Here is a 288,358-nt window from a genome sequence, read left to right on the forward strand (position 1 = left end):
GTAGCATGTATCAGAATTTCCTTCCTTCTTAGGGCTGAACAATATTCCATTGCATGTATATACCACATTTTGTTTATTCATGCGTCCATTGATTGACACGTGGATTGCCTCCACTTTTTGACTATTGTGAATAATGGTGCTATGAATACAAGTATACAAATCTTTGTTTCAGATTTTTTTCAAGACCTTGATTTTAATTCTTTTGGGTATATAACCAGAAGTGGAATTGCAAAAGCATATGGTAATTCTATTTTTAATTTTATGAAGAAACACCATAGTATTTTCCACAAGACTACACCATTTTACATTCTCATAAATAGTGCACAAGGGTTCCATTTCCCCTACTTCTTTGGCAATGTTTGTTATTTTATTTATTTATTTAATAGTAGCTATCCTAATGGTGTAAAGTGGTATTTCACTGTGGATTTGATTTGCATTGTTGTAATGATTAGTGACATTGAGCTTATTTTCATGTCTTTGGACATTTGTGCATGTTTACTGAATTGATGATCTATTTGAGTTTTTTGGCCATTTTTAAATCAGGTTTTGGTTGTTACTTGGTCTTTTTTTTGTTTGTTTTGGTTGTTGTGTTATAGTAGTTCTTTATATATTCTGGTTATTAATCTGTTATCAGATATATGATTTGCAAATATTTTCTCCCATTCCATAGGTTGTCTTTTTGCTGTGTTGAGTACTTTGATGCTCAGAGTTTTTGATTTTGTTATAGTCCAATTTATCTATTTTTACTTTTGTTGACTGTGTTTTTGGTGTCATACCCAATAAATGATTACCAATCCAATGTCATATAGATTTTTCCTTATGTTTTATTATATGAGTTTTATTGTTTTAGCACTTATATTTAGGTCTTTGATCTATTTTGATACCTTTTATACATTAAACAAAGAAAAGCATATATTTTATTTATTTAATTGTTCAATGCAGGTGTTCTGTGAGTAGCATTTCACATAATGACTCCATGATCCAGGTTACTTCAATCGTGTGGCTCTACCATACTTTATGGATCAAATCCTCCAGTGGATTCTCTTTATCTAACCAGTCAGAATGCAAGGAAAAAGAGCATACCAAGGATATTAGTAGAAATTTTGAAGGCCAGGTCTTTATCAGTGCTCTTTATTTCTTCATGTGGATTTGAATTACCATCTAGTATCCTTCAGCTTGAAGGACTACTTTGAGTATTTCCTGTGAGGCAGGTGTACTAGTGATGAATTAGCTACGTTTTTATTTATCTCAGATTATCTTAATTTCTCTCTCTTTTTTGAAGAATAGTTTGGTTAGGTATAGATTTCTTGGATCGAAATTCTTGTATTTTGTTTCTTTCTTTCAGTACCTTGAATATATCATGTCACTGACTCTGACATCCATGATATATCATGTGAAGTTAGTTGTTAATCTTCATGAGGATCCATTGCACATCATTCATCACTTCTCTTGCTGCTTTCAAGATTTTATTTTTGGCTTTAAACTGTTTGATTATGATGTGCTCAGTGTGGATCTCTGAGTTTATACTACTTGGAGTGATGAATGGGCCACTTATATGTGTACATTAATGTTTTTGAATCAAATTTGAGACACTTCCAGTCATTATTCTTTAGCATATTCTTTGTGCCTGTTTCTCTCTCTCCTCTCCTTTTGAGACTCCCATTATGCATATGGTGGCATACTTGATGGTATCCCACAGGTCTTGTAGGTTCTATTTATTTTCTTCATTAATTTTTTTCTCTGTGTTTTTCAAACTGGATAATCTCAATTGATCTATCCTTAAGTTAGGTCTGATTCTTCTGCCAAGACAAATATGCTATTGAGCACATCTAGTGAATTTTTAATTTTAGTTATTGTATTTTTTATCTCCAGAATTTCTATTAGGTTTTTTTATTATTTATATTATTTTATTGGTATTTACTATTTGGTGAGACATCATTCTCATACTTTCCTTAGTCTTATAGACATGGTTTCCTTTAGACATTTTAATATGTTTAAAAATAGCTGATTTAAAGTATTTGCCTAGTAATTCCAAAGTCTGAGTTTCTTTCTTTCTTTGTCAATCTTGCTGACATCACTTGTAGAATTGCCTTTTAAAAGTCAGCACCCCACAAAATTTAATCTCTGGTATAAAACCATGTATCAGTATCTTTAAAATATCCCCTGGCTACTTTAGTATTCAGTCCAATTTGAGAACAACTAAAGTAGTAAAAGAATTTGAGAGATAGGATGATCCCAAGATGCTGGGCGACTACTCCAGGTTTTCTTCTTCCAGAGCGAGTGGGTGACAAGGGCACATTTGAGAGCAGCCCCTCTGTTCTTTTCCTTACTTTTTGAATAGAACAGATCTAGGAATGAATTTCAAAGTATATCATTCTCCCATTTTGTCTACTTTCTCTGATTTTGCCTCTACTTATGCCTTTCCTGTGGCTAGGTCTGCTGCCTGTACATATTTCATTTCTAACAAACCTCTTATCAGGATGGAGTCCATGGGAAATAACCTAAAATTGTGTTAGTCATAAAAGTGTAAGAATGGCCTGGGAATATTTCTAGAGCTATAAAACACACACCGCTACCAATACCCCCAAAATTTGATTATGCAAAAGTCACATATTTTTCAGGCAGAGCTCATTTCTTGCTCTGCTGTTATCTCCTTATTATTTATATAGGAAAGACTTTGAAGAAACATGTTATATGGTGCTCGTTTTGTATACTAGGGATTATTAAAGAAATTTACTGCAATATCTGATAAGGAAGCCATGTTTTCTATTACATTCAGCAAGGTAATTGGATCTGAATTGAATGTATCTCAATATTCAATTTAAAAATAAAAAGTAATGAGAAGAGATTGTAAATAAAGTTTTGAACCAAAGACCTGATCTATTAACCACTATTTTGATTCCCCAATGTCTTACAGGGAAGTATATGCCTTACTTCTTTTCTGTTTCAATTACGGTGTGCATTGAACATAACCCAAGAGAATTTTAAAATTCCCAATAAACAGACCCAGGTCAGGTGTGAACTTTAAAATTAAGGTGAAAGTCACATGTGAATTACTCAGAATTTTTGGCCTCACAAACTCATTCTGGGAAAAAGAAAAGGAGATTTCCAGAAGCCTACAAAAAGGCACCTTTTTGTTCTTGGGTCCATATTCCGATGAGGAGAAGCTGACTGAGCTTAACAACAGCTGCATACTATATTTAGATAATGGACATCTATTTGAGGTAACTGATTATATTAAAATAGTCAATTTTGCATCAATTAGAATTTTTAAGTAAAAAATGAAAAAGAAATTGCAATCCAGATACTTTCTAAAAATTATCTAATGGATGGGTACATGCAAATGAAAGTTTCAATTTGATTTAATTTAAATCTGTGTTTTCTGAAATGATAACAAGACAGTAGTTTGCTCTAGTGTTTTGGTTTATTGTTTATTGAGATGTCTATGTCTAGCCCAAGGATCAGTTAGAGCAGCTGAGTTTTGTACTTTTCTGTTATGAATATTTTAAAATATGTCTTATGGATTCTTGAGCTCAAAGGTGAAAAATAATGACTATTTTTTTCCTTCACATTTCTGCTCAGCTATTCTCAGAACACTGAAAGAGAAGCAACTAAGGTGGAAATAATAGTAAAATATTAAGTAGTTTAAAAGTACACAGTTTAATCATTACTTTGGATTAAAATACCTAGGGAAATGAATTTTTATTTAAGTAGCTAGATTTTATTTCAAAAGTGCCTGATACTCCATATTTTTTTCTTAGTGATTCTTGTGATTAAAATTTGTTTTGACCCAATGGTAACTGTACTGTACTCACTTCCCAGATAAGGAATATAAAGCTAAATGATTAATGCAATCATGAATCAAACCCAGACCTTGTTAGAAGACCAAGATAATTCAATATTTCTATTATAACATTTTGCCTCAAAAAGCAAAATCACTAAGAAGCTACTAAAGCCACTATTTTTATTAATATATATTATATATCTATACATACGCACAAGTATATATAACATAGCATTTCTGATCTTCAGCTATCCAATTCAGAAATTGAACTTCAGCACTACATAAAATATATTTCATATATCTACATCAGTGTGACTATGTTACAGAAAGAAGCATAATCCAAATTGGATTTTGGAAAAACTATAAAAATGTGCAAAACTTACATATATTCACTCACTGCTAATCCAAGAATCATTTAATTTTTTTTTCCTTAAGGGAGGAAAATAATAATGGGAGAAAAAATAAAGTTCAACTGAGATCCTACCATTTCTGTGCCAGACATGTTCATACATGTCATTAGTCACCACACCCTTTTGAGGTGGAGTATCCCCACTTTAGAGATGAGGAAACTGGGGCTCAGAAAGATCAGTTAGAAAGTATTCATTTGCAAATCCTGGATTTAAAATAAATTCTGATTTCAAAACCTTGCTTCATCTGTATTATAGAATATGGGTGAATTATCCTAAATATTCAGAGTTGGAAATTATAGAGAAATATTATTCAAACATTTTCATTCACAACTTTTACAAGATCCCAATCCAAGTGATTCTCAAAAACAAAAGAAGAAAGAAAAAGCAAAAAGTATAAGATACATTTCCCATAATGATTAACTCAGGTTTTAGCATAGCAAAGCATAGAAGTTTCTTCTGACATTACCCATTGTGTCTTACTTTAGAATATACACTTCTTAAAATGGTTTATTCACATTTTAAAAAGAGGTCTGTGAGCTCCTTATTTTTGTTCCGCACCTCAAAAAGATTGCCTTAAATCATATCAGAAAACTGTGAATTTCTTATTTTTATCTTATAATTTAAAAATGAAGAAAACATTATACCCTAATCTTCAGTCTTCTCAATTATTGCTTTAACAAGATATCCTTTCAACCTCCAGTTGAAGGGGAGTAGATCCTGAGCAGGGATCCTCTGTCTCTCTGCCTTCATTACAGTTTGGCCTTGACCTTGGCTGACTCATTTGAGGGAATAAGGACAACTGAGCAAGGATTTCATTTGATGAAAGGCAGAGGATGATAAAGTCCACATGGAATAGAGATTGGAAGAAAGTTGACGTTTGTACTGAATGATGATGATTAATAAAAGCAGAGTCTCTCTACCTTCATTCCATGTTTTATTATGTGTTTAGGTTCAAGGGTAGCACCCATGATCTTCTTGAATTTATTGCCTATTGACAGAAATATAGCAGACACTTTCAATGAAAATGTAACTAATTACAGGGAAATGCTTAGCCTTATGAAATGCCACATCATCAAAGAAAACAGCTTAAAGAACAGGTAATCTGAGGTTTAATTTTATGGTGCAACCTCAGGCTAAGGTTGCAGGAATTAGCAAAATGTTGAAGGTTAATCTGAGAATCAACTTTCACAAATGCATCAAGGACAGTACAAGTGATATATTTGGGGAGGCTCAGACTGTGCGTTCCTCATATCTTAAGAGAAACACAAAACATCTTTATAAACATGATTATGTGTGGAAGGTAGAGATCAGGGTATGGAATATGAGAGACAATTATAACATTCTGAATTTTTCAGCTTCCTCTACAAAATTTCAGACTTCGTAAAAGATTTCCTATGTTGTTGAACTCATGATTAAATCTCAATCTCTACTGCCATGGCTACTTTTTCAAGAGTTCACTTTGTAATTGTTAGTTAGCTGAAGAAAGGAGCTGACTCACATTTGCTCACTGAGTCATTCTGTCCACTTGGTATGGTGTCACTTCTGCAGGAGATGTTCTCTGGTGAGCATTAATATTTAGTACAATGAAACTCATTCTTTGTGCCCACTCCTATAGATTCTTCCACATGCCTTTCTTCCAGATTTCCTTGCCAGTGACACTACAATTTTACTTTTCCAGCCAGGTTACTGACCAGCCAAGTAAGCCATTTGAACTATCCCAACTAGACATCACACAATATCCTTGCCAGAGAATTGAGTGTCCATATACCAATGAACTCTCCCTTTTCCTATCTTATACCCTTCTCTCTATCCCCTTTGAACCCACACCCTCAGGATCTACTCCTAAGGTTACTCTCTGGGTGGCTTTGAGTACATACTGGTCTATTCTATAGCTCCTTTGGCAAATAATATCTCCCTTCCTGTAACAGGCCCAGCAAGTCTCAGTTGAGTTTTCTGAGCTATGATTTCGATTATGGGCATACTGTCCAAGAGGTGAAATGACAGCAGACCCTCAACAGGGCAAGAATTGTCTTATAAGGTCTTGATCCCTTGGACATCTTTGTATAATCATCAATCAAAGGGAAGGGCTCTTTCTTCCAACAAAGGTGAGTAGGCCACTTCTGCAGATCCAGAGGGTTTGGAGGAAACTGGATATTCAAGGTTCTTGAATATGGAAAGTTCCTCTACCAAGGTCCTAACTTTGACATAGGAGACTTGCCTAGGCTGAGAATTCGGCATCTCTAATCTTCAGCTGTGCCCAATCTTCAGCTGTGTCTGTCCTCTGAGGGACAGAGATCCTCCTTAAGTGCTTCCAAAGAGTCCCTCTGACTCTCACACTGTGCTTTCCCTTGTTGATTAACATACTGCCATAGTTTTGATGTTAGACCTCTCCAAATCTCATTGTGAAACCTGATCCCCAATGTTGAAAGTGGAGGCCTAATGGGAGGTGTTTGGCTCATGGTGGAGGATTGCTCATGGATGGCGTGGTGCCATCTCACACTATTAGTTCCCACAAGAGTTAGACATTAAAAAGAGCCTGGCACCTTCCCCTCCTATCTCTTACTTCCTCTCTTAGCATGTGATCTCTACATAGCCATCACCCCTTTGCCTTCTACCATGAGTGGAGGCAGTCTGAGGCTCTCCACAGATGCCCAATCTTCCATCCAGCAGAACCGTGAGCCAAATAAACCTTTTTTTCTTTATAAATTACCTAGTCTCAAGTATTCCTTTATGGCAATCACAAAATGGATTAAGACATATATCTAAGCCTGTCATTGTTTTTTCTTTTTATTGAATCAATGAAGCTGAGCTTTAGCTACCCAATTCCACAATCTTTATGCTTACCATTTCTACTGTATCTCCAATTATACCAAAAATATTGCTAGTGTGTCTCCTTCCACCTGTGCTAGTGTATCTCCTTCGTCTTGTACCCTTCCCATCCCACACACATGTTTAAGCCCTAGCAATCGCACAGCCTCAGCATGTTAGGGACCATCAGACTATCAAAAATCCATCCACTTCCAGTGATGGGACCATCATTCCTATCCATCAAGTGAGAAATCATCTCCACAATCCCATCCATAATGTTGGCTACCTAAGCCCATGCCAGGTATCAAATATCTTATGTCAGATTCCCTAGGAGTATAGTCCGAATCAGTGAATCTTATTGAAAAGATTTATTGGAGGCATGCTCTCAGGAAAAGGGAAGGAGAAATGCAGAATAGGATAGAAAAAAAATGCAAAACAAGAATGTGTTCTGGAGATGATATTTAGTATGATGCTATGAAGCAATTCTAGGGTCTGGAGCACAAATTATATCATATAATAAATCTCTCATTTTGTTCCCTCTATGGAGCAGCAATTTTTTTTCAGTAAAAGTCTAAATAGTAAATATTTCAGGATTTTACGGCCATTTTGTATCTGTTGCAACTGCTCTATTATTACAGTGTGAAAGACAATGCATAAACAAATGGGCATGGCTGTGTTTCAATTAAACTTTATTCACAAAAACAAGTGTTGGGTGGATTTGAGCTAGAGGCTAGTTGCAGTTTTCTATACCCTAGAGTTGTAGTTGCTCTAGGGAAAAATGACTCCCCTTTGTCTGAAGGAGATCTCCAGAGAAAAACACAACTGAATTGCTACTGGCCAACATTCCAGCAGATGATGTGCAATGGTACACTGGCAATGAAGGGGCTCTGAGAAGGACATCATGAGCACCTTCTGGATGAGGAGAATCAGGCAAGCTTCTGGGAGTTAAGGACAACTCTGCTGACTGTTGAATAAGTAGTGAATAAATAACAACATGAGCAAAGCCATAAAGACAGGTTTCAGTGCCATATATGCAAAGAACTACAATCAGTTTGCAATCTAATGTGAATGGTGGAAAATGAAGCTGGAGAGGTAGATAAATATGTTATACAGGGCATTATATATTATTGTAAGACTATTGTACTTTACCTTGTAGGAAATGAAGACTCACTGGGGAGTTTAAGTAGAGAGGTGGGATGATCTCTGCAGTGAAGATACAGGAGCCATGATCTTTTGTTGCTAAGTCCATCTATTCATATGGGGATTTTTAATCATTTACTATCCACAGTACTTAATAAAATGTGTTTGTTTCAATTTCCTTTTAGAGCTAATGTGTGATAATTTGGATCCAGCTTTGATGTTGCCTGCCTATGTGTGGTGGTGCTTATTTTCAAAGTGTCCTTCCAACAGTGAAGTGGGATTTACATCTTTGATCATTGTGCTTTTTTCCTCTGGCCTCTACTGGAATAGCAGCAGATGTTTGAAAGGTGTTTCACTAGATGTCAGGGTAAAGTGTATGAGCATGACATGTAGGCATTTGCTATTGCTAAATGAGGCCAACTGGTCTAGATATAAGTCACACCTTGGTCTATTTAGTCCCATGCTTTGGCCAATAACCAAGTTCATTTTGTACCAAATCTCAGGGAACCATCTGTTCAAATCAGAGGTTGCCGTAATATAAACAGACTCTTGTGATCATTTTAAAAAACAAAATACCAACAAACACACCCCCGCTCTTTCTTTTTTGTAGCTTCCCTGCCTAAATCTGCCATTCTTCACTATTAAGGCCAAGGCTGACTGAGAGAGGGAGCCCCTAACAGCCTTTTAGGAATACTCTTCTATGTATATGTAGGGTGGTTTAGAATAGCAAGACCTCAGGGGAAGGGAGGGAAAATAATAGCTGTTATTGGTATCCCAAGCTTTAGGGGACCATATTGGACCCAGCATAGTCTCAGTGACAACATGCTTCAGAAAGCTACCTCTAGAAAATAGACCATGTAGATAACGGTGGCCTCTGAGAAGTAGGTCAAAGCGTGGTTCTTTTTCTCCTTTTTTATTTTTTCCAAATATCTACAAAATATTTTTCTTTAGAAAATTTATTACTACAATTATCATCTTTCACAATATAAAACAAAATACACTTTAATAAGTAAATTACATTTTTTATATCTGAATCAGTTCTCTAAAAAAAATTCTGCACAAACATGTGGCTGGCATGTGCACTAGAAAGTTACTAACATGCTCTAATATTTATGTAATACTTTTACTCCAGAATAATGACTTTAGCTTGTTATAGTGTATACTAGAATAGGAAAATTTTTACTAGCTATTCTTTCAGAGCCTGAAGGTCCCTGTAAAATTCTGACATGTAATAACAATGTGCTGTGCAGACATCAGTCCCCGGTCACCAAATTATTTGTGTTTCTGGAAAAAAAAATGAAATTGTTTCCTTGAGGTAGAGCAGTGCAGTACTCAAAAGCATATATATTGAGAGGAAAGAGGGTTTTCAGTGACCAGAATCAGGCTTTCTCTAGGAGTTATGGATTAACATTATACTTGTAAATTTATGTTGTGTAGCAAGGTCTTGATGCACAAAGTGAGAAAACTTTTAGAGAGTATGTGATAGGTTAAAAAATATAAAATATCACTAAAATCATATACATTGCTTTTCCTGATTACCACATAAAATAATTTAAAGATATTTAGTGATCACTGAATTGTTACTTTCATCTCTTATTTCAGCATTCATAGTTCTCATTGATGCAAGGTAATTTGAACACTATTTCAGATTGAAAATTAAGGCACCAGTATTAACCCATTGTCAAAATGAGAAAATCTTCATGCACACAAAGCAGCAATCTCAGTTTTTCTACCAATTTTCAGGTCTATTTCAGTCTAGCACCAAACATGGAAATTGACTACTAACTCACAGGGAAGCATAGCACATTTGGAATACACAAATCACTACATAGTTCTTATTCATAAAAAATCATCCTCCTTACCCTCTCCACTGTCCCAAGTTCATGGTCTTAAATCCCTTCTTAGGACATCACATTTTCTCTCCTTGTCAAGCAAGTGAGTAACTTCCAAACCCATGGTGCTTGGTTTTGCATTCCTTTATGACCTATTGCAATAGGATCAATTATTTCATTCTATTTTAATCTATTTCCCATATCCATAGGGAATTATTTGGTTATAATTTTCATACACACACACACACACACACACACATATGTATATACATGCACAGAAAATTGAATTAGTTATTGGTCTTTCTCCATTCTTTCTATGAAATCTATGGCATGTTAAATGAGTTTAAAAAGCACAGCTGGCAGTATAAGTCTAAATAAATGAAACAAAAATAGTTGTAGAACCACTTGTCGAACAAAATTGTCCAAGAGGTCACCTCTCATTAGAGTTACTGATATCGAAAAAAGAGAGAAGGCCAGTCTGTGTCATGAGTTAGCTGCTCCAAGTTAAGCTGAAGAGAGAAGATAGGTGGAGAAAAGAAAGATTTAATGCTTTATTCTTGGATATTTGCTTCTTAGGGTCAATACTTTTTAGTTGTTACTATTTCTTTAAATTTTTTATCATTGTTTAATTTCTCCACTCAAGAACTAGGCAAAAAACACATTTTAATGAACTAGTCTCGTCAGACTCTTGCTCTCTGATATGGTATTTGTCTTTCCAGGTCTTCCCCAGGAAAAAAATGTTAGTATACATTAACTGCAAATATGTGCCAACTGCCTTTACTGGAGAGATATGAAGCTTCCAAATCTTTAATTGGAAAACAGGCTTTATTGTTGCACTCATTATTAGCATAATTCCTGTATAGACCATCTTGAAGCCAAAGCTTTGCCACTGCAACTAGAAAAGAAGTAACACTACATTTCCCCAAATATAACAGGAAAATAGTAAAAGGCCAGTTTCAAGGGTGTGTCAACATGTGGAGAGACAGATACCTAATGTGCAGACTGGAAAGTGCCCTAGACTGGAAAGTGCACCATTGCCTACTTACTCTAATGGAACCAAATTCAGTGATAATGTAGAATTATATTATTAGCTGGGAACAGATCAGGCTTCGATCCTCTCCCTCCCAGGTATCTCTCTGGGTAGTATGATGTGATATGCATGATGCGTTTATTTATTTATCTGACAGGAAGAATGAATCTTGTATCTTTGTGTCTTTGGAGGGGAAAGGAAGTGATATAAAAAAATGGCATGACATCCCTTTTCCATCAGTCTGAAGGGATGGTTTTATGTTCTTTGGAGAGGGGCATGTCGGGATTGTATTCCTGAATAAATTTACAGCACTATAGATGACACAGTATTTGAGACAGTTTCAAAGAAAATATTTCTTTTTAAACATTCATCCCTGCTCTTACTACAGACCAGAAAAGAACTTGGTAATGACATCCTGAACATTCTAGGTCTGCCAGTAATATTATTTTCTAGATGACACTATTATTGCAGGCAGTGAACAGTTGTCTAGAGTTATTTAGATATGAGATTATTAGGTGACTTGCAGAAATAACAGAGAGATTTAAAGGTTGGAAATGAGCCATGTTAGGGCTCAAAGCCATCCTAACCCAGACCTTAGTATTAATGTGGCCCATTTGTACCTAGAGGCTGATAAGACCTGGGAAAATCTGGGTTACAAAAATGAAGACAATAACATATCTTATGGAACAAAGCAATTTATGAAGAGAAAGGCCACTTCTTAATTTAAAGTCTCCTTATTTACAAACTATTTGTTTTTATTTTCTTAATTATCCACATGTTTCTTCTTTCCTTGTCATGAACTGGTCTGGCTACTCTCTTGTTTCTAACAGTTTTCCCCAATTTAACTGACTTTACTTTTTTTTAATGTCTATTTTCTTGAAGAAATACAACAAAAAAAATGAAATACAAACAAACAAAAATACCCCAGCAAGTTTCAAAACAATAGCACCAAATTCTATTGTTCGCACCAATTTTCTTCATTATAGGTTCCTACTTATTTAGCCTTCAATGTTGCATGTCTTGGTTTCACACTCAGTTCTATGGCTTGAGTTCTAGTCCTCCACTTCATAAGACCCACATTGACAAAGAAAGGGGGAAACAAGTCATATGACTCCTACTAAAACAGCCTTTTATTTCAGAGTAATCACTAAAGGGAAAGCACGGGAAAGAATACTATTCAACTGGTAAAATTTGTATTTTAATTTTGTTCTAACTAAAGTTACATAAACAATTTAAAAGTGGCCTTCACCCACAAGTATTATATATACAAAGACAAATCCTCTAAATATGAAAATATGTGATTGACATGCAAACATTGAATTAGGATGAATAACTGAAGATTTGGCAGGTTGCTTCTGAAAAGCTACCCATGGTAGGGCTTATAGCCTCTCACAATCAAAATATTGATTGAAATATCACATCTATTTGTGGATTTTATAACTAAGATAATAACAAAAATGTATTCTGAATTTAGCTCACAATACTAAGTCTGTTTAGTCTGAAACAGAAAAAGCTGAGACGCAGGTTAATGATAGTCATTAAGTATAATTTTTCATTTTGTTTCTTCTGGTAGAAAGAACTGATTTTTTTTTTCCTTTATAAACTTAACACCACAAGAAAACTATTATAAAAACATAATGAACTTCTTTATATTGAGCACTCTTAGATAACGGCTGAGGATTTTTTAGTTGCCTCAGCTGGAGGTCTTAATAAAAATACATATGAATACTTTAAATTACCTTTTTTTCGATAAAACAAATGTTCTTTCTTGTTCCTTTCCAGTATTCCCAATGCTTTTCAATAAAAATTCTTGTGATAATGAAAATGTTCTATAAATGTGCTGTCCAATGCGGTAGCTACTAGCTACATGTGGCTATGGAGCACTTGAAATGTGGCTAATTTAAGAAAAGAACTGAATTTTAATTTTTATTTAATTTTAATTAAATTCAATTTAAATAGCTACACATGGCTGCCACTTTGGAAAATGCAGCTACACAGCATGAATTTAGATTTCAATTACCTGTGGGCTTAGCTGATATAACTGGTTTTATTGAAGTGATCATCTAAGCTTTACCAATGGGACAGAAGGTAAGAAGAGTTAACCTCTGGTGTCAGGGTCTGCACTGTCCTTTAACACAGATTAATGGACACATTTTGCCTGTAAAAAAATATGAATGGTTTCCCTTTCTCTTTTTAGAATTGGAGTGAAGAACTTAACAGTCTATGGAAAATGTTGAGTCTCCTTATTGAGACAAATTCATAATATATTCTGAAAGTGATTGAAGGGAGTAAAATGAACAGGTGCTGTTTAAGAAGAAAAAATAAAGCTTATGTAATTCTTTGCCCATAAGTTTGGAATGTGGACTGGTGAGGTTTATGGAGAGACTCTTCCCTTTTCAGCTTCAGAGACAATACTACTTCCTCAGCTACTAGAGAAGTCGTTCCCTTTTTCACCCACCTTACAAGCACAATCCACTAGCTGGGCACGATTCACTTCTCCTGGGATATAGAATGATTCTAAATCTTCTGCTTTGTTATTTTTCTTTCTATCTCTGGAAAAGTTGTACTCAGAGAACCAGAGACGCTCAGGATAGAAAGTACAGAAGAGTGGAATCAAAGGGTTCTTCACGCTCTCCCATATGGTGGGGAGAGGGGTAATTGAGTCAGGATTCACTTTCAAAACGTTGCATCCCATACTGGAGCAGCTGATTTTTTTTTTTTTTTAACTTTACCAAGTCCTGAAATTTTACCCTGTGGTGTTAGAAGTTAGTCATTGTTCATTGGAATGTACTTAGCTTAATGATTACAATTTTATGTTTTCTTTCTGTCACTTTGGGCTTAGAGCAAAATACCCTGGATAAATGTTGACTCAGCTATATCCACTCCTTAAATCAAAGTGCTTTACTTTCTGTGTCCCAACTTTTTAAAGCAAATAGAAGAAACAACACAAGTGAAACAATTTCTGCATGTGCCATGGTTTCAAAATCAATAGCACTTCAATTGCCAAACAGGTTCTTTAAACTTTAATGAAGAATGGATTAGTTGGTAGAATGGGGGGATATTCAAGCTTCTGTCACCAGTTATAGTCTAGGGCCATTGCAATATTTCTTGAAATCTGTTAAGTAAATTTTTCTGGTGCCCAGTATTTCAATGTCTCACATTGTTAAGTAAGAAGTATCTAAATTATTTCAAAGGAAATAGCTGTCTTTTCATGATTACATACTGTTACTCATTACATTGGAAATTCACAGACATTGCTGCAGTCACTTCCTTCCAACAGAGACTATTTACAAGGAAATTAGATTACATTTTGAGTGAGCAAGAGGTCAGTGACACTTTATCTCCCTGATTTCATCTTCCATTGTCTTAAAACTACTTACACTAGCTCCAGACACACAATGAAAATTAACATTTATATAGTAAACAGTGAGCCAATTCTATAAGGAAACACTTTCTGCCTATGCAATCTTAAAATGAGTTTAGTTACATAAATAAAAGTAGCCTAAAAACCTCCTGTGGGTTTAATGTTCTATTGTTTCAATTTGAATCGAATTGAATTTTAATTTTTTTTCTCCAAAAGGCCAATAAACTGTATACATATGCATAATTTCTCCATGTGTTTACTTAATCAAAAAATACTTTAAATCAACATTCTAAAGCCCTTAGAGTTGATTTCTTGTCACCTGAGGAGTCATCTGATTCAGCGAAAGGGATTTTTTGTGAAAAAGGAGACAAAATTCTCCGATCTAATGGATATTCTATTCTTAGAGGAGATATAAATAAATATATTTATATCTTTATAAATCATATACACATACATATGTGTATATATATATATATACATATACATATATATGTATATATATATATAGTGGTTTGGAATAATGCTAATAAGAAAAATAAAGCAAAACAGAGGATAGGGCATTCCATGATGGTGGTGGTGGGTGGCTTCAATTTTAAATATGATAAGGAAATTCCTCTTTGTGAAAGTGACATTTATCAATGTGAATGAGGAGCGGATATGAGTCTTCCAGTTATCTAGAGGGAGACTATCCCAGGCAGGAAACTGCAATTGCCAAGGTCCTGAATATACGCATACCTGGCATGGAGACAGAACAGCAGAGGCCAATGTGGCTGGAGCTGACTGAGCGAGGAAGATGGGATTAGGTGGTGAAGTCAGAGTGATGATTACAGTAGACTTGGGGGAGTAGAGGGCAGAGTATGTGAAATCTTCATGATGCTTATGGAGACTTCGGCCTTTAATATGAGCAGGATAGGGAGACGTTGAGGATTTGGGGCAGAGTAGAGCCAGGACCTGAGCTCTAATAAGCTAACTCTGGATCCTCTGTTATTAATATAGTCATAGACCATCAGGCAACTAAGGCAGAGATTACTACAGTCAGATCCTAGCAACAGAAAATAAATGTTTGAACCTACATCATAGTTTATAAAAGTTGTGAGAGTCTGGATACAGACTGTCACAATTTTGAAAGTAGAGAAATCTTAAACAGCAGATACATTTAAAGTGGGATATTAACCAATGAGCAGATCCAATGTTTCTTTGACCTGTTATCAATGCAGTACTTCTCAGATAGCCCAGTGGAGATGATTTGTAGAAAATCAGATATATGAATCTGTAGTCAGAGGAGAATTCCAGACTGGAGATTTACAATTGAGAGTCACCAGCCAATTTCAACCCATGAGTTTGGATGACAGCTCTGTGAGCTAATGAGTGTAGGCTGCAAAGAGGAGAAGACCAAGAGTGATTCCTGGATCCTTCACACTTTTAAAAGTTTAGAAAATCAGAAGACATAAACAAATAAATGCAACAGGGCAGGAAGGCCCAGCCCAGAAGCATCTGCTGACCTGAAGGGAAGTGAAGAGAGTGTTTCAATAGGAGGGAATGATCAAATCTGTCAAATGCTGCTGATAGATCAAGTACTGTGGATTCAGAACTGGCCTTTGAAATTAGCAGCTCATTAGAACATTTCCAACAGCAGTCTTGGTGAAGTCAGGTGGTAAAAGGTGATCAGAATGCTGAGGCAAGCAGAGAAATGGGATGGTAGCTGGAGTGGCTTCTTGGATCAAGACAGGTTTTTTGTTTTGTTTTTAACAAAGAGAAAGAGAGTAGAACTGCTGGAGAGAATGTTTGGATATATGAAAAAGTGATATCTAGTGGTGCGGTCTCCAATCCCCAGGCTGTGGACAAGTACCAGTCTGTGGCCTGGTAGGAACTGGGTTGCACAGCAGGAAGTGAGCAGTCAGCCAGGGAGAAAGCTCCATCTGTGTTTATAGCCACTCCCCATCACTGGCATCACTGCTTAAGCTCTGACTCCTGTCAAATCAGCAGCAGCATTAGATTCTCATACGAGAGTGAACCCTACTGTAAACTGTGCATGTGAGGGATCTAGGTTGCATGATCCTTATGAGAATCTAATGCCTGATAATCTGAAGTGGAGCTGAGGGGGTGATGCTAGCGCTGGGGAGATGCTGCAAATACAGATTATCATTAGTAGAGAGGTTCACCTACACAATAAATGTAATGCGCTTGAATCATCCTGAAACCATCCCACCTCACCTCACCCCAACAAAAATTGTCTTCCATGAAACTGGTCCCTGGTGCCAAAAAGGTTGGGGACCACTGATCTAGTGCATTCATGTAGGGGTTGGTCTTAGATAAGAGCAAGGACAGCACATCCATAACCGCAGAAGGGAAAGCCAATGCATGGAAGGAGCAGGGGTCGGCGGGTGAAATTTTCTGGTTGCTTCTCTTTTCTCAGTGAAGTTGGAAGAATTTTATTAGATAATGGAAAGAACAAGAGGAGGTGCTGAACACTGCAAGAAAATAATCATCCAAGAAAAAGTCTTCAACATCATTTTTCCCCTACAAATGAATTTTGAGAAATATTACTGATTCTACCTAAACATTTTTAAGTTTAATGTACCTCCAAAATTTTGCATTATAAATTTAAGTGTGGCAAAAGATAATTTTTGACATATTATAATTATTGACATTTATAAAGTTTTGCATCATTTAAAAATACATTCAATGGAATCTGGATAAAATAGCTATTCCAAACTCACCATTTGTCATTTAAAAATAGAGTATGAATAATGTTTTCTCTGTCAGAAATGTTAATATTATCTCCTCTCCTCCTTGAAAGGGAACTAAAACATTGAACCTAAGGAGATATATTTATGCTGGAAAATCTTTTATTACTCATGCTCTCATACTTCTCTGTGAGAAAAGTAAGTACAACAATAGAAATCTTTAAAAAAAATCTTATTATGCTGTAATTCAAGAATCTAAACATTTCCCTGGAGCCAAAGAACTTTAAAAGTATTTGTATTCAATTGATAAATGTAACAGTAAATTATGTAATTTTTATATACAGTTGTATATACTACATTCCATAACTATCAAATACTGTATCACTTAGAATATTCTGGAAGCAGATACCATGACAGAGTTAAGATAGCAAGATGTTTATTGGGGGTGGGGAGGTGGATACCACCTGTGAAAAATAAAAGGGTGAAGAAGTAGCCCTAGGTGGGAGAGCCTCAGACCACAATGTATATCTGACAGTCTGGCAACCCAATGGGAACCGCAGAGCAAAAATTTCCCATGAGAGAAGTCCAGCACTGAGCAGCAATAGCCAAGCCCTAGTAACCATCCTTTCCCAATCATAGGCTGACGTCTGCGCAGGACGAGCATGTCCTTGGCTGCGTTTGAAGGCACTAACAGCTGGAGGCTGTCAGATAGCTGCAGGCCTTGAACTCATCAGCAAGTTCCAGAAAAAAGATCCTTCACTGCCACGGACATAAAAAATTAAAATGTTATTGAAAATATGTTCTTTATGAGATGGATGAGCTCTGTGTTTTAAAGTCTATATACTATCCGTGTGGGTAAATGTTACTTTATTATTAGAATGATTTAAGGCTCAGCATCTATTTCATTTTTTATGCTTGTAAGCTTTAAGGAAGTATGTTCACATAAATAAGCATATTTTTTTACTTCCTTCCAAATATATGCCAAACATCAAATAATTTTAAATTATTGAGAATTATTTCTAAACGTCTATCAGCTGACAACTCGTTTAGGCCCTCCTTTAATTTGGTGTAATCAAAGGATTGGAAAATATATGTGTTGCAAACATTTTTTTTTCACCAAATCGTTAGTGTCATTCACTTTCTTAATATGTAAGAAATATTCTAAAAAGGTGTCACCAAGATTTACCAAATAACAATTAATTATGCCTGTTATTTTTTCATTTAGAAATGTCATGTTGAACCTTTGTCATCAGAAGGGATTGGACAATTCCAAATATTTTTACTGTTATCTCTTTGTTAACATGATAACTTTTGATACAATGTTTGTAATTTTTAACATGGGTTTTAGATATATTTGCATCAAAACTTTCCAGCTATACCTTTAGCTCCTTCAGTTTACAAAACATATCTGTTATTGAATCCAGTTGGAAAACCAAGTTCTCATTTTCTAATCGAGTGCTTCTTGTCACCAAGGTTTTAAATTCTGAAATAGTCCTTTAGTTTGGTGTCCCACAGTTTTATTCATGTGGCAAAGCACCATGGTAAGATTCAGGATGGTTGTGAGATGGGCCTTTCATCAAGTGATAGAGGATAGTTGTGAAGATGGAATAGCAAAGAAAAACCTGCCTACTGCCACTGGAAAGCATGTTCTTAGATCAATTAAGGAAGAATACATATGGAGGATCTGCATCTGGAATTGATCTCTTTAGAACTATCTACGTCATAGAAAAGCTTTGTGTTCTCCTTGGGATATGCATGAGTCTGGAAGACAGAGTGAATGAATATTTTAGAGTTCTGATTCTCAACTCACAAAGATTTTACATCACCCCAACCCATCCCACCACCCAGGATACATTTGGCAATGCCTAGAGGCACTTTGGTTACTGAAACCCAGGAGTGCTACTAAACATCCTACAATGCACAAAAAACCTCCATAACAAAGAGTTATCTAATCCAAAATTTCAATAGTGCCTAGACTGAAAACCCTATTCTAGAGCCTCATCACTGAAGGTGAGGTCCAAAGGGCCAGCCTCATCAACATCACCTGGAAATGGGTTACAAAAACAAACTGTGCAGTGTCATTATGATTCCTGTTCATGTTAAATTTGCAAACTTGTTGAGGCACTGAACTAAATAAATACAACAGGATTTCGAACAGCACCAATGGTCTGGTTTGCAACTATTTCAGATGTATAATGGGAAATTGTTTTTATATATTCCTAAAAGTTTTATTTTTCTTCTTTCAAATTTGTAGGAAATGTGACCAAAATATTTTTTGCATTAACTAAGATAAACATTGCTCTTATGAGTCTTTAAATAACAATAATGAATTAGTTATAAAACAAAGCCTTTTTGAAAAGACAAAATTACACTTAAAATGAAGATATTTATTACAAAAGAAAAACAGTAATCTTTTTGTTGTCTCTTCATTTAAGGACAAAATTGAATTTAAATTTTTTAGGCTACTCAAAAAGACAAAACAGATCTGCTAACACATCTGCCCCATATCCAATTACACATAAGCATTGCAACTATCCCCATTTTGTTTTGGGTGGTTTGTTTTCTCACAATTCAACACACGTCCTCATACTGTACTATTTATTTTTCTTTGCTTTTTGATTTAGAATTTTTTTCAAATAAGGCAAGTGAAAAAGGATAAAGAATATAACAATTATTAATCTAAAATTTTGCACATATCACAAGGTAAAATACTAGTTAGACCTGAATTCATAATACTAACTTATTTTCACCCACTTTCAAACCATTCTCTGGTGATAAAAGTCATTAGGACTATTTCAAGCTCATAAAATGGCAATTGAAAAATTATAATTTCTGTTCAATAAAATGAGCTCTGAATTCTAAGCTAATACTATCTCAACTTTTCCCAGAAATGTCTAGTATTCTCAAGGGGCCCTTACTTATTAATAAAATCTAGAATAGCACAGAATATTACGTTTCAGTGTAAACTACAGTGTCTTGAAAAAATATTATCTGTTCATCTTATTAAAAGTTTTCTTTCTTACTGGTCTATAGTTATCAGCATTTAAGCTTAAGTTCTTTAACAGAATTCCTTTGGCATAAAGTAAGTGCTAAATGCATTTAGAAATCTTCCTGTGAAAATATCCTGATGTATAGAGGTTTTAAAAACTCATTTAAATTTGTCTTTATTATTTACCTCACCATATTCCTATTCAAGACCCTCATCATCTGATGCCTCAGTTGCTATAGTAAATTGTTAACTGCTGTTAACTTTGGGTCCTTCTCCTGCCAATCCTTTGTGTAACTTAGCATGACTTGAAACATGGCATAACTCTTCACAGAATCCATATCAATCCTTAAATTGATCTAAGAATGTATCAGCCACGTAGTCTTCTCTCTGACTTTCAAAGCTCTCCACTATGTCACTAAAACCTATTCATCTAGCTTTATTCACATTGACAGTTCCCAGCCTTGTTTGGAACATGCCATCTGCTTTCTGCCCCTTACACACCATATCAATCCTGCATCTATAACCTTGTTCATAGTTTGAGTCCTCCCCAGGCCCCAGTATAGAACACTCCGGCTTCTCTTCTTGGCTGGTCCAAACCATAGTCATCAGTGAAAGAGCAGTGCATAGCCCATGTTATCCATGAAAGTTTCGCTGAAGGATCGACCAATGGCTCATAGTAGTATCCATCTTTTTAAAATCTTCTCTAGCAGTAAATATATTACCAAATGCATTGCATGATCTTTAAAAAGGTATTTTATTATTTCTTTTTGTTAGTATGGTGCAGCTGTGGTTAAGTGCATAGACTTCCAGTTATATATACTGTGAAATATAGTTTTTTTCCAAATATTTACCTAGCATAATCATTAAATTATTTAATTTTTATGTGCCTTATTTTCTTCATTTGCATGACTGTACCTAACTGGTGGGCTCATTGTGAATAATAATAACTTACTATATGAAATGTGTTTTTCAGAGTGGTAAGAACTCAACACGTATTTGATATCTATCATCATCATCATCACTAGCACCACAATTATTAGCATCATCATCTCCCTAATAGAATATAACCTCATCAAGTGCAGAGGTCAACTTTTGTACTTGCCCTGGAACTCTATGGACATGAATAAGTGCAAAGCATCTTGTAGGTTCCAATAAATATTCAATTATTGATTCATTTTATCCCTATTTGCTCCAAGATTCTACTCCACAGTCTTCCCTGAAATTGCTCCACTGTATTCATTTTGCTTCAGTTCCTACTTTTTGTATTGTAAAATGCCCAATGTTTATTTTCTCCCAAAGACAATGAACATTTATTTATATTAGAAAAATACTGTAAGCAGGGCACTCAGCATGTGTTCTCATTAGGTCAGGTCTTCTGTGCATACACATGAGTAGAAAGCTTCAACTTAATCCCTAATAGAATAAAACTTGTTTTTCACAAGATTTAGAGCACTGTAAAACATAATTCTGGGCATATTTTATTTCACAATAATCATCCTCATTTTCTAGGAATTTTTTCCAGCTGAATAATTTCATAGAAATTAATTGACAGCATTTACCTTGATTATTGGCTTTTTCTATAAAATGTATAGAATATCAACTTATTTTAGATTTGAAGGAATTTTTAGAGCTTGTCTGGTCCAACTCCATCTCTTTACAAATGAGGAAACTGATAATATTTCTTTTTCTGAGCTTCAAAGTCATCCAATGGCTTTTGACTCAAGAGTATATTTTTTCTAATTTTCTCAAGGTATATGTTGTTAACAGCAAAACAGTTTAATCTAATGACTGAAATCTTAATTCCTTATGATCACATATTATTCTCTGAACTTGATCAGATCTCAAAAGTTAACCCTATTTTCAATGCCATAGCTCCTTTAAGCTAAAGTTCATTTTCACCTAAGTTGGTTGATGAACCAGGTGGTTCATATAAGAAATGTGCATATAAGGAATTTTATGTGGTAGAAATATAAAAAACTTCACTGAAGGTAAATTGATTAAAACATATGATTCCTCAGATGAGAAAGAACAGATCTTCTCCCTTATACACACACATACACACACACACACATACATGCACACACACACAAGGACAAGGAGCTGGAACAAAGATTGTTGTGGAAATCAGTGAAGATGGCTTTCTAGTTAGGTTATTTTCATAGCGGAAAACAAAGTTACATCTAACTTAAGTAAAATGATGGAGGTATAGTAGAGAGAAAGTATCATATATATGTATGAAAAAATAAAGAAAACATCTATAATTAGAAGTCAGGAATATGATATAGCTGATCATTGTGGAGGATTGAATGTAGTATGGGGAAAGAAATGAGCTTATGTAATTTTAGGAACATCACAAAAAGAAATTATGTATCTTCCCTTCAGGGTTTATCAAGAATGTGATTCAGCCCCACAACCTTGCTACTAAAATTTGTATTAGTCAGGATTCACCAGAGAAACAAAGCCAACAGGGTATGTGCGTGTCTGTATATGTATATATTTATGTCTGTATATGTATATACAGGGGATTTAAGGGATTGGCTCATGTGATTGTGGAGACTTGTCAAGTCCAAAACCTGATAGAGTAGATAGGCAGGCTGGAGGCTCAGGAAAGAGTTTCAGTTGAAGTCAAAAGATCATCTGCTGGAGAATTTCCTCTTGCTTGGAGGAGGTCAGCCAGACTTTTGTTCTAGGCCTCTGTTTTGTCAGGCCTCTGACTTATTGGACAAGGGCCACATATATTATAGAGGGAAATCTGCTTGACTCAAAGTCTACTGATTCAAATGAAATCTTCATTCACAAACATAGTCACAGAAATATCCAAAATAATGTTTGACTAAATTTCTGAGCCCTGTGGCCCAGCCAAGTTGACACATCAAGTTAACCATCACAAGAATTAACCAGTGTAATTCCAGGATCATTGTCAAAGATGTTGGGGAGCTTCACTTCAGGGTTCGTCAAGAATGTGATTCAATTCTTCCTTCTGATTCTTTGTTTCTGTTTCCTATCTCAGCCACATGTGTATCTTCTTTTATTTTTAGTCATTTTTTTCTTTGTCGTACATTTTTTTCTCATCAGGACCATCACAACAAAAATTTAAAAAATAACGCAATCTCTTAGTAAATGTACAACATTTTTTACCACCTAGTGGTGGAGTAAATTTTGAAAAGAAGTATCCCATCCACCTGCATACCTATCATGGCTAAAAATTCAGCCAGGTAAGTCCTGACTGGATCTCAGTTTCCTGTTGTTCCCCTACTCCATGACCTCATAGCCTCATCTTCCATTTTCTCATTGTTTCTGAGTCCTCACAACTTTGGCTTTCCATGCAATCCCATGGCTATGAAGCCACTCAACCTTGATCTCTTTTTGGTTTCAATTTCTACTACTAGTTTACCCATTGTCTCTATATTTTTAGGTCAAAATCCTGAGAGAGAATTTAGCCCACCTCATCCTTTGGAGCTTTATCGTATGCTATGAATTGGGTGCTCTAGTGTCGACTGCGGTCAGAAGCTAGGAGTTGAGTCTTTGGTTTTTCTGAAGAAGATATTTGGATTTATAACTCAATTTCCCATAACAAAAAAAAAATAAGGTCAATATTGCCCCTTACAAAATGCATGAAACTTCTTAGGGACTGCTTTTGTAAACAAGAGGAAAAAACCCTCATTACTTCCTCAAGGAATGTCCTTAACCCTAACCAAGAAGATTTCCTTAATAATTCAGATGCCAGAACACACAGAAGTCAAATCTAACATGTTCATTTATATAGATAAAAACTGTGACTCCTAGATTAACTTCAGAACATTCTATTATAGAAAGAGTCTGGTTTGGCATACAGTAACTAGAGCCATTGCTTTTAGCCCAGTCATTTCTTATTCTACCATGGTCCAAAGAAGATGGTTCTTTTAGTGTGGTTAGACTTAGGAAAGTCCCTAAAGGGGGCTGTCAACTACTAGGAGCTGTGAATAACTTACCTAGTCATTTATCTTTCTATCTATCTATCTAGGACCATATATATATATATATATATATATATATACACACACACACACACACACACACATACACACAACCAAATTATTTTCTTCTAACTCTATGTCTGAATCACAGCACAACAATTCTGACATAACATGTCAGGGTTATTTCCCCATATGTATGGGGTTTTTTACTTGCACAGCACAAACAATTCTCTGGAGGATGGTTCTAGTCACCAGGTAGGTATCTTCTAATTCAATTCAATTCTGGTACTATCTGCAGATAGCATCACATTCCACATGTTGAGGGTTCAGTTCCACAAGACAGCCCCCAACTTCAGATGCTGGTCACAAACATAGGTTATGATCTATGTTCATAACCAACCAGTTTTCCTTGACCCCTCTCCTTGGGTTTGGTTAATTTGGTAGAGTGGCTTACAGTACTCAAAGAAACACTTACATTTACTGGTTTATTATAGAGGATATTACAAAAGATAAAGATGAACAGCCAGATGGAAAAGATGCCTAGGGCGAGATATAGAAAAAGGAGCTCAGAGCTTCTATGCCCTTCCCAGGTAGGTGCAGTAAGTACACACCTTCCATGGACCTCTATGTGTTCAGCTGTCCAGAAACTCTCAGAACTCAGTCCCTTTGATTTTTATGAAAGCGCCATTAAATAGGCATGATTGATTAGATTACTCTCCATTGGTTTATCAATTTACCTTTGAGTCCCTCTCCCCTCCCAGGAGTTTGAAGGTGGGACTGACCTTCTAATCCTATGGTTGGTTCCCCTGGCAAAACAGCCCCCATTCTAAGGCTATCTAGGGGCCCCCAGCTACCAGTTATCTTATTAGCATACAAAATAAACTCTTACCACTCTAGAGATTCCAAGTATTTTAGGAGGTATATGTGAGGAAATAGGGAAGAAGACTAAATTCATATTTCATAATATCACATTACTAAAATAAATAAAATTAATTTTCTGGAACAATAAGAAGATAACTTGAATGAAGTTAACATGCAATTCTGGACAGTCCAGACTCAGCTATGAGTAAGCCAGGTAACACTCTTTTTTAGGATTAAATAAAGCACTGCTTATGTGGATTTCTGGAAATATAATTACACCTTCCTTTTCCTGAAACTCTACTTTTTACATATCTACTTTTGTTCCAGATGATATTCATCACTTGTGCCAGATGGATAATAAACAGTGTTAAAATGTAAATTGAGACAAATAAAATTTTAAGGAATTTATTTGAGTAAGAAGGAATTCATGAATTGGGACAGCTCCAAACCAGAAGTGGTTCAGGAGCTCTATGAAGGGAACTCAAGGGAGAGTCTTTTATAGATCAGACACAAAGGTAAAGCAAAGAAAATATTTGATTGGTTACAGTTATACATTTGCCTTGTTTGGTCTGTCCTATTGGAAAGTCCCTAGTTATGCAATTATAAGTTTGTTGGCTACTTCTGATTGGTTGAGCTTAAGTTTTGTTTTTCTTTAATATAAGCATTTACCAGAAACAGCTTAAGTTGTTTTGCTTATGTTCGCAAATCAACCAATGTTTAGGTCACTTATGAGGCCTAACTGGTTTTGTCTGCTCAGGTATTCTTCTGGCCGAGTCTCCATTTTAATTTACTTTAACATCAGTGATATTAATACATTATTATCACTTATACCCTTTTCAATCCTCAGCACTAAATTGAAATGTTCGACTTACTCCCATTTTATAGAGGAAGAAAATGAAAATCTGCTAATTAACTTTCCCACAACATGGAAACAATATTCAGGCCCAAATATTACTTTCATCTTATGCTCTTTCAATAAATCATGTTGCTCTCTTTCTGTGTGTATTTAGAATTATAAAAGAAGAAAAAAGATAAACATTTTTGAACAAATGACACTTGCAACCTAGCATGTATGTCAATAATAGACTTGATTGATCATAAAATTACTCCCCCACTTTTCAATTTCCCTTCCAAGTAGGTGTAGAATATATCTTTTTACTCTCCTTCCATTAGCAGGTAGTTCAAGCCTAAAGAAGTATGTTTAACAAACATTTGCTGAGTAAAACATCTGATTGGCTGTCTTCTATACACAAGGACCTTGAAGAAAGTTATTTGGTGGAAAATGCCCTAAATAAATTCAGGAACTTCAATATGAAGAAAAGATGTGAACAAGAAATGAAAATATGCTCTAAAGCCTTTTTTTTTTTTAAGACTGACTAGGCTTTTCCGTTTGTGTACTATATAAGAATTTACTAGAATGTTCAAAATTAAACCACATTAAAGCAATCAAAGCGCTCTTAGAATTGACTTCATAATAATGATTGGGACTTGACGATACAGCTGGTTTTGGTTAAGAACTGGCTCTTGAAAATTATTTGAAGTAAAATGAAAAGTAAAAAAAAACCCTCTTTTTTAATTGTCCATATTTCAGAGCATTAATATAGACTGTGATCAAGTGGGAAATATGACACACAAATAAATTGCTGTAGTTTTTAAATTTGGTGTCCCTTTGAATACATAGATATTGAAAGGACTGACAATTTGGCAAAGCTATTTATATCAGTCAAATATTGCCATACTTTGCTCTCCATATGCCAGTACTTTTTTCCTCATTTTGCTCCAGGCTATTCAGGAAGCCAAATTATATAAAATGCCCTACTCCCCCATTTCCACTTCTACTCCTTCATTCATTCAGTAGGTTTTGTTTACCAAGTTCCAGTTGTAAGATGAAGAAAGTTTAGACACATTTTACCATGAATGGGCTCATGTTGCAGCCAGGCGCTAAGTCGAATTGGTCCATGTCTCTCTTTCCTGAACAATATGCCAACACCTACTATAGACTATGCTAGACTGAAGATGTTTACAGGTTATAATGGAGATACTTTGCAGCAATCCAAGAATATTAGCTTCACCTTGAATATGCAACTAATGCCAGATTACTTAATTCATTTTATTATAAGTTATAATTAGGAAGATAACTCAAAACACACTAGAGCCTCAATGTATTTATAATAATGATGATGACTATTAATATTAAAAAATGGCAACACATGTTATAACTTGCAAGTATTCTCAGATTTTCAGGGACAAGAAGATATGAAGAAACAAACAGCCTATTTTAGCTCATCTTTTGGATTGGCCTAAAAAAAACTGTGATTTACCAAAATCATTCCACCCCTTTTTAGCAATTTGCATTGTCCCATTCCTTTTACTGAAAGCCTTTTTGTTCCCCTTACAACACTCTGCATTCTTCACTCAGAAGCACATGTGCATTTATCTTAGATACCTGGCAAAATGGATCCATTTCTGTTCTCTTTCCCAAAGGATCCTTTAAGTATTCCTAATTTCTTGGTGGAAATGTTCTCTTCTTCATGTTCTCTTGCTCATTTTCACCCTGATCTCTGTCCAGTAATACTTTTCTATTGTCCCGTTCTTTCTTACAACTTGAGTGCTGGTGGCTTACAGACTTTCACCCTGTGGTTATGCCATGCCTTTGGTCTGAAGAGGTCAACTCGTTGACAAGTTGGTCAAATTCATTGAGTGAAATTCTCAACAGTAGTCTCTTTTTTTTTTTTTTCTGGATATGGAGATTTCATAGAAAGCTTGCTGAAAACAGAGATTCAGTTGGTTTTGTAATCTGTAATTTTCCATACAGTCTTCAAAAGCTCCAGAAGTGAACCAATAGCAATTTGTATATATTTACACTCTAAGAAATGAATCCTTATTCACATTAAGATCAAAATTTGTGCTCTAACTGAAAGAAAATTGGCATAAATAATCATCTTAGCTTCCTTCTTACAATTGCTTACCTAACCTAAAAACTCATATTCTCTCAACATGCTCAAACATGGTAAAATATGTAAGACGATGGGATTCCTATTACTTTTTTGGAATTACTGGTTAGACAGCATTTCGATCTTTCAGCACTTCAGTTTATGCTACAATATTTGCTGAATTCTTATTTTTTCCCTTGGTACTCACTTGTTATTGCATTAATTCCTGAATAATGTATGGATATAATTTTTTTCTCTCTCTTGCTGCCTCTGTATATGTGTATGTGTGTGTGTGTGTGTGTGTGCCTTTTTGTAAAGATTATGTGCAAAATTCTGTTGAGATTTATGTTGTATAAAGATACCCCACTTTGGGGAGAATTTCTTATTTCTGAAAAAAAAATATTCTACAAGAAATGTACACTCTTGTCTAACAAGCCGTTAAATGCTTAATTTTCTACTTTTGTACTACAAAAAGCAGAAAATTAAGTCAATTCTTGAAATATTTATAACTATCTATTATAAAACACATATACTCACCTACCTCATATTTTTGATGTTTTTCTCATGCTTTAATGTTGTGTAAAACCAAGAATGGGTGTGAACAGTAGGTAGACGAAGCAGATAAAGAATGGTATAGGATCATATTAATAAAGGGATTTTTTTATATTTGGGGTTTTAAACAAAGAAAAAAGCCACTCTAACATTAGGAGAATAGGTTAATATATAAAATATTAGAAACATCATTTACTAGCAATAAGGAATTAGAGGCTTCTTTTTACATTTAAGTTTTGAAACCAATTTAAAGTATAATTTTACACCTAAAATAAAAATCATAAATTCTCTACTATCACTAACTCCATAAAACAGGAATGTTAATTGCATTTTTGTACTTTCAATTCTACAGAACAGTAATTCTTTCTGCTCTGAAGATATGCCAAGACCACAAGAATTTGAATGCCATCGAACACCTGCAAACCAGGCAAGAAAGAAACAAAGAAGTCAGAAATTTTTTTATTTGCCTTTTTGCTGTGAAGTATATATAAATACTCTTAAGTTATTTCCTTAAATGACATTTTAAAAGATAGACACATTAAAATCATTTAAGCTTTCACATTTTAACTAGAAAAAGATCAGGATTAAGCTAATACTAAATGCTGGTAAATACAGAATATTATATTCATTAAATATGTTGTATTAATATATTGTAAATATATTCTAAATTTATTAAATATCAAATCTATGTTCTAAATATATTCTAAATATTCTATTAAATATAGAATTACTCTTTAAATTGTATTTTGAGATAAAAAGGTTTGTTTAACTCATACATTGTGGAAGAAAAGAGTTAAGAGATTTTTCTGGACAATTCTGGAAAGGCTTAATTTGGTTTAAAGGCCACAGCTGTGAGGCTAATAGTGGCAGAAAAAATTGGAGCTCGATCTTATAGGGTGCATGTGTTTGTGCACACACACGTACAGAAAAGGGGAAAGGAGCAGGCATGATTTATTTTTTTTTATAAGAACCATTTTCTTGGATACATTTTGTCACTTCTTTTATTCCTAAAGCTTCAGTGAAAGATAATTTTCCCCTTGGAAAGGAATAGTTGATCAAGCTAGAAAAATAGGAAAGCAAGGAATCTTGGCTATAAATCAGAAAGAACTAACAGTCAATTAAATCAAAGTGATCCACAGGACCTCGAAAGGGGATAATAATGATAAAATAAATTTGTAAAATTCTAAATGGTTCACAAGTAATCCAAGAAGGCCAGATTATTCCTCTGCAAAACAGAAATAATAAAATCAGAGTCTGTATATGGGCAAAGTACCTAACCCAATATCTTGTGCACAGCTGATGCTCAGGAATGACAATAATAATTATTCTTAATGGTAATAGTAATAACAATATACTATAAATATATTCATGTTTATATCTCATTTGTTCCTCCAGAGAGGTCTTTGAAATATATATATATATATTTTTCATTTTTCATGTGAAAAAATTAAAATGGTTAAAATGACTTGGACAAATAATATAAATTATAAATTATATTTAGTTGTTAATTATAGATAATAAAATCTAGGTCTCCTTACTCTACATCCTAACTCTTTCCATCTGCCTTCTTCCCTGCTTGGTATCAGTGGGGCTACTGATTATATGGCCATGAGCTCAACCTTGAGTCCCTTAGACCAACATCATTGGAATGCATGTCCTGAAGCATAATCTCAGGCCCTCCCCAAACCTACTGAACCAGGGTCTGCATTTTAACAAGATCTGTTAAACACTAGTTCTCAAATCTGGCTCTACTCAAGTGTATTAGTCAGGGTTTACCAAAGAAACAAATAATACTATAGATGTAGATATAGATATATAGAGTAAGACTTATTATAAGGGGTTAGCTCATACAGTTATGGAGGCTGAGAAGCCCTGTGATCTGCTGGCTACAAAGTGGAGACCCAGGAAAGCTGGTGGTAGTTCTAAGGCTTGAGAGCCAGAAAGCTGATGGCATAGATTCCATACTGAGTCTGAAGGCCTTGAACCAGGAGCAATGAGAGCAGGATAAGATCGATGTCCTGGTTCCACCAGTCAGGCAGAGAGGTAATTCAAACTTCTTCCACCTTTTTGTTCTATTCAGTCCCTGAACAGATAAGTGATATCCAATCACATTGGAGAGGGCCATCTACTTTACTGAGTCCAGCAATTTAAATGCTATTTGTGTTAGGTTCTCTGTAGAGACAGAAACAATAGGATGGATAGATAGATAGATAGGTAGATAGACAGATAGATAGGAGGGGATTTATTAGGGGAATTGACTCACATAATTATGGAGGCAGAGAGGTCCCACGACAGGCTCTCTACAAGCTAGAGTACCAGGGTCAATTCAAGTCTGAAAGCTTCAGAACCAGGGCAACTGATGGTGTCATTCTCAGTCCAAGGCCAGAGGCCTGAGAACCTTGGGGGCCAGGGCACTGGTGTAAGTCCTGGAGTCCAGAGGCTAAGGAGCTTGGAGTTTGTGTGTCCAAAGGTAGGGGAAGAAATGCACCCCAGCTCCAGTAGAGAAGGAGTGCAAATTTGCCTTTTCTCTGCCTTTTTGATCCATAGAGCCCCAGCCAATTGGATGGCATCTATCTACACTGAAGGTAGATCTCCCCTACTCAGTCCACTAACTCACATGCCAATCTCCTCCAGAAACACCCTCACAGACATACCCCAAAATAGTGCTTTACCAGTTATCTAGGTATTCCTTAATTCAGTCAAGTTGCTAGCTAAAGTTAACCACCACACTAATCTCATCTGGAAACACACTCACAGACACACCCAGAAATAATAATCAACCAGATATCTGGGCATTTTATGGCCCAGGCAAGTTGATGGATAAAATTAACCATCACATTTAGGAACTTTAGAAAACAAATATTGTATCTGCCTTAGACAGAATAGATCAGAATTTATGGATGTGGGCCGAAGCCTCAGTATTCTTTTTATTTATTTATTTATTTAATTTGGTAGTGATTACGTTTGCAGCCTGTGGTCTTTGCAAGTGGAGGTAGGGGTTAAAAAGAAAGCACAAACATGAAAAATAGGCAGAGCACTTACAAGAGAGCTGCCCATGTAGTCACCTTCAAATAGGACAAGAAAGAATATATCAGAACTGATATTTGCTATACAAAGAGCAAAGAACAATTTTAAGACTTTGCATGGCTGAGTCCTGCTTCTCTCTCCTTCTTCATTTCTCAACATTCTCTTTAGGTACAATTTGCTCTTGGTAAAATGTTCCTCCAAGTCACCACCCTTCTGCACAGATCCCCAGTCAGCTTTGCAGCTAAGATGGCCATTTCTCTCTTCTCTGTATCCCCCACAAAGCTCAGCCTGCCCCAGCTCACTGCTACTGTTCTAAGTCTCAACCTAAATGAAGCCATTCCTGACCCACTGCACCTGCTGAAATCAGGTTTCTCAGCCTTATAAAATGCTTTCCTTTCCTTCAGAATGTCTTGCAATATTTTAATTGTAAATTTATTTATATGACCATTTACCTCTCATTAAACCAGAATTCCTAGGAGGGCATGGGCAATGTATTCTGTGTTTGAATATAATTACAAGTAATAGTCTAACTATCTTACTGAAATATAAACATTATTGAGCTAAGATATAGATTCCAAAACAGTCACTGATGCATTGCTGTAATATAAAAAATGGAAAATGGCCTATATTTTTATCGGTAGTAGAATAATTAAATCATGGTGTTAAAACTCAGTGGAATCCAAGGCAATCACTAAAATAAATGAAGTAGATACATATGAACTGACATGGAAAGATATCTATGATATATATAATTTTTACAAAAAGCAATTGTCAGAAAAATTTATAAAGTGTGTTTCTACTTTATGTTTAAAATGTGTGTTTTACACAAATGCATGTATGCATGTGTGTGTGTGTGTAAATCCACAGGCACACACACACATATGTCTCCTCTGAGGCCTGCTGATGACATTTCTGTCCCTTGTATCTGCCAACACGGTGCCTTGGGGTTCTTATTGCCTAAAGCAGAATATTCATTCCTTCCCTTTATTGGTTAACTCCTATTTATCCTTCAGATCTTAGATCATTGCTAAAATGAATAATACAGTAATGCCTTGCCTGATACCTCTAATTAGCTCAAAATCCTCTTATTATATGTCCCTCTATCATGAATACCTCTTCTTTGTCACACTTATCTCAACTGCAACTTTGTAATCCTGTGACTCCTTGGAGTACATTTATTACCCTACCTAGGGAAATTTCCAGGAGGCTTCTGTGTGTGGTCATTGTGTACCGTTTTATCCTCAAAGCATAGGACATGTCTAGCACGTATGGAATCAAAAATTATTTGAGTGAAGACATGAATTAGTGAATTCTCATTCTGTATTTCACCTAGAGGGAAAGCTAGTCTCTGAATAGGTATGCAACTTGCTCAGGGTATTCAGCTAATAAATACAGAGCCAGAATTTAAACCAAACTCAACCTCATTCTAAAGCTTGTGAAGTTCTGACTTGGGTGGGGCAAAGACAATATTTGTACCCACATAATATGCTAAATAAAAAATCAAAGCAAAACAGAACGAAAAATAAAGCTTGTGATCTTAACCAATAATAAATGACCAAGTTAAAGTTTCCAAATCAGATTTCATTGAAGTATAAATGTCAAAACCAGGTGACAACATGGAACACTTAATCAGGTATTCTCTCTGTCATTCTCATAGACACTTCAGTGAGGACTGCTACTACTATCAGCGTTTCTGGAGAAATGGGAGGAAGTATGAGAATCTGCTAATACACAGACAGTCAAATAACAACCTGTCTTGGTCCATTCAGGCTACTGTAACAGAATATCATAGACAGGGTAGTTTAAACAACAGAAACTTATTTCACACACTACTGGAGGCAGGGAAGTCCAAAATCTGCTGTTTGCTGAGGATCTACTTCCTGATTTGCAGAGGGCTGTCTTCTTGCACCCCACCTGGTAGAGAGCAAAAAGTGATAGCAAGCTCTCATGTCTCTTCTTATAAGGGTATAAATCTCATTGTCAAGGGCCCCACCTTCATGACCTAATTATTTTCCAAAGGCCCCACATCCTAATACCATTGCATTGGGGGTTAGGATATCAACACATAAATTTTAAGGTAACACAAATATTTAGCCCACAGTATAAACTTTGAGATGTCTTTCATTGATAACCTACATAATTTTTTACTGGTTCAACTAAGACCTTGTGATTTGCCAAAGCCTATAGTTCTGATAAAATTCTGTATACTATCCCTATGCTAATGCTTTGTTTTGGTGAGACACTGCATTCTCACCTACCTAAGGAATTAATGCATGTTCATTTCCACTGACAGGCAGTAATGACCTCAATTTTTAAAAAAATGGAGACTTCAGTCAAAACTGAAAAATCACTGTGCTTGAAAAGGAAGCACAATTAGATTATAAATGTACTAATAATTATGTCCTTCTTAGCATTAATCTTAAACCTGATCTATAAATATGTAATGTGTCTGGGTAGGTAATAATATGGAGAGTTAAAGACAGACATTTAAAACAAAAGCATTCTACCATTTTTAAGACTGAACAAAAAATGCATTTTATTATTTTTTTTTAAAGAGACAGTTATAGCAATGTCATTACGATTTTCACAGACATGCTCACACCCTGCCAAAAAAAGAAATATCAGCTTAGGAAAAAGCCCATTAAATTTGAATGTAGAATGATTTGAGAAAAAGTTCAAAGAATGTCATTTCCAAAATTATTTTATATTCACACATATGAAATTATATTAACATTATATAAATTATATGTACATCATGTGCATTATAAGAACATTATACGAATTATATGAATACATGAAATTGCTTGTAAGGCCTATAGTGTTTTATTTTAAATATTTTCAGTAGTAGTGAAACTTTGTATCAAAAAATCATTCTACCTCCAGAGGTTAGTCTATCAGTCTGTCTGTCTATGCATATACACACACATACACACATATCTCCTCTCACTCTCTCTCTCTTTCCTTATATACATAGGGAGAAAAATAATGACAGATCCATATATACGCACGCACACACACACACACACAAATATATATATATATATGTATATATATATATGTGTGTGTGCACAATGGTTAATGTGTATATATAAGGATTTCTTTAAAGGGTCATTGTTATCCAGTGGAGAATTGAATTTTGAAATAGAGGCTTCATTTCTCCTCTTGGTTATGGCTCAGAGCTGAAAGGCCGCCCTGAATAAATTGTTCTATCTTCAGCTTTCCTGTTTTCTGTGCTTTCTTCATCGGATTACTGAGGACGTGGGACTAAGTGACACTTCTGATATTCTCTAGTTGTTTTTTTTTTTTTTGTTTGTTTTGTTTTTTAGACAAGAGTCTTGCTCTTAGTCCTGGCCAGAGTGCAGTGGCATCATCATAGCTCACTGCAACCTCAAACTCCTGGGCTCAAGCATCCTCCTGCCTCAGCCTCCTGAGTAGCTAGGACTACAGGCACATGCCACCATACCTGGTTAAGTTTTCTATTTTTTTTTTTTCTTTTTGTACAGATGGGATCTTGCTCTTGCTTGGGCTGGTCTCCAATCCCTGACCTCAAGCAATCCTCCATTCTCGGCCTCCCAGAGTGCTAGGATTCCAGACATGAGCCACTGCGCCCAGTCTATTTTCTTTCTATTTTTTGCTTTCTCTCACCATAGAGCACATTTAAAGAATTTTTTTTTTTCTGAGCTTGGAATTGCTCTAAATCTTACGAGAAGGCAGTTTTGCCTGTAATTAGCTAAGATTGTTATTCTATGTCTGAGAAACAAAAGACCAGAGGGATACCCAGCTGTCTTTTGCACATCAAATGTCTCTCATAGCATGGCATTTTCATAAGTTAAAGTATAAATGAATCCAAGGTAGACTTTACACACCTGAAAATTCACATGGGGATGAAAAAGATGTGTTTTAGTTTGCTATTCTTAAAACATTTGAGAAAATAATGTGACATCTGTCAAATATCATATGGAACAGGATGTTTTCAGGGGTGTGCAGGTGGGTGCAGATAGACCTGCATTGACATGCATATATATTACAATAAAATCACAAAATAAACTTTTTACCAAAAATATTAGAAATTCTCTGTCCAGAGGATATTTGGTCCTTCAAAGTAGTCACCACGGGAAGCTCTAAACTTATTCCAATCAGGTTGTCATCACCCACAAAACAGCTTAGGAATTTATTTTTAGGATTGCTTACAGTGTTTTCTTTTGAATATGCTCAGTGGTGGTAAAACTTTGTTACAGAAAATCAATTCCATCCCTAAAGGTTAGTCCAAATACGATTTGAATTGGTGTGAAATTCAGCATAATGCCTTTCTGCTTAGTCCTTGCTTGAAAAACGCATTCCTGGCAGCAGAAGTACCTCATTATAAAGCTTTTTTCTCCTATAAGGTGGGCCCACGGCATGGATCACAAATGCCATGTTCCGATACGCCTCATTTGGCACAGTTAGAAAAAGTTAAATATGTTTTATTATTTAAATCTAAAATGGAAATAGTAGAATGTGAGAAGTGGGTTTTTTTTAGATTTGGAAAGCAAACTCATCAATGGCCTGTTAGATAAATAGATAAACGATGCAGTTACGTTGGGCCTGTCATTAAAAAGATCAATTAACATTACCAGGTTCTCTTTGTAGGAATACAACCCGATGTTGCTTTTCCTTGACCATACTCAGAATTCAGTTTTCTCTTTTGTTATCTAATGAAAACATCCTCATTTTAAGGAAAATATGAGTTGATAATTTTGAATAAATCTTATAACACTTAAAAATATTCCCTTGATTACTTTTACGTGTAAAATACTTCTATCAGGTTGCTTAGAAATGGAATCCATCATTTTCTGTTCCAATTCAGATTTCCATGTGATCCTCTGTTTCTACTAAAGGTACCAGTATTATTGCAATCAACCAGGGAAAAAAATCACTCACCTGTGATTCTGTCCCTCTTATCTTGATGTCTAGTCAGTCCCCAAATGTGCTAGAATGGACCTTGACAGCAGTAGTGAACCTGTCCTCACTTCACTGTTCCCATTGTCTGGTGTGGACAAGTGGACCTTTTGCCCAATTATTATAGGTGTAAATTGTCACCCAACATGGCCCTCCAATTTGAAGGAATTTGCATTCTCTAATCTAAAACAATGTTTGGGCAGCTTTATTTCTTTATTTTAACATAGAAAATTGATATGATTATGTAACTTAATATTAAAAACCCAAAATCAAAAAACCTCAAGATCCTCCATATTTCCTTAAGCATAAGCTCACCTTGAGATTCAAAGATATCCGTGCCTTGGCCAAAGCTTTCAATCCACTTACCATTATTTGCTTTCAAATATTCTATGTTCATGTTAAATTGTCCTCAGTTATTTTTGTTTCTATGATTTTTGTCATGTTATTCTCTCAGCCTGAAAACATGGTCATCATATTTCATGTTTATATTTTTCTATTTTTCAACTCAGTTGTGAAGCTATATCTTTTAATAGAACTTCTTTTTCTTGCTTACTTGGAAGTTCTATGCTCCTCATCTGATGCATGGAGCAAATGACTTTTCCTCTACTTTTTACTCACCAGATTGCATTTTCTATCTTTTTCTTTTTTATTATGGGATATTATGGGGGTACAAATATTTTGGTTACATGTAATGCCTTTGCCTCACCCAAGCCAGGGCTACAAGTTTGCCCTTCCCCCATACAGTGCACTCGGCATCCATTAGTTGTGAGTTTATACACCCCAACCCCTCGGTGAATATTACTGACTGGCACCCAATGAATATTACTACCATGTGAGCACATGTGAACACCTTAGTGTTGATCAATTAGTACCAATTTGATGGCGAGAACATGTGGTGCTTGTTTTTCCATTCTTGTGATACCTCACTTCAAAGGAGGGCCTCAAGCTCTATCCAGGATAATATAAGTGGTGTTAGTTCACCATTGGTTTTGGAGTTGAATAGTATTCCATGGTATACATATACCACATTTTATTAATCCACTCATGTATTGATGGCCACATGGGTTGTTTCCACATCTTTGCAATTGTGAATTGACTTGCATTATACACTGAACAGCACTATAGACATCCACCAAAGTAAAATCACTCAAGAGTTAAAGTCCAGACCCTGGATTCCACAATGGCTCAAGAGGTAAAACAAAATAATAAGAATCTACCCAACAATATGAACAAAAATCTACCCCAAATATCAATTCTCTCAATAAATGTAAATGGCTTGAATTGTCCTCTGAAGAGACATAGACTGTCTGAGTGGATAAAAAATCATAAGCCAAGTATGTGCTCTCTCCACAAAATGCATCTAACCCACAAAGACGCCTTTAGGCTGAAGGTCAAGGGTTGGAAAACAAACTACCAGGCAAATGGAAGCTGAAAGAAAGTGGGCTAGCTATTCTTATTTTAGATAACATAAACTTTAAAATAGCTAAAGTAAAGAAAGACAAAAATAGTCACTTTATAATGGTGAAAGGAAAAATCCAACAAGAAGACTTAACAATTCTTAATATTTATGCATCCAATGCAGGAGTGCCCAGATACATAAAGCAAATCCTGTTTGATCTAAATAGCTTGATAAACAGTAATGCCATAGTAGCTGGAGATTTCAACACCCCACTGACTGAACTGGACAGCGAATCCAAGCAGAAAATAAGAAAAGAAATAATGGACTTAAACAGAACTCTAGAACAAATGGGTCTAACAGACATCTACAGAACATTCCACCGAAATAAAGACGAATATACATTCTTCTCACCAGCTCTTGGAACTTTCTCCAAAATCAGTCACATCCTGGGCCACAAATCAGACCTCAACAAATTTAAAAAAAAAAAGAAATTATACCATGTATCTTCTCAGACCATAGTGGTATAAAATTAGAGATCAATTCCAACAGAAACACTTACCACTTCACAAAGTCATGGACATTAAACAATCTATTGCTGAATGACTATTGGGTCAGGGAGGAGGAGATCCAGAGGGAAATCAAAAGATTCTTCAAACTATCTTTTTTGATATTATCTTTTATCTCTTCTACTATATTAACAGCTTGTTGAGGGAAGGAACAACTCATTTACTGCCTTGCACAGCACAGATTCTCAATAAATATCTGTTTTATTGAATCTAAGCACATAGATATAATATACACAGTGTTTATATTCTTAGAAAGTTTTTTAAGCAGATGATAGTTGCTATAGGAATTCAGAAAATGTAGGAAGAGAGACTATTTTGATGCTCATCACTATCATAACCATATGCCTTCCACCCAGAGGCAGGATAAAAGAAGGAGCCTGGGATCAGAAGCTTCTATTCAATTTCCCAAACTGCACATCACCCAAATAATCAGCTTAATATCTCAAAGCATAAGCTTTCTCCTCTGAAAATGGGGATAATATTGTCCACTATGTGTGCTATAGTTACTACACCTATTCTCAGGGTTTTTGTAAAAAATTAAATCAAATGAGGCAGCATCTAACAGCAATTTATAAACTTTAAAACATTATATAAATGAAAGTCTTTAAGGAAACTTTCAGATAACAAATATCCACCTCCTTAAATTTATAATTTCATAAATGCCAAATGATTTCCTATTAAGAAACTTTGCTATGATATTAACCATAGGATAGGAGTCAGTATCGCTCTCTTCCCTGACTTTTTCTTTCTCCATTTCATCGGTAGTTTATGTGCCACTGGTATTGTTTTATGTATTATGAAACTTGAAAGCTCATTAATTACCATTTTAAAACTGAGACTAAGTGAGAAATTCTATTAATTTAGGACCAATATGATCACTTAATATCCTTTATTTTTTCCTAATCAGTGTGAGCTGAAAGCACCAGTGGAATTCCAATGGGTATCTATCACTATAGCATGAATTTTATTTGAAGCTGTTTTTAACCAGAATATAATTTGATTTTATATTTTTTTCAATTAAGCTATTTAAAAATGAAACTAATAGATAATTTCTAAAAAAGATGAAAAAATTAGAGAATTAAAAAGAATAAAATAAATACCATTTTTATATTCAGATAGGGTCTTCATTATTAGATGTTTAGGAAATTCACTCTCAAAAAGGCGAAGTACCAATAACTTAAAATGTGTCATAGCTGATGGAAAGGCAGAAGGGACCCTTTAAGGGTTGTCACTTTATGTGGAAGAGTAGTTGTGCAAAGTTTGTCCAACCTCCTTTCCTGAAGTCTCAACCTTTCACTTGCAGGAAGCTCTTAATTTTTTCTTCATGACTTACAAGTAAGTAGCCATGCTCTATTTCTTTTTCTTCTCATTTTGGTTTTGGAGTTGGGCAGGATTTTCCAAATTTTGAAAGTAAAAAAATAGTACTTGACTTTTTAAAACAAACAAGCAAACACTCTAATAAAAAGCACACAAAGAGTATTTTGTCACTTTCAATAAGAAAATCATTAAATTGTCACTGAATTCTTTTTTTTTTCAAGTTTCAAATATCACTTTTATTTAAACTAATTCCAAAAACTCCCACAATTTCTAGCCCTAATCACAGTTCATTATTCAGTATTTATTATTTTTCTTCTGAGCTCTAAGTCAGTTATCAAGTTTCAAATATCGCTTTTCACACTGAAATGTTATTCTCTCCCATTCCCTTTTGTGTTTTTGAGGGATCATTTTTGCTCATATTTTTGTCCACCTACTCCTACGGTATTGGGGATGGAATAGAAAACACCTTCAACCAGCACACAGGTGGTATTTACAACAGTAACAATAATTATGGAGTCCTGTGCATTTTCATTTTATTCTATCATCTCAAATAAACTGTAAGAAATGTAGATGAAATGTGCATTATCCCCTGGCAAAGAGTTTAATAATTACCTGCCACACATTTCAATTAACAGGCAGAAAATAAGGAGAAATTTTACATACATATATATATAGTGTGTATATATAATACATTAATATAGTATTTATATTTATATAGTATATATTGTTTTATTTACATATATAAATATATACTATTTATATATTTATAGTATTATAGTATACATTTATATATTAAAATACTATATGTGTATAGTATTTTACTATATATATGTATGTATGTATATAGTATTTTAAACAAACAAACACCACACACACAAACAAAAAGTTATCACCCACTGGGGCAGCACTTCTATCGGTGATTTCACTTTGTCATAAAACTCAACCTTTATAAATTCTTTTAAGTTTGTCTTTTGCCACAAGAAGAATCTCTTGCGCATAATAGGTACAAAATCCATATTTGTTGAGTTATACTTTTGCTCCTTTGAGTAATTTTTTCCATTAAGTATTTCTTATTGGAATTAGTTAGTTGACGTAAGATATATTAGGTCTAAATAGATTTATCCATAATAATTTCCCATGATTTTGCACTAATATACCTTGCTTTTCAAGTTGAAGCTTATGTCCAAGGCAATGTCAGGGGCGCCTGGATGGCTCTTGTGACTCAAGCTGAATTTTCTTAGTTTTATGTCTATTGCTGAACTACCACAATTACAATGGCTTTTTTTAAACCTGCAAACTATTTTATTCATGTATTCAGCATTTTAAATATGTCTTTGATTATTTCTAAAAGCACGTTGTAAAAGATGAATGGAGGCTGGGGGCCAAGGACACTCAGTACATGCAATGAGTCAAGTTAGTGGGCATGCGGAAGGACAGAAACAATACCCGTTGTACCAATAATGTCTCTGCCCAGAAACTACAAACTTCTGTTGTATTTTCAACATTTTGGTATTTTCAAGGTAACTTAATTGTGAGCAATGGAACATAATAAGAATTCTGACGGGACTCCTGAGGAAAATTCCCTCTCCCACCTCCACCCTCACAGCCCCGTATATGAGACAGACAGGGGCCGGGGGAGATACACAATGCAAAGGATGTGCCTGGCAGTTCTTGGTTTTATTCTTCACTTGGACATAATTTTGTGGAAATATGCTGTGAAATGCTGCTGCCAACTTAGAAGCACGAATAGAGGTAGACAGAACCAAGAGACCCTGGCATCAATGAACATGGTGCTTGGAACAGTCTACCTGCAGCTACCTGACAATGTGAGAAAAATATGCTATTTGTATCTAAGCCATTTTTATAGTCAGGTATTCTGTTACTGCAGCCAAAAGCATCCCAACTGCTTTTAAAGATAAACTGAGTAGTATCTAACCCAGCCCTACAAAATTATTTTAACCTATTTTTCTGTGAAATAAAAGTTAAAGGTATATCTTACTTTGTCTCTCCTCTACCAATATAAAATATTAATATCTATATTTTAACTAAACATATTTTAATTTGCAAATACTCTTATTCATTGCAGTAAGAAATGGAGAAGATGAGAAGGAGGAAAATTATGAGGAAGAAGATGATGCTAAATGGAAGACATGATCTTCGCTGAAGAATGCATTTGCTTTGTGAGGCCAACACATACTTGAAAAAGTACATTGAGTCAACATAAAAGGTGCTATTAATGGTGATATATTTAAGGATTATCCTGAAAGCATAGAGCAACAAGCACCTCATAGGTTTATTTGTTCTTTCATCTGGAGTTCCCTTTCACTTTCTTTTTCCCTCTAATTATCATAAGCTTTTGAATCAATTTAAGTCATAAAAGTCAAAATTAAACAAAAGTATTATTTTGTTTAATGGATACCAAAGGAACATAATAGGTATTTTAAATAATATCAACTAAGCTAAATTTGAAAGGAATTCAATGATATTGCAAATCTAGTATTCTTTTAAACAACTGTTACCAAAAAAGGCAGGAGATAGATTTTAAATTAAAGATTGTGATATGAAATGTCATTTATTATGGAAACCTTTTAAAAAGACTAGGACAAGTGTTTCATTAATAAATAAGGGGAAGGAGGGCGTAGAACAATAAAGACGATACGTAGCAAATTTTCAAAGCACCTGAGCAGATGGATGAGTAACTGTCTCATTAGAGAAGTAGTGGAAACAGCAGTTAACTCACTGGTTCTCAGGAGCTGGAAGCTCCATTATCCTCAGGAAGTGGAATTAAAGATAGGGCGATTCTTTAAATAAATTAGTTGACAGTTAACTTGACAGAACCGATTTGACCTTTCTTCTGTCTACCTGGGCAAAAGCCTGGATATTTTCCCCCCCTCTGGAGGGGATTAAACAGAGCTTCCCTAAATGGAGGGCACAAGACACCACTGGAGGCAGAGGAATAACAGAAAACCTGAAGATGAATTAAATGTTAAAATTCTTAATGCTGAAAAAAATCCAGCCTTCTTCTTCCACTTGACTTAGAACATGTAAGCAGGCATAAAGTAGGCAGGGTTTTGACAGAATCTAGATAATTAGGAAAAAAATCCAAAAGATATTAATGTCAGGGGTTCATCACAGAGCTGCGCATACTTATCCCCTAGAGTGGGGACCGCTGTTGCCAAACCCAGCCCTACACATTGAAATTACCATCTATATATTAGTGATCCTCTGTGAAACATAAACAGACAGCCGAGGATTAAGATACACTGGAGAAAAGCTTAAAATATCATAGCCAGAGCCTAAATCAAAACAAAAAAGAAAAAAACAGAGACAAAAAGTTTATAAGAAGAAAATGTCAAATAAATTATCAATAGTATAACTATGAAAAATGAAAAGAGGGTACAGACAATAACATTAAGAAAAAAACTTACAGAGCTTGTGTGAATTCAAAACACAATAGCAGACTAAAAAATTTTAGAAAACTTTTTGAAGATAAAATTGAGGAAATCTAGAAGGCTGAACATAAAGGCACACAAAGACACATAAATTGAATCTAAAAACACTTTAAAAAGTAAACAAATATACCATAACAGGACATCCAACATTGAAATGAAAAAAAAAAAAATCACCAAAAGAAAGATCAACAAATGAAATTTTTAAAAAGTAAATAAATAAATAAAAACTAATTTTAAAAATGTCTAAGACCTGAAGTTGATGAATTTTCAGACTGAAAGAGAATAATGAGTGAGTGCCAAAGCCAACAGACGGACATCAACCTAAATCAAAGTAATCATGAAATTTTATGGCACTGGGTTCAAAGGAAAGACCTTTCGGTTTCAAGAGATGAAAGGAAGACACACACAAAGATAAGAAATAGTAATGATTCCAATGTTCAAAAGCAACACTGAAAACTAGCAATTTAACCAATCTTCAAATATCCAAGGAAAAGGTTATATTTAACATGGAATTCTATACCCAAATATACTTAACAATTGAATATGAGAGTAAAACAAAGGCACTTATAGATACAGTCTCTAATAGTTCACCATTCTGTTTCAGGAAGCTGTTAGGGGATGTGCTCCACCACAAATAGGGAACAAACCAAGGAAAACAAGAACACCAGACACAGGAAATAGATTTAAGTGAATGCAGAATTGAAGGGTTTCTCATGTATTACCATGAAGACCAAAGCCAGAAGGCAACCACTAAGACAAACCTGGAAAAGAGTCAGTGCAGTCAGTATTCAAATTTGGGGTAGATTCTTCTCAAAGAGATAAAATTAATGGCATCCTCAATGTGTTGGAGCATATTAAGAGGAGATCTAAACAACTACAGGAAAGGTTGGCATAAGGATGCAAAAAATTGGCAATAGAATAAATAAAACTATTTAGGGAAAATGAAATGCTGTCCAGGGATAGAGAGCTGTCATTCATATTATGTTCCTCAATGGTGAATGGATATTTACATGTTCATAACAAAAAAAAAACTGAACATTTTTTAATCCAAAATTGTAAGATTATTATATTGGAAGGTGAAGAAGAGGGAAGTACATGTGTGATAAAACTGAGAAAGCTCTACCTTCCACAGTGGAAAGTCAAACAGATAGTGTCCTGAATTTGGAAAAGAGAGAGAGAGAAAAATAATAACATAAGCATCTGCTTTAAAAATACAGAGGAAAACACAAAAGGAAAGAGTTAGAAGAGCGGGAAGTGGTTGGCTTTAAGGAGACACGGAGAAGCAGGAGTAGTGGCCACTCTTTTCTTAACAAGCCTCAAGGTACCATTCATAACATTAAATTGTACAAATAGGTTTAATAAAACTAAAAATTATATTTAAAAAGGTAAAAATAGAACAGACAGCAACTGTAATGGCACATGATAATTGTTTTTCAGTGAAAAGGAAAAACTATTTACACAAAGATAGGGAACTAGAACATGTAGGCAAAAGAATAAAATCTTTAGAAGAAATTCTTAGGATATATTTTTTAGGTGATGACTCCTCCCTACATTCATTCCAGCGTGAAGTGAGATTTCTTATCTTTTGAGAGTCTTCCATGACCATAGATGATCAAAAGTAGTTGAGGTACTAACAGAGCTAAAGTCCTATAACTTGTGTAGTATGAACAAGCCAAAGTGTGAGCCAAAGAGAGTTGTTCCCGGGACACCCAGCCCCAGAAAGTGAGTGGGAAAGGAGCTGAGTGAGAATTCCAGTGAATACAGCGTAATAAACAAAACGATTGTTACTTTATTTCAGGGAAGTGATAATTTCCAGCCATAAATATCTCTCTCCTTCTGTCCCCCGCCCACACATACTTTCCTTCCTCTGCCTTGTCCTCCCCCCTCCACCATCTCTGTTTCTGTCTCTCTCTCTGCTCTCCCCACCCAATATCTAAAAAGTATTTCAATCTCTTGTATGCTTAAGTTGGTAATTTGTTGAGCTCAGCAAAACTGTGGTAAGAAGTGTTGAAATATTTATCCCCAAATTGGTTCAGCTCGTAAGCAGTAAGAGCAGATGAAGTGTTCCTGGAACGTGCAGTAGATCACTGCAGGCCTTACCCATGCCTCATTTATTGCTGGGAGATTCTTTGCACTGTACTCTGATGAAGGCAGAAAGAGACATTCAAGAGAGATTCACCAAATAGTACTTCTGTACGGACAGAATGTCTCTGCCAGGGGATAGATAGGACACCATCGTTCTCAACTTTACACCTCAATCTAAAGTGAGAAGTTTTGTAAAGATATTAAAATTCCAAACAGACATTTTTATTACCATTAATTACATCCTTTTATTTCATTAATATTGTTCAACTGTGCTCTGCTTGTTCTGGTAAATTGCTGTCTCTTTAAATTCTAGGCATTTTGGAATAGGAGTCATGTGGGGTAAAGATATGACAGTTGCTTCAGAGAATTCAAAAATGGAATCTTTTGTCTGAAGATGAATTTGCATGTGTCATATTTCTACATAGTATTTAAAGTGCAATACCATGATCTCCAAGGGAAAAAAAAATTGACAAATGACATTACTGACCTGTTACCAATGTCTGAGATTTTACCAGTAAATACCCTTCCCACATGTGCAGGTGGGGAAAGGATGGGGATTGCTAGGAGGGAAGGTGAACTATAAAATGTAAATGTCATGAAGCAACCAATACCTCTAAGCTCCCATCTTTCATTCACATTTATTAACAATTAATATAATTAGTAATGGAATGAGTAATGAAAAGAATGTACCATCAGCAAGGAAAAGACCTATATATGTCTCTAATTTTACTTTAACTAGCACTGGGATCTTGGGAAAATAACTAATTTTTTTATGAATTTTTGTTACCTAATCTGTAAAATAAGAATAATAATAATGCCTATTTATAAACCTGGGCAGGAATTTTATTCAATAGAAAAGTGAAGAGGAGATATCCACCTTTAGGAACTGTAACACAATATATAAATATTAGTTACTATTATGATACTTGCTTCCTTCCAAAAGGAGAAATGAAGAAGGCTCTTTTTGGAGGCCCATGATGTAAAAAGCCAATTGGTAAGAGAATGAGTCCTAACCACTGGCTAGGACTAAATTTTAAAAACCCATTCCTGTGGAATGGAAATTAGGGCAAGATTCCTGGAATTGGTGGTCCATTATTATCTGTGCAAGAAATCCAGACCAAAGAAACTGGGATAAAATGAACTAAATTTGGGTAAAGTGGTTGTGGGGTGGAGATCAGGGAGATGGTGGGAAGTGAGGGAATCTGAATGGAGGGGTCCTCCGCACCAGGGTTTTGCATTCATATCATCAATATTAGAGCCCACCTGTCTCTGATGTTGATGTTACTGATGTCCTGCAACCATGGTAAAGTTCAAGCACCAATGCCAATTAATAATATCTAGGAAAGAGAGGGGAATTTTAAAGGAAACATATGACTGAATTCATATAATGATAGGGTAGTGTTATTGAACCATTTTTCAGGGAAGTCAGGCTTGTGCATGTTCACTTATCTAGCCAGCTTTCAATGTGCTCATACTAACAGAACAATAACTCTTGTCTATTCTATTTGTCTGAATAAACACAGTTTTCTGCACATGTACATTGGTAATCTTGAGGAAACTGGCATAAACTAAAATCTAAAATTTTGATTTCATGTTTTCCAGCCTTGTCTATCTGAAAGAAAGATTTGCGATAACAAATAGTTTTGATTGACTTGGAAATGTCCCTTATATATTTGTTTTGATAATTATTTCAACACAGGAAACTTTTCACTTAGATTCTTTTGGTAAACAAGGGTGGCCTACGTCAAGAATTGTGTTAGTTTCCTTATAAGTAACTTTTATCTCATTTCCTTTTATAATACATACACACACATCAGTTTGCACAGGAACATGTGATACTTTGTAAGATTTTATTTATATATAATTTCTAAAATAGGGAACAACTTGAATGCTAAAGTTAAAAGTCGATGTGATAAATTCCACATGAGTGTTAGAGAAGTACATCAATGCTAGAACAAAAGTTTATGAAATACAAATTTAAAAAGTAGGGGAAAAGGTGGGAAACAGTTTTATATTGTTTTTCATTTTAAATGTGCTTTTAAAAATTACTTGTGAAGAATGGCTTTGCATCTATGATGATGTCTTTGCCATGCCTCATAATCAAATCATTCTCGAATTACTTATTAATAAGTAAAAATAAATAGAATATTTAGATGAATTTGTCTAGTTTATTAAAATAGACCACTTATTTCCATCAAAATAGTTAATCTGGGAGCCCTTAAGTATTCTATGGAGAATAAGCTTTCATATTCAAATTATAATACATCATATAGCCTTTGGGTTTAAATCTGGGTTTTTCTTTTGTTTCTCAGGATGTTTCTCCATAGTCTGGGTAAATTAGATTATTGATCACAAATATCTTAGGTATAATGATTATTTATGTAATCAGTTAGCTAGAAATTAACCTTATAGACAAAAGAGAGTTTTTTCTTCCAAGATATTTGATAATCAATACTCAAAAATTGAGCCCCAGACAAAACTATAAACAGCATTTTTGACTTTTCAAAGAATAGTCTATTTTACAAGATCTAACAAGTCTATCTAACAAGATAACAAGAAATTCATTATTATTTTCCTTCATTTTGTGGTATTCATTGACTGTTAGAAAGTAAAGCATTAAAGCATTGAAAACTTTCATAACATTTTAGCATGATTTGTTATTCACATTTTATATTTTACATTGACCCAAACACAAAGAACTGAAGTTCACACTGATAATTTAAAATCATAAGGTTCAAATTCCAGAGGGCTGTATTTACTGTATTCATGTGGTTTAACTACCTATCAAGATTCAATATAAATATAAAAGAAATGTAGTCAACAGAGTAAATGATTTCTACTTAACTTCCAAATTAAAAACAAAATTTTTGAAAAGCCAGTGATATACTAGACCTAGATAGTAATTATTGCTACAGTGATAATTAGGCTATAATATACTTACAGTTTTAACACATAAGAGCATGATTATCTAAGTAATCTCGATAAAGATCATTTTATTTTATTTTAAATTATTTGAATTACTGTAGCCAAATACATATTTGGAGAGTTTTTTTTTCTTATTTATCTTTACCACCTCCCACCTTCCTCATATAAACACTCAGAGGCAATAGGGCTCACACATATGGCAATGGATTTCTAATTTGTTGTTCTGTTAGATTCTACCTTTTTCAACATTATGTATACTTATCTTACATTTGAACTACATAAACTCTGTGAATGTATAAAATTCACTTTAAATCTCGCAGCTACCAATTCTATACAGGATGGCCTTTTTGAATCTCCAATCGTTTAGAATTGCATGGAGTTCAATTCAAATGGAAAACCCAAATAACTACACATTTGAAGTTTTGGAAATGGCTTGAATATATTTGGATTTTATTGAAAATGAGTTTGTGGTCCATCAACAGAGAAAATTTTCATGTTTTAGGGAAATAGTTACTTAACTTTCACTCTGTCTCCTGCCCTGCCATATGCATTCCTTGGTTCTGCTTCATAGTCACACGATAGCAAGTCTAAATAATTTTCTCTGCTCTAAAAAAGAAAATATTTAAACATCTTCCCATTTCATATTAGAAAAAAAAATCCTCTAAAATGTAAACATGAAGAATTTCTGTGCCCAGAAGAAAATCTCATGCCAACATTATGAGTTCCTCAGCATCAGAAAAAATAGATTGATATATCTGAATATATCAACATTCATGTATATACATGAGGGTTAATAGCTTTAATGTTGGGAAAAGTATGAAAATAGCTCAAAAAAGAAAATTAATTTATTCAAGTAATAAAATATAGAAAAGAAAACTGATTAAAGGAAAAACAGAAAAATTCCCATATGGTCTTAGTAGACTAAGATTTACAAAATTCTTTTTGCATCCCAACTCCATAGAGATGCTCTGAAAAATAAATGTATATCTACATGACTATACTATTATCTACATAATGGGAATCTGGAATTAATTAAGCTTTCATATTTTGACATGGCTTTGCACAGTTAAACTATTATGCTTACCTAAAGGCAAACCATTAGATGTTTCTAGGCACCAAATAAAGGCAATACTAACAAATATATTTTAAGATTACTTTTGGATACTGAAGACTGGAAAAGGAGAAGGTAGAGGCAATATTTGTCCCTTTATTTACTCTACACAATAAATCAATTATTTTGGTTCTTTTGGTTTCTTTGCTAATGAGCTATAGTTGGCTACTTGATATGATAGATCTCGGTGAGTGAGTCATGACAATTGTGATAAGTTCTTCCCTATGGGGTGTGTGTATGTGTGTGTGTGTGTGTGTGTATGTGTATATATATATATATATATATGTATATATTTATATATGTACTTATATGTATAAAGTTCTTCAGTTATGGGTGTAGAATAATGGGAGGCCAAACTATTGAAGTTCTACAAGTGGCATGTAAAAATAGGAAAAATTAACATATCACTAATCTTCAAGATGGAGCTTATCTATAAATAATGTCCTGTCCTGGGTAAATACTGGAAAAATTCAATCATCTAGGAGGATAATTTGAATATTAAAGGCCATAGTTAGAGCTTGGTATTTTGTAGATACAACTAAAGAAATGTTTACCGTGGGAACCAGGGCTTCAAAATATATTTCCCCACTAACTTTAAAGTAGTGAACAACAAAGGAGTTAAGATATGCCATGTCTTGGTCAAAGATGCTTCATATGGATTGTATACTTTGAAAAGGCAAAAACAGTGGAAGCTTCCCACATGAAAGTTCAGACATTGCAGAAGCTGACAGATGATTAAAAAAAAATCTATTCCAAAAAATATATAATAAATAAAGTATCATTAAAATGTAAAAATGAATTAGACAACTAAAACCAATGTTAAGAGAATAAATAGCTAACATCATTTATGAAAAAAAAATAGAAAATGCAGTACTTTATGCATGCCTTTAGTAGTTCGAAATGTTATAGATATCAAACCTTAATAAAATATTTCAACAATGTTAAAAATACTTTTAAAAAATAATAAAATAGCATTTTTACTATTATCGTAACCCTGTGTATGTGTTATGAAACTTATATGTATCTTAAGGGTGATTTCCTGCCATTTAATGTGTCACTCATCTATATTTTTAATTATAAAGACAGTATTTTACCAGTCAGTGCTACTATTAGTACCTAGCTTTTTTCTTCCTGGGAGTTCTCAATTTCACATTTAAAACCAAAAACTAAACCAAGGTAAATTTGTCTGCTCAGTTCCTCTAGCTTAGTGGCTCTCAGAAGTGTTGTCTTGGAAAAGCAGCTTCAGTATCACCTAGGAACTCATTAGAAATGCAATTTTCAGTACCACCTTCCACCTACTAAATCAGAAACCCCTGGGGTAGAGTTCAGGAACAAGCCCTCTGGGCAGTTCTGATGCTGTGTGATCTATTCTGATAGTCTGAGAACCACGGCTCTATCCCCAGGTCCTCAACTGTCAAAACTAATATGACTCTTTCACTTTCAAGTGAACGGCCAACACTGCCCTGTGAGCGTCCTAAACCACCAGACACCCCTTTCCTTCCTCAGCCTTCTGCTCAAATCTTATCTGTTCTGAGTCTCATTGTTTCAGTATTAATTCTGAAAAATGAAGCCATGCTACTATTTTTACTCCCATTTATATTTGCATGTTACCCTTGTGAAAATCATTTACATTTAAATCTGAGGCCCATGAAGACATATAGTAATTTAGTCCTGAGGGCTCGTCCTTTAAAGATGGGCTTTTCAACATCATGACATGTTTCAGTTGTTCTCTAAGTATATCTTGGGTCAATATACACAACCTGTTCATTAATACATACTTCTTTTTTGAGTTCATGATGCTTATATTAATATAAGGAAATGTTTCTCAAATTGAGTAATTCAGTAACACATCAAGGAATATAATATAAATATGGTGCATCTTATTATAAACTATTAAGTCTACAGTTTTGGAGAGGATAGAGGGGGTGCTACAGTTACAATAAAGCAGATACAAATATATACTGGCAGAGGAGTAAAAGTTTTCATAAATTTTTAAGATAAATATAAGCCTTTGTAGAAACATCAGAACAGGGCTTTGGGTTTATACTTTTCTGCCCCACTAGGTGTAATTGAATGGAAAAGTTTTAGAAGTCCTCATGGGGTTGGACTAGATGTTCTCCAAGGCTCCTTCTAATTTAGACCATAGAATTTATTTTATAGAAGCATTGACTGTGCGGAATGGCTAGCAGGGGCTTAAGAGAAAAGGTACCATAAAGAATTTAGCACTCAGAAAAGGCAAGTTGAGAGTGAAACTTCACTGAAATATCTCTTTTAGCGAAGTATATTAAGATCTATACTGTGTGTTCTGTTCCCACAGAGAAAATACATTTTTAAAGATCACAGAAGACTCCTAAGAAGAAAGGCAGGGAAATACACTTCTAGGATTTTTTCCCCATTGAAATGTATTCTGTAAAGTGCAGCAAATTAAAAGAGAAAAATTAAATGAATTTTCAAACAAAAAAACAAAATGAGGAGAAAAACTTACTGCCAAGCTTCTCTCTGCCTTAAATAACCCAGATGGTTCACTTTTTCTAATATGCAGGTAATTCTGTGTCCGATTGCTTTGGTCATTATTCTTGACAAGAGTATGTTGGTGATAAGGAACAGTTTCTCTGAATAGCTACAGGTGCTCAGAATTTCAGCTACTGGCTCTGCCCCTTTCAAAAAGTCATAATTTAACCTGAAACTGGTGCTAATAAATAGGTATCTGGGTAGCAATCAGCTAATGAACTACTAACTTGTTTTATTTGCTTTGGAATGAACTGAGTGTGAACAATTTGGGCCAAGGTGTGACCTGTCACCCAACCTTGGAAAAAAAAAAAAAAGCAGCAAACTTATTAAATATTTTTGCATGTAGAGATTGAGAAAAGTTCAAGAACTGCTATACATGATAATAAAGTACTACCTAGAAAGCATTTAATTAAAGGTGCTGTATTTATTTTCTATTGCTGTGGCAACAAATTACCACATACTTAGGGGTTCAAAAAACACAAATTTATTCTCACACAGTTCTGGAGGGTAGAAGTTCAGTATAAGACTCTAAAATCAAGATGTTGGCAAAGCTGCATTCCTTTTTGGAGGTTTTAGAGGAAAATCTGTTTCCTTGCCCACATTCTTTGACACTTTTCCTTGATCTTTAAAGCCAGTAATGTTGCATATTTCTCTGTAAGCATTTTTTGAAATTACATTTCCTCTGACTGTTTTCTTCTACCTCTATTTTAAGGACCTTTCTAATTACACTGGACACATCTGAAAAATGCAGGATAATCTCAAGGTCCTTACTCACAGTCACATCTGCAAAATCCCTTTTGCCATCCAAGATAGCATATTCATAGATTTCAGAATTAAGACATGGGCATCTTTGGGGGAACCGTTATTCTGCCAACAACAGGCATTGATGAAATTCCAAGAATTTTTAACAGCTTTACTCCCCTGACTACTGTTTGCCTGAGGTTCACTGTTCAGCTTTCATGAATTGAAAATTATTTATTTCGCTTTTCTTTAAGGTAATGAAAGTGGAGGAAGTTTTCTCCTCATGTATTTTGCCTATAAAGTAAGTGGAGAATGTTGGGGAAGGCAAACATCAATTATTTCAAGTGCACACACTGATAGAGCAACTAGTGGGCAGACGCTCTTCTCCTTCACTAGGTGTAATTGAATGTAAAAGTTTTAGAAGCCCTCATGGGGTTGGACTAGATGTTGTCAAAGGCCTCCTTTAATTCAGAAAATAGAATTTCATGTCTGTTCAGGCTGCTATAACAAAATATCATAGACTGGGTAAAATATAAACAATAGAAATTCATTTCTCACAGTCTGGAAGCTGGAAGTATAAGATCAAGATGCCAGCAGATTTAGTGTCTGGTGAGGGCCTGTGCCTCGTAGATGGTAACTTCTATGTGTCCTCATGTAGTTTAAGGTCGAAAGGAAAGAATGTTGTATACTCACCCGGTAGAAAGAATGGAAGGGAACTCACTTCCTCAAGCCTTTTATAAGAGTGTTAATCCCACCCATGATGGCAGAGACTTCATGGCCTAATTACATCCTAAAAGCTCTACTTCTTAATACTATTGCATTAGGTATTAAGTTTCCACATGAATTTTGGAGGGACACAAATATTCAATCCGTAGTGGAGACCAAGTTGAAAAATTCAAAGATAAAACTTTGCATACAATTTAGAGGGTTAAAAAATCTGTTTAACACTCCCTGTTTTGCCTGCTAGATTAAAAAGCTCTGCCTTACAGATCTCCAGCAAATCCAACTCTCTTTTTCTCTCTTTATACATATATAAAAAGAGCCGTATCTTTTAAAGATATGCTTAAATCCTTTTGTGTTCAAAACTTTATTTTATTAAAACTTGCTCATCTAATTCTATTGTTCATCATCTTAGAACTATGTTGTATCTCAGATAAGCATGCATTGTGCTATCAATGATTTTTCCTTTATATTTGGTATCTTCCCTTGGTATTTCTACCCATTCAAAACCTACCTCCAATAGTCCCTCATTCATGAAGCCTTTCCTTGTCTTGCAAGTTAGCATTAACCATTCCCTTCTTTGACTCATTAGAATATTTGTGATCCTGTATGTCTCTCCAACTAGAATATAGTCTCACTGAGTACAGAAGATAGTCCATCATCTTTGTGTATCCATTACAATCAGCACAAAATAAAATTTAATAAATACATATTGAATGTGATTATCAAATTGAATTGATTTCTCACGTTTTTCTATAGATGATAGTACACTTCCCACAGAAATATATTTGTTAAATAGGTGTCAAAATAGAGATCATAAGACTAAAGGAACAAACTCTTTGTGGCAATAAGATATCAAATTATAAACAAGCCCCAAGGCCATGCCAGGCAAGGCTTAAGTCATGCACAAGAGTTTTCTTTTTTCTAGCAGTTAAACAAGCACTGGCCTCAAGATAAGCAATATTAATCAATTGCAGCTTACCAATTGCCAGACACTGACTAGCTGCCCCCCACAGCCCTGCTCCACAATCCATAACTACAGCTTTTATTGGACAAGAGACTGATTTCAGTAACTTTCTCTTAATAAGAAGTACCAACCATGGACTGGTTCTGGCTGGTCTACAGAGGCTGCCCAGTGAGTGCCTTTGTGTACCTGCTTCATCTTTTGATGTATAGAGCCTAATTTTAAAGCAATTAAATGTTAAGTCTCCACCTCAAAGTGAACATGGGACACATATAGTATGCATGTTTGCTTACTATGCATGTGCACATACTCCTTCATGAACATTCATAGCTCCTCCTATGACCTGTTGTATACATAAATTTAGCCAACCCATTCAGCATAAATTCTTGTCTCACCCTTCCCTCCTTTGAAGTGCCTGGTTTTGATCTCTGCTGGAGGCAATATTTCCCAGCATGTCAGGATGGCAACCCTGCAGGTTGTAACTCTTTATAAGAAATAAAATTCTCCTCTCCAAATTTATGAACCTTGGGACTCTGTTGATGTAGGAGGATTCATGTAAAAGTTTGCAAAAAGTGGTTTTCTCTGTGAATAAAGAGACATCGATTATCTTCAAATATAGATCATTGAAAAGGGGCCTTCAGTAAAGAGAAATGATCCCATGGGGGAATGTATTGCTGCACTAAGCACTGGGAGCTTGCATCAGACATCCAGAATTTAACCAAGCTTGTTGAAATCATGGCAATTTCTCAGTATATATAGTATATTTTGACTTTCCTTTAAAGGCTGATTAACTGTGAACTTCCCTACCAATTGTCTGATTAAGTATCTATAGTATTAAGATTGTGAGTTATTAAAACTTATTTTTAAAGAAATTTGTGAATTTTTTTATTTCTAAAACAAATCAAACCAAATTTTAAAAAATTTAAAGTAAAATCTCAATTGGGACTTTACTCATTCAGAATACATTAGTTATCATTAGATCAAGCCTGAATTAATATTTCCCTTTTCTCTCTCTGGCAGAAATATCTTGTAGATGTATAATTTAAATTATTTAGCATTAATGAAACATTTCATTACAAAAAACTAAAGGTTGCTAGGAAATGAAAATTATGATCAGATAATAGGGGTATGTTTAAAGCACCTCACAGTCAAATGTTGTTATCAATGAAAGTGATTTAGTATTCTTAGTAAAAAGCATTCATTATTGGTTTTCAGGAAGATATTTGTTGTTACAAACCAGTATGATCATTTCATGTATATTTCAATAAAAATATTGAAGATATAGAAACAGAGTTTACCCTTGAACAACAGGCGTTTGAACTGCATGGGTCCAAGTATACATGGACTTTTTCAATAAATATATTGGAAAATTTTTTGGAGATTTGCTCTTAACACAATTTGAAAGGACTTATGGATGAAATCCATAGCCTAGAAATAGTAAAAAAAAAATTAAGAAAAAGCTAGGTACACAATGAATTATAAAATATCTAGTCTATCACTTACTACCATAAAATATAAGTAAATCTGTTATAAAGGGTCCAAATTTATTGAAACCTTTATGATGATCTACTTCCCCTTAATGAATAGTGAATATATTTTCTCTTATGTTTTCTTAATAATATTTTCTTCTCTTAGCTTACTTTATTGTATAAGAATACAGTATATAGTACATACAACATACAAAATATGTGTTAATTGACTCTGTTATCAGTAAGGCTTCCGGTCAACAGTAGGCTATTAGTAGTTAAGTTTTGGGGGAGTCAAAAGTTACGCATGGGTTTTTGACTGTGCAGGGAGTCAGTACCCCTAGCTGCTGCATTGTTCAAGGGTCAACTGTATTTCTTTTAAACATATTTAATACATTTCATAAATTTACATTCATTTACCTTCAATTGGCACAAACATATTAGTCTGATTTCTTCAACTTAAATTCAATAATGAATAATAAAGCTATTAGGGCCTTAGATAAAAGAGAAGTCCCAACTCCTCACTGCATGGATTATTCGGTGCACTCAAGCAATAATAAGACTGACCGATTTCCTGTTTTGGTATAAGTGACATTTCTTTGACTTGAGCACAGACCTTTGTTTCTTAACTCTGTGCTCTCTCCACTGCTTTATAATTTCTCTTCAACATTCAACTATATGTCTCTTCTTGAAATTTTACATGCCTTTTAAAATTTGAGCTCATAAAGAAAGGTAAGGAACCCTCATACCGTGCTTCAGTATCCCCCCTCCCCAATTAACAGCAGGCTTGTGACCAGGAATGAGAGTCAAGCTCTCTAGCTCGATAGTTCCAGATCTAACCAAGCAGAAGAAAAGCCTGCTGCATATCACACCAGAGATATCCAGATTCACTGTGGCTGATGTAAGCACAGGGGAAATTATTGCAAAGTAATCAGTATTTCCAAGGTCACTAGGAGGCTGGAGAAGCAGCTTGGTCATGGAAGAAACAAAGTGAGGCTCGAGACCTACGGAGCAACAGAACAATCTGTCTAGACACTGGCTTTCTAGCTGCTGCAAAGAACAAGCTCTGAGGCCACATTGCATTCAAGATACTAAGTTCCAGATATTGTGGCTCCTATGAAGGTACAGAGGAAGAAGATCAAGTTGCTTCTAGCACCTCCCACCAGGAAAGCATGCTAACCGATCAAAGATAACTTCCCCAAAGGAAATCACCTTGCAATTAGGACAGAATTGAGTTGCTGGACACTGCTACCCCCTAAAATAACACATTTTTACTACTGCTTAATATGATGAATGACATGGTATATCATATCTAGACTTGATCCTTAAATCTTAGTTTCTTGCTTTTCCTTGCCTTCCCATTATTATTAGTATATCCTTTAAGAACTGCAGCAATATGTGTGTGTGCGTGCATGTGTGTGCACCGCTTTACCCAAAGGATAAAAGGAAAAAAGAACCAGTACTGCAAACAATTTGTGATTAAGCATCCACACAAGCCGTGTGCCCATAAATACCAAAGAAGTCCAGAAAAGGGAGTTATCAAGAAGACAGGTGAGAAGGCGATGTCTTATAAATACAAAAAAAATGTCAGAAACATTTGGATTGTATTACCAACTATGCTACAAATTATTATTGTAACTATCTGTGTTAATGACAGGTCAATTTACCTTTTTAATCTCAGGCCCTAAATCTTTCAAATAGGGATATTAATGTAAACTAACTCATGGGTTTAAATTATGTAATATGTAACATGCTTAACATAGTGTCTGACATATAATAGATGTTCAAAAATTTGTACTATTAATAATATTAAGCATTCCATATCATTAGTATTAGTAGCAGTATGGTTTAGGTAATGAAGTTCAAATTTAGCAAAAATTTCTTAAGGGCTGGCTCTAAAATAGCCCCAAAATAATCCAGTGAGTACACCACTGCACTGATGGTAATTAGTACTGTGGGAAATTGCAAACAGGAAACTTAAAGCTCATTATGGCATGTTGTTTCTCAGTGCTGAACATTAAAAATTCGGAGCTCTCTAATCTGGAATAAAGACAATTTGACCTCCAATTTTTATTGCAATCTTTGTTACAGCTGCTTAAAATATCTCCTCCGCAGCAGCCACACAAAGAAATGTTCTGTTTGTAGTTAGGCTAGAATAGATAACATTACTTCTCAGCCAACAAATTTTATGTTTTGTGAGTTTTTGCCAAATGTATTCAGATCCAAAGCCTCAAATTAAGAAGCTGGAAAGGAGTTTAGAAGAGAATAAGAATGCCACCTTCTACCTATTAGCTCCTTAGAATGTCACGGATAAACTTAATAAGAAAAAAAACTTATGTTAATGAAAACCAGGAGAGATTTCATAGAAGCAATTAAATAAAACTTCTGTTGAATTTGGAATGGGAGTTTCAAAGAAAGATTTAAAAAATTATTTGTGAAGGAGATGATCATTTTGGAAGCAATTATACAAGAAATTTTTTTTAAGACAAATTCCTTCATCTTGAAATGTTTTCAACATGTCATGACCTTCATCAGCTGCTTAACTGTACCTAAAAAGATCTAGAGCTACCAGACTTTGTGTTAGCCCAACCTTTTTTCTGCAATATTGACTGTTTCATTAAGTACCTACTGAGGGCAATGCTTAGAGGGCAAGCAATAGGCACACAACATATATAAAAGACTTAATACTTTATGAAGAAGACCCCCAAAGCACTCACAGAAGCTACAAAAATGGACCTGATCAAATTAAAAAGCTTTTGGACAGCCAAGGAAACTATTGTTAGAATGAATAGACAACCTACAGTAGGATGGGAGAAAATATTTGCTCTCTACACATCTGATAAAGGGCTGATAACAAGAATATATCTAGAACTCAAAAAAATCAACAACAAAAAATCAAACAACCCCATCAATAAATGGGCAAAAGACATGAAAAGAAACTTTTCAAAAGAAGACAGAATAATGGCCAGAAAACATATAAAAAAGTGCTCAGCATCTCTAATCATTAGGGAAATGTAAATCAAAATGACAATGAGATATCACCTAACTCCAGTGAGAATGGCCTTTATCAGAAAGTCCCAAAACAACAAATACTGCCTGGGTGTGGAGAAATAGGCACACTCTTACAGTGCTGGCGGAACTGCAGATTAGTACAATCCCTGTGGAAAGTAATTTGGAGATATCTCAAAGAGTGAAAAAGCAATACCATTTGATCCAGCAATCCCACTACTAGGCATCTATCCAAAGGAAAAAAAGACATTCTATAATAAAGACATCTGTACTTGAATGTTTACGGCAGCACAATTTACAATTGCAAAGATGTGGAAACAACCCAAGTGCCCATCAATACATGAGTGGATTAATAAAATGTAGTGTATGTATATCATAGAATACTACTCAACTAAAAAAAAAAACAATGGTGAAGCAACGCCTCTTATATTATCCTGTATAGAGCTTGAGCCCCTCCTTTGAAGTGAAGTATTACAAGAATGGAAAAACAAGCACCACATGTACTCACCCTCAAATTGGTAAGAACTGATCAATACTAAGGTACTCACATGGAAGTAATATTCATTGGGTACGTTCAGGTGAGGGGGGGTGGTGGGTGTGGGTAAACTCACAACTAATGGATATGGTGCCCACTGTATGGGGGAACGGCAAGCTTGTAGCCCTGGCTTGGCTTTTGTAACCAAAATGTTTGTACCTTCATAATATTCTGAAATTAAAAATAAATAAATAAATAAAACTTTTAAAATAAATATTCTGTTTATTAAACAGAAAACACTATTAAAAGTATTTATGTCAGAATCCAAAAGCATAATCCATGAAAAAAAATATTGATAAATTGACCTCAACAAATTTTTTAAAAATTTGCTTTATGAGAGCTCATATAAAGAGAATGAAAAGACAAGCTACATATTGGGAGAAAATGTTAGTCAAAGGACTAGTATCTAGAATATATGAAGAAATCTCAGAACTCAACAGTAAAAGAAAATCCATTTAGAAAATTGGCAAAAAATTGAATAGATATTTCACCAAGAAGATAAAGATTTGAAAACCACTCTCATGTAAATATATTCAACATCATTAGCCATTAGGTATATGTAAATAAAAACCACACTGACATATCATTTCATACCTTATAAAAAACTAAAGTTAACAAAAAGTTGACAACACCAAATGCCAGCAAGGATGATGAGAAACTTGTTCCCTCATATTTTCATGATGAAAATGTAAAATGGTAGAGATACTCTGTAAGTTTGGCTATTTCTTATAAAACTAAACATGAAATTACCATGAAACTCATCAATTGTACTTTGGGGTGATTATCATGAAGAAAAGAAAACTCTATTTACCCCAAAACTTGAATACAGATGTTCATAGCAGCTTGATTTGTAATAACCAAAACCTGGAAATAACCTAACCCTGATGTCTTTAAACAGGTGAATTATTAAACAAACTGTGGTACAATCATTTCATTCAATAACAGTCAGCATTAGAAAGGGAGGAACTATTGATACAGGTAACAATTTAGATTAAATTCCAGAGAATTACACTGAGTCAAAAAAGTCATTCTTCCAGTGGTATATACTGTATGAATTCATTTATATGAAATTCTTGAAATGACATTTCAGAAAAGGAGGATGGATTACTGGCTGCTATACGTTAGGGACAGTGGAGTATGTGTCAAAAGGAGGTGGGTGTGGTTATAAAAGGGCAATATGAGGAATCTTTGTGTTGGAAATGTTCATATCTTGGTAAATTCATGAACCTACAAATATGATAAAATTGTATAAAACTAAATACATACACACCTACACACAATTGACTACAAGTAAAACTGGAGAAATCTGAATACAATCAGTGGATTGTGTCAATGCCAATATCATAGTTTTGTCAAGTGTAAAAGGGATTTATCACATATGAATCTATAATTATCTTAATAGTTCAATTAAAAATACTTATTATTCTTAATTATCTCAAAGGCTTCTTCTTAACTTTGCCATAAAAATTTTGTCAATATAAATAGTCTATTGATTGTGTTCTAGCTATTGCATCAATTTATTGAGTTTTTCTTCATGTTTCTATGGCAATTCCTGTTATATAATTGATCATAGAGCAATGAACATGTATTAAGTCATTTTATGTTTGTCACACACTTAGATGACTCTTTTATCTTTGGAGATAATATTATAATACTCCACATGTACAGTAGCAGAATCATTATGGAAATCCCCACCTTAACTTTTGGTTGAGCTGTATCTAATACAATTCAGGTCAATTAGTCATAGTGATTGAGGCAGTCCTTATGTATCTCTGTCTATAACATCATTAAGGAGATAGACCATGGTCAACTTTTGATCATAAATCATAAAAACAAGAATTTAATATAGTACATAGAAAAATGATGATTTTTAGATTCTGGAAGAGCCATTTCTCTAGGATCCTATGAATTTTCATTTTCATGTTACTGCATTTTTTACTTATAACAGTATGAAAACTGATAACAATGAATAATTTATTTACAAAAATATTAGCTGTATATATATCACTTCTAAAATGCATTAAGAAAATCTCTAAGGAAAAAGTGATGGAGAAAATCAAAGTAGATACTTCATGTATAAATGATGCCTGGTTTTCTCCAATAATGGCTCATTCATAGAAATTGTAAAAAAGAGAATTGAAAATAGTTTAAACATTACAGTAAAAATATCCAGAAATACTTTGTCTCCTTTTACATATTTCATACTTTCTTTTTTTTCAAAAACAGTGCTTTAAATGTGAATAACAGTTTTCTTGTTATTCAACAAAGCTTGCTAAAGATAATAACATAATGTAGATGGATCAAAAATTGATTATGACTTTTAAAAGAACAAATAAGTTTAAGATATCAGAAAAATATCTTGCCACAGTGCTCATACAAGTGGTTGAGAAGTTACTTGGACATTCCATGAGTCAATATTTATTTAGATACAATGAAACTTATAGTTCATATTTTCTCTTAACCCATGAAAATGACTGATTTCTTCTATTTTCTGGCTTCTTTGAATGTTAGTCAACATTTTATTTTCCAAATGACTTTGCTTGGTCTACTATTGCATGAAACTCAAAGGTCAAAAGAACCATAACACTGAAGCATGACAAAAGGCAGAAGAAAGCTGTTATGTTTTCACTTAAAATTTCTTCTCAGCTGATTTTAAAAGTGTTCAATCTGTGGAAGATACTTTGTCTCAAACAATAAATGGTTCACATTTTCCTTGACCTCATGACTACTTCATTCTTCTGCCTTACACATGGATCAGTGAAGAGAATGCAAGATTGGTGATTGATTTTTTATTTTGTTAATTGGCACAAGTTACCACTTGGGTGCTCAGCAGACAAAATAGATTATACATAACTCAACAAATAAACTGAAAAAGAACTGTACAAATGCCAAAACATTCATGATACTAAGCATGTTGAATTCATCTAATGACAAAATATTTGCTATGAAAATCTTTCATCAATATTGTGAGATAAAACATTAAGATAGATTTCTTGCTAAACAAAAAGTGATATGTACAAAGAAATTTTTTTAACAGAGAAGATTTATGAATGGAAACAAAGTTCTTGGCATCTTATACTATCTTCAGTAATACTGTGTTCAGTATGGTGAATGTCAGTCCCACTGAGAGGTTGAGACTGAGTTTAACTTATTTTTCCTTAAAAATCATGAAGATTATAAGGACAGTCAATCATATAAATTATGTCCAATGAAAGAATGAGCTGTGAGAGGGGGTATACCACCTCAAATTTTCCACAAGATGACTCCTTATCTTGAAAGATAATTGCAATACTTATATTGTAATATCTGTCATATTTTATCTGCGAGAAACTCCAGTTTTATCTGAATGTAGAGAAAATTCTTTAACACAGTATGTTAAGCCTCTTGAGAGAAAAGTTTTCATGGTTTTAGGGTTGATGTTTACTTAAAAACTAGTGAAAGGAACCTACTACAGCAGATTCCTCATATTCACTTGGCTCCAGAAGGACTGAAGTTAATGCATGCTATATGAAATGGCATATTCTCTTGGTTAAAGACCAAAGAGACTAGGAAGATAAACCAGAGTTTATCATATTGAAGATGGTATTTACATTTTTCATGTAAATACCTACTGAAATTAGGCTCAGCCTCTTGGGCTAATTTCCATGTTCTCCCTGAACTGAAAAAAGTACTCAACTGAATTATCCACATGTAATTTCTCTATTCTTCCCTAAAACCCAGGGCATCAATTAGACCCACAAATTTGACCTTAAACAATAGCCATTATCAAACCTAACTGCATATTTTATTTAAGCCTGAAGTACCCTCTCCACTTAGGGATTGCATGAAAATCTCACCACTATGTATTTGACTTCTGTCTCATGGTGAAGTAGTCACATCTTAGGATATGGGTAACAACGTTAGGGATGAACTCTAAGGATAGACTCTGTACTTCAGCAGCCAGGCTTAAGCCAACTAGTGCATAATATTCTCCAGGTTACTTCAAATTTTATGGACCTAATCCTGGTCCAAGAGCTATGAGGGAATTTCCTAGGGATTTTGGTTCCTTCTTTTGTGTGAAAGAGCCATATGATAGGATGGGCTCTTTTCATCTGGTTACATTTGTGCAAAAACATAGTGCCAGAATTGTTGCAGCCATTTTGCCTGAGCAAGAAATGAACACAGAAATCACTAGAAAAGAAAGAAAGAGAGAAAGAAGGAAAGAAAGAGAGAAAGAGAGAAAGAGAGAAGAGAGAGAAAGAAAGAAAGAAAGAAAGAAAGAAAGAAAGAAAGAAAGAAAGAAAGAAAGAAAGAAAGAAAGAAAGAAAGAAAGAAAGAAAACTGCAGAGAAAAAGGGCGATGGATTTCGTACATTAGGTCAACTGTGATGTCTTCCCTAACTCTGGTCTTGCCATTACCAAAACAATCTCTTTTTGTTTAAAAGACTTTGTGTTTCCTTGTCTGTTACTTGGAGCCAAAGCCATTCCAATGTATAGATCCTCTGCCCATCCTTCAAAATTCCATTCAACTAGACTACTTTATATTAATAATCACATTTATGCAGTTTTTGCTAGATACTAGGTGCTGTTCTGAGTACTTTGCATGAAATAACAAATTAATCCTTTGAACATTGTGAAAGCATTCTATTATATTCTAAAATTTATGAATTCACAGAGACATTAAGTAATTTGCCCAAGGCCCTATAAGTAGTATGCAGAATAAGCAATACCCAGGTAGTACTGTTCCAGAAATCTCATTCTCAACCTTTACATGATACTGCTTTATGATATGCTATATAAACTATATATATGCTATATATATAGTTATATATAATATATATATATTAATGCTATATAAACTCTTATGTTTAGATTGTTTTGCATTTGTTGTCTGAAATGCACAATTAGTACTTGATATTAAATCATCCTGGGCTATTTTCACTCCACATTTTCTAACTTTTTTTATGACTATTGTTTTATATGTGTATATCTGATCCTTCCTTTTTGCACAATATTTTTTAGAATTAACTCTGGTTTCCAATGTTTATAGTGTTTTGTAAACACAAGGATATCAGAATTATATCATTTTTTAATGTGTGTCCCTTAACAATTTCTTTTAGTTATAGTTGTTATTAATAGTTTTGTCTTTTAATCCTTGTTCTACACATAGAATTGCCTTACACAGCACCATCATTACAATCATAGCATATTCAGAATATTGCTTTTTTTTATTTATACCATTGGGTTTATTGGAGTTGTATTTCATGTTATTAATCAGTGGCTTTTTGTTTCAGTTTAAAGAGCTCCCTTTAACAATTTTTGTAAGGCAGATTTAGTGGTGACTAACTTTCTGTGCTTTTGTTTGTCAGGGTAGGTTTTTATGTCTCATTCATTTCTTAAACTCAGCTTTGCTGGATAAAGTATTCTAGATTGTCAGGTTTTATTTTTTTCTTCAGCACTGTGAATATATCATCTTACTCTATCCTGGTCTGTTGGATTTCTGCTGAGAAATCTACTAATAGTCATGTTGATATTCCTTTGTATGTGATATGTTTCTTATCTTGCTTTTAATTTTTTTCTTTGTCTTTGATTTTTTATAGTTTGATTATATGCCTAGCTGTACGCGTCTTGGGGTTGAATGTGCCTGGAGAACTCCATGCTTCCTGTAACTGGGTTTTGGCATCTATTCCCAGATTGGAGAATTTTCTGAAATTATTTAAGTAATTATACTTTCTGAACTATGTTCTCTATCTTCTTTTTCTGGAATTCCTATTATATGAATATTTGGTCCCTTAATGGTGTCTCATATTTCCCATAGACATTATTCATCCTTTTTCATTCTTTTATCTTTTTGCTTCTCTGACTGGATAATTTGTCTGCCTTCCAGCTCACTGATTTTTTCTTCTGCTTATTGGGTCTGCTCTTGAAACTTTCTATTGACTTCTTAAGTTCAGTCATTGTTCTTTATCTCTCAGATTTCTATCTGGTTCTTTTTTATTATTTCTATTTCTTTGTCAAACTTCTCACTTGTTGTGTAATGTTTTCCAAATTTCATTAGTTCATTGAAGATCTTCACAAGTAGTATTCAAAATTCTTTCTCACCCATTTTATTGATCTCTATTTGAGTGCATATCCATTATTGGAACTTTATCTGTGAGGTGTAATGATTGCCTGATTCTTTTAATTATTGCGTTGCATTTTTTTCTGTGCATTTGAGGAGACAGGACTCTTTTCTGATATCTATAACTATTCCTTGCAAGAACAGACCTTCACTATTTAGTGTAGTCTGTAATTCTGAAAGGACCAGCTGGAGATAGCCCTGGCCGGGCAGAATTTGTTGTGAGTTCTCTAGTGGCTGGGACACAGCCTTTGCTCTACTGTCAGGTGGAACTGCTGGCTGGACTCTGCTATCAAATGGAGCTGCTGACTGGATACTGTGATGGTTTCTCATCAGATAAGTAACAAGATCTATTCTATGGCTGGAAAATTCCACTATTTGGGATCTGCAGTCAGGCAGGGCAGAAGGCTGGGCTTCAAAGTTAGATGGAGTTGCTGCTTAGGAAAGGAAAGACATAGGCTATGCTCCTAGAAATGCACATTTGAAGATTGCATCCCTGTCAGGGTGAAGCAATGGGGTGGGATTTTGGCTGAGATAAGTGTCTATTTGACTTTCTGGATCAAGTAGGTCTGGCCTCTATGCTTCTCCAAAATCCACAGAGATGTTAGTCTCACTGCCTGAGCAGGGTCACAGGGTGAATTTTCTGGCTGAGATGAATCACTGCTCGATTTCCTGGGTCAATTCACTTTAGCCCTCTTGCTTCTCAGAAATTCACAGAGGTAGGAGTCTTCTTACCTGGATGTGGTCATTGGGCAGGCTTTTTGGGTAAGTAGAGCTGTTATTTGACTCCCAAGAACAAGCAGAACCAGCTCTTTTACTTCTCTGAAATCAACAGAGGTGAAAATGTCCCTGTCTGGGTGGAGTTGTTGAAAGTGCTTTTTGGCTGAGTGGAGCTGCTATTTGATTTCCCAAGTCCACCCAGCTTTACCTCTATACTTTTCTGAAATCTGAAAAAGTAGACATCCCTCTTCCTGAGCAGGGTCCTAGGGTGGGCTTTGTGGCTGGTTGGAACCACTGCTTAAATTCCCAGATAAACCAGTTTAACTCCTTTGCTTCTTTGAAATAAAAGGAGGTGGGCATCTCCCCAGCTGTGCAGGGCTTTTGGGGTGAACTCTGAGGCTGGGTGGGGAAACTAGTAGTCTAGGGACTTAAGACAGGTTGAACTTCCCATTGTGCTTCTAAAGGTCACCAGCTCAGCTTTGTTGGTGGGCTATCAGGTTGGCTGTTACCTGTGATCAGGCACCACAGCTAGCAGAAAATGGAGGACCCACCAAGATCTACATGCTGGTAAGTATGAGTTCTACCTCCTCTCTTTGTTTCTACCTGAGCTAGGCAGTCTAGCTGTACCATTTCCCCTAGTGTTCCTCATGAGATGAGACTGGAGTGGGCTTCCTGGAAAATGCCTTGAAGTGCTAGGGACACTGGATGACTGCCTCTGGTTCTCTTTTTCCCCTGTAGAAACTGTGGGCACAGGGAAATCCTCTTCATCTGGCCTTGTGCCAACTTATGTGAGCAGGAGGAGCAGTGTGGTTAGTGTTAACCTGTTCTTTTACCCTTCTAATTAGGATTCCATTTAGTTCCACTGACCATGTGGCTATATCAGGCTTGTTTCCAAGTGTTGAGGTTTTCAAAAGGATATTCTATTCTATGAATAATTGTTAGTTGAACTTTCTGGGTGGGGTTGGGGAATGGAGCCTGAGACTTCCTATTCTGCCATCTTGCTAACATCAGTTCTCTTTTTTCTCATATATTCAATCATTCTCTACTGGTTCTTTTAGCTGGTAAAAAGTGCTCAAACCACATCTTGCAAAAAAAGTGAAAGAGATGCTGTGTTCCACACCACAACCCCAGTCAGCTTCTTCCATATAGTCCATTTCATTTTATAGCCAAGATACTTGAAAATGTCTTCATTTTCTATTCATGTGTCTTCCTCCTCCAACTCAAGGGAAATTAAATGTTTGTTGTTAAAGTCATTACAATAGCCTTTAAAATGAATGCACTTTCTGCTTCATTTGTTCCCATTAACTGCTTCCTCTTGGAGCCCTCTTCTCTGTTAGCTTCACGTATTCCTCCCTTTCCTTGTTCACTTCCTACTAATCTGCTTCTACTTACTGGCCATGAGATTCTCTTTCTCTATCAATACCTTAGAAACTGGTGTTTATCATGCTTGTTTTTGGAGGTTTTATTTGTTCTCACCTTTTTAAAGTATGTCGCTAATCAGGAGTGGTGGATTTTCAGAGTTTCTGAAGAGTAGAAATCCTGAGACCTAAAATCCCAACATTAGTCCTAGACTGTTGGGCAAAATATTCTGATTTCTGTAAAAATAAAATATAACCTCTTTTATTTATCTTGCAATAAGAATAATAGTCCTGAACAACATATGCTCTGTGTGGTCAATGTTAGAAAAGTGGGGAGAGGAGATTATAGAATTAATTTGTGACAATATGAAGGGCATTTTTCACCTACTTTGTAATTTTGTTGAGGACTTTGACTATCTAAACAAATCATGTATGTTTCCATCATAAATATCTCAGGCTAAGGTGACTTTTCAATGTCTACTTTTAGGCTATATGCACCTAATACTAAAACCACTAAAAGCAAAGTAAAAAAATATCATTGTCTGATGTAAAACATTATATTTTAAATGCTATAATGCTTGGCAAAAGGAAAACTGCTTTCTAACATTTGGTGGGAGTTCATGTTGTCATCTTGTGTTGTCAAATGTTCTCTACCTTAGAGTTGGGTTGTTTAAATGATTTTTACCTATAAAGGAAGAAATAGGTAATAGAGAAAGAGAGACAGACAGACAGAGACAGACAGAGAGAGAGGGAGAGAAGAGAAAAGGAAGGAGGTAGGAGGAAGGAAGTGGAGAGAAGGAATGTGAGTGAAGAAAAACAGAAGGAGAGAGAGAGGAAGGATGGAAGGAAGAAAGGAAGGAAGGAGGAAAAAGATGGAAAGAAGGAAAAAAATTAAAAATATATATATGGGATTTTTATATGCTGTAATTTAAAACCTTCTTAGTGTTTTTAACTTAAACGTCCACAGGGGATAAAAGAACGAGGGAGAAAAGAAAACGTACTGGTTGTTAATAAATTAACAAAGGGAGTCATCTCAATAAATGTCACTGTATTCTGTGTATTGTACAAGGGGAGCCCATATTACCTTTAAATTGTGCCTTTCCCATGGCCTAAGTTGTCTAACTTGCACTATATTTAATCAAGTTTGATGGGCTGCATAACAAAGGAAGAATTCCAGATAGTATTTATTCTCATTCTTTTATTCCCTGGACAGATACAGGGAAGAGGCAAAAACATGAGTCTGAGGAATGAAGACATTTCAGCATAATACACTGACCTCTGGAGCAAACTCATTCCATGTGAAAGTATTCATGTTAATAAAAGGGTTAGCATCATTAATTCCATGATCTCTTGTTTTGACAGGCAAGATAAATCTATTTTCTTAAACATTCTGTCCTCCTTACTGAATAGAGATCATATCCACAATAATGGCAGTAAGTTAATTAATACATTTTCTTGAAAAGATATATGTAACAATAACCAGCAGACAAATTGAAAAAGAATTCAAGCCATTAATAGTAATATAAATCTTTATAATGGTTTCATAAACTTTTGAAAAAAATTCGCTCCAAATCTTTCTTATATCGCTATTTACTTTTGAAGTCACTGGAGAATCAGCTAATATAATCATTGTAAAATATCGTGCAAAGTAAAAGAGAACTATAGTAAAAAAGGAGTTATAGTCTCTTCATGGCCCAGTCTAAATACAAACATTTTTTCTGAATTGAGCGCAACATTGAATCAGGATGTTTTCGTTCTGGTGCTCTGCAGATATGGACAGCCAATGAACTTTAAGGTTTAACTAACCTACTAGTTCTCTGAAACTATAAACATCAATGATAATTTTCCCAATGACTTCTTAGAGTCATAGAATCCAAGGACTCAAGTCCCGTGTGCATGAATAAATAGTAAAGAGGGGATTGGTTTCTAATACAACCTTGCATTTTGCAGTGTGTCCGTATCTCGTCCAGAAATTGAGCAGCATAAAAAGTATGTATGTAACTGCATTAGCTAAAGATTTCTAGGAAAAATAGACCATTCAATAGGCAGATATATAAGACACAAAGAAGAGATGAGAGTGTCTACAAAGAGATTGTGTGCATTTCCTAATTTAGCATAGCATTAATCCTTATGCACAAACATATTTCCACCAGAAAAAAATTCTTATAGCATGCCAATTTTTGCATTTCAGCTTCAGACTGTCAACTATTGGCTTAATCAGAGCAAACCTTGGTTTTCTTCCACTTTTATGTCAGATCCTCTTACATGATTACACAAAAGACATTTCCAACCTTCTTCTCTTTTACAATATCCACAAAAAGAGCCTGGAAAGCCAAATCATGACTTTCCCAGGGACTTTTCCTGTTACAGCAGTTATTTACCTGGTCTTAGCATATGAGAAATAAGTAGAGCTCTGCTGATGATGAGGGATCAATTTGGAAAAAGAAAAACAATGCTCTCCGAACAACAAAGGACAAGACGGATGTTCTACACTTGCCCATTCTTGCTGCCTTCAGACTAGGTGGTATATCCATAAAGGCCACATGCCCATAGTACCACAAGGAGATAGGCAAGCAGGGAAAAACCAACAGGCTTAGGGTGACAAAGTAGAAAGACAGAAAGAGACTACCTCTAATTCAATGTTTGAGTGCCCAAATAAATGTTAGTAAAAACTACTCCCAGATTACTTATAACTACTATCTGTTTAAGCCATTGCAGTCTGGCTTTCTGATTCTTGCAGCTCAGTACAGGTACTCCCGGTGAGATAGGTTCTTGAGAATGTCTTTAGGTTGGATTTGTATGTAATGCAGATCCCTGATGAACAGTGAATATAGGGTCATAATAGGTTATAATAATAATAATAATACTATAATAGCTCATATGTGGTAATGATAACAACACTGTAATACTGTAATAATAATACCCCTGTACTGTAATAATAAGTTACAGAAACTATTGTGCTCTTTCTTTTAATTCAAGCAAACAACATAAAAAAAAAAAAACACTCATACAAATAGTTTAGATAGGAGATCGGAGAAATTTCAAAAAAGAACAGTAAAGGTTACCACTCACCTAATGTTGCATCAATGCTAGGTTAATAGGAATGTCACATTTATTTTGAACTTTGAATCAAATCAATAATGACCTTTCCATTTCAATAGTTAATTCACTATGTTGCTTAGTATTAACTGATGCTTTCATTGGAGCACTGCCTTTCACATCTTCCATAATTCTCACTTTATCTTTAATAATTGTTCCAAAAGTCAAGGAACTAAAGCCTAATGCTTTCCCAATGGATGATGGCATCTGGGCTTTCTCCGCATGCTTAATTATTTCTATTTTCGTTCCCATTGTAATCAACTTTCCCTTTGCTGCAGCCTCACCTGGACTAACAGTGGACTTCCCTTTGGAGCCATGGTCACCAGGGTAAACACAGACTCAAAAATCAAATGAAAGAGTTAAGATGAAGGGGATGCTATGCTTCAGTGACAGTATAAGCAATGAGACTAGCTGCTAGCATAAAGATTCTGCACCAATGAACTGCTTACGCCATGCGGGTTTGTTTATCTGTGTGGGAGAAACTATTTACTAATTATTAATTTAATTATAAATCATCCTTATGGGGAGCCTTGGGAGCCCATTTGTAAGTACAGAATGCCATTAAGTCGGATCATCCCTAACCCGGGGAATGCCTATATACGCCTATGTGATTCAAGGTCTTTTTCAAAGAAATATTTTTAGTGTTTTATAAATTATAAACATATTTAATTTTATTAGCATAAAACTCTACAAATACGGCTTCCTGTTTTGACTTAATTGTCAAACTTAGAAAAAGAGAAACTGAGGATTTTTGAAAATACATAGAAATATCTTGTTATATAAATAAACCATTTTAACCTATTGACTATAGCTCAAAATGCTTGGTGGAGTTTTGTTTTATTTTTTTAATCTCTATTATCTCACATATCACTTGTTTTTATCAACTCTTTATCCTCACCTTGTGAGTTTATTTGCCGCCTCATTATTCTCAGTAGTGATAATAAAAGGACAATGCATGATTCATAAATTGTGCCACTAGAAAAGGCATGCAGAACAAAAAATGTGTGACACTATCTTGTCATGCAATAAATCATTTAAAAATTGTATTTTTTATGGCTCAGCATTTGGAGACACCTACAATTATACCATGTCAGCATCCATGGCCATTCCAACTTTTTTCCATTGCTCTTGTGCGAACTCAATGAAGCATAGCCCAATGCAAAAACGGGACATGAAGGTGTAAAAACTTGAGATTCAAATGTGTACTATCTACCATCTATGTAACTTCAGGTAGTTTTATCACTCTCTGCTTAAGCTCTATCCTCTAAAACATGGAGATACTCTTGCATATTGTTGTTTTACAATTAAATAAGAGCCACAAAAACAATCCACTGTAGAATTTGGTACAGACTTGGGACTCAAGTATAGGTCAGTAACATTCTTTAATTCCCTAATATATTCAAATGTGTTTGTTGTTGTTATAAAATTATTTATATATAACTCCATGAATGCTTATTTAAGGTAAAATTTTAGGTCAGTTGATATTGGTGGTAGCAAATAATATACACAGCCCCTCATCTCTGCTGTAGTATCACTAGAGCATGGAAAGTAAAACAGAAATTGTGAATATTTCTTGAATGAATAATAAAAACTAATGATTGAATACTGGCTGTATGCTTGACACTCTGTTAGGGCTATGAGTGTCTTATTTTATTTAAACCTCTCAAATGCCCTGTGAGTTAGCTTCCACATTGGTTTTACCACTATACACATGAAGGATCAGAGATTCAGAAAATTTTAAAAACCAGCCCACAATACAATAGTTCATCAGGGATTGAGTTTGGTAGATTTGGAATTTTAATGAAATCCCTGTGATTCTAGAGCTTAGTCTGCAATCCTCCTGCCTCAAGAGGAGTTGATAACATACAATATGATGAATGTCATAAAGTAGAGGAAACTCTCACTAGTACCTAGCAATCTTATGTTTTTAAACTGAAACTTCCAATTTCAATTTATCTTTACTATCTTATTTATTACAAGTAGGTGATTATATCAAATGATGATCTGATTATGATTTGTAAGGTACATGGATCAATTCTTTTTTAAAAAGAACATGTTGCAATATAACTTCTTAGATTTTTGATAGATGTAAAATCCAGAATGTGTCCTTAATTCAGTAGCTTTTATGCTGTGTCAGCCTTTAAGACCAGATCAACAGACCTACTTAAACAAAGCCAAAACCATGAAAATCTGATTTCTACTTTGCTGCTTTCAAATAAATATTTTATTTCTTAAACTCAAGGATTTTCATATGTGACAAATCTTAAAAAATTAAATAAATTGCTTAGTTTTGTTTATTAATATCCTTAGGAGATGAATGTAAACAAATCTGAAGTCTTGCTTAACTTTTAATGTTTTTTTAATATAAAACATGTGAATTGTGAATAAGCTGTTTGAAGCAAGCCTTATAAATCACCTGAACTGCCTTACTATTGGCATGTCTTGGAGTCATTATGTATAATTGGTTAATGGTGTATTTATTCTCACATTATTGGATCAGCTCCAGGGATAATCACTGATGAGTTTCAAAACTCCAGGAGGATTTCTATGTGGAGGTAAATGAATTAAAACACAAGATAAAACTAATTACTTTTATTTAAATTCAATTTTGGGGGTAATCATTCTGCCTTGGGGGTCTTGCAGCAGTTTTCAGAAGTGACAAATTTGCTTTATTTGCTAACTTGCATTTCCCTAGAGCTAAGAAATTAAATCATTGAGATGAAAATCAGAAAGGAAGTCATTCAAACTAAATTTTGTGGTAGAATCTCCCACTTTAGTTTTTCATACTTTCTTCTTTTTGATCCTTCTCTTATTTAACTTGGCTGTTTGAAGCCTGATAAATAGGAAAAAAGAACCCCTTTCTGAGTCAAATCAAATGCACATTACTTAAAGGTGTTCAGATTTCCAGAAATTAAACACCACGATAGAAAAAGGCTCACATGTATTTTGTTGAAAACTTCTATAGGATTGGACAGGACTCAGAGAATGTGGACTGTGTAGAGATACAGTTTTCATGTAAAGCAACTGGATATAGTTAAATAATAAAAATTCAAACATTTTTCCCTCCGTATGCCTGGCTGGATTAGTATTTTTTGTAACATCTGATATGATACCAGTAGAGTCTATGTTCTTTGACGTGAGCCTGTATTTACCATGGAAGTGTGAATATCACTGAGATAGTTTTATAAATTAAGCACTATGACTAATAACATGTTCCATGAGATAAATTGGACCTTTCAAGACATATTACTTGGGATAAGAAAAGGGGTGCAGTGAATAATGAATTGTACAAAGCTTTCATGAATGTATCGATTGAAATTAAGTTCAGCTACATATAAAGAAACATCTAAATAAAAGTAGTTGAACAAGAAGTGAGTTCTCTCATAAAAGAAGTCTGTATCAAGGTGTTGCCAAAATGGTGCAATTATTCTATCATCATCAGGAATCAAGGATCTTTCTGTTTTAATAACCACCTTTTTTTTCTTCACCTCACTTACTTGTTGAAGCAATAAAGGTCACTGACTGAATGGGTAGAGGATAGGAAAGATGATGATAAGCAACTAATAATAAAAATTATCATTGTTATTATTCAATTATTGGTGTATAGTAGAAGCCAAAACAAAAGCCAAACCACCGGATCTCAGGAAAGTCAGAAACAAGATAAAGACCTGCCCAAAACTAAGGAGAGATTTTTAGAACCTCAGGCAGTACTAGGTGCCTGGAGATTTTAACAACAGTGGAATTCAGCTAAACTCTGACTTTTCTCCCCTCTAATTTCTTCATCACTATAAAATAAAAGTTCTTTTTCATAGTCATTAGTGTTTATGAGCTACCTAGCTGCTATGTACCTTAATGGGTACTATGAACTGCTTTTCTAATAGAAAATTACAATTACAACAAGACTGCATCCAGTTTTAAAATAACTACCCTCTTAGAGATCATACCACTGCTGAATAATGAAAATCATTTGCTTTTTCTTCCTTTCTGTCAAAAAGAGTTAAAGCCAGTGAAATACATTTTTTAAAAAATGTGTGAACCATATGAGGATGGCTTATCATCATGGCCTCTTTAAAAAGCCCAAATATGTGAAAATCAGATATAGTACAGAGGTGCAACTTCAAGAATGATACAGTTCTTTGAATCTTATGTAAATTGCTTTCTCTCTTTATGATTGTGGTAGAGAGTAAAAAAAAAAGTGAATTTTTGAAAAGTTGCCAGTTCTTGGATTTTTTAGCTTGTTTTATTCATGGTTCTACTTTGGGAACTGATGAGCCAAGACTTTTATCTGTAAGCCTCACTGTCAGAGACCTTACATTGCATAGTGGCAGAGAAGTGATTCAAAAGTGACTGATGCAGAAATATACCGATATTAAAAGGCTAAGACCACTACCTATTTGGAATATATAAAAAGCTTATTATCTACTGAGATCACTGCTCTGCCATTCAGGGCAGGAGGATGAAAAGGGAAAATAAAGAAACCTGTATTACAGCACCGGAACTATTTTTGCTCAGTGTTGTTCGTATTCCCTTAATGCTCCCTTCAGAAAAAAAAACGATTGGAAGCGATGATAGTATTTTATCCTTATTCTATCTTTTTAGAAAGATTCTTAAGTTTTATTATAAATAAAAATCACCTGTAGATCCTAAAAAACAAATTCCCACTCAATAAGTCTAGAATGAAGCTCAGAGAGTTACTTTTCCACCACGACCCAAGGTGATTTTGGTATAGATAGTTACTGGAACTCACTTTGAAAAACATTGATTTGGAGGAATGTAAGTATTTCTCATGATTCAAATATGGGTTCTCATTATATTTGTATTTTGATAAAGACAGTAATGGATTTTCTTTTCTAAATAATTCCAAATATTTGCTTAGATTTGTAATTTTGTGCATGACTACACTGATTTAAGGGATATAAAACGATCTTCATCTTACCCACATGACCTCATAAATCCTACACAGGACTCAAATGCTAATTTGCCATAATGTGGCATGGGATTATCAGAAACTCACCCTTTAAATGTATTTGTGATGAAGTTTCTAAGAGGAATGTGCACGTGTAATATGATTTCACCACAGATGGCATGGAAACACTCCTTTTCTGATTGCTTTTTGTTATGATTCTCATTGAATATTTGAATACATTTACTGGATTCTAAGATGCCTATAAAATACATATAAATCTGACATACAGATATTATTAAAATGTAGGGGATCTAAATATTTTGTGAGTTTTGGTCTCCTTACTTGGGCTTTTGTTATCAGTCTGAAAGATATTCAGAAATTTAGTTGATATTTTCTCTCTCCAGGGGTTCAGTACTAATGAAGAAGATTCCTAAAATAGGCTTTAGGTTGGAATTCCAAGTCTCTCTCAGGTTTTGTCATTGATAACTTAAATCATTAGTGTTGGGAACATTCTAGAGCAACACTCCCTGTAGGAAGATAAGGGAGTCCTCCTCTGGCTCCCAAATTCTCCATCTGCTTCCATTTTCATGATTCTCCATGTTACTAGGATCTCTTCCTCCAAAGCGGCTTCCTGACTCCAGCTGATCCCACCCATCTTCACTTATAGGACAATTACGTTTCTTGTCAGCAATTTGCATTCTCATATCTGTCAACTGATAATCAATTCCATGTCTAAAATACATATACTTTTAAAATTTTAAGCAGAAAACAATGAAACATCTAATCATAGTTCAGATTAAAAAAAAAAACAATTGGCATCGTCAAATATTCCGGGAAAGGTCTTAGGACAAGGAAGACGGGGCATGAAAAGCTGTGGCAATCAATCTGAAACAGTCTGCCAGCTCATGACAGAAAAGCAGTCAGGGAGCATCCTGGGAAACCAACAAAATCAGTCTGGAACTTCTCATCACATCGACCTAGGTTTGTATCCCGGCTCTTGTACATACAAGTTGGACGATCTTTGACAAGTTATTTTACTTCTCTGGGTTACAGTTACCTCATTTGTTAAAATACGGCTAATAATATTTATTTTTGATGGATGATCATAGCAATTAATTTAGATGTTGCATGTAATTATTATAGTGAAATATTAGCTTAATATATATTTACTTACATTTCTAGCTTAATATATATATCACTAGCATTTCATGGTTCATGTTTTAATTGTTAAATTGAGTTTTTGATAAATTTTCTAGTACTGTCTTCACTGCATTTTCTGTTAGGCTTATAACATTGCCAGTTTTCCACATATAGTGATGAAAAAAATAGATTTATGTTAAATTAGTATATCGATTTTTAATGTCAATTTAAAGATATATAATTTGTAACTAGTAATACAGGAAAGACAAGAATGTCAAAAATATTTTAAAATGCACTTGAGATTCAGATACTACTATATGGTAAGCTGCCAATTATGTATTTTTCTTCATTAATACCTCACAATGTTCTCATCAGTGGATTTGAGAAGAAGAACTATAGAAAAAGAATGATGGAAGAATATTACCATTATTCACTACTTTTGGACAAATATCTTGGTGAAACAGCATATGTATTTATTGTTCAAAATGCTATTCCTTTTGTGGAGTTCTTTCCCAGATGCTGATATTCATTCACTACAAGGTACTGAGGCCACAACAAACTGGACAAAGGAAGTTAGGTCAGAAACATAGATGAGGCAGAAATATTCCACTTGATCTAATCTTTCACTACAGAGATGCAGGAAATTATGTATTTACCAATGAGAGACAAGCCTTAGAATTTATAATTTATTAATGATTAATAATGCATTTCTATATACTCTGAGTTAAATAGTGCCTTCTTTTGACAGGTAAAACAATGGAAGATGATATTTCTTAAATCACAACAACAATGCTTTCTGCTTTCTGTTTTTATGCAGTATGTTTCAGAGTATGTGCAATGGGCCCAGAGATGAAAAGCACTCATTTAAAAAAATAATACTTGTAACGTTAGGGGGAGTCTAAACTGAAAAATGAAATAAGATTAAGAAGACCAAAGATTGTTTTACAAATTGCCAGGTGTGTCTGCATGCAAGCAACAAAGCAAAACAAAGCACTTGCTATGAGATTACTCTAGATTCCAGCAAACCTGGCAATACAGCTATTTCTATTTTGTCTCTTTCTTACACACACATACACACACACACACACACACGCACACACACACACACACACACTCATATACACACTCCTTATGCACCATCCCTAAGAACAGCATTTTATAAGATGCTGGCCAAAGTTCTAGCTACCTGGAAGGTTATATAATAGTAGCTATCTTATGGAATCTTCAGGACACCTGCTGCATATCCTGAGGCTTTCTCATGTGTTTCTGAAAATCATTAAATGGGAAAAACAATTCATGTAACATATGGTCCAAATTGTTTATATAATAGTCCCTTCTCTCTAGAGATGTCCACAGGAAAAAAAAACTTATTTATAGTCCTGATTAAAAGTACCAACTATTGGAATGATTTACAATTTTTTGAAATCTTGTCAATTTCTTTAAATGAAACATATTATCTTGGGTCTATCACCATCTACCCAAAGGAGCTGAAGTGTGTGTCATGTTTGATTCATTTTCCTTTGTTTATTTTAATAGAATGCTAATTATAGGAAATAAAACAACTTGTGTGAGAAGAATAAATTATGTCATCAATATCAGGATGTTTATATATATATATACACACATATATATATATACACCTATTAATATCCCTATTAACTATTAATAATTAATGCTCCCAGCAGGGAAGATCAATTTCCAAATTAACAAATCACTTATGTTATACTTTTATTGCAAAAGATTTTAATTTGTTGGTTTAAATAGAACTAATCTTAAGTATGGATGCTGGTGTATGAGAGTATTACGGCTCTCAGCCACTGATAGAACATACAGAGTATGAAATATTGAGATATTTAAGAAATGATCTTATGTTGGCACTATTTTATGATCTGATGATCAGATTGAGTGCCTTAAATAAGAATGAATGTCTAGACTTTATATTAGGCCTCTAAATTGGTTGCTAAACTATTAATAAATCATTTTTGTATGTTTGGTGACATCCTCCTTCAAGTAAATATTAGCCAGCATTGACTGCTCATCTATGACTTACATTCTGCACCTTTTTAAAATCAGGATCACAGTTACAATTATGGGGACAACTTGTCATGACTTTAAAGATAACCTGCCTGTCATCAAGATGACTGACTAGAGGGACTCAAGGTTTTCCTCCTCCACAAAGAAGGACCAAAACAAAAAATAAATAATGGCACTTTGAGTAGGGAGTCTAAGGAAGTGCACTGGAATTCAGCAAAAAAGAGACAAAACCCTCTGAAGCACAGATTCTCAGGTGGCAGCAGCACAGAGAGGGTAGCAAAGAGCCCAGTCAGGATCAGCTTGGGACCAAGCGAGTTCCAAGCTGATCCCTCTTGTGAGGAAAAGGTAAGTGGGAAATTCTTTGCAGTTCCCATTACCAATACAGACACCTGCAATCCTAACTACAGGAGAGCCTCGCAGTCTTCATGAAACCTGAACCCTGTAAAAGGAGGTGCCTGGAGTCCACATGACTCTACTGGTCCACAGGAAGACCTCATGCTAGGTCTTCTCCACTTCTTGGGGAACAAACTGCCATGTCTTGGTGCCACTTTGAGAACAGTACCACTGCTGGAGTGTATACTGCTCTGGAGCCCAATAGCCCCTGCATCTCCTCCCTGGGTCCACATTGTCATCCAAACAGGTCCACATAGAAGGCTGCAATGCCATGGTCCCAGCTAGACACACCAGTATAGCAATGACATTGACATCCGTGCACCTGCAGTGCCCTACATGCCAAGGAATAAGCATCCAACAAAGTAAAAAGGGTGCTCCCAAGACCAGAATGCATGTGCTCACCAAGGGTGAAGACTACTTGCCAGACCCCTGCCACTGCCATCAACTTTGCCCCCTCAACTGATGGGGTATTGTTAGCTGAGAATGCCTCCCAGGAACTGAAGACCTGATCACCCTAGCACATAACACCCCTGGGACCCCCCCTCTTAAGTTCCAAAGTTAGTGCTGGCCATGCATGCCCCCCTAGGAACCAAATGCTGGCCCAACCATCCCTAGCTATCACTGGTGACCCCCAGGCCTCAACTCCCAGAATTGCTGTGCACAGCACAAATACCCCAAGGACGAGGGGCCAGCCTTCCTGGCACCTGCTGCCACCATCAGAGCTGCCTCTGTGGCCAGTGGAGTCATTGTGCCTGGCTTGCATTCCCACATGGATTGAGAACTGGCCTGCTTGGTGTTCCCTACCGGCAACAAAGCCATAACACTACTTCTACAAACACCCACAGTCTAGGCCTCTGAGGCACTCTCAGATATTGCTAATATTGATTATAGTCAGTAAAATCACATGGAGACTACACTACTGGGCCCACCCAGAACTAAAGCCAAAGTGTCCTACCTGACTGACACTCTAAGGTATATCTATAGGAAAAAGTTATTCCCTGTAAAAGCTACTCCATAAAACTCAAAAAGGCAACTTTTCCACCATATATGCAGATATCAACATAGGGACATAAGAAACATGAAAAAACAAGGAAACCTGACATCTCTAAAGGAACACAATAATTCTTCAAAAACAGACATCAAAGAAAGAAAATCTATGAAATGACTGAAAAGGAATTTAATATAATGATCATAAGAAAACTCAGCAAGATACAAAAGAATATAGATAGGCAATTCAATGATATCACAAAAATTATTTATAATCTGACTGAGAAATCCAACAAAGAGATATCAAAAAAGGGAAACAAAGGAAAATCTTGGACCTAAAGAATTTAATGAATAAAATAAAAAATACAGTTGAGATCCTCAATAACATACTAGATCAAGCAGAAGAAAAACATTCCTGAACTTGAAGATAGGTCTTTTGGAATAACTCAGTCAACAAAAAGAAAAAGAAGAAAGAAGGAAGTAATGAAGAAAGCCTACAGGACTTATGAGACATTATTAAGTGAACAAATATTCACATGTTAGAAGTGTAAAAAATTTCATAGAAAATTTATTTGATAAAATAATAGCTGAAAACTTCCAAGACTTTGGAGAGAATAGACATACAGATCCAGGAAGCTCAGAAGTCTCCAAATTGATTTAACTCAAAAAGGTCTTCTCTGACATATGTTATAGTCAAATTGTCAAAAGTTCAAAATAGAGATAATTCTAAAAACCACAAGAGGAAAATATCAAGTCACATCTAAAAGAATCTCAATTAGAGTAACACCATATTTCTCAGCAGAAACTTTACAGGCCAGAAGAAAAATGAGATGATATATTTAAAGTGCTAAAAGAAAGAAAAACTTGTCAGTAAAAAATACTATACCTAGAAAAACTATCCTTTAGAAAGAAAATAGAAATAAAAACTTTCACAGAGAAGCAAAAACAGAGGGCATCCATCAACACTAGACCAACCATACTGCAAATGCTTAAAGGAGTCCTACATATGAAAGTGAAAGAATGATAAGTATCATTGCGAAAATGTGAAAAATATAAAGCTCAGTGGTATATACACAAATGAGAGAGGGAAAGGAATCAAACCTTTCACTACAGAGACCACCAAACTGCAAAGATAAACAATGAAAGAAACAAAGGATATAGAAAACAACTAAGAAAATGACAGGAGTAAGTCCTAATTTATCATTAATAACTTAGAATATAATGAATTAAATTATCCAGTTAAAAAGCTATAGACCACCTTAATGAGTTAAAACAAAAGACCAAATGGTATACTACCTACAAGAAACTTACTTTACCTGTAAAGACACACATATACTGAAAGTGAAAGGATGGAAAAAGATATTCCACACAAACAGAAATCAAAAACAAGCAGAAGTAACCATGCTTATATTAGATAAAATAGATTTTCAGTCAAAAACTGTAAAAGAGACAAAAAAAAGGTCATTATGTATGACAAAGGAATTGATTTAGCAAGAGGATAAATGAATTTTATATATATGTATATGTGAGTAATATCTAGTATATATAAGGAAATCAACTCAACAGTGTAAAACCAAATACTTGGATTAAAAAATAAGCAAATGACCTAAGTAGACATTTCACAAAAGATATACATGTGACCAAGAAGTGTGTAAAAAATGTTCAACATTTCTAATCATCATGGAAATGAAAATCAAAACCACAATGAGATATTATTCCACCCCCTTTACAGTGGCTACCATCAAATGCTGTCAAGGATGGGGAGAAAAAGGAACTCTTAAACACTGTTGATGGGAATGTAAATTCTTACAGTCACTATGGGAAATAGTATGGAAGTTCCTCAGGAAAGTACAAATAGAACTACTATATGATCTAGCCATCCCACCAGTGGGTGCATCACCAGAAAGGAAATTATGTTAAAGAGCTATCTGCACTTCCATGCTTATTGCAGCACTATTCGTAATAGCCAAGATAGAACAGAATTCAGTTTCAAAAAATTCAAATAAGTTGAAGCAAAGTTATAAGAGTAGTGATTGACAACATGACCTATGGAATGATTTTTCTGTTAATTCCTCCAAAACTTTGTGACTTAAGACAACAAGCTTTATTCTTTCTCATGATTCTGTGTGTCCTTTGGACAATTATTTTGGTCTGGGCTAACTCATGTGATCTGGTTGGTCAGGTAGTACTTGGGCTTGGGCCACATAAGCTATCATGTCCTCCTCAGAGGTTAGAAGTCAGCATGAAGTCACCTAAGACAATGAATGGCCAGGGCTTACCTGTGTGCCTCTCATTGTCTAGCAGACTATCTTGGATATTGCGGTGGTTGCACAAAGTTCAAAGAAAGGGCAACATCTAAAGGAAAAATTCTTTTTAAGCTTCTACATATGTCATGTTTGCTAATGACCCATTGTAGAAAGCAAGTCTCATGGCCAAGACCAGATTCAGAGAGTTAGAAAATATACTTCACCACTTGCTAAGAGGAGCTACAAGGTCAATGGGTCATCCACACAGGAATGGGAGGAATTTGTACTGATTGCAATATTTCAATCTACTACATCCTATTCAATAGCTACTCACCACCAAAACTAACCCTAAATGCTATTCAAAATCTAATATTCTTTGCCTTCAGTGTCATCCATGAACGCAGAGACTTGCTCATGACAGTTGTTGATTACACTTAATTAAATAAGAGAAAGAATATAAAATTCATCAAACAATTCTTCCCTTATAATTCATACTTTTAATTAAAATATTTATTTCAGTTAACTTTATTAAAATATGTCTCATTTTTTCAGGTACATAGAAAGACTGTTATGTTGAAAAGACAATAATTTTATTTTAAAAGGCTTCACATTTGCTGTCTAGCCATCATTTAAATTCACTCCATCTAGTTTCACAATAAAACAGGGAAACTAATTCTATTTTTGTACCTATGAGTCAAATGAGACAACATATGTGAGAATGTTGCATCAATTATAAAGTAAGACAAAATATCTTAATGATAACTAACCAATGTCTCTGGATCTAATTGTTTTTAAAATGAAGTCTTGTTTATCTAGTTACCTATCTCAGTGTGCTTTTAAAGTCTTTTAATAAAAACCAATGACCTTTTGATTAATTGCATTAAAATATGGAACCAGTATGTATCATAGACAGGGTAGGTATATACACTCAGCAGCTTTAATAGTATGAATTTCCTCAAGTATTCCAAATTTTTGTTCTTTTTTGGATTTAGTGATTCTCAACTGGGGTGATTTTGCTGCCTGCTGAGGGTACATTTGGCAATGTATTGAAGCATTTTTGATTGTCACAACTCGGAGGTCATCTAGAGGCCAAAGATGCTGCTAAACATGCTGAAATGCACAGCACAGCTCCTCCACCTCCCCAGAAGAAAATCATTCAGCCCAATATTCCAGAAGTGTCAAGTTTGAGAAAGCTTGCTTTAACTGAATAAAGAATTTACTGTGGTGGTATGATTTGATCGTGAATGTAGTCATGGTGATAATGATGATGGTGGTGGTGCCAGGTGTGTGGAAGGGGCTTCTCTTCTTTTCCCACTCTTCAGAAATGGCAGCCTTTCCATGAGGGACAGGATGGTGTGGAGGAATCTCAGACCTCTATGTCCAGTTGGTGAACCCCTACCCCTCTGGTGTTTCTCAGGGCTTTCTATGCTGACCAACATCTCAGCGGTGCCCTTTTTATTTACCACTGTGCTAGCATTTTCCTTTTGTTATATTTTGAAGCATTTTCTTATTGTTGTACACTCGAAGCATTATCTGAGCTACTGACTGAGTCTTTAAAATTGATGAGGTACCATCAGCCATTTCAGTTTTTATCAAGGGAGCAGAAGCGAGGGGGAGTTGAGTTCTGGCATGTGTTTGGGAGGTGTTTGTTTTGACTGTCTGAAGGCTGCATACCAGCCTGAGGGAGTCACAAATGTCACTGGTGTGCGATGGTATAATTTTCCTGCTGCTCCAAAGAGTCTTCTGTGTTAATCTCCTGGCATGTCTGGCAACTTTCAAAATAGAAGTAAAAGGCAATTCCATGGAGCAATGAAAAAAGATTCAAAGTCCCCATTCGTCTTTGTAAGGACAGAGAAAATTGCTAGTGTGCAGTTGGCCATTTTCATTATTGAGAACATAGAGCAGCTCAGTTTTCACCAGGGATAATTGATTTTCACAGCTGGTGCAGGAAAGTCTAAGGAAGATATGAAACTTGAAAGGTCCTTTTGTCCGGTCCCTGAAGCTCATGGGTTCTGTAGGGACTTCAAATTCGGGCTTGAAAAAGAGATGCTGAAATCTTAGGAAATAACTTTGGGCACCAGCCGGAAAAGAATCTTTTGTTTATGTAGGCATCGTGTGAGTAGGTTATAGCCTCCCATATGGCATCAATACAAATTCATTATTTTCCCCTTTATCTTCATTAGTATGATGGAACATTGACAAACCTGGTTTTCACTCCTGGTACCAAATAATTCCCCAGCTAACATGACATGTTAGATAATGTAGGTGGCTATCTTTCCTTTGCTCTATAGTTGACAGAGGACATTACCTACTGACTAGTAAGCCGTCTATGTCATAGATTTTTTTGTATCCCTTATTATGAAAAGGTGGAAAGACAGTAGAAATCTGAGGCAGGGCTTCCATGCAGAGACACAAAGCAGAAATGCAATTACTGGTATAGGGGTAAAAACGAGAGATTTGATCACAGAGAATAATGTCAGGATCCCAATGGGATGGGCACACTTATGAAAGGTAGCACAGTGCAATTAAAGTCATGGGCATTGGGTCAAATGATTCTGGTTTGCAAACCAAACATTGCCAGTGAGAAGTCAGGGATCTTGGAGGAGTTCTATCTCCTTATTGTAGTGTTGTGAGATATAAACTGGATATAAAAGGATCAGAGATGTTGTGGCAATCTGCATGCTCTCTTCTTCTTTTACCACTTGTGTTGTTGGAAAATTAGGTTCAAAGTAAGTCTTGCTGAACGAAGTGTACCTGATGTTGAGTCCTGAATCATGGTATAGACCTTGTTGTATTTTCAACAATGAAATTGGTCTTATATTTTGGCATGTGACTGGAGTGTTATTTTATATGAAGAACGTATATAAAACACAAAAAGGAAAGTAGCATTAAAATAAATCACTAGATCCAATAAAGACTGTTATCAGAAGCAGCAGCCAGCAAAGATTTGGGCAAGGCAGACTTGCATAGACACAGAGAGCTGATTGCCCTCTACAAAACATATTTCCACTTTCTATTTAAAGAAAAATAACTTGATGACAAGAAGTTATAAAGGTAAAAACTATTTCTATTGACACAGGAGCATTGCATATTTATTTCATAAAGGAAAATAAGCTTAAATTATTTTTTTATTTTTATTTATTTATTTATATTTATTTATTTCAGCATATTACGGGGGGGGGTAAAAATGTTTAGCTTACATATATTGTCTTTGCCCTGCCTGAGTCAGAGCTTTATAGACCTTGGCCTAGGGAAAGAATTTATGAAGAAGACCCCCAAAGACAATCACAGCAACAACAAAAGTAGATAAATGGGACCTGATCAAATTAAAAAGCTTCTGCACAGCCAAGGAAACTATCAGCAGAACAAACAGCAGACAATCTACAGAATGGGAGAAAATATTCGCATTCTACACATCTGATAAAGAGCTGATAACTAGAATCTATATTGAACTCAGGAAAATCAGCGAGAAAAAAAATCAAACAACCCCATTAAAAAGTGGGCAAAGGACATGAACAAGCTTAACTTAATATGAAGTTTTATTAGATGACAACGTTCCTAATATTACCTAGACACTGGACCTGAAAACATATTAAAGTTATTTAAAAAGCACAATTTTTTGGCAAGATATATCCAATAACATGTAAGCTTGCAAACAAACTGAGAGTTGGCAGGTGGCATATAACTAGCTAAATATAAAATCATTAGGAATACAAATAGGGGTTAATTATAATGCATATTGTCTTATGATCTAGTTATTGCAAAAAATTGATCAAAAAGTAGTGATGATAAATATTTGTCACTACACAATTTAGTGTTGTCTATAAAATCACATTAAGCAAAATACATAATGACAAAATTAAAATAAGATTATTTTAAATGAAAAGGGAAAAAAATCAGAAATTGCATAGTACATCTGACTGCATACATAGCTAATCATATGTTGATAGAAAGCATCCTTACTAAAAATTGTCAACTTTTAAAACTTTATGGTTATATTTGCATAGTAGGAACTGTATAGCACTGTGAAGCAGCCAGACTTGATGGTAAAATAGTAACCATAATTACCATTAAAATATACTGATTTGCACAAATGCTTATTTTATAGCACAAGGATTAAAATGCTTCCTTAGTTTGGTATCCTTCTAAAGTTAAGCATCTTAATAATCCTTTCCATTTTCTCTGAAATACTTTAGTACATAAGAAAAACTTACATATTAAATTGACTATATATTGTCCTGGTATTGCTTTATGCAGTAAATTGTCAAGTGAAAGACTTCAAAATAGTATAGTATACCAAAAAATTTATAACAATTATATTTTTAATTAATCTACTATGATCTTTCGGGGGTGGCTGTATATATTTTGTTGTATCCACTTTCCTTTTTCTTCATTTACAACTAAACTCATAACTTAAGAATTGTTGACATTTTGTTTATATAAATACTTTTTAAATTGAACTAATAAATTATTTAAACACAAATTTGGCATTTCTAACTACAAACTCATATGTTCTCACTTTCACATTGCCCTAAAAATTAAGAGAATATACATCTGATAAACAACTAGAAGTAAAAAACACAAACCAGATATATTCAAGTTACGTGATTAGAATCTATAATCTAACTAGTCAATATCTGAATAAAAAGTTAATATAACTTGTCAATATAAAATTTGTTGAAGTGCGTAGACATCTATCTTTGAGGTGCTGCTAATTGTACCCATTTCATTGTGGACATATATCCTGATAACTTTTTTAATTTCCTTTACTTAAAAATATTACAGGGGTACAAATATTTTTGTTACACGGATAACTTTATAATGCTTTAGTCAGGACTATAAGTGTGCCCATCACCTGAATATTGTTCATTTTACCTGTTAGGTAGGTTTTTACCCCTCCCCTCTTTCCACTGTCCTCTTCTTGATTTCCAATGATTTTTACTTCTTTCTTGCTCATGTGTGTCCATTAATTAGTTGCAAATTATTAGGGAGTACATGTAGTGTTTGTTTTTCCATTCTTTACATATTTCAGTTAGTATAATGGTCTCCAGTTCCATCCAAATTGCTTCAAAATACATTAATTCATTCCTTTTTATGGCCGAGTAGTACTCCATGGTATACACATACCACATTTGTTAATCTACTCATGAATTGATGGGCACATGGGTTGAATCCACATCTTTGCAATTGTGAATTGTGCTGCAATAAATAATTGAGTGCAGGTGTCTTTGTGACAAAATGACTTCTTTTTCCTTGGGTAGATACCCAATAGTGGAATTGCTAGATTGAATGGTGGGTGTGCTTTTAGTCCTTTGAGAAATCTCCATACTGTTTTCCATAGAAGTTGTACTAATTTTCAGTCCCACCAGCAGTGTATGTATATCAGCTTGCTTTGCATAATCCCATATTTCTGGCAATGATTGTCCATTCTTCTTTGTTATTTTCTCTACATTTTTGCCATACTGGGTTACTTTGAAATCCTTGTCTTTAAACTCTGTAATTGTTTCTTCTGCTTGGTCTAGTCTGTTGTTAAAGCTATTTTGAAATTCCTGAAATGACTATTTTATGTCTTTAATATCTGTTAACTCTTTCTAATGTTATCTATATTTTTAGTGAATTTTTTGTTCATATCCTGAATTATTTTGGAGGGATGTTTTTCTACTATCTCCTCAATTCCATTTATCTTACTTACAACCCATAATCTGAATTCTGTATCTGTCATTTCAGTAGTTTCTTTGGGTTAGGATTTGTTAATAGAGAGCCATTGTGATGTTGAGACAGCTTCTTTTTTATTGTTGTTGTTGTTTGTTTGTTTTGTTTTCAGGTTGCCGGAGTCTTTTTGCTGGTTCCTTCTCATTTGGGGCCTCTTCTCTCCATTCAAAAGAGGTAGCAAATACAGCAAATCTGTTCTCCTCTGCTGGGACCTCTTTTGCTTGGTGAAGATAGGGATGGGTCCTTGCATGGCATGCTTGGGTCCTTCTCTGGAAGCATGCCCAGGCAGGAGTGGGGCAGATGCACTATGAGCCTTTAATGCTGCTTCTCTTGTGCATCACCCCCTTTCCCTGTGGTTGTCACAGCACTGCTGTGGCAAGTGGGCTTGTGTTGCAAGGCACATACGTGATGCAGGGACAGCCCATAGTACAGGGCATGTGCACAGGAAAGAAGAGGTCAGCCAGGCATGGTGTACGCACATGCAGAACTGGGCAACCACAGTGCCAGACACTCAGGTGGGACATCGCTAATGGGGCATCTGCATGGCATGGTGCAGGCATCTGGCATACAGTTCACCCAAATCCAAAGGTGATGGCTGTGCTGGCTCTCACCTTGCTCATGGCCTCCTAGGCAGTGGTGGCAGTGGTCCATCCAACCTAACAGTGGGCACTGGACACTGAGGGCTATGGGCACGTGCTCTGCCCAGGTGCCATGGGAGGTGTGGTTGAGCAGGATCACTCAAGCCACAGCAGCAGGCGCCAGTTCCATGGCTTCCTGTTCTGCCCAGGTCCCTCAGTAGTGATGGCGGTGGGGGTGCATGTCACCTGCCCATGGGATGCTCGTGAGAGCTGGGATTCCTTGTTCCCTCCCCACCTGGCAGGGGAAAGGGGGGAGGTAGCAGTTACAGATCTGTTCCCTGGGCAGAAGTAGCATTCTGGGGTTGGAACGTTACAATGGCACCAGCCACAGCTTCCTGGATGCACAAGCCAGCTGTGCCTTCTCTCAAGAGCAACACAGCCACACAGTCTCCAATCAAGATCTCTGTATCAGTCTGTTGGCCACAGCAGCAGAGGGGCTCTCCCACCACTCGGGTTGCAGTATCCTCAAGGGAAGCGTGGAACCCGAGATTCTCTCCTCTGTCCCTTCCCCAGGTGTCAGTGCCTTCACTAAGCCTCTGGTCCTGGTGGGTGAGCAGGTTGTCCTACTTCTCTCCTCTTCACTTCACTCCTGCCTCCTCTCCATGAATTCCCAGGGCTCTTGCTTAGACAATTTATCCAAAGGTGGATATCTATTCACTACTTCCGATCCTCTCTGTGAAGGTGGCATTGTGCAGACTGCTTCTAGTCCATCATCTTGGCCCCACCCAGAGCAGGAATTTAAAAGAAAAAAAAAAAAAACGGAGATGAGAAAATTTGCCAAGCAAATATCTGGCAGAGTTGAGTCCCAGGATAAGAGAATAACAAGTGCACAATCCCTAAGGCTAAATATGCCTTTAAATTTCATTGACTGTTATTAATTCACTTGATAAGCATTCATTGTTCTCCAAAGAGATAATAATTCTGTACAACTGACCTGAAAAAAAGAAAGGGCATTTTATAAAGAGAGAATAATATGTTTAATTGCAGATAGAATAAAAATTAAAGTAACATGAAGAAGGCAGAGTGACATTCAGTATGATAACTGAACTGATAGTGATATAAACAGATGTAGAAGTACCCTTTCCTACTAACTGCAAGATTTTTCTATGACCTCAGTCCTCTGAACCTTAATATCAATAAAACCAGGACTTGGAGGGAATCATGTTCATAATTTTTCTGTTCACTGCTATATTCCTCAGTTCTTAAAACAATAAATATCCATGAAATGAAATGTTAAATAATCCTTCACGATCTGACCCCAATCCAATTTTATTTATTCTATGAAAGACCTTAAGTCTCCAAATAATTTTTCCATAATTTTCTTCCTTATGTGTCTCCTTAGGCAACAAATTTAAACTTCTACCTTGTTTTTCTCTTCTGTAAAATGGAGATGATGGTTACAATATTGCCTACCTCAAGAGTTCTCATAAAATTTGCATAATATATTTCATTTGAGATACTTAAAAATGTTCCTGGCAAAAAGGTAATGCTGCATAAGCTCTGTCAATACTCTTTGATTTTCTTTGTAACCTTTCTAGACAAGTAATTATGTAAGTGTTTGACAGTGGTATTCCTTTCTCTTCTATTAGGTTGCTGTTCATGATTTGAAGGCAGGTTCTCAAGCAGGGTTATGTGCCATGTAAGACCTTGAAAGTAGCAGAGACTCAATATAGTAAGGAAGCAAGTAGTATACATCTTTCAGGACACCCACTGACATATCAGTTCACTACAGCAAAGTCCTGTGTACCCATTCATTCATCCAACAAAGGTACAGGTCATGGGAGTTACCAAGACCACGACTAATGTAGAGGATGATGGTGCTGAAACAAAGGAGGCGTAGGTCATCCGTCTTGTTGCATTTCACCATAAATATTTCCAAACTCTGTTTGCCATGTCCATTAATAAGATAATCTTAATTTGGTGTTACTGTGCAACATTATAGTCTTTTTTGAAACTTAAAAATATCTTATCCCATCCTCTCATGATGATATAGTCATTCATGGTGAAGAAAGCGCAGCAAATTGTATGAGAAAAGAGTTGAGCATCTGAAGTGTGCTGGTTCTGTTGGCCACACTGCATCTTTATGACAGAGATGTACAAGAAAGCAGCAGAGGTGCTCTCCCATTCCTTAGTGACATGCTAGTTCTTATAAAAATGGCCCAGCTGTCAATCTGAAGGGCAGAAAAATTCTTTCACAAAGGAAAGGACTACTTTGGGGGAAAATTTCTTTTCTAACCCTACATGGCAAGACACCAACAATCATGAAACCTAATACTTGGTGAAAAACATTGGGCTTGTGACTCTAATTAATTATTCAATCAACATATTTTTACTAAAAACTTATTACATATTCAGCCTTATAGATGCTTACTAAGAGAGAAAAATAATGTATTTATTTTTTTCTTATTTACTTATATCACACAACTCATATTAAAATGTAATAGACATTTTATGAGAGATAAATTTAAATAAATGAGGAAATAAGGACAAAAGTAAAATGAAGCAAAAACAGTAGAGACGATTAATAAAATTACACATTATATAGCTCTGGACAGATGCTAGTGATAAAAAGCCGATTTGATTTTTTAGCAGCCAGAACAAAGGGCAAAGAGCAGAGAAAGGAAAACTTAGAAATGTCACGGCAGCCATATTTCTGAAGACAAAACTGGAAACAAGACTTCTTCCCGTAAGATAGTCCACCCTGTGGAGACAGATCTTTAATTCACTTAGATTGTCCCAGTCCCAAACACCACATTTATTGAGTGCAAGTAGGTACTCAATAAATACAATATGAATTAGCAAGGGGTTATTTTAAAATGTGGAACACTCAACATTAAATCACATTTATTATACCTTTAAAGTAAATTCTATGTAAGAAAATAAAGAAGCATGAAATCAGAACTGCCTCAAAAAATCAATTACACATTGTCAGCATTGTCGCTTGCTTCAGAAAATTTATATTCAAATAAATGACACAAAATTAATAAAATAGTATTCATTGAATTTTAGAGCCTTAGATTTAATGTTTATAAGATTTTAAAGAAACATTCCACCTCAAAGACTAAGCAGAGTGTCTTAACCTGAGCCTTAAAGCCAGTATTTTTGGATAAATAACATTTTTTTTCTGTTAGATGAACTCTGCTCTTCTCCACTACTTCTAAGACATATCAAAATCAATTTAATTCCACAAATGCTAATGAAGATTCACAGATAAATCCAGTTACATTTTCTTATTAGAATATAGCATTCTAATAATTATCTTTAATTTAAAAAAAAATCATGCTTCACCATTTCCATTTTATCTCTGATGAACCTAAGAGCAGCAGAGTAATATGTCTTCAAACACTCAATATGAGAATGACTGAATGTTCTAGAGCCTACCATTCCACTCTCCTTTTATCCTGGAAATTGCTGGATAAATATATCCTGCTGGTTTAATAATTTTTATTAAAATTTTTTAAAAATGATCCAAAATGGCCAAAATCACACTAACGCAACATAGGTAAGGTTACAAAAACTCAACATCCAAATCCCCTACCAAGAGACCTCTGATAAGGGGCCTTTCATTCAAAGTAGGGTTAACTGGGCATTGCTGGGTTATTTAAAACTTTCTCTTGTAGATGAGTACAGGAATGCTGCCACCTGGAATGCATTATAAAGGTTCACACAAAAAGGATACAAAGACAGGGGGAAAGAGGCCTTCTGCCTGCTTCTTTTCCTGTTTTCCCTGACCAAACAGCTGAGAATTTTGATCTTCGGAAAGAAAAAAAAAAATCTGATCAAGACCTACTAACTAAAATTGATAAAATGCTCCATTACCTCAGGATCAAAGAGAAGTCAAGACAAAATTATACCTATGGGGACCAGGAAAGCCCATCAAAGCCCATCAACAGGCATGCAAGTGACAGACCAGGAAGCAATTGTAGAGCCATCAACCTAACAGCCTGTGAAATCCATGCTGGACCCATGCTCTGCCACCCGGAGAATATCATCTGTAGATGAAAGCACCTGGGACCTGTCAGTTATCCAAGCCCAGAGAATTAAGAGTTATATTATAATTGTCTCCGTTTCATAGCCTTAGTTTTCAATGAACTGGAAAAGTACTAGGCTCAAAAACAATTTGCTTTTTAAAGGGTTTCAGGACATAAAAAATGATGTGATTTCTTATAGTTGATAAGATGAAAATGTAGAACAAATTGTATTAAAACTTACTGACAATAATATATTTTATTATTGATGGTCATTTCAAAAATACTATCTAAATTATGACTGTGAATATTATAGGGACATTTTCTATTACACAATTGGTTCTTACCAATAATTCTATGATCTAATAATACATTTTGTTTAAATACCAACTGAAAATTCAATAATTTTTTAATAAATCTTAAAGAATAGTTGTTACCTGACATATTGAAAAGTTTAAGGCCATTAAAGAGAGTGAAATAGTTCATTTTGTTTGTATTGGTGCTGTATTTCTCTGCTAATGTTTTTATTTGTTACAAATTCTGTCATTTTTAAGAATATTTATTCTCATAGTGGTATAATATTAAATCTATTGCCTGACTTTTAAAACAACAAAGCATAATTTTCTTATTATATTAGCAAGTTCACCATTCACCAAATCCTCTTTTGATAAGGATGGAAGTCATCCCCAGAATATTTAGAGGTCTAAACAATGGAGTATTTAATACAATAGAATGTGGCCAATTTTTACCCATGGGTTTGAAGTTTATAGTTGAAAGGACCGTTATAATTGAAAGGACCGTTGTAACCGTTGTGGGGTCAGAGGGCTGGTATTTGATTGGTGATACATTGTAGCTTAAAATTCCATGGCACTTCACACTTTAGAAAATGTTTTCACATTTGCTATCACATTGAATCTCTCAATAACTCTATAAGATAGATTTTCATGCTTTTATTTTCTTCATAGGTTGCTATAGGCAACCTCTAACTCATAAAGAGATTTAACTTTGTTTGAGCACAATCATACTGCTGGTCAGTAGTAAACCCGGGGCTGGTACTGGGGCTTTGGTCTTCCAAAGTCTCTGTTCTTTCTGCTCTTTACCAAATCCAGCACCTGTACTGCTGTTGCCACCAAGTAGGCAATTGTCTATTTGCCGAATGCATTTGTATAACTTTGTCATATAATGCTTAGCTATTGCTACTATTTACAACCTTTACATGGCCATGTCAAATATTTTAAATTGTAGTTTGGTCAACCTTATTGTTAAGTAGAAATACCATCTACCATCTACCAGTGTCAATCCTTAAGAAGGGAGGAGTATGCACTGGTTATCAATTCTGGGTGAAGACTGTAAACACTTCATCCATTTCTGCTAAGATTCCCAGCTGTGGAAGGAGGTTTTGTTCAAGTCAGTTGCCAGAGTATAAGTCCAGTGAGACAGAACACTCACATAATGAGCCAGACAGAGCAACTTTATTACTTACAGATAGGCAGCAAGAATCATCAGAATCCTAGTATTCATGGCAAACCAGTCCCCCAAGGCTCAGTAAAGCAGCCCAGGGTGGATGGAGTTTTGTTTGGCCCACTTCTCACTGCTTCTGAGTGACTCCCAAATTATTTCCCTCTGGGTTTTATACCTCAGGTGATACTTGGGTTGCTAGGCTGAAGCACTGCAGTATATCCTGGTACAGAAGTGATGAAGACAACATTCATGCTGTTCTAAACAGATCCTCCTTATGTCATGACATTGCATTCTCAGTACATTCTGCCTGAGACTTGTAAGAAAGAGCATATGAAAGACCAGACTATGCCCCCAAACATAAAGGGTTTTATACATATTATATTGATATTGCATTATTTGTACCTATGATGGTTTTTTTTAATCCACAATTATCCTCTAGTTGCTCAGCAGAAAAAAAATAATCAAATACTATATATGTGGCATGTATTTTTCATAACATGCATTCTAACTCTATTAATGATTAAGAACTTGCTGGTTAAAAGCAGAATAATGTACACTTTTGCCAAAGGTGAAGTTTTTCTTCAAGGATTTGCCACAATAACTTGAATAACCCTGCTTTTGTTCGCAAAACTTTCTGAATGATTATGCTACCATTGGACTGGTGTTCCAAAGAACACCATCCGCTGAATTCTTCCTGGGTTCAGTCAGCTGGCGTTTCCTAACTCCAATCACATCCAAATATGATGTAGCTGTCTTGTGTTTTGCTTCATCAAATCCTGTTGTCCTCACCCTACTATCCATTTGCTCTCAATCTGGAGCAGAATTTCTTATGCAGCATCTATATAGTAGCACTTTCCATATCTACTTATTTCCCTTTGATTCATATTTACCTTTGATTCATATTTACCATGTTTTTCTGATTTATGTTATGAAAGAATTTGTTAGTGCGTTAGTGACTAGCCAGCAACTCATATAGAAAAATATTGGCTGCCAAAATGGATCTCTCGCTATCACAAATATTTTCACTTTGCATCTTTTGCAAATAATATCTTTTTATATTTAATCTAACTTTGGAAATATAAACTCTGTAGAATGGAGAATGACAATAGGAGAGACAATTTTGTTTGGACTCAAGTATTGAGATTTTTGTGTTTAGAAAAAGTGTGGTTCAGTTGCCTGTGTGGAAACATTGTATTTTACACCATGAATAAGGCCATTGACTTTTTCCCACAGAATGGCTTCCAATGGTGTTGGGGGTTTACTCAGTGGTGGAATCTACTTTATGTGTTTTAGTAGAACAGTGAAGTCTAAAGTCATATGGTTTAAATACAAAGGTTTTAAAGTGAAACTTAAATAATTTTTCTTCCAAAGGTAGAGAACTTTGGAAAGTTCAAATCTGGCAAAATTTCTATAGGGAAGTTGATTTTTCATATAAATTATAATTTATGAGAATGAAAGGATTATTGGCAGATTATTTGTAGAACTGGAAGGGATCCCTGGAGACAGGCAGTATTTCTATCCAATAAGAATCCCTTAAACAATATTGCTGATTTTGGGTGGGAACCAGACTCTGTTTTGCTTCATCTCAATCAGAAACTGCCTGCTTCATTGTTGCACCACTCCTTGTTGAGTGCACCTGACCACCATAAAACTTCTCAACCTATAATCCTACTTCTGCCAAATGGAATAACTGTTAATTAGTTGACTCTTTCCTCTGACAGAAACTTCCTGGAATGAGTAAACAGTCCTATTAGTTCTCAGACACCTAACCTCATCCGCTCACCCCATATCCTTTTTTTAAAATGCAGTTTAGCTTTCTCCCAAGTAAAAAAGTGCCAAGTGCCCTGAAACTATCCAAGGAACTCAAGTTAAATATCCAATATCTTCAATGAAGAAAGAATTTGAGGAGAAAGTAATGTGGAACTTTCTAGTAGGTGGCATAAAAATGTGAGGTGCTAAGTTTGAGAGTAGACTTTTATGGCTCCTTAAATCATTAGAGTGATAGCTGCTTTCTCAGTCTGCTCATAAAGGTCTCATTCAAAATGCTAATTTTCCATGGCTTCTCCCATGCTGGGAAAACCAGTAATGCCTGATCGGCTATATTTGGGTCAAGGCTATTTCAATCAAAAGAATAGTGACAGAATTTCTGAAAAGTAGGTTCCCTTCCTTCTTTCTGCATATGGTATTGTTGGCTGTACCCATAAATAATAATAATAAAAGAAACCGTAAGTCTTGAGAAACATGTAAATCAGGCATAAATAATGTTGCTTGGCTGGAGGGAAGGGGGAATTGAAAGGGAGGTAAAGAACACCGAAACTCTACCCCTCCAAATAATAAATGAAGGACTTCCTCTCTTCCAGAGAGCCAACCTTTCTCTCACGCCCCATTTCCTTGCAGCTAATAAACCCTAATGAGATAGCAGCGCTTGTGTATGGCTGCCTTATACAGCTGTTCTTTCTCACTTTGACTCCTCCAGTGACTGACTGATTTGTCTCTCTCATACATGCACTCACTCCTTTCCCTCCCTCCTTTGTCATTCATTCTCATCCCCTTCTCTCTGTCTCTCTTTCTTCCACTCAGAGATAAAGAAAGCAGAATATTTTCACTCCATTATCATCCCCTGAGAAGAGGCTTCCACGTGAGTGACAAAAAGAAAAGGGTAAGAGGATGTCCTAATGCTTCTTGAGTTTGAGATGCCAATGTCAATTCAACAGGTTAATAGCAGGAGTGCAGCACGGGACCTATTGACCCCACTGAATTCTAATAATTGTATTATAATTGCAGGATTTTCCCTCTTTCTCTTTGCTTTCACTACCCCCCCCAATATGAAATGAGTTGGTGTAATTGCTTTGAAAAATAATATCTCCTTAGAGGTGTTTGCTTTGAACATTTATACTCAGATTTGACACAGTCACACCCATCTGAGGGAGAGTTCTGTCAGCTTTTTTAAAAGAAAAAAAAAAAGAAAGAAAGAAAGAAAAAAAGCTCAGTGCAATTGGAAACCTCCTTAAGCAAAAGTCAGAAACATGACTTCAGGTCTCTACTTGGAGATGCTAACGAAAGGACAGCAAGACCTGAGAGAAATTTAATATTGACCCATAATTTACAACACAGTTTTTCAAGTTTAAAGTTCAAAAAAGCAGGAAATAACATACTACTATCTAAGTTTTAAAACTCATGGGTATTTTATTAGAAATTTAAGCCATCTGTTTATGATTCATTAACTCTGTACTCATCAAAATATTGTTTGCTGAGGGTGATAGTGGATCCCAACAGACTTCAAAGCCATTTTTAACTTTTTTTGAGTAGGAATTTTAAGGACTGCCAAGAATAAAAACATTCTACACTATACAAATTCTTATTTTGCTCCCAGCTCAAAATTTGGTAGGTGTAATTCTGCTCTAAGAATGCCAGAACCAGTGCACTTACTCAGGCTTCTTTCTCTCTGTGGTTGATGGCATTGTTTATATGGATTAGAAAACTTTCTACTCCTTTCCAATAAGTATAGCCTAAAAGGAGTAAAATGCTATTTCATCACTTTTAGCATTTTGAAGATGGAATTAGGTCTGGTCTTTTTTAGTGGCCAGAATTTATTTTGTTCTCCCTTCAAAGAAAGCATTTGGCAGGAACTGATGTACAGAAAAGACAAAAAAAAGACAGACATTAAATACTACAAGATGTGAATTGAATGGTTAGAGGGTAATTTGCAGATCTTGCTGACAAGAGATACACATGACAGTGAGAAACAGCAGAAAGGTTTAGATTAGCTCTGCGATGAAGGAGATGCCCTGGGAGGGTGAAAGCAAAGGCTTTGCAAACTTTTTTATCCCCTTTCTTTTCAAAGATGTGTTCAGATTGTGGTGCTTGGACAGTTCTCATAGTTTAAGGAAGTGATGATCTTAGGATATTCTATTGTTTTGTGATGCAAGAACATCTAACCATAATGAAACTGAAGGAAACAATTGTTGTGAATGAGACCCAAATTAGGAAAGGGAAAATAAATTCATATTAAAAAATATACCCACATTATCATTATAAAGTATCAATGACAAATAAACATAAACCAGCTTATATAGCACCTCTGATCCTTCCATAGACAGTAATTTAAGGACCATGAATACTTGGAGAATTTACTTCCTAATCTCAAATCAGACCGGATTCAGTAGCAGCAGCAATTTTTGTTCCACTAAAAATAATTGAACTAGAATGCTCAAGACCTAGGCACTGTTGAAACTACTTAAGACAAATGCAGTGAATTCCTTGACCATATATTGTCTTTCCTGAAAGCTACAGTGATATTCTCAGAGCACTGAGAACTTGGTTTTGTTTAAATCACCATCTTCACAGGCCTGACTTATTTCAGTAGCCACCTAAAATGAAAAATGTTCTGGCATCCTCTGTTATCCTCATAAAATCAAATTTTACATGCTAATCAGGGGGATATTTTCCTATTTATAATAGCTTTATTGTCATATACTTTATAAATCATAAAAGTCACTCCTTCAAACTTACATTGTAGTGTCTTTTAGTATATTAACCGAGTTCTTCAACAATAAACATTCTGTGATTTTAGAGTATTTTCATCATCCTCAAAAGAAATCTCATATCCATTAGCAGTCACTCTCCATTCCCTCCTTCCTCCATCCCCTAGAAACCACTAATCTACTTTTTGCCTATATGCATTTGCCAGTTTTGGACTTTTCACATAAGTGGAACCATATAATACATGATCTTCTGTGATAAACTTCTTTTCATTAGCATAATGTTTTCAAGATTGATCCACGTGGTAGCTTGTAGCACTTCATTCCTTTCCATTACTGAATTATATTCCATTGCATAGAAATATCACCTTTTGTTTATCTATTAATTGGATGGGCATTTGGGTTCTTTTCACTTTTTGGCTATTAGGAACAATGCTGCTCTGAAGATGTGCACAAATATTTTTTCATGGATATTTATTTTCATTTCTCTAGGATAGCTATGGGGAATAAAATTACTGGGTAATAATGGTAACTCTATGTTTAGTATTTTGAGAAGCTGCCAAACCATTTTCCAAAGAGATTGCATTACTTTATATTTCCATCAGCCACATGAGGGTTCTAATCTCTCCACATTCATGCAGCACTTGTTAGTGTCCCACTTTTTAATTATAGCCATTCTAATGGATATGAAGTGGTATCTCATTGTAGTTTTGGTTTGCATTTCCCTAATGACTAATGGAGTTGTGCACCTCTTCATGGGCTTATTGCCATTTGTATATCTTCTTTAGAGAAATATCTATTCAAGTCATTGTTCATTTTTTTTTTAATTAAGCGTTTGTTTTTTATTGAGTTGTAGGAATAATTTATATTTTCTGGATAATAGTCTTTTATTATGTGGATGATTTGCAAATATTTTCTCTCATCCTGTGGGTTCTTCTCTCTCCCGTTTGTGACAGTGTTTTTTGAAACACAAAAGGTTTTAATTTTGTTAAATTTAAATTAGTATTTTTTTTCTTTTGTTGCTGTGATTTTGGTTTCATATCAAATAAACCATTGCCTAAATCAAGGTCATGAAGATTTACTCCTATGTTTATTTTTAAGAGTTATATAATTTTAGCTCTTACATTTATGTCTTTAATCCCTTTTGAATTAGTTTTTGTTTACCATGTGAGGTAATGGTACAATCTCATTCTTTCTCATGTGGATATGCAGTTTTACCAGCATTATTTGTTGATAAGACTACACTTAGACACTCTTGTTTAAAATCAGTTTACCAAAAATGTGAGGGTCTGCTTATGTGCTCTAAATTTTATTTTATTGATCTATATGTCTATTTTAATGTTAATACCACACTGACTTGATTATTGTACCTTTTTAGTAAGTTTAGGAATTTGGATGTATGATTCCTTCAACATTGTTTTTTGTTCTTCTTTTTCCAAAATTGTGTAGGCTATTCTTGGTCCTTTGCAGTACTTTGTGCGTTTCCAGATCAGCTTATTTGTTTATGCAAAAAAGGCAGCACAGATTTTGAGATGGATTATTTTTGAATCTGTAGTCAATTTTTTTACCATATTGCTATCTTAACAATATTAAGTTTTCTAATTCATGAGCACAGGATGCCTATTCATTTAACCAAGTCTTTTTTTTTAGCTTATTTCAATGATGTTTTGTAGTTTTTACTGTAGAAATCTTGCACTTTGTTGTTAAATTTATTCCTAAGCATTTTATTATTTTGATGTTACTATAAATAGGTTTTTCCCATAATTTACTTTTTGCATTATCATTACTATTGTAGAAAAATAAAATAGATTTTTGCATATTAACCTTATATCATGCAAATGTACTGAAACCATTTAGTAGCTACAATAATTTTTTGCTGATCCCTTGAGATTTTCTACATATGATATCATGTTACCTGTGAAATGAGATTTTTAACTTGCTGTTTTTTATTATAGATGGCTTTTATTTCTGTTTCCTGCATAATTCTCTTGTCTAAAACCTCCAGTACAATTCTGAATAAAAGTGGTGAAAATGGACATCTTTATCTTCTTCCTGCACTCAGAAGGAAAGCTATCAGTCTTTCAGCATGGAGTGCAAAGTAAGCTGCATGTTTTTCATAAATACTCTTTATTAGATTGAGGATGTTTCTATGTCTAGTTTTTTGGGTGTTTTTTAGATCACAAAAGCATGCTGATTTTTATTAATTTGTAATATCTTCTCTTTTTCTTGGTTAGTCAAACTAAAGGTTTAACTTTTTTGAGGCTTTCAAAAAACTAAATTTTAATTTTGTTGATTTTCTTATTTTATTTTGTATATTATTTATTTCTTCTGTAATATTATTTTCTTCTTTCTACTTGCTTTGGGCTTTGTATGTATTCCCTGCTTATGGTGTTAAACTTGGTATTCAAATAGATTTTTGTGGAGAACTTTAAAGAATAAATGCATGAATGAATAAAGAATGAATGCTTAGAAGTCTCCTTGATGAGGCTACACCAATCCCTTTAACATTGCCAGATAGCAGGGAAAATTGACCACAACATAATCAACAATTGAAATTGAAAGAGATGAAGATCATAAATTTTCTTAAGTAGAATGCTGTGAAGATTTGTAAGACAGCAGAGAAGTAGGTATTTTGGGGTCTTTTATTTTTAACTAAAAATATGTGGTCTGCAAACACCTATCTATTTTGGATGTCATGAAGTAAGCATCTTATTCCTGCTGTTTCCTGATCTTCACTGTGCCCCTCTCACCATCAGAGGTATTTCAGATCCAGATTTTCTTTTACTAGTCTCCCCTCACTTTGTTTCTAGGTTCTGCCAAAGAAAAGTCAGGTCAGAGAAATCCCTAGTAAAGAAAGAAAGAGAACAAGAAGCAGATTAATCTAACATTAGAGAGTTAAAGCTGGGAAGAATTTGCTTTAGATTTTTGATTGACAGTCAATGCTAAGAAATGTGCAGATGCCTGAATGTCTTTGCAATTTTCATTAAAAAGAGAAAACAAGCAAACACAAAACTTAGAAGATTTTCCATTATGTTATCCATTATGTCCTTAAAATATCCGGGAATATAATGGTAATTCATGGTTCTGTAAATAAACTTTTCTTTGCTTCAATAAGACACGCTAAACAAAAAATAAAAATAACAAAAAATTTTAAAAAGCAAAGCCATATCATAGTAAATATATTAGTGTCTGGCTCAAGAAAGTGTCTAGAATACAAAATTTATTGAATATATTTTTTTGTAAATAATTAGGTATATAAATGGAGGAATACATACCACACATATAAATTGATCATGAATGATATAAAATAGAAGTGGTTGTCTTAGTCCTTTCATGTTGTTATGGCAAAATAGCACAGACTGGGTAGCGTATCAACAAGAGAAATGTATTGCCCACAGTTCTGGAGACTGGAAGTTGAAGATCAAAGAACCTACAGTTTCAATGTCTGGGGAGAGGCCAGTCTCGGCTTCCTACTGAGGTGGATGAACAGTATGTCCTCACAGGGCAGAATGGACACAAAGAATAACTCATCTCCTCAAGCCCTTTTATAAGACACTAATAGTATTGATGATGGTGAGGGTTTCATGGGCTAATCACCTCCTAAAAGGCCCCTACCTCGTAATAGTGTTGCATTGGGAACTAAGTTTCAACACCAGTTTTGGAGGGAATGCAAATATTCAAAGCATAGCAGTGATCAAATGGTGAATGGGTTGAAAATATTTTTTTCTGACTGATTTCTATGGCAATGGTTACAGCACATGTAGAAGCCATTTCCAAAGTTCATAGATTCTTTAAAAAGACACATCATGACTATGTGAAAATAGAGCAAATGACTTACGAAATGTAGAACAAATGTCATAAACTATATTTTAAGAGGTCATTGAATTACTTTTCCCCTTAACTATAAAACGTTATGCAGTTTTATCATAAATACCTTGAAAATGAATATCTCTTGAAACTGATAATCAAAGTGGGGGTATAATTGGCTTTAAAGAAGAAGATATGCATAAATAGGACTGCAGAGCAAAGGCTTTATTCTGGCTGGAATGATAATCGAAAGGAATAGATCAATCTCTTCAGGAAATACTCAGAGTTGGGATGTGCCATCAACAGAAGACTTTTTTGTGAGTAAACGGACATAGAATTGGTATTCTTGACAAATAAATTTGATGAACAGTCCTAAATAATATAGAAATGTAGCACTGTATGTCAGAGGTTTATAGAAAGCATTAATACTAAACCATATTTAATTTTGCCATACAAGCATAAAAAAGTCATTAATTATATGTGAATTATTAGAATAGGTCCATCACCTAAACTAAAGGATAGTTTTATTTTCCTGCAGGTGCTACATGCTCTGATTATTTGAATTTTCGATCTGCCTTACTAATGTGTGAACAAATTTGTTTTACTCTGTGCCTTTTTTTTTTGTAAAGCAACAGTGTTTAAGAGGATCTAGAGGGAATAAAGGAGGAATCTAAACCTTAAAACTTTAAAATAATAGTGTTTTAAAGAAAAACAAATAAGCCAAAATGCAACAAAGAATACAAAATACAAATAAAGGAACGAAAAAGTTGAATCTTTAGTTGATAATAAATTCATTAGTTTGGGCAGATTTCATCAGTCATAAAACTCAATGAAAGTAGATGACATAATAAATGATATTTTAATATTCCTATTGCTTCTTTTTGTTCTTTTCTGCTATCTCCCAATTTCTCCACCCTTCATTTCCTCTCATCTCCTTCTTTTGTCTTTAATGCTCTTCATTTCTCTCTCTCTCTCTCTCATTTGATGGTTTTCTTTTTTTTTTTTTTTTGTTTTTTTTAAAACATATTATTTTAAGGTAAATATGCTGCATTTTCTTGGGTAGCTATGGTTTTCTGATGCCCATTAACATCTTTGTAACCTCTGAGTATTCATTCCTTGCTCTTCATTTTATGTTTGCAAATTGTGGAGTTAAGATATATAATAGAACTGCACTGTGCAAGGGGCAGCAGGCTTAGAAATACCATCAACATTTTTTAAAAGTTTTTTTTGTTTGTTTTTGCATGAAATGTTAGCTTTCCATTCAAAACGATTGTATAACTCTAGTGGGCATCATGGGCTAATTATAATAATGACTAATAGAAGAAAAACAATTGGTAAGTGGGAAATTACTTCAAACTTTTACTGAGAAATAGGACATTTTTTTTCCTTTCATAAAGTTCCTAGGTGAAAAATTAGGGCATATAATAAAATTGAGTGCAACCAGTCTGCCAGCTCGAACTGAATACATTTGTATAACAGTATTTGTATTTTAAGGCTAGAACTGCAGACTCAAATAGGAGGTCAAACTGAGAATTCTAGGCTTGGTTAGAATGCAGAGCCTAGGTTCATATGCAGATTTACATATGTAGGAGTGTGAGTTGAATGCATGAATGAACTCCTTAACTATTTCTTCTAAGACCAAACACATAGTAGCAACTCTTTCCTTCTCCTCATCAACAGGGGTTATGAGTTATAAATTCAATAGGAATTCTTTTACTTACTCATAAACTTAGCAAGGCATTAAAACATTGTTTGTTGGAATTTATCTAGCATCTATATGTATTTGAGTTAAGGGAGAGATTCAAAACAGAAGAGCACCATATAATCTTTCATAGTTTTCAACAGGCCATGTGCTTACGTGGACCAACAGGATGTTTCATAATTATCTAAGATCTAGAGCACAGATTTCACTCAACTAACTGAATAATTAAATTTACTCAACAATTTTCTTTATTACACATACACTAAGAAACATAAGGATCAATAACAAGAGGTTCTGTACTAAAATTTTTCAAGTATAAACTTTCAAATAATTTTTTGAACTATGTTGTTGAATATGGTTATGCAGCTTTATTTACTCAGAACTTTTCAAATTTTTGTATTATGAAACTTCAGAATAGCTGAATGTTTTAAATCAGTTTTGACTTTGTCCCAGTCATTTATAAAAATAAAATGTACATATACACACAAACTGGTATACACATATATATTAATATCATATACACAAAAGCTACAGAATCATGTAGAAAAGGACCTATATTATCTGCATTTTTTGAATAGTGACAAGCACTTTAAAAATAAATTAATAGTTGTTATTATATGAAAATGAGGGTCCATTTTTAGGTGAAATTCTCCCTAAAAGATTTCCTGAAAAGATTTCAGTAACAAATATTGAAGAGTACATTTATGGATTTGAAAGTTTGGGTCATCCTCTTTGATCTGGGAAATAAAAAACAAAGATAATATTCACCACTTCTGGCTTTCCTCTTGACACAGGAAAGTGACTCCAAAAGCTGTGAGCCTCTTGAGGTCCAAGGGGGTCCTTGGCTTTGCACAAGAAATCAGGAGTGAGCCAACAGTATAAAGTGACAGATTTATTCAGAAAATATAGTAAGTCTACCCCACAGCCAGAGCAGAGGCTAGTTCTTCCAGCAGAAGAGAACCAGCCCTATGGTTCTTTTTGCCCTTCTATGTAAGCAATGGTTTTTTTATAGGCTAAACAAGGGGCGGAATATTCATGTAACTTTCCTTCCTCCCTTTTGTTTTGATCAGGGTAGTGTGAAACTTTGTTGTGAGACTTCCTGACTCAGTTAAACAATGTTAGCACACTTAAGCAATGCCTAAACCAGTGCCCAAAACAGCACCCAAAGCAACACCTAAAGCAATACCAGCCAGTTCCCTGTTTCACTATGCTGTTTGAAATTTAGAAGATTAGGCCATATGGATGTCTGTTGCACATGGCCACATCAGAGAATCTAGGAATGACAAGAATAAAGTTTGCTAACCATGACAGTACAGAATGTCCTTGAGATAGAAACGATGCCCTCTAATTCAGGAATAAAGGCTGTGACTGGGTACCCAAGTTTAATATTACAAAATTCCAGGTTTTGTGAGTTTCCAGTATAATCTAGTTTAACCTCTTCCTGTTCTTTTTGGAAAAACATATATGTAGAGTGGATTCATGATTGACTTTTAGCCACAATGTAATTCATCTGCAGTGCTGGTCAGTGTCTACTTGGTTCTGTTTGCCATGAAACCACACTTCAATAATGGAAAGAGTTCTGGTGGAGAGAAGATCTGAGAGTCAAGAAGTATGGGTTGAGTTTAGGACTTGACCCAACAGTGAAAGTGCAGGGGATCTTCTGCAGAAGCTAGGTCCTAAACTCAGAGCATAAGGCTGAAATTAAATAATTGCTAGATTTGCCTTAAAAATCCCTTTTAGTCATCCAGAATGTACAGTATGCATAAATAAATCCAATTTGCCCATTTTCCCTTGAGCATTAAAACAGTTTACTATTTCTTGGTAACTATAAGATGACGTGATAGACTAGGGTTTAAAAACCACTTTTTGCAGAACATGCAAACCTTTTTGTTTACTTGGTGGATTGTTCATTTTGTTCACTATTGATAGTTAAGTTAAATGCACACATGATGGGTCTCCTCCATAATGAGTTGGGTGACCCTGGATAAACAATCGAACGTCGTTTATTTATTTTTTGTATGTTTTTAATAAACTGGTCTTTAAGTTTACTTTCAAAAGTAGAGGTTGTCATGTTAAAAATATAATGACATCCAGGCATTAATTAAACTGGTAGAAGTTTTCAGATTGAATAGAGCTATGGGCTTTGATCCTCATTATCTCTATATGCCCCATTACATCAAGCACAGACCCTAGTACATTGTAGCTCCTGGATATATGTTTGCTATGTAATTGATATAACATTGATTGATTTACTGGATGGTGGTGGTTGACAGTAGTTTAAAAACTTCCCCTCAATACTACTGCAATTAAGTATATAAATTATTTCTATCACATTTATATTTTTATTTGGATCTCTTCCCCATAAAGTTGGTGAACACTCTTCAGTGAGTCATGTAATGTGCATGCGAAGGTTCCAGACATCCATGTTAGGGTTGATTACCAGCTATTTTGTGTTGCTACTCAGAAAGACTTTTCTTTTTTCACAGATAGAACGGACCAAGGACTTTTCTCCTGGCCTGTCCTGGCCTAGATTTTATAGGATGCTAAGATTTGTGCATGAGTATTCAAAATGTTTAGAGGCTTTTACTCAGGCAGCCAAAATCATCAGCTAGAAAAAGTATAGCTAGGTAGATGGTAATGTTTTCTTCAACAGTTGACATTAAAAGAGATGCTTTCATTAAGTTATGTTTATCTCAGTGAAGTGCAAACTGGAGAACAATTTCTTCACTCTCCTAATATCAAACTTTCTTCGCTGAGGTCACTCACTGAGTTTTAAACCAGACCAGATGAATTCCCTTATTGAAGAACAATTGTTCCTTTAATGAGGCTGAACATATCATTGTGATAATGTAGTAAATTCAAGCATTACATGGTTGTATTCGTATAGCGTCAGTGGACCCGAGAGATACTGCTTAGTCCTCAATAGATCATATTCTCTGCTCTCAGAATTATTCCTCTTATCCTCTCAGGTTTGCAAAGTCTGTAGTAAATGCATCAATGTTTAGCCAGCACAGTGTGTTCACATAGAGAGATGTGAGGCACTTCCACTGACTGAACACAAGCAACAGATCCATGTCGCAGGATGAGGTCCCCTACTCTTATATGGAGGCTCTGGTACCACTCAAATAGTGACTCAGGGTGGCTAATACCACAGAGTATCTTTATCGTAACATTTATGTGATCAGAGTTTTCATGTATCACACACACACATTTTGGCAAGAAATTAGAAAATATACAATAACATTTATCCAAAGCAGTGAAAAGAACAGAAAGGTATCGATTCAGGAGAGAAGGAAGAAGTACATTATGGCAACATTGATGCTTGGAAGATAGAAGTTAATCTGAGTAGTTTACTAACTGCTTACACTATCTAAAATAGGTTCTTACAGAAAAAAAAAAAAAAAAAAAAAAGGAAAACAGGCAGACTCCTTGGAGAGTATCAATGTATGGAGAATGAAAAAATGAAATCATAGGATCTAGATGTGATCAAGAAAAAGGAAATGATGTTATGAATCTCCATTGGATTTGAGGGTGATTTTGAGAATGGATCAGCAGTTGAACCTAAAAGACTTCTTTTGGGATGGAGCAGAACTGGGTAGAAGATAATTGTTGTTCTTGCAAATACTCCAGATGCCTTCATCTGTTATTCTTTAATTCCAGTTCATTTTACTATCTGTGCTTTTCCTCTTGAGATTTTATGTAATGTTGATGTTATCAAGTATCTGAGGTAAAGGTTACACACATCTTAGATGGAAGGGATTCCTTGACTGCATATTAGATCAGTGGGGTTCTGCTATATCCCCCAAATCCATAAGGATGCATATTTAAATTAAAAATGACTTGTGTCTATCATCCTAAATGGAGTTCAGCCCTAAATGAGATTAAATGTGGAAACTAAATCACAATAGTTAAGAAAGAAATTTGCCTACTTAAAAAAAAAATTGGTTTGCCTTCTCTTTTCAACTGAGTTGAAATGTTGCACATTTTGGGAAGCATCACATAGAGATACATGACTGTGATTTCAAATGTCACGCATTGACAGTAACCTTTAGCCCAGTATTGTGTGACTCCCTAAAATGACTATCATATTCATGATACAGCAGTTAGGATGTCTTGGACCTAGAACTTTTAGATGTCTTATGTTTTCCAAAGACATAATACAAACTTATGCTCATCCCTTATTTATTGGAAACTGTGGTCATTTCTAACCAGTGCATACTTGTCACAGGTAGAATAGTATTCCGTCTGTTTTCTCTCTTACATAATCTCCCATTTAATTTCTTGTTTTTATTTGCTTCTAAGTTTAACAGATTTTTTTAAACTTTGTTTTTATGTTTTTGCAAACTTGTTACTAGTTTCACAAGTTTTAAGACCAAAGAAGTTAATGTGTGACATAGAGATTTTGACATATGTTTGTTCTTCAGAATTGTATTCAAACTGCCAAATGGCTAGGGATTTGATGCCTAGCCACCTGCCCACAAAGCAAACTGGGCAATAGGCACATTGCTAATCAGAAGGACCAGTACCAGGCTGAAACTTGATTCTCAGACTTGGAATCTGTAGCCAACCAGGGAGATAAATGGCATGCCCCATTAGGTTTCAGAAAATCAGTGCTTTGTGGCAGGAAACATCTTGTGTCTAATTAGAATAGCTCCAAATGCTTAGAAAAAAATTTCCACTGCTAACATTGTAGCATGACTATTTACAAATAGAAAGGACAAAATTGTCCTTTGGGTGCTAAAAAATTACCATTTCTCACTTGGCCGCAATCCAGATCCATCAAATCTATTGAATTTTTTTTTTGAAGGAGAGTATTTCATAAAATACTTCATTATTTGTGAAACAACCAGAGGCAGATTTACAAAAGACCCAAGACAGAAAGTTTGAGCCAGGTTTTTTCTCAAGAAAGAAAAAAGGAGATGGATTATGAACTGTAGGAATAGTATAACATCTCGAAGGCTATGTGAAGATCAAAATCAAACATGGGAAGGCACAATATAGTAAGCATTTAAGAGGGCCAAGCCGAGGGGTGAAGAGTACTGGAAATACATTTTGTTGTGAGAATATAGAGAACTTAGTTCACGGGGGCAAGCAACTTCAAATGTTGACAAATTTCTAGTCAATGACTAGTTTGATTTTAAAGGAAAATGTATCTTCAGGTTTGTATCTTCAGAAGGTTTGTCTTCAATGGTGTAAAAAATGCATTGGAGGGAGGCAAGGCTAAAGACAATAATTTTAAAAGCACTTGCCACTGCCAACAAGTAAAATGATCTTAGCATGGACTGGGATGAATTGGAAGATCTAGACGGACTTGTTAAATACCTGGAAAAATTTGCTAATTGTTGGATATGTACGTGAATGGCAAAGAGTATCAAACTCACTCTCTGACCTCTGACTTGCTTACTTGTCTGTATTGAAGATGCCATTTCCTATGACAGAGAACAATGGTAGAAGAGGTTTGATGCATATGGATGGAGAATTGAGCTTTTCAAGGTGTTAAAGATTTGTATATATAATTTGAGAACTCTGGAGATAGATCTGAAATAAAGGTATAGATTTGGAAGATAGATGTGAAATGATACCGTGACAGTGGATGTGATCTCCTGGGGAGAAAGTGTGACTTGATAACAAAGATGGATTTGAGACAAAATGTCAAGGATCTCTACCATGTTCCTACTTTGGAAAGAAATGATTTTGAAGAAGTGGAAAAATCTCTAGAGCAGACAACAGCATTCCAGGAGAATGACCCCATTTTTTTTTGGTAACTAACTTTTTTTTTTTGAGACAGAGTCTCACTCTGTTGCCCAGGCTAGAGTGCCATGGCATCAGCCTAGCTCACAGCAACCTCAAACTCCTGGGCTCGAGCAATCCTCGTGCCTCAGCCTCCCGAGTAGCTGGGACTACAGGCATGTGCCACCATGCCCAGCTAATTTTTTCTATATATATATGTTTTTAGCTGTCCGTATAATTTCTTTTCTATTTTTAGTAGAGATGGGGTCTCGCTCTTGCTCAGGCTGGTCTCGAACTCCTGAGCTCAAACAATCTGCCCACCTCGGCCTCCCAGAGTGCTAGGATTACAGGCGTGAGCCACCGCGTCCAGCTTTGGTCACTAACTTTTATGGAAATTTGGGCTCATCATTTAACTTTTTTGGGTCTTGGTTTCCTTATTTGTAAAGTAAGAAATTAAACTATATCATTGCTTTTAATATGAGTCATGTTTTAAAAACTACAGATTATTGGGACCATTCTTTGTCAATTGAATTATAGTCTTTGCAAAAAGGCCCAGAAATCCATAGTTTGAAGAAGTCTCCTGAGTGGAAACATGTGCACTGCATAAATTTTATAGATCCTCTCAAGTCCAAAGATCTGTGATTCTATGAGAATATGCAAAAAGTCATGGACAATATAGAATAAAAGAAACAAAAAAGATGGTTAATTCATTCCTAAGAACAGTTTTGAATTGGGGCTAATTTAAACGTCTTTTGTTCTTTTATTCAAATTGAATGCCTCACCTTCAGATTTGCATCAAAACTTGAAACCATATGCCTTAAAGCTGAATGGCTTTAGTGTCTTAAATGGTATGCCCCCTGTGGGAACTAAACTTATAATTGGTGACTGACTTAAATTGTTGATTATAGGAATTTCCTCCATAGGTCATTTACTAGTTGAGGTTCATGACTTTTGCTTTTCTTAGAACATTTACTAAATAGAGCATATTTATTACTAATTTATTCAAAGTAAAATTAAGTTTTAGCTTCCCATCACAGTTCAGCCTAACACTCCTTAAAAACAAGCAATGAGTGGAGATTCAGAAGAACAAAACAAACCATCATTATGGCTTTGGAAAGTTAATTAGAGCACAAATTAGCAATGGTTCCTATAATGATGGCCAAATGTCTGATTGTTCCCAGCAGTCAGAGAAGCCCATTCTAATGTGAGTTTCCCAGGTTCCTTAGGGTTAAATTGACGGACTTAGCGAAGTAGTATTCACGTACAGGACAGAACCTGTGTACCAAGGAAGATCAGTGTCAGTGACTTGTTGATTGGAGTGTAAGAACATGATAAGTTCATCAGAGGCAAATCTGGATCTGAAATAATTTTGGCATATTGAAATGAAAGTGTTTGAGTCATTTCTACTCACTTTAGATAAAATGTGTGAATTTAAATTGGTAATGATGGCTGGGAAAATTAAAGGGTTTTCCCAAGACTACAAGACTCACATAGATCAATAGCTTAAATGACATGGGATGGTTGATATCCCTCATTGATTTCATGTAAATAATTTCTGAAATTCCTTTGCATGTTAAAGCAGAAAGAAGTTTTTTAAACTCAAAGTTGTCTGTCAGTCCAGTACAAAAACACATCATCTATGTCCATGTAGAGAAGTTTGAACTTCTCTCTGAATATTCAGTGAATTGAGTTTGCTGAAATAAACTAATAATAAACAGATTAATAGGAGAAAAAGCATACAAATTTATTAATGTGAACATGTGTATAGGAGCCACACCATATATGAGACTCAAAGAAGGGCCAGATGGCTAAAGCTTAAATAGCACCCTCTTCACAGGGGAGAGGAAGATAGGGGAATGTAGGCAATTTTGAGGGGAAGTAAATGATTTTAGGAGAGTTAATTGGGTCCAAAGAACAGACAACAGCTTTTAAATGATTATTTTTGGAAACCGAATGGGACCTGAATAACAGATAATTGTTTGTGACAGTCTAGTTGTGATGACATTTCTCAGTCTGCCTTCCTGAGATACCGAGTTCAATCCTCTCTGGTTAATGAAATTTCAGGGAGGGGATCAAAGGCAATTGTTTTCTTCTGGAGGGGCTTCAGATGAGGGAACTTCAGAGAATACCACCCTGTGCTTGCGGGAAGCGGGAGGAGAGAAACAGGAGAAGGTCAGAAAGTCCTTGGCTCCGAGGCTGTGTATAAGGCCTTTTAATTTCCTTTAGTTCAAAGTGCTCAGCATGACAAAGTGATATACTTTAGGGTATTGTTTCCTGACCCCCAACATCTGTTTGGGGCTGTTTACATATTTGAATGCAAGTCACTGTCACATAAACAATGTCCTTAGCCATAGGCAAAATAATGCCCAAACTTGAATTATATACCTTTGTCCTCACTGGTTCATCAGAGCAGCAGCTATCCTTCTGGTGAAAAGCTTCAGCTTTTTTTCTCTTAATAGTCTAGCAGGTTTTAAAAAAAAAAAATTAATTCATTCAGCAAATATATACTAAGGGCCAACTCTATGCCAGGTATCATATTAGGCAGTGAAAGTAGAAAGAATAAGGCAGACGCTTTTACAACCTTTGCAATGCTTATTAAATTAAGATCAAGATGTTCTTACAATGCTACCTATGAATGATGGGACTTTGTCATGATTGAATTAATCCATGCACATGAATAATTAAAAAACTAGACAAAGTTTTCAGACATAGGACAAGTAGAACAGAAATATGATACTTGGAAGAAGGAAAACAAAGACAGTAATCTCTAAAATGACCCTGGTTTTCTGCCTGGAAGCACCTTCTAGACCACACCAGAGGGGAGGAAATTCCAAGTAGAGTGTGTCAGTCACGCTGACAAAGACTAGTGGTCAGGGAGGCGGAAATGGCTAGAATTTGCAGACCTGAGTACTGAAGAAGGAGCTACGAAGAAAAAGAGCTTCAAAAATCTACATAGGAGTCCCCTTGAGTGATTGGCTATACAAATATGTGCAGAAGTGAGAAAAAAAAATTAAACATACCCAGATCTCACAAAGGTCTTGGAAGATTTCTAATTTCCATCCAGCCAGGGCAGTGAAGACCTTGCTGATCATTTAGGGCTATCAGTAGAGACTCCAAAATAGTGACTCTTGAAAAAGGACTATTCAGTTCTAGAATAAATGCTACCCAATGCCAGCATAATAGGGTTAAAAGAAAATCTTGAAATGATCATGGTGATCCACAAGAGACATACAGCCTTGTGAAAATGGACTATCATTCCTTATAAAAGCAGACATCAAAATGTAAACACTCAACAATGTAACATTCACAGTGCCCTTCCTCTACAAGAAATTGCCTGGTAAATAAAGTAGCAGCAAATCATAACCATAACAACAGGGGAAATCCATCAATTAGAACAGACCCATACATGACATAGATGATAGAATTAACAGAAAAGGATCTTTAAAATATATATTATAAATCTTACAATTATGCCCAATGATTTCATGGAAGATATGAACATAACAGAGGGAAAGGAAAATATATAATAAAAGAACCAAATGGAACTTTTAGAGAAAAAAGGTCTGAAATGAAAAATTTACTCATTGTGATTAACAGCATGTTGGACATTGGAGAAGGAATAAACAGTGAGCCTGAGAATACAGCAATACAAAAATATCCCAAGTGAAGCACAGAAAGAAAAAATATTGAATAATTATGAGCAGTACCTCAGTGGATCTGTGGTATAAAATCAAGAGATCTAACATTTAGGTAATTGGAGTGATGAAAGGCAGAAAAAAATATTAAAGAGATATTGGCTGAAAGTTTTCCAATTTGATACAAATTGTATACTCACTTTCCAATTTGATATAAATTCCAATAAACATCCAAGCAGTATAGACACATAGGAAACACCCCCAAGACATCAAAATAAAATTGTTCAACACCAGTGGTAAAAATAAAATCTTGGCCGAGCGTGGTGGCTCACTCCTGCAATATTAACACTTTGGGAGGCCTAGCTGGAAGGATCAGTCACCTGTGGCCAGGAGTGTGAGACCACCCTCTGCTACTTGTCCCTACAAAAATTAGAAAAAACAAAAATAACTGAGCATGGTGGCATGTGCCTGTAGTGCCAGCTGCTTGGGAGGCTGGAGCAAGCTGATTGCTTGAGCACAGGAGTTTGTGACTGCAATAATCTATGATGACACCACTGCATTCTCTAGCCCATACAGGACAGGACAGGACAGGACAGGACAAGAAAGGAAAGGAAAGACAGCTTTCCCTGTCTACTCTATAGGTTTTATAACTGTGAAACCTAATAGTCTCTTGGCTTTAATGGGGGAATTTAGCCCATTCATACTTAATTATTGTTTCCTTTTCTCCTTTTTTTTTTTGAAGTAATTAATTTACTTTTTATTTCTTTTTGTGACACTATTTAGTTCAGCAATTCTTGATATTTTAAAATTTCATTTGTAGTTAAATTCCTTTTCTTATCTCTGATAATTATATATATGCTTCTTTGTTATTTTAAGGAAATGAAATATTGACTATACCTTCCTCTTCTCATCGTGCTATATTTTTTCACTACTTTCCACCATAACAAGTGATCTTTAGAATATATTTTAATTTTTTCTTCCTGCCTCAAGATGAGACAATTTGCTTTTTAATCCACAATCTACATTGTCCTAAGCAAACACATCCCCTTTCTCCCTTCATCTCTTTGCAAATACGGAATACTTTAGTGCAATTAATTTCAGATTATTATATTTTCTGTTTGCACTGTTTATTCTATTTCATCTATATCCACCACACTCTCAGATACTATGTTTACTTATATATTTTTAACTTTATATGTTTTAAGTTTTATTGTTTTACACTGTTTCTTTTCATCTTCTTCTACAATAGAAGTTGTCATTAATAAATTACAAATATAAATAATTTACTATTTGTTTTTTATTTATTTATAGCATTCTACTCAGATGGATTAAATAAATGGCTGATATAGTAACTTTTTGACCATATTAACTTTTTCTCATTCTGAACAGATAATGATATTGGCTGGTAGTAGAATTCTTGGGTAGAGTCATTTAGTATCAGTAGCATATGTTGATATTATTTTGCCATTTTGTAAAATGTAGTGTTTTGGATGGATAGTGTGATGCCAATATTATTTGTTTTATCTTTGCAATACACTTTTGCTTTCAGTCTGGAAGCTGGTAAAAAATATTCACTGTATCTAGAAAATTCAGGATTTTTATCTTTTTCCCATCTGGAAGTTGATGACAATTGATTCTTATGGATGAATTTATAATCCTGGGAAACAATATAAATTGCATGATTTTACAATGTGGGTTGTATTGTCATTTAAATTTTAAATAATTCAAAACTGAGTGGAGCTAGGGTTGAATATGAGGCAGAATCAGGATCCCTGGGCAACAACTTTCTGTTATTAGAGAAGCACATGGAATAATGGATTTAGCAAATTTCAGAAGTTAAAAGACATACACAGGCATACACACACAAGCACACCCTTAGTTTATCTGTGTAGACAATTGCAAAAATGACCCCAGTTCTCCACTCACCTACATGTGCGCCCCTTACAATGACACTTTACAACTTCTCCTGAAGGTAAAGTCCATTTCCCTTTCCTTTGAAGCTGAGATGGTTTTATTAGCTGTTTTGGCAAATCACATGCAGAGTAAGGGATACCCTGACAATTCTGAGTCCAGAAGAGAATGTGTACTTTTGCTTTCTTCCCTCTCTCTCTCTTTTTCAGAAGCTGGACACTATGAGAGCCTAGACAGGTTAGCCTGGTGGAGGTTGAGAGATGACGTAGAAAAAAAGTGAAGTTATCCTATACAAAGTCTCTGACATGTGTTAGAACCTAGCCAAGATCAGCAAAGCCACCTACTTTTACAACAGCTGTCCACAGAGGCATGGATTAGCACAATAGAGAGCAGAATAACCACCCAGCCATTTTGTCGGCTTGAAATCAAATGAATTTCTATTGTTTTAAGTCACTGACATTTGTGGCTTTCTGTTTTCAATATTGTTATAATCAGTGATTGAAGAGCAGCTGAATGAAATGTATTATCTTAGAAATAAACCGAGGCTAGAATAAAATTCAGTGCTACTTATTTTGTGCTTAATTACATCTATTTATATTAGCCCTTTTACCCTTATCCAACTTCTAAGGCTAATCCAGATACATATACCTTGCAAACAGAAATATGATTTTGTAATTCTTCCTCTATGTATAATGTTTATATAATTTCCAGTAGACTTAAAATACACCGTAGACACACCGTCATTGCAACGGCACTGAATGACTCACTGTGTGTAAATACGTGAAAAATCTCTCTCTGATCAGGATGTTAAAGTAAGTAAGGTCTCTAAGGTGCCAACAATTTGAGGTAGCACCTTCACTCAGATTAAATTTGAGCCAGTTTGCAAACATATTCTCTTTGGGGATTACTTCTAGGATGTTTTCTTTAAATCTTTGACTATATAACTGCAATAAGAAAAAGGACAATGAAATAGTGTGATGGGCAACTGTGACTGCAAAAAGGAGGAAAGTTTGCTCAACATGTGGGATGTTATTACTGAAAGAAGGAAACTGTGTTGTTAAGGCATAAATAACAGATGTTCATGGAGTCCCACTAGATTATGTGACTTTGATATGGTTATTTCAACACAATTTTATAAATTCATATCAAAAAAGATTTTTTAGGTACAAGCCTTTTATTTATTGCCATAGGCTGGGAATGTTACTGTTCTCAATAGGATGATAATATTTTTATGAAATAAAAAATAAATCAGCTCAAATTTATTCAGAATATAGAGGAATAAATAACAAAAATCACCATTTAGAAAACCTGTTCTATAAACACTTTCTAGTATATTTTGCAATAAGAAAATGTAAATGGAAAGAGCATAGCAAAGCTTTTTTGATTCTAATCATGTCTTAAATTTATTTCTGATTATGTAAGATTATATAATTTAAAAATTAAAGCAAATAAAATTTTGCTCACACAAGATACATAAAAGGTTTAAACAATAAAACTAATTTAATGAAAGTGTATGGTATTATATCACATAATATGATTTAAAATCAACCTTCTAAATAGCATAATCTTATTTTTTCAAGATCTTAGGCATATTACAAGACAATAAAAATTCAACCAATTTTATAATTCATGAATACCAATGCTCCTAAAGCTATAAATAAAAGATATTTGTAGTTATAGTTATTTATTCCACTATTCCTATAAATAGCTTCTCATCAAAATTCCAATTGTATTTACATATTAACATTCATAACTAGGCAATATAATTTCTTTACTAATTCTGTGCCTATACCCTGTCTAAATAATTTACTTGTGAAAACTCTACACTGAGGTCAGTAATTAGCAAAACGTAATTTTGATAAACTGCTTTGATTTGCTTTCATTCATTGTGCCTTACTAGTAAAACTCAAGCCTTGGTTGCTTAACATTTCCATAAATTTACTTAAATAAAGAGATTGTGGAGTTTGTAATTTTTTTTTCCATACAAAAGATAGTACAATATTGAGCTCAGGTATTATCAGAAAGCTCTGGGAATCACAATGGGGACTCTCAAACAAGAAAGTAGGGAACTGAGAAACTATTGAAAAGTAATGATCCACACATCCACCCATAAAATATGGAAGTAGAATGAGCCAGCTACAATAATAAAAAAGAATAATTGACCAAACACATAAGGAAGAGAAAACCAGGGAAATTTTAATTTGGAATTCAAAGTTTACTAAAACAAGTGAGTAAATAAGTGTTGCATTATTTAAGCAGTAATTATTTATTAAATGTAGTCAGGGTACCAAAATGAAGGCCTCGTGATCTGACTTCAAGAAAGCATTGTCTATTATAAGTAGAAAGATATTAATACAAAAAATTACATATAATAAAATTGTAGAGGTATTCTTGTGGAAAGGGTATAGTGGAAGTGAGAGAGAAGAGAGAGAGAAGAGAAGAGAAGAGAGGAAAGGAAAGAAGATGAAGAGAGAGGAGAGGAGTAGAGCAGAAACAGAGAAACTCTGTTAGTGTAATGAGGACCTGAAGTGATTCCTAGTTTGAATCCACCATCAGGACTACAAAGATATATGAAGAAAATATACTTTAACTTCAGTAAATACTTGTGGTAAAAGGCGGTGTTAACTTTTGATTAACATGTTCAGAGATTAAACAAATTCCAGCCCTCGAGCTATGTAATCACGTCATAGATTAAATGATTCTTGAAGTGAATAGAAAAACGAGTTATAGTTTGTCAGGCCACTGGGGGAAATAGAGGTAGACATATGAACAACAGTGTCACTCTACTCTCATGCAAAGACATGAATGGAAGCTCGCAATCTGGAGACAGAAAGAACATTCTGCAAACTACCTAGTGGTCAGTAATGCTGGAACGCAGGGTAAAGGCAGCAGCGCAGGGCAGTGAGTCAGTTAGGAGACTAAGAAGAAAGGCCAGAGGGGGAGAGCCTGGTCATTGATGGCTTTATTTGTATCCTCCCTGCATTTTATTCTGTAAGCAACATAAGGTTGCCAAAATGTAATGGTATGATTTGATGTGCACTGTAGGAAAAAAAAAATATTTCAAAAAATTTGTAGTAATATTTACCAAGCAGAGATTCCTGGATACCATTGACTCTATCAACTATTATTAATTACTCTTAAAAACTATATATGTATCAGATAGTAAGAGGGTGGTCCTATGGTCAAATGGATTTGAGAAACTCTTTGTTGAAGAAAGATGTATGTGACTAAAGCACAACTCCATTTATGACACTCCAAAGAAGCATAATACTCAGCTTTTTCTAGGTTAATTTAATGAAGAAACTTTTTCTCACAAAAAAAACTGTAAACATTAGTGTGGGAAATATTATAGAGGCTGGAATAAAATGTACCAGTCTGGAGAGAGGCATAACTCTTAGGAAACATTGAAACATTTCAAGCAAATATTGATGAGCATCGTAAAGGGCACTGAAAGTGTGATTGGATAGGCTGAAATATATCCACAGGGAGTAGAGTAGACAAAACTTGGTGTTGGATATGATTAGTCAGAGAAATGGCAAAGTAAAATTAGTCCTTGATTTCTAATTATGTCATTTATATGCATCATTTGTTCCCATATAACAATTTACTTTAAAACATATTGGCTTGGCCGGGCATGGTGGCTCATGCCTGTAATCCTAGCACTCTGGGAGGCCGAGACTGGAGGATCGCTTGAGCTCAGGAGTTTGAGACCAGCCTGAGCAAGAGTGAGACCCCATCTCTTCCAAAAATAGAAAAATTAGCTAGGCATGGTGGCTCACGCCTGTAGTCCCAGCTACTTGGGAGGCTGAGGTAGGAGGATTCCTTAAGCCCAGGAGTTTGAGGTTGTAGTGAGCTAGGCTGACACCACCGTACTCTACTCAGGGCAACAGAGTGAGAGACTGTCTCAGGAAAAAAAAAAAAAAAAAAAACTCTTCAATCTCAATAAAATACATTTAAAAAAAAAAAAGAAAAATATTGGCTTAAAACAACACATATTATCTCACAGTTTCTGTGGGATAAGAAACCAGGCACAACTTAGGTGTGTCCATTGGTTTCAGGTCTTTCTCACGGGCACACCCAAGGTGTTAGCTGAAGCTGCAGTTTTATCTGATAGTTTAACTGTAGAAATATTCACGTCCAAATTGACTTACGTGTTTGTTGGCAGAATTCAGTTCCTTGTGTGCTATTGGAATGAAGGCCTGAGTTTCTCCCTGGCTACTGTGCAGAGGGCACTTTTAGTTCTTTACCCTATTGACCTCACCATATGGCACCTGGCATCATCAGAATGAGAAAGCAGAGAGTGCCAGCGAGGGAGAAAGTTCTAACAACAGAAGGTACCATCTCTCATTGCCTCGCCTTGCATGTGATATTCAAGCACATTTGCCATATTCAATTTGGCGAAAGCAAGTCATTAGGTCAAATTCACACTGAAGAGGAGGGACAAAACGTTTCAGTTAGATAGAAGGAATCAATTCAACAGATCTATTATACATCGTGATGATTATTATTAATAACAACATATTGTGTATTATTATACTTAAGAATTGCTGAAAGAGTAGCTTTTAAGTGTTCTTGCCATAGATTTAGCCCTTCTATATTTTATACATATATCAAAACATCATGTCATACATCATAAATACATGCAATTTTTGTCGATTAAAAAATAAATTTAAAAATTAAAATAAATTAAAAAGAAGATGGAATTAGACAAGGGCATAAACAATAGAAGTTATGAATCACTACGGGTCACTTTAAAGGGCTGCCTGGCACATCGTCTAATGGTAGATAGGAAAAGATAGGTGCAGGGATGACTGTTAATTAAAAAATAACAACAGAGGACAAAAAAGCCAGAAAAACAAAAACAAAACAAAACAAAAAAAAAACACCACACTTCTCTACCTTTAAAGTGAATTAAATTTTATGTCTTTAAAAAAACTAAATATTATTGAGCAGCTTCCCTGTTAAGCTACATGCTGCCTCAAAGCATTTTGTAACCTATGGAGTCTATGCTATGCACTGAATCCAATAAGTGATCTGTGTACTCAAATGGAACGTTCCACAATGCATTTAACACAGAAAGCCAAATACATCCAGAAATAAACACAATCAGTAATTATAATGTTTATTCCAAAAACAGCTCTCATTTTTACTAAAAGTGTTCTAGAAGGAAAACACTTATTATTATTTTTTGTTCCATTGCAGCACAATACCCAGTATGATTCTCTTTTTCATCCTTTCTCTTTTTAATGTTTTACACATGGTATGGGAAGCCATGTGTTCCTAGTTAAAGACTTATTGTTTGCTAAATTGTTGTGGCCTTTCAAATTCTTCACACCCTTTTATCTTCTCATCCCCACCTCTCAATATTATAAATACACATATACATGCATTTTTCAGCTAATGGGTTGCTCAGTCCCCTGGGTGATCACACTCAAGACAGTTTAAAATTATGTAAACATTAATACGAGGAATTTGCTCTGCATTTCAACTTTATAACTCTAGCCTCAGTAAGATTAGATGGGCTTAGTGATTCAACTCAAGCATATGAGATATACCTAGCTTAAGAGAGAAAGACTGCTATCTGAAAATCAGAATTATTGATTACATTTTGAACAAAGGTTAAATATTTCTCTTATTTACAAAGATGTAGAGATGCATTGTACTGAGACTATACTTCTCAAAATAAAGTAGGTAGGCCTAGATCTAGTTGAAAAAAATTCCGTGTGTGTTTGTGTGTATGTGTGTGTGTGTGTGTGTGTGTGTGTGTGTGTGAGAGAGAGAGAGAGAGAGAGAGAGAGAGAGAGAGAGAGAGAGAAAGAGAGAGAGAGAGAGAGAGAGAGAGAGAGAGATCTAATTTAGGAAGCCCAAATGACAAATTGCAATGATAATTATTTGGGGAAAAGGGCACTGTTCTTTAAATGTTGAACATAGACAATTTATTCAACCAACCTGAAACACTATTTCATCATCTATATAAAGGCAGTCCTGATAATATTATTTATCTCAAGAACTATTGAGAGTTTTCACTCAGATGGTATTAGGTGATAATAAGTACTAGATCAAAAAAAGCAGAGGAATATGATATTCAAGACAAGGGAAGAGGCTGATTTACTTTGGATGGTCAAGGAAGGACTGTAGGAGGCAATGACATCACAGCTCAGATTTGAATTGGAAAGTAGACGGACTGGCAAATTATGAGGAAGATTACAGGACAAAAGCATCAAGAGAGTGCAAAGGACCTGAGGCAAGAACAAATTCATGTATTCAGCTAAAAGAAAATTACCTATGTGGCTGCAGTGTACCAAGATGATGATTACGAATAGGGGAGCTGGTCTAGGGATTGTTCACATAAAGTCCCTATAGGTCATGCAAGAGTTTTAAATTGTATTTTACGGATGATTAGAAGCAAGTAAGATTTTTTAGTAGGGCAGGGATGTGGCATAATTTTTGTTCTAAAAACAAGAGAGAGTTTACTCTAGCTAGTCTACAAGCAATAGATTACACAGGAGTTAAAAATAAATTAAGAAGTTCTGAGAAGATACATTTGGGAGTGAGAAGAACAAAGGAGATGAAAAGATGTGGAAAAATTCAGAGATTCACAATACGTTTTTGAGATCAACCCAATGAGGGTCTTTATAGACTGAATCCAATGAGAGAGAGAGATGAAGAGAGAAGAATAAAATTTGAATCTTTGTTCTTTGGATTAAGTACTTGGTATATGATAATGCCATTTACTGTGATGGATAAAAATGGTGGAGGATGTGATTTGGGGTAGGTCTTGGCAAAGTTCAAATTCTGAGAAAACAATTGAATATCCAGTAGAGGTGGCAGGTATACACAGGATTTATGGTACTGGACCTCAATGAACCAGTGCTAGAGAAAATACTTGGGGATCATTGAAATATAGATTGAATGAGTTAATATTTGCAAAGGACTTGAAGATGTCTGACACATGGTACACACTAATTGTTGAAGTTGTTCTTCTATTGCTATTGCTGTTATTGATGATATAGAAAATGTGGGACAAAAGGAGTACTAAAGATCAGTTATTAATATATAATCCAATTTCAATATAATATTGTTATAATGCTACATTTAGAATTGAAACAGAAAGGAAAGCACTAGTAAAAGAGGTTTAATATGAATAGAAAGTAAATTAGGGAGAAAAATGGAAGCATACTCTAAATGTAAGAGATAATGCAGTTAAAAAAGATGAAAGTAGGTATCTAAGTCAAATGCTACTGAAGGAAGAAGATGATGATGATAAAGAATTGGCTTTTAGACATGGCAGGCTGAAAGTTACTGCGAATTTCAATGAATGCAGTTTCAATAATGTGTTGGGAATGGAAACCTGTTTGGACTAATAGGAAGAGAAACAGGAAGGACGAGTAGAGAAATGATAATAAACAACACTTTGAAAACTTTTACTGTGAAGGGGATCAGAGAGATAATGGAGTTGATGGGCATATACATAATTTTCGTCATTGGTGTATTTTTAAAATAGCAAATCTTAGAGCATGTTTATATGCCATTGGGAATAAACCAATAGAAATAGAGAAAATCACGTTTTAGGTGACAGAGGAAATAGTAATAAGACTTTGAGTAAGCTAAAAGTAATGGAATAGTTTGGATATTGATTGGCTTGTTGAAATGTCATCTCTTATAAAAGAAAGAAAGACAGAGGGAGGGAGAAGAGATGTAGGAAGGATCGTGGTATAAGAAGAAGGTAGAAGAAATTACTTCCAATTGCTTCTAATTGTTGGGAGGAGAGATGGCGTGTTTCAGATTTTAGGAGAGAGAGGACGGTATGAAATATGATTTGGGGAGATTTCAGAAAGACAAAAGAAAGGGGTGGAATGAGATTGCTCCACAGTGTTGATTGCCCATTTGATATTCAAGGTGTTGAGTTTGAATTGTGATTGATAAGCTCCATTTAAAAAATTTTTTTTATTTCAGAGTATTACCAGGCGACAAACGCCTTGGTTACATAAATTGCCTTTACACCACCCGACAAGTGTGCCGTGCCCTTCCCTCAGATAAGGCTCGCCACATCTCCTAAGCTTCATTTTATTGTGTCTCTAGTCATGTGTAGTTGCTTGTATGTAGGCACAGAGAAGGAGCTACTTAACATTAAGTGGATTTAGTGTTTCCAGACAAACACAACAAAGGGAGAAAGGGGCAGGGAATTTAAGAATACTATTTAAATCAATATGAATTACTATAATGATATACTATACAATCTAAAATGAGTATAGAGGAAATTGATGACTTCAATAAAATATTTGATAGAAAGACGATGGGAGACCAATGGAGAGGACTTCTCAAGGAGGCAGAAAGATTATTGGAACAGAGAGAAAAGTAGGTCACCTAGAAGAAGAAGAAGTGATGTCATAAAGTTCAATATTTAAACTTTATATTTCAGAAGTAGTATAGCGATGACAAAATCAATGGTACGACCCTGAGAATGCTCATATTAAGGTGGAGTAACCGAGCACTGGACATGATGAAGTCAAAAATATTTAAGCCCAGGTGTTATGTGGGTCATTCAGGGCATACAATGTATTGAAGTCACTAAAAATGGTGACAGGAGTAAATATGGAGAAAGTTGATCATGAGCTAAGTGGTGAATCTTCAGCAAATAACAAGATGCATCTAGTAGGTCAATAAATGATAGCAACAATTAAGTATAGGGATTGCTATTATTGGGCAATGTATAATTTGAAGGATCTGGAGGTTTTTGAAGAAGTAATGGAGAATGTGATATTGAAGGGTAAAGAGAAGAAAGCACATCTATCCCCAATCTAGGCCTTAACGTGAGCAGTAAGAGAAATATATGACCTCCACTATGAAGGACTGGGGCATGTGTTCATGCAGGAACAAATGGATTTCTACTAATCAATGAAGGTGAAGAAAACATTGAGAGGTGAGGCTAAGGAAATAGGACATTTCAGAGGACACTATAAAAGACAGAAGACAAACTGAATATATAGCTATAAAAAAGACACAGTAGTTTGATTTTATCTCTTATGGTCTAGTTTAAAATGGAGATAAGTAGGAAATTACAGTGTAATATGATAATTAATGTGATTGGGGAATAAGCTACTAGGAATATCTAACCTAGTTATCAAATGAAGGGCAGGGTTTCACTGAAGCGCAGAGATGTAATTCACCAGTAATAATCAGTAGGAGATATTTTACAGAGATTCATGAATAAAGCCCCTTAGAGCTTATGTTCCTTTTTTCCATTCTTAATATTTTTTTTATTTACAGCATCTGTATTTTTTGGACAATTGTACTAGATGGTTATTTATTTTTAATATTTGTAGTCTTTTCAAAGATTTTTTAAAAAATTTTCTCTTATATATCACTGGTTTATATTCCATTGATTTTCTGTTCTTTATTATCTTCATTTATACTTGTTTTGAATGCATTACTGATTGTTTTGTAATTAAGTATGACATATTATTCATTAATTAATACCCTTTCTTCTTATCAGCTGAATTATATCTATCCCCCCAAACCCCTGTGCATATTTTGAAGCCCTAACACCCAGTAAATCAGAATGTGACTGTATTGGGGGATAGGGCATTTAAAGCAGTGATTAAGAGTGAGTCCTAATCCAATCTGAACAGTGCCCTCATAAGAACAGAAAATTTAGCCACAAGGAGAGACACTAGGAATTCACACATATGGAGGAAAAGACCACATGAGGATACAAGAAGGCAGTTGTGTACAAGCCAAGGAGACAGGCTCAGGAGAAACCAATCCTGCAGGCACTTTGAACTTGGACTTCCAGTCTCCAGAACTGTGAGAAAATAAATATCTGTTGTTTAAGCCACCCAGTCTGTGGTATTTTGTTGTGATGTCCCTAGAAAACTAATTAACTTATTTTCTAATATAAGCATATAAAAGTCATAAATTTTCCTCTAAGTGCCCTTTGAACTGTGTCACACATTGTTATAAAAGCATTTTTATAATTTTACAATTCTAAATATTTTAAATATTTTATTGTTATTTCTGACATATGAGTTATTCAGAACAATGTTTATATATTTTCTAAACATGGTTTTACATAATTTTGTTATTGATTTCCAATTCAATGGCTATATAATGCAACAAACATACTCTGAATTTATTCTAATTCTTTTAAATATATGGAGGACTTGTTAATATGACCTAAAACTGTAAATGTTGTATGTATACAGTAGAAGAATATGGAGTTTCTTTTCTTGGGGGCATGGATATCTATATGTCCATTAAATTGAGATTCTAATTTTGTTTTTCAAGTCTCCTGTATTCTTATAAAATTGTCATTTTTTGTCCTATGAATTATCAGTAAAACTGTTTAAATATCTCACACTAATGGCAAATTTACTAATTTCTGTACCTAAATTTTGTGTGTATATTTGAGATTATTTAATAGGTTAATTTAAATATGCATTTATTACAACTTCTCACTGACTTGAATGTTTTTTACCTCTAATATTTTTTTTTCTTAAAGTCTATTTTATTTGAAATTTACATGGCTATACCAGCTTTCTTTACTATAGTATGTGGCTGATTTACCTTTTGCCATCTTTTGTTGTGGTTCCCATTTGTTCACGTTCGATTTTACTCCTCTAATTAATGAAAATAAAGTTCACATCTTATATGCCAAAATTGAATCACACACTCTTGATTATGAAGGACATGTTATCAAAAATAGAAAATGAAAGAGAAAAAAGTTGGTCGGGTGCAGTGGCTCACACCTGTAATCCTAGTACTCTGGGAGACTGAGGCGGGAGGATCGCTCAAGATCAGGAATTCGAGACCAGCCTGAGCAAGAGCAAGACCCCATCTCTACCAAAAAATAGAAAGAAATTAACCAGACAACTAAAAATATATAGAAAAAGTTATCTGGGCATGGTGGCGCATGCCTGTAGTCCCAGCTACTCAGGAGGCTGAGGCAGTAGGATTGCTTGAACCCAAGAGTTTGAGGTTGCTGTGAGCTAGGCTGACGCCATGGCACTCTAGCCCTGGCAACAGAGTGAGACTCTGTCTCAAAAAGAAAAAAAAAAAGAAGAAAGAAAGAAAAAGAAAGAAAAAAGTTATTAAGTATATCTACCAGCCTTGCACCAGTAATTTCATTCCACACTCCTACTCCCATTGAGAATCTGATTTCTTTTTTATGGTATCTTCAGGCTCTTATCCAACAGATTGCTCAGGGCTCATTTGACCGAATAATTTTCTCCTTGTCCAAGAAAAAAATAACTAACCTTAACTTTGGCAAACAGGGAGAATATTGAAATGTTTGTTTTCTGTGTACTAGTGTACATTGCATTTATAAATATATCTACATTAACAGCACAGTAAATGAAACTTTATATAAAGTTATGACTTGGAATTGATGAGCCATATGATGCTACACAGTTCTGAGCGTTTTAGACCTTGGGATCATCTGTTTTCAAAGTACTACAGTTCTGTGACTCAACACTAAAGAGAAGACCACCTGCTTCTTAACTTAAGAAAATAGAGTACATTTGAGATTTACTTGTTAGAGGAAGAGAGTAAGGAATCTCTTATCCAAAATTAAATAATGCAAAACAATTCTGGAGATACTTTTAGGAAAATTTTAAAAAGTAATTGTCTACTTTCCTGAAAAAGTATGAATGGAGTTATCAGTAGAAAACTTCTTTTAACCAATCTCAGGATAGGAGAACTCAGGGATGCCAGTTCATGTTGTGCCCTGCATATCTGTGTCACCTTGCAAGATGGGATACTCATATACTAGATGTCCTGAAAAGTATTTATATTATTTTATAATTTTGCTAAATCCAAAGATGGACAATTTAAATGTTAGTTATACAATTTATATATTTATTGTAAAATTTTTCTAGACGATACAATATTGATTCTAATAAATCAATACCAGAATGATATTGATAAGCTCTTTTTGTAAAGATACAATTCCTCTTGTAATATGAATTAGTATGTTATAATTAATTTTCATTTACCATAAATAAGTCACAAAGTGTTATATAGTAATAAATTAAAATAAATTAATACATAATGATTAACTAATTATAGTAAGTATTTACTTGGTGAAATAGAAATCTCCTTAGTGCAAATTTAATTCCCATATTGATTTTTCAGGGACAATGATATTATTTTAATGTTTTGCAAATTCTACCTTGCACTACTAAGCTAGTACATCATTTCCACACTGGTTAGTGAAATGAATTATCAAATAATTATCAGGAACAAAAGAAAGAGAAAGTGGTTAGAGATGAAGATGAAATAAAATTATCTGGATAAGTGAATAAAGTTTTGAGAAAATAGGCAAAATGCCTGAATATTGGGAAAAACTTCAGAGCAACTCATTTGGCCATTCTATAGTAGAAGATACCTCACTGAGAGAGCAGAATAGAATATGAATATATTCTCTAAATCCATGTAAATTATAATGGATAAAATTCAGAAAAAAAAAAAACAAAATATCATACAGACTCCATTAAGCCAAATATGTTGTTTCTTATTCAGATAAAATTACATAAAATTTGAAATTTGAATACTTAATTATTAGTCTCTTTTACTGAAAATTATCCACTTCAATGACAATATTTAATTGTCTAAAACATGAAGTACATATGAATTTGTTTAAGAAATATTTAACCCACATTTCTTACATATGTTGAAAAAAATGATCCGATCCTAGTTACCTTGTTCTACCTCAAATGACTTTTATTAAATTTTGTGAAATTGCAAATGTTTGGGGCTGGAATATAGTTGATGAAAAAGTAGAATGGGTGCAAAATTAAGCAACTTTATTATATATTCATTGTAACATGAAAAAGGAAAGGCCCATCACCAATAGATTTAAACATTCTAAATAGAAATATTATTTTTGAATATAAATTTAATAATAGTGCTATAAAACAAAAAATATGTAAAAGAGAAAAGTGCTGTTTTTAAATGTATAACTTTTTGATTCTGTTTTTGGCAAGGCTATATCCAGCTTTGAGATGATCATTTCAGAAATAATGGGAACATGGGATTTTTTAAATTTGGCACAAACCGTAACTTAATTTGATAATATTCTGGCATAATTTTATCAGAATACAAATATGATAGAAAATATTTCACATTATTTTAATCACTGATATGCAAAATCAAATAATCAAAATAAGAACAGATGCAGTGAAATAAATTATATTGAATTAAATATGATAAAATTTTGAACATTACTAATCATCACAGAAATGCAAATTAAAATCACAATGAAATATCACCTCATACCTATTAGAATACTATTATCAAAATGTCAAAAGATAACAAGTGTTGGCAAGGATGTGGAGAAAAGGGAACAGTCACTCACAGGTTGGTAGGGATGTAAAGTAACAGAGATACTATAAAGAACAGCATAAAGATTCCTCAAAACATTAAAAATAGAACTAAAACTTGATCATCCCTCATCCAAAAAATCCAAACTGTAAAATTCTCCAAAATTCAACACAGTTTAAGCACTGACACGACACCGCAAGTGGAAAATTCCACACCTGACCTGATGTGACAGGTCACAGTCAAAATGTAGGTAAACACAGAGTTAATTCAGCACCCTCAAGGGAAAAACACTCTCTCACTCCCCATCAACTGCCTTATATGCTTCCTGTGAATGCCTAGATTCCTGCATGCAAGCATGCCCACAAAGTTTAATACAATGGCACGAGTGCAGGCTGGATAGACTCACCAATGGCAGGTTCCCTATGATGCCCCACAGGGGCCAAGACCTATGTGCATTACTCACTGTGTTTCTTTGCTTACTCTCTGCTCTGTGGTGTAAAGATGTTGCTGAAATTGTCAAAATGCCTATTACTCCCATGGGCAACAGTAATAAAAAAAAGAAGACGCATTTCTGTTAATCTCTGTCAAGAAAAGGTGAGCTGTTGAAGAAACCGGACACTGTAAATGAAACATCTTAAAGAACAGTATGGCGTCTTTTTTTTCTTTTTCTTTTCTTTTTTTATAAAACAGACACTTGCACTCTGTTTTATAAAACAGAGCAGCACAATTCACAATCACGAAGATGTGGAAAAACCCAAGTGCCATCAATACATGAGTGAATTAATAAATGGTATATTTATACCATGGAACACTACTCAGCCATAAAAAACGGTGATCTAGAATCTTTTGTAAGAACCTCAATGGAACTGGAGACCATTCTTCTAAGTATGGCAAGAAGAGAAAAACAAACACCACATATACTCACCATCAAATTGGTACAAATCAATCAACATTAATGTGCACATAGGGGGAGTAATATTTATAGTGTTGGGCAGGTAGGAGTGGGGAGAAGGGGATGGGTAAGTTCACACCTAAAGAATGTGGGGTGGACTGTCTAGGGGACAAGCATGCTTGTAGCTCCGACTTGGGCAGAGCAAAGGCAATACATGTAAACAAAGTGTTTGTACCCCCCGTAATACTCTGAAATAAAAAAATAAAAATAAATTAAAAATTTAAAGTGTATCCATGTAAATTAGAGCAAAATAAAAATATTTTCTTATAGTAATATGTGAATATTAAACACTTAAAGAGAATTATTGTTCTTGTTACAGATCCATTTAATCTAAAAATTTCTTGACTGTGTCTACACTAATACTTCATCATTAGTATTTTAATAAAAATTATTTTTTCAAGTTTCAAAAAAAGAAATTGCCTTTAACAAAATAAATAAGTATATAGAATAAATATTACATACATAAAAAGGTCCTTATGAAAAAATATGTCAAAGTATTATTGAAAGTTATCCAAGAATATATGTGTATATATATATGCACACACAAAAAATATGTCCAAATAAATAGAAAAAAATATATTATGCTTATGGTGAGAAAGAACCAAAATGCAGAAGATATTAGTGCTACCAAATTGATTTAAAGTCTAAAATTTCAATACAAATTCCAATAGGTATCTTTACAGAACTTGACACAAGGAGATTCTACCATATATTTGGAAGAGTAAATAGGCCAATAAGAACGAATACATTCTTTAAAACAAACAATCAAGATTAGAGGACTTGGACAAATAGCTTTCAAAGCACCTTATAAAACCATGATAATACAGTGTTATTGGCACAGGCATGAAGAGGGTTGGCCAACTGAACTGAGTCCAGAAACAGAATCTACATGTATGGCAATTCCTAATGATAGCAGTAGCGCTGTCGAATGGTGGCAATGAACACTTCAATCCACAGTGACTGGACAACTAATGCTTCTTGAGGGGAAATTATGCCATATGCTATTTCAACAAAAAGATTACACAGTTAATGATTACAGCCAAGTGTTATAGAACACTTGCCATGAGCCTCGAGTTGTGCTAAGTCCCTTATCTCTTTTCATTTCCAGATTTACCCTTTGATTTAGCTACTATTTTAGCTTCCATTTTAAACATTAGAACAGTGCCCACAGAAAGCTCAAGTGTGTCAGAGCCAAGATCAGAACTTGGCTCTCCTCTCTCAAAACCATGCATTCAACCTCCTGGCTGGTTTTAATTTTCTTTTCATTGAGAAACATCAATAATAACAGCTAAATCAAACCAACGAAAAGACAATAATATGAGGACATTTCAAAATAAACACAATGTCAGCATGTTCAGAAGATTTTCAATTTAATGCAAACACTAATGAATAGCATAAGTTGAAGTAATGTTGGAAGTTAATGAGATAAGAAATATTTCATATAAATACTAATTTTTTTAAAGATCTCATATAAACCTGAACTGTATTAAAAGAAAATTTAGTAGTGTCTCATCAAATACTTTAATTTTTTTGGATGTCTACAGAGCTTCTTATTAACAGAAGCCTAACATCCAAATATACATATTCTAATATTGGGAAACTTGCAAAGAGAAACCAACAATATAAAAACAACCAAAAAAGATCATATTTTACTGCAATGGAAAATTGGCTGAATTTTCACTTTTTATCTTATAAGTAAACTTTTCTCAGAGAAACTTTGTGAAGTTTGTTTGTTGTAAGGGACCTTTAATAGCAAAACCTGGAAAATGTTACCTATTATTAGCTCAAACTATTGTATTTACCTGTTATTCTTATATCACTGCCAGGATAAAGAGTCTGTCAGTGTTTCCATTTCATTTAGGAATCAGCCACAACCCTTTGCTTTGGGCTAAAACCTGGCATGTGCATCTACGATCGGTTTTATTTTTCCTTAAACTAAATTTGAAATACTTTTCAGCTAAACCATTTTAGTTAGAATAGAACATAAATAAATGTAACAGACTCCAGATGCTTTTGGTGCCCACTGAGAGACAACAGAAAAGATAAATGTTTTCTTAAAAAGTAAAAAATAAATCTGAAAGGAATGACCAATGTGTGCCCTCCCTCCATATGCACTGGGTGTCTTAATTTTAAGTTGTGCCACTTTTAAATTATTCAGAGACCGTGTAAAATTCAGCTCCCTGAGTACATTTATAGTAACTTGCAATCTTTAGATACTTTATGTAATATTCATTTAGTTCGAGATTTTAAGTAAAATCCATAAACCAATAATACTTGAATTTGAGTAATGCAGTATTATATATGCATAAAATTGGAGGATCATAAAGCCATCCTTGCCTAATAAATGTGGTAAAGATCACCCCCATCCTCCACACTTTCACATATATCATAGAACCATCGCTGTGTTTTGACTCAGCCTTGGGGAAAGGCGCCCAGCAGGTTGGCAGGGTGAAAGCTTTCCTGTTTATTCAACAATGTGCCTCCGTAGGGTGTGCAGTGGCAATCAGACTGGCAGGCCTTACGTAGTGCATAAATATTTCCTTTTCCAAGCCCACTGAACATGACTGGCAAAATAGAAAGAGTGAGACAGACCACCAGTAGACCTCAGACTTATCTTGAAAGATGTTAGGCCTAACTGAGACACCCTGCTCAGCTGTCACCCAGCACCTTCATTTGTACATTTTCCTGGCACTGTTGCAGCCCTCACTATTCTGGCTTCTAATCAAAGCGTCTGAGGGTGTCACAGCACTTAGTAGTGGGGCATACATTTACAACCTCCCCCACATTTCAAAAGTTTAGGGGTTCAGGGTTGAAAGGAGCTCTGAGCCTGCTGGGAAGAGCTATCTTTAATCTCCTATTCAGAATTCCATAGGAGTCACCAGCAGAAGCAACACATTACTGGATCCTGAAAGCACTGACCAAGCATCCTATGCAAATTATTTTCAGGCCCACTGAGACAGCCTCACCAGGGGAAGAAAGAAAAAGAAGAAAAAATAAAAAGTTTATTGTGGAACTAGGCCTATAAGAATACGGAATTTGGGGTCAGGTAACTTAAACATGTTCTCCCTCCTTTTAGAAGTCGGGAAACTCCACTTCTAAACTCAACTTCCACAGTTGTAAAATGTGAATACAAGAATACCTTACTTCCTTACAGAACTGTGAACTTCAAGTATAATATTATAGCTGAAATACATCATAGAATTTTAAGACCCGCACAAGTAAAAAGGTTATTTTTAACAGAAAATAACATTAGGTAAGTAATAAATATTAAGAAGACCACTAATATTATTAATGTTGATTTGGTAAGGTGGTATAGTGAGATAACAAGGTACAAATCCCATCCCTACCAAGAACTACTTATGTGATCCCAAAAAAGACACAATCGCTGAGTACCAAATTCCTTATCTGAAAAGTGGATACCATCACTTACCCCAGTAGGGTTGTTGTGAGAAATAAACAAAATAATGCTCGGAGAAGAATGCCAGTAAATAGTAGAATAATTTATTAGAATTAAAGCCAAGACTCTCACGCTAACTTTAAAAACTTATTTCTCATTTATGATTGGATTCAGCTGTCTGAATGTTAACCAAATAGGCAGATACATTTCCCTACTTCACACGAAGTCTGAAGGTTGGCACTCCGAAACTGTGATGTGGCTACTTGCTGCCGATAGGGTAGCCAATTCTTTTCATCTTTTCACCTGGCCCTCTTGGAGTGCTGCTTTTGTCCCCACCACGTCGCAGTATGACTGTTGTTCCATTTTCAAGTGTTGCATTCACATTTCAGGCAGAAAGAAGATAAAAAGCAAACGGCAAAAAGCTGCTGCCAACTGAATCGATTCCTTTTTATGGTTGAAACAATGACTTTCTCAGATACCCACATGGGATGCTTTTGTTTCTATCCCAATGGATAGAACTGGGCCAAATGGGTATTCTCAGTTTCTAGGTAGTCTAAGATATTTCATCAGGGCACACTATTACAAAGAATACAATTATGGTTCTTCAAAAAAGGAATTATGAGAGATAAGTTGTTGGGTAGACCTCCCTCAGAGTCAATCACGTGCTCAAAAGTTAGAGTGATGCCCAAGTTATCTTGCATTTTTTAGTTTTATATACGCCAAGCTCCCTAAATAAGTGTCAGCCTCACTGAAGTCAGGCTCCATATGTGTTACTTCTCCTGAAAGTACCACAGCATGCTACACAAAATTGGTATACACTATAGAAGCAAAATAAACATCTTTTTAACAGTCTGAGTTAAAATGATAGAAAATCTCTAAATTACATCTTGGATTGATCACCTAACTTGAAAACTATTTCTTCTTTCTTTCTATCTCCTAAGATCCATGAAAATCTTCCAAAGATTATTAAACTGTTCTCAGAGCTATCACTCACCATGAGGCATGACACTTGTATTTTATCAGGAACTTCTGTATGGAAAGATTTTGTGCCTAAGCAATTCTCCAAACAGGAAATGATATTTTAGTGGCATTTCTACAACTATAGACTTTATATGCATCAAAGTGTTTCTTTACAGCTCCCCAAAGTGTAATTGTTGTGAATTTATTTTTGGCCTTTATAAATGTCTAAGAGAATGTAGCCCTATTAAACTTCTTCCTTTTCCTCAGAACTTTAGCCCAACAAACTAGAAAAATCCCTGACCTACAGTATTATTTATTGGAAATGCCCTCATTTCTAGGATAGTCCTATGACTGTGGCATTTATGTGTTAAACAGGTAAGAGAATCACAACGAAGATGTTTATAATGGGGGTTCTAAATTGTTAGAAGCCTCAAAAATATTAATAAAAAGGTATTGAAGCAGGCTTATTAATTGGATTGTTTACAAAATGATGTGTTTAAGTAGGAATTTCAATAGAATATATAAGACATGTTCATATAATTTATCTCTAGTGAATAACAGAATTTTTCCTACCTTTGTCTAGTAAGACTCATATAAAGTCACCATTTTGGGAAGGGTCACACGGTTAAATCTCTTTCTCCTGAAAATTTTAGAAAAGAATATAATTTATGACTTTGCATTTCTATCAATCTTTTGCTTTAGAAGTCTACTTCTAGGGAAATCATTAGAGATAACATTTTCAGCATGCTATTTTGTGCATGAAGAAAAGGGCAAGTTCCAACTGTTTCACACAACTATTCACATACACAGAGATATGTGTGTATGTGTGTGTGTATGATTCTGTGATTCAGTCCCTCGTGGTTCCACCTCAGCTGAGACCAACTTTGCATCCTCAACATGGTTCTTTTAATTTGGGGATTAGCTACCCACCCCACCCATTAGCACCTCAGGTTTTAGATGCATTTAGCACTGATTTCCACCCTTAGTAAAATGCATTCACAAGGCTTACATGACATCTTAGCTGATTACACACCCAGACTGATTAAATAGGTTCACAGAATGAGATGATTGATGAAAAGAGCCTTATAATTACAGAGCACTATGCTTAAACCCAACTTGGAGGTTACTTTGCAGATTGATTCATTTACTCTCTTATTCCCCAAAATAGCATGTAACATTCTTTCCCAATAATTTAACAATGAAGTCACATGCAGGTTTTATACAATCATATCCAATTCATACAAGTTTTATTTGTATGTGAGATGACACCAATATTTCTATTTCTCTCTGGGATATCACATTTGAATTACATTCACGAATGCCCTAAACCACTCTCTGAAACTCTCCAAATTGCCTTCATCTCATTGAATGTCAATGTCATCCTTGGTGAAGATGAAAACCTAGGAGTTACGTGTTTTTCCTCTTTCCCCTCATTACCCCCTATATCCACTCCATTGGCAAGTTCTGTTGGCCCTCCCTATAAAACCCAACCTGAACTCACTCACTGCTTTCCAGCTCACAGCCATTGTGAAAATCTCCAAACTGGGCTCCCCACTTCATTCTTACTCCCTTTGATTCCATTGCCAACATGGAAGCCAGGGAAATCTTTTAAATACATTAATCGATTAGAGCTCAAAAGTCTCAGTTGATTTTTGTGTTTCATTTTTAATTTTTTGGTTTAAAAGTGACAAGCTGATTTCAACACCCATCTGACAGAACAGGACAGATCCTCCAAACAGAAAAGAAAGAAACAAACAAACAAAAAAAATGAACTTTAGCAGAACTCTAGAACAAATGGGCCTGACTGACATTTACAGAACATTCTATCCAAAAACCACTGAATACACACTTTTCTCATCAGCTCATGGGACATTCTCTAAGATTGACCATATCCTAGGTCACAAAGCATGTCTCAAAATTAACAAGAACATTTAAAGCCATCTTTACAAAAAGAGAACAAAGTTGAAGGAGGACTTACAGACCTTAGTTGAAGACTTGTTATAAGACTAGATTAATCAAGGCAATATAGATCAACAGGTAGATCAATGGAATAGAAAAATAGCTCAGAGATAGATTCACTCCAATATGGTCACTTGATTTTATGACATTTTTTTGAGAACACTTTTCTCTCTTCTGGCTAGGTTTAAAAACTTGGATTATTGTATTTTGCCTCACTCTTTCATGATGTATCTAGGTATGGCTGCCTTTTTTTTAGTTTTCTGGTTTGTGATAGAGGTATTGGCTAAAAACTTTGGCTTAGTCCCTCCATTAATTGGGAAAATTTTTCTACAGTTTTATCTTTAAGCATTACTTATCTTCTATTATTTTCATCTCTTCCTTTTCAAATTCCAAATATATGTGTGTACAGGGTTAACATCAGGCCTTGGCTGATGCAGACCTACTTGAGAAAGGCCTTCATATCCCACTGCTACTTTACAAACAGAAGAGTGAAGATAATGGTGAGCATTGTGATTCTATAGCTGGATTGTGGAAGTGGTGCACTGGCATGCAGGTCAGGGTCTGAGTGACTATATAATGCAGAAGATTGAAGGGAAATTAGAGGCTGTACCTACTATATGGCTCCCATACAACTTGAGTACTTGATTAGATGAAGATTCTATACTTGTTGTATCTCCTGCTTCATACTCTTCTATTAAGTAAACATAGTATTAGATTAAAGCCTAATTGTTTCTCTTTGGTCTGATTGCCAATTTCAACCTGAATGAGCAACTCTATCTCTAAAATGTATTTTAGAGCCTTTAGTTCTACTATCCATACTCTTAAAGTCTTTCTCATATTTTTCTACTGTATATCTCCTGCTACAATGTAACTGAATTTTATGGATCTATTTTTCTATCCACAAATTCTCTCCTTAGCCGAATCTAATTTTAACCCATTCATTGAAAGTTTTTTTCCACGTTTATCATTTTAATTAAAAAAAATTGTTTGGTTCTTTCGGACACTAGTATGGTCACTTTTATAGTTACATCTTTATTTCAATAAACATTTTATGTATAATTATATTATAGCTTGTATATGATCATTTCAATATTTAAAATCTCTTAGTCTGAAATTGACTTTGTTTTTGGTAACTAATACCCCTGTGAGTTTGGTGATCTTCAGTTGTGAGCTCATATTTGTTGGGTTTTAATCTTTGACACTGCTTAGGGCCCAGATTGTGAAGGTTTTCTTCTAATTATGTTTTACATTAATTGTTTTTTTGGAAGTGATAGTGTTATTGACTTGGGATCGCCTTATCATTGTTAGACTGTCCCCAGACAAATACAGCAACTCAGGTTTAGCTTACAGACTTTGACATTGATTCAAATGTTAGCCAGGATTGAAATCTTTAACTTCATCTTTCCTGTTTGGTTATCCCTCATAGCTGTGGTTTTAGTTCATTGCAAGTAAGAAGAGTCAGTAGTGAATATGGTGATAGGGAAAACTTTGAGATTTCTCTTATATAATATATGTCTAGCAATAAAGATAAATAATTAATATTAGAGGTTAATATTTGATAAGTATATAGGCTTTCAGAATATCTCTTCCATTTACTAATAAAAGATGTCATTACCTGATATTTTCCATACATTATCCTATATCCTTACCACTGAAATGTAAGTTATATAAAAGCAGGGGATCTTATAGGGTTTTTATGGTTGTTTTTATTCCAACAACGTATAAATAGTATCTATTTATTATTACTCTGCATATTTGTGGGTGAAATATTTTCTGAACTTTAACTGCACTCAAAATGATGCATTAGTCTCTTCTGCTTTTCACACCACAGTCCTTAACTGACTTTACTTAACTAATTCAACTCTGTGGTAGAGATGGAAAATATCAGTTAAATTACAGGCTATTAGTATATTGAACTCTCTTAGGAGATTGAACTGTAAGTTCTTCAGAATTGGGGATGCACTGTATCTAGCATCAATATTATTAATAGTGATGAAATGTCCAGAGTAAGCTGTACAACCTCAGTTAAAATATACAGTATACTTGCAGTAATATAAGAAATAGTATAATAATTCTAGCATAACCACTAACAAAAGAAGAAACGAAATATTTATTTTCTTAAAACAATAAACACATATTGGGCACCTACTCTGTGCCACGTCATGTACTAAGCCATCAGGATCATAGTTTTGAACATGGACAGTTCTGCTGTCATAGGGCTCATGGCATATTTGTTAACAAATATGCTGTATTTCATATTCAGCATTGGACCATGATTAAAAGGAAGTTTAATGATTTGAGTGCTAAAGTAGAAAACAACTTCAGAAAAACAATATAGATAAGAGAATCATATAAATAAAGATATTTTTATGTGTTTTGAATTGATCTCAGTTTTTGTCAATATAGATATTAGTTGGCTTTACTTTGTCTTTGTTTTCTCTTTTCTTTTCTTATCTTCTGCCTTGCTCCCTCCCCCAATCCTTTCTTCCTTCCTTCTTTTTTTTTCTTTCTCCTCTTATATCTTTCTTTCTTCTTTGTAGATAACAATAGCTGTTAATGGTTGGTTTCTGTTAACTCTTTCCCAATACCTTGATACAGAAAAATCTGACTAAATTCTCCCTCATATGGCAACTTTTATTAAGCAAACAGGCATAGGAACAATTAAGCAAGTGTTCTGTAAAGTTAGATACGTCCTTGGAGAACTGTGTTATTTATGATGTGTCGCCCATCTTGCACAAGAGGTACTTTTGAGATGAACCAAATATATCTAGAGAGAGAGGACTTAGTCAACCTTACAACCTAATCTCAAGTTCCTGACTGAATACAGATATGTGAGCTGATTAAGAGATCACCTTTTAGGCATCATCCTGAAAAGTTGAGGGCTCCATAAATTTTAATTTACTGCTTATGCAAGACTTTCCTAAAATGTAGGCCAAAAATATGCTATAAACTCTAGCATCTCAAATAAATAAAACATAAAAATATAAGACTAAAATATAATTTCAAATACCAAGATTTCAGTGTCCATTTATGTGTATTAAAGAAAAACTTTAGTGTTGATTAGCTACCATTAGAAATATGCTAGAAATTTATTCTGTATGAGGAAAATCATATTAGAGAATACGCAAATGAAATGATCAAAAATTAAACATCTGAAAGATGGTGAATCAGTGAAAGTCTAGCAAGGAAATAGAACACATCAGGGCTAGAATACAGGAATTGCCAGGTGATAGAAGAGTTGACAAGTCAACAGAGGATGGTGAATAACAGCAGGAAGTTATCACCTTGCCTGGGATGGAGTGATAAGAAAATATCACTGGAACCTGGGAGTTGAGGCCATCCCCTGGCCTGTTGACTGGAAGCTGGAATCTTGGAGGAGAAATAGTCACTACTAGAGGAGGACAGGAAAGGAAGAAATACTCTGATGTCCCCTTCTTTCTCTCATCTCCCTCCACCACCTATCCAGTCTCTTGCTTTTGCCTCCCTTTGGCGGTTAGAAGCCAATTGACATTGGACACTGACAATGACAGTCTGTGGGAAAGGAATACATCTGAGGACAAATAGGAGACCAGAAATTCTAATTCATTCACAGTGAATTCATGTTGCAGTAGGCTGGGCTCTCTCAGAACCTATCCACACCCCTAACCCCCAAAAAGAATAGAGAGCTGTTTTTTTGTTTGAGATAAGCTTTAAGATGAGCAGAGTTTTTTACTCTTTCTGTTTTGGTTTTTATTTTGTGCTTTCCTGAAAACAGTAGGAATAGTCACAAGTTGCTATTTAGATACTGCTTTAATCTCTAATCTCAGTCCTGACTTTTGTTTCTGCCAATTTTAGCACTATTGTGATAAACACAGATTCCTAGATTTTTCTGATCAGTAACATGTTGTAAAATATGTCTATTCTCACTTGCCAATTTTAATACTAACAAGACAGGCTTGATTTTCCTTTGAAAAATTGAATCTTTTCAAAAACTTTTATGATTCTAATACATTTTCCCTAAGACTTGATTCACAGTGACTGAGAGTATGGAGTGATTACTCTGTCTTTTAATTAAAGAATAGAAGTATTTCAGTTCATAAAAATGTGAAGTTTTCTAAATTCAAATTTATATATGTTAATTAGGGTGTTCGAGAGCACTGCTTGGTACTTACAAAATGCTTAATTCTGAAAATACTGAAAAGAACTTGGAATAATAGTTAAATACAGAAGAGACAAATTTCCAAGTCTCTCAAATCACTTTACTAACACTGAGATCATGAACTTGTTATCACATGGAGGTAAAGGGAAATACATAAATAAGCTAAGAGTCTGATATTCAGCTTTAAAGGATTGGTCATCCAATAAAAAGATATAGCTTTGTCTTCAAAAAAATCAGATATTTAGTAAATTTATTAAAAATGGAAGAAAATGCTTGGTTGGTTCTATTATTAATCTCTACATTTACTGTAATCCTAACAAGTATGTATTCTTATACTCTGCTTCAGTGAATCATAGAAAGGATTTTACATATCAAAGAAAGAAATTTACAACTAAAGACATAATCATAATCCTTAGCTACTGCAAAAAACTTTCATTGAGGCAAATTGAGTTAAATTGAGACAAATTCAAATTTATTATACCAGAGTCTTAAAGCACCTATAAAAACAGCACAACTGGACATATTTGAAGTTTTATATTAAAGAAACCCTGTACCTTAGTTATACTTTTATTGCCAAACAATTCACTAGGTTTTGGACAGTAAATCAATCAGTCTAGAAAAACACCTTGGAAATTTTGCCTCTAAAGATAGGTAGCTGCTGAATATGTTTATTTTGTGTTAGAGGAGATAGGAAGGTATGTTATCCTTAATTATTTTATTTCTGAAAGACTATGGTATCCTTATCATTTGTGGCTAAGTTTATCATATCATTGCTTATTGTAATTACTTTAAGTTGCTTGGGAGTTTTTATGCAAGAGATGTAATAAATCTTACCCAACCTTTCCTAGATGATACTACTTGGATTGACATACAATCATTTATGCAATCTTTGTTAAAGTTTGCTCTAATAAAACTGGCTTTATTGTCTGTCTACACCTCTGCTGTATTATTCAATGAGTCCCAATTTATAAGATGTTTAAGATACATAATGAATCCAAATTCAAATAAAGCAGAAAAAAGGTGAAGAAAAAGTAAACATTATTATGGAAGCAGTCAGGAAAGTAAGAATTGAAATTCTGGGTGGTCTGTTAGAACACATCAAATATTTTCAATACAGAAGACCACACAGAGGATGAGAAAAACTCAACTATTTTATTATAGTGTTAACAATTCTTTTCAACAAAGTTTTATCAGTTGCTAAAATTTAATTGCTTGTGTGTGTGTGTGTGTATTTTAGAACTTCTGTGTCAAGAAGTCACTGGGATTCTTATCAGTAGAAAAATAAAACCATAAAAAGCAAAAAAAAAAAAAAAAAGCTTACACCCCTTGGAAAATTTGATGTTAGGAAAGAGATTCTCATTTATAACAACTATTCTTCTAGCTTTCTACCTTCATTAAATAAACTAGTTTAGACGAAATGTTCATTTTCCCTTTTCGTGATCTCCTTTTTCTTCACCCACTACATTTAGACACTACACTCTGGGGCTGTATCCTTCACAGTATCTGTTCCACCTACCTGTCCCTTTTCACTTCTGGATGGATTCTTTCTGAAATCAGTTCATAGCCACTTGAACGGCAATTTAATAAAGTCCACCTTGCCAGTGATCACCACCTTATTTTCCTTAACACAGCTCAAAAAACATACAGAAATTTGTATTTGATGCTCTCTACAATATCATCCCCTGCGCGTTTCTAAGCATCCTCCCATCTTTCCCTCGGCAACCTCATGTAAGTGAACACAACTTGTCTCCCTTTGCTGCTCTGCTTTCCTATGGAGCAATTTCTTCCTCTGAATAAAACCACCTGGCTTTTATCAGAGTTATACAACTGGACAAAATTTTACAGCTTAAAATGTGCTTTTTCAGATAACATATTTTAGTTCTCACAGTTAGGTTATATACAATAATAATATGGTTGTAATTAGTTCCCATTTTGAAAATGAGAAAACTTGAAATCAGTAAAAATAATATAATACTATGCCAAAGATCTATTTATTGATGGCAAAACACATTTTGATTTTATTTTCACAGGGACCTGGAAGCTTTGTCATTCAAATCAGATGCAGACATATCCAAGTGCAGACTGTCCGCAACAAATCCCTTCAACTACCTGGAAGAACTCAAAGATCATAATCCTCCTTTAATTGCTGCCTCTCCCCAAATGTTTAATGTAAGTACTTGTACTTTATAGGCAACTTAATAGGTGACTATGAAATGAAAGAAACAACAAAAACTCCCTAACTAGAATGGTTCATTTTAGTTCATTCTAACTTAATAACAAACAAATAAAAAGTTAAATGTTTTGTTTATAAATTAACACATTATATAATATATTATATTATAATCTGTTTTTTTTTTTTCCTTCTCATGTAAACTACAGAAGTCAGAAAACTGTGACTGAGGACCTTTTTCTTTTTTTCTTTTCCTTTCTGGCCACCTGTTTTGGTCCTCATTGCATTACATGACACACATATTTTTCCTTAGGTATTACCCTATGATCAGAAAGGTTGCTAATGAAATATGGCAGAAGCAGCCTAAGGCCTTTTTCTCATCTGGAACACGCTGCATTGCAGACTCTTATTTATCCTGACGAATTGACAGTGAACTCCAGGGACTTAGTTCAATTTCCTGCCCTAGACAGGCACTGTGAATATTAACCCCCCCCCAAAAATTGTTTTCCTGAAGGATGGCACATACTATGGCTTTACAAGATTAACACATCCACTCTCCCTTTATTTTTCAGGGTTTTTTTTTGTTTTTTTTTTTTGCATCTTACAATGAGAAAAATAGGAAAAAATGGTATTTTAATTTTCCTTTCTCTTTGCAATTGTAAGGAGCCCATGCTTTAAGAATAAAGTGCTATATCAAGTTGTTGTCATTCAAATGTGATACCAGTCCACACAGAATTTTGAGAGGACCTAGGCTGCAAAATTGCTGTGGGCATCTGTTATCATATTCTTTAGGAATTTTCAGCAGGGAGAGTTGCTTGACAGAATAGTTACAAGTTACAATTTTAATATACTGTGCTAGGGTCTCCCAGTGACCCCTAAGCACATGATGGCACCGTGTTGACACTAACTGAAGCCAGGGGAGTGCCACATTCAGCACTCCTAGATGGTGCATTACCAACTGTCTTTGATAAAATTTGATTCCCATCACAAAGTGTGTGCTGTAGAAACATTATGCACTGCAGAGGGACTGTATAACTAAATGATAAATGCAGATTGTATTTTCTTTACAGGTCCCCAGACATTAATCCTATTCCATGGGCCTAAAGAGCTAAAGAGGGTAAGCTGATTGCTCATAAAAATTATCTAGAAGCTAGAGTCTTACTTTATCCAGCCCTTTTAAAACATGTATTATTCCTCTATTAAATATTTCTTTATAGAGGAAGAAAAAAAGTAAAAACTTTTCATGTCCAAAGATTCATGGTAATGGGAGCTAAATAAGACCTAAGGACACTGAGCATATTAATAATTTAGTGTTATGGAAAAGCTGCTAATGTGTCCATGCTTCAAAATTATATTGACTATTTGGTTAATAATTATTTAGAGGAACAACTGAGTGTTGTTTGGAGAGGTTTTGTTGAAAGTAGTATGGCAAAAAATTTTTGTCTCTCTTGTGTTTAATTCTGGCCTGAAAATCATCCATCCATTAAGCAGACCCATCCTCTCCAGGCCTTCTCTAATATAAGCTTTGGGGGTCTTATCTCTCCTTCAAGGGATTTATCAGTATTTTGTTTTCATATGCATAAAAAACTTCATAGGAGTTCCGCTGAATATAATTTTTGCATTTTTATTTATTATTTTTCCAATGATCTTTTAGTATTGAGGTGATATTATAGTGGGAACTAGGAAGTAAACTGACACACCACCCCCAAAACCATCACGATCACCACCACTACCATAAGGGTACCACCATCACAGACATTGTCACTACCAACAGAATCACTGCCGTACTAACACCATATGTATCTATTAATATAAAACAAGTTACAAACAAAATTGTTTAGACCAATGCTTCTCAAATTTTAATGACTATATGAGCACTAGAGGATCTTAATAAAATACAAATTCTGATTTATTAGGTCCTTAATGAGATTCTGCCTTTCTATTAACAGTAAGTTCCCAGAAAATGCCAATGCTGCTGTTATATGGACCAATCTTTGAAAAGTAAGGCTTATACTTGATTCTATGCAAAGATAATTATAAAAACTGGACCCTTAGCTGTAACCAACAACTGTATTAGAAATCTCTTTTAAACACACTCAGTATGCATCAATGTAAACTTACACACAAGATCAAATAGAGGTAACCAATCCTACAAAAAATTACAATAATATTCCTTTAAATAGAAAATCAATTAATGTTTTAAATATGTCTCATAAAATTTAATTAACATAAAACCATTCATTGATACAGCTTTTTATTTAAGGTGGCATACTTAAATAAGCAAACATATCAATAATGATAACTATGTATAAGGGATACTGACATAAGAATAACAAATATATTAATATAAGAATGTCTCATAAGACAAATATATTTCAAAAATGGATAGAAAGTATACACATTAGATTTGGAGAGGCCTCAGGAAGACTAGCTTAAGATTTCCACTGGTCCATAGGAATGCTATTACATTTGAATTTCAAATTCCTGACCAATGTTTCTTAACTTTGAGACAGCTTTTACCCAGAAATTGGTCTAAAAGAGAACCTGACATAGAATAGAGATTTTGCTTCTGCATCTCTAAGATGAAGCTTTATTTTACTGTATTCTACTGTATTTTTTTTCCTCCAACTCCTTCAGACATACAGAATGCAAGAATATTCCTCGTTGATTTTGGGAGTTAGAACTCAAAGGTTCTATCTATTCTGTTGATATAATTGTGATATAGACCAGAGCAGACACACATGTGTAATTCTCTTTGCTCAGCTTGAAACATCTTATTCCTATTTGCCCCCTAAGGTCCCTATTTATTTTTATCTCCACATCATGGCTGGCTGTAATTTCCTTTTAGCTCATTCCTTCCATTTTGCACCTACTTTGAAGGTTCATTTATGCAAATATGGAGCTACATTATCTCCATCCTGTTTCTAGCTATTATTTCTCAATGGACATCTCTCAGCCTTAGTGACTAAGCCTTTAGATTTCTGTGTTTCATGAATTCTTCAGTATTTGCAGCATGAACCTGAATTACAATTTCTGAATGGTGTGGAGCCTTCACTTCCTAGCTGCAGACAGAACAAATGGTGCCTGTTCCCCAAAGAGGTAATCAGAAGTTATCCTCCTCCTGGGACAAAAGAAAATCAAGCAAGATTATTTAGTTCTGTTTTAAGTGCCAGTGAGCTCGTTTAGACAAGAGAAGAATGCTGTGAGGTTCCTATCTAACTCTTCCAACAGATGTGTTCAAGCCGAGTACATTTCAGCACATTTAGATGTAAAAATAGAGACTGATTTTTTTTTTAAGTAAATAGTGTCTTGTATTCCATGAATAACCATTTGAATACAATTGTACATTTCAAGTGTATTGTGTGTTTTTAATAAAGAAGGAACACAAAGATGGCATCATTCAAATGGAAATGATTTTTTCATCTAATCTTATCTAATGTGATGGTGGCAATCTTACAGCAAATGAATACTTGTCAAAGCTAAGCAAGGTTGCAAGAATTTTTATATCTTCCCTGGCATCTTTGTAAATATGACAGCTGCCTCAATTATTGAATGAAAGGATACTATGGCATCAGTAATTATAGCTGTGCATCAGGTGGAAGATTAATAAAAAAGTGAGTTTATCATAACTGCATAGCAATAATAAGGTGGGTCTGTTTATATGCTCTTGATAAACATGATTATCATATGAGGACTTTGCCCCTCATATATAAGCTACAGAAATGAAAAAAATCTCCAAAATTAGAATGTACTTTGATGAAATTGTTATGCCGTATATGCAAGTAGTTAGCATTATAATTGTAGTCAGCTTTTGCAGCTTTAATAAAAGGACAATTACCCACCTCCTTGTATACTTTATATATGATACAATTTATAAGTAATTTTTATGACCTTATTTGTTAATTGTAAAAACCAGAGTTTCAGATGTTTCTTAAGTAACAAGAAGAAAGATTTTCACACACAGGGCACACTCTAAAACAAAGCAAGCAAACAATCAGACCATTATTTCAGTTCTGCTCTGAAGTGTGCATTCACCGCATGTTTCTGCAACCAAATGCTTCATGGTATTTCCATGGTAAACATTGTCAAGATTTGGGAATGAAAAAGTCACAAATGCAAATCACAAATTCAAATAAATGAAAATCACACATTTAATGTATTCACTTATTAATTTTTTTGTTTATTATTGTAATAAGAGCCAAGCATGTGACGTTTCCACTGGTTTGGTGCATTGCCCTCCCTGGCTCTGCTTAGGCCTAACTGAGAACATGTCTACATACAGTTATTAATACCTTTTTGCCACTTAGTAGTCATTGCTGCTTGCCATATCAATGTTCCCAAGTTTATCTGGATTTTTTTCTTTTTTCTATTCTTGCAGAAACTAGCAGAAACAGGTCATCTGGCCCAGACTCAACAGCTTGGACCTTCTGCTTCTACCTTTCCCCTTGGCACTGTTTGGATTTTTAAAGAGGATCACTCTCGTATTGTAATTAACCTCTCCAATACTCAGACAAGCTCACCACCTCCAAAGCATGCTAAGTAGACATGTTGTTTAAGCTATAAAAGAAGACAACATATCTGTTCAAATCCACTTAAATACCTATATATGATTAGAATGATACAAAATATAAAAGTGGACAACAATACTCAAATTCTGATTCAGATACATTCATATAAAACAATGTATTTTTTTAGGATGGTGGGGAATTGTTTAAATAACTAGTTCTGTATTTTTCAGACCTGCACTAGTTTAACAGAGGCTATTGGGATGAGAACAGAATCTTCAGGGATCTGTAACGTGATTAGGCTATGATTATCCATTGGGGATGGCAGGCATTTCAAGCAGATTTCAAAACGTGGAGTTGTAGTCACTATTATAAGTACCTTTCTACAGTAGGATCCTGGTTATCCTTGAATTAATATTAAAAAGCATTATACAGTTTCAATATTTACCTGAAACTCTCTATCTATATCCATTTTGTATCTCTATGTTTTTCAATATCTATGTCTATGTCTATATAGTCTAAGTGTTGTTAGTTCTTACCTTTAGTGTATGATGACAAATAGTCCCTAAGAAATATAAATAAGATGTAAGATCATATCATCAGCGGACAGTGATTGTTTGACCTCTTCTGCCCCCATTTGGATGCCCTTCATTTCCTTTTCTTGTCTGATTGCTCTGGCTAGAACTTTCAGCACTATGTTGAATATAAGGGGTGATAGTGGGCAACATTGTCTGGTTCCAATTCTAAGTGCAAATGCTTTCAATTTTTCCCCATTCAGTATGATATTGGTTGTGGGTTTGTCATATATGGCTTTAATAATTTTTAGGTAAGTTCCATCTATGCCTATTTTGTTAAGCATTCTTATCAAAAAACACGTGCTGAATTTTGTCAAATGCTTTGTCTGTGTCTATTGAGAGAATCATGTGGCCTTTGTTTTTACTTCTATTTATGTGGTGAATTACATTTATAGATTTGTATATGTTGAACCATCCCTGCCTTTCTGGGATGAAGCCCATTTGGTCATGATGGATTATTTTTTCTGATGAACAGCTGAATTTGGTTTCCTAGGACTTTATTGAGAATTTTTGCATATATGTTCATAAGGTATATTGGTCTGTAGTTTCGGGGTTTTTTTTGTTGTTGTTGAGTCTTTTCCTGGCTTTAGTATCAAGATGATGTTGGCTTCATAAAAAATGTTGGATAGTATTCCTTTCTTCTGGATGTTATGCAATAATTTCTGTAGGATAGGTACCAGTTCTTCTTTGTAGGTCTGGTAAAATTCAGCTATGAAACCACCTGGTCTAGGGCTTTGTGTTGGAAGATTTTTTTATTGCTGCTTCAATTTCAGTACTTGATATTGGTCTGTTTGGGAGTTCTATTTCTTCCTGATTAAGCCTAGGGAAGCTGTGTGTTTCTAAGAATTTGTTCATTTCCTCCACATTTTCAAGGTTATGGGCATAGAGATGTTTGTAGTATTCAGAAATGAAATTTTGTGTTTACATGGTATCAAACTTGTAATTTTTCCCTTTTCATTCCTGATTGAGCTTATTAGAGTCCTTTCTTTTCTGCTTCTCATTAATCTAGCAAGAAGTGTGCCAATTTTATTTATCTTTCCAAAGAAACAATTTTTTGTTTCATTGATCTTTTGTATACTTTTTTTATTATTGATTTTATTTAGTTCTACTCTGATCTTGGTTATTTCTTTTCTTCTGCTGGGTTTAGGATTCCTTTTCCAGTTCCTTGAGATGATTCATTAGATTATTGATTTGTGAACTTTCTGTCTTTTGGATGATATGATCTTACATTTAGAAAGCCCCAAAGATTCTGGCAATAGGCTCCTAAATTGATAAATTAATTCAGCAAAGTCTCAGTCTATAAAATCAATATACACAAATCAGTAGCATTCATATATTCCAACAATAGTCAAGCTGAGAACCAAATCAAAGCCTCAATAGCTTTCAACATGGCAACAAAAAATATATAAAATACCTAGGAATATATTTAAGTAAGGAGGTAAAAGAACTCTACAGGGAGAACCATGAATCACTGAGGAAGGAAATAACAGAGGACATAAACAGATGGAAAAACATTCATGCTCATGGATCAGCAGAATCCACATTGTTAAATGTCTATAGTACCCAAAGTGATCTACAGATTCAAGGCAATCCCTATTAAAATGCAAGCATCATTTTTCACAGATCTAGGAAAAATAATTCTATGCTTCATATAGAACCAGAAAAGACCCTGAATAGCCAAAGCAAATTTACACAAAAATAAAAAAAATCAGGAAGCATCATTTTACCAGATTGTTAAGATATACTACAAGGCTATAATAATCAAAACAGCATGGTACTGGCACAAGAACAGAGACATAGACCAAGGGAACAAAACAGAGAACCCAGATGTAAAACCATCCTCATATTGCCATCTGATCTTTGACAAACCAGACAAAAACACACATTGGGAAAAAGAATCCCTATTCAATAAATGGTGCTGGGAAAATCGGATAGCCACATGTCAACTGAAATAGGATCTGCATTTCTCACCACTCACAAAAAATCAACTCCCAATAGATAATAGACTTAAATCTGAGGCATAAAACTGTAATAATTTTAGAAGAAAATGTTGGGAAAACACAGACATTGGCTTAGACAAAGAATTTATGACGAAAACCCCAAAAGCAATCATAGAAACAACAAAAATAAATAAATGGGACCTGATCAAATTAAAAAGCTTCTGCACAGCCAAAGAAACAACCATTAGAGTGAATAGATAACCTATAGAATAGGAGAAAATATTGGCATGCTATACATCTAATAAAGGGCTGATAACTAGAATCTATAAAGAAGTCAAGCAAATCAGCAAGAAAAAAAATCAAACAATCTCATTAAAAATTGTGCAAAAGACATGAATACAAACTTTTCAAAAGAGGGCAGACTATGGCCAACAAACATATTAAAAAATGCTCAATATCTCTAATCATCAATGCAAATCATCAAATGCAAATCAAAACCACAATGAGATATCACCTAACTTCAGCGATGTAAGGGAAACTGCATTTATATAGCCAACAGGTTTCTTAGGCCAAACTAAGATGACTGCCACAGTATTTTTTCCGGCCCAGTCCCCCCCCACCCACCCCCGCAAACCACCCTGCCCCAGCTGGCCTTCTGGGGAGGCATGAGTCAGAATATTCACGTAACCAAGGTATTATCTCGCATATGAACCCATGGAATCACACTTTCCCATGGCATGTTGCCACTATTGTTCAGAGCCATATATGAGTGCTCGCCGTGTTCTCAGCCATGCTTTTTGCAACTGCTGTATCCCCCCAACAATAAAGAGCATGTCTCCCCTACCTGCTGCCACTCGCCTTTTCTTCCAATTCCTGAAGCCTGCGCCGGAGTAAACGCCAGTCACAGAGCATCCTCCTCACACTTGGCGTAATCTGGCAGGATCCAGAGGGGTAAGTGTCCTCTCCACCCCAGCAGGGGAGGACATGCGGCCTCCTATGGGCTTGTGGCAGCCAGTGGCAGCGGTCTCATGGCGTGGGCCCCTGCCACAGAGTGGAAGCAGGTGGAGTATACACCTGTCGCCCTGGAAAAGGCCTTGAAGGTCTTGGAGGAGTCACTGCAGCCTAGGGAGCAAGCAGCAGCTGGTCCAGTGGACTGTCTCTTCCTTATAGCCCTCCAGAAGCAGCATAAGGACACCACGTAGTGGGAAGCCCAGGTACAGGAGTTACAAGAGACAAAGGAAAATTTGGAAGCCCGCTTACAGGAGTTTGAGAAAGACTTAAGGAGCAGTCCCACCTTGGACGCTGATGTGATGAAGCTGCAAGTATGCAGGAGACTGAGCCCCCGACTCCCGCCCAGAGCCTGCCTGCACAGCTCTAGGGCCGGGGACTGGGGGGTGGGGGTGGCGCAAGGCGCGCCTGCAGTAACGGGGCGTCTCTTTTACTCTGCCTCCACCCCGCAGAGCTGCGGGAGCTGGGAAAACAGCGCAGACAAAGTCCCGGGTAGACTGTGCCTGCCTAGTTGTTGCGTTTATGGGCTGAAGGGACGGACAGCGTCCTGCGCTCCCCAAGGGAGATGGAGCAATCGGCATCCCTGACTACACATCCTCCCCTGAGGCAGAGGCTGCAGACAAGCGGTCGCCGTGGCCAGGGCGCCCACTCCTTGCTTGAATGGCTTGTGGCTGCCGCCCGCACGGTATGGGATGCCGCCGGAGAACTACCTGAAACTGTGGGTAAGTGGACTTCATACACCAACTTAATTCAGATTCTTCAGCAGTCGGGAATGTGCGAAGCCATTTTTGCAGTAGATAACTGGCGGGGCCCAGGCGGAGCGCTTCGCTACACGCATGCGCGACCTAATAGCCACGGCGCCCCCCGTTGGTTGGGCTCCCTGGCAGCTCCACCCGCTCCCTATGTGGGGAGAGGATACACGAGGTCCCCGCTGCCATGGCGGCTCTGGGAGATGCTGAAGAGCAGAAAGGAGGGAAGGGACGAGTACGTGTGCTACAAGGACCCGAGAAGGGCTCAGGGACCCCCTGCAGAAAAAGGCAGCACAAGGGGCCCAGAAGGTGTCTCGAACCCAGATGGGGCCAGACCTCCTCCTAGCAGGAGTAAAGAGAAAATAGATAAACGGCCTAATGAGGTATTGCTGGCTTAGTGGAATCAGCTGCCTCCCCACCAGCGATTCATGAAAGCACCTAAGATGTGGGGAACTGAGACGCCCACAAAAGAAACCCTCAATGTGCAGCTGCAAGATTTTATGGTTGAAACCCCCCTCTTTGATATAGACTAGGGGTTAGGCCTCGGCACCCAGTTAGAGGGGACCCAAGAGGACCAGAGGCTGCATGTGGGACTTGCTATTCATTGGTCTCTTACCAATGTGCGGTGGGTTTGGCCTTGGTGGACATGGGAGCTGACTGATCCCTAATCTGTGGAAACCCTGAGCGGTTTGCTGGACAGACAGCCTACGTAGATAACTATGGTGGGCAAACTGTTGAAATTAAGCAAGTGACTATTCCATTAGGATTAGGACATTTGTCCCCTAGGCTGTGTATGTGTCCCCCATGAAGGAATATACTCTGGGTGTTGACATTCTGTGTGGCTTAACCCTAACCACCTTCACAGGTAAATTCTGCCTCCAAGTTAGGGTTGTGAAGCCGGTGGTGTGTGGCCACTCCCCTCACCCACCACAGGTTCTGCCCACAACTCATCTTGTGTTACACACCTGACAGTATTTCACAAACCATATTGCAGCTGGAAAAGGCCGACATAGTGCACCCTGCTCACAGTCCATTCAATTCTCCTGTTTGGCCAGTTAAGAAACTGGATGGAACTTGGAGAATGACAGTAGACTACTGGGAACTGAATAAAATGACTCCTTCACTGCACGCAGCCGTGCCGTCCATGCTGGATCTAATGAATCAATTAACTTTGGTGCTTGGGCAGTACCACTATGTAGTGGATCTGGCCAATGCCTTTTTCTCCATAGACATAGCTATGGACAGTCAACACCAGTTTGCCTTCACGTGGGAAGGATGACAGTGGACATTTGTGGTGTCACCATAAGGTTACCTCCATAGCCCAACTATATGTCATGGTTTGGTGGCACAGGATTTGGCTACATGGAGTCAGCCACCCTCAATGTTTCTGTTTCATTATATTGATGATATAATGTTAACCTCTGATTCCCTTACAGATCTAGAAGAAGCTGCCTCCAGTCTTCAGACCTCATTGGAACAATGGGGTTGGGCGCTGAATGACTCCAACGTCCAGGGACCTGGCTTATCAGTCAAATACTTGGGTAGTGTCTGCTCAGGTAAGACAAAAGCAATACCCAAGACAATTATAGATAAAATTCAAGCCTTCCCTGACCCAGATAAAATTCAAGCCTTCCCCGACCCACTACAGTGAAACAATTACAAATGTTTGTGGGGCTTTTCGGGTATTGGCATATATTCATTCCCCACATGGACCAACTGTTGCAGTCATTGCATTCATTGTGTAAAAAGGAGGCACAGTGGGACTGGTCCCCAGAGACAGAGGCCTCTTTTATGGCAGCCAAGAGGGCTGTTGCACAGGCCCAGATGCTACAAGTAGTAGACCTCTCACAGCCATTTGACCTCTATGTGACAGTTAACTCAAGAGGGATGAGCTGGAATTTGTGGCAACACCAGCATAAGTGGAGAGTCCCTGTTGGGTTTTGGTCCCAGAATTAGAAGGGCCCCCAAGAGCACTATTCCTTGGTGGAAAAGCACCTGGCAGCTATGTATATTGCCCTTCAAGCCTGTGAAGCTATAACTGGCCAGTCTAAGGTGCTAGTGCACACCACATACTCCATAGCAGGGTGGGTAAGGTCATGGATAACCAGCCCACAATCGAGTAGTCCAGACACCCACTCTGGTGAAGTGGGGAGCTTACTTGGAGCAACAAGCAGAGTTCAGCTCCAGCCCTTTAACTGCAGAGTTGCACACAGTACTAGGTCCTATTGAATTTGTGTCTGATGCTGACCCTCACACCACGATAATACCTAAGGAAGAGAGCCGGTACCTTGAAGGATGAGGTCCCCCTCCAGCGGAGGCATGTTATACCAACAGATCCAGTCATGGCCCCTTAGCCCAATGGATGGCAGTGGCTGTGCAATTGGATCACAATGAAATTTGTTTTGAAATGGGGCAGGGGCAGAGCAGCTAATGGGTTAAATTGCATGCTATGTGGATTGTGGTTGTACACGAGCCATCCTCTTTGCATGCCTGCACTAATAACTGGGCCATGTTTAAGGGCCTCACTGTCTGGTTACCTACATGAAAAGCCCAAAGTTGGCTAGTAGGGCACTGCCCCGTATGGGGACAGGCAATGTGGGAAGACTTGCTGCAGCAAGGATACCATAAGGAGGTCTGGGTGTATTGTGTTTTAGGACATAGATCTCTAGTCAGCCCTGGCAATGATGAGCCTGACACTCTGGCAAGGTTGTGATAGATCAGATCACCCATGCCGGCTGACAAAGCCCTTTGGTTACACTGTTGTCTGGGCCATGCCGGTGTAAAGACTATGGCTCGAGTGAACCAGAGGTGGAATCTACACAGAGCATCCTCCATAGAGCTAGCCACAGAGCATCCTCCTCACAAGTGAGAATGGCTTTTATTAAAAAATCACAAAACATCAAATGTTGGCATGGATGTAGAGAGAGAGGAACACCTGGACACTGTTGGTGGAACTGCAAACTAGTACAACCTCTATGGAATGCAGTATGGAGATATCTCAAAGAACTAAAAGTAGACCTACCATTTGATCCAGGAATCCCACTACTGGGGATTTACCCAAAGGAAGTAAAGACATTCTATAAAAAAGACACTTGCACTCAAATGTTTATAGCAGCACAATTCACAATTGCAAAGATGTGGAAACAACTCAAGTGCCCATCAATACGTGAATGGATTAATAAAATGTGGTATATGTATATCAGGAAGTACTACTCAGCCATTAAAAAAAATGGTGAACTAACACATCTTATATTAACCTGGATAGAACTGGTGACCATTCTTCTAAGTGAAGTATCACAAGAATGGAACAACAAACACCACGTGTACTCACCATTAAATTGGAACTAATCCATCAATACTTATGTGCACATATGAAAATAACATTCATCGGAAACCAAGTAGCTGAAAGAAAGGAGGAGGGGATGAGTACATTCACTCCTAATGGGTATAATGCACACTAGCTAGGTGATGGGCACACTTATAACTTTGACTTAAATGGTACAAAAGCAATTTATGTAACAAAAATACTTATACCCCATAATATTCTGAAATAAAAATATACATGCATATAAAAAAAGAAATATAAATAAAACACTACTGCTGGTGAATTCATTTACAGGCAAAACTTGGTAATCATGCTATCTTTAATAAATACAAATCCTTGCAATGTCTGAATGAGAAAATGCAATATGTATAGAGTTGAAAATTTTAAAAAAGGATTACTTGAAGCTTATGATAATATTTTTTATATAACACTGCTCTACATTCTCAAATATAAAGCAGAAAATATCACATGCTGATATATCAATCTGAGGTGGATGTTCTTGATCAAGAGACATATCTTAGCTCTCCAATGTTTTGAAGGCCCAGGTCCTTTCTCTATTGTGGTTCTGTGATCCCTGAACCCCCCCCCATTGTTGTGTGCATCCAGCCAGAAGAAGCAGAAAGAGAGACTAGAAGGGACATACTCACTTCTACTTATAGTGATATTTTACCAATAAGAGCTAGTAGTATAGCCACCCCTAAAAATAAAAGAGTCTGGAAATGTAGGCTAATAATTTGGCCAGGATGAAAAGGAAATGTATTATTGGTGCTCAATTTCCCTCAAAATTAACCCACTTTAATAAGCACCGTGACCTATTTACTCATTTTTAATATAAACCCTTTGTTCTTCTGAACAAATACATGGCTTCTTTTGATTTGAAATTTGCCTGTTTTTAGACATTGTATTTGTGTGTTTTTTAAAAATATACTTTGCTTCTTTCCACGTGTATTTTTCATGGCTCCACTCTATATAGTGTAGTACATATCTGTTCACCTCTCAACAATTATTTACACCTTTAGAGAGATATTATTCTTATTAGGATTTATAAATAGCTGTCACAATACTGCATATTTATTTTTCAACTTGTTTTGTTCTTCTCCCCTCAAATGTAAGTTTTACAAGTTCAGAGACTTTGCCCAGCATATTCACTACTTTTTAACCAGTGTATATATATATATACACAATTATTTATTAAAAGAATACATGCCTACATGTGTCTATTCATTCTATCAACAAATATTTTCAAGCAATTTCTATTTAGCAGCTTTGTCTTAGACCCTACAGATAAAAAAATTAGAAGGAAAAAAAAAAGCCAATGTTATTCCCCCTCAAGTCTAATGGGAGAGACAGATGACTACATAGGCAGTTGGATTTAGCTGTTGTAAGTGGCTTAATAGAGAAAAAGCAAAGTGCTTTTGAAATTCATAGGAGTAGCTCTTTACCTTTAAAAGGATATGGACTCTCTGGTGGAAGATATACCTAAATAGACCTGAAAGAGCAGGAGGAAGGAGGGTGTTGGAAATGGAATGTTCCAGACAGAGGAAACAAAACTTGCAGAGATATGGAGATGAGATAAAAACTAGTTTACTCAGGACCTTGAAAGAAATTCAAAATGTCTAAGGCACAGATAGTGAATAGAGAATGTGCAAAGATGAGTCTATGAGATAACCATGAAATGCCTTTGTAAGCCCATGTAAGAAAGTCTGGACTTTATTCGAGGGCAAAAGAGAAACATTAGAAAGTGTAAATGAGAGAGTTGCATGATAATGATATAAGCAAGTGCCCAGTGTGTAGAGGAAGTAGAAATTTCCAGATTGACAGGATCACTGTGATGTCTCTGGCAGTTAAGGATCCTTGAAGGGGCATTCAATGCTCTTCTCTGAGTTCAACATATGTAACAAAAAGCCTCCAGGGTTTCCTGTATAGATGTTTTCCAGATCATGGGAACAGGATGACTTTAGATGAAATGAAAGGCCATTAAATGTACAACAAACAGAAAGAAACATTGTTTCAGATCAAGTTTAGCCTACCTCTTGAAATTTCCTACATTAGAAGGTCATAGAATCAAATCAGATGCCTGGACAATTTAAAGGTCTGCATAGTTTATCTGATTAATAATTAATAATATTTACATTTTGGCCTTAAGATAAAAGTAATCATTCATCATACTCCAGTGAAATAAACCAGTTGGGACTAAAGTGAAGTAAGAATTCCCTCTCCTCAGGCAATGATGCTGTTTCTGTTAAAGGTAGCACATAATTGAGGCAATGATGTGGATCACAGAAAACCTAATCATCTATAGCCTAAACCCTGGTAGAGATATGTTTATATGGGTTTGTTAAGCATTATTATGTATTTATTTTTATTTTATCCTCCAGAAAATGTGTCCTCTTTCCTTGTTCTGGTGCACAGATAAAAAATATCTAATAATTGTTGTTTGCTTGTCTGAGTGTCTTATCTGCCTTTCTTCCTGTTTGGATCTTATTCATTTGTTCAGATAACATTGACCATTCACCAAGGACCTACTAGATGCCAGGTAAGGAATGAAACAGGGAAACCAAATTAGTAAGACATGCTTCCAACCAGAAAGAAGTTTGAAAACCAATTTATACTATGTTGTCTTTATAAAGATTTATAATGAATATTATTTTATTAAGAACTGTGGGCAAATGACATGAATAGAAATTTTTCCAAAGAGGATATAAGAATGGCTAACAAACATATGAAAAAATGCTCAACACCTCTAATCATCAGGGAAATGCAAATCAAAACCACAATGAGATACCACTTAACTCCGGTGAGAATGGCCTTTATCAATAAATCCCAAAACAACACATGTTGGTGTGGATGCGGAGAGACAGGAGCACTCATACACTGCTGGTGGGACTGCAAACCAGTGCAACCCCTGTGGCAAGCATTATGGAGATACCTTAAACAGATTCAAGTAGAGCTACCATTCGATCCAGCAATCACATTTTTGGGCATATACCCAGAAGAACAAAAGTCATTCTTTAACAAAGACACCTGTACCCGAATGTTTATAGCAGCATAATTCACAATCGCAAAGATGTGGAAACAACCCAAGTGCCCATCAATCCACGAATGGATTAGTAAACTGTGGTATATGTATACCATGGAGTATTACTCAGCTATAAGAAATAACGATGATACAACATCTCTTTGGTTCTCCTGGAGAGAGTTGGAACCCATTATATTAAGTGAAGTATCCAAAGAATGGAAAAACAAGCATCACATGTACTCACCGGAAAATTGGTTTCCCTGATTATCACCTAAATGCACATCAGGGAAGGATACCAATTGGATATCAGACTGAGACGGGGGTGGGGGGAGGGGATGGATATATGCCTACATGATGAGTGCATTGCGCACCGCCTGGGGAATGGTCACGCTTGAAGGTGCTGACTCGGGGAGGTGGGGGCGGGGAGGGGATGGAGGTATGACTACATGGTAAGTGCCAGGCGCACTGTCTGGAGAATGGACATGCTTGAGGCTCTGACTCAGGGGGATGGGCGGGACACGGACAATGTATATAACCTGAGCTTTTGTACCCCCATGAAGAGCTGAAATAAAAAAAAAAAAAAAAGAACTCTGAGAAAGTTTACGGTAAAGTAATACATTTAACTTTGCTTAACCCAGTAACCTGTGTACTTTATTAAATTGTAGACTCATTTCTCATGTGCCACCTGTTTAATATCTATGGAATGCTGGTATTTGGAAACATAATTTGGGAAAAAACAGTCTGGTGGGATAGTACACCAGTCTCCATTTATTCTGAGAAAACTTGTCAGTATCTTGAGGGTAGAGATAGAAGACTTCTATCTATACAGTGTCCTTTCACACTTGAAATGAAAAAATTTGGAATGCTAATTCTTGACATTATTCTTGACAGTATTTTTAGTTGCATATGGCTCATGTGTGAAAATTTGAAGAAATAAAAAGAAATTCATTTAAATTTATTTAAACGAGGGTAATGTGACTGAAATTACTATTTTCTATTTTCATAGCAATCACATTATTATAATGCCTTGGATTTGTGTAAGCATTTCCTACTTAATATTTGTGAAACATACTTGTTTTGCCAGTCATAGACAGACCAATTCCTGGCAAGACACAGAACAATAATGACCTCTTAATGAAATATCTTTTCATTACCCAAAAGAGCTAGTTGCTCCAAGTTTGGTGGTTACATGGCTCTTAAACAATATTTTAGCAAGACCACTTAGTTTTTAGTATTTTTATTTTTTGTTTCTTTGTCATTAAAATAGGAGTTGTTTCTTTTTGTTTGTTCATTGGTTTTGAGGGGGGAAGAATAAATGGAACTCAACAGCAACAAAACACAAACAACCTAATTACAAAATGGGCAAAAGACTTACATATAATATTTCTGTAAAGAAGATATACAAGTGACCAAAAAAGGACAATAAAAGATGCTCAATATCACTAATTCAAATCAAAACCATGGTGAGAACACCACTTCACACTGATTAGGATGGTTATTATCTAGCAAAAACAGAAAATAACAAATGTTGATGGAGAAATTGCAACCAGTGTTCATTGCTATTAGAAATGTAAGATGGTTCCATCCACTATGGAAAACAGAATTTTAGTTCCTTAAAAAACTAAACATAAAATTAGCATATGATCCAGCAATTCCACTTCTGAAGTACATACCCAAAGGAATTGAAAAGAAGTCCTTGAACAGACATTTGTACACTCACATTCATAGCAGCACTATTCACACTCACCAAAAGGTGAAAGCAACCCAGTAACCATTGATGATTGAGTGGATAAATGAAATGCTGTATATACATGTAATAGAATAGTATTCAGCCTTAAAAAGGAAGGAAATTCTGGCACATGCTACAACACGGATGAACCTTAAAGACATTACACTAAGTGAAGTAAGCCAGTCACCAAAAGACAAATACTGCATGATTTCATTTATATAAATAAGGTACCTAGAATAGTAAAATTCATAGAGAAAGAAAATAGAATGATGCTTGGTAGAAGTGGAGAGGAAGGGAAAATGAGGAGTTATTGTTTAATGGGCATGGAGTATCAGCTTGAGAAGATGAAATTTTCTGGATATAGATGATAGTGATGGCTGCACATCAATGTGAATGAATGCACTTAATGCCACTGACCTGTATGCCTAAAAATGGTTAACATAGTAAATTTTATCTTATGTGTTTTACAAAATCAAAAATGAATATATACATGAATGAATGAATGAATGAATGAATTTAAGCATTATGCTACCCATTTCACTTTTAAGAGGCATGAAAATGAGCTGTACAGCGAAATGAAGAAACACTCAACCATGCTGTTGTTACCAGGCAGCAGGAAACACAGTGGTACAAAACACACCCTCAGAAAAGTTATTATATGATAGTGAATTATCTAACAAATAATGGTGACCATAAAAATAATTGCAACAGATAAAAAAGACAGTATTATGTAATCATGTTGAGATATAGTTCCCTAAAATAGATCTGAACCTGAAATTTACTTTCTCTTTTTTAGAATGTCTAATACCCACCTGAGATATTTTGAGAGTAATAATCAAAATATTGAGGAAATGCCCTATCATTTGATGATCTTTTTATTTTAGTGTGACTCAGTGCTTATTTATAAACCATGTAAGCTTATCTCTCTTACTCCAATGATAAGTAGCCCACATATCAAAAAATTTGTCCAACTTTCTGCTTTTATAAATATTTCTTCCATAAATTAATGAATCAGGAAACTGAGCCCAAGAAACTTTAGTAACTAAACAAATTACAGTTGCCTGCCCAGGAAACAGCAAAACTGTTGGGATTTTATTCTGGTTTTCCTGATTTATAATGTAGTTTTTCATCCATGTCAGTTGACACAGGTCTAAGGTAAGATATTCCTTTTGTCTATAGAAATGTTATATATTATGATTGCATAAATGCTTGTCCTGCAGTCTCTGTAACTCAAAGTATGTTTGAAGGAGTTTAAGTAAATTAACTGATGTCATTGTAGAGAGGTAGCATGGGTCTCAACTGCTTGATTTTAAAATGTTTAACATAGTCAGATGACAGTGCAATTGGAAGATTTCTAGTATGAAAAGCCGAAAAGTTATCATAATTTTCCATATTGTGAGACAAAGAATACTGCCAACACATTGTCTCTTTGTTCCTATAAAGACATTTTCACAATGAGCCTATTCGTCTTGCTACAATGAATCATTCAGTTCAGAGTAACTACATATGATGAAACTAAAAGACATTTAGTAGTGATTTATTAAATCTATCGAAAATATTGTCATTTCTTATGACAAAGTTGAGATGACAATATCTGAAGTACAGATTTCAAGAGAGTCGTGAAGGTTGGCAACGATCTATTTCAGGGGTAAATTTACTGGTACTTCATGCAAGTTCAGCAGAATAACACTTTTGAGATGTCCTCTCCAATCGGGTTGCTGTCTCTTTTTTGTTAGATTGCTTTTGTTTGGATTCCTTCTTTCTTTTTAGGCTTTCCTCAGTAGTTTTAGTCTGATCAAGAGCTAAACTTTTTTGCTTGCCAATATATAACCCAGTATAACGCCTGGACCACCATAAACCTTTATTTCATATTTGTTGAAGAGATAAATGATTTCCTTTATTCCAGAGCAATATTTTGGCTATCTTCTCATGTTTAATGGGTTCTTTTTAAAGGGTACAAGCATTGGTAAGCTGGTAAATGTTTAACAAGAAATTAGTACACTTTGCTCTTTTTCTCTTCTTTCTTTTGTCTTAAATTTTTGTTTCATGATCACTGCGTAGATGCATGCCTTACAAAGCCAGGAGTGTCCAAGAGATATTCATAAGCATTTAATGAGTGCTTATCACATGAAAGGCCTTGTAATGTGAGCTGTGCATATATTATCTCATTCAATCTTAGAATAATCTCATAAGGTTGTGAGGGGCCAAGGCAAAACGGTTTCTTCACCCTCTGAAGGTTCACTGAAAATCACCAATAAAAGGCAGGTTAGTAAGAGAAAAAGCATACTTCATTTGATCATAGTTTTACATGATACAGGAGCCTGCATAATGAATACCCAAAGATATAGGGGAAACTGTCCATTTTTTACACTTAGGTTCAACAAAGTATGAACAACCGTATAGCAATATGATTGAATCAAAAGGATATGACCTAATGCTAAAAGACTGAGTGTGGAAATCCAGCAAGGCCTGTCTGTTCAGCTTCTGCTTGGCCTCTCTATGCAGAATTCCTTCATTCTGGGTATGGCGCAGGACCCTCTCTGGAATAGGGGCCTCATGACCTACGATCAAACAAGGTAGATTAGATCATTTCTTTATGGCCAGTTTTTGTGTAGAAAGGTGGAGGGAAAGTGAGAGTAACAGGTATTTTTTAGGCTTCATGGCTGCCTTTGGGGAAAAGGGGATCTGGTTTCTATGACCTGCCTTGGGGAAGGGGGATTCTAGCTTCTACGGCTATCCTCGGGGGAGAATGAAGATTCAGAGACTGGAGGGCAGAAGAAGGTCAGGAAGAATCTTTTTCCTTTGAGACTTCATTTTGGGGTATTGTTTTCTGAGCTCCTACAGTTGGTACCTGCTTCACTATTTTCCAGATTAGGTACTGAGACTGAGTAGTGTTGAGAAAATAAAGATTGAAACAGAGTTAGATGTTCGATGACACACACTTCAACCCTAAAGTTCTACTTTTTTGTTTGACAGTTTGTATCTTGAACAATAAAACTACCATCTTGCAATTGCATACTGTTTCTGGTCCATAAGGTGCTTCTGTATGCTGTATTGTCACAGAAACTCATTAAAGTGAGGCAGTGCAGATATGGTATCCTTTTTGTATTTGAGTTAGTTGGGCAGTAAAAATAGCCCACATCATGTTAAAGAATGATGGCCCCAGCATCCAAAAGAAAAAAAAAATGAACAAAATACCAAATGATCATCATAGATCCCAAGAGCTAGAAGGAAACTCTGAAATTATCTAGTACAATGCTCTTATTTCATAGAGAAATTTCTGTCTTGCGAAGAGCACTATGCCTTACTGCTAAATATCATTTCCCCGGAATCTATTACTTTTACCTCCGCATCATTTTACCTCATTAGAAGTCTCGTTACAAATAAAATTATAAAGCAAACATTTCAAAGTCTTAAGATTGTGATTTTTGGAATTATGTACACACAAATGATGAAATACTGACATGGCAGGATATATAGTAGGACTTCATATTTAGAGATCCCACAATTGCATTTTATTTTGCCTATATTATATCTTTTATATTTAGCTTTAGCATTTGATAACCAAATGGATGAATTTTAGAATTATCTAGCCAACCTTTGTGGGCACATTTTTAATGAGAAACAATGAAGCAAATACATTTAAAGCTTTTATCAATGACAAGAAATTAAAAAATAAATAAATAAAACCAATTTGGACTACAAGTTAATAGAACCAATAGGAGGGAAGGCTTGGAATTGTTGATAGGATGTAGAGAATCAAAATGTTTTTGCAGGACAAGACCAGTAGCCTCATAAATATCATTGGCTGTGAAAACTTAAAATTAGACTTAATTCTTTATATGACTGATTTATAAACACCTACTCAGTCTTGCTAAGTGTCCAGATAGATATTACAGGTTGTAAAAACTCAATTCTCTATTTGATTATTTTAACAATTTACTTAGTTTTGTATACTTTCTCCTTTGCTATATTAAGAGTCATCTGTTTATACTTGTGGGGAGAGCAATTTTTCCCTGGATAAAATGTGAATATCTCCTTTCTGCTACTGGAAACAAAAACAAGACCAAGTTATTTCCAAAGTCTGAGCCTCCTTCTTTTTGTGGAAAGGGGCACACCAATTTATATTTCTATTGGCTCTGTATAGCTTTGTTCTGTTTGGTTTGGTTGTTGTTTGTTTTATTATGAGAAAACAGACTCCTGATATAGCATTTATGTGTATTGTGATAGCAATAATAATAATTGTTTAGTAGAGAGGAAAACAGGGAATGTGAGAGGGAAACTTAATGAGATTGGAAAAGGGAGAGAAAAGCAGGGGGCTCTGAACTGGAAGAATCGTCCAGGTGTGCTAATGCCTGGGCAGCCTCTGGGATTGGAATGACTGAAGAAAAGGAGGTAATATAGTTCAATATTACTCAGCCTGGAGTACTTACCAGCTCTCTGCCTGGTTTCCTTGACAATGGCACTTCACTTGCTCGTGCCAACGGCCATCCAGTCTTCCTGTGAGTGGGAATTCCAAACCGCTCCTCCTGGCAACATGCCAGCTAATCACCCATTTACACACCTCACTTCTCTGCAAAACCCTCCCTGCCGTGTCTTCCTACCTTGGAAGACTGTGAGGCCAGAGGGAAATGTTGTGCACCCAGCGGTGAGATGGGGTGACTTCCAGCGGTGGAGGGTGAAGATGAGAACTCCAGAGAGTCCTCAGCTGGGACAATGTGGAGGGGACACCTGTGTTTTATAGGTAAACATGCTGATTCACCTTTTGAAACCATCAAGAATGACTTTTTTCTCCTCATCCTTTAAAAAAAAAGAAAGTGTGTTTGGTTTAAAAAAATAACACAACTGTCAAAATTACAGGTTTTTCCTTCTTTTGATGTATAGAATTATGGAAAACACTGGAAGACTTTGTGGGGACAAGAGCAGAATGGGCAGAATGTCATAGTGTTGCTTCAAGAAGTTTTTTTTTGTGACTGGCAGTAATTATTCTCCAAAGGATTTGTGGGAAATCACACTGCACCACTGGAAGAGAGTGTGCCTGCGACTCAGTTGGAAAAGGCAAGGAGCTCAAACTTCCCCAGATGGATGTAAGAAGAGTGGTTGCTTCAGCCTTTAAAAACTGGGTGAATGGTTGATTGCTGATCCCTCACTTAAATAAGCAAGAAATTCTTTGGAAATGTCCCTAATATTCTTTGAACTCCATCTATATGAAAGTTTCTTGTATTATAAGTTAAAATTAAGTATATTTGGGGGGATTCTGGTGTTTTCTAATTACATACCCCACCTTTTTTGGATTTATTTTGTCTTCACTGTTGAAATAAAGTGAGAATCTCCATCATATTTTAATATAATTTGCCTAAGACTAATATCTAGATACTTGAAAGCTGATTTCCCTCCTATTAAGAATTTGGAGATTTCAAGGTGTGGACCTGAATCATGTCATTTACCCAAAGGAGTGTGTTATGGAAGTTTCTGCATAGATAAAAAGTAATCAGCATTGCTATTGATACTACATGCTATTTTGGGATGCTGTTTGTCAGGATTTTATTGAGGACGTTTATGTATTTCAATGTTACAATATTGAAAACATAAAATATAGACTATATTTACAAATTGAAGAAAGTTAATTTGCTGTATCAACTGCTCCTGAACACATCTTTTATACATATCTTACTTTCTACATGATCAAAGGAAAATTGCTATCATATGCTGGATAGTGCTTTTTTCCCTTTACTCTTCCCCTTCTGTAAGCAAAGACTATAATCTTAAACGGCACATGAAACTGTGTGTGTACAACTTCAAAAGGTATATTGATCGAGTAATCAAGTTAAATTGGATGTTTGACATCATGTAGACGAGTAATTTCTTGACTGACAGAATATTCTGTTTTCAACTCATTGTAGTCTTGAGGAAAAGATTTTTAAACTCACTGTATTTTCATAGCATTCACAAAAAAGATCTCTCAAGATTTGAACAAAAATTAGGTTTTGCCTTTGTAATTGTATTTAATTTAACAATAATGATGATAACATTTTCCATTTATTGAGCATCTACTATTTGGTCTTATAGAATTTATTTCCCTTTAAATTGGTTCTAGTAAGTGAAAAAATAGGAATATATAGGCAATAATATTTTATGTAAAAAAATCCTATAAAAGAATTCAGTAAGCATTAGGCCAAATCCACGAATCTCCAAATCTTCTACTCAAACCAGCTGCAACAAAAAAAGGAACAGGAAGAAGAGAAAAGTGCAAGCACACATTAGATTGGTATCTAGCCTTGATCAAACTAGGGAGGCAAGATATCCTTAGAATAGTTACAAAGGGACAGGAACATACAGTATAAACTATTGATAGAAGAAGGGACTTCTTGGAGCAGGAATGAACGTTTTAAAAAGTGTCACATAATGATGAGAGGTGACAGTCGATTGTTTGAGCAACGTTAGAGCCATGACTTCCAAAGGATAAATGCAGGGGCACCATGGTGGTGGTGCCACCAGGAGTTGAGAAAGTGATTAGATAACGAGAGGGTGGCAAGGCAGAAGAAACAAGAGAGTATATATAGGTGGTACCACCGGCAGAAGGCCTGTGGGCCACAATGTGGGGAATCTTCAAGCATTGGAGAATGGACCAGTCAACATGGAAATAGGAAGAACATGGGTTGGTGTCCATGAAACCTGAAACTGGACACGTGTAGAAATGAGGAGCCACTGCTTCCTGAAATACAGAAGGCCTCCCTTTCTTTGAGCTCTTGTTTTCATAGTTCATCTGTTTTGAACTGAGATAAAGAAAAGCTGTCTTAATTTCTTTTTGTGTGTCTCTGTTGTAATGCAGGCTGGTGATCTGTGGGTACTTTTTTATATTAGAATTTGTAGATCATTCATTGATTGTGTGCTGTTCATTGATTAGCTTATTCATTTTTGTATTCCATTCTTTCAACAGATATTTATTGAGAAACCATTATGTACCAAACACTGATTTAGATCCTGGAGATGGACATAAATGAAACAGGGTTTTCTTGCTCACATGAAGCTTATATATTAATGAGAGGTAATAGACAATATGCAAACATATGTGCAAAGCATTGCTCAAAGAATTACAATTGGCACTTGTGGCAGAAAAGAACTGGGTACCTTCTTAAGACTAGAATTTAAATGACAAGAATAAGTTACCAATTGAATATGAGGAAATGACATTTCAGGCAGAGAATGCAAAGGCCATTGGAAAGGCTCTAAGGCAAAAGTGAGTTGAACTTATTAAAAAATCTAAAATAAAGCCACTGTATTGGAATATAATGAACACGGCTGAAAGTGGTAGGAAATGAAGTCTGAGACACAGGCTTCATGAGATGAAGTAAGTTTTAGAGTTTTATTTGAAATGCAGTAGTAAGCCATTGGCATATTTTTAGACAGGAGACCTACTGATATACTTTTTTTTTATTTTTTAATTTTAATTTTTAAAAATACTTTATAAGAAACAGGCATGTTGCCCAGGCTGGCCTTGAACTCCTGGCCTCAAGTGATCCTCCCACCTCAGTCTCCCAAGTAGCTGGTACTACAGGCACATGCCATGGTGCTTGTCTCTGGTTTATTATACTTTTATAAAAGAACATGCAGAAAAAAATAGAGATAAGAATAGAAGCAAGGAAACCAGTTAGAAAACCACTGTCATACTCAAGTGTGTGGAAGTGGGTAATAACAGTGATTGTGGAGACACATGCGTCAATATAGGATTTGATTCCGAGACAGAGACAAGATTTGTTGAGCTTGGTTGGATACAGAGGGTCAGGAAAGATAAATGTTTGGCTTGTGCATTTGGTTAGTGATGAGACGTTTTCTAGATAAGCAGATGTATGGTCTTCAGAGAATACAACTGGAGCAACTGTGTTAAGAGCAATGTTTCAGCCATTTAAGTCTGAGACACTGTCTTGAAACGCAAGTAGAGAAGTCAAACAGGCAGCTGGATATTCAAATATGGACTTTCAGGAGAAGCTTAAATTCAGATATTTATTCAATAGTCATCAGACCACATGAGGCCTTTAAAATTCTTATTACAACAAAATCTCCAAGCACCTAGCATAACTCCTGGCACCTAGTAAGGACTCAGTAAGCATTTCTTGAATGTACTGATATCTAGAAGGTACAATGCTAAAGGCAGGGGTTAGAGAAAAGAATAAGAAACGTATAGAGTAATCTGAAAGATGGAGAGTTAGTTTTCTAGGGCCACTGTAAAACAATACCACAAACCAGGTGGCTTTCAAGGGAACTTTATTCTCTCATAGTTCTGGATTCCAGACATCTGAAATCAGTATCACTGGGCTGAAACCAAGGTGTCAGGTCATGCTCTCTCTGGAGACTCTAGGAGAAAATTCTTTCCTTCCTTGTTCAGTTCCCAGTGGCTGCTGCCATTTACGGCTTATAGCTTCATTACTCCAGTCACCAAAGCCAGTATCTTCAAATCTCTGCTCTGTCTATATATCACTTTATTCTGTATCAAATCTTCTTCTGCCTGCCTTTTAGAACAATACATGTGATTGCACTTAGAGCTCTCCCGAACAATACAAGATCACGTTCTCACTTCAAGATCACATTCTCACTTCAAGGTCCTTAATTCAATCACTTAGGAAGACCTCCTTCCCCTGGTCCCCACCTTTTTTTGTTATATAAGGCAACATTCACAAGTTTCAGGGATTAGGGGATGGATATCTCTGGGGGACCATTTTTCAGTCTGCCACAGATGGTATTGAATTTGACAATTTTATAAACCTTAAAATTATAAGGAAATGTAATTACTGCTAAAATAGAGTGCTGTGTAAAATATCATAGAACGTGAAAGTAAAACAAATCAATTCTGGAAATGCCCAAGCAGTCATACTTCTATGCCTTGGGTCTTGAAGGAAGAGTTAGAGTTTGTAAGTTTGAGAGTAGGGTAAAGGAAACACAGGCATAAAGAACTACATGCAGATAGGCAAGGAACTGTGAGTGTTTAGTGTAAGCAAAAGAAAAATAAATGAAAATAACCCCAACTCCAAAGCAAGGGGTTTTATTGAATCCCCATTATTGCTCAGCCTTTGAAGGATATACACTTATTTAAGATATAATATTTGTAAAAGTCCACAAACTTAGATCATCCTTGGGAAAGTAAGATGTTCATACATGGAACAAACAGAGAAAATGTAATCAACATGTAATTATATGCTAACCTTTGTAATATTTACTAGGACTTAAGGGACAAAAAGAAATCTCCAGGAAACATATTTTGTGGGGAGGCAGAAATGGATCATAACAATGGGTGGAATTTCAGTATGTAGAGAAGGTAAAATGTACATGATAATTAAGCCGAAGAAAGAACATGAGTTAATGTAGGAATGAGAACTGTGTGAGTGAGAGAAAATGAGACCAACAGAATAACTGGAGTTTCTTGAATGATAACAAGAAATGAGATTTGGTAAACCAAGATGCAGTCCTACTATTGAAGGGTTTAAGAGCACAGAGAAGTTGGCTTCTTGAAACCTTCCTCAAATATTAATAGTACAGACGATATTGACACTTGTATTTCCCCCGTGCAGTTTAGACTATGTATTTATTTTTGTGCATAAACAAGCAATGACTTAGAACAGGTTTTGGCATCCCATCAAATGGTGAATTCTCTGAGAGCACATGCATTATACTTTTTAGATTTTCCCCAATCTGGAGATAGGAAGTACTGTAGAAAGCCACTACTGAGAAAGAGAGATTGACACAGAGATTTAGAGGAAGACTGGGAGGAATTTTGCTGTTGACTAGTCGATAGCGTTGCACAGAATAAACACAATGTGAGAAAACCTTGCAGGTGAGTCATTTAAATGGCTGATCCTCATCAGGACATGATCATCTTGTCTGTGGTGACCTTTATTGATTGGCAATGAGTGGAAAGAGACAGACTGAGGAGGCACTAGCATATTAAGGGCTGATTTTTACCCAACACACACATATATACACGCACATGCTTGCACATGCACGCGCTCACACACACTCTTCCCTTGGCCTGTTTTCTCTGGAGCATGAATGTCATGTTTTCAACCTGTTTACCTTAGTAGATAACAAGATAATATTGACAAATTGCTCTGAGAAGCACAGAAGTTGTCCTGCTCATAAAAAAAAAAATTTTCCTGACATGACTTTTGATTTGAAAAGTTTGAAAAGTGTCTATGTACACTTTGTAAACAAATGATACAATTTCAGTATTCAGGAAATAAGAGATAGAGCTGCCTTTATATATCCCTCTGAAGATTCCTTTTGTTGATTTTACAAATATTTCAGCATTGATTACAAAGCAAGCCATATGCAGGGATATGGCATTTAATTTCATTCTGCTTCCAATTATGGATAGAAGCACTTTGCGATCTCTATGCATGCATTCATTCATTTATGAAAACATACACAAAATTTCTGCCTGACTTTGCTCTAAACACATTTTTCCGAAGGGTATGCTATGCTTGCGCCATTGGATTAGACCCTGGGAATACACAACTCAAAAGGCAGTGTCTGTGCTCTTGAGATGATGTCAAAATATAGGCAAAAACACAGAAATACTTGTGCAAACATAAAAACTTGGTGCAATAAAATAGATACCGGCAGTCGTTATTAGGAATTTTGAATTGCTTAGTACTACTCAGGGTGTCAGAGAAGACCTCACTGAATTAAAACAGAGAGAGAGAGAGAGAGAGAGTCTTCCAAGAGAATGGAATGGAGTAATAAGGAGATTTCAGATCAAAAAACGAGAATGATGAAAGGTTCAGATACCTGAAATAATTAGGCGTATTCGGAAGTCTCTATGTCTTTGATATGGTGGGTGGGCAGGGTCCAGGTTTAAAGGTCATGGGAAATGAAGGGCCTTGTGGGAAACTGAACCGTGTGAACATGGCTTCCCAGGGAGTCATGGAAGCACTTTAAGCAGTAAAGAGGGATTTGGCAGGATTTGCATTTAAAGGTAACTTTGCTGAACAAGTATCCGTGAAATAAGATGCTCTATAAATATTTGTTAATTATAATGTTAAAATATTCCTAGAAAGCATATTATAATGTACAGTCTGGTCATAAGAATTCATAAGTGCCTGTCATTGCTGTAATGCTGACTAATCCTGCATCCAGGTTTCAAGAGTAGGTAGATAAAAATGGGTTTGGGACTCTTCCTTCTTTTCTATTTCATATTCTGGTGGTTTGGTTAGTCTGGGTTTATCACTATTTTGTGTGGCTGTGCTATTACTCTTCATATGATAACTCAGAAACCAGCAGCCTTGGGGGGGCAGGTCAGGACTCAGTGGAGCCCAAGAATAGTACTTAAGGAGGAGAAACCAAGGGGAGGTAATTACTATAATATAACATGTTTAGAGAGGGAGCTTGACTTTTCAGAATCCTATGAGCTACAGCATATGCTCCAGTTGCTATCTGGATTAGGAAAGATACATCTCCCCTACCAGGCTAAATATGCTTTTTGAGAGAACCCCACTGATGCAGAAAGTGAGTGATTGATGTCTATTGAGGTAATGCAGGACACATAGTTGTTTGGAGGTCCAGGATTGTATGTCGAGGAAGAGAAAGAAAATGTATAATTCTAAGGGGTCTAACTTATGTTCAAAAGTACCAGATTGGTTACCACAGAAGATGTTAAAACGGACATCCTCTTGGACAGAAGAAGTGACAAAGTGTCTCTCTAAACACAGCCATGGACAAACTTTACGAATAATAATACAGTTTCTATGGCAACCTCGCTTAGTAAATGTTTTTATGATAATAAAACCTTATCAAAAACCTTCAGGGCACTCTTCTCAATCTGCAATTAGATTTTCATTTATTCACATTTTGCTCCCATAGTAGAGACCAAAAGCCAATATTAGTTTCTGTTTTCTATTATATCCACTGAGACTACCACAGCATCATGACAATAGTAGACAATCTATAAATTAATAAAGCTATGACTTATGGATGAACTATTTTATGGTGTACAAGTGATTATCAAATTTTAAAATTCATACAAATTACCTGTGGACTTTGCTCTAAGGCAGGTTTTGATCCAGTCATTTGGGGATGGGGTGGGGAGGGTGCAGAATACGATTCTCCAATTCTCTAAGAAGCTCCTGGGAGATATTGACGCTGCTGGCCCACACTTGGAGAAGCAGGGAATTTTGCACTTATGAATGAACGGTGGAGAGCCAGGAAGCTTAGTAACTTAACAAGTTCCCCTAACAGATTAGGGAGAGACACTAGATTTCAACACAGACCAGGCTGACCTGAGTTCTCAAGCACTCAAGCATGCTATTTGCTTTTGTCAACATCAGCCATTCCTAAATGTGACCACACAACTCCCCTGTCTCCATTCCCAAATTGTGCCTACTTTTCTTGGCTCCTGAAAATACTGCAGAAGAAACATGTATTGTCTGCCCCTGACTCAGGAGAAATGCAGGGTGGCATGAACAGATGGTTGCTGCCTTTTTAGAGATAGTATGCTATAAGAAGACGTTGATTTCTCTAGATTTTAAATAAACTAGCTCCACCAGTCACAAGTTAGAATTGGCCCACTCTGAACACAAAGTGGATCTCTGCACTGCAATAAGAGGTGAAGTCTCTTTCTTTGTCCATCTCAGCAGAAGCACCCCAGAGTAAGATTGAAGAGAAGTTGTGAGACCACGCCTGTAATCCCAGTATTTGGGAGGCTGAGGCCGGAGGATCGCTTGAAGTCAGGAGTTCGAGACCAGCATGAGCAAGAGTGAGACTCCATCTCTACCAAAAAAAAAAAAAAATAGAAATATTAACCTACCTGAGTGTGGTGGCATGTGCCTGTAGTCGCAGTTACTAGGGAAGCTGAGGAAGGAGGATTGCTTGAGCCCAGGAGTTTGAGGTTCCAGTCAGCTGTAATGATGCCACTGCACTCTAGCCTGGGCGAGATAGTGAGACCTTGTGTCTCAAAAAGAAAAAAAGAAAGAAAAAAAGAAAAGAAATAAAGAAAAAAGAAATTGTGAGACAAGAGAGAAAAGTTCAGAAATGAGGAGGAAAAAATGCCCAGGGCTGATTACCTTTAAATATTGAGCTTTTATGGATGCCAATTATGCATTGGTCTCTGAAAGATTAGTAAGGAACACTGGAAGAAAACATAACAATTTAACCTCATCAGAAGTCTCTCTTTTCAAAGCGGTTTGTTTAAGTGTATATATGTGTGTGTTTGATTCATATTAAAACATGGCTGTGATAATGTACCATATGGCTTTTGGTTTCTACTGGGTGGGTTTTACAAGAAAGAATAGGCAGGGTTTCATTTTTCCCAGCTGTAAAGATGCAAAAATTTTAAATTAAAAATAACCTTTCCGCTGATTCCTTGCATAATTGCTATCTTGTTTTGCTAATACTGTGGCTGAATTATAACTTGCTGAAGCCTTGGGGATTTGCATGCTGGTTTATCCTTTGAATTTGCATTGACATGGTTTTCAGTCAAGTGCGTAACTAAATCCTGTGGCCACGAGCAATGCTGGAAGTATTTGCATTGAAAATCAGTAGGAGATTAGAGGAAGAATGGCTCCGTGCAGCCTCCCTAAATAGATTCAATGATGAAAACTTGGGGTCTCTCAAAATGCTGTTCACTTCCATTAAGTGACTGGGGCTGCTGAGTCTGTACTTGCATCAAAAGACCAAAACAACAAGGGAAAACAAGAGGAAAACAGGCAACGACCACAACATAACGTGTATTTCTGAAATGACCATTTGCCAGAATTTTTTTAAATGGATCTTCGCGGAGGAAGTCTGGGGACATTCTTGCTGAAAATAAATTTTCTTATGCGAGAGCCAAAAACAAAAACATGATTATTTTGTTTTCTTGTCGGAGGCAAAATGTATAAAGCCAGTGATGAGCTTGGCATCTTTTGTGATGTCTTCAAACTGGCTTATGAAATATTTTAAAGGCAGCCAGTGAGACATTCTGTAAAGTAAAACTAAGTGAACTTCTTTTTGGGCCGGAATTTTTTTTCCTACTCATTGCTTTTATATTGAAATTTGTATATAGTGTGCTCATGCTTAGTGCTGAGGAAGGCCAAAAAAATTGACCTCAAACCCAATGACCTGTTAAACTGTCTGTGCTTGTAACTGCTTTTCCTTGGCACCACAGAATTCCCATTTGAAAGCTGAAAAGCAGTTGAGAGTGTACTCAGATCCACCCCTTGAAGGAAACTAAGTTCCTAAGAGGTTAAAGGACATTCCCAAAGCCACACATTAGCCACTAGCTAGTGTACGTACATCAACTTCCTGCCAAAAAGACGGGAGATGAAATGGAAAAAAGATGACTTTTTTTAAATAAAAGGATTATATAAAAATAATGCCATGACATTGATGAGGATTCTTATTTCTTTATTATTTTGTTTCCTCTTCATGATTGTTAAAGTTGTTGTAAGAACTGGATTAGGAGTGCAAGATTCCAGAAAATCACTGTTTGTTATGATGGAGCTTAAGTTCGGGTGCAGTTGGAGACAGAACACAAAGACAGAGGCTGTTCTCACTTCCACTTAGAGAAACACGCTTAAATCTGTTCACGGACCAGGTATGAAAGCACATCCTTGTTATCCATGCGTGATGTCTATTGTTGATGTCCGAGGTAATGAAGCAGCACGAATGGCTAAGCCAATAGAGAAAAGCTATTGTGGAAAGTTCCAGGAGATTCCAGATATGATGGAACAGGAAAAGCCCTAACCCTTAAGATCTATACAAATTTGTAACAGAAACCGTTTTGAGAGCGAGGAGTATCTCAGTAAGTCTAGACAAATACTGTTTATATGAATAAAGAAAGCAGAGCTTTTGCAATAAGTTACATGGCTACAATATAAAACTAATTTTATTATGGAGTAATGATACAAAAATATATAAAATTATAAAAGGTAAAATAAGATAGCAATATAAAAGTACCATAAGGTAGCACCTCAGTAAGTTATAGGAAAGTAATGGATGCTTCAAGGCTTAAGAAGGCTGGGTGAGATTTGGCAAAGTCTTTTGTGGCTAAGTTCAAATTGCCATGATATAGTTAAATTGCCTATTTGTGTTTCCTCTTCCAATTTTCTGGTTCCTCTTTGGCTTTCTGAGCAAGTAAAAAGGAGGTAAACACAAAAATTTACCATTTTTTCAAACAGAAAACAGAACATTCTCTTTGTTTCTTTATGATTAACTTACCTTGTCATCTCACATTTTTTTATCTCTCACTGGTAGTTGTGCACTTAGTTGCATTTGAGGATTAAATTGATAGTATAAATCTGTGGTTCTCACGTGCAGGCCCCAGACCAGCATCACCAGGGAACTTTTAAAAAAAAAAATGAAATCACAAACTCTGGAGGTGGAACCTAGCAGTCCATTTTATTAAGCCCTCCAGGTGATTCTGGTACATTCTAAAGTCTGAGAGCCACTGTTATAACCATTAAGACTCCTAAAGTTTTTATAACTTGTTCCTATTTAACCATGGGAGTTCTTATTTTTTTAAAACAGGTTATTTTATATCTGTTATAGTAAATGATAGTTGATGCTCTAAAACTGAAGCTATGAACTATTTCTTCATAAGAATAAGCATAACATTTAAATAGTTTAAAATATTTTCCATAAATTAAATAACTACTATGCTAGCCTAATAGTCATTCTTTATAAAGACTTGAAAATGTTTGCCTTGATTTTAATAGGGCTACAGATATTTTATGAAACACTTTGATTATATGAAGAATAATTCAATAAAAACAAATGTAATAAAATGAAAATTATTTTAGAAGCTAGTTCCACAAATTTCAATTTATTTACAATATATCAGCCCTTCATGGGTTTCTTTTGGTTTTGGCTGCCTGGCAGCAATGGTATATTGTTGTTAGCTATTTAAGAAATGTCACAAAATATCAAACACTCTAAAGTTTTGATGAATGTATTCAAGAAAATTAATGTTTTTGCTTTTTTAATTTCTCCAGTATTTCTCTGCATGTTTTATCCTCCCCTTAGCATATATATCATGCATGTATATGTATGATATAAACATATTTATCTGGAGTTTGCAATATACTAAATACTGGTCATGTATGAAAATTATTGTAACTGAATTTTGATATAATCCTGACTTAAACAGAAAATATAGCAGAGGGAGTAAAAGTGTCTAAGCAGATATTTGTAAAATAAAATCTCTTTCAAACCATCACCTACAATTTTTGAAGTGAATAGGTTGAAATAATAATTTTGCCCTTTGTTTTTTAGGTTTTGGCTGCCTCATCGAGATCACATGTGAGAACCAGTACTGTAGGCATTGTGAGAAAGGAAGTTATCATCAGATTTCCAATATGTCACACAATCAGTACGGTCAGGTATTTTCAGTAAATTATATTTTGCTATAAAATTCCCTATGCTTTTTTAGCAAACTTAACACATTAAAATGGTTTGGATCTATGTTGTCTCAGTTTCCTCTACATTCAATCAATACAACCATCTATTGATGGCAAAACTATGTAGTCAGGAGCCCATGTTGGATGTAGATACTACAATATACCCATCCATCTGGGATTGCAGACAAGAAGGCAATGAAAGCTTTATCCTTGGAAAATATAAATAAATATTGTGCTATGTGTGAATGTGAGACATATGTACATGTCTCATATATACATATATTAATATATGATTTTTAAAAATTAAATTCCTTCTGTTTTTCAAGAGTTTCTGAAGGACTTTTCTATTAACAGTTAAAGCAGATGGGTTTCATTAAACTACCCAGGCCCTTCATTCTCTAATCATCTGCCTCACCCAGTCTCAGGGGAAAAGGGCAGACATATGAGGAATCTGTTCTTCTCTAACCCTCTCTGCAAGGCATCTGCTAAGACCTCATTCATCACTGTGAAAGCTGTGAATGAATAGCTATGCAATACCCCAAGGTCTCATTGGGAGTGGTGCTGTAACGCCTAACCCCTCCTCTTATAAAGCAAAAGCAACATGTCCTTTTGTCAAACTGTCAGCAAACACTTCTCTCTTGATACAGTTTGCTCAACCCAACCTTCTGCAAAGTCAACTGTCCGCAAATGTTTCATTTTCAAGAAAACCCCCAACAGTTGCCTTGATGTGGTTCTCACAAAGGAGCACTTGTGCCTCTGTGATGGCTGGAAGTGTGTAGGATTTGTTTGCCTCCAGAGGAGTCCAGACTATTTAGGAAACAAAATGGCTTCCAAATTCAATTGTCAAATTATACTGTTAGGCCACGTGGACTACATAGCTGCTTCATAAAGTCAGACCCAAATATCTCCTTTATCAACCTTTCCCCAAATGATAGGAGATCATTTAATCATTGATAATGTGCTAGAACTGCTACTCTCCTGGCAGACTGGAGGAGTAACGGATGGTGGCAATGTAAGCTGCCAGGCACCAGTCCCTCACTCCTAACCCAGTCCTCAACTGGGACTGAATGCTAATGTGTTAATTACATGGCCCACACTCACTTTCAATCACAAACACCATAACTTTTCAATCAAATGAAATTAAGGCTGGAATCATCATCCACTTATGAATTACAGTGTGAAATACCTCAATCACTTTGTTTTTAGAGGTAGCATGAGAATTATGAAAGGCAGAGGATGGCATTTGTTATGCAGGGTGTGAAGTGGTTCATTAAGCGTGGGAACTTCTTCCAAGTAATCGTATTCATCCTGACTCCCCTTATGATTCCAGTTCCTAGTTGTTCAAAGAATAAGATACTTGGGAAATCAACATGCATGGAGAGACACATGAAAACTGTAAACACTTTATCTTGCCTTAGTTTTCATGAAGTGTCTTCAGTCACAGAAGAGCTTTTTATTTTTAAATATTTTTGATTTATTTTTATTTTTATTTTTATGTTTTAGTATAACTATCTATGCCTCTCTCTAAATTGTTCCATAACTACAGGGTACCCTAGGAGGCACTTTTTTATAGAGAATTCATTTCACCTCCCTAATGTCAATGTGAATTTTGATAACTTCAATGGTGGTTTCGTAAATACTTTACTGAATATTAAATTTGTTAAAATTGCACATCTTAAAGGCTAGTGCTTTTTGTTTGGCTTTTAGTTTTTATTAGTAAGTCTTGCAAATGTTAGTAACTTTCAAGAGGCCTTGATAAATGTTTGCTCTATTTATAAACTTATTAAAATATACATCTCAGCCTTTTAAATAGGCTTAATAGAATGATTGTGTTCTCTTACTAAATTCTTACATTATATAATTGAAAATAAATTGTCCCAAGTACTTAAGTCAATTTTATGAATTTCGTAAACAAAATATGAAATTCTAAGTCATTTATTATTGTATATAAACATTATTAGATTTCAACATAAAAATGCAAATCTAGATTACTCAACATTTTTAAAAACAAAATTGCAAAATACACTAAATTCTCAAGTCACCAAATACATACAGAAAATTCTTAAATCCAGATATTAATAGTCCAGGTTAAATTCTTTTAAATATTTCTCTACTTAATTTAAATATTTTTCATGTCAAGAAATATAACTCAATGAGAAATAATTATACTAACCTAAAAACCTTGGTGTTATCTATTCTAATGGCTGTGACTGCATAATGACCAGAAACATAAACTGGAATATGAATGGTACATGCTGAACTCCTTTTAGAGTCATTAAAGGGGACTATGTTACATAAGTAAAGGGATAGTCATGATGCAAATGTCTCTTCACATCATTACCTACTTTTGGCCACTCATAGAAGTCTGCAAATATCACCAAAATTCCATGTCATGTCATAAGAACTTTGTATTGGTTTGTCTTTTATATATTGAAATGGATTGTCATCTGGGTATACTAAGTAGTTTGAATGGATCATACAATTCTTTAAGATAATAAAATCAAATCTGTCTCAATTCTCCTATTTTCTCTTAGTTCAAGGGTCCTCTCTATATCAAGTATCCTAAAGTTAAGAAAAGACTTGAAGTGTGGCCATCATTTGCATCTCTTTGGAACAAACTTGTACATATATTATGCCTGTTAGGAGGACTAATCTAGCTTTCTTCTACTGATTTTACTGTTTTTAGCTACTCTAGTCTCTTGCAAGAAATTCATAAGGAATGGTGTCACAGTCAAGTCTTCTACAATCTCATATCATCTTATCTGTCATGATTACTCAATGCACATGTCCTGGATTTGTTCAATGGCTTTGATTGCTGGCCATCCATACACAATAAAATAACTGTCTTATGTGAAATTATTAATAGTGAAATACTGCTTTTAAGCCCTAAATCAATCCCACCAGATCTGTGAGCTCTTCCTCCACTACTTCACTCAGATGTTATGGCCCTAGAATTCATAGCGATGGTTCCTAAGTCATGCTGAGCAGAACTCTAGGTCATTCTACCTTCTGGGAGATAAAGGAAGACAGGGACATCAAGCAGTTGGAGGTCTAAACCTTACTCACCCTGGTTCAATCAGAGTGGCAACCCTGTATTTTATTTTTATTTGTTTAAATGAAATTCATTTAAACAAGAAATAATAAATCCAAAATAAAACAAATCAAAACAAGTACTTCCTTCCTCTGTTATATTAATAAATGCCAAGAAAGTGATCATTTCCAAAATTCCTTTGATTCCTCAACACTATTTTGTCTATAATTTGGTGAATAAATAAATCAATGCTGTTATGTGGGTTGATATGTTTGGTATAAGAAAAAGTAAACTTTTTTTTAGCAATACTGTGGTATAATGGAAAGAGAATCAGGCTAAAAGCTAGGAAAGCCAGCTCAAGCCTGTAACTAGCTTTCTGTGATAGTTGTAGGGGTGAGATAATGCTGTTGATTATTAGATTCCAACAAAATTGGGTAATTATTACTTTAATGCCAAAGTCAAGCACTGCTTTAGGGAGGCAGTAATATTATAGTTAAGAACTTGGGCTTTGAAGCTAGATGGCTCAAGTTCAAATCCTGGAAATGATTTATACTTTTGACCTTGGACAAGTTACACAACCTTCCTAAGCCTCATTATTCCTATATGAAAAATGGAAATAAAAATAGGACATATCCTATAGCATTGTTGTTGGGTGAATTAATTCGTGTATAATGTGCAGTAATATCAGAAGGATTAAGTAATAAAATTCTTTTAAAAATGTAAAGCACTAGGCAATAAAGATGTAACTCAAGTTATCTTAACATTTATAATTTTCTGCATCAATAAAATACAGGTAAGGAGAACTTAGAGCAACTTTTTCAGCTACTCAGCATTTCAGAATCCTCAGAAAAGTACCATAGTTATATGCTGTAAGGTTATGCATTAAAACAATATAAGCCCAAAACCATGATTGTTATTATTAATACTAACAAAAACTACTATAGCAGCATCTACCCTGGCCACCTACCCAGAATTATTTGTATTGTTGGATCATTTTTTCAAAGTTGATATTATGATACATATTCGTTTTCTCCTTGAGTTAAGCTTTCTAAGAACAGGACTTTGGGGTGAAAAATCTGTTCTAGTTTTCCTGGGATTTTGCCAGTTTTCACACTAAAAGTTTTATGCTCATGCACCCCTGTGTACAAGGCAAACCAGAAGAGCTGATTGATCCCTCTCAGGTCTCTTTCTCTAGCCCCTAAAATGTTTAGCATAGTTTCTTACATATGAACAGTGTTCATTTAACATCTATTGAATTAAAATAAATGTAATTGGTCACAGTCAAAATCCATATGTCAGTTCACTAGGCACCAGGTATTTTTCTTGACTGTAGAGCCAAGGAAAATGTCCGGGGCTTATGTGATTGAAAAGTTACCAGGTGAATTGATGTAGGTCCAGGAAAGTCAAGGAAGATTAAAAGAGAAAGTAAATCCAATAGTGCAATAAAAGTAAACTACCCAGAAAATTTTAATATACAGTAATTAAATTTCTTCTTCATCTATTAGAAAGCATGGGAGAGGTTGATATTAACTAGCAAAAGTAGGAATATATTAAATTAAATGTCTCCAATTGGCATTAACTTTTATTTCAATACGATAGTAATTGTATGTTTAATAAATACTAACAGCTTATTAAAATGTAGTTATGGGCCATTATAGTAAAGGTTTATAAAATCTTTAAGGACTCAAAATACATTAATAAATGATACTTGTTGAAAATTATCCATGATTAAATGAAGACATTAAATATCTCTGCTTTAAGAAAAGCATGGGTGATGACCTCTACTAATTATTAGTGCTAATGCACAGTAAAGGAGTCTGTTTGGTTATTCATCTTTTGAAATCCCTGTCAACGACTCCTTGGTCTTGGCAATCCCTTGAGAGCTAATGCAAGCCTGATACATTCACACTTTGCACTCCCAGCTTCAGTGATAGCATATCAAAGGGGCAGAGGTTCATAAGTCATACTTTCTGTTCCAGTCCCTGCTAGAAATATCAACAGAACATACTTTCTGAAGAGTTTTAAGTACTTCCAATCACTGTTGGAAACAGGAAGGGCAAAGGTAAAAACACAAAATGCAAAAATATAAAAAAAAAGTGAAGGAAACAACATTGAACTTCAAAAAAAAAAAAAGAAGAAAAAGAAAGAAAGAAAAAAAGAAAAATGCTTGTTTTGCATTTGAACTAAGATTAGGATTTTTTTTTCCTTTCTGTTCCTTTGTGCTTACTAATTTATCCACTCCATGATCCCTATGATGGCAAAAAGTCAAATAGACTTGTCCTTGTGCACCTCTGTACTCTGGGTGACTTTTCTAAACTCACAGTTCCCACTGACTTCAAAGTGGGGAAAGGCCAAGTTAAAAATCCACAGGGTGCTGAGGGGAAAAGGCTGGGTACAAAGCACACAGTTAAGTCATCTGAAGGGTAGCATTGTTTCTTCATCATCATCTGATGGGTTCAATTAAGCTTTATCTCCAATATTATGTAACAAATATTTTTTTTTCTTTAGGTGAAATAGAAACATCTGTATGTTTTCAAAAATCTAGCCTCCGCCCTTAAAAATACTAATTCTGAATATTTTTATGTGTATAAATGTCAAACCAGACAACTGTTGGGGATATGGCCCCCTTCCTGCTTTAAGGGTCCAAATCATACAGAAGATGTCCTGGAACTATTTATAACTTTGGTGGGGACTCATTAAGTCCAGTGGGAAGTCTGTAAGATGTTTACAGCCATTTAACCAGCACTTAATCACTGTACAGGTCTGATTGGATAGAAGAGGGGGAAGCCATGGAAATGGAGCTTCAAGATAAGATGATGTGAAGCAGAAGAGACTGCTTTTGTGTAATAGTTTTGTCACATAAACATTCTTTCATGTGAAAATTTCATGCAAAAGTAATCCCATCTCTCCTTCTTTCCCACCTACAAACACTTTATTCTTGACCTACATTTTGAGGTGGAAAAGATCAAAGGTAATGCATTTTTTCCTAAAGTGCTTCATTCAAAATGAATTACTCAAAATGTACATCCATTTTGTACAACAACATTTTGATGTTCAAAAAAAATTGTGTTTTTCTTAACTTGCTGTTTTAGGTCCCAAGTCTTACATCAATTGTTTTTCCCCCTCTTCTGCCTACATGGCCATTTTAAAGCCCCGCTGTCAAACACCATTTCACAGTCTAATTTCTAATATTTCCACTAAAGTTTCTACATCTCCATGTGGAATTCTTTACTTGAACATCACATTCATGTTATCCTTCTTCCAAAAATCTAATAATGAGCCTTACAACTGTGTGACTAATTTCTTCCAGAACTTGTCACTACCAAGCACTCACACTAAATGTTATACTATTGGTGTGCGAGCAGCTCAGCATTCAGCAAAGTTCGCCATCCTCTTTAACTCCCAAATAGCAAATAACTGACAATTGTCTTCATCACCAGAGGAGAGAACTAGTTGCCATGGCCTAGTTTCAGCTGATAGTAACAGAGCTTCCAGGAGAATCCTTTATTCTTGATACAACGTATAAAGAAATAATGATTGAGAGATTGTAACACAGTAGAATACTGCTCACAATCATGGCTTTTCTCTTGCACCTCCTCCTGTATTCTGATTACAAAACCCAGGCTCCTATATCATACCCTCTACCCTAAGAATCAGCCAGCTTGGTTAGTGGGAGCCACTGAGTGTTAATACTGGCCACGATCATTCCCATACTCTTGCCTGTGGCTGCTTCTGCCTACAGCAGCATAATTAAGCAGTTCCAAAAGAGACCATATCACAGTCTACAAACCGTAAAATATTTATTAGATAGTCTAAGAAAAAGGTTGTCAACTTATTCTCTAGTTAAAAAACGATAATTCCTAAAATAGAGTTCTCTTTGTTTTCTATTTCTTTTCCTTTCTCAGTAAAATTTGATGGCCAACCAAGAACAAATCTCAAGATTTCCTTCAACTTTCTCTTTAATTCAGAACCAGGGTTCTTAATTTGGGGTTCATGATTGAAATTTTTTAAGGTGATTTTTTGTGTGTCTCTTGTATGGAAAACCATTTTCTGGAGCGGCATATGTTGAGTGGTTAAGGATATGTTGGTTCTGTTGTTTGAATCCAAGCTGTAATGCTTTGGCTGAGTGGACCATTATGCAGGCTACTAAAATTTCTTAAACCTCAGTTCTCTCATCTGAAAAAAAAAATGGAGCTATTAACACCAATGTGAAAAGATTTTTTGAGGATAAAAATAAATGTGACATTGTATATAAAGTTCATATTGAAGATATCAATGCTCACTAACAGCTCCTTACTGCTTGAGAAATCTGTTGACTATTCAATGGCAGAACAAGCTTATTTGCCACTCTTGTTCTTGAATCAACCTCAAGCTAAGAAAATCTAGCCATTGTAACGATACAAATAAAGTCTTACTAATTCATTTAGTGAAATGAACTGTACCCATGCTTTCATAGGCAGTTACTAGAATAATGAGGTACTATGGAATGGGTTTAATAAAATGCACCTTCAACAAACATATATTAAATCAAATCTCTGGCTTATTTCTAAGGGTAGCCACAAGTAAAACCTGAGGATTTCTGGGACCATATAAAACAGCACTTTAAATTTTTATCTTACTTGTACACTGCTATTACAATTTCACTTTGACAGAAAATGAACAAAACAGAATAGTCCCTTGGTTTAAAGATGGTTCAAAGAAAAAAAATCAATCAAGTAAAGTTTTAAAAATCTACTGTATTTTCTTGAGTATTATGCAACATAAAAATATATATATATATAATTGTGAAAGATTGAAAAATTAAGTTGACTAGTAATTTCTTTTTACCCAGAGAATACAACAGAAATAATAAGTTTAGGTTTAGAAAACATATCTGCCTATTTTATATCCTTTCCAATCTGAAGTGGTACCGCAGTGTTGAGAATGACAGTACATATGTTATGACTGTTTGAATTTCAGAAAGCCTTTGGTTAAATTCTGCATAATTGGTTCCTGCTTAAGACAGAGCTCGCAAGAATCCAGGAGGAGACATGGGAGCAGATAAAGAATGAGTGAAAGAAACAAAAAACAGACACTCCGGGTAAGGGAAACCATGTACATTCTAGGGGGAAGTATTAAGAGGGTCCCACATGGAGCAGGGCTTAGATCTCGGCTGCCTTTTATCTGAATAACTGATTCAGACAGGAGGATCAGATTTAAGTGGTTACATTTGCAGATGCTGATTGGAAGACAGTGAACGCAGAGATAGTTGCCAGAGAAATTCGGAAGGCACGGATGTACTTTATTATAGCACAGGAGACCAACACATGGCATTTAATAGTCATAAACACATTAAGCCTAGAATTCATTTACATAAAAATGCAGGGGAAGGGGACATGAGGGAGAGCCTTTAAATACAGACATATATGACACAGGATAAAATAAAAATATATAGAATATATAGACGCCTGAATTGGAAAGTTTTCACACTTAGCGCTTCAGGGTCTTAAATATAAGGACTAATTGGGTTAAACTATTAATTAATATTTATATTGGAACACTATCACTTTGAGGAGAACCTGTATTTTTTAGTGAATTAAGGTAGATTTTGGGATCTCTTACATCTTGGATACAAGTTCAAAGTACTGTGAACAAAGTAGCAATGCAATTCTGACAATTTTGTAAATGTCTCTTTCTGTAAGTCAATATTTCTGAAAAAACAATATAAAGGAGAAAGGGCATGATCAATGCAGTGTCATGATTGTAAGCCTCTAAGTATAAATATGGCAGCATAATATGGGACTGATAAGTTTGAAAAGATGACTGACTGAATGAATGAATGTGAGGCTGATGCTAGAATAATCTTGGTCTCCATTTTGTCAATTTAGAAATAAACTAACAAAAATTACTTGTTCTTCCAAAATACTTGCACATGCAAGTGTCATCATTCTAATTTCAATTTGAAGAAAGAAAGCAAGTTAGTCATTACCCTTACCAGCTTTCAAAATGAGTGGAAAAATGAGAGTAACAAGAAGTAAATGATTTCCTTAAAATATACAATCATAGTATATGAACAATCAGATGATTCACAGTGACTTTAAAAAGAAAACACACATATTGTAGTGCACAATGATGTTCATATTCTTGTTTAATTGATTGTACAAAATACTCCCGGGTGATGACAAAATCCCTGCTTGCCACTGTGATTGATCATCTAAAAGTAAAGAACAGGAAAATGCAGAAAGTCAGCAAACATTTTAAAATTGAAACCTTAAGACAAGGAGTTTAATTTTTAAACTGGTCAGCTGATGCTCATTAAAATAAACCAGAACTGATAAGAGAAAAGGGAATCCGAAATCAGATAAAAAATCTTGAATTATTTTCACAAACATTATTTCACTTCAGAAAAGGTCCCATGTATTTCAGTTTAAAGTTAAAAATCATTTCTGCTTAATTTTGATCAAACAAAATTATAAGCAGCAATCATATTCCCTAAATTCTCTACTTGGAGAAATAAGACCAGACACAGATGGCAAAGAAGTTTTATCTTTTGTCCTGGCTCTCAGGAATGTGCAAGAAAGATTTCAAGGTCATTTCTAGGTCCCTTAGTAAAATAATTGGGTAATTATCACTCTTTCTTGGAGGGAATGCCGATAGGCTTCCATTTTGGAGTTAAGTGCACAACTTTAAAATTGTCAAACTCTCTTTTTATTACGATTTTCAGAAGAGGACTTGGGATAAATGTTATCTCTCTGTAGAAGTATATTTTCTTTATTTTCATTTTTTATTTCCATAAAAAACAAATATTGACCTTTATTTGATATGAGCTCTAACACATATGTGATGGGAGTATAAAAAATAAAAAGGTATAGTAATAATAGTTAACACTTGTTTGATAACTTAAATATTTCTCAGTAGAAATGTTCTCAGTAGAACATTTAAATGAGTACATTTAACTTACTCATGTACAACCGATCCTAGAAGATGAGGTTTATTATCACTTTTTTACTGATGAGGAAATGGAATCTTAGTGAAGTTAAGCCACTAGCCCAAGGTAATATCAGATCTAGGAATTAAACCCAACTCGTTGGGCTGTTTACAATCCACATTAAGAAAGATTATAAAAATCAAGTATATATAAATTTTAAAATATTTTTCAAATGTTTATTGTGTGATAGGCATTATTCTGGACACTGGGGAAACATCAATGAACAGCATTACTTATAATATAACATCTTTTTTTTTAGTTAAAATAATACAGTGTCTGCAAGTCTGAGCAGACAGACTGCAAGGAATGGTCAAAATCATTTTCCAAGGAGAGTGGGAATGGTTATCAGATGTTTTCTTTTATTATACATAATTTTCTGAAATAAAACCAAAGTATACCAAGTACTAATATACTAGGTATGGCCTTTTTCCTCCACGTATCTTTTTTTATGAAGCCTCAGAAAATTAAAACAGATAAAATATACAGAATAAGTACTATGCTACCAGAAATGTGTTTGACATACTAGCAACAGCTTCCCAGAGGGGACTACCTTATCTCCAACTTAAGTTGAAGAAATCTATGTACCCTGAAGATGCTGGACTTGATAGAGCAGATTATGGAGGCTATGAAGGTCAAATTTGATTCTCTTTGGCTTCAAATGATATTTCCATTATATCATCAATAAACTGAAATAAAAGTATTCAGTTCACACTCCCTGTAAGATTGGTGGATTCTCGGCCGGGCGTGGTGGCTCACTCCTGTAATCCTAGCACTCTGGGAGGCCGAGGTGGGTGGACTGTTTGCACTCAGGAGTTCGAGACCAGCCTGAGCAAGAGCAAGACCCCGTCTCTACTAAAAATAGAAAGAAATTATATGGACAGCTAAAAATATATATAGAAAAAATTAGCCAGGCATGGTGGTGCATGCCTGTAGTCCCAGCTACTGGGGAGGCTGAAGCAGGTGGATCACTTGAGCCCAGGAGTTTGAGGTTGCTGTGAGCTAGGCTGATGCCACGGCACTCTAGCCTGGGCAACAGAGTGAGACTCTGTCTCAAAAAAAAAAAAAAAAAAGATTGGTGGATTCTCAAACAGGCTGCTGTGGATAAGAGATCCCACAACCCTAGTGTTTAAAGTGGTTTACATGAGCTCTCCTCTTTTCCAAATGGCAGATTCTATGGTGGAAAGTCTAAATAAAGGGAAAATCCAGTTGCTAAGTATTACTTCATACATTTCCGTAAAAGAGGGGTATTCCCTGAACAATACATTGTTTTTATTTCAGCTTTTTAAATTTTTGTTTAACTTAATAAAGTTCCATATAAAAGCACTGTATCTGTATGCAATCTGCAAACAGCAAGACATGCTATTTTATCCAATATTGTCTTAAAAGTCCTGCTAGCTTCTATTTATTCCTCTTTCACTTGGCTATTTTGCATTTAGAAATCTCCTTCTCCTTCTCATGTGGCTATAAAATATCATGTGATGTATTAAAATAGCAGTTGGTGTATTACTGCAAGATCTAAGTGTGTTTGCATGTCAACCCCATCCTTGGTTACTTCTTTGGAATTCATCCTGTGGTTTCTACAGTGATAAAATGAAGAACATTTGTAAACTTCCATAGAGACCATCAATTTGCAAAAAGGCCCATGTGTTCACTTTAGACAGAAATACAACCTTTGTAGTTTTTTTTTTTTTTGAAATATTGAATCTTCCATATTGACTGAATCTAGAGTAGAAATGATTTCAATAGTTCTTTTTCTTTTTTCTTTTTTTTTAGCCATTCTCTGTTGGAGGCTCCAATTGCCTTGATTTATCATCACACCTTTCTAATTTCAGGATAGAATTTGCATGTTATTGACAATGCAAGGAGGGATATTTTTTTTATTTGTTGAGGTTTTTTTCCTTGATTTAATTCAGTAAAAATTTCAGCTCTGTCCTGCTCTCTATATAGAACATTGAGGTAAAGAAATTGTTAATATATACCTAGATTATTTCATAGAATCCTAATAACAATTCTATAAGCAAAGTTGAGCAAAGCCCCACAACCAGTGGGTAGTGGCAGAACAAGTTTCAAGCTAAAGTCTTTCTGATTTCAAAGCTCCTATCCTGATTTACAACCCCTTAAATTCTACTAGTTGACGAAATTTCATCAAGGCACATCTTGCTGTTTCTCTTCAGCTAAGTGCAGACTCTGGGAATAGAGCAAGGTTTATAAAAGTACTCAGATTAAAAATGCATAGTTTGTATTTTAATGGATGCTCAAATAATACATCAGTATTGCTTACAAATGACTGTAGGGTAGGCCAGAAATGGAGCAGTGAATGACAAGGACCATATTTCCAACAAGCACAATTTACTTAAGTTTCAGGATCACAGTTGACATATTAACAGATTGATGTATTATGTTAACCCTGGAATGATGCAGGGGTCAGTCAATCCCCCTGTGCAGTCAAAAATCCATGCATAATTTTAACTCCTCAAAACTAAGCTACTAATAACCTACTGTTGACTGGAAGCCTTACCAATAATATAAACAGTTGATTAACACATATTTTCTATGTTATTATATATTTTATTCTTACAATAAAGTAAGCTCAAAAAAAGAAAATAGTATTAAGAAAATCAACAGGAAGAGAAAACGTATTTACTGGTCATTACATGTGAGTGGATCATCATAAAGATCTCCATCCTCATCAACTTCACAGTGAGTAGGCTGAGGATGAGGAGGAAAAGGAGAGGTTGGTCTTGTTGTCTCTGGGGTTGCAGAGGTGGAGGAAAATCTACATAAATTCGAGCTCCTGCAATTCAAACCCCTGGTGTTCAAGAGTCAACTGTTCTAGAATGTTAGTTGTTGGAAGTTCTTAGTTGGCCAAATAGTTTAAAATAGTGTACTATCTACATGCTAGGATCACAGAATTTCAGAATTGAAATCCACATTAGATTTGTTCTCTTCCAATTCCTTCATTTTAATGCTGGAAGGCTTATGCCTAGGAAAGGCCTAAAGCTAATTAATGGTGAAATATCCCTACCTCCACAACCAGGGGACAGGCTTGTTCACTCCCAACAGAGCATGCTTTTCATTTACCAGACTTTCCTTCTCCACCTTGACAAACTCCCATGCTCAAGGGACACGTGCACACACCAACCCACATCACACTTCTATTCAGACCCACATATTGTTAAAACACTCCATGACATGAGTGGTTTGAAGATTTAAATAAGTAATGTTTTTTAAATGGCTTACAGAGATCAAGGGAATTTTACAAGATCAGTGCAGGAAAAAAACCACAGCAAAGAGCTAAAAGCTCTGGCAAAGAAAAGAAACATACTCCTCCTGTATGAGTGTTTCAGGAAGGCTTCCCTGCCTGCAATACATTTTTCTTTTGGCACAACCTCCATAAAAAGTTGGGCCTGTGAGTATCTCTGTCAGCCTGGAGCTTTGTATATTTGGGGTTCAAGTGTGGGTGTCTGGTGTCTATTAAAAGAAGCCTAAAGACCTTGCTGTTCTAATTGTGATTATCGTTCATCAATTGGAAGGATGAAATGGCAGTCAACTGGCGTGGGGACAATACATTTATGGAAAAAGGAATGGGAGCTGTCTTTGACTGTTTTATGTTGGTATAAAGGAATGCCTGACACTGGGTAAGTTATAAAGAAAAGAGGTTCATTTGGCTCTCAGTTCTGTAGGCTGTACAAGAAACACGGCATTGGCATCTGCCTCCGGTGAGGGCTTCAGGCTGCTTCCACTCATGGAGGGAGGCGAACTGCGTGTTCGCAGAGCACATGGCAAGAGAGGGAGCAAGCAGGCATGTGGGAGCATGGATGTGCCAGGCTCTTTAACAACCAGCTCTCATGGGAACTGATAGAGTAAGAACTCAGTTACCCCTCCTAGACCCCAGAGAGGGCATTAATCTATCCGAGAATGATCCAAACACCTCTCATTCAGCCACACCTCCAACACTGGGGATCAAATTTCAACTGAGGTTTGGAGGGGACAAAGAAACCGTAGCAAGAACATTTGAGAAACACCAGAAATCAGAAGGTGTGTTTATATCAACTCAGTGACAAAATCTCCTACCCTTCTCAACACAGTTTGGTGCTGTGCATGTAGCACTCCGTGGTGTCATATAACAGATGTTCGCTCCTGCTTTAATTAAAAATAAATGCAATCTTTGGCCCATATCTTTCTAATTTTTATGTATAAAAATAGGACAATGATAAATGAATGATGGCAATAGAAGCAAAGATGCCCTCGGTCCTTTGAAAACTAATCAAAAGGGAACAACATTTCAGACATTATTTATTGCCCCATATTATGTTATGTGCTATGCACGCCAAGATCTCTGCCCAATAAAATTAAATTTGTGTTATTAGTGAAAAGAAATAATATTATCCTCTATCAGGGATCTACTCAATATCTAGTAGCTATGCAAAATCTGGTTAGGGCAGTAAGATGGCTCCCTCTTTAAGAAGGGCTAAATGTGAACATGCAAATCAGAGAGGCTCTAAATGTCAGATTGACCTCAGAGAGGCCAGAACAAAAACTTCTTCCTTAATCAGATGTCTTTTTCCTTTTTTATATGTGTATATGTAAATGGGCCATTTCTAAGAGGGATTTAGGGTTATGAAAATGTTACATATATTGGTATGTTTGGTATTTATTGATCTAATAATTTATTTAATACATATTTAATTTATATTCCAGGAATAGAGATAATATGTATTTTCAGGCTTGTGGAGAGAATATAAGAGATGAGAAACCCGGGTGCCTGCTTTCAGGGCAATCACAATCCAAAGAAAAGGCATACTAATAAACAAATAATTAGTGCATTGTGATGTTACCTTAGATATGTGGGCAGAATGACACAGAAGTACATAAAATGGTTATTTATCAAGTTATTGAAAGTGATCTTTCTTCTCACTACACAAGATGTGTCTGTGGAAATACATCTATCTACATATTTTACACCTAAAATAAACCATATAAAAAGTTATAGAGTGGTAACATTATCATATACATTCCTTCAGTTAGTCATTATTATATCTTTTCAGATTTTGCTTCTTTCTCTACAGGTTTATTTCATTTTTGTTGTCTTCTTTCTAGAAACTCTCTTTCTTATCCAGCTCTGTTCTATCTCTGTGAGGCAGCTAAGTAAAATTTAAAATATTTTGTCCACTTGTGATTTTGTATTTTTATTTTATAATGCTCTTAAAATAGTAAAGTACTAATGTATTCTTACTTAGTTACATTTTATTTATTCGTTACTTTTACTTTCTGGAGAAAGATTCATGTTCCAAGAAAACAAACATAGTTTTCAGAAATTTGGGGGAACATGAGGTGATTACAGGATTTTAGAAGATTGTCATGTAATCAGTCTTAAGTCCTAGATTTATACATTTCTATCTATAGAAGAAATTGAGACCTGCTTTTTAAAATGATGATATTTTATCATTATAAAAGTCTCAATTTTTAATACTTTGTTTTAAAAAGATTACATTGAAGCAGAAATGTATGTGTGTGTATATGTATATATATATATATATATGAGTACATGCCATATATTCGTTTCTGTGTATATAAAAATTTTCAACAACAAAGTTTGAAACAAAATGAGATTTGAGGAAGATGTTACTTGCCCTAGAAATCTGGGATTTGGATAATAAGAAATTTAATTTCAATATCTATTCACCTGCCTACCTACCTACTCACCTATCTTTGCTTCTATCATTCCTCTTTCTGTAACTATGAGTTAAAGGTGTGTCGTCAAATCTTCAAATCTGAAATAGAGAGAAAACACTCTTTTGTTTTGAATTAAGAATTAAAGGATTCCCAGATGGGATTTGATTATCTTATTTAAATTGAAAGTATCATCTTTACCTTAAAGGTTCTGTATTATCTGAATATATGCATTGCATATTATTTAGAAAATCCAAACTTTAATCCAAATTAAAATCCAAATTTTAATTTAAAGCAGAAGCACAAGCATCACACTGCAGTTCCCTATTGAGTTAGTTTTCCATATGGCAGTAGCTTCACATAGCATTAAAAGTCAGTTAGAAAAGAGACTTCTGGAATAAAAAGGGGCATCTAGACTGTGTGTGCATGTGTGTGAGGGTGTGTGTGTGTTTGTTGCAGGGGGTTCCTGTTTGATGAAAACCAATATTGATTATCTCTACTAGGTGTATTGCTAGGTACTTATGAAATGTTCAATGAGTTTTTACTGTAGGATAATGGAAGCATCTTTAATTTAAACATTAGTTTGCTGAGTTTCCCTTAGATCATACAGTTTGTATTAACATATAAAACAGCCAGAATTTGAATCTAAGTTTGTTTATATCATTGTGCCCACTTCCATTTATAGGATTTGTTGTAAAAGCTACATTAATCTCTTCTCATGAAATCTAAAAAGAAAACCACCAAATGCACAGACCATACATAATATTTTAACTATGGAGAAAGAATAAGGTACAGTTATTTTCCAAATAAATTACATATAAATATGTGCCAGTGTTCAGACTGTTGTATAATGTTCTCTTCTATTATGTGATGTTCTTTTCCCTTTGATTTTGTCTCCTCAGTTCCCTAATGAAGCCAGTGAAATGTCCTCCCCTTGTAAGTTTTATATTTCCCTTTACTCTTTAACATGTTTACACACATTTAATTCTTATCCATGTTCATTAACTTGAGATGAAAAAGAGAAGATTGTTCAAACAGGTTCCAGCAAATTAATATAAACATAGTTTACATTATTCACTCATTTGTGCACAAGTGTCTCCCTCTGGATTTAAATTAGCTAAGAAAGAAGGCAAATTGGAAATGTTGATCAGGCCTTGTCAGTGAGAGCTGAAAAATAGAGGGTGTATCTGTCAGTGAAGAGACTTGACTTATGTTTAGTTCACGGAAAGAATGTAATCTCTTATTACTAAATTAAATAGTGTGATGTGGATTTTATGTACTCCAGATTCTTTTTTGTTCCATAGACCAGCAGTATCAAAATTCCTTAGAAATTTTCTAATCAAGCATTTTAAAAACTAAGTTGCATCACACCTTGGAGATGATGCAAACATTCAAACATAATGAAGGCATATGTGCTACTCTCTGAATAATTAAAGGTCCTAGTAATGGAAAGAGTCAGGACCACAGAGACAACAGAAAGTAACACACTCGTTGTCCCTGGAGATAACATCTCATTGTTACTGTATCTTCCTCATGAGTTACCTAAATGGATGAACGAATAACAAATTGAGTAAATGAATCTAATTTATTTATACCTGTTTTGTATAATGTCATGGTCATCTGGAACATGCTGTGATATGTTGAAAACAATACCACTAAAAATTCAGGTTACACTCTTGTGATGAAGCGATTATAACTGAAAACTGACTTTGCCTTGTCTATGAAGGTCTTAGTTTGGTGGGTCAAACATTTGAATACTGTATTTCAAAAGTATGATAAAGGCTGAACAGAAATGTTAAAGATTTGAGATAAATTTTAGATATCTCTTAATTCTTATGCAATTAGACACCTACCATTCATCATTAGCATTGTACAGATATCTTTTTCTCATTCTCTTTCTCTCTAACTTTTTGTAGCTATGTCCTCCAAGTTGCTTTACAGAGCTAAGTATTTAAGTTTTCAAAAAATGTCTTAGTTCTGATATGGTATTAATAAAACTAACATTATGATAGCAAAATTTAAAACTGCACTGAAAGTTTTAAAGAGCAAAATTGACACACACACAAAAATTAAAACCACAATGTATAATCTGTCCATGAAACAATTACCTAAAATGTAGATAAAAGTAACTTAAAATGATAGGTATTATATAAAGAATATTAATTTCTAGGTTAGTATTTATATACACACAGAAAGGAGAAACCAGAACACATCACATAGAAGTAATAATCAAACATTTAAAGATAATTTACAAAAATGGGTTAATAGAAAAGCTAATTTACAGACTTCACTATATTTCAGCTTAACAGTGAAAAGAGACTCAACTATGACCCACTTTGAAAAACATATATGATTTAACAAGCCAAAGAAAAATTTGCATAAGAATTCAGGGAGATAAAAAATGTAATAACTTATATAATGTAGCCAGGCTGATCAATACTGGATACCTGAAGACAGTGGGAAAGGCCTATGGTGTTCAAATTGGGGGGGAAAGACCCCTGTTATAGTAAAAAATGACCCATTGTCATATACCTTTTTGAATTACAAGATTCAACAGAAAAATCTGGTGGAAACCTAATGAAACTGCACATTTCCAAACTTGAATTACTTCCCTAACTAAAATAATGGTGTATTTAATTCTTCTGGACTCACATCAGCTTTCTTTATACTTTTTCTGTACTAAGCAGTTTTTATTTCATAGTCATTGTTTTTGGTTTTCAACAACTTTGGATTGACTGTTATTTGGCCTTGGCATGGTTCTGACAAGAGATGCTGCTTCTATGTCACCTTTCATGGCAGCTAACCCCGATAGCTGCGCACATTCTTTGCCTCTTGGAGTCGTAGTTAGAAAATGTGATTGGGCACTAGCCAGAAGAACAGATATTCCCCTTGGTCTAATTATCTAAGGAAAGCTGGAACACAGAATTGCATGACCCCTTAGGTCCTCCCTGCATAGAGTTGGGAGGTAAGATAGTTTAAAAAAATATGTACTTATATAAATATTATGTTGAGCTTAGTTTACATTCTGCAGAACTATAACAGAAATCTTTGCTCAATAATAAAAGATTTCAGGAAATCTCTCTAAAATCCCTTTAAAAATGTTGAATCCTCACTCTAGACCACTAGGTGAGGAATATACATAATAACACTAATATGTTGAAATCATGAAAAGAAAAAAATTATTTGGGGGCATTTAAATCAGTTTATCACTGACATAAATAATAAAAATAGGAATACAAATTATATTGGCAATGTCTATGATAATTCTTTAATGGGAAGATATATAATATAATTAATAACATTAATAGAATAATGAAATGTCTCAACTCATTGGTTTTAATAACAAAGACAAAAAAGATTAATAGGATAACATATTATACTGCACGCAAGTTAAATGATTCCAATCTATTTTTTAAAATTTTGACACTGCAAAGCATATACTGTCAAAAATTATGAACATCCTTGGTTTTTCCTTACCCTTTCTACATGTGAGAGTAAAATGATTTTTCTATGGAATTCACCTCCTCCAATATCTCTTAACTCTTTCACAGACCTTCTGTATCTTGGAAAAGACAAAGACCCAAATTAATTCAGTGAAATTCAATCCTTGACATTTTTTTCTGTCTGTAAGTTAAGAGAAACTCTCTTTCTTTTGGACTTAAAGCTAATAGGTTGCATGTCTGGTTTTGCTAAGATCAACACGTAGTGATGGTACCTGGAAATTATGTTAACATTTGAAGTTAGAGATAACAAGAAACTGATTCTTGCTGACATTCAAATACCTGAATTTAGCCAGGCTTGTCAATAAATTCTGATTTTTTCAAGGCAAATTTGATTTGTACTTTTATCACTTGCAGCAGTATGAATTCTAAGTATCATAAGAATGTTTCTCAAAACCTTAAAGAAATTCTTACGATTATAATGCTTTCCTCTTTTTTTGCACATTAGTTCTGGCTAAATAGGACATCCCTGTTCTCATTATTTATCTTAATTTAAATCTTTCAAATCCCTTTAAATGGATTATGAAATTTTTTTTCCTGATGGATTTTTGTTTGATATGGTAATTTTTCTAAGGATATTTCTTTTTAGATCAGACTGGGGGGATTTCTGTACCAAGAATGGAGTGGCTGATTTTCAGGAAGTTATGGCACTTTAATGCTAACAGGCTAATAGAAAACTGGAATCCCCCAATGAGGTGTGCAAGCTTCTCTCCCTTTGTTATCAGTCCTTTCCTGGTACAAACAGAAGGAAGTATATCCCCTCTACCCAAATAAATTGGGAGCAGCTTGCTTCTCAATACTGCCCTCTTCCAGAGCTCTTGTGTTAGCAAACTGGGACTCTTGGAGAATAGTATACAGTAAACGGCCAGGAAAAATTCTATCCTTCATCTATCCAGTAGAAATCTCAGACAAATATCACATTTGCTCCAGTCTGCCCAGGGGAAAATTTACCAATAATAATGACTCAATTTCTCCAGATACTGCAAAGCCTCAGAAGCACATGGAATTTCCCCTATTCGACATCTGTAAACTTATGTTGATGAATGAGTCATATACACGGAGATGGGAGGGAAAATGAGGGTCAGAAACTTACCTTCAAGCCTTACTTTTCCTATTCTTATTTACAAAATTGAATTTGGTTTGAATTCTCTCTGTGTCAAATGAAAAATTCACAACCGAGAGGACATAGTTCATAGGTCAGGCTGTAGAAACAAAGAAAGCAAAGATAGAAATGACACAATTCATAAAGCAAAGTGATAAAAGGAAGAGCAAACATATCTGTTATGACATAAAAGGATAAGAACAGGCATGCCCTATTAATATAAAACTGCTGTTCGATTGAAAAACAAAAGTCAACTTTATTCTTCTAACAAAAAGTCATAGAAAATAAAAAAGATGACCAAAGATACATTAAGCAGAAACAAGTGAGGTAGGAATGGTGGTGGCGACAATAACAATTCCATGTAAAGAAGAAATCAAGGCAGAAATCATAAAAAAATAGCACAAAAGCTTATTTTTTATTCTTATAATGCATAATCCACCAAAAATATGTAACTGTCATAAACCTTTATGAGTCAAATATCATAGCATCAGCAAGCTCTGATTTAGTTTTAAAGCAGACAATGAAATTAAAAGAATAGAGAAAAAATAGTAGGATACAACTGCACAACTTTTACTCATGATACATCATGTTGGTTCAAAAGGTGTATAGAAAGCTATGTTTTTCAAGCATAAATAATATATGGATCTATGAAAAGAAAATATGCATATGCCCAATAATTGGTAACCTAATTTTTATTAAATTATTTAAATATATTGAGACACAAAACTGGATACAAATTTTTGACCTTACTAAACTATAAAACGAAACAAAATTATGAATTAAAAATAAACAAAATTTTAAAAACCAATAAAATTCAAATAGCAACCACATCTGGGTTTAATACCAGCAACATCCTGTTTGAAGATTCATTTGCTCTGGATTTCTTTGATTTTGTATAACATGGCCCATCATTTTTATTATTATTTTTATCCCTGGAGAGTCACTAGAGCTTAGTAATTAAGCACATGTACTAACTGTATTCAAGCGCCAGGTTTCAAACCCTCTAGATAACTTGGTAAAGTATCCACTCTGTGCCTCAGTTTTCTGTCTGTATAATGTGGGTTAATATAGCCCCTACCTCAGTTGTATATGTTGTACTGCTAACAGTACCTGGCACACAGTAAATAGTGTATATGCCCATTTTTAAATTAAATTTCTTTTAAATTATTTTCTTGTCTTTTTGTAAACCAAGGATCTATCTTTACACAAATACAGTGCATATATATAACAAAAAAATAGTTTTCTTTAAGACTTGGGCTATGTACTAGTATATATCAGCTAAATAAATTTTGCATATTTATATGTATTATTTAACAGAAAATCATACGATTTCTAAGAAATGTTCTCTTTACTGTAGAATTTAGAGTATATTGCTGGACCATGTAGGGGTGTGTGTGTGTGTGTGTGTGTGTGTGTGTGTGTGTGTGTGTGTGAAGTTTAATAATGTTGCTAGAGAACCTGTCAGCTTTTGGGGTCTGAAATGTCAGTTCTTGGCACACTCATGGCCTAAGAATGACCAGATGCACCAAAGTAAAGCAAGGAAGAAAATGAAGTTTATTGACGAGAGAAAGACAGAATTACAAAGCAAGAGCAAGACAGGCTTACAGAGCATGATACATATGCCGCAGATGAGGACTGGGCCATTGTCACAGCAAAGGGAGAGCAGAAGGAAGGGAAGGGCCTGGTTATGATCTGCATCTTGTTTTATAGTGCCTGGATTGGGACCTCCCTTGTGGTTCAGAGGTCACCATGGAACCACTTTGACTGGACAGTTAGGAGTTGCACGACCTGAGTCTTACTATGCATGAGGGTTATTCCAGGTATCTTTCTGGACTCTGTGGTACCTACGCAGCTTGCCCATGGGCTAGAGAGTCCTCTGCATTCTTTTGCAGTTGGCGTGCTAACTTCTGATTGGCAGATTTGTAGGGTGTTCCCTCCTCCCCCAGGTCTGGCATAGCTCAGACCAGGATTAAGGTGGGGCAGGAGCAAGATGGGCGCCTGGGGTCCACCCTTGTCCTTCTTCCCAGGTGGGGCAATTGCACCAAGGAGAGGCACAGACTGTTGTCCCTAGGAGACCCAGAATTCCTCACTAACTGCCTAACAAACCTACTGCAAAAATCGTTTTCAAACTAATTGCATTTATTACAAGAATAGACTTTTATAAAAACATAAGATATGAAGACTAATTATTTAGAAAATACTTGTGCATTGAGTGTTAAGTTTATTTAAGTACCATATCAGGAACTATTGACAAAAGACAAATTGATTTTGAAATAAGGTCTCAAACCTTAAATGATCAAAGGGAGATATGCTTTGTAAAACAAGACAAAAAAAGGTAGAAAAAAATGAAATCTGGCATTTCACGCTTTAGAGTGCAAAAAAATGTGGCTAATGCAATAGACATAGGCTTTATAAATGGTTTAATTATGACAATTAAGAATATATGGACAAAATGCCAATTGACAGTATCTTTTATTAATTTAAAATTGTCAATTAAGTTTTAATATATTTAAGACTAACAAAATAATAGTTAGTCAACCCAAAGAAGGAGATTAATCAAATAAAATATTTTGGATAGGTTTTTCCAAGGACTGGGTAATGTTATGGTCAGCATTAACATTTGTAGCTAAGAAAGCTAAGTTAACTACATGGACCATCAGATCTCATTTGTCAAGGCACCAGCTGATGGCCTTTTGGGGCCACAGCAAAGATTTTCCCTGGATAAATATCACAGTTCAATTTGAAATTTTTTTTTTCCTACAACCCATCTTGAAAGCATTCTCTCTGCATCATTGGCAGAAGTAGGGCCACTAGAATTTCTGATTGAGTCTTACTGAACATAAATATATCTCTGCCTTCCCATGGGCCATGGAAAAGAGCGTGTGTATTATTTAAGAAGTAGCACCAAGGCATTAGTGAGCTAGGGAGTCTCAAACAATGGGACTAGATGGGACAAGAATTTGTTTTGCACAATAAAAATCACCTCCTTCTGTGTCTTCCCTGCCTTTTATTCTTGCCATTTTATTTGCAGCCACATTTTGGAACAAAGTTTTCATGTCCTGGCTTGAGAACTTTTCTTTACCATATCTGGCAGTCAAAGCAAAGTCTTTTTTTATTTTTCTAAATCTTGTCTGGGAGTTCTAACTCAGGCCTGTAATCCTAGCACTCTGGGAAGCCAAGGCAGAGGGATTGATGGAGGTCTGGAGTTTGAGACCAACCCCGAACCCCATCTCTACAAAAAAATAGGAAAAATTAGCTGGCACGGTGATGCGTGCTTATAGTCCTACCTACTGGGGAGGCTGAGGCAGGAGGATCACTTGAGCCCAGGAGTTTGAGGCTGCAGTAAGCTATGATGACATCACTGCACTCTGCCCTCTGCCCAGGGCCACAGTTTCTTTCCTTTCTTAGGATTTAATTTGCTGCTGTCTTTTCACTTCTGAAGGTGGCCCCTTAAATCATTGATTTATAGATTTCTTTTTTAAAAATATGCCCTTGAGTTTATACATTTCTTGGTAAACATTTAGTTTTATTTTCATTGTTATTCAGTTTACTATTTGTTAATTTCCTTATGTCCCTGTGGTTATATAGACATGCATTATGCAATTTCAAAGTATGGGAGTGTTGTCTATTTATCTTAATTTATTAAGTTCCAGTGTAATTCCTTTTGGTCAGAGAAGATATTCTAAATTATTTTTAATTCTGTGAAATTTTTTGAGAATTGTTTTATGGCTCAGTATATGATCAATATTGGTATAGTTTTAGGTACACTTGAAAGAATATGTATTCTGTCAGTTTAGGATATAATAGTTTAAAGTAAAATATGTTTATCAGATTATTCATATCTTGTTTATTCTTACTGTTTTCTTTTTGGCCTGTCAGCTTATACATTTATTGAAGCTATGTTATTAGGTGCATGCTTATAGGTGGAAGACACTTTAATGATTATGACACTTTTCTCTTTTTTTCTAGTAATTACCTGACCTCAAAGTCTACTTTCTCTGATAATAATATAGCTATATGACTTCTTTTTGGTTAATATTTTCTTGGTGGTATATAGATTGTCATTTTACTTTCAACATTTCTATATAATTATACTTGAAGTACATCAGTATATGGTATGGTTTAGTTGGTTTTTTTCTTTTGTTTTCATTAAATCCAGTGTAACAATCTATTTTTTTTCTATTTTTATTGGAGTATATATTCCATCTGTATCTCTCTGTGATAATTATCCCACATCCATATATTTTTATTCAAAAATTAATTAATTTAAAATATAAAAGCTTTTCAAAAATTATAAATCTTTGGTGTCCTTTAGGTATGATTGTTAATTTTTCGGGCACTGAATAATATGGCAGAGATTTTGATTTACTAAATATTTACAGGATTAAATGAATTTTTTATTTACCATTTTCTCACAAAAAGTAAATATGTATTTCACATCTTAGATGAGACAGCAGGAGAATTGGAGTCTGGTACTAATGTGTCCTTCAAATGTACTGTTAGATTCTACTTGTTTAATTCTCATTTGGTATATTATGCTCACAGCAAGTTTGGTGCTATGAAATGTTTTATTCTTCAACCCCTTTAACTTAAAATGAGTTACAAAAAAAATTCTTTCAACTATCTCTCGTGGCAATAGAAAGAAACTAGAAAGTAGAAATTAAGTAAGAAATGGATATCATGTTGAAAGAGTGCTACTGGAAGTAGAAAATATAATATTCTTAAGAAAAGAAAGAATAGAGTATGTGTCAACATGTCTGGGCTTTTTTCAGAGCTGTCAAAACAAAGACACCTGTACCCGAATGTTTATAGCAGCACAATTCACAATTGCAAAGATGTGGAAACAACCCAAATGCCCACCAATCCACGAATGGATTAGTAAACTGTGGTATATGTATACCATGGAGTATTACTCAGCTATAAGAAATAATGGTGATAGGACATCTCTTTGGTTCTCCTGGAGAGAGTTGGAACCCATTATATTAAGTGAAGTATCCAAAGAATGGAAAAACAAGCATCACGTGTACTCACCAGAAAACTGGTTTCCCTGATCATCACCTAAATACACATCGGGGAAGGATACCAATTGGATATCAGACTGAGACGGGGCGGGGGGGGGGGTATGCCTACATGATGAGTGCATTGTGCACCATCTGGGGAATGGTCATGCTTGAAGGTGCTGACTCGGGGAGGTGGGGGGTGGGGGGAGGGGATGGAGGTATGACTACATGGTGAGTGCCAGGCGCACTGTCTGGAGAATGGACATGCTTGAGGCTCTGACTCAGGGGGATGGGCGGGACATGGACAATGTATATAACCTGAGCTTTTGTACCCCCATGAAGAGCTGAAATAAAAAAAAAATAATAGAGAAACACATTCATTTTGAAAAGATACAATAATATATTTCCAGGTTTTTCATTAAAAAGTAATTAGTAATTCATTTTTCCCTTAATAAATACTTTATTTGTATTGAAAAAAAAAAGTCCCATTTGACTGAATATTCAGTCATGTAACTTTGAAAAGATATTGTACTTTGTTAAAATAAATTTATAGGCAATATAAATTTAATATTCTCTTCTAGCTGATGATAGAAGTAATAATAATGAAAACTATTTAGCAATCACCTACTATATGTGTATGAATTGATATAGATAACTTCACAGTTATACTCTTTTAATCTTCACAGCAGTCTTACAGAATTTGTGAAATTATGCCTATTTTATAGATATAGTATAAGCTTATGAAGGTTAAATTGTCAAAGGCCCGGAATTGGAAAATAGGGAAACCATAATTAGAAATATTTAGGTTTTGATTAAGTTTTATCCCTTTTCTCAATTTTTGGCAGCCACTCAACAGGTTGTATATAAGATAATCAATGTTCTACTAAGACTCTGAGAAATACGGGAAACATAGGACAGTTTTGTTAGCGAAAAACATGGGATTAAGGTAGAGTAGAGTGGGGTAAATGGTTCTGGGAAGTAGTAAAAATGCAACACTAGGATGAAGAAGGAATGATATGGAAAAAAAAAGCTACTTTGTTCTCACTTTTGCTTATGGGTGATTCTAGCTAAGATTTAGGAAGGCAGAAGCAGTAGGACTCTATTCTCATGAAAGAAGTTGTTAAAAGTCAGTTGAAAAACCAGTCTGTATATTATGAAAGACAGCTGGCATTTCAAATGATATGGATCAAGTGTTCATGTCTTTATCTTTTCACCAACTATTTACTGAGCACTTACTACATGCAGGTACTCAGTTAAAGACGTGGTAGTGATACAATGGTGAATACCACAGACATGGAGCCTGCCTTCTTGAATGTGTATTCTATCAGTTCTATCAGTGGAAACGAGCATGAAAATGACCATGTCAATCAGTGGAACAGGTATTTTCATGGAGAATTTCAAGGTATTCAATACCTGGCAGCCAGTGAAGACCTTATGGGCAAAGTAACAATGCACAGGACATCTAAAAGGTAAATAAGAACAAGCCTGACTCAGGACAAGGGGGAGGATGAAGATTGAGGATATCAGGCCAGAGGAGAGTGTTCTGGGTGAAAGGCAGAGATTTTGTTAAACCGCAAACAGGAGAGAAAATGTGGCATAATCACAGATCTAAATGTCCTTCCCAATGATCCAGAAGATCTGTGTTCAGCCAAAAACAATACATTCAAGATGTTTCTCCACGTGAAAGTGAAATTTGAGTCATTTTAATTTTCCCCATGAATTTCTGCACTATTGTATATACAATCTTCCACCCACCAAAAAAAAAAAAAGTTGACTTTATTCTAAGTTTTGATTCTTTTAAATGAAAACTCCACTTCAAGAGCTTTCATGTGTAACATGAGAAATTTAAGAATTTTCAGCCGAATTTAGATTTTGCTAAATGAGGGAGGAAATTGGTTATATGAAAAGCATGAAACACATTTTATGGTTATATGTAAGCCAAAAGAGGATTATTTTAGGGAGTAGAATCAAAAATCAATGAGAAGTACTAGCAAAACTGATCCTTTCATTTTATATTGTCCATGGTGAATCAATTAGAAATGACCAAAGTAACCACTATGCACAGAATATAAAAGTACTTTTCATTAGTTGGTTTATTTCTAATCTACACAAGAATAATGTGAGGCAAAACTCTGTAAGTAGTTGTACAATTTCTCGATACAACCGGCCCAGTACCACCCATTTAGTTCCATAATTACTCTTCTCTCATATTGAAGCAAATTAGTCCATAAATGGTTTTAGCTCAGACTCTGGCAACATCAACAGCCTCTGTAAACTGTGTGTGAGCCAGACTTAAAAGTACCAAATAAAGAGTGAAGTTACAAGCCATTTGGTTTTGTTTTCTTAGTGTGTGGATGTGTGTGTATGTCTAAACGATCATTTTATTGTTCTGAGGCTTTAAAGCATTCATTTGCATTTCATATAAAATATGAGCAAAATGAGGAAAGGTCTCCTAAATATTTTATTTCAACAAAGAAACTTCAAATATGTCAGCAAGCAGATGTTTAGAGAAGAATATACTGATTCATTGGGGTTTTGTTTTAAATTACATAGGTGTAAATTGTTATATTGAGCTATTAATTATACATTAACTTTTTCGCTTGCAAACTTTTACCTTTTACCCTCTTTAATCAAGTAGAGTTACTTGCTATAAGGTGACTGAATAAACATTTAAGATGCCAATGTTGTGCCGGTTGCTCCTAATTGACATTAGGGACCATGTCTTGGTAATTCTTGTAACCCCACAGCACAGAGCTTAACGTTTCTAGTATAGCAGAAACTCTAGGGATATGTGAATGGATTTGTTGAGTCACCTACGAAGCTAGCTTCTCATATTCTTTTTCACAAAGGAGGTAAATTTAGTAGGACAGGAAAAGTCCATGAAGAGTTGCACAGGAAAAGGGAGTGAGGCTAGAAAATATCATGTCCTAACTCCACCATTTCTATCCCTAGTTCCCATCCCGTAGCTGAGTTGGAGAAACTTCCAGAAAGATGTCATAACTGAGTTGGATGTTAGAGTGCTGGTAAGATATAGCCAGGCAAAGAAGTAGGGCATGCAGTTCCCGAAAGAGGAAGATGAGCAAAGTCATGTAGATAAGGGACCCCACGTAGACTAGGTACTGAAATGTTGAAGAATAATTGAGAGGGAGAAACCGTGCAAGGTAGGAGTGGCAAGGTTGTCTAGATCTGCTTCACAGTGTTAAGGAGAAGTAGCCCTTTCTCTACATCCCTCTCTCATACTCCTACAAGACCTGGCCTCCTCTCCCCTCTCTACAGGTTGTGTTGGTTTGACATTCTAAACATTTCTTAGCTTTATTGTTTCCTCTTAATTCTCAGACCATTGCTTTTGGTCACAGCATACTAGATTGTATTAGCTCACACCACCATATAGCATCACCTTCTCTTCCTAGAGCACACCCATCACTCAGTAGGATCTCTGGTCAGCTACACCAAGCCCTCTAATGGTCCAGCCTAGGAGTGCCTTGCTCTCCACGATATCCCTATTGGCAAGCACCGTTCCTCACACAGAGTGGGTGATAAAGAAATATTTATTGAATCAATGAAATCCTTATCTAAACCCTTACAGTTTAGTCTCCCATCTTCTCCTTTGACTTCAGTTTCTTCCCTGTTCCTTCCATCTACCATACGGCAAAAGCAGTACATAGGAAAGAGTCCTGCCTTAGAAATAAATATCCTGCATTCATATAGAAATTTGAGTGTTTATTTATAAATATTTACTTAAGCAAGATTACTGAGCAGAGTCCCACATAGCAAGATGTTCTCATGGGTGCTAAATTTTTAGATCGTATTCAAGGATTTACATTTTAATTTCTCTATTTCTTTTGCTAAGGAATTTTTGAAATATGACTCCAAATTTTTGAGCCAAAGTTGTTCCTAAATGTATTTTATTTTCCTTTTATACAACTTATTTTGATTTGAATTAAGACAATGTCACCTAGGTATTGACTGCCCTTGAAAATGTCCTTAATTTTCAAAGATTTCTAGCTATGTGATTTTTTTTTCTTTTCTTCTGCTTTAAGGAAAACACACACACACACACACACACACACACACACACACACACACACACACACATGCAGAAAGATTCCTTCTTTCTTTGAAAAAGGCAGATGTCAACAAATAGTTTCCCTGGTGAAAACAAAAGGATTTATCCAAGAGTAATTCATTGGAACAAGCATGACTCAGGGGATTCTGCACCAAATACATTTTGGATTCTAATCCTGACCATGTCACTGACTTAAATATGGGTCTTATTTCTCATATGCCTTAATCTCTCTGGCTGCGAAGTGAGAATAACAATTTCTCCCTCACCCCCAGAGCTTTGGAAATCCAATAAAACATCACAAGAAGACACTTAAAACTGTAGAAAATGTCAGTACAAAAGAGCAATTTACAAAATGAATAAAGTTGAGGGTTCCTGATATGGATTTCCTTGACACAATCAAAGAAGTACCAAACATCAAACATTAGTCTTTATGTGCTATGCGTTTTGGCCATTTTAGGTGGAGGGGATGAGAAGTGAATAAGCCATTATCTTCCCATTTTCCTCTAAAATGGGCTCATCACTTGGTTGAGGAAACAGATATAGATAGATTAGTCTTTTATTCAAGGAACATTTGTAGAATCCATCCTCTGTGTCAGACACTGTCCTAGCCACTGAGGATATGGCAGTGGGGAAAAACAGAAACAAGTAATCTCTGCTGTCAATAGAGCTTCAATTCTAACTAGGAAAAGAAAACAGAAGCTATGAAAATAATATTAGTGTGAAAACTTTACACAGGTAGTTAGAGGACACCTTCCTTAGGTGACTTTCAAATAAATACTGAAAGAAGTGAGAGAGCCAGTAGCACAGCGCTTTGAGGGAAAGAGAGTATAAGGCAGAAGTGACAGTGAGTGCAAAGGCCCTGAGGTACAGGGGTTTTTGTCTGAGAACAGCAAGTAAGGCATTGTGTCTAGAGGCTAGGACTAAAATAGTAGCATATGAAAAGTGTTTTACAGGGACAGATAATGGTTGTGATAGGGAAGATTTCAATAAAAGTTTTAGGAGGACATAACACTTAAATACGTATCTTTTCTAAATGTCCTATTTTAACAAGTCTGTAATTATAAAATACACTTCTATTTTGTACTTATACCCAAGTTACATGGCACAAGCGGCCTTTTTCTCTGTCAGAATATCCAGATGATTACATAAATGCCCTCCGTGAGAGTAAGCTTAGGTTACACGCTGCATGAGGATGATGGGCTCTTCCCCAATTGCCTATCCTCTCTGGCACAGAGGATCAAAGCTATGCTTATACCAGCACCTTACAAATTTTCTCAGGAGGTATTTAATCAAATATTATCCTAATCTCCTTTCTTGTCATATAGAAGTTCAAAACTAAGACCCGGGGATAGAGTGGGTAGATGCAACTTTCCCTTCCTGGTTGTGTTTCTTTCATTCTACCTTCAACAATTATAAAGCAAAAACTACCAGGTATACTGTATTACTGACAATTGTCATAGATGGCATCCCAGGCAGGAAAGAACTCAGTATAGACCACTGGTCGTTCTACGTTCGTTTGGCATTTGAAGCAAATTGGAAAAATGAAAAAGCTCAATCAGTGGCTGCCTCATGAGCTGACCAAAAATCAAAAAAATTGTTTTGAAGTGTCGTCTTCTCTTATTGCACACAATGACAATGAACCATTTCTCAAAGAGTGGATTTTATAGGACAACCAGCACCAACCAGCTCAGTGGTAGGACCGACAAGAAGCTCCAAAGCATTTTCCACAGCCAAACTTGCACCAAAAAAAGGTCGTGATCACTCTTTGGTGGTCTGGTGCCAGTCTGATCCACTATAGGCTTTCTGAATCCACTCTTCAAAACAATACTGAGTTCTCTGGCAACTTCTCGTGCAGTTGTAAGAGGATCAGCTTCGATGATGGCTCTCAGTTGGTCGTTGTCAACTGCCGATGGCTAGCCACACTGTGCTCCTCATCTTCAAGGCTCTCCTCTCCTTTGCAAAACCTCTTGAACCACCACTGCCCTGTACGTTCATCAGCAGTTCCTGGGCCAAATGGGTTGTTGGTGGCGCGAGTTGTCTCCACTGCTTTACAACCGATTTTGAACTTGAATAAGAAAATCACTTGAATTTGCTTTCTGTCTAACATCATTTCCATAGTCTAAAATAAATATAAAATAAACAGCAAGTAATAAGTCATTAGCAAAAAAACATAAATTGAGAAGTGCACATTAAAATGATGTAGGATGTAACCACATTTATTTAAGAATCCATTCCAATATGAAACAGCAAATTTCAACAATGCTAAAACCACAGTTACTTTTGCACCAACCTACAGAAGGAAAGAATGGATGCTGGGGCACAACCAATCATCTTTGCCAAAATAAGCAATCCATATTTTAATTTGATCTCTCTTTGTTTCTGATTGCAGTAACTGACCATCTGACGGATTTAACAGCCAATATATATCTGGAAAACCCCCTTAAATACCTGCTTGAAATCCACAGGAAAGTTTGTTGAGCTCTGTGTAGGCTCCTGGTGGACCATTTGCTGTAAGATGAGAGCTCAGCTGTTCTTAGAGTAAAAAGACATCGCATGACAGAGACATTAATGATGCACCAGGCCAAACCCAGGCTAGAAAGCAGAAGAGAACCTCTGACTGGGCATAGTAATTGTTGAATTTCAAGGAAAATATGGAAAAATAATTACATATAGCAACACTAGAACTGTGACCTTTCCATGCATAATAGTCAGTAGCAGAAATCTTCAAAGTTATGCATGTCTTCAACATTGTGGAGCAAAATCAGACCAATAACTTGGCCAGTACTCTACCACACCGCTTACTTCCAATTAAAGTAGATGTTTGTTACTATCAAGTTCTCTTTTTCTAGATTGCAAAGTAGAACAGAGTGAGGATTTTTTAAATTCTGTTTTCATAATAAATACATGTTTTTGGGAAAAAAGATGCTAGCTGCCTTATTGTTATAAGATTTGATGGGGAAGAGAAATATTTTGAAATTAAAAAAAATATTAGGGATACTTTTATTCTATATCTGCTTCTGAAAAATAGAAGCCTTGGCCTTAGTAATGAGTCTAGGATGTTGGCCTGAGCTAGGTGGGAGATAAGGGAGAAACATCTGCCTGGCCTCTTAGCTAGTGCTAAAAGGGATTAGAATAGATGCCTGTAGAGACATAGGTGGATCAAGAAGACAGAGGTAATGAAACTCAAATACAGAGAAGGTGGTTAAAAACTAGATTCACAACAATGCAGCCATTCTCATACTTTAGTGCATCTAAGAAGAATCTGGCATATTTTATAATGTGCAGAGTCCTGTGCAGCCTCCTTTCCCAACCACCCTGGAGATTTGGAATAGACATCTTTAACCAACATGTATGGGAAAGACTATTAAATGAAATCCCTGAAAGGTATCTAATGGGAAGTACATATAAGAAAAATGAAGATACAATTCTGGGGATCTATTTAAGGCACATAATGTATGTGTATGCATGTGCACATGTATGTGTGTGTGTTTTCTTGGAAAGAAAGTGTGTTTTCCCCACTCTTTCTCTAACAATATCTGGTACTAAATGGGGCAAGGAATCCAAAAATTTGAAAACACTGTTACAGATATTATTCTATTAATGTATTTAGAGCTCATTTATACCCTAAAAGGTGAGTACTGACATTATACATAATCTACAAATTGTAAAAAAACCAAATAAGTAAAAAGATAAGGTGCAAAGAAGTTAGGTCACAAGCCCACAGTCACATACTTCATAAGTGGCAGAGCTGCAACCACTAACAGTTTGTCCCAGGGCCCTCCCTCGCTTGTCTGGGCTGCTTGTCCTCACACTACTCATCAACACTAGAATCCTATTGGACCCACTGGGATGCTGATGCTGATAGTGTTAGATGTTGTTGAAATAAATTAATTGATTAATTCATCATTTTTAAACATATACTGATAGATACTTTGCAAACCCAAAGGTGAATGACAAACTCCTTGGTGGGGAAAAAAAAACCCAAGTAAAATCAATTAAAATCAGTCAATGCTCAATGCTATAGGGTAGGACAGGACATGATATCATGGTGACATAGAAAAGAAATACCTACCTTGGACTTGGGAGGACTGAGAAGCATTTGGAGAGCATATCTCTAAGAAAGGTCTCTGAATGGAAATTTCTGTAGGACGAGATTAACTAGCCAGGCAGAGGATGGAGAAACCATGGAGTTGTGTGCAGAAATATGCAAAAGAATAGAAGAACACAGGGTATTTCTGGCACTAAGAACAATTAGGTGAGGCTGTGGGATGGGGTCCATGGTGGGGCAGGCGTGGGGAAGTGGAAAAGGATCCAGAGCACAGGCAAAGATGTGGAGACCAAAGGACTTTGCTTTTCATGTTAAGGAATCTGAACTTTGTCTTTAATGCCATGGAAAAATTAAGTGCAGATTCAGATTGCAGAAAGTCCAAGCTGACAGCATTAGGAAGAGTGGAATGAGAACAAGGCCTAGGAGATATTAGCTGGGAACAGTATAGGGATAAAGTAGTCTCAGCACAAACGGAGTGAAGGGTGAGTAGGAGTTGAGTGATGGTGGGGATTAGGTTCTAGAAGAATAGACTAAACAGGGCTTCCTAAAATAGTTCATTGAAATGGTTTTTGAACATATGAATTTAAAAATGGTAAGTGCTCTTAATTTTAATTCTTTAAAGTTTCCATTAAAACTTGAAATCAAGAAATAGATTTAGTTTGCTTAACACGCTGTTCTCCAAATTGCCACAGATGGCTTTGTCTCCCTCGACACGCCCCCTCACTCTCCCTTCCTTCGCTTCTTCCTCCTCATCCTCTTGTTTTAAATTTTAGATAACACCTCTTAACAGACTACCGAATTTATATTCCATGGAATATAGTTCATTGAAAACTTAGGAATGAAGGCTATTTAGGAGTTAAAATCTTCAGAACTTGATGACACTCCAGTGTTGAACAACAATGATGCTTTTTACAGAAACTTTGCAATATAAAAAGTAAATTTGGTCACAATGGCATAAAGGGAGGACTCAACCTTTAACTTACTGAATTTAAGATGCTTGAACAACATCTAACTGGGTATACCTCAGTCCGTTAGTTGTTCAAAATTGTATTTCAACTTTAAGAGCTACTTTAATAAAATGTCTTTCTCTCTCACTCACCTACAAACACATGTACATATATGTATTTATCTGAGGCACATACTACATGTAGGAATGAGGGGATTATTCAGCATGCATATATAAAGGAACCCCTTCCTCAAGAAATTGTATTTTTTTCCTTAATTCTGTCTGTCTGTACAGACACACACATACACACACAATTTTGATGAAAGTAATATTTTTAAAACTTCAAACCTCTACGAAGGAAAAGGAATCTGCATCTTCAATAAGTTAAATTTTGAAAAATTTATGTAACCAACTTTTTTCTCCAAAATAAATCTTCAGGGAAGCATTTTGCAAAGGTAGAAATAAAAAAATGTTTATTACCATTCATATCACTCAGAAGGAGCCGGTAGTCTGTCAGGGTGATGTCAACCATGAGAAATTCCAATTCAGAATAGTAATCTTTTGAGAAAGATAAAAGTAATGGAAATATTGGCTCAAAATTGAAATGCTCCTAAAATGCTGCAACATTAATGAGATGTATATCATAGAAAAGAGGGTTTCACCTGAGTAATCCCAAGTGAACAGGTCAAATTGCTTATGCAGACTAAACCTAACTTTAGAGCTTTTCTTGGAATAATAAATATATATATTTGTTTAGGAACTTACCTAACTCAGTAATATAACTCAGTCTAGAATCATATACATTTTAATGTATGGAAGATAAGGAAGAATAATGACAACAGTGATGATGCACCTTACAATAAATGTACTTGATAATTCAGAATAGAGAAATCCTCAATGACTTTAGGTTTTCTTAAGGCTCAGGACAGGGGCTCCAGCTAGAGCAAGAGTCATAGTTAGTCAACTATGAAAGAAAATCTTTAAAGACCATTAGCACAGAAATGAGGCTTTCTCGCTGATATGTTCAGAAGAATTGAAAAGACAAATTTTAAATAGGGGTTCTTTTGAGAGAAAGTGGGCACTTACATGCAACGTTTTATATCTGGATAAAGTTCTGAAATATTTGTCTTTATTTTCCATTAATAGGGAAGCTGTACATTATTATAAAACCTAAATGCATTAGGTTAAGTGCTATTTTATTGGTTATTAAAGTAGAATTAGCTACTTTATCAAATTTTATGTGTCTAAGTATAATTGAATTTGTAAAATAGTAGCTTTTATTTGCAGCATTAATAAAATGCATTTTTGGGTAAATTCATAGACATAATCATAGGTAAAGTGAAATACCAGAAAGCACACTATGTCCACAGACACGGACATGACTTCTAATCACAGCTTTGTCACTCACCGAACAGCCAAACAATTCATTGTTTGTCAGCCAAGCGAAGGAATGTCCCTGAGCTGTTTTTCTCATTGATAAAATAGGGGATGTGGGCCAGCCAGAGGTTTTTCAGCCTGTCTGTGCATGAAGAACACCTAAGGAGGTTTACAAAATGCAGATTTCCAGAAAACCTCCTTTAGATGAGCTTGGAATATTGTTTTTAGACATTTACCTTATATGGTTTAATAACCAAATTTAAAGCATACTGGATTAGAAGCACTGTAAAATTTCTCCTTTCTAAGTTCTATAGTGAGTATTTAAAATACTATGTAGCGTTTGGAAAGCGGGTTGGGGAGTGAACAAGGAATTATTTTCTAACTTACATACTTAACACTCTCCACAAGATAGGTTGAAATTGCCATAGAATTCATCCGCAAGCTAGTTACGGTGGTTAAAACTTATAACTGATTTGGAGATGAAAGATTCGGCTCTTCACCCGTTCTGGAAGCACAGTGTCACGACACCAATGAGGAGCATATATCTGACAACCAGTATTGAATTATATGTAGTCGTAAAGATATAAATCATTACAGCCTTGATTGAGAATAGTTTGGCAATATATGCTAAAAGATTTAAGACGTGCAAACTGAGCAAGTGATTTCACCTCTTTGAATTTAAACTAAGAAAATAATCAGGCAGATACATAATGAGCAGATATGATGAACTGGGGTTATTTCTAATAGTAAAAACAAGTTGGAATTAAGCAAAATGTACAACACACGGTTTAAATCGGTGTTTTCTAAATAACCTGGGGAGCTTGTTAAACCCAGAGATTCTAAGACATTTTCCAGGAGATCCTGATACAGTAAATCCAGGATAGGGCTCACGACTGTATATTTTTAACAAATTCTCTAGGTGATTTTTATGATCTGGCAAATTTGGAGATCATTACATTCGCTAAGTGATGTTAAGAAATAAAATGCCATATAACAATGAGAACAGAGCTGTATATATTTGTATTGCCATTGAAAGCTTTTAGGATATATACCAGGTTTTGTTTTGTTCTTTTTTTTAAAGGTTAAATTACACAAATAAGCACCTGTTTTTGTTAAATAAGGTATGTATTTATTGGAACGATCTGGAAGGATTTAGTAGTGTTATCTCTGGTAGAGATCAGGGAGGCATTTGTTTTCCTTTCTTTCCTATTTACCTCTCTAAATTGAATTTTTCTCAGCAATTAACATGCACTGCTGATGTCACTTAAAAAATAAAAAGGAAGAAAAGTACAAAAGAAAAGGAGCTCTGGGCTGAAGTACAGGGCTGGCTGTGCAGTTTGGAGGGCAGGTGTTAACTCTTGAGTCTCATTAAACGCAGGGTAATGAGACAGAGCTCAGAGGTGCAGGACTCTTCACCTACTTCCCCCGAGTTTGCTGCAGGCAGCTCCTGCTCTCATTTTTGCATTTACATTTGCGTGTTCTTTTATAAGGTCAGCCCTGAGTGTATCTAAAAATGCTTTTCCAGAAACAATTGGAAAGAGGGATTCAACTCTATCAAAATAATAAGGTTCAGCTCAGTTTCTGCTAAATTAGTACCTTTTAGTAAAGATTTTAATTTTCAGTGAATTTAATCCCTGCATGGCAGTCTCTAAAACTATATTTACTTAGCCCATTGCCATTTTAGCCTGTTGCCATTTGTTTGGACCTGAGCAGAGACACAGAATAGCCGAGCCTCACTTAGCCCTACACAAAATGACCCTTATTACACAGATTCAACAGAATTGGGCTTATAGTCAGTTTCGACTGAACATTTCTTTCCTCTAAAAAGAATAGAGAGAAGCTTATTTGCATTATAAAGAAAGGCTTTGGTGGATTTTATTTTCTACAGCCCATTTAAAAAAAAAAAAAGAAAACATACAGAATTATGCCCAAGAAATGCAAAGATGAGTGAAACCCTTCTGAAATGAATCTGTTGTAAAACAAAATATTTTGGCAAGTTGCTTTTAGAGTGCAGAGATTAACTACTTACTCTTGTGAAATGCTTTGAAGATAAAAAGCATTTTCTAAAAGCTTAGCATTATTATTCTAATTATTATTATTCCTTTTAAGCATTCATTGAAAACAACCCACTATACATATTAACCAGCTTAGTAGCAAGCTTTTATTTCCTTCTTTTTAAATACAGAAATGCGGGTAACTCAGTCTTGAAGCATGTCCTTGCTCTCGATGTAGAGTTCTGTACTTGCTTAGAATTTTATGAAACTTGTGGGCTTGAGAACAAAATGATGGATATATATGGTCATAAAGTGGTATAATGGACATTGGAAACTAAGAAGGGGGGAGTTTAGGAGGGGAGTGAGGGATAAAAAATTATCTATTGGGTACAATGTACACAATTCTAGTGACAGGTACAACTAAAAGCCCTGACTTTAGCATTATACAATTCATCCAGCGTAACAGAAAACACTTATACCCCCTGAATCTATTGAAATAAAAAAAGAGTCCAGCTTCCACTGTAAATTTAGTTTGTGACTTTACAAATGTATTAAAGTGTCTCAGCTCACATTCTTTGGAAGTTTAACACTTTTTAACCTGTTGGTTAAGTTAGAATTGGAGTCAATTTTCACATGAAAAAGTTTATTCTATGACATCAATTTGTAGAATAAAAGTCAAAGGTCAAGGGGCATTAGTTTTGATGGAAATAAGTATAGCTAATATGAATCAAATCTGCTCTTCCTCTTTTGGGGTCAGACTTGAACATAGCTTTCTTCAAGCACATTTCTTCTCCTCTCTGTAATTGAGGTCATTCCTAAACAATGACTTTCAGGGATCAGAAAACTGAAAAAATGTACCCTGTCTATATCAACTAAAATTTAATATGGCAAATATGGTCCTTGTTCCTAAAATCACTAAATGAATGCTATAACCATTATAGAGATTAATTATGACTAAGAGTCAATGTGGGGAGAGGGTGTTGGTGAGTTAAATCCATACCAGGATGCTTTAATAAAATATTGCTGTAGTATCAACTACAGTAATCCCACCAAAGAATGAGGCTAGGCTTTTTAAGAATACACAATGACTTAGAGATTAGATATAATAAATTCTTTTGCTCAGAGTGGACACCTGAAGAAAGTCCATTATAACAAGCCATAGAAGATCAAAACTGCTTAAGGATATTCTAGTGGCCTGGGCTATCACATTGTGATACATGGAAACATTATGTTTCTCTTTACCAGTGCTCTCATCTCAAGAATCTTAGAAGTCACATCTGCTAGGATGCATCTCTGCATAGCTAATGTGACTAGGACTAGTCACGTGACGTTAATAAAAAGATCAGTGTTGTTGGCAGTCCAATAGAGAATCAAAGGGAAAAAAAGAGATGTTTAGAAAATGCATCACCTAATATTCTCAAACTAGGAAAAAATAGCCAGGGATAAAATACCAGAAGAAATAAACCAAGGCCTATGTAGACCAGTACTAAACACAGAAGTTTTACATACTTTTTTTTTCAATGTTCTTTCAATGAATGTTTATTGGTACCTGCCGTATGCTAGCACAGCACGAAGAATTAGAAAATTAAATGCTATTTCAGTACGGGTTAGTGAAGGAGACACACACATACACACACACATAATTATGCCAAAAAATGAAAAGTTTTATGATTGATGCACAGTTACAATGCAATGAGTACACTAAAGCAAGACTTACTAACTGTTAAGGGGCTTGAGGAAGGTTTTAGGGGATTTAACATTTTAGGTGGCTTTTGAATTCTGAACAAGAGCCATTTTTTAAAGCTTTTTTTTTTTTTGCTGCAGAAGAGAGAACAGATTGCTTGTTGAATTTATACAAAATGTACTCCTCTGTGTAAATACCACTGTGATCAAGATATTGAACATTATCAGCATTCCTGGAGCCTCGAGAGTTCCCTTATAGAAGTGTTCCCTTTCCAAAAAGAGATAACTCCTATCTGATTTCAACATGTTTCAGGTGGAGAAAAATGTTTAGTAGAGAATAAAAGAATCTAGGCAGAGAAAATGCCCTGTACCAACATCAATAGATAAGAAATGGAGATAACACGTATTGGAAATAATGGACAGATTATATATGTGTATGGGTGAGATAACTCATGGGCCTGGGAATAGTTTGGAAAAATATTAATGCTGTGCTTAGCATTTTGTTTTATTTTTAGCTCATCATACTGTGAAATAAACTAAGTTTTTGGTGTAAAGTTATATGAATTTTGATAAATGTATGGATTCATGTAACCACTATCGCAGTTAGTATTCAAAGCAGTTTCATCGCTTCTCCATACTTTGCTTATATTATCAATTTGTAGTCATGCCCTTCCCTCACCTTCAACTCTCATGACTCAATGACAAGTTCTCCACTGCTATATTTTTATCCCGCTTTTATGACATAAAAGAGGGATCTTAAAGTATGCCACCATTTAAGCATAATGCATTAAAAATCCTTCCAAGTTGCTGTTAGTATTAGCAATTCATTTCCTTATATTTTTGAATGGTATTTTACTTTATGGATATATCACTTTTTTTTAAATCCATTTACTTGGTGGAGAAACATTTGGTTTGTTGCCAGTTTTTGGTGACCATGAATGGAGTTGGTATAAACATTTCTATACTTGTTTTTATGTGAACGTATGTTTTATTTCTCTAGTGTAAATAGGAATGGGATTGCTGGATCAGTTATCATTTAACTTGACAAGAAATCAGCAAACTCTTTTGCAGAGTAGTTTTGTCAAATTTACTTCATGTCTTTTGAACCTCTGCTGCTAGGTACATACACATATATTGTTTATTAATTGTTATGACTTTTTGTGAACTGACTTGCTTATCATTATGCAATAATCCCTCCAGCACTAGTAATATTCCTTCCTCTGAATTCTACTTTGATATTAATGTAGCCATTCAAACTTTCATTTGGGTTTGCATGATATATCCTTTTCTATCTTCTCTTTATCCTAATTTTTAAATTATATTTCAAGTGAGTTTCCTGTATACAGTTTATAACATAGCCATTTAATCCATTCTAATGCTTTTAGTTGGTGTGTTTAGACCATTTACATTTAATGTATTTTTTTTGTATATTTGGATTTAGGTCTACCGTTTTATTATTTGTTTTCTATTTGTAATCTATGTTTTTCATTATCATGCCTTTTTGAGTTACTTGAACTTTTTTTTTTTGTCTTTCATTTTAATTTTCTAAGGGATCTTTTACTGCATCTTTTGAATAGTGATTTCGGTGGTTTTTTTCACATTCTACTCAGAATCTATATTTTACCATTTCAGCTAGGAATGTGAAAATCTTACCACACACAATATGGTTCCTTTTACTCTCTTCTTATGTTACAGTTGTCTTACATATTACATCTATGTACATTAAAAACTCCATGAGAAAATGTTTTTTAACTTTTGCTGTCAACTGTGAAATATATCTTAAGGAACTCAAGAGCAAAACAATATTCTATTAGATTTACCTAGATATTTACCATTTCTTTTGTTTTGCCTTCATTTCTGAAATTTCAAGTTTTATTCTGAAATCACTACCCTTCTCTTTGAAAAACTTCCTTTAGCAATTCTTTTAGAGCAAATCTGTTGGCAGTGGATTCTTTTGGTTTTCTTCACTGAGCATATCTATATTTTACCTTTATTTCTGAAGGATATTTTACAGAATAGTGAATTCTAGGTTGACAGGTTTTTAAAAATTTCATTTCAGCATTTTAGAAATGTCACGGCATTTCTTTCTGATTCATGGTTTCTAATGAGAAAGCTGTGGTATTCAAATCATTGCTCCCCTATAGGTAATATCTTTTTTCTTGGGTTGTTTGCAAGGTTTTTTTCTTTGTCTTTAGTTTTTATCAGTTTGATTATTATATGATAAAAAGTTTCCTTATGACACTCCTTAAATGTTCCATACATTTACCTCTTAATTATTTACTATCTTTTATTGTTCTACAGTTGTTTCCTGAACAGGAATTTTGTCCTTTTAGTGAGATTTCAATTACCTGAGGAGAGGGACCAAGATTTTGTTTCTTCTTTGTTTCCATAAAATATTGTAGGTAATTCATAAAGGCAACTCCAGTAGAAATAGATTAACAAATACACAAATAAATACACAAACAAAATGTATCTTGGCTGAGAGAAGAGCAAGCATGTGCCTTTAATTGAACCCAAGAAAGGCTGGAGAAGATACCCAACATTAAGTCAGACAGCCAAGTACTGATGGCAGGGAGAGATGACAAAGCTTAAGTGTGAATGGAGCCCAAATAGATGTAAAACATTCCTTTTGGAATAGAGCTTTTCTTTGGCTATTAAAGGATAATTAGTCATTGCTTAGAAGATCAAAGAATCCAAGACTGTGGCTATAGATACTAAACAGACAAAACACTGACCACTTACGTTTCAATTTGTAAACCATTACAGTGCAAATCCATCTCTCTTTAGTTATTCTCAGACATTATAGCAGTACCATTAGCAGGATCATCTTGGAACAGGAAAGAAAAAGGAACATGTGAGCACAAATAGAAACTAGTCTTCATTATTCAGTTTTTATAAAATCTCTGCTTCTTTAAATGAAGCACAAATTGGCATTCAGCCTTTTATTTTCCCTGATATTCTGAGTTTAGCCATTTTAGCATTTATTACACTACACTGACGTTATTGTTTTTTATTCTACTTCCCATGTTCTTTGAGTTAGAACACCATGACATTTATCTTTTTAAACTTAGCATATAACTGAACACCTGATATTAATTAATTGATTAATTATTCATGTATGTATTGAGCACACAAAAATGCACCAGGCATGCGCTGGGCATTAAGAATTCAATAGTTAACAAAGTATAGAATGGTTGAACTGAACTTTATCTCAGAATTTATCTATATGTAAAGAAGAAAAAATCACATAAAAATGTAAGTAAACAGAAATAATAATATAAATCAGAGCACTTATTAATCAACTATGAAATATTACACACTTAAGTTCTGAAAAAAATAAAATTAATTATATGAAAAATGTGCCTTCATCACTGATATTTAAAAAAAATTAAGTAACTTACAGTAAACTAAACTAAACATTGAAAACCAAATTTGGCCTATATTTCTATCCTTTGAGAAGCACCTGTAATTAAGGGCAGTATACATAGTGTTGCAAAACATAGGCTATGTATGTTCAATTCCTGACTCTTCCATTTATTACTTGTTTAACTTATAATAGTGCCCTATATTTAGCTTTTCCATTTGTAAAATGGGGATGATGATAATAGTACCTAATTCATAAGGTATACTGTCCTGGGGATGGTTAAAATGGTAATATATGTAAAGTGTTTAAAATGATTCCTGTAACATAGCAAGCTCTCTCTAAGAGCTAGCTATTTCTTAATCCGTAAGTTTCATTTCTGAATAAGTGGAAGGAAGAGGTAAAATATGAAGAAAAAACTATGTTTATACTTAATATATTTATGTTTAGAAAGCCTCAGTAGAAAGAATTCAGTCTTCAGTGAAGATAAACATAGGTGTGGAATTTTAAAAAGAATTTTGTCATGAAGAAACAGGGATTGGACTTGTGATTCAGAGTTATCTCCATGCCTGGTGTATATTTGAATTAACTAATATGTATATAGAGGAAAAAAGAGTCTTCCAGTAAAGGAATGTGTGGAGTATAAATGATTGGGTTTTTATTCAGACATTTCCTGGGACTGAAGCTTCGTTTATAGGAGGGAAATTTCAGGAGGTGATTATAGGTTCCTCTGAAGAGAATTCTATCTTCCTCCCTAGGATGAATACCACTTCATCTTCATGGATTATTTTTTTTGATGTGCTATTGAAGTCAGTTTGCTAGTATTTTGTTGAGGGGTTTTGCATGTATGTTCATTAGAGATATTGGTCTGTAGGTTTCTTTTTCTTTTCTTTTATTTATTTATTTATTTTTTTGAGACAGAGTCTCACTTTGTTGCCTGGGCTAGAGTGAGTGCCGTGGCATCAGCCTAGCTCACAGCAACCTCAAACTCCTGGGCTTAAGCGATCCTACTGTCTCAGCCTCCCGAGTAAGTGAGACTACAGGCATGTGCCACCATGCCTGGCTAATTTTTTCTATATATACTTTTAGTTGTCCAGATAATTTATTTCTAGTTTTAGTAGAGATGGGGTCTCGCTCAGGCTGGTCTCGAACTCCTGACCTCGAGCGATCCACCCACCTTGGCCTCCCAGAGGGCTAGGATTACAGGCATGAGCCACCACGCCCAGCAGGTAGGTTTCTTTTTTATTGTGTCCTTTCCTGGTTTTGGTATCAGGGTGATGTTGGCTTCATAGAATGAGATAGGGAGGATTCCCTCCTTCTTGACATTATGGAACACTTTCAGTAGAATGGGGGCCCATTCTTCTTTGCAAGTCTGGTAAAATTTGGCTATGAATCCTTCTAGTCCAGGTCTTAATTTTGTTTGGAGGGTTATCATTATTGTCTCAGTCTTGCTACTTATTATTCTTCTGTTCAGAATTTCTACTTCTTCCTGATTCAAGTGTGGAAAGTTGTGTGTTTCCAAAAATTTATCCATTTTCTCTAGATTTTCTAGTTCATGTGCCATAGTGGTTTTCATAGTAGTCACAGATAATCTTTAGTATTTCTGTTGTATCAGTTGTAATGTCTCCTTTTACATTTGATTAACCTTATTTGAGTCATTTATCTTCTACTTCTGGTTAATCTAGCTAAAGGCCTATCAATTTTGTTTATCTTTTAACAGTATCAACTTTCTGTTTTGTTGATCTTTTGTACTATTTATTTGGCTCCCATTTTTTTTTTTTTTTTTAGTTCTGCTCTGAGCTTCGTTATTTCTTTTCTTTTGCTAGCTTTGGGTTTGGTTTGTTCTACTTTTTCTATTTCCTTGAGGTATGACTTTAGGTAGTTAATTTGTGATATTTCTGGCTTTTTGAACTAGGCATCTAAGGCTGTGAACTTCTCTCTTAACGCTGCTTTTATGTATCCCATAGGTTTTGGATGTTTGTGTCATGTTTAGAGTTCAGTTTGAAAAATATTTTGAATTCTATCTTAATTTCATCATTTATCCAAGGATCATTCAGCAAAAATTTGTTTGATTTCCATGGCTTTGGGTAGATTTGAGAGTACCTCTTGAAGTTGATTTCTAGTTTTATTTTACTGTGCTTTGAGAAGATACATAGAATAATTTCAATTTTTCTGAATTTGCTGAGACTCATTTTATGGGTGAACATATGATCTGTCTTGGAAAATGCCCCATGTACTGATGAGAAGAATGTATATTCTGCAGTTTGGGGTAGAATTTTCTGTACATGTTTGTTAGGTCCACTTTTTCTATAGCCAGGTTTAAGTCCAGTGTTTTTTTGTTGATCTTTTGCCTTGTTGATTTGTCCAGTTCTGTCAGTAGAGTATTGAAGTCCCCAGAAATTATAATGTTGCTCTTTATTTCTTTAATTAGATGTGGTAGCATTTGTTTTATGAATCTGGGAGCTTCTGTGTTAAGTGCATATATATTTAGGATCATTATATCTTCTTGTTAAATTATTCCCTCTATCATTATATAATGACTGTCTTTGTCTTTTTTTTTTTAACATTGTTGATTGAAAGTCTATTTTGTCTGATATGAGCATAGCTACTCCTGCTTGCTTTTAGTTTCCACTCATGTGGAATATTTTTTCCATCCCTTTACCTTGAGACTATGAGAGTCTTTATGAGTTAGACGGGTTTCTTGGGATGTGTTTATTCATTCGTTCATCCAGTCTATATTTTTTAATGGAGCATTAATACTGTTTATATTCAATGTTAGTAATGATATGTGAGATACATTCTATTCATTATGTGGAATGATACCTAGTTGCTTTGTTTTCTTCCTTGCATTACTGGTATAAGAGTTGTGAACTTTAACTTTTGGGTGTTTTTACACTGGTGGATGTTGATTGCTTGGTTCCATGTATAGAGAAATTTTAAGCATTTCCTGTAGGGCAGGTCTAGTGTTGACAAATTCCCTTTGTGTTTGCGTGTCTGGGAAAGATTTTATTTCTCCTTCATTTATGAAACTTAGTTTTGCAGGATATAAAATTCTTGGCTACCAGTTATTCTGTTGAAGAAGAAAAATGGGACCCCAATCCCTTCTGGCTTGAAGAGTCCCTTTTGAGAGGTCTGCTGTTAGTCTGATGGTTTTTCCTTCACAGGGAACTTGCTGCTTTCATCTTGCATTGTATCCATTTATGATTGGGGGCATGTTGAGAAATATTGTGACCTAGATTTACATTAGGAAGGAAACCAGTATGTATCAGCAAAGTCTTTCCAATGTCTCAATTGCTATACTTCTGACATTGAGGTGAAGGCAGATTGTAAAGAAAAGCATATTCCTTATAGTGTCCTAATATTCATAGTGGAAAGGTTTTCTTGCCTTTTGAGTTGATCTGATTTATGTTTGGAAATGTCATTATCTGATTTAGTGAGGAGTGCTCAGAGACAAGAGAATTACACCCATCTTCAGATCCAGGCTCTTAAAGCTGGCATGCTCAGACAAGATGTTAAGTGTTCCTATGTCTTGATATTGGATTATAAATGTCTTGGGAGGGTATTGTGGGTTGAATCATATCCTACTCCCTACCCCCCTCAAAAAAGACTGATTTACAGTACTTCAAAATGTGAGCTGATTTGGAAATAGATTCTTTATAGAGGTAATCAATTTAAAATGAGGATCCAATGTGACTGGTGTCCTCATACAAAGGGTGGATTTGGACACAGAAACAGACACACACAGAAGAAAGATGATATGTAGACACAGGGAGAACGCCACTTGAAGATGAAGGATTGGAATGATGACTTACACAACAAGGATCACCAAAGATTGCCAACGACCTACCAGAAGCAGGAACAGGTAGGATTCTCTGATAGGTTTCAGAGGCAGCATTGCCCTGCTGACACCTTGATTTTGAACTTCAAGCAGCCCAAACTGTGAGACAATATATTTCTGCTGTTTTAAGTCACCCCATTTGTGGCACTTTGTTACAGCAGCCCTGGGAAACTACTACAGCCATCAAATATTTATTTCTGGGGAGAGAGAGTTATACCATTAGTCAGATTCTTCAGGGATATTTGATCCAAAAATGATGAGGAGTCACTGTCTTTGAGCAGCCTGGAGAACTGCCTGGCCATGTATTTAAGTTTTAACACTTTTGTTAAAACTTTCTGAGGCCTTACTCAAAGTATGTGAGAATATCTGAAAGGACTAAGTCCTTGCTTATTTTTACAAATTACAAATAATTAATCTTATAATAAGTACTTTTCACAAATTAAAGAAAGCTGCAGGCCTCTAAAGAGGATGGCAAATATTTATCAATTAAGCCAATGTTTAAATTTAGATTATAAATTAAGTCAACACATATTTTAGAAAATTGGTAAAATATAGATAATTAGAAAAATTTGAAACCATTATCCATGAAGTTCTTAACTCCTGTTTACCTGTTTATATAGCATATTATTTCCTTTGGTCGTGGGGCTGTGTTTGTATAACAGAATTGCCCTGCTGGGGTTGAACCTCTGTAGAAATGTGGCCAGATAAGAAGAGCCCTGCTGTCCAGGTGACTCTGGGCTAGAGATGCCCCCATCCCTCTCCTGGGGAAGAATGGAAGGAAAGAGATCCTTCAAGGCTCTCCAGGGACTGTGTGGAGAGAGGCAAGGGAAAGAGTTTTAGAAGCTGCTGGTTGTGAAGAATATGAGAAGAGGAAAAGAAATACTGTAGAAAAACGTGTATGGATTTTGTTCATGGGATAGACTGTGTGAACATCTGTGCTACTTATGGGAACTGTAGTAAAGTCCTTTATATACACACACTTGCCCTCATTTCTCTTTTTTTATTTAATACAAGTTCCTGAAAAAAGGACCATTGGGTCAAAGATATTAACATCTTTATGATCTTGATACAATTTTCAAGCTGATTTCCAGAAAGACTTCCAAACTACACACCAGTATTGTGTAAAAGTAAAAGTGCTATTCTTACAGTGCCTAACATGTTCCAATTTAAGGGGCAAAAAATAGAATTTTATTGTTTGAATATGCATTTTTAATTATTAGTGATGCTGAATGTTTTATTCTTGTGAACCATTTTTGTTTATTTGTTTGAGAAATGTTATTTATCTTCATTTCCCATTTTGCTTTCTTGATCTACAATTTTTAATTTTTTTTCTGTATCCATTTTTTTCAAATAACAAAATTATGTGTGTTTGTGAAATAGTCAAGCCATATAGAAATGCATAAAGACAGTATTATTCCCTTCCAATCACGCTCCTTGGAGTACTGTTTAAGTATGCATACCCTGCTCACACTTGAATAAATATATGCAGGCTGATAAACAGGTATATATTTTGTTATTTTGTTTAGCAATTTTACTACATACATGACCCTGTAGCTTGCGTTTTATACTTAATATTTCAGGTTGAAACTAGGAACCTATGTCTAGGTCAATTACTATACACATAACATTTTTAATAGTTGGATATTTTTGAAAGAATATACTAAAATGTTTAAATCATTTCTCTTTTCATGGATAGTCAAAGTATTTTTGATTTGTTTATTTATTTGTTTCTTTTGGGTCATGATAAATAATACTGGAAAAGAACAAATATACGCACCCACACATGCATGTGGTACAAACATACACATTTGTAAGCACACACATATTTGTATGTATCGTTACTTTCAGTTCTGTACCTTGGGCTCCCTCACAGGTGAATTCTAAATGAACGATGAGGGTGTAATTCACCAAAAAGCCAGTGAGTTGGGATGCTAATAGAAAGCCTGAGAGGGTATATCCATTTTTGCACACAAAATGGCAATGTTCTTTGCAGATTTGAAGAAATTTGGGCATTCTCTATACTCACTAAAATCCATTGCTGGTGTTCCCCAAGAAAACTTTTAAAAAGCTAAATCACTGAATATAAAACTGTTGTGGATTTTGATTTCTTACTCTGACCTTGGTATCTTGTATGAAGAAAACCTTGTTCATCTTTTGAAATAAGAAGGTCTAAAAAAGTGGTAGGAAGTGAGGCAGGAAAGAATACAATTTTCTTTTAGTTTTGAAAAGTCCAGATTTTTTGGTCTTCCTTAGAACTTCGATATACTGCAATGCAAAGGAAGTAAATGAAGAGTGTATCTAAAGTCAATTCCATCTCCAGTTATTTTCCATTTAAATTACAGTGGTAGGGAAGTTTACAAATTAGAAAAATGCGCTTCTGATCAGAGGATAGAGGAAGGGCAGTATTTTAAAAGTTGTCTTTAAAATAGGTCAAAATAGCTGGGGTCTGAGTAGTTTAGACTTGAACCATTTTAAACACCAAATATGTCCATTGAAAGAAAATAGTGTCAGTGTTGCAGGGTAGATCTAAATAGGAGGTCACCTACACAGTACAGCTGAATCAATCACCTGTAAGTGCCTCACATCTGTGGTTCTTAACTAGAAGTGTGCTCCAACATCACCTGAGGTTCTTGGGCCAAAACACGTGAGCTGAAACGTTGATTAGGCAGTTGGTACTCAGTATTTATGTTTTGAAAAAGCTTCTCAAGTTACTGTTACGAGCAATTATAAATTAAGAACCACAGCCTAAAATGTTTCTAGAAGTAAACTCCCTGGATTGCCTGAATCGCAATCACTCTAAGGATTAAAAATACACATTCCCAGGTCTACCTTCAGATTTCTATTCAATATAATAAGAATGAGGGTTGAGAATCTTGACTTTTTACGAGACCCTGTAAGATTTTACAACCTGATATGCTCAGTTAAAGTTAATAAGAGATATATCTTTAAAGACGAAAGCTGCTTGAATAATAGTGGGTATGGGTACTGGTTTCCTAACTGGTGATGAAACCACAAGGAGTCCAGCTGCCAAGATCATATCAGCACAGCCACTGGGCATCTGTGCTAAGATTCTTCTTGTTGAAAGTGATGCTAAAGCTGGTGCAAACCAATTTGAGGATTTAATTTAAACAATTTAAGAGGATGTAAAGATGAATTCATCATAAAGAGATAAGATTCTCTCATGGAATCTTTTATTCCGAAGGTCAAATCTCTGGGAGAGAGGATTTGGTCAAGGATCCCACCTCTGATCCCAAATGTGTGGGAAGGCTAGGTCAGAAATATGGCAGTTCCCAAAGCAGAGGAATGGAGTTTGATTTCTGAATTAGGAATTTAAGAAATATGTTGATGAGACCCATAACACTGTGGTCAAACTAAATATGTTTACAAATGCACACACACAAACACACACACACACATACACACATGACTACAACCTATTTAATATGAATGTGGCCTTATTATCTCAAAAATGTCTGCTCCTAAGGGCTTTGCATGCCCTTTACATCACTGGCATGAAGGATCTCTGTTCCCATCAACCATCTGCCCTATAATCACAATTCCTAGCCCTCCCAGTCTTTTAAGATAGTAAGTTTTAAACTTTATAAATGACCTGGGGTATTTTGTGAAGATGCAGATTTAAATTTAAAGCTGCTAGTCTGCATTTCTAACAAGCTTCCCAGCTAAGGCTGTTGCTGGTGCTCACTGGACTACACTTTGAGTTGTGAGGTCCTAAGGACGCACCCCCCCCCAACAGCTATAGCTATCATTATTTATTTTTAAAAATCTCATCATCTATAAATTTTGAGTGAGGGTATCTTACAAACCCTATTTTTCTGGTCGATGTCAGTTCTAGTCTCCTTGCCTCTCTACCATTGACCAACCAGTGGATCTCTTACTTTCTTCTCTTCACACACTGCAAAGGGGTATTCCTCTTATTCTCCAGCCCAGCAACCTTTTTCTCCTTAATTGGTGGGAAAAATAGCTTCTGTCAAAATGTATTTCTAAGAAGCCTGTGCCCTTTGAAAAAATAACATTATCTCTGTGGGGTTTTCCAGATTTCCCTCTTTAGTCATTTGGAACTAAAAGAGATTGAATATGTAGTTGTGTGTAGAATGCAGACTGCCTTTGACTTGCAAAGGAACATCACAGTGATAAAATTCTACTGACCCAAACCATCTCATGAGCTTTACACATGCACAAACAGACCCCAACTATCTCATGAGCTTTACATATGCACAAACAGGTGACACATAGCATTAAACACAGAGGGGTAGTTCTCGGCTGCAATGTTCAGACACACAGCATGTCAAACAGAAGTGCAATTAATTAATTACTTTTATTAATTTGTTAGTAATAGTAGTGAAATATATTAAACTTTGCAATTAGTTTTTTTTAATCTGTTATAGTGAATTCTAGCTTAGAATTCTGTCTATATGGTGATGTTATGTTAATTCATTTACTTGTTTGCTGTCTAAACATGTTTTTGAGAATTTTTTAAAAGAATGGAATTTGTCTTGGACTCTGTATTTATGCACATATGATTATCCGTTTTTTTTCTGTTGCAGGAGATTAAATATAACTGCTGACCCATAAGTGCCAAGCATGTTTATTTTCTGCACTAAAATTTCTAATTATTTAGGTTCTGTTTGAAAGATCCAGCCCACATCAGTTTATGCATCCCAAAAAGGAATATAGTTTATTTTCCTCCACAAATATATCCTTCAAACATTTGAGGCATTATCAGAGGGAAAGTTCTCTCTGTTTTGGGCATCTAAGCAATAGTCTTCCTTTGCCAACATGCTTCCTTCTTCCTTCTCAATTCAATCAGATCAACATCTGGCATTATACTTTATGTGAGGCTCTGCTCACCCCCACAACTCATCCCAAAGAGAGTTCTCCATCTTCTTCAGTAGTATTTTAAACCACATTGAACTCTCTGATCTCTGAACCCATAAAGTCCCTTTAATTAAGATTACCAGTAGATGTTCTATTGTTTTCTATTTGTTTGTTAGTCTAATTTTTCAGAACGGATTGCAAGCGCACTGAGGATATAATCAGGTAATGGATTTGTCTCCTATTGTGGTAGGCTCAGAACTAAGCCATAAGAGCAACTTTGTAACTTGTAATTTATTTTATGAATATCTAATGACTGGAGTCCTACTTTTTGAAAATAAACAGAACACATACAGCTGAAATTTCAGTTCAGAAAGGGTGTGTTAATTAGAAATAAAATTAATGCATAGGTGGCACTTTATCTCAATGCTTTGTTCACAGTGTGTACTAAATTCAAGCTAATTTGATTCTTCTTTTTCCTCTAGTTTGTTCTTTGTCTTCAGTGAGGAGTAAGATCATTCAAATCTACAGATTTTAAGAATTTCTAAAGTAATTTATTTGACTGAAAGTAGAATAAGGAATTCAATAATGCAAAAATATATCAGCAATTTCTATCCAATTTTTTCCCAAGAACAGTATAGGTAATTTTTGACAGAAAACTAAAATTTTTTCTTTATCCTTCTTCACTAATTTTAAATAACACATGAAGAAAAAAACAATGGAAAACTGAACTTTCTGAATTTGTGGAAGAGGCCAGGCGCGGTGGCTTGTAACTGTAATCCTAGTACTCTGGGAGGCCAAGGCGGGAGGATCTCTTGAGCTCAGGAGTTTGAAACCAGCCTTGACAAGAGTGAGACCCCATCTCTACTAAAAATAGAAAAAATTATCTGGTGTGGTGGTATGGACCTGTCGTCCCAGCTAATTGGGAGGCTGAGTGAGGAGAATTGCTTGAGCCCAGGAGTTTGAGGTTGCTGTGAGTTAGGCTGACACCTTGGCACTCTAGCCTGGGTGACAGAGTGAGATGGTGTCTCAAAAAAAATTGTGGAAGAAAATATTAACTTTCATTTATAGAAGTCATAAGCTCAACTGAACCCTAAGAAATGATTTAGTGGCTTCTCAACACTTGAAATCTCTTTCAAAGGAAATGTTAATAGAGGCACCAAAAAAAGGGGGAAAGCACAATTGCCATTTGGTGAAAATGTCTCACATATGACTTATGATTGTTAACGTCTAGGGAAGGTTTTTTTGGTGTACATTTTATTTTCTCTTTGTCCTCTGCCTCCTTCTCCTCCTCCTCTTCCTCTTCATCATCATAATCTTTGTGTTTACTTTGTTCTTACAATAAAGAGTGACAGTTGAACTTGTATTAATATGACCATTAGCATAAAGTAAGAGACCATGGTTCACCCTGTTGCTATAAATATAATGAAATTGAGCACAATTTACCACAGCAGAGTTGAAGTAACCTTCAACCATGTTCTTCGCACATACCAAACTATCATTAGTACAAACTAAATTTGAAATATTGTTTATGCAAAGAGGTTACTCTAAATTTAAGTAGGGGGTATCTTTTGAGTTGGACTTGAAGGAAACCAGGTTGTCCAGCAGAAATGCTGCTATAGAAATGTTCAAGCAATCAAAACACTAACTTTCAACAAAGCCTAAGTGTCTTGATTCAGAATGTGTTATCCAGATTGCAGAACAGTTTAGTTAACTTGAAGTTTCTGGGTCTACATAAAAGTATTTTCACAGTTAAATTTACATTCTTTAAGTTAAAAAAAATCCTCTCATTGGATGAGGATGACTAGCAGTAGAGATGGACTACTAAGGTGGGCAGGGAATTAGTCTGTCTTCTTTTACAAAGAAATATTTTACTCCTGTTATACCTACCAAAGATACATGAATATCTCCCTTCATGTTTGTCTTTTGTAAGATGAATTTCTAGATTGCTGTCAATGTTTCTCTTCTACAAATTCATGTGTGAGCAGAAAGTTGAAACTCATAGGAATAAAAGCTTGATTTGATGTTAGTTTTATAGCATCAATCATGTTAAGGAAAAGGGTGTGTGTGTGTGTGTGTGTGTGTGTGTGTGCACATGTGCATGTATACACGTTAGTATTCAATGTAAAATTAAAGATTATATCTAAATGCTGCTGGAGTTGTAAGATAGCAATCCCTGTCTAGATACTGGATCTCCTTGTGTACAATTCTTATATTTGTATGCCCAGTTTTTATAACTAGATTCACTTTTCAGAAAATCTAAGAATTTTGGTTCCAACAGATAGAAGGCTTTCTTATTGAGAATATTCAGAAAAGAAGGAAAATGGCGAGTAGGGAGTAGTATGAACAAAAAATGGAAGCAAATTTTGAGGCACGTTGACAGTGAAGTCTTTTCCAAGGCAACACTGGGAGGAATTCAAAGGTAAGTTTGGTCTAAACCAAACTCCCATGTTTTTAAAGGAAGACAATGGGACAATTTTCATAAGGTCCTGGAGAATTCCATAGACTCTAAAATACTGGAGTCTGGCTGGGCGCGGTGGCTCACGCCTGTAATCCTAGCACTCTGGGAGGCTGAGGCAGGTGGATTGCTCGAGGTCAGGAGTTCAAGACCAGCCTGAGCAAGAGCGAGACCCCATCTCTACTAAAAGTAGAAAGAAATTATCTGGCCAACTAAAAAATATATATAGAAAAAATTAGCCGGGCATGGTGGCACATGCCTGTAGTCCCAGCTACTGGGGAGGCTGAGGCAGTAGGATCGCTTAAACCCAGGAGTTTGAGGTTGCTGTGAGCTAGGCTGATGCCACGGCACTCACTCTAGCCCGGGCAACACAGCAAGACTCTGTCTCAAAAAAAATAAAATAAAATAAAATACTGGAGTCAACTCCTGAGTCAGCAAACCAAATGTATCGTTCACTGAGAAGGTGGCAGGTGGGGAGAGTTGTAAATACCAAATATTCCTAGGCCAGTCTGTATCTTCCACCAAATCTTGAATGGCCATGGATTTTTAAAAAGTATTAAAATATTATCTTCATTTATTTATTATTTCAATGAAAAGGAGAATGGGAGAATTCTCACGATATGATAAATAGTAAAGTACTATATCTCATAATCATATAGTGTGGGAGGGGAAATATATTTCCTTTCATTGTGTTACATTCTGCTACCAATCAAAACCACCAAATTCTTCTGTAATCTTTTAGTTTACATCACCTAAATATGTTTAATAATTTATATGGCTTCATCAAAGTACTGATCAGCTCATCCAGAAGCATTTCTCGAGCACCTCCTATTTTAAAGTTTTAACTCCATATATTAAAAAACAGAAAAAGCAATGATTTACCAAAATGAAATTCAAAGCTATAAAAATCATTGCTAACAATCAGAAGATTGTACCATAAAAATCCAAAGTAATGCATTTGACCAAAGTTAAAATCAATTTTAAAAAGCAAGAAAACAAAAAACAAGACCCTCTTAGGACCAAAATTAACTACATGGTAAACACATCAGGCAAAGAATAAGAGAGTTTCCTGGGCTATGATAAAAGTAATAGAAATCTGTGAGACTGAGTATCTCACATTTCATGGTTCATTCAAAGCCTTAAAAAGAGATGGTCAAAACTAAACAAACAAATAAAACTTCTTGGAACTGATTGATAGAAAATAGATCATGAGATCAAGAAAGGTTTAATGATGAGGGGTCATGACTTTCATCAAACCAGCCAATTACAACCATCCAACCATACAATCTGAATTAGTAACTGATCATTCATATGCCAATATAATGCTGAGTTTCATGTTATAATTACTGCTTACAACAGAAGTCCTTTGGGATCTAGTATTATTTATCATAATTATATTCACATGGTTTCACTCTGCAGTAAGCATTCTATTGCTTTGATTTATCAGAGAGTTGTATCTCTGTTTATCTTACCGACTAATAAAAACCTTTGTTAGCAAAACACCTTATCCAATTAGCCCTGGTTTAGAAGATGTAAGCCAGACCCATCTGAACGAAAACACTCTCAGTGAAACCAAGGGCTAACATTTCATAGAACCAGCAATCCTGGCAGATGGTTTTCCATCATGTGAACACTTGAAGCCAAATAAAATACCTTTGAAATGGATTGAATAGGTTAGATTCAAGATCAAGGTGACCCACCATCCCTGTTTGCCTTGGACTGAGGAGTTTCCCAGGACAAGTGACTTTCAGTGCTAAATCAGGGACAATCTCAGGCAAATAGGGTTAGGAAGTCATTCTATACACAATGTTCTCAAGTTGGTCCACCAAAGCTGTGGCCCCATCAAAGCACTAATGTCATTTGCCCTTATCATGGGTTGTTGGTATAAAACTTTGATCTTTCTGTAGCTAATAGCCAGAGATTCCCTTTCAGGTCTCTCAGGAACATTCAGGCATTGTGGCTTGTCATTCATTGTAAAGAACTGGAGTAAATAAAGAGTTCCAGGTGTTCATGGACTTGATCAGCTGCAGGTGAGGATAGTTGAAAGAAAGGAGATGGAAATAAATGGTCAATGTTTGGCTTATAAGTAGCATCAACTGACACGTGTTTTCATGAATGCTGATTCATTGGGGGTTGTCTCTTAGAATGTGAGAACTGACAAGAAATTAGGGAATATATTATCCCAAGCCTCAAATATTGTTAAAATTGATTGCTATGATTAATAGAATTTTAAAAGTGGCTAATGATCAAGACTGAGTCAAAGTAAGACCGATTACCTGATGTGTTGCATGGTGTAGACAGAGTTGCGTGATCCCGCTGGGGTAGGAGGAAGCCCAAGCACTCTCAGCTGAGTTGCTACATAAACCCTTGAGGGGTAGTTTTTTCAGTGACAATCAATGCCAAATTAAGAACTTGTTTTCCCAAACTTTACAAATTGATCTCCTTCGAGGTAAGTGATTTTTTTCACCACTGTGGAGCCAAATAAATCCAATTCAGTCACGTGCTAATATTTGTTGTTGATATCAATACTTTAATATAAATGAAAGGCTAATATCCATTTTATGAAAGTCATCATTTTAATCTCCCCAAAGAACTAGACACCAGTGCAAACAAGAGATGGGCACATCCCTTAAAATGGCTGTGGCTCATTGTGAGTGGTTATGTTAAAATGCTTCATACTTTTTTCAAGGTCAATGCTTACGCCTCAGAGAAAGTGGAAATAGAGCTAAATGTTCCATAGTAGCTTAGGGAAAACTGATTTTTGCAAGATTTCTCATGCAGGTTAATAAAAATTGCTCTATCACTCCATTTCCATTTAATAGCAGAGAACATTTCTTCCATGGAATAATTGTAAAGAGGTAGTATCAGCAATTTTCAGGCTGGGATTCCAAGGTTCAAAGAAATGAGGTTATATTCAAGGTTACCTGTGTCTGAAGAGTGAGTAGATGCCATTTGTATACATAAGTGTTATCATTTATTATATAATTTATATTTACATCTCAGTCTTGTCTGTAACCAACTTATAGTTACCTTGATTCCAAATCCAGATTTATCATTATTAATATACTTCTCTGTAAAAGTACCGACTATAAAACTAAGTGGGTTATTACTAGGAGTATTTGACAGCCTTTTGCTAAATTCAAAAAGACCACATGGCAATATACTTCCTGCTAGACAGCTGTCCCCATAAAAAATCTGCTCTCACAAGAAGCATCCTTGTTGACCAGCTCAATGACCCACTTGTGTCTGGGCAGAAATCCATTCATTCTGGAGCTAGCACATTGCTAGGAAGCAAGAGAAAAACCACTCTTTTATACTCATACATTACAAATAATGCAAAAAATACAAATTTGGACCTCATTAATTTAAATTTGACATCCTTAATCATCAATAGAACAATTACACAAACAAAACAAAAGATGTGAATATTTCTTTGAACATTTTAGGTGATAGCTTCTGTTTTTCTAATTTATTTCTCCATGGAACTGATGAGGGAAGAGCTTTGCTTTTGCTGGTTTCTTTGTGAAAACAGCAAAACTATAAGGAAGTCTCTTTGATTATGATATATTGGTTGTCTTTCTTACACAATATAAAGATTCTTTGCTCTCAAGGTAAATTAACCTTAAATAACCGATGGCAAATGGATAAAAAGAAGCAACGTCAGCCTATTATTCTTTGAAAACAGGAAATACACACTTCAGAAAAAGACAAGGCTAAAGAGTTGCTGTCAGAATTCTTTGCCATCCTGGAGCAACTATGCACACCGTCCTTGAAAACTGTATGAAGTGTTCCTAATTCAGAGAGTTATGACTGTCCTGCTCAATAAATGTTCTTAGTATTAGAGTAAATGTGAAAAATGTTATTTGCCATTGCCTTTTATGGAATTTTATGTTACACACCAGGGACATTTCCTAGGTATCCAATGTTACTTCAATTCAAAAGGCCTAAATAAGGAAAAGCTAATATGGTATGGGTTACTAAAAAGATAGTGAACAATACTGACTGGATTCAAATAGCAATTCTAACAACTTTTTAGGGATTGACAATTTAAACGTGATTTATCCCTATGGCTTAGTCTTCATGTACATAAAATTACTTAATGCTACTTCATGGGATTGATAATGGCATTTAATCAGAACATGTAAAAGGTGTCTGGCATAGTGCCTGGTTTGATAAATATTTGTTCGATTTTGACAGCTCACAGTTCAAATAATGTAGGAAATCTCTCTTCCTTCTTGACTTACTGAAGATACCAACTTCTTAAGCATATTTTCTGATGACCCAAGTAAGTAAATATTTCTCCTTTGTATACATGCTTGTACACTTATATCTACTTTGACATAAAATATGTTTATCATAGCCTATCCTATATTAAAGTTTGAGTTTCTTTTTTTGTCCATTTGGGAGTCTTCTCTCCACAAGACCACCCCCATTTTAGAGCACAAGAACTATGGTTTATATTTTTGCATAAAATACCTCACACAGCTTTCATCCAGCATAAGATTACTTTGTCTTTAGTTGTAATGTGTTTGTTGAATGAATAATAGAACCAACATCAGTGGTCAGCTCTTAGCTTTGGCACAAGATGATAGGAACAATAGTTATTTTAAACCTCACAATAATACATAGAACCCATCAAAAAAAATCTAAAAATAAATATAACAAAATACCCATATACTTAGACAAAGGATAGTAGCCGGTCTTAGAATATTGCTTAAATAGGATGGGTGGTAAAGAAGGGTTAAAGAGTGACCCAGTTGGAATGCTGAAAGGAAAAAGTTCAGAAAAAGATAGATGGGTGGTATAGGGTGGTTGTTGAAGGGGCTTTCTCCATTTTTGGGGAGAACACAGGCAGGAGCAATCATCAGCATATTTTTGCCAAGTGAAAAGAAGGCAAGATAAAGTGATTGGTGAGACACTGTCCAGGTCTGAGTAAAGACAACTCCCTTTAATGTTCATTTTGGCCACGTCTCAGAAGCACGCAACTTTCTCATTTGGGGGCTCAACTTTGTGTGTTTCTTACTCAGTTGCTTTTTGTCAGGCCCTAAAAATCACTGCAATGAAGTGATTTTCTGCTCTCATGTGAGGTTTCTCGAATTCTCCATGGAAAACTTGATACGTTGAGTAAGTAAATATAAATTAAAATGAGAATCACACATATCACCTGCTTTCCTGGGAATGCATCCTAACTGGAGCGTGTCCCTTCAGAGGTATTAGGAGCTCAGTGTTTCACTAATTTCCTTCCCTTAAGCTTTTACAGGGCACTGCTGCTTTTGATTAGCAGCAAGAGTGGAAAGTGCAGTAAATCAGGTCGTCTGCTTGAACCAACTTCTTGCGGCTCTCTAACTGTTCTGTTAGGCTTGGAGACAGATACAGAGTGTACAGAGTCCAGCTGTCTGTAGGGAAGAGGCGTTCCTGATTCCCTTCATGTGGGATGTTTATAGAATTGTCCTAAATACATTGAGTAACACTCTGCACTTTTGTTAGGAGAGTTTGGAAAACCAGCAAAAGGAATCAGAAAATAGTTGCTATTCTTATTAATCTTGTTTTTTTTCTTCCCACATTCCCTCCCTAACACTATCTGAATTTCTATATGCTTTTCTTTTAATTAGGTAACTAAAACATTTCACCAGATTTTTAAAAAGGCAACAAATTGCTTTTTCACTAGGTGGACTTTGCCATCTACCATAACAACATTGAATTTAAGTCTCTTAAAACTAATCTTCAGAGATATTATCTTTTTCCGTCTGTATCTAGAATGTATTTTGCAATATCATTGTTATTACTTGGATGATGTGAGGATGTATTAGTCACATATACTCAGATATCTAACCCGAATGTAAGAAACAAGTGTTTACTCAGACATTGAAGATATCTGTCATTCTGTTTCTCGTCTCTAATACAGTATTTGGGGAAGACAGTTATATTTCCAATGTTAAAATTATTCTTTATTCTTCTAGATAATGTTGAGATCTTTCAGTAAATATACAGACCAGTAGGTTTTTTTCTTTCAAATCACTGAGATATTTTAGTTATCAAAAGGACTTTTAAAAAGTTTGTTTCTAATTCTGATTACTTTTTTAAAGCAAGTCTTCAGTGTGTGTGCATGTGTGTGTGTGTGTGTTTGTGTGTGTGTGCATGTATTATGGAACCAAAAACTTGAGTTGATATAAGGACTCTGTAAATGAATAACTATAATTTGAAAACTATATTCTCTAAAATTTAAATTTCCTTTATACAAATAAGAATATCAGGCCTTCTTTTCTTTTAAAATGTTGTAGGTATATGAGATTATGTATTTGTACTATTTTTGTAATTGTAATGAAATTCCATATATTTGGGTTATTTTTATTATCTCTCAGTCAAAAAAGATTTTATAAAAGGCATCTATTGAATTTTTATACAAAATTAATCAGAGAAACACAAAAATAAAATATCATACAAGCCAGTTACTGACTTCAAAAAGGGTTTTCAATTATATCAATAATAATAATATTTGTAATAATTGAAGATAAATACATTGTAAGACTTTCTATGATAACCCATATATTTATAGACAGATACTTACCTACTTAATTTTCATTCAGGTTAATTTTTTCTAGAGTATGTTTTGTCAAGGCTTGCCACAGTTGCCTACAGTGTCCAAAGATTTCTTTTACAATTACCAAAAGCATCATTATCTACAATTAATCACTATTTTCACCTTCACAAACAGTGCACACCAATTGGTATTATTTATTTCTAATTATACTTTCTCATTTTCCATGCTAACAATGTCCAATATTTTAGTTCCATGTTCTCTTTAAACCGCAGTGATAAACAGAGAAAAAAATTATTATCTCCATAGACATTAAACAGGACTTTGACAAAATTCAATTCCCACTCATGAGAAAACACTTCAGAAAATAGGACAGATACTTCCTTAATATGATTTTCACATGCACACACATGTATGTATAAGGTCATTTGTATGTATAAGTATACAAACATATACATGCTCATACGTGCATATCAGAAGGATAAACCAGGAAATGTAGGAGTAGGAGTAGGGTAGGAATAAGGTGGAATTGAAAAAGGAGTGAGTCCTCTCTAAGAATACCTTTGTAAATAATTTTGCCCATAAAAATGTTTTACATAATCACAAAAGGAATTAAATCATAGAATATGAAAAAAGCAACTTAAAATCGAATGCATACACAAACAACAACAATAGCCATTTGAGTGTGTTTGATACTCTAGTGTCCCCGGACTCCCTCTCTTTCATATTTTACATTTACTGCTCTGGCTATGGGATCCCCTGTTTGTTTCTTGTATCTGAAAATATCTCCTTTTTCTTTCAAACTTGAATATATATTTAAAATTTTAAAAGTTTATGTAGCATTTCTATGAGCTTTAAAGAGAGTCTTTATTGAATCATTCTACCAATTTGAAAATACATTCTTAAGCAATTACATTTCAATCCCAGTAATTTTTTTTAAAAAACAGCCAATAAATAAATAAATAAGGCCGGGCGCGGTGGCTCACGCCTGTAATCCTAGCACTCTGGGAGGCCAAGGCGGGTGGATCGCTCAAGGTCAGGAGTTCGAGACCAGCCTGAGCAAGAGTGAGACCCCGTCTCTACTAAAAATAGAAAGAAATTAGCTGACCAACTAAAAAATATATATACAAAAAATGAGCCGGGCATGGTGGCACATGCCTGTAGTCCCAGCTACTTGGGAGGCTGAGGCAGAAGGATCGCTTAAGCCCAGGAGTTTGAGGTTGTTATGAGCTAGGCTGATGCCACGGCACTCACTCTAGCCTGGGCAACAGAGTGAGACTCTGTCTCAAAAAATAAAAAATAAAATAAAAATAAAATAAAATAAAACAAATAAATAAAAAAGAGGTAGCTATATGTTTTTTGGCCAATATGCAATTACATTTTTTTTTCCTGAAATAGATATCAGGTATCAGGCAAGTCTCTCAAACATACATTCTTCAATAAGGTAAGCTGTTGACGAGCAGTTGTGCTATCTACATTTCCCCCAACATGATTAGCAACTAACGCAGAGCTGAGTCTTGGGAAAGTGCTCAGTTGAAAAATACAAATATTAATTCATGGCTTGGTGAATTTCTAATACTGAGAACAGGACAAAATGTAATTGTCCTTTACAGCAATAAATGATTAATCACCTAAACCTTTGCTCTTTGTGCCTTGATATTAGCTATGACACTTGTATTACTTTGACTTGTAATAAACCAGCCAATGATGATAATAGCAATAAAAAATACCAGCATGTAAGGTTACCTTTTTCTCAGCAACTAATAAACACAGCATACATAGCCCTAGTTTGCTCAATATCAAGCTGTGTTGGACTTTTTCACATCTATACTTGTCGTAGATATTGAAATAATTGGGTGACAGATTATGCATGTTAGGTCAGGCTGGCTCAGATCATAGATATGTTGATTTATTGATTCTGTTTGCTTACATTTTCTGAATGGCTATGCTATATTGCTTGGCACTTGTTATAGAGTTTGCTGAGATTGCAGACGGGACAGCAGAAAGAAACTCATCCATTACCTGGACTACACATTTCCAAATGCAAAGCTAGATAATTCAACACAAACAGCCCTAATCAAGCAGTGAAAGTTAACAGAGCACCTCCTATAAGCAGGCACTGTTTTAAAGACACTACATGTACAAACACCTAATTCTCCCAATCACAGGTGCCAGGAACCATTATTAAGTATAATTCCACATTTTCTCAGTTTCATAATGTGTAAGTGGTCTGTTTGAGAAATGAAGGAATCTAAGATTAAGTCATGGTCTTAATTCCGCCTTCATTCTTACTCCTATTCCACTAATGCCTGGTTTGAATGTTTGTGTTTTGCCCAAGGTAAAGAGGAGTAACTCATTCTTCTGCATCATTATTTGGAGTAAGTTTTTACACTTATTACTTTCTTTTCATAAAGGACTACCCAACACCTTGGTGGGAGGGGTGGCATAGATGAGAGAGAGGTTGGAGTGATGAACATATGTCATTGTACCATGGAAATGAACATTATGCTGTGATCAAACCCAAATGAGCCAACCTCGCTTTTAACTTCCTTAGAAAAACAGCAAATTTCAACCTACTTTCTGTGTTGTAGAATTGTTACTGGAACAATCACTTCAGAATGACAGTAGCAGTTGTTAGAGGAGCTCCTTATGAAGCCTCTGCCACAGATGATTCATATCTTACAACCTTTCGCATTTATAAGAAAAATTCCATTCCTCATTGCAACACTTTGAGGAAGTCCTTGAGCGATTTCTAACCCAATTCTGCAGACGCGAGAGGCTGATTAAACATCCAAAACAAGGGTTCTTTTTCTGAACACCCTTGAGGATCAACCTTGATAAACAGTATCAGTGGCTGCCACACAGGCAGAGTCGGATGGCAGTGAGGCACTCTTTTACAGCTCCCCCTGCCCTGTCTGCTAGATGCATTTGAGACCTAATTTTTGATTTTTTCATCTCTAGACCTTCTTGGAGCAGACACTGGCAGTTGTGCCAGAATGTATGATGGTTTAATGATGTTCAGAATTGCTTCATGCCAAAAGCCAGAGAGAATAATCCTTGACCTGGATACACTGATGATTCTAGACTCCTGGAATGGAAAAGGGAGGCCACTGATTTTCAAAATATCCCTTCTCTTTTATTCCCAAATCTCATGCTATTGTGAGTTTAAAATTAGAGTATAGGTATTTATTTTTGAGAGGCTAAATGTATATTGAGGTTTATCTGCATTTGAGGTGTATACTGTCATGTGTATAGAGGATGGTGGGAGTTTTTGGCACTTTTTATATATTTTGGGAACAAATGTTTACATACAGCCTGGGCTAACTGTATGGAACAACACAATGGTGTTTGTAGTAGGATCTAATTACCAATAAAAAGGAATGTTCAGAGAGAGATTATTATTACTTGATCTGTGGTTTGTATGCATTAAAATTAAACTAAGTGGTAGAGCTGTGTTTTCTTTCTTTTTGAACTTTAGAAAGAGTATTATAACCACCAGAGATTTCAGTCTATATTTTGACACTTTAAAAATATATATTTAAATCGTATAGATACAGAACCTGTATTATCAGTAGCAACTTTATTTACTAAAATTTCCTGAAGGCATTTAATATATTTTCAAAATAAAAAATATTTTTATTTCTTAGTTTCACCCTTTTAGTAAAACTTTAATATAATTTTTATTTGCCTAGAACATAAGAATATATATGATACAAAGTTACCCAGGAAAATGATTAATCAAATCATATTGACAGCAATAAAACTATTAAGGCAGCACGACTTTGAGGAGCTCAAATAAAGCATTAGGTAAAGTTTTGCAACATTTTCTTTTATAATATTGAAACAAAAATCCAACTATTTTTGCATGTTGTTTTGTGGTGTGGTAATAAGCACAAATATATATATGTATGTATATACCCAAGCACATTTGACACTAATTACATTATAGTAAATATGTTTAGAAAAATGTCTGGGAAATACCACAAAATATTGACAGTTACTAATAGGTGATAGCATTTTTTGAAACTTTTTTCAGTTTTTCATATTATTCTCAAGTTCTGTAATGAGTATATATTATATTTACAACAACTTTGATATTAGATTTGAAGGTGAGTGTTTAAAAAAGACTGTCTCCCATTATCATTATTGAAATTAAAGAAAGAGAAAATTTTTGGTCAACTTGAATATTTAAACGTTTGGGAATGCAGATGAAATAGTCACATGTCCATTTATAATATTTAGTCTTTAGTAAAATATATAAAATCACACATTGTGTGACATAATTGGGATTTTTTTTCTATTCCTTCAGATCATGAAGCCCTTTTTGAACTTACTGTGAATCCTGGACAACAGATACCATTGTCTTCATCAAAACTATAACCACTTTTTACTTCATTATCACTGTTGTTCCAAGCACACTCACTTTAATTTTACTCTAATTTTTTGAAATGTAGCACTTTTAAAACTGTCTATAGTATTGTTACTGAAAATTTTTGTCCAAATGAATGAATTCTCATTTGCAGGATATGCTGAAATTCCAGCCCCCCAATCACACTGTAGTTGTATATTTGTGATCCATACAATACAATTCCTTATTATATTTCTTTGTAAAACCCAAAAGAAAGATATGATTTAATTGACATCTCATATGGAAGTCACTCCCTCAAGAATTAGAATTATTATTAAATACTAAAGCAGCTCTGAATCATCCACCTTTATCTGTCTATATGTAATATGTGTGTGTAATATACACACACAAATTGTTCAGATGAACTTCATGAATATACCAAACTAATGCTCATTTATATATATTTTGGCAATTTTTTCCTGCAAACAAGATTTAGTAGTTCAACAGAAAGCAATTAAGAAAAAACTATGCTATAAATACTTCAAAGTATCCTTATTATGTTACATATTAAGGGTACTTTTGAGACAAAAAGGAAGTCTTTACTTATATTCTGGCATAGAGTGATACAAATATTTTTAGTCTGTAATGTGCATATGTTGTATTGCTTGAGAATATTCAAGCTTGCTATAGAGAAAAAAACAGATAAGACTGATGAAATTCATAAGATAAATTAGAACAGATAAGTAGTTATTGAGTAGAACAAATGTGTGAACACAGAAAGGGAGGGAAGGATGAAGAGACACCTAATATACATGTCACACTAAATATAAGAGGCACTTACTATTCATCAGCCATTAAGCATACAAGAAGCACCTAATGCACTGAATATTCATGATACACTTAACATACATAAGGCACATGAGTCATACAATAATCAGGAGGTTTTCATTAAGCTTCCCTTTGGTAATTGCCATTCGTGTACCAAATATGCTCCCCAAGAAGCACACAAAATCCAGAGCTGTTTGACCAGCTAATCGGTGACTAGAGCTCTGGCCAGGCTGACTTGCTTGCCTTTGCATCCCTCAAATAGAACAAGTGCGTGTCATTGGCTCCAAGCACCCTCCATGCTATCAGAGAGGCAGGACATCTGAGTATTAGATACCGGAAGATTCTGGTTGTGTGATACTTCTGCTCTCTTTGCATTGCATCCTACACATACTAACTTACCACATCCCTTGCATCTAAATTCTCTCTGCACGTGTGTCAAATAGATTAAATAAATTGTCCACTACAAGTATTTTATTTCTGTCTGTTGAAGGTTTTTGTCCCGTGACTCTAGGATAGCTTGCTTGACAGTGTACTTGGACACCATGATTATATCAAGGTAATTTTTTCACGATAAAATTTATTTGCGTTCCACTTCAGAGTTCACTATCATCAAAAAAGAAGTACATATTGTACAAAAAGAAATACCAAATATGAGGTTTTACTGCAATATCTCTTCATACTTTAAAATAAAAGGGGAGTTTTTTGTAATTATTTTTTCCACTGAGTTACAAATACAAGAGCAAAAATACTAAACTGTCTGGGGTATAAGCTGTGTTTGTGTGTGTGTGTGTGTGTGTGTGTGTGTGTGTGTGTTTTTCTGGAGGTGGCACCTGGAGAAAAATAAGATCCTTAGGTAATCACTTTATAAAAATGTTCATTCAAGTATAACTAACTCCAAGAGACTGTTATAGGTTTCAAGACAGCAACTTGAAGACAGAGACATGATGATGATCCTAAAACACAAGGAAACACAACCTCTCATATTTGAAGGGCCTGTCAGGAGGATTTAAATTTACAATTAGAGAGTTCTTCTTTGACTTTTATTAGGGCTTTCTGAGAAGACTAATTGAGATCCCGTTGGGGAAATTTTATTCGGTGAGTGTCTCTACCTCCATGACACCACTACATCAAAGGTAATAGAATTTGCACACTGATTGAATTGAACAAGAGCCTCTGTTGTCTGTAAGCGGAGGTGGTGAACTTGGAATATTAACCTTTCAGGCAGCACAAGAATGTAAAATTTCTAGTTCCCTCTCTTCTAAAAATGTAAATAGGCTTAACATACTCACCCAAGCTGACCTGACAACATGTCACTAGACAGTATTTTTTAAAAAACTTAATAGATTGATGTGCTCTATTTTGGATTCCAGTGAATTCCCTGAAAGTTCCAAGAAAAAAAATCATAACATTATGTTACAAGAAGTTATATATTGGCAGGTTTTTAATTCTAGATGCTCCTATAAATTTATGAGGGTATTTTATAATAATATTTCTCATACACATCCTATTTTCAATCCAACTGATATTGTACTAATTCTGCGTCCATTATCTCTAATATAAATAACAAAAAGCTAAATATTTTTATTATTTTATGCTTTCTTTGCCAATTTTTTGTTTTCATAATTTAAAAAATTATATGTGAATAGAATATACATTTCAAAATGAAGACCGTAGTGGAAAAAAAAAAAAACAACTATTACCCATGTTTTAAAAATAGTTATGTGTGCCTATTTGTAGATTTTGTACTGTAAGTATGTATGTTTTATTTATGTGTATTTGTTTTTATTTATTTTTAAATTAAATATATATTATCTTGTGAGCTGCTTTTTTCACTTCATACCTCATTAATATATTTTCATATCAAAAACATTTTCATCAGTACCAATTATAATAAATATAATTCAATTATGTGTATAATTCATATGTATATATATGTAAATATTAATAACTTATATAAGAGTATCTCCAGAACTATCACTAGCAAAATTCTAGGAGTATCTATTTGTATCATAGCCTATGTGAATTGCTGCTCTCTCTAAACTTGAACTTAATGGGCCTGCCTCAAATCCATTTTTGATAATTCTAAGTTTTCATTATTAAATGACAGTATAATGAACATCTGTAAGGATAAGTAAGACACCTTAAAATAATCATAATAAGCTGCTTAGAAGGAAATCTTACATTTGGTATTGCTTGGACTAGGAGGAAAATATCAAGTGATTTGATATTATTGATCAATTTTTTTTAACAAATGACAAGTTTATCTCACCTATCAAATGTGTGTGACATTGCCCTTTAACTTGAGGCTTCAATGATATATCATTTTATCATTAAAATAAATTTGTGTCAATTTACTAAGATATAATATTATTTCAATTTATATTTTTTGTTTATTGTGTAGTTTGAACTTTTTTATGTGGTTAACTTAAATTTTATGTCTTGGAGAGTGGAAGATCAAGATGGCCTACTAGACAAAGGTAGTATGTGCCTCCTCCTCAAAGAGGAACCAGAATAGTGAGCAGATTCTCACACCATGAACATATCATCTAGGACACTGGGGAAAGAATGCCCTATTCAATAAATGGTGTTGGGAACATTGGATAACCTCATGAAGAATGAAACTGGATCTCCATCTCTCACCATGCCCAAAAATTAATTCAAGATGGATTAAAGACTTAAATGTAAGACCTGAAACCATAAAAATTGTAGGAGAAAACATAGGAAAAACTATACTCAACACTGGCTTGGTAAAGAATTTATGACTAAGACCCAATGCAAATGCAACAAAAAAGAGAAATAAATAAATGGGATTCAATTAAGCTAAAACGTTTCTGCACAGCAAAAGAAATAATCAACAAAGTAAATAGACAATCTATAAAATGGGAGCAAATACTCATAACTATACATCCAACAGAAGACTAATATGCAGAATCTATAAGGAACTCAAACAAATCAGCAAGAAAAAAACAAAGAACCCCATTACTAAGGGCACAAAAGACATGAACAGATGTTTTCAAAAGAAGAGAAGCAAATGGTCAACATACGTATGAAAAAATTCTCAACAATACTAATTATCAGGTAAATACAAATTAAAACCACAATGAAATACCATTATAATAGTCAGTATAGCCATTATTAAAAAGTTAAAAAACAATAGATGCTGGCTAGGATGTAGTGAAAGGGAACACTTGTGGACTGTTGATAGGAATGTAAATTAGTACAGTCTCTATGGAAAACAGTATGGAGATTTTATAAAGAACTGTAAGTGGATCTACCATTTGATCCAGCAATCACACCATTGGGTATCTACACAAAAGAAAAGAAGTCATTTGTATAAAAAAGACACCTGCACCCCAATGTTTATTGCGGCACAATTCACAATTGCAAAGGTACAGACCCAACCTAAGTGCTTACCAACTGATAAATGGATAAAGAAAATGTGGCATATGCATCTTACAGAATTCTTCACAGCCTTCACAAGAATGAAATATGTCTTATGCAGCAACTTGGATTGAATTGGAGGGCATTATTCTAAGTGAAGTAACCTGAGACCAAAAAAACCAAATACTGCATGTTCTCAATTATAAGTGGAAGCTATGAAATTGGTATGCATGGTCATACAGAGTGAATTAAGGGACACTGGAAACAAGAGGAGGGTGGGATAGAGGTGCAGGATGAAAAATTACCTATTGGGTACAATGTTTACTATTCAGGTGACAGGTTATATTAAAATCCTAGATTTCTCCACTATGCAATTCAGCCAAGTAAAAAAAAAAATACTTGTACCCCCAAATCTATTTAAATTAAAAAATAAATAAATTAATTAAAAATAATAAGAGTATTTTGGAATCTGTGTGAGTTTTGGTGAGATTATGAAATGTTGAAAGTTTAAGTGATCAGCATACATGTAAATGACTAAAATCTAGTTTCGATCCAGTATTTTGATCCATTATCTCCACTCAATTTATTATTTATTTCCTTATGTATATATCAGTGATGGGTATCTAAGATAGCTTAACAAATACTCCAAATATAATATTTTTAATCTTGAAGCTTAAATAAAAATAAATGATATGTGTTCAGCATTTTATCATGCTTCTTCTCTGAGTGATAAAATTAAATCTGGAATTTATTTTCTCAAAAAGTGATGCCTTTTTAATTCTTTAATTTTTATACAGTTCAATTTTCTCACATTTTAATCTGTGTATCTCTCCTTTTCTGCACATCAGTATATAAATTAGTGTCATTTTTTAATTCATTGTACATTAAACCATTCTATACCACTCTTTATACATTTCTATTAACACTTGATTGCATACAGAGTAAAGTTCTCATGCATTACCAATGTTCTCCATGTCTCTTATGTTCTACCCTATCATCCTAGCTAGTCTTGATCTAGACCAATTGTATAGGGTTTCAATAAACATGTTCAGGCATTTTGTGACTCTCAGATTTATTTCTCACACTTGTCTATCTAAAATGTAACTATGCTGCAAATATGACCATGTAAATTCTACTTTTCCTTCAAGATTCTCAATAATATTCCTCGCCTGATTAGGTCTTGGTGAGGATCCAAAACATAGTTAAATTTATCAATAACATTTACTTTCTGTTTAGGGATTCCCTCAATTACAGGAGATATCACACTAAGTCTTCCATTAAGCTTAATTGTATCTGACTTTATTTCCCTATTACCTTATTTAATATTTATATAAAACTACTATTTAGGGTTTTCTATTATTAGGTAATAAGCTGTGAGTTTAGGAGCTCTATCTTCATATATTCCTGTTACCTATAGCTCAAAAAGAAATATTTTGCTAAATATAATCACAATTTTAATATAAGTAGAAGAATAAATTCATTAAGTAGCTTTAACCCAGAAAATTATCAGAGAATTGAAATTCTTTACAAAGTTACTAAATAATAGTTGCTCTTAGATTAATTTAGTCACACAACACACAATAATATTCTCATATATCTACCTAAAACTTCCACCAAATTGCTTTAAAGTAATGTAAATATTAATATATTGAGCTAACTTTTATGGAGTGCTTACTCACCACATACCAAACACTTTTCTCTTTGTCATCAAAATGATCATCTAAAATAAGTATTATTTAATTTTATCTCTGTTTTCAGATAAGAAAATTGGGGATCCAAAAAATATAAATGTCTTACTTTGCAGAGCTAGGATTCTAATTACAATAACCATATTCTTTCCCATGTACAAGGGTACCTTCCTTGGCTTACCTTCATTAAAGTTTCCCGAGAGGTATTTATTTTCATAAAAAAGGGTAACCAAAACTTTCCCTTCATTTGAATATATCTTGTGGGCCTTCACTGAGACCCCCATGCTGGAAATGATCTGAAATAACTGAAGTGAACTAGAGCTGTACAAAGAACTTATGAATTCAGGTCCATCCACGAAAACAATTTAGAAGCAGCACAGAAAAATATCATGGTAATGAACTCTCTGGCTGAGAATGGCCCTTATTTTCTTCTCAGATGGAGTTTCGGTTCACTTTGTCCTGAAGAGAAACAGAAAGTATAACTGTCACTTGGGCTTTAAGTCACTCTCATTGATACTTCAATGATTAGAGGATGATAAGCGAAACCTTCCAACAGCCATACCCCTGCAACGACCTGCTTTTGATAGCTCTGAATATTGCACTTTCCCTATTGGAAATCCATTAAACTGAGACTGAAGTCAGCGCATGCTGAGTGAAAACGATAAGAAAGTGAACGAGATAATAAAGAAAATCAGAAGAGTCCAGAGGCCTGTTGGAATGTCATTTGAACCTGCTGAATTTGTCGCTGTTTGCATTGGAATTCATTGGATTCATGAGAAAGAATGGCATTTATCTATTAAGCATTCTTCTATTTTTCAATTAATATATAAGTAGTGACAATGTAGGGCTACTGGATCCAATTTCTCCTTGCTTCTCAATTTCTTATTGTTAAGTCAAGCAAGCAGTTCTCAAAACTGACTGATGAATGTTTGTGGATTCATCAAAATGCAGATTTCCAAATCTTGCTCACTAAATCCTGAGACAAGATAAAGTAGGACTGAAGCAATAACAATGAATATATTTATATATACTTAATATTATTGAATATATATATGAGCATTAGGTATCTGTATTTCACTTTTCAACTTCATTCAACAGTTTCTGGGTATATACCATATGAAGGCTACTTCAAGTATAAAATATCAAGTAGTTCACTGACCAGCAAGGATGACAAACACAGATATTGTTGTTCTTTGCAAAAATACTTGATGAATTCTTTAATAAAGGCATCAGTCAAGTACTGTGGCATCGCAAAGGAGGTAAGATGTTCTTTATTTTAGACTAAGGTAGTTTAAATAGTTTTTCTGTATCATAGATTTTGTAAGACTGGCCTCCATTTGTTGTGGGGAAAGTTACTCAGTGCACTACTTCTACGTTATGCTTTATTATAAATATTTGAAAGTTTCCTATGGAAGGCATTTTTACACAAGTATTAAAGATCTCAACTTTTGATTGGTCTTTAAAGATTATGTCTTTGTGTCAATCATAATATTTTTGGATTCAATAAAAACAGAACAAAACACAACAAAAAATTAACAAGATGTGCAAAAATAGAAGTTTCCTTGGATGGTCTAATTCACCACCTAGATGATTTTAGGCCCAAAGTCCAAGGAAGGAAGATGCAGGATAAGACAGGAAGAAGAACAAGAAAGTCAAGACATTGTACACTCATGAACTCTTTCTCTTTCCCTCATAAAAAAAAAAGTAATCTTCCAAGAAGCTTCCAGCAGGCTTTCCTCAGTTTCATTTGCACTAGTGAATCATCACTGAAATGAGAATGGCATGGCCAGATCAATCAAGATAGAACCTCTATGGTTGTGGGAGGGGAAGGAAGGAAAGCCAGTAGATATTTTCCCTAAGTATATTGCTAGTTTAAACTATAAATAAGATCAGATTGCTCTTCTATAGGATGAGCAGAATTGCTTTTGGATAGACAAGTAAGAATTTGGATTACTAATCTCCAAACCGAAGTATTTGGTTTTTCATTGATAGTTGTAAAACAAGGGGAAAGTGACTTGGTAACTTAAAATACAAGATTTTTAAAATAAATCTTTATTTTAGACTATGTGATGTTGTATCTGATATCCTGTTACATTTGTAATTCCAGGTTGACAAACTTTCTACTCTAAGAATACATCAACAGCTAATAAGGAAAGACAGCTTAAGCACCTGCTGAAAAGAAAAGTAGATAAGTAGGAATTGTATAGATTACTAACATTCCTAACCCATGGAAGCTCTAAAGAGGTCAATCACCTGCTTTACAATCTAAAATCTGTAGCTATAGCACTACTTAACAAAAGTCAGAAAATACAGGATACCCTACATGCCAACATCAATATAAACCAGCAATTTTAGTGGGCAGACAGTTTCAAAATGAAGTAATCTTGATTTAAAATTTACATATATGTGAAGATCACCCCAGGGTATGAATGATTTTTTTTCTTGGTTTATTTATTGTTTTAATCTTTTTGTGTAAAGTCTGATCAAATTCCATTGATTTGGCAGCTTAGGCTAATACTTTAGAATCTTTTGAATAATTCTATATGGGCATGAACCTGTACATTGAAATTAATGTGAGTCCTCAGAATAGATTAGGCAGGAGCAAAACCTATTAAATTTTGAGCATCATGACGGTGAGGGGTAAAGAAGATTGCTTGAGACTATTGAAAAAGAGAGAAGACAGAGGGAGTGGGTGGCTGAACAGTGATTTATTAGTAGTAATAAACTTGGCCAACAGACTAGCAGGCCTTAGAATTAATCTTACCCAAGAGACCACAATGACAGTTCTCTCAGAGCTGGTTTTAAGCAAAACCGAATACTTCCTGAAGAGCCAAGGAGAGATATGTTCTATACGTGGCTATGGAAAAGTAGGTCAGTAGATCAAATGCTGCCTTTTGAGTCAGGCGGTGCCAGGGGAGGGCAAGTGTGATGTGGGCATAAAGAACCGTTTCTATGTATTGTGAATAATCAGCAAAGATGAGGTGTAACACTTGTGTGATACACATAATGTGAGAACGCATACTAATGATGCTTCCTCAAGTGCAAAGACAGAATTTATAAGTGTTTGTAGAACACCTGCTCTGTGTCTACCACTGTAATAGAGGCATCAGCAACTTCTTTGTCACGTTTCCAAGTCTCTTGGTTTATGCTCAGCCTCAGGTTTAAAACTAACATGAAAAAGACAGACTGGAAAGCTTGCCTTTATGTCCACAAACACTGATACATGTTGGTACTTTGGAGTGACATTTGTTCCCTGTCAGCACTTCACTGGAGACTTAAGGTTCCTTTATGTTGATTTTGGCAAAGAGAGAGCCAACAAAAGCTAAAACAATAGACTGAAATGCGTAATGCATTGTCTTTGATTGTGTTACTATATTTGCTTTTCCCTTGGAGTAGCCAGAGCTGCTGCAAAGGGCTGGAACAGTTGAGCCCTTGTTAAGCCATCTACATAGTGCCTAAACAGTTGTTGAAAAGCTAAAAAAAAAAAAGAATGTATTCAACTAGTTTTTGCCTAAGGACAAGCTAACATTTAGCTAATCTTTATTAGCAGATTACTCCCAAAGTAGAATAGAATCCAATCAATTACAGAAAGCTGAGTATATTATACAAATTGTCCCAAACTTATTTAAAACAAAAATTATAACTGATTTGGAATTGTATAGACATTAGTTTAATTCTATATTTCTAGGAAGCAAAGCTTCCCTAGAAAGTATTAGAAACAACTTATAAAAAATTAAGCCTTTATTAGGTTGAAAAGCCGCCAATTTAATTTTTATTTTGAAAGTCATTAGTCAGATGCATCCTTACTATGGAAAGTTATTTCATAAACTTAATTGAATATCTTAATCTTTTAAAAGTCAAATTATTGAGTAAAGTGAATAGAACATCCAACATTTAAAATGTATGTGTTTTTTCTGTCTTTGAAGAAAATTATCATTTTTGACTCATTATTTTTGGCATACAAGTTATAAAAATTGACATTGCACTAGATTTTTTATATTGTGGATGGATTTTAAAATAAAGGGAGATAATATAAAAATAAAGGCTCTGTATATTCCTTTTCATACATTTGAAAGAGCTGGTTTTAATTAATCACAAATTAAGTCCTTAGGTACTTTAAGCATTAAAAGTCCCCACTGACTTCTATGAGGTATGAATTTATCCATATTGTCAGCTATGTTAATAATAAAATGCTAAAAAAATTGCTAAATTTAAGTTGTGATTTAATAGGTATGCAAATTAGGAAAATACAAAATATTTAAATGTGTAAGAGCACGATCTCCTAGCTGAGGGTTACTTATGAAAGGCATGAAGTTCAAAGTGGTTTTTTTCTTTTTCTGGAAGTTATCACAATTAACTAAAAAGTCACAAGAAACATTTTTGGCAGTGGCTTAAGCCTATTTTTCACATATCCATCGCACATAATGAGCTAAGGGATTTTCCTCAAATGTTGCGATTAACATTCACCTTTTCATGAACCTTATGCTTAGAAAAATAACAAAAAAGAAAAATTTCGGGAAATTGCAGAACACAACAATAGGCATTTAACGTCCCTATGCATAGGGACCTTAATTGTATCAACAATGTGATCATCGGTGAGCATTAGTCCTCAGGGGATGCTCACGCTGCCTAATGGACTACAGGAAGGCTTTCAAGGAGCCGAGCCCACTGATCAGCCTGGAGAAATGTTTGCTGGGAATCATTGCTTAATAGAAGCAGCTTTCTCCTTTGCCAGGAACTTGATTTTTCAACACATCTCTCTAACAGATAGAGCCTTCCGAAATACACAGTTTGGTCCCATTCTGGAGGGTTGAAAAATCGTGACTGGAGAATGGCATTCTCAAGTATGGCTGGGCTTGAAATCTACCATTCAGTAAAAATTTCTGACTTTCAGCCATTCCTTCTCCTTTCCAGACAAATGTAGAAAGGAAATAAATATGAACTCATGTAACATTTCAGTATGAATCTACTCACAACCTTTTCTTCATTAAACAAAAGGGCCAGGAACACCCTGGTGCCACCGAAGAGGGAAGAGCAGATGTGTGAGAAAAAAGGGTCACCGTGTCCCGAAAACAGGAAGACATGGCTCTGCAGGTATCCACAGTTTTGCAAACAGCTAACTCATAACGGAAAGAAAAAAATAGTGCACACCTATATCATGACCCTGTATGAGAGGCAAGGCACAGCTCTACGTTAATGAGAATAAGTTCGCAAAACAAGATGATAAAAATGACTAAATGGTGATTCTCATTGGTTCTTTTTATGTAATATAGCTATAGTTATGAGAATTAAAAATACATATTATTGGGTAATTTTTGGTATATTGCATGATGTAGTTTTTTTTTTTTTTCTCATTTTGTCTTTCTTTATTTTCTCCCTTGCTCTCAACCTATTTAAACAGATAAACTGACTTTTTTTCCCTATCTTAAGGAGAGGTGTATGGTCGGGTAAAATATGTAAGTTGGCTTAAGCAGCCTTTCCTTTGAAACCTGTGTTATTTTTAATGCTTAAACCCATTGAAAAAAATCATGTAAAATTTGTTAGAGGAAAAAAAAAAGAGATATAAAGAGAGGGAAAAGGACTAAAAGAGGTTTTTCCCAAGCTAGGGGAAGACAGCATTGAAGTTCTCTGAAATGGTGGAAAACCATGTCCTGTTCCATGAAAGTTGACAAGCCTCCAAGCAAGGGCGCTGCACTAGCGGCTGACTTTCACTTCCTGTGTGGCTAACTCTGCTGTACTCCTCCTTATCTTGTCAACACTCACCTGAACCTGCAGGGGAGTTCTCCTAGCAAGTTAGTGGAAGGGAAAAATAAGTTGGGTTTGGTGTATAGCGTGTGTTGTGTGGCATGCTGGCACTCACTGCACTTGGTGCCTGAAGTATCCCAGCTCTCTTCAACGATGTTCCTGAAAGACATTGAAAAGAAAGAACCTTCCAGTTAGCAGGATATCAACCAGAATGTCTCATTTTCCATTTGTTCTGTGTGGAGATTTAATAAAATGAGTAAGGATTGACATAAGTCACGAACAGTCGCTTATTATCTGCATGGATGTTTAGGACAAAGAAGAAAATATTAAAGGCTGCAAAGCAATGGTCTAAGCATACAAACTTCACAATTGCGTGTTCCATTTAAACGTTAAATAAATACATATGTGCGTGCACACTCACACAGAACCTCACTGTGGACAGTACTTTCCCAAAACCCATAGTGCTAATTTGTCACCTGGTGGCAAACTGATTTCAATGAAATACTGGAAGGAAGAGTAATTTTCTTTACCACTATTTTTTTGTTTCCCCTTTTTCCCTAGCTTTTGCTAGGGCCATTACTTGAAGAGTTGTGGAATGTTCTATGCTATTACTGTGTTGTCAAACACAATGGTCCTACAGACTGAGGAACTCAATTTAGCAAAGCATGTTAGTCGATGGATCAAGGCCAGTTGACAGTCACTGGAGTTATGTACCCATTCATCAGAAGTAGTGACCTTACAGACTGGAGTTGTTCCTAGGAAGAATTAGTTATAATGTTAGCTCTAAAATAAAACTTTTGTTTTTCTGTCAGGAGGTAATGTTGAAGTAGTCCCTGCCATAATCAGAATATAGGCCCTATGGGTAGAAATGAAAAGGAAACTACACTAACACATCTAATAACCAACACACTATATATTTGGTGCCTATCTCCACAATCATGGCCTCTGCTATATTAGAGGTTTAGTAGTCTAAGAAGGAATGTCTCTGCTAAAAGAATAAGCAATGGTCCATTGAATTAAAACTCCCCATGATCAATCTCTCCATTGGGTTTAGAGAGGGGGGAAAAAGCTTACAATGCTAACTAGGGTAACTGACTGTAAATGTTAAGAGAAAATAAAGTTAAGCTATGTTTTTCAGCATTCATATACTTTCACCTTTTTCTTTTTTGCCTATTATTTAATACTTCAGCTGTTACACCCAGAACAGTGTCCAGCTATATCACTGATAGTATTCAATCTTGCTATATATCCTTGTCCAGCCTTCCGAGTGTAGTTTTTCCTCATGATTTCAGCAGCATCCCTGTAATATATCAGAATAATGAATAATAATCCTATAGACTACATCATAGTAGAGATGTCCATCATTTAAAAAAAATAAAGCCCTTTTATTGTATGAAGAATAATAATGTGGCTACAAACATTCACATGTTATATGTTGCAAATATTTTCCAAGCTTACTTATCTTCTACATTTGTTTGCGGAAAACTTTTCCCCCTCAATCCATCGAATCTACCACCTTTTTCTTCATTTTGGATTTTAAAGCTATGTTTATAAAGTTTTCCTACCATAAAATTATACAAATATTTGCTTACATTTTCTTCTAGTACCTCTACAAACCATCACGTTATAATTTTTTTTATTGGCAGATAATGTGTAAAACAGACTTCTTATTTTCACACCCTCTTTCAGTTTCACTGAGTGAAATAAATTTGAGGAAAGTGAAAGAGAGGGTAAGAGCTAATGTGGGATTATTTTGATTAAGATTTGTAAAATAGCAGCCCAAAGAAAAAGCCACACGGGCAGGGCACTCCAAGTCAAAAGGATGGGTGACCAGTGGGTTGCATCAAAATATTATATTTCCTCAATTTCTACCACCAGAAATATGAAGATTTCCATTTCCTCCCTGTACAAGATAGAGCATCTTTCCTACTGGTGAATTTGGATTGTAGGTGAAGCCGCACACACAAATGCAGAGACTGCTGTGGTTAGTGAAATCAATGTAACGTAGATGTAAGCATAAGAAATAGCTTTCTCTGGGAATACCCAGGGTATTCCTGTGTGTGTGTCTCTCTGTGTGTGTGCGTTTCTGTCAGTCTGTCAGCTGGAATATAAAAATTTCAACCAATACCATGCTTTTCATCAATGTTATCATAATACCATAATACCTTTGAATAAATGATTGGGAAACAGTCTCAATACTCTTGTAGTTTAAGTTGCTAGCCTCCCCACTCTGTTTCTGTTTTGCATTTGAGAAACAAGGCGGTAGATACTTTTAAAAGTTTCACTAAATATCTACCCTTCCAAGTCCTGTTAGTCTCAGTTACCAGATATTTTTCTTCCACAAAGAAAGAAAAGTAAGTAGCTCTGTTCCTACCTATAACCTCCATCAATAAACATAGTAATACAAACTTCTTTACATCTTAATAATTGCCAGGCTAAATTAACAAGCTGCTAATGTTTTGATTTACAAATTGGAGGCCCTTTTGGTTCGCCTGGTCTTCAAGAAGATTGAGCTGTCTCCTGTCTTCCCTGAAAGTAAGTAAATGACTGTTTATTCATTCCCTTGATTAGAAGGCTGCCCTCCAGCCAGATAAAAGAGGTTCCGTAATAAATGTGAGACTCCCATGTTTTGTTTTGCTTTCTGGATTTAGTACCAAACATTAAAAGGAATTGAAGATTGATTTTTGTACAGGGACCAGTGCCAGATAAAACAAGGAGTGAGAAGGCAGACCAGTTTGTAGATATGAGCTCCTTTATAACAAGAGGATTTGAGTTTTTATTTAGCAGCAACTGGGTTATTCCAGATGTATGTGATGGGGTGCATGTGTGTGCTTATGTGTGTGTGTGCATGCACAAATGCTCATGCACGTGCTTCCCAGCCTCAGCAGGGCTTCCTAATTCATTCTCTCTCTGATATTCTGTTGGTAGCTGTTATTGCCAAAGATCAAAACTAAATGTAGCTCACCCATTTCTTTAGTCATGGAACTAAAAAGTGTAGGTTGAATTTCCTTTTCTTAAGACCAGTTGTACAGCAATATTATGGGGATCAAAACACACACACACACACACACACACACACACACACACACACAGATACAATAAAATGAGAGAGACTTCCATGCATACATTATTTATGGGCACACTTAATTTTTTCTTTTTCTCTCCCGCTTCTCTTCCACATTTTGGAGGGCTGTAGGGCTTCCTTTGCTGCATAAGTTTGTCATTTGGCAGTGCATGGCAAATCAATTTCTTCCAATTCATCTGTTTTCTCCTCTTGCCTTGGGAATGAACCTGTGTCTCCTTTGACTTGCAGTAGAACTGCTCTGCTTTCTGAGTTGCTGACAAATTGGCCAGTAATGGGAGTAATGGATGCAGCAGTCTCCTGCCTCCCTCAGAGTAATTTACATGTCAGGCCTAAAGTGTCTCCTCTTTACAATCCCAGGCCCAGAGGAGTACCCAGTTGCAGCTACTAATGGAGCTGCTTGTACAAGTGCCTAAAGTCAATGGATCAATAAATAAAATTATCTCAATTGCTAAGAGTATATGCCACACTTTGAAGCATAGACAAAGGAAAGAAATGGGATAGACGGGAAAGGGAAAAAGGGGGAAGTGATAATGTAGTTGAGAATTGATATTTGGATTCACAATCTCCTACGTTTCTAACCAGTATACCAGATAACAGGATGTGCTGTAAGCTATATGATACATTCAACATAAAAGCAAAAAGGGAAGTGGGTGTTTGGTTTAGTGAAGTAGAATTGCTGGTTTGTTTGTTTTTTCCTTTAATTCAGGCAATCTAATAAAAAGATTTTGTTTGTTTTTAGAGCAAATGAAAGTAATATCTATATGTTTTCCCTCATTTGCAGGAATCCCTCTCCAAATCTACAAAATGTTGCTTTCATCATGCATTCTCTTGAGTCATAGAAAAATGGTCTGATAAATTACTCAAATTACTGAAGCCACAGAAGCCACAGTGGAGCTGGCCTGTAAGATGTCTGCAGAGACAGGGCAATGCTCCATGTAGGGATTCAGTTATTCATTTACTAATTCATTTGTTCCTAACAAAAGAGAGAACAGAAATAAAGTGATGGAGCATGGAGGATGTTTGTGGGGTAGATTTTCTTTAATTTTCTTTTCCATTTTGTAAAATGAGCAGAGTCTACATTGTTTTTTGAATAGTACCATAATGTATGCCTCTCAAATCATTCAATTAATTTAATGAGCCTTCATGTTTCATGTCTTATTGCTTTATTACAGATATTTATGATGCCCTGCCATAAAGGCCAGGATTCATTCATTCCTTGACTCATTCCATAAATATTCATGGAATGTCCGCTGTGTCCCTAATGCTAGGAACAGGACTAAGGTTATAGTGAGTCACAAAAGGCAGATATCCCTGCCCAAAAGGAGGTAACTTGGAACTAGTGTGATACTACTTGGGTGCATCTCTATTTAGAATAATTCAAACAGTTTGAAATCTAAAGATGAATAAGACTCACATCCTACCATGAAGGTTAGCAGTATATATACAGATGTGTATATCTCTGTGCAATAAATGCATGGAGCCATAATCACTAGGTACACAAGAACAACATTTAATCCAGATTATCCTATTGTTTTATGTATACATAAACACATTTTGTATCTTTATCTTCTCTAAGGTTTCTTTCCTCTTTCCTTTTCAATTTTCTTGCCTTGTGGAAACACACATATTGGTCAAAAGGATACTATTTTACTTATTCTCTTTAAATAGGCATTGCCATCCTTTTGGATGGTCAATTAAACTTAGCATTCATGTTTCCTGACTAATAAACTTTAGGAACAGGTTTATTGGTATATCGTTCCTGAAAGTTTATGAGATTCATTGTTATACAATGAAAATTACTTATTTTCCTAACTTTTCTTCATTGTGTGAATCCCTTATCCCTTGCCTAGCTCAGTAGTTGGTGGGCCTACTGGGAGGTATTATACATATAATTATTTTGTAACAAATTCAGAAGAGTTTCTTTAGGGCTGGGACTATTACAGCTCTCAGGAAGTCATCTTTCTTTTAAACTGTTCGCCAAAATGCTACCTTCTGGAAATCTTTATCTAATTTTCCATGTCAAATTCTTATCATTGTTCTTCTTTTACAAATTTAAACAAAACTAAACTAAACACAATTCTATTGGGCCAGATTATTCTTTTTCTTTCCTTTTTTTTTCTTTCTGTAGGATGTGATTTGTCTTTTGGCATGCAGTGATATATTAGAAAGTTTCGTAGACATGAAATTTACATACCTTTTACCTTTTATCAGACTCTGTCCCTATGAGGCAAACTGTCACTAGGATGAATATTCTTCATGAAACTGTGAGTTACAGTTCTCTGGGGGAAAACATTATACATGTGAGTCACTGTTAACAGGGCATGATTAACACTCTTTAAAGGAAATCATCCAAGGTTAGTAAAGATCTTTTGGTAATAAATTTACTATAGTAATTAAAAAAATCTATTTCCTAGTAGACCTGCAGTGATATGTGATTTCTTATTTATCTCCTCAGAACTTTTTCTTGCAATGATATAAAACTTTGAATATGTGTGTTGATTTGATTTGTGTTTTTTTTCTTTTTAAACTTCATCCAATTGAATGTAATAAAGTTTTCTTATACCTAGAATCCTAGGATTTAGAACTATTTTATAGGAAAGCTAAAAATCTACATTAGGTGGTGAAAATCATGTTGGAAACATAGCAAGCATTAAGGAAATACTTTGTACAGGGCCTCCAACACTGGATTTGTGTGTGTGTGTGTGTGTGTGTGTGGGTGAGGGGTAGCCCAAATTAAAGACATGCTATGCTCTAAATTCTTAAAAAAAATAATCCATTTGGAAGTCAAATCTTGAAAACAAATACAGGTAAAGGCAGAGGAAAGCAGGGAGGATCCTAGAATATCAAGGTGTCTCAAGTGAGTTTAAATTACAACACAGCATTTATAAAACGGTGGTATGGTGGTCCTGTCTATGTGAGGCTTGGACTGACTTTCTATGAAAGTGTGCTTTCAATTTTCAGCTCAGGAAAGAGGACATGTCAGATGCCCTGGCCCCTAGGAAGATGCATTTGAGTTGTGTTCCACTGGGGAAGAGTCAGTGACAAACCCTTATGTGACTTAGCTGATGACTCATCAGAACTGCTGTATAGTTACAACAGAATCAGGAGGGATCCGGTCAAAGAAGTGAGAGGACTCAGGCCCATTCATACGTAATCACTGTGGGAAGCCTGGGTGACATCTCTGATCACAGATCTGGAGCACACTCTGGGGTGCTTGAATCAGCTGGTGCTATAGTAAACCATCAAACAGACATGCTAATTTGAGTATTGATCGAATGTAAACCATTTGTTCCCACAGATTGGAAGTCCCAGGAATATATGTATATACAGAAAAATAGGAAGACTATGTATTGCCAACTACTAAATTCAAGGGTGCAGATATAATTATCAGTTTAATGAAATGACCAGCTGGCATTTTGACAATCCCTTATCTGGGTAGATAAGAAATTTACTTTCACCCTCTCTTCCCTTCAGCTCTTATCCATGTCTACATACACTTGAGGTTTTCTTTTCAGATATGAGATAAGAGTCATGGTGTGAATCCTTGTCTGTGCTACTCTTGCAATAAGAGAATTACAATACTTAACACAAATACAAATTTACAAAGGTAACATTGTAGAATGCAATTTGATATATTGTATCTCCCAACTGGTAATCCACCATTAAGATCTGAGGGTGATTATTTCTTTTTTATTTTATTGGTGTATAATAGATATGCACAGTTTCAGGGCATACAATATTTGACTTTTCTTTACTCTGGAAGCATTCAAATTATTCTTGTCTAGCCATTTTGAAATATATAATAAATAGTCATAAGTTATAATTCTAATTCTTTTTGTTGCTGCTTTCTGAGGAAACATAAACCTTCAGTCATTAAGAGATATATAATAAATTATTTTCCCAAAATAAAGGGGAATATATTTTTTGAAATAATCATGGACCTGCAATTCTCATGGAACACTAAATTATAAACTTCATAACTCTTACTAAAGCCTCTGGCCACTTCTTTCTTTGCTAATCCTTATTTAATAATCAAAACACCAAGAACATTAATGGAGATACCATGTAATTCTTTCATCTGGGGAAACAAAACAGAGACAAAAGGTGTTTCAATGTCTATGCATAGACTATGCTTTCTCTAGCACATCTCCTAGTTTGTAGCTTTAGTTTTCCAAAGGCAAAGCACATTTGGAAAGCTGGTGACCCATTTACTTTTATATATTGGTATATAAGTCCCCAAAGAACTGTTATGTTTAACTGTTATTGCAGATTGTATTTTATGGTTGCCCAAGGTTGTGTTAAAGAGGGTGTTTTTGCTCTTTGACTTGGGCATGTTCTCTGAAATATGTTATTTTACTGATTCACAAATGCCTCACAAGCTGAGAGTTTTACTATCCATGTCACCAATAAACTATATTCCTTATCAGACTTCATTACAGGTTCAAGTCCTGGACCTGAGATCTGGCTAAAACTGAGGCAAGAGAAATATCTATTAAGTGACTATGTTTTTGTAACCTCCTGTTATATGTTATTGTATGGATACCTACTTTTTTTTATTTGACAAGCTCCTGTAGACTGTCCAAACAACAAATTCAGTTTTTGTGGAGTTAAAAATATAGAGATTGAACTCTTTCCCTTGCAAGTATGGATCAGAGAGACCAAAATGTGAAAGTTATAACTACATAAATTTATATATCTTATACCAAATTCTTTTCTTTTGATAAAGAAAAGATGTGCACAATATATATTATTTAAGACACATTTCCTTTGTATTTGTAGAGTTTTTGGTAATTTACATAGCACCTTGACGTTCACTATCAAAGTTGGTCAATTCAATAATTCTGTGAGCATGTTTGTCTTAGGCTTGATAAAAAAAGATACACAGAAAAAAGGTAACAATCCTGTAGTTACAAATTAGTAAATGATGGAGCTTAAGGTCAAATGTTGGCCTCTAAGTCTCATCAGAATTTTCACATTTATATGCTGTGAAATCAGGAATCTTGGCAAATACACCAAGTCTCTGTCCTTCGAAAGCTTGCTATTTGAGACCACATAGTGTACACGTAAGAAGCTTCGAGATACACTTGATGAAGTTTCAGGGTAAACTTGGTAATCCCTTCAGCTTTATTTCATGAAATGTCCTCAAGTTGTAATTCAGTCCTTTGGAAGGAGGAGAAGTACTTTCAATCATACTCAGTGCTTATTACAAATGAAATCCAAATGGTAAATAACCTTAAAGGAGATCCTTTGAGTAATCACATTGACATTATCGTACCTTAAAGCTGAGTAGGTATAAAGAGCTAAAAGATGATATATCGCAGTATGCTGGCTGCACCACATGTGGCATGCCACTATCTATCCTGTCACTACCCTGAATTCCCAGTCACAAAAAATATCAGCATAATTTAGGTGCATAAATTTGTTTGAATTATATAAGTGAAATGTAAATATAAAAAAGAAGACATTTAGGAATAGTGCCAGTACCGAATTATTTATGTTCATGATTATGGGCATCATTGTGACTGAATATTCACAATGTGTCTTCGAAAACTTGGAGAAATTTTTACTCTTGGCCTCCCACGGAGTCTATTTCTAAATCTCATGGATTCTATCCATACTCTCTGTCATGCCTACCAGCATCCCCCAAGTTTCAGAGCTTGTTCATATCTTATCACTGCTCTGATAATTTTTTGCATAGCCAAGTCTCAATCATTCAATATAATCCCAGAATTTCTCAGATAAATATGTTTATCTTACCATTCCCTAGCAACTGACCCTCTAATTACTGCTTATCCACAAATGAATTGCTTCTCCAAGTGTTTTATGTTATGTTTTATGTAGAAAATGATCCTTATACATGATGGCATAAATGGAGGACATGGGGTGCTTCCATATGGGGCTTGGCAAAGGAGTGTTTTCTTTTTATTTTATGTAATAAAAGAAGCATAAAAGAAATATGGGAGGTATACAATTTTGAATTTTTATAAAATTCTCAGTGAAATATTTTCAAAATTTTTAAAAGAAACTTGAGTTGGCCTCTGAAACTTTTTTTCCCCCATATTTTAACCTGAAAATGTGATCAAAGCTTTCAAGGATGACTCTTCCAGTTGTTTTGAACGTCTTCTTCAACACAAAATTTTATTCACATATATAGGTAGTAGCAAATGGCAAAATATAATTTGGTATTTTTTTGTGTCAATTGAAAGAAATTTATCTATAAGTATTAACAAGATTTTGGAGTAGTCAGTATCTAAATTTTACTCCAGGTGGGAAACACCGTTAAAATTTATCAGACCTTTCATTTATGCTATTGACAAATGAAATGTCAAAATTTTTTATGGCAATACAAATGGATTTGGAATTCAAACATTTTTATATCATATATTTCATAATACTGACAAAATGTTTTTCCTATTAGTTAAATTAACTATTCTCTATGATTCAAATTAAAAGACTAAATTATATCTGTGAACATTTTTAACCATAATCTTCCAAAGTTAAATTTTTGCTTAAAATACATAAACAATGTCAACACATGGTAATATATTTCATGAAGTTTTTGATTTTTTAAAAATATAAGATTGTTTTAGTTGCTTAAAAATTCCACTTAAGTTAGCTGTTTTGGAAAACCAATAATTAATCATTCTTCAACAGTCTTCAAAATGGTAATTATTCACAATTTCCCATAATTTTTTTAAATTATTCTCTTAGCTTATAAAATTAGACAAAAATTTTTGCACAGCAAAAGCACTTTATATGCAACAAATAAATTAATATTCTCATCCTACTTCTTAGCATAAAGTTGAAAAATTACTAATCAGGTTTTTAGAATCACCATCTTTTAATTTCATTTAATATAGAACTGAATCTTCAGGCAAGACTATGATGTACAAGGTTTTCTCTGTGAATTAAAAAAATATATTATTTAAACCCTAGACTTTTCAGAATATTACGTAGTGTAACCCATATAATTAATCTTTCTAATCAAGATACTTTTTTGAGTAAATGGTCATTACTAACAATTAGGATATGGCTAGAGTTATAAATAAGATATGTCCTGGTCAACTTAATGTTAATTTACTAACATAATTAATACTAATATTATTAATTTTCATAACAACTTGTGATGTAGGACATACTGCTATCTCCATTTTAAAAACTAGGGTGGTAAGAAGAAGAGGGGTTAAGTAGTTTGCCATAGACCATACAACAAATAAATGGCAGAGCTAGGGTCTTCTCTGTGCTATCTCCAGGTGTGTTTGCATTAATAAGGGTCTTGGTGATGTATATCCCTGCCTATGTGCATATGACATACATAGTTATATGATCTTTTCATACAGTCCCTATATTTTTAAAAGTATATTTATTTCCACTTGAATATTTGTCTTAAGTCATTTGTTTTGTTATTTCCCTGAAGGAAAAAAAAGAATATACTTGTAAGCAATTTCTCTTCATGGTATCTAACTAGTGCAATCTTTTGTTTCAACTTCTTAATTAGTATGGCCTTATGTCATTGGACACACCAGCAATGCATTTTTCAAAATAGCATCTTTTCTATTTCTTCACTTCGTCGGTCCCAAACACTAGCCTCAGAAATTAGTTTAGTCAAGTTAGTAAAATAAGGCACTCTGTAACGTGTGAAGCATTTTGGATTTCATAATTACTTGTGTGATCTTATGACTGACTACTTTAGGGTGATCTCATAGTGCTGGAACTAATGTCAGGAGGGTAATTTTTTATTTTATACTTGCAGACACTTAAAAGAGTGAAAATCTCTTTTCTGAACCATTTGGATATGTTGTTAAGCAAGGTGTCAGTATAGTAGTTTATTTAGCAATATTGTCAAAAATATTGCCCAAAAAAGTAAAAGGTTTAAGCTGAGGTAAAGAATTGTAGGGGAATATGAATGCAAATATAAGATATTCTTCATTACCTAATTATTCATAAATTTTTGAGACTATTCTTATATATTATATGACTTTACAGCTTCCATCAAATAATTGCTCATCTTGGTATTACAATAAGGATTTTTAATAATACTTAAAATATATGCTAAAGGCAGTTATTAACTTTTATGGCTTTGAAAAAGTTGAGTTTTCAACTTATATGTGTGGACTATGTCTTTGATGCTTCACATCACATCCAAGGGGCTCAATTTTGATTTCAGCCACTGCTGTAGGAGAAATTCCAGGCAGAGTTCAGCCATTTCTGACTCAGGCAGAGCAACAGCACAAGCACACCACCTTAACTTTTTACTTTCTGCATCAAGGTCTTCTCCAAAATAATGACAACCATCTAGGTTCAAGCCCAAGTAAGTCTTGAAAGTACAGGAATGAACACCTTCTGGGGGCCACCTGCAACCAGTGGGGTTTGGGACCGAGGAGGGCATGCCCTAGTCATGCTCATTCAGACAGGCCAACTAAGAGGACTTGGGGGGTTGCTCAGGAAACCCTGGAGAAATCACATGCTTGCAGTCCATGGGGACAATTGGAAACCTGTCCTTTCATACTGGCTTGTTTCTTCCCCTGTCTTACTTTCTATACTCCCTTACTCCTGTCAACTGAAGTCACCTCCCCAGTCAACCACATGTACTCGAGTCCTTGATTTTTACTGCTTTTCAAGGATATCAAGGGGAGGCAATATACAGGAGATGATTTTAAGAATATTTTTAGTTAATTTGCACCAAAGCATTAGCCATGGGGTAACCAAAATATACAATCAAAATACTATTTTCTAAATAAATTTCTGGAAAATGTGCAAAATAAAAATATGATGTATATGCATGTATGATAAAGGTATTTTAATAATAAATGTATGAATTCTGAAATATCCAAGTACTTTTCATTGAAATATTTGATCACATTTTTCAATCAATGATTATTTTTGAATTAGTGTCAGGGTAACTTTTAATATCAAATGCCAAAAAAGTTGATAATCACAGATGAAAGAAGGGGGGCAGAGGGAGAGAGAGATACTGAGAGAAAAAGCAAGAGAGAGGAAAGGAGAGAGAGAAGGAGGAGGGAAGGAAGGAAAAAAGGAAGGGAGGAAGGGAGAAAGAGCCATGTAGAAAATAATGCTAGCACATGTGCAGTGCACTCACAGATGATAGCCATGCTGCAAATTTGAAGATGTTTTAATCAAAAATAAAACCTATGCTCCAACACCCACTCTCCCTGTGTACTCCCATGAATATACTCAATTTCTCACTGTGGTCTCAAACATCTTTTTTTCATTATTTTGTGTGTTCGGCCTTCTTTCTCAATCAACTTGAAATTTTCTGTCTATATGTCTACCTATCACCCTTCCTCTCTTTCTTCCCTCCTGTTCTCTTTATTTTCTTTTTTTTTTTTGATCTTCTAATATTCTTACCTTTTCATGATAAAATTTTCCTCTTCCTGCATGCCAATTCAAACCTACTATGTCTCTTTTGAATGCTGATTTAAAAATGATTTGCAAAACACCTTCTCTCACCTAAGTTGTAAACTAATTTGAAGCTGTTTTGTATGATGTGGTCACCTTGGTAATTAAAAATTAGATACTCGAAGGTGAGCATTTACTATATTCTAAGCATTGTGCTACATGCATTGTATAAATATGACTTACTTGTTCCTTTTGTAATACTAGATGGAAATAATAATTACTTTTATCCTTTAGAATGTTATATATTCTCTTCTAGTCTGCACAACTTGGTAAATGGCAGACCAGCATTTGCATCTACATTTACCATACACTAATACTCATCTGTATACATTTTTCTGTGGGGGGTGGGTACATGGTCAGTGTTAAGTCTGAAAAATTATATATAATATACACGTGAATTTTGATGTCTAAAATTAAAATAAAAATTATAAAACTAACACCAAAATTAAAAATAAAATGTTTTTTTATTTTTAATTCCATAGTATTTGTGTGCATTCCCCCCAAGTCCCTCTATTGAACACCAACTCCACCATGTTGTTGAATTCTGCTTGCAGTGAGCTTTATAAAAATGGAATCAGATTTAGTTAATCTTCTATAACGTTCTTTTTTCTCTTCAATGTTACAGTTTTAAACTCTATACATGATTTGATCTATATTCTAGTTTATTATTTGTATTGCTTTAAAATATTTCATTCAGTGAATATACTGTGATTTATTAATCAACATCATTTTGAAGATCATGTGTTTTTGTCCAGTTTTGTTTTATTTTGTCTTGTTTTCCCCAATTACCATAATGCTGTTAAGAACATTTTTTCCATGTGTCCTAGTATATATGGATGATTTTTCTCTATGGGAAGGTGTCAAGTTTACTAGCTAAATTTTGTTTTTCATTACTACCGTTAGTGGTTTATGAGTTTGCATTGTACTATAGTGGTAAAATATTTAGTATCTTCAGACCCTAATTTTTGCTGACCCGGATGGTTTGAAATAGGGTCTCATTATATGACGGTATCTAATAAATTGACCAGCTATTATATACAAATTGATGTGTAGTATTTCTCCTTCTATGTAACATCTGCTCTTATTTTTGCTCATTTTGTTGTTGAAGTTTTTTCGTGTTTTGTTATTGATATGTAGAAGATATTTATTCTGAATACTAAATTTTTGTTGATAAAATTAAGGTCCTAATTTTGGTAAGTAGAAATAATCAATATTTTCTCTAATTTTAATTCATCCCCTACTCTAAATTTATATATTTTCTTATGTTTTCTTCTAAAATTTTAAACTTGGCTTTTTATACTCACGTATAAAATTTTTATGCATGACACGAGCTATTAATCTGCTTTTTAAATGTACTTATTCAATTTGTCCAAAAATGTTATTAATTCATTCTTTTACTGTGAACTACAGTGCAACTTGCTTCACACCTCCAGTTTTACCATGTATATGGGTTCTATTTCTGTGCTCTCTACTCTGTTGATTGATCAACTTGTTTATCCCTAAGCCAACATCATACATTTTAAAATTTTAATTTTTTTAAAAGATTGATAATACATCTTGGAATATAGGAAGGCAAATCCTGTTACATTTTCCTTATTGTTCAATAAATCTTTTCTATTCTTATGCCTTTGTTCTTCCGTATAAAGTTTAGAATTACCCCAATGAACTTGTTGGTTTCTCAATGGCATAACAATGACTCCATAGACCACTAAGCAAAGATTGGAATTTTTATCATATTGAACTTTTTTATGTATGAAAATGGTATATTGGTATATTTATGTCTCTGTTAATTCAGGTCTTCTTCAATATATTTAAGTAAAATTTTATAGTTTTTATATACTGCTGAATTATATTAAATTTATTCTTAAATATACATTGTGCTTTTAGTAAATGATGCTTATGTTTTTAATTACATATTTTTAAAATTACAGGATATAAATTTAATTATATCTATTTTTTGCTAAAATATAGAAATACAGTTCAGTTTTTGTTTTCAGATTGTGATTTTCAATCTGACTATCTTGGTAAACTCTATTATTACTTCTAGTAACTTGTTTATAGATTTGGGGGATTTTTCTATATAGAAAAGTCATAATTTTTAAATACAATGGATTTTTAAACAGAACACTATCCCATTTCTTCATTCCATAAAGGGTGTATACAATTACTCATAGTTTAAAATTTTAAGTAATTTAAGTATTTTTCTTACCTTCTAAGCAAGATAGTAAACTCATTATCAATGCTATTGAAGACACATGCTATGTCTTCAATTATTTTCATATCATTTTCTCAGAGTAGATAGAAAAACACTTTATAAAGCAGAAGAAAAATTGTGTAATCACATAAACATGATAATTTCCTTTGCAAACAAAATAAAGTCCACAATCTTTCCCGGAGGATTCAAAGCCCTCAGTTATTTGACCTCAATCTACTTTTCTATAACAGATAACAGACATTTTAGGTTTTAACTGTGCACGATTTACAGAATTGTGTCCTTAAAGTTTGTTAGCTGTATGTCCTTCTCTTTAGATGTTTGAGACCTCTCTGAACAATAACAACAACAACAACAACAATAACAAAAACCCAAAGCAACAGAATGTAGGTATTGGGACACCTTAATACACATCTCGGCATATCCCTCTATTCTCTTGCTTACATGATAAGTCAAGTGTATTCATATATGTTTACACAATCTTAAATTTGATGCATTTGTGATAATCCTATAAGAGTAAAACTGTCATAGAGGAGGGCAATTGCCAGGAAATATCTAGTCTAAATATATGTAAGGACAACATCCTCAATCATATGTTACATTAATTAATTAATTAAATATATAAAAGAAAACAGGCAAAGTAAGTGAAGGATCTAGTTGGTGACCACTAGTGTAAGACATGTTCATAATTTAAAAAAAAATAGTTTAATGCAAAAAAATAAATCTATAAAAGAAAGTTTAGATGTCACATAATATAAGTATTCTAAGGATAGTCATTCCAGTTACTTTAATCCTATTATATTATCTACATGGAAAATAAATTAAAATTAAATAAAAACATATTTCAATCAACATTGAGTTTGATTTTTTTTTTATTTTTTAACCTGCTAGTATTGATTCTTCCTCCATTTATTATCATATTTACTTTCAAACTAGTTGTTTTAGGGGTTCAACATTTTAACACTCCCGATTTTAAGGTTTAATATTTTACTCACATCAATTCACTCCCTTCTTAAATTACTTCCCTGGAAATCAGACAAAACTTAATTATATTTCTGATCATCTAAATAGGGTAAAACTATTTAAAGTAGCTGGCGCTAATATCTCAATTGGATTCATACTGATGATTGTATATGTAACTATGACTTGCATCTGAAGATTTCTAAAAAAAATTAACTCAGTTAAGGACTTGAACTAATTATCTAGATTGTAGTAAGATAAAGACCGAATACAGTTTAATAAACAGCAATAGGAACATGACCAGCTTTTTCCTTGTGCTTTAAATTTTGCAAATTTGGAAACACTATGTATCATAGCTTTGACAACTTGTACACCTTTTTTTCTCAGTTTATGATTGTGGCTTATTTTGCTTACAGAATAGTTACCATATATGCTGGATTATTACTATGAAAAGTTAAAGTTAAGTGTTTTATACCTTTAAAGATAATAAATCATAATGGAGACTGAAGATCCAATTAAAGATGAATTCTTTAATATCAACAAAACACTAAAAAAAGGCAATGTTATTGAGTGTAAAAATATGGTCTCATTATTGATTCACTGTGCTTCTTGAGATTATCCAACATTCCTTAGAACACATGTTATTTTCTGAACATTGTCTCCCTCATTGTAAATACTTAATCACATTTTATTTCAGTATTTAATTTGAAAGCATCATCAAGAATATATACAGAAAAGAAGTATGGAAGTGCTTGCTCTTAAGGTTATTTAAAACGTAAGAAACAACCTCTTAAAGAGACTTACCACACTTAAAAATTTATTGTGTATGCTGGAATCCAACTATATTATTCCTTCTCACTCTTTTAAATAATTTTTCTTATTATAGGTATAAACAAAGTTAAAAAATAATGTTTAAAATATTTTGAAGAGAGTTACAAACTTAAAATTGCTTAAAAATAAACAAAAATTACATGTACCAACTAGTATTTGAAGGTTCAGATGACCATGAGACATAAAGGTTAAAAAAAAAAGGTCTAGAAACTCCTAATTACAAATATACACATTTTTAAGCTATAAACATCCACATTTTTATCTTATTTATTTTCTAAAATCTTCCTATTAATGTGAGTTTCATGAGGGAAGAAAGGGAGAAATACAAGGTTGGAGGGAGAAGAAAAGACTGATTCAGTCATGGAATTTCCGTAATGCAATTTGGGTAAGAAGTATGGAGATACTGTCATTACAGGGAGGGATATAAGAAAACAAATCTCATCAGATTTGTGATTCAATCAAGTAATAATCCAATACACAAGTTATGATAGAGAGAATGGCATGTAGTCCTTTCTCTAAGGTTCCAGGGAACTATTTAGAGTGCTAGAAATGCATACAAACATTTGTCTTTACATAAGGGTATCATTGCCCGCCTTGTCTAATGATGGAAAGGTTAGAGGTCAATGTGCCAAGCACAGAGCAGTAGCGATTATGCAGGAAGGCATCCTGAGTAAGAGACACAGATTAAAGTACTAGGCAACTCTTCTGCAAATAAAGAGAAAACAGAAGTAGAGAAAAATAAATAAAGAAAATAATCTCAACTTTAAGTTTTAGTGACGTATATTTTCATTTTAATTTGCACAATATCTCTAATTCATTCAATAGGGAATGAACACACACACATACACATACTCACACATTTTTTAAAATCATCCTCAGAGGATTTAGTGGTGATTAATAGATAGATCGACATCTTGAGAAAGAAAGGGGGAAAAAAACAGTGTTAGTAGGGTAAAAAGTTCAACCTCTTAGAGAATTCCAAGTTCCTGGTTCCTATTACATATTTTATTATCATAATTTTTTCTTTGCGTGTCTGTATTTGGACCCCTCATAACCTCGACTGTTTGAAAGACAAAGAAAAAGAAAGATACGAGCTCTAGTCAGATGTGAACATCCCTCCCCATCTCACATATGCAACCCAAATCCAATAATGCTTCATAAAAATATCAGGTTTCAAATTAAAACATAATAATTTTTAAGGTCAAAAATAAAAAGTCTACTTCAGAGTGTTTGCTGTTAAATAATTTTAAGTCACTTGATAAAAATGATGGAAATAGTCCAAAACTTGTTTTTACTATTTTGTGGCCTTCTGTTCTCTCTTTGATCTACAATGGAAATTTGGCAAAGTGTTTACTGAAGACACTGACACTAAGGAAAACAATCTTGTTTTCACAAATGCTGCCTATTTGCAAGAAGATGTATTTTATCACATATAATATCTTGAGATCTGTATTTACATTTATCTTTTTTCAGTGACTTTTAAGTTTTCAACTTTTAGGAGCTTATGGTTTGCAATTAATTTAACATCTTTTAACAGGGCAACTGGAGTTCCTGAATACCATAACCATTACCATCATAATTTAGATTAGGAATCTGGATTTAAAGTATTACAATCCACTTGTCCAAGGATTTGAAATGCTTTTGTCAGTCAACAAAAAGGTACTTATAAGTTCATAGGGTTATACTAAGTACTTGTGTTAGCACAGACAGTAAGGCACATTCTTCTGTTATTAGAAACTAGCCTATAAAAATGTTCCCACATTTATCAAAGAAGGAACCCTCTAGGGAGAGATGAAGGAGATGAGGAAGTTTTCAAGGATGGATTTTATCATATGGATTCTAGCATTCATGTTGGAAAACACATTCCACAGTGAATTTTTCCATTTAGCTTTCAACTTCTGCTTCCAAATGAAATTTATGATGAAAAACATATACACACACAAATGAAAAGTAATCATTCAAAGGGACTATCTGAATTTATTTTAAACTTAATGAAAAATTTTGGTGAAAATTTAAAAATGTATTATTATGTATAAAATAGGGGCCGGGCGCGGTGGCTCACGCCTGTAATCCTAGCTCTGGGAGGCCGAGGCGGGTGGATCGCTCGAGGTCAGGAGTTCGAGACCAGCCTGAGCAAGAGTGAGACCTCGTCTCTACTAAAAATAGAAAGAAATTATCTGGCCAACTAAAAATATATATACAAAAAAAAAATTAGCCGGGCATGGTGGCTCATGCCTGTAGTCCCAGCTACTCGGGAGGCTGAGGCAGTAGGATTGCTTAAGCCCAGGAGTTTGAGGTTGCTGTGAGCTAGGCTGATGCCACGGCACTCACTCTAGCCCGGGTAACAAAGTGAGACTCTGTCTCAAAAAAAAAAAAAAATAAAAAAAAAAAAAAAATAAAAAAAATAAAATAGACATTTGCCACCTAATATTTGTTACATTTCAAGGAAGCAGGTACACTTATAAGAACAGTTTTTATTTCTTATAAGAATAAATCAAATATTAAGTGGAGGGGGAAAATGTATTGAATCAGATATTGAGCAAAATAGTAGACAACATTTATTTAAAAATAAGTTTCATGCTATAAAGTTATACTGATTAAAGAAAGTAATTATGAGAAAAATAATAAAATCACAAAGATGTTTAAGACATTTTATTTATATGATTCTATAGACTCAAAGGCAAATTATTATGTATGAAAATTTCTAAAATAAAGAAATTAAGATGTTGAAAGTAATGTTATTAAAGATGAGTAATGACTCAGGAAAAACTAGAAATGAAGAAAATACATGTCTGCAAATATCATTTGTGTTTAAGTGTAAGATTTAAGTGAACTCTGTGAATTTTTGTCACATAGTGGATAAGGAAGTGTGGAGTAAGATAACATCAAAAAGGTGATTGAATAAAGGTGCCTGGTACTTGTCCCCTTCCGCCTAAAAAAAGGACCACATCAATGAATAAACAGCTGTATTTTGACTAGCATGTCTGAGGTCGAATGCTAGAAGGCAGCAGGGGACTGCTGGACACACCGTGGGACATGAAGATGCAGGATGACCACAAAGAGGAAGGAGTGAGGCACCCTGATGCTGCCAACCCATTTCCCCAGTCAGGATCAGCTCAGAACCAGAAGTCACTTTCCTGCTCAGGGAGCGGTAAGCAAATTGCCTCCAGCAACCCCAATTAATTCCATAACACCTGCAGTTTTTGCTGCTGGAGAATCCTGCAGTTCTCATAGCCCATGAGCATAGTCTGAGGCGATGCCAGGAGTTTACACAGCTGCATTGCTCCAGCGAAGATGCCCATGTTGTGCCCCCCTGATTAAAGCTGCTGCTATAAGGTGCCATATTCAAGTGGAGCCAGTGCAAGTGTGCATCCTGCCCCAGTGGCTAGTAGTCACCACTTCTCTCCAAACTCTAGTCTTCATCATCATTCCACCATGCTCACCTATGGCAGCATACAGTTTCCCAGCTGAGCTTCCACAGCTCCTTATGGAGTTATGGAGATGACTTCTTTCCTTAAACTCCAGGAACCAACCTCTGCTAGCGTCATAGTTTTTTCCCCTCTGCAGCTTCCTTACTTCTCTTAGCCTTCATAGAAATAGAGTTAGGGCCTTGCTCTGGATTAAGCTTTGCCTTAAGGGAATGTTATGCCTGGTTTGATCTTCTATCTAGATGATTAAAACTTTCTCCATATCAGCAATAAGCTTGTTTCACTTTTTTATCATTCATGTGTTTACTGAAGTAGCCCTTTTAATTTTCTTCAAGAACTTTTTTATTTTTTTGCATTCACAACTTGGCTAACTGGTGCAAGCGGCCTACCTTTTGGCCTATGTTAGCTTTCACAAGCCTTCCTCACCAATCTTAATCTTTTCTTGCTTTTGATTTAAGGTGAAAGATGTGTGACTCTTTCTTTCACTTGAACACTTAGAGGACATTGTAGCATTATTAACTGGCCTAATGTGAGCACTGTCGTTTCTTAGGGAATAGGAAGGCCTGAAAAGAGGAGCAGAGACTGGGGAGAGGCTGAGTGGAGTAGTCAGGACACACAAACAGCATTTGTCAATTAAGTTTGACATCTATGGGCGTGGTTCATGGTGCCCCAAAACAATTGCTACAGGAGTAACATTAAAGATTACTGATCACCATAGTTTGAAATATTGGGAGAATTATCAAAATATGACACAGAGACACAAAAGGAGCATATGCTGTTGGAAAAATGATGCCCACAGACTTGCTCGATGCAGGGTTGCCACAACCTTCAATTTGTAAAAAGTGCCATATCCGTGAAGCAAAATAAAGTGAAACACAATATGATGAGGCATATCAATGTATCAGTTTAGATATATATGTTAAAAAATAAAGAGAAATGTGGGCTAGCAGCCATCCTTTATGTGATTAGGTACTTGGTTGCTTAAAAGAATCAAATGCCTTTTCAGGCACATAGACCAACAGGAGGCCAGTGACAAAGTTCCCCTCAACTTACTATAATTTACTGTTTCTTCCTAAAGTGGATGTGGCCTGTGGGTAGAGGAAATAATAGTTAGCCAAGGTTATCATCAGTCTCTTCAGGGATCGTGTCTTCATTTTCTCCTGCACCTACAACTGTGCCTGTAGCATTCAGATAATCACTTAAAATAATTAATACATAAATCAATAATCTATTTTATTAATTAGTAATATTATTTAACATACTTGGCAAAAATACCTTATAGATTTGATATTGATTTTCTGTCTAACCATAATTAGTGACATCATTTTCTCTTAGTATTCTCTTGGATTTCTAGAATATTGATTAAACTTCTGACCAAAATGAAATATGTATAATATTTATAACAAAAAATAACTCAGAAAAAAAAGAAATTATTGAAATAAAACAAATATAAGATAGAGAAAATCACCAGAACCAAACATTTGTTCTTTTAAAAGACTAAGAAGATTGGGAAACTTCTGCTAATTATCAAGGAAAAAAAAGGAAAAGGGAGCAAAAAAACATGTTAAATGAAGAAAAGATAATTATGCAGCCATTAAAAAGGTAATAAGAAAATATTAAGAACAAATTTTTGCCCAAAATTTTAAAAATTAGGTAAGTTTAACAATCTTATCTAGGTCACCAAATCTTAGTCACCAAAATATTTTCAAGAAATTTGGGAAATCTGAAAAACTTTACATTCATTTAAACAGTAGATAAATATTTTCCCATGAACAAAACAAAACAATGCCATTTATTGGGGGTCCATACATTTTTACTGGTGATATCCACTGATATAATGATAATGAAGAAAAAATACTACACCTTTTCACTTCTAAACTTATTTCATTGAAGTTAGGATAATATGATTATTTAAACTTTATAAAGACAGCAGGAGAAAGAAAACTTAGAAGCCAATCTCTCTCAAGCCACTGATGAAATAATTCCGGAAAAAAAAAATAACAGTGTTTGTAATCAAGAAATACTTAAAAATCATGAGCTTCTATGACCAAGTTGAGTTAAACCGAGGATAGGTCTACTTTAACAGAGGACAATTTATTAAAATAATTCCCTAGACAAACAGATTGCAGAAGATCATATGATCATCTAAGTAGACAGAAAAATCTGTAAAATTCTAGTGCCTCAATGTTAAAATTTTCCAGAAAAGTATGAGTACAGTGAATCTTCTTGATCCACAAAAGGTTTTCTGCAATTCAGTGATGATGGGCATCATAATGATAAATCTGTGGTATCATGTTCTTTAAGATTGAGAAGAATCAAAGAGTTTACTTTAGAACCACTATTCTTTCATATTTTACTGGAGGGCCCGGCCAATAAAATAAAACAAGAAATATACATAAAGGTTATGAAGATTGAAAATAAAGTTATAACATAGTTCCTGTGCATACATGATACAATGAATTAGAAATACAAATGAGTTATTTCAATGAATAACAGTTTAATAAGCTTTTCATGTAAAAGAATGTAGATAACTTACTATTGGAGACTTAAATAAAGTGTTCATCTATTGGAAGATGATTATCACAAATATTTCAAGTATTCTCAAATTGTTCTAGTTACAAAATGCAATTTGGGGCAAAATCTCAGTACTTTTATTTATTTTTTAATGAAAGTTGGCATGTTAAATCTAAATTTAATATGGAAATGCAAAGGTCTAAGAACACCCAAGAAACATTTCAAGAAGGACAAGGCACAGGTGAAATGTCACACTGGATATTAAGCAATAATATGCTTATTATAATTATAACAATGACACAGAGGAATAAAACGACCCATGGAACAGAGTAGAGCCATGAACCTATCCATAAAAATGTAGAAATTTGACATAGGAGAGAGTTGATATTGAGTGTCAATTGTTTTATCCACTTTCCACAGGTGAGATGCTTATAGGGGTTGTGTCTCTTTTAGGATTTCCTTGATTCGTAGTTTTACTGACTTTGGGACTGAAATAAAACATTCATGTTAATGTCCTAATTTGAAATACCAACCATTTGTACATACCAAGGGAAATGTACAATAAATGTATTTATATGTACTGGTGAAAGTATGATATGTAATACTTATTGAACGCTTGATATATGCCAGCATTGTCCTAAGTCTTGTATCTGTATTAACTTTTAAACCTCAAAGTAATGGGTTATATGATCTGTATTAACACCACTGTACACAGGAAGAAGCAGAGGTTCAAATTAGCTTAGTGTTTTGGTAAGGGTTCTACAAGGATAAGAGATAAAACTTGAATTTAAATGCAGGTGTTCAGAGACTGGAGATTACTCTGTCCTAGAAAGAACTTTGACAATCAACAGCCTTAAAAATGTTTATTTTCATAATTGGCAAAATTTACCTCTAGAAAATTTTAAGCAATCAATGTTAAATTTATCTAATACCATGTGAACGAAGGTTTCATTTTTATAGTACTCAACAATGTTTTAAATGTCCAAATGGAGAATAGTGAAATATTAATAGAAGTTGATATGTGCAGTTGCTTCACTAAGTTACCATTAAAATGAAATTCATAAGTAGTTTTCCTTATTATAGTATTCTATTTATATTATAATGTTCTAAGTGGCAAAAATCAGACCTCAATAATGAAAATATAGCATTGTGTCACATTGCACAAATGTACAAATGAAAGAATAGAAAGAAAATATTAACAGTAGAGACATAGGAGGATGATTATTTTATTTCTCTGTATTCTCTCTATATTCTTAATAGTTGTGTATTACGCTATTTAAAAAAACTAAGTAGGCTTTTTCCTAAGCATTGTTTAAAAAACGTCAAGAAGTCTTTTCAGTTTTGATACACTAACAGAGACTGCAACATAGGGGAAAGCCATCCTGGACCCATGAGCTTGCTGGGCAGTCCACCAGTTTCATAGCCTTGGCTGGGCTACTCCCTCATTCTAGGACAGAGAAAACTGGAGTTCAGAGAATCTGACCTGTGAACAGATCTGTCCTGCAGATCAAATTAGGTAATCATATTAGGAGCAAAAAGAGCTTTAAAAACTGTAAAGGCCTGTAGAAATTAGGAGCCACTACATTCTAGTAAATCCTGAAACATGGAGCTGAATGAAATATTAATACTTGTGATCTAATGGCACAGGAAACCAATAATATGTTATTTTAAGCTCTATCCTTGACTTATCTACTACTCAAAGAAGATCTTCAGGAAGGAAAATTAAGCTTCCTGTCCTTGACTTTCCCCTGTTGAATAACATGTGTAATGCTCTTTATTTATTTGAAAAATGATTCGGGATCAATGCGTTAAAACTGTTCGGTTTGGAATATTATTAGGATCACAGAATGTCATATTCCAGCCCACAGGATTTTAGGAAATGGCATCCAAATTACCTAAAGTTCAAAAATCTATCACTAAACAGAAATGGGCCAAATTCATTTCTCTCTTCATTTATTTAGGGCAATTTCTTTCATGGCAGTATTTAATATGATTCTACAACAAATATAGAGGATATTGGGTGGGTTACTAAAAGTACAACTGAAAACTTTTATTCAGTTTAAAATGATACGTGCTACAAGTGTGAAGGTTAAGCAAGTACAGACAAAAACTCCATAATAAAAAACTTAAATCCAAGCAAAGACACAGCTAAGAGGTCAAGGTAGAAGAAAGGGGAGTGTTTTATTAACAAAAATCAGCGTCAGTGGTCACGACTGATTGACTCTTTTCATTCTTTACTACCAGTGATCTTCTATTGTGATGAGACTCCAAGGCCAGGAAATTAGGAGCCTTTCTTGGCAGGACCCACTTGTTTAATTTGAATGCTTTTCTTTTTCCTTTTTCTATAAGCAGACCATGAAGGTAAGGTTAACCCTATTTCATGTTTCAGCTCTTGTGATTCTCCTTTCTATATCAAAACCATAACAACCATTTGCCTTACCAATGATAATTACTCTTTACGTTACTTGGGGTTTGTTTTGTTGATAGTTTTTGCCCAATTCGTCTGTGTAATCATTAAGTATGAACAATTTGCAATAGATATTAGAAATTAGTTATTAAAACAGTATTCTGAAAGATCAAGCTATATTCTATAAGAGAATGGAATTTTAACTACCCTCGAATGCCATAAAACTCTCCTCTTTTCTTTTTAGTAAACGTGTACATTTTATTGCTTTTACTGGTAAGGAAAAAATAAAAAAGGACAGATGGCACAGAAATGGGACCTAGGAAAATCGCTTATAGTGAAACCAATTTTAATACCCTTGCTAATAAAGTTCTTTCTATACATATGGGCCAGATTTTTCCAGGAAAAAGGGAGTAATTCTTCATTTTGTCCAGGGAGTTTAACTCTTTCAATACCCTGGGGCACTTTACGGTGCATTAAATTATACTAAATAGCCCGAAAGAATTAACACACTTTCCAAGTCAAGTCTTTTATTTCTTTCTGCTGGGTAACATCAGGCCATTGATCATATTAGAAGGTCTGACCAACTCCCACAAGGCACTTTCCCTTATGTCAGACCTAGCCAGGTGTGATGGTTTCCTTTCTTGAACTCCAATAAACTTTATAAGTCCTATTCAGCATCACTCAACTAAATCACATAATGGCAAATTTATAACCCAGTGGTGCTAAATGATGTAGTTGGTTGTCTCTACTGCTTCCTAGTTAAATCTTAAACATAAAGCCAGCTAACTCAATGTTTGTCTAATATTGTGTTATTTGACCTTTATCAACCCAAAATAAGAGAAAAACCTCACGCCGCACCATCTTTACTTTAATTATGTCTTTCCTCAATTGGTCTTGTAAAATGGGGGAGCCAGTCATGCTTTTTATCCCACCTCAGGGGGTCAAGAGAATAGGAAACCTGTCACTAATTCCTTTCACCTCACAGGCAAAACTCCTTCACCCAATTAACTAAGACCAGGTGTACCCTCCAGTGAGTCTGAGGAATGCAGAGAACTCACAAACCCTGCTTCCATCTTGGCAGAAGAGAGCTCAGCCTGCACCTGATTAGCAAGCTTTGCTGGGGCTGCAAAAATTTGGTAAGTGTATATATGTTTCTCCACAAAAGCTAGGAAAGATCATGGATGTTGTGATGTAAGTAATGACTGCCCTGCCCAAAGAATATTCAGAGCACTTTGTGCATCAGCAGACCTATCCTTTATAGGAATCAGTTTAAGATAGACAAGGGGCAGCCACTCAGCAAACCAACGACCATCAATGTGCTGAGCTGTTTTGACCTAAGCAGGCTTTAATATATTCTGAGGATATATTTGAGGTGTGTTATTAACGGTTTGGATTTTCAAGAGTAAACATAAACATATTCAGATAAAAGTAATGGTGGAGAGAAACGGCAGCGTATGGAGGGAAAGAATGAAAATTCTAATTTAGAAATTAGGAATGACCATCACAAGTATCAAACTATAATAGAGGTAGCAGCAGTTGATAGTGGTTATGAAAGTAGATGTTAGAGTCTCAAAGACCTGGATTCAAAACTCTGACTGAATTATGATTTGAGTTCTATATAGTTGCGTAATTTCATTAATCTCTCTCGGCCTCAGTTTCCTCACCTGGAAAACTGAGAAAAGTCATTATAATAATAGTAGTATAGAGCTGTAGTGAGGATTTAACGAAATAATGCAATCCTGACTGGCAGGCACATAGTATGCACTCAGTAATAGGGTGCTGTTAGTATAATGATTGAAGATATTTAATTAATGAAAGCAGTAAGGTAATAAAATCAAAAGTATGTTTATTCCCAGAAGGCAGTTCTACTAAATGAGAAGTTAGTAGGGCTTTGCCTAATAATTTGACAGCAAATGAGTGGGATCCAGGAAATTAAAAGGGAATAGTTCAGAGCTGTGATTTTCAAAATGCATTTAGATGGATCCTAAAGCCGTTCTTGAGGTTTCTTGATGCCCATGTCACAGAAGAGGAAGAGGCAGAATAAGGATTCTGCCTACGTTTCCCATTCCCACTTCAATCAATGAGCAGGTTTGCTTTGGCCTATTTTATATATTATACTTGAGTGTACAATTTTATTTGAATGAAGTGTTTGTAAAGCTAAACATTTTTAACAGCATATGCTCAGTGTAACTTAAAAGCAGCTGCTGCTGAGGAGCTGGTTATAACAATTCTATGTGCTTTTCCCTTGGTTTGTATTCCCAGTCCATCTTTAGGTAAGATGGAAACCTTACCTAAAGATGTAACGCCCCCACCTGGGGCGTTGGAAACGCCCCCACCTGGAGTGCTAATGTTAAGAATTAATTATACAGCATTCACTTGCTGATTCATTTTTTAGGTGATTAAGCTACTTTAGATACACTGAATTTTTTCTAGTTTCTATTGGGAAACACACTCTACCAGTGGGTGGAAAAACCCTAATGGGTTGCAAATTCCATACAAACCAGTAGTAAAGGGTGTCTCCTCTTTGCTGGTATTGTCTGGAAGATGCTTAAACCAACCCTAACAAGCCAGCCATACACGAATTCTTGCATCAAAAGGGCCTGCAGCCTGCAATACCTTAAGAAAGCCTGTGTCCAAGAGGTCGCTGAGATCCTCATTTCCAATGTAGTTTCACTAGAGAGTTTTCAAAATCCATCAATGGAGAAAACTCATATAATACTACATAAGCCTTATTTTTCTCTACAAAAATCCCCCATTTCTATTTTAATGTCTTCTGCGCATTGTCTCTGTGACTTTGATGTAGCTTTCTAAGAACTGCTGTCGTGGATCGTGTCTGATTAAATTCCTCTCCACTACAGGAGGGTATCAACAGTCAGGCTGTCAGAGTGAACTCATACTTGGCTCAGGTTTGCAGTGAAGATTTTTAGTTAGATCTGGATACTTTAGGTCCAAAACCATGAACCGTGCCCTTCAGAATGTAATGTGACCATATATAAATTATAGCCCCACATGGCTTTGGCTGAGGATGAAATAGTCAAAGGAGTACAAACCAGCAACCCAAAGTACTTTTAAAAGATTCCCACCTTCACTTGCAACTCTTAAAAAACTTTAAAAGAGACTTAAGTTATAACCCATGGCAACATCTTTGAAAATTCTTTTCTTCTTTCCTTAATTCTCTTTCACCTGGTTCTTTTAATATCTTGTCAGTCATTCCCCCTGCTCCCCACGCTGACAAATTCCATTCCCTATTCCAAATCTGAGTCAGTCATGCAACGTTTCCTTCCCAGGATGGCAAACTGATGGGTCCCTTCCCTTTCTTCACATATGTGATGAATTAGAAATGGGAGCCCCAATAGCGCATAATGTATTTGTATTATCAGGTCATCTAATGCTTTCGCACATAGGTATTTCTTATTGACATGTTTAGATTTCGTGTATAAATAGCTGGAATTTACAATCAAATGTTTAAGGGAAAGCCAAAACATTGGAAAAAGTTAAATAAAAATTGATTGCAAGCAAATGTTAGTCATTTGTATACTTCTTATTTTGTTTCTTAAAGCAGCCCCATCCTGAATCCGTCTTTGTATTCATTTTCCATAGAAATATACCACACTCTTCCCATTTCCTATTCCAGGAATAATAATACACAGTTTTATGATATTTTATAGCCCTGGGCCTTTAAGCCAATAAATTGCTGAAGTTTTGGAGACTATTAAATAACTTTTGCCAATTCAGGTATATAAAAAAAGTGTTCTCTTTTTCTAGACTGCATTTTTCCCCACATGAAGTGTTTTAAAATGTCTTTTATTAATGACCAAGTATTTTTAGACATAACTATTCCAATGATTTTTCATCTAATAATTTTTTTCAAAGGGAAAAATGAAATTAATAAGTACTCTATGAAATGGTCTAAGTCATATATGTAAGTTTCCTCAATAAAATTTTAAAATGTTTTTTTTTAAATGTCCACTACCATTATATGCACATGGTAGAACAAAGCAGACCCTTCAAGAATACTTGTGGATATGAAATTAGGTATCTATGCATATAATACTAAGTAAGGATGGAGATTATGTGGGGTCTAATTCTAGAATTTTTTGTAACCACATTAAGTGGCTTTGCAAAGAAATGTAGATGGACATTGTGAGGTCTTCTTCATTATTTATATTTGGTTAATTTGTAAAACTGAGATGATACTTGCCATTTCTACTGTATTAGTCTGGATTCTCCAGAGAAAAAGAACCTATGTATATTTAGAGAAAGATACATGTTATAAGGAATATCTTACATAGTTATGGAGGTTAATAATTCCTACAGTTTCTGCACCACAATCTGCAGCTGGCAAGCTGGAGACTCAGGAGCTGGTGGCATAATTCCAGTTTTTGTCTAAAGGCCTGAAAACTAGGAGAGTCAATGGGCTAAGTTTTAATTTGAGTCCAAGTCTGAAGGCAGAAGACTGATGTCCCAGCTCAAAGACAGTCAGGCAGAAACAAGAAATGCTTTTATACCAAGACTTTTGTTCTATTCAGACCCTCAGTGGATTGTATATGGCCCAACCACATTGGAGAGGGCAATCTGCTTTACTTGGTCTACTAATGCAAATGTGAATTCTACTAGAAATACACTCAGAGACCAACCCAGAATAACATTTAACAAAATATCTGTGCACCCTGTGACCTATTCAGGTTGATACCTATAATTAACATAATCAGGATTATTGTAAGACACAAAAATTATTAAAAATACAGGAATAAGTTATCCCCTGAGTATTATTATAATTTAGATACTTAAAATGTTTGTATCTGTGTATGTTTAAACACAGGTATATACTTACATAGTTAATATATATTTTAAAATTTAAAATAATTAATTTGGATATAAGCTTCCATAGGGAAAGGTAATCAAATTTTGCCCCTAGATTTCTTTATGGCTGTGCTATCCAAAATGGTAGCCACTAGTTATGTGAATACTGAGGATTTGAAATGTGTTTAACATGAATAAGGATCTAAATTTTTAACTTAATTTTAATTAATTGAAATTTTTTTAAAAAGGTAATTCAGTTATTGGAAACTTTTAAGTATGTTTGGAATGGCTTGGGTAGGTGAATCTACTTTTTCAACAGTAAATTTAATAAAATATAATTAAAATCATTATTTCAGATAAAATTTAGCATCAAAATCAAGCAGTTCTATAAATATAAAATATTTACTGGGTTCTAAAACTTAGTATTAAAAATAGAATGTAAAATATCACAATAATAATACATATAATAATATTTTGGAAATAATGAGTTAATAAAATATATCATTAATTTTACCTGTTTCCTTTTACTTATTTAATATGGCTATTGGAAAATTCAAAAATACATATGTGGCTTGCATCATATTTCTGACGGACAGAGCTGCTATATGTGAGCAATGACATCAAGTTAGAATGAACATCTAATGCAGGCTCTCAGTTCAGAAAGAGACAGCATGCTAGTACAACCTCTGTGGAAAGTAATATGGAGATACCTCAAAGAGCTAAACATAGAACAACCATTTGATCCAGCAATCCCATTACTGGACATCTACCCAAGGGAAAAAAAGACAGTCTATAAAAAAGATATCTGCACTAGAATTTTTATAGCAGCACAATTCACAATTGCAAAGATGTGGAAACAACCCAAGTGCCCATCAATACACAAGTGGATTAAGAAAATGTGGTATGTGTATACCATGGAGTTCTACTCAGACACAAAAAACAATGGTGATCTAGCACCTCTTGTATTATCCTGGATAGATCTGGAGCCCATTCTCCTAAGTATCAAAAGAATGGAAAAACAAGCACATGTGTACTCACCATCAAATTGGTATTAACTGATCAACACTTAAATGCACATATAATAGTAACATTCATCGTATGTTGGGCAGGTGATGGGGGGAAGGAGGGGATGGTTATATTCACCCCTAGTGGGTGTGGTGCCGACCATCTGGGGGATGGACATGCTTGAAGCTCTGACTTGGGTGGGGCAAAGGTAATATATGTAACCTAAACATATATACCCCTGTAATATGCTGAAATGAAAAATAAAGAATGAGAAAAAAAAAAAAAGAGAGACAGCATGGAGCCTGAGGGTTTGCATAAAATGAAGAAGGGTGAATCATTGGTTTTGTATTTCTTATTAGAAAGCCTGTATGGACCTGTAATAATGTTTTGATATCACAAACATTGATAATACAATTTAGGTGGTGTAGAATGTTTTTATTGTATTGATCTTAGAGTCATACTAAATTAAAAAATGAAATGGATTAGAATCCTTCCAATCTCCACAAAGTAACACATGTGGGTTGCATGTTCATAATACAAAATGATTTTTAGCAACATAATGGTTTATATTGTTTTCTCTTTGAAATACATGTGTCTTAACACATTAACTACCACACTAGAAAAAAAAATTTCCCTGGGGCCACGCTGTTTTATTAAAGCAAAACGATCCTTTCTAATTTGTTATTTTTTATTATTTTCTGTGAATGAGTTATATGCAATGCAATCCACGTTTTTAGAATTAAATTGTCAATATTAATTGTAACAATAAGAACATCAACAAGTAAGATTTTCATGAACCAACTGCAGGGTTTTGTTTCACAAGGCCCTGGGGTCGAAACTAGCCTGAGTTAAATACAACTCACATGGCAGTCAATGTGTTAAGCATTATCCAAGTTAAAATTAATTATTTGAATGATATCTTCCAATACAGCTATTTCATTTACTTGTTCAACAAATGTTTATTTACAGGCATGCCTTTGGCACTGGGATATAATATAAAAAAGAAAGATATAGAGTTCACGTCCTAATGGAACTTATATGAATGAAAAATTATTAAAAAAACCTATAGATTAATAATAACTATAGATAAAATATAAGAAGTTCTTTGAAGCAAAGACATAATGAAATTCAGGAACAGTTTTTATTGAATGCTTGAGGGTGGAAACCTCGTTGTGTTTCACTGAGGAGAGAATAAGAATTGAGAAGTTAGAGCCATTAAATCTAGGCAGCTCTCTGAAAGTTTGACTATAAAGGAGAGCTGTGAAATGATGAAATTTATGATAAATGATTTGGGGGTCAATGTAGGATTTTAAGAGATGAGACTTTCTAGAGAAAGTCTTTAAAGTCAATGGAAAATACCAAGTAGAAAGTAAAGAAATAATGATGCAGAAAAGTGAAGGATGACCAAGGGGAGTCTCGGAGAAACTGGAGGGCATGGCTTCTAAGCACAAGAGGAGAAACAGACTCCTAGAGCAGGAGGGATACTTCATGCATTGTAGTAAGAAGCAAGAAAAAGTTTGAGTTCAAATGTGGCTAGCAGAAAGAGAAAGGGGTTCCCATTTTATGAATAAGATTTATAAATATAAAGCAAGATCTCTGCCAAGATCTTGAATACTTGAGGAAAAGACATGAAATTGTTATCTGAGGGCATGAGAAAAAAGCCTAATAGAGAAAAACAGTAGGATTCCTCAGCATAGAAAATTGAGGGAAATTTCAAAAAATTTCTGTAAAAGAAGTCTGGTTGGTTGTGTGATTATTCACTTCATGTCAAACATGGTGACTCTGGTTCTGATGTGGAGAAAGTAGATGAGGGATTCATTCAGAATTGGAGTTTTGCCAATAGTTGAAGCAATGGCCAAGGGAGTGATCAAAATGATAGAAAATGTAAACTAGGTTGGAAAAGAGTATAAAGACAGCCATGGTGGGAAATAAACCATGGGAAAAGAAAACATTGATTGGATGTGCTGAAGAATCATGTAATTCTGGCAATGGAGTTAAATGAGCAATTTAATCCAAAGTATAAAAAAAAGGTTTGCAAAGTGCAATTATCTGAAATTAACAATGCAAATGTTTCCAATGGTCTTATATATCAAATTTAGAGCATAGTCATGGGAGTGGCTAAAACTGGTTTGGGGGAAGATCACATCAAGGCTCTGGTAGGTAGGTGTTTGATGCTTTATTCATGAAGTCATCAGTATCTCTGAGAATAAACAAAAAAATTTTCAAAGGAAAGAAAAGTTGGGAGAAAGAAATTGAAATCAGCAGTGAATGAAGAGAATTGACTAATATGTTAGTAAGTGATAGCAATTAGGATTACGTCTTTATGGATAAATTATTAAGAAACACTGTTTTTTTTGTTTTTTTTGAGACAGAGTGTCACTTTGTTGCCCTGGCTGGAGTGAGTGCCATGGCGTCAGCCTAGCTCACAGCAACCTCAAATTCCTGGGCTTAAGCGATCCTACTGCCTCAGCCTCCCGAGTAGCTGGGACTACAGGCATGCACCACCATGCCCGGCTAATTTTTTCTATATATATTTTAGTTGGCCAGATAATTTCTTTCTATTTTTAGTATAGACGGGGTCTCACTCTTGCTCAGGCTGGTCTCGAGCTCCTGACCTCGAGCGATCCACCCGCCTCGGCCTCCCAGAGTGCTAGGATTACAGGCGTGAGCCACCGCGCCTGGCCAGAAACACTGTTTTTTGCAAGAGAGAAGAAAGTGATAATCTGTCAGCAAAAGAGACATATATACCTCACTTCATGAACTGGAAGCATCTGGATTGAGTGAAAAAAAAAGTCTCTTTTTAAGAGCAAAGCTAGGTGACACTTAGGGCAAAGAGGTTTTACAAGATTGTTGTGAGAAAATGTTGAGGACATAGGAGTATGCTGGGTACAAACAGAAGTTACAGAGCATGTACTAAAAGGCTATGTATGAGAGAAAATGGAGACCCTCATGGTTTAGATTAGGGATGAATAGAAACATAAGATTGTCAGACAAGATAGAGTTAATATTTTGCTCTCTGAGATAAGGACAGAGACCCAGAACTACTAGACAGACCCTAAATACTGCCTTTACATCATAGTAGCCTAAGAGGTAGATGGTTCACGAGATGACCAACATTATGAACGTGCTTAAGAAACTGAAGTTTTTCGGGATGATTTGATTAATATTCATGATACTTTCAATTAAATATATTGTGACAAACTTAATATATTTAATAAACATATAACTCTTTTGTGTTAAGTTCATAAATATATACATTTATTTAATTCTGAGTATACATCTATATTTCTTTGCCAATGAGTTTAATTCTTTATTAACAATACATATGCATGTTTAAATATTCTTATCTGGATGTGTGTTTTACAAGGTAATGAATAGCTTTTCTCCATATTCACTTTTAGGAACACGTTATACAAAACCAAAGAAACGAGAAAATCTGTAATGTCCATCCTTTCATTATGTAGATATTTAAAGCTTTGACATAATCTCAGCTTTCAAACTAACTTATAATGTGTATGGAATAGAAATCCTTGGCATGTTATCTAGGCCATATTAATTATGTTTTCATAGCAGCCTACTCTTTGAAGATGGTTGTAATGCCAATAGGAAAGAGCGTAATAAGCTTTTCTCCAAAAATCTCAGGTTTTACATTCATGTGTGATGCATTAACAAATTTTGAACGATACTCAGTCAAAATCCATTCATTCATTTTCATTGTAAGATTTTAATTTTCTTATTTTCATTGTAAGTTACATTGCAAATAGTTGACAGTCTCGCTTTTAGTCATACTGTATTAATTTATTTGCAGGCTCTCTTGCCTTGTCTTGATTCCATCAAATTTACCCTTCATGAGCATTTATTTAACCTAATATAACTCTTGCATTTCTACTCTCATCTTTGTGTTTGTATCTTAAAATACCTGAACTGATACATTTAGTCATTTTTTATTTTTCTTTAGACTAGGTATAGTAATTGTATAGGCTTCCTCAGTTTTTCCTTAACTTTTCTTTAAAAAAGAGGACAAATCTCAAACTTTATATCCATGGGTGAGATGTATTAAATGACAAGCTTCATTTTCATTTCTGTAGACAGACCGCAGGCCAAGAAACTACCAAATTTATTTAGAAAGTCACTGACTACCTTCAGCCTGAGGAAGGAAGACCAATACCACAATTTGGGGTATGGGGGGGGTAGTGATCTTGAGTTACATGGTATTGACCCCTTAGAGTTAGCACTTTCTCTCACTCTGACTCTATAATTTTGCCCGTTCTAGAGAGCTTCATCTTGGAAAACTGAAAACTGTTCCGATATCACTTTCCAGTTCCTCTTGTGCATGTGGTAAGCTGTAGCTCCTCTGGTCCTGGCTCGTTTCTACGGCACCTCCAACCCCACCACCCTTACCTCTTTATTCACAGAACTGCTGTGGTGGCCCTTTTCTAAAGGTTCAGGCAGTTTCTTACAAGTCTAATTTGAGTGGTTCTTGTATCAGGTCTGCATCATACACATCTATCTTTATGTTCAGGGCTTCTGTGACATGAGCTGTGGGGAAACCCTCATATGTCCTCCAGAAATCCCTGGGAACTTGATTACGTGACCTGGAAGCCTGCAGCAGCAATTGGAACCAAAAGTATGAGAAATCCAGTTCCTCATTTTTTTACTATAATTAATTTTTTCCTTTACGTACTTCTCTACTTTCATTTTGATGATTTTTTTTTAAGAAAGGAAGGAATAATCATGTGTGCCCAATGTCTCGTCTGAGGACAAAAACATTAATTTCAAGTTTTATGGAAATAATTTCTTTTTATTTAAAAAATTAAGAATATATTATTAATAGAGTTCAGATGAGTCATATAATATTTTTAAAAGCTTGATATAAAAAAGTTAGACAAAAGCACCAGCAACTTACAATAGATATTAAATCTACACTAAATATTATCATAACAACATTGTATTCAATTTTTATGACAATATTGATTTCTATAACAAAATTATTCTTGTCTGGGATTTATTTTAGTTAAATAACACAGTTTCTTTTCCCCCCACCCCTGTAAAGATATGTAAAAATATAAGGGATTTTAAAAAACATTAAATAAACATACTTTTCTTCTCTCCATATATCATGTTCACTTCCAGCTTTCCATCTCTAATGCTAAATAAGCTTTAAGGTTTGTTGCTCCAAGAAAGAGTATAGATAATTCATAGGATAATTAGGACAGTGATCTGCTTTGGGTGTTATAGAAGACAACATACTTTAATCTATTAAAAAAATATTTTCTCGACACCCAAGTTTTAGTTATAGAAAAAATAATTGCCTAAGTTACTTTATTTAACGTTTATATCTCAAGAGTCAGGCATAGAGGCACAAAAGTGGTTTTTAAACATATTTATTTCGGGATCAAAGTAATAAAAACATTTTATTAATACAGTATTGTCCACAGAATTCATTTATATGTACATATATTTATAAATTAAAACAAAATTTTACATAACAAAACTTTACTACATGCAGATCACTCTGCTATTTTCTATTCTGTTTCATTTCATCCAAAAAGAAATTAAACAACCAAACCTTGGTTACAACCAAATATTTTGACCCAGTAATTTGGAAAGCACTGGACTAAAGACCTTTATAATCTTACAGTTTTCCTAGAATAGGAAATACAGGGTCTGCAGTAGAGAAAATCTAAAGCCCTCTTGTTCTAGCCAAATAGATTTTGTGAGAAGAGAGTTAAAAACTGATAGTTCACATTCAAGGGTTTTTTATTTCCCTCTCTCATGATAGGTCTATAAGGTAGGAATCCAGAATCCAGAATGCCAGGGTAGAACTCATGCACTTCAATGAATGGAAATTTTTTTTTTTTAATGTACCATATGGTTGTAGAACTTAAATCACAGAGATATTAAATGACATATAAATAGTGGCAGGGCTGGTATCACTCTCTTGGATTCTTAAGTTAAAAGATTGCTTTTTTGCTATCACCCAGAGCCACCTTCTTGTAGACTTTATTTTGAAGACTACTCGATTACTTTATGCTCTTTAAT

Source organism: Lemur catta, chromosome 1, assembly GCF_020740605.2.
Source record: "Lemur catta isolate mLemCat1 chromosome 1, mLemCat1.pri, whole genome shotgun sequence".
Lineage (NCBI taxonomy): Eukaryota > Metazoa > Chordata > Mammalia > Primates > Lemuridae > Lemur > Lemur catta.